Below are 288,358 nucleotides of genomic sequence, written 5' to 3'. Positions count from 1 at the left end.
TTAAATCAACAACATCCTGAGTACGTGTCGAAAAGTCAGAATGTTTTGATGATTTAGGTAGTTGATTATCCCTATCATTGACTTCAGCATCACAACCCTATCTGGAACACCAAAAATTAAATCATAATCAAAATCAGACGAATTAATATTATCATATTCATCTTTTGATTCATTAATAATTGGTTTTTATTCAAAACACTTTTCAACTTGTTTGATATAATAATCATCAAAAGTTAGATTGAATGTTTCTTAAATTTTCCGAGTTCGTCTATTCAATACTCGATATGCAACCGAATTATGAGAATAATCCAAGAAAATTCCTTCGTCGGCTTTGGACTGAAATTTCGAAAGATTATCCTTGAGATTCATGATAAAACACTTGCAGCCAAAAACATGAAAGAATTTGACATTAGAATTTTGGTTTTTGATAATTTCATAAGGAGTAATGTTGAATCTTTGATGTATAAACGATCTATTTTGTGTAAAACATGTAGTAGAGACTGCTTCAGCCCAAAGATATTAAGGAAGATTCACAGATGTGAGCATCGTTCTTGCTGCTTCAAAAAGAGAACGATTTCACCTTTCAACAACACCATTCTGATGAGATGTGTAGGGTGAAGAAAAATTATGCGAAATTCCTTTTTCAATTAAAAATGAATCAAGAACATTATTCGTAAATTTTGAACCATTTTCACTCTTAATTGTTCGAACTTTCTTCTTCAAACTTTTTTGGATTTTCTTGATAAAATCAATCATTACTTCAGCAACTTCAGATTTTAACCTGAGAAAATAAACCCGAGTAAATTGAGAAAATCATCAACAATAACAAAAATCTACCATTTCTTGTTAAGAGTTTCAACAGTCGATGGTCCACAAATATCAAAATGAAGAAGTTCCAATGGTTCAACAATTTTCGAATCGATAACAATTGGATGCCCTTGACGATGTGGTTTTCCTTGTTTGCAAGCTGCACACAAAGTATCATTATCAAATTTTAAGACAAGTAAGCCTTGTACAAGATCATTTACCACTAGTTTATTAAGATTTCGAAAGTTCAAATGTGAAATTTGATGATGCCAGAGCAAGCTAATATCAGATCAAGCTTTCGATAGTAAGCACATCGAGGGAATTCCAACTATTGGTTTGATGTCGATAGTGAACGTATCTCCATGTCATTTGGATTTAAGTAAAACTTCGTTTGTGTTGACATTCAAAATTATACTTTTTTCTTCATTAAACACCACTTGATTTCCGTTGCCCACAAAAATTTGCGAAACACTTATCAAGTTATGGTTAAGACCTTCGAGATATGCGGCCCGATTAACATTGAATTTCCCATTTCTCACCTTACCATTCCTTTAACTTGACACTTTTGATTATAGCCAAACTTTACAACTCCTGCATTCTTTAAACTTCGAAAATCATGCAAATTTTCTTTCCTTCCAGTCATGTGACGATAACAACCACTATCGATATACCATTTTTCATCATATTTCTCTTCACATAAAACCTGCAATTTGTGAAAGAATTTAGGTACCCAAGGCTGTTTGGGTCCTTTATGATTAGGTTGAAACACATTATAAAATGAAGATCCTAAAACCCAATTACGAACTTTAGATTTGACATTATCAATTAAGTCCACTTCATTTGGTAAAGGCTCAGAAATATAACAGTTTGAAAGTTTAGGACTTTGACTGACTTTCACCTTTTTCTGCTCAGATTGTGTCTTTGTTGTCTTTTCTTTCGAAATAGGGCGCCATGCCTTGACTGAAGATGTTAAATCTTTTGATGATGAACTAACATTCAACATTTCATTCAAATATTTCTCATAAGCATTTTTGATTTGTTGTCGAGATAATTTTCCTGTTTGATAAGATTTCCCTTTACCTTCAAGCCAATGATCTATGTTTTGCACATTTAATTGACCCTTGGTATACGAAACTTTGAAAGCTTGTTTCGCAGGAGGATTAGAAAAATTCAGTTTTTGAGGTGTGAATTTGACATTTCTTTTTGAGTTAAATTGATCATGTTTTTTTATTGTCAACCTTTGACTCACAACGTTGTTGTGTAGGATTTCGATGTTGAAAAGATGGTGAGTTGTTTTGTGATTGATATGACTATGAAAAACTATCATTGAAAAATCTTGTTTGATTAGTAGAATGAACTTTCTTCAAATATTGTGAATTCAAAAACTCCTTTTCATTCGATTTTTTATTATGATTTTGTGACATAAACTTTGTTTCTTGAATTTTAGTTTTCAAAAAATCATTTTGTGAAGTTGAATGAGACAAATGCTTTTAAGATAGAGTGGTATTTTTCTTATTAACTGAACTTGATGAAGACATTGTCTTAGCCTTTTCAGACATGGTCTTTTCAGTCTTTTTCTTTTTCAAATCGTTATGTTTCTTTCGAGACTAAAAAATTTGCCAAAAAAACATTCTTTTGTGCCTGTCTCTTTGAAATCCCATTTTCTTTTGAAAACTTGTCAAATTCTCTTTAAACTCTTGTGAATTTATTTTATCACTTGAAGGAACAATTTTAACATCAACTTTTTTCTTTGAAATTTCTATTTTTGCAACCCATTTTCATTATGATTTTTGTCTTTAAAACGAATATGAATTCTTGGTAAGATTGTTTTTTACAGTGCTTTGGTTAGAAAAAAACCTTCATTTTATGTTTGCTTATTATCTTGTTTGGCTAATTTGTTCAATTCAGGTTTGATGTGATCGACATTCCCAGTTGTGACGAACACTTGGTCTGGAAAGATAACATCATATGTAGACTTGATATTTGGATACACAACTGAATGTGTTTCTAGATAATGAACACCTTCTTCTTTCATGACTTTGTCAAAATTTTCTATTTCACCATACACCTGATCAACAACAACTCTTGTAATTTCAGTTACTTTTGAAACATCATTTGTTGTGGTTGTTTCTTTCGAAATTTCATCATCATCCTTTTCATCATTACTACTATCAGTTTCACTATCTATGACACATACATGATCGGCATCACAAACTTTCGAAGTTGAGGGTTGGTCAGTGTCAGCCTTTAACAACAAATCATTATATTTTTCTTTGCCTTTAGTCAAAGATGTGACATTAATAACAGACAACTGAGAACAATCAATAGATTCTTCCTCCTTAATTTCACGAATTTCGCTAACATTATCAGAATTATCTTCAATATCAACAAAATTAGATTGAGAGTCAGATTTCGAATTCTCAGTCCTTTTCAAAATCATTATTTGTTCATTCTTGGTTAAGGCGTCATTCATAATGTCAACTAATTTATTCGCATCCAAATATTCTCTATTTTCACAATTCCATAAGCAAACCTATTATCAGGAACTTTATCATACTCAGATATTGTCTGTTCACAATCATAGGACACATAATCAATCTTTTCTATTTCAAACTTAAGAATGGTAATAACTTCCTATGTTGTTCTTTGCTTATGTTAGGCGTGTGATGTAAAGCAGTTAATTTTGCATACAACCTTTTAGCAGAGTTACAATAAATGTTTCTCTGACCAAGTAACATCCTAACTTCATTGTTCAAATTATCTCTATCACACAAGAGATTTGTTATTTGTAATTCAATATATTCTACTCTCATTTTCTTCGAATCCAACTGCTTTTGTGTCTTTAGTAATTGAGTACTAGATTTCTTAGCCTCATTAATAGCAGAGATAACCAAATTTCAAAATAGGCAACACTGCCATCAAAAGCAGTTAATTTAGAACCACAAGCACGCAAAGGAATATTATAAGATTGAAGTATAGAATGTACCTCTGTGGTCATAGGTGATTTGTCTCCACTATTTGTCATAAAGCAACGACTAATTACGTTCTCTTCATCTTCTTCCTAAAACTTCGCAAACACCACTCCATCCGTAGGATTATGCATATCTTCATCATCTGAACCTGAGGACCAAATCTGATAAGTCCCAGCTTCATTCCTTTCTCCTCTCGACACCAATGACAGACTTTTCGCTTTTGCTCTCACCTCTTCCAGACGTTCAACATAGTAAGCTTCGTCTTTGATCTTATTCTTCTTTTCCTCTTTCTTTCGAAGCATTCAATCATTAGCCATGTGATTTGCACCATGACAATAGCGACAGTCGACACCAAAGTCACCTTCGAGCTTCTTTTCGACTTTCAAATCCTCAGACATTGATTCTTTCTTTTCGAACTTCTTATCCTCATTCACTTTTCCAGCAAAAATCACTTTTGCTTCACCAGTCCTTACTTTCGAACCAAATGGATTTTTATAAAATTTCTTCACTTTGTTGTTTGAGTAAAAAGAAATGGCTTCGTTATATGAGTTAACAATTAGGCCTTCATCATCATAACTCTCTTTTTCTGTAGCTTTTTTCTCAGATACTTTTGAAACTGAAGCAAGTGGTCCTCCCCAGATTATCTTCGATTCTTTAGCCATTTCAATAACTTCTCGCTCATGAGTTTTCAGCAAATTGTAAAGATCATTCAGTGTTGAGGTATAGAAGCTCTGTTTAGTTTTCATCATTAGACTAACATTTCACCATTCTTTTCGTAGTCCCATAACAAAAGTGAGATTAAACTCCATGGTTGACCTGGTTATTCCATTGCAATTGCATTTGTAGATGAGTTCATTCAAGCGATCATAATAAAGTTTGATAGATTCACCTTCCTTTTGTTTGAACTCTTTCAATTCTACCAAACAATGCTTCACATAATTGATTTTCATCTTTTCACTCCCTTGAAGCTTCTCCTTGAAATTATTCCAGATTTTCTTGTTGATTTACAACTACGAACGTAGTTCTAAACAACCGGAGGAAGAGCACCATGAAGCTCTCTCATACACCTCTTTTCATTCTTCTTTAGTCTTGCAGTTTGATCTGATACACTTTGAGTTGAAGCAAATGAACCAATAGTTTGAATATTAGTTGGAGGAAGAACATTTCCATTAATACAATCCCAAAGCTCTTCATCCAGTCCATTCAAGTAGTCTTCCATGCGATCATCCCATTGATCTTAATACTTTGGAATAAGCATGGGAATCTTTGTTGAAGATCATAGAAAATGTGAAAAGGACATCATCATGTTCATATTGAAATTCGCCATTGATGTATGGATGAATTCTGAGAAAAGCTTCTGAAATTTGAGAATTAATGCATGAATTGTTCAGAAAAAGCAAACAAAACACTTGATTAAACAAACTTGTCGTAGAATCGAATCACAATTGAAGATCAACAATGATTTTCAGTATCAAAAGTGCAGAAACTTTTGAATCCAAGACGAGACTCAAAATACGGTTGATACAAGATGAAAATCAGATCATTGCAGTATGATTCCTGCTCTGATACCAATTGTAGAAGCTATTTAATTCAGTAATGAAACAAGATTAGAAATGAAACGAATTAAGAACACATTGAGTAAATATAATCTGGTTTCAGATCTATTATGCTTTCACAATACAAAGAGTGTACAGACAGAAGAGTTGCAAAAGTTCTATCTATCTTGTGTATCCTTCCCTATTTATAGGAAAAGTAGAAAGCACACAAAAAATACAGAGGGCTAAAACATTATAGCTTCGAAATAACTATGCCTTTGTAATAACATTAGATATCTATCGTATACAAAATAACCTCCGACACCTTACAACATACTTCGACTCTTACAGTCACATGATGCATAGGTTAAATAATCTCAGAGTTATGGATTTGAACCAAATGCACAATGCTTGTTTGAGTCTAACCGTTGTAGGGATGAGTCTTTTTAATCGAAGGATTATCTAAGATTTTTTGTACGTGATTTTATTAATGAAGTAGTTAACTGATACTATTGGGAGATCTTAAGTAGTTGTTGGCAGGGTGAGGTCGGGAACCTATGAGAGTGTAGGATGTCATGTAGTGGGTTAGCTTCCAATGTTTAATGATGGATATTCATTTGAGAACGGGTGTATAAGAATGGATAGAATGAATGTGGAAAGGGGTAGTTACTTAGAGGATACAAGATGATTCGTAAGGAAAGTATGGATATGTGTGGAATGTAGTATTGGACCCATACTACTGGAAGTACATGATCCATACATGACTCGAGGAAAGTTTAGGGAATTCTAAGGAACTGTTTAAGGAAGATGGAATGATTCGGCACCTGCAGTTTATCGGGTATGGTCATTCAGGCTGAGGATGGGTCTGGTGATTGTTTAGGACTTAGTGACCTTCTTTGTTCAGTTTTAATGGTGCAAACCCATGAGAGGTAGTTGATTTTGAGGTCTAGAGGTCCTTTCTCAAGTAGTGACAGTTGAGTCGTGAGACTTAAGAAGGAAGCAATTGTGATGAATGGCTCGAGGATTACAGCCGGAAGTTACAAGCTTCCAGCTTTCCGCGTTCAGAGGAAAGAAAGAGTAGACATGTGATTTTCGGAGTTGGGATGTAGTCCCCACATGAGTCCAGAAGATTTTGTTTTTCTTTGTCAGTGGGTATGGCAGCGTAGGAATGTACAAAAGGATTTTTGTGGTATGGTTTCCTTAAGATGAGATCAGGGGTCTGCTTTCTTGAAATTAGTTAGGTCGGGTGCTAGTTGATTGTTTCAGGAACCAAGTGAAGTGAATTAGTAAGAGCAACTTTTGTTGTCTCTAATTTATCTTGAGTAAGAGTATGATGTTTATCATATTTATGAGTAATGCTCGTGAAGAATTGTTTTCTCGAGAATTAGGCGAGGTGTCTTGTAGTTCATTTGTTTCTAGATGGAGAATCGGTGTCATGAATGGACATAATTATTGTTTGTGCATCTGCATGGTATTCTGATAGTAGAGGCGGTTATGATTGGGAGGTTTTAGAGGTCTCCATCTAAGATCAAGAATAACTTTTAGTTCGGTTGGTCCTTATCTGGAAGACCAACTTATGTTGTGTTATATATTCTAAATATTTGGGGATGCTATGCATCCAGTTGAACCGGTTTGAGATGTGGTTTTTCTACAACGTCATTTGGTGTTAGTCTGAACCCTAAGTGGGGGAGAAGTGGCTATTTTCCTTGAAGGATCATCACTATGTTCGAGTTTATGATTTTAGCAGAATTGGTTTCAGGGATTTGCGGTTCGGGTATGCAAAACTTTATTTCAGGATTTGGTTAGGATAGAGCTGCATAGCAAGGTATCATTAGATGTATGTGTGCAGGAATGCAAGAGTCGTTTTCGTGGAAAAAATATGTTGGATAAGGAGGTTGTTGTAGCCAGTGGTTCTTCTTAGAATGTCGTTGATAGATCAAGAGGCATTCAAGACACTCAGGTTGAGCATCGAGTGTTGAGGGATTCCTCAACTTGTTGTATAGATTGGTATCTATATCCTAGGGTGGGCAGTTATTGATCGGTAAATCAACTTTAGAGTTTGGTATCTTTAGTTTCACACGAGTTTTGTTCAGTAGTGCATTGGGTTATTAGTTTAGTTGTCAATGCATTCTTAATCATTTTTAATTTCATGCATCATCAAAAGTGGAGGTTCTTCGACAATTTTGAGTTGTGTCAGTTGAAGTTCAATGGATGCGTCAACCTATCGTCATGTTTTGTATGTTTTATATTTTCTTCGGTTTCTAGGTATGTTTACCCTCAATTGGGTTGTGGAATTTTGGTTCATAGTAGGGTCAAGTTTGGAAGTTGTCCTTGGTTATTGGAAGTTTGGATGTTGGGACAGCATTGTTCAACTTTCCATGTGTGACTTTGATCTACGTAGAATCTAATTTTTTTGGCATGTTGTGTTGGTAGGATTTATAGTGGGATTGATACGACTAAAGTTTATTAGCATTTTTAGATCACCTTGGAAGTCTTCTCGAGTTATTACGTATAGCTGGGGTATGTTCAGATTCAATCGAGGTGGGGGATCTTGTATCAGTCGTTCATGAGGATGTTTCTATTAATGGTTGAGGTTCTTCATTTCGTTCAATCTATTGGTAGTTCACCCTTTGAGTAAGGTTGTGAGGTTGAAAGAGTGAAGTAGATCAAATAGTGGTTATGTGTTTCCCATTGGGGGTGTACATTGTGATAGTGCCTCGATTATGATCATGAGGGGTGCAAGTGGTCTGATTAAGATAGCATGAGCCCGCTTGGTTAGTATTATTAGCATGATTATCATTTGATTTATAGCCTTCGATTCAAAACAAGAGTGTGATTGTCAATCTTACGTTGATATCAATATGTGCTTTAAAGGGAATTGTGCGTGATAGATGGGTATGGCCCATGTTGTATTCGATTCGCATTGAGAGGGATGTTTGAATTGGTTCCTGTAAGTTTGTGGACTAATGTTTGGGAATCTTTAGGCCCCGGTGGTGCTGGTCGCGAGTCTTCAGGCTCTGGATGTGATGACGGTAAGATTGACTTGGTGCTATGAGTTTATTGTTTAGTGGATAACATGTATAATGATTTATCGTGAACCGGTGGTTGTATGATTTATGTGGGTAAGACCCGATAGTCTTCTGATTAAGACTCTTAGGACTCGGATCATTAGGTTTCTTGGCTTATTTGGGTGATAGTGTATTGTGGGAGTCGGGAGATGCAGTGACCAGCTGGTCTGGATCATGTGGCAGTTAAAGGTTGTTAGGAATAAAAGTTGTGCATCTGTAGCCGTTGTTTGTTTGCTTGCGGGCGATCTATCAGGAGTTCGGTTACCTATTTTGGGTATCGGTTATGGAATCTCGAGTCATGAAGCTCATTGTGAATGTATCGAGTGATTTTTCAAGTGGAGGTACACCTGAGCTGACATGGGATTTAGATGCAATGTGAGAATTTTTGGATTGACCATCCTTATGCTCGTTGGATCAACATGTTGGTGATGACTTTTCAGGAAGTCAAGTGCATATTTAATTTTTTTAGGCACAACCGCCAAATTGGGGATTTGGTTAAATTCACTATCAATATATTTTTAGCATTGCTTCTGCATAATAGAATGGTATTCCTAGTTAGAGACTATAGAGGATGCGATTAATGAATGATCAGTTGTCATAGCGAATAATTTTTGCGGTTTAAATTGATGGGTTCATGTTTTCGGGAAGTTTTCTGCTTTGAGTGGTTATCGTTGTGATATTGAGGTCTTCCAATTTGCAAGAGTAAGGTAGTTGGTTTAGTTCTTAGGCAGAGCAGTTGGGATTCCTTTTTTGGTTGAGGTCAGAGTGTTAAGGTTCATTCTTTCGGAGGTATAAGAGATATATGCCAAGACGGTGCTTTGATGTGAGGTGTGGGAGGCGGTTATTCATAATTTGTGGCCATGACCCAAATATCAGTTATCATAAGGCTTCGGGCCTTGGATGAGAAAGAGGTTTAGGCCCTTTTGGATGTCGGTAATGTAGATTAGGTGATTTGAGAGCTCGGTTGGTGCTTTGGAGTCCATAGGAATAACCATAAAGTGATAGTTCGGGCCTTTTTTTCATTTTTCGATTTAAGTTCGGAAAGTTTTAAGGCCAATGAGAGTTAATAGGAATGTAAAGCTTCTCACTACCTTTCCGTGGATATAAAGATAGTTGAAAATGGACATGGAACGAAGAAGTTATGGTTGTTTTAAGTTAGGAGTATTTTGGGGTTTAGTCTAGTAGGCTACATGTACCTGGAGTAAGTTAGGCATACTAGTCATACATGGAGTACGATGGGTGTAACTGTAGTACGCTGGCTGACTTGGCATTCATGGAGTATGTTGGGTGTACGCGAACAATGCACAAACCCTATTTTCGTGGTTTGAGCCTATTTAAGCTCCTTAACTTCCCCAAACCCATTCCATTCTTAGCCTCAACCTCTCCAAAACCCTTCCTCGAAACCCTAACCCTAGTTTGAGCCTTTTGAGGAAAAAGTAAGTTTTTTAAGTGATTTGGAGTGTTCTTGGTGCGTCTTGGAGAAGAAGGAGCTCATTGGAGAAGTGTTGGTTTCATTGGATCTTGTAGATATAGATTTTGTTCACATTGAGCTTTCTTCTAGAGGTATAAAGTTTGAATCCTGATGATGGATTTGATAGATCTAGCTGCTCTTGGGTGCTATGATCTTTTGATCACTATAGTGCATAAACTTTATATCTTGAAAGTTTGTCACCTTGTTATCGATAAAGTTATCTAAACATCATATTAATTCAGATCTAAAATCTTGAGACTTGGAATTATTGGATTAAGTTGGAAAAGATGAACTTTTGGTCCTTTTGAGACTTGAAGACTAGATCTTGGTTGGTTGCACCATTCTAATGGATAAAGTTGGAAACTTTATCCATTTTGGAGTTATTAGGAATTGCAAAAATATCATATTGATAGGTTTTGATGAATCATGATTAAGTTGATGTTCATATTATATGTTTAGATGGATAAAATCGGGTTTTGGGTCCCATTAAGACATGAAAAAGCATAAAATTTGCAACTTTATGGCTTAATATGCTTTAATAAGCTTAGATGAATGTTGGGTCTTAATCGATTAAGACCTTAGAAAATGGGCTTTGGCCAGCTGCAGCGTACGTCGGGCGTACCTAGGTATACGCTGCACATACGCTCAAGAAGTCCCGTGGTGCAAAGGACGTAAGTATGTCGGGCGTACTGGAAGTATGTTGAGCGTACTCACCAGAAGGTAGACTGGTCTTTATTTCGGGCTGTTTTGGGGTTTAAGGACCTTGGGTCGTTGCCAAACCGTGAGTTTTTTCTATGATGGACTTTTAGACTTCGAACCATTTCTAACTTGGCATATCTTTTGGGCCTTGCACCCAATTGTATGTGGGCTTCGGTGGGTTAGGCCTACTAAGACAAGGATTAAGTGATTTTATACCTTAAAGCTAGGATTTAGGGTTTGGACTCTCGGGTTAGACTATTGACCTAATTTCTAATTAGGATTTTTATGCTTGTGATCTTGTGAGAGGATTTTGCGAGTCAGCAGCCCGAATGTGAATTGATATCCTGAGTTTGAGGTGAGTTTCCTGCATTGTATCCTTGGGTGGAGGGCACCAATGTCATCCCACTAGTTTATAATGTATGCTAAGTGTCTTCGTGAAAATTTTAGTTATGCCTATATTTGCTTGATGACTCTATGATTCTTTTGTCATGATATTATGAGGTAGTGGTAGGGGTGAAATTGAGCCAATACCGGTTGAAATTGACCGAAGGGGATTCCAAGCAACCAAATATGCTTGATTGTATCCGGTTGAAATTAACTGAAAGGGACAGCAAGCACCCAAATATGATTGGTTGTATCCAGTTGAAATAGACTGAAGGGGATTGCAAGAACCTAGATATGCTTGACTGTATCTCATAGAAATAGACTACAGGGGATTGCACACACCAGATATGCTTGAGTGTATGTTTGTATGAAGTGGGGTATTTTGGGGGAACTCACTAAGCTTTGTGCTTACATTTTCCAATTTATGTTTCATGTAATTTTAGCTCGAAAGGGAAGGGCCAGGCCAGTTCGCATTGCATCCACCTATGATTTTCCACATCACGTGATTTTCTGATTTTGTACTCTAATAATATGTTATTATGATATACTCTTGACTATTTTTATATGATTACCGTATGATTGAAATGAATTTAAAAGTAAAAATTTTATTTGAATTTTTGGGATATTACACACGATATATTGTGTACGAAGATCAATTTTATCTAAAAGGATACTATACTCCATGGTTGAAGTGCATTACGAAAAAAGAAGCATAACTCTTCATAGCATAAATACACATAGGGATATGTGGAGCACACTCTAGATCAAGAGGAATTACCTATAAGATACTTTGTATAGGGTGCTTCTTGCCATCGATGACCACCGATATGAATGCTTTTGTCTAACAGTCCCACGACTGTCAAATACAATCGAACATCCCAACACACCCACTAACGACTTTGACAAGCATTACTAGTCCTTAGCCATTTTTTCATTGGGGAATTGATAACATTGGACCTTACCTAGAAGCACCAAGAAGAGTAAAATTCTTCATAATAATCGTATATTACTTTACCAAATGGGTCGAAGAGGAAGCATTGGTAGTAATATATTGTAAAGATGTGGCAAAGTTCATATGGAAACAAATAGTCTGTCGATTTGGTCTACCACACATGATTATCAATGATAATGGGAAACAATTCGGAGAGAATCCCATAAAGAACCGATGTACAGAAAAAGGAATCAAACTGAATTTCACCCTAGAAGCATACCCTCAGATGAATACTCAAGTGGAGGTTACCAACAAGACTCTGTTCAAAGGAATAAACAAATGATTGGGGCAAGGCAAGGGAAATTGGGTCGATGAACTACAAAGTGTGTTCTGGGCTTACCTAACGCTAGGAAGGAAACAAACCAAGGAAAACTACACTCAGTTTGGTGTATGGAAAAGAAGCATTCATTACCATAGAAACAACGGTATGGAGTACCCAAACCAAAACTTCCCAAGAAAGTGCGAACGATGCAAACTTGCGTGCAAATCGAGACATGTTGGAGGAAAGAAGGGACGATGCTGCCATAAGACAATCTGCTTAAAAATAGTGACGGGGAGCTAATATAATGCTAAGGTCAAAGAAGAACATGCAAAGCTGGGATCTAATTCTTAAGAAGAATAAGGTAAGTAGGCAGGAACACATCGAAAAGCTAAGTCCAAATTGGAAAGCAGAGTATCGAGTTGTGGAGAATAGGAGCAACAGTTCATATGTGCTGGAAAACATTAAGGGAGTTCAGTTATCGAGAACATGGAACATGCGAAACCTTCGTAAATTCCATTTCTAAGTTAGCATCAGCCTATGTCACTTATGATTTTCGATCGAAGAAATGTACCAATAGTATTAAGGCGAGAATCGTCTTTTGTGCTGCAACTAATTACAACTTTGAATACAATATTTCAATCTTTGATCAATAGGCAATTGACTATAGTAATTTTATCTGTGCTTTAAAAAAATATATGAAAAAAAAAAGAAAAAAGAACCATCAATCCTTTGTAGTTTATGGTTCGGTGACCATAGTTCGTCAAACTATGGCTCGACCCTTTCTTTTATACAGAACCATAAAGACTTAGTAGCTTATGGTTCGGTCACCATACTTCGACAAACTATGGTTCAACACTTTCTTTTATAATAGAACCGTAAAGACTTAGTATCTTATGGTTCAGTCACCATATTTCGTCAAACTATGGTTTGACCCTCTCTTTTATGACAAAACCATAAAGCCTTAGCAATTTGTTGTTCGATCACCATAGTTCATCAAACTACAATTCGACCCTTTCTTTTATAACAGAACCATAAAGCCTTAGTAGTTTATGGTTCGGTTACCGTATTTCGTCGAACTATGGTTCGGCCCTTTCTTTTATAACTAAACCATAAAGCCTTAGTAGTTTATGGTTTGGTCACCATTGTTCGTCAAACTATGGTTTGACCCTCTCTTTTATAACAGAACTGTAAAGCCTTATCAGCTTATGGTTCAGTCACCATAGTTCGTCAAACAATGGTTCGGCCCTCTCTTTTATAAAATAACCATGAAGCCTTAGTAGGTTATGATTCGGTCACCATAGTTCGTCACACTATGGTTCGACCCTTTCTTTTATAACATAACCATAAAGCCTTCATAACTTATGGTTCGATCACCATAGTTCGTTAAACTATGGTTTAACCCTTTCTTTTATAACAAAACCATAAAGCCTTAGCAGCTTATGGTTCGGTCACCATAGTTCGTCAAAATATGGTTCGACCCTCTCTTCTATAACATAACCATAGATCCTTAGTAGATTATGCGTCGGTCACTATAATTCGTCAAACTATGGTTCGACGCTCTCTTTCATAACAGATCCATAAAGCCTTAGCAGCTTATGGTTTGGTGACCATAGTTTGTCAAACTATGGTTAGACCCTCTGTTTTATAACAAAACTATAAAGCCTTAGTAGCTTATTGTTCGGTCATGATAGTTCGTCAAACTATGGTTCCACCCTCTCTTTTATAACTGAACCATAATGCCTTTATAGCTTATGGTTCGGTCACCATAGTTCATCAAACTATGGTTCGATCCTTTCTTTTATAACAAAACCAAAGAGCCTTAATAACTTATGGTTCCATCTTCACAGTTTGTCAAAATGTGATCAAACTTTTTCCCTTATCAAAGGAACCACTAAGTTTTAAAGGCCCATAGTTTAGACATCGTGATTTTCCATTCTATAGTTTGAACAAATTGAAACTTTGATCATCATAAGAAAATCCTAAAAAGTAAAACAAGGCTCTATATTACTTTGAACAAGTTTGTTTTTAACAATGAAGGAAATACAAATACCAGTCGTCATTACATTTGTAAAGACATAATAGAAAGGAAAATAGGGTCCAAAGGTAGTAAACTATTACTAAAACTACGTACTAGAGCTTGCACCATCCCACTTCAAAATAGGGTCTAAACCTGCCAACTCTTTCTTCAATGTGTCAACATGAAGCTTTTCTCTTTTCAAAAGATCGAACAATGAGTAATTGTGAGTAATCATATACGAAAAATGGTAAAGGACGTGATGTTGAGCATCAGGGTAGGAGTAGTGAACATTTTTGGAATCCAGTGCTTCAACATACTTCTCTTTCATCTCCAAACATGAATGACAAAGCCCTAGCTGGATGATGGCAATCTGAAGGGCGGCCATAACATCCCCAAAATCAGCAGAATTCGTGACTGCTCGGAGAAATGAAGAGATGCCCTCTTTCATCAACCATTGAAAATCAGAAGCCTCTTGATCAGACAATGCCCGTTTTTGTTGCTCTTTCTCTTCAACTAAAGAGAAAAACTCATTCAAAGATGCAAGTTGAACATCCTTCTCAACAATCCGAGTCTTAAAGCTAAACAACTCATCTTTAAGTAATATGATATGGACATATTTACCCAAGTAAGCAATCTCTACCTAAGAATTTTTTTGGGTGTACTGAAGCTTTATAGAATCAAATTGTTGAGAGTTTCCAACAAGTTCCTTGCTCAGTTTCGAGCGTTGACTAATTGCATCATTTGCTCAAAGTTGAAGATGTTGGTTCAAGTTTGATAACTCCTCTTGACGATGAAGACTTTCGCTCAAATCCTTGACTCACTCTTGATTTCTTTATGACAATCTTGACACCTTTGTCTACAACCTCTGAGCTTCTCCTTCCTTTTGTTCATGAATTTCTTGCAACTTCTTGATAACTTGGAAACATTCCTCAAACATTAACTATTTAGAAGCAAGAATCTGTGCACAAGTCCAGGTACGAGCATAAACTTCATTAAGCAAGTCCATCCCTTCCATCAAGCACGAACGAACCTTGTCAAGGCTCTCTTCATCTGACACGGTCGCAATTTCAGGACTCGCGGGCATGGAAGTCTTAGTAAAAGGACATTGGAAATTGGGAAGTGACGCAACAAGGTATACAAGGGTAGGGATAGTAAGATCCTTGTAGGAAGATGGAAGAGCTGAAACACATACAACAAACCTAGTAATAAAGAAATACATAACAAGATATGTATGAAATCATAAAATAGTGAAATAAAGATACCAATTTGCTACGAAGTATTCGGTGAAATTGTAGCAACAACCTCCAGTGAAGCATCATTCCGAGAACGAAGGTTCATATCAGACATTTCCATATAAATCAAGTAAGAACCCGAATGAAGACCCGAACCAACCAAGGGAGGATTCACAGTGATAACCGTTGATTCCACACCAGAAATTTGAAATAGATTAACACCTGTACCAAAAAGATTCTATTGAAAGATATTCGCAGCAGTCAGAGTAGGCAAGGTTTGATCCTTACAAAACATAATAACAAACTCTACAATTTTCTGGCTTTATGAAGCCGAAAGTGTAGAAGCATCAGGACCCAAAAAATCAACCTTAGAAGAAGGAATATTCTCCTCGGTCTGCCTCAAGTCAGTATCGGTAACCACTGGGCACTCATTAAGAGTAGTTGTAGTAGTCTCTCTAGATGAGGGTTCCTCATAAGAAGAATGACCACCAGATGATGGCTATCCACCTAATTTTGATTCACTCCCACAAGTGGTTCATAACTCCTTCGAGAGAAACAACCTTTTCCCAGGCCACTTTCCTCTTCAATATTAAAGTAGCCTAGATAGATGATGGAGGAAACTTCATATTGTCTGATTCTATTTTCACAACATTTTTCAAAAGGGAAGGAATAAGCAGAAAACTCATAGCTTGACCAATAACATTGATTGTAGAATCCCTAATTAATTCTAATTAAGAAAGGGAATTAGGGATATCAACTTCTTCGGTAACCAAAGCAGCTCCCGCCAAGTGTTTGCGGTGCAACCGCTCTAACAAAGTAACTTTATGACCTGCAAGGTTTTCATTTGGTTTATTTCCCAACTTTTTCCAGTAAGAACTCATATTGCCATGCCAAGCGTTATTTTATCGACATCAGTCCACTTCAATTAATTCTCTGATAGAAGGTCTATAGTACATTGCTCTTCGGGAATGAGATTAGGAGAGGGATCTGTGAACCTATTAGAAGTAGCACCATATTCCATGGCCCCAGTAAAAGCAATTGAGGAAACAAAAAATAATTCCTCCTTCTAGTAATTTACAAAAGTAGGAAGGGCATCACAAATTTCCACTAAACCACGACGAAGAGAAAAAGATATCCAATCACCATTTGACATAGGAACATAAAAATGGCAGAAAAGAGTGAGGGAAGGCACAACTTCATGTGTAGAACATAACATCACAAAACGAATGATTTCAAAAACCTTTCGGAGTAATTTGGGCGATATGAAGATGATAATAATCAAGGACTACCTCCAAGAAATCAAAAACTGGGAGGCGCAACCCGGACTTAAGAAATACTCAATATACACCAACGAAGCCTTCTAGAGCATCAATGATGGTGGTCACTAGTTCAAGAAAACCAGGGCGAAATCAAGATTGATGTGATACTTCTAAACAATATAAATAAAAGTTTTCTGAGAAAGACTAGATTTTATGGTACGCATATTCAACACTTCATTGTTAGCAATACTGAATCGATACAAAAAAGACAGAGTAAAACAAGAAGAAGAAAGTTGTAGAAAGTGATGAAAATAACTAGGAGGAAGAGGTTACTCATAAAAAGATCAAGAGGAAGTCGTTGAACCCTCACATCAATGTTTAATCCCTCAATGGTTACTTTAACAAAAAGTTTGAATTGTCACTCTAAGTGAAACGTAGCAATCCAAACTGGGGGGACTTAATCAGATATAACCTAGCTCGATCTACGTATATCGCCCTTACCTATCAAACCATTCACATACTGGGCTAAGTATATACCATACCAAGTATATATCGGACCATGTATATACCGGACCAAGTATATACCGTACCATGTGAAATAATGAACAAAGTACTAGAACATGTCACAATTGTGTAACAATGCATAGGAACCAATATAAAACAACATGTATAAGGATGTTTGATTGATGGGTCATTAAACGAATGAACAACAACAATAAAACTGCTAGCAAGTACATACGTCTGTACCTTCGGGGGTACGACCATTAGTGTAACATGATGGAAAACCTGATCGGTGTAGGAAGAGGGTATGACCCTTCAGTATCAACTATAAATATAGGACAATAAACACTCCAAGGTACGCACATTCGATCAGATTACTTCTCAGTCGATCTTACCTTAATTACTTTCATTCCCTCACTGTTCCATAAATCTCCTTAATTGTAAAGAAACCTCATTTGTTGACTTTATCATCGGAGCATTGGCCCAAGATCACATCTTGGTCAACTAGCTTACGAGGTTTTGTTTGTTGTCTCAAGGTTGTCCATTTCGATAAAAGAACAATGATCCTTATAACATATGGAAGGTGAACCACTCATAATCCTCATAAATGCTCTTAATTGTAATGTAAAAAATACACATTTTTGCATCCTTTTGAATATACCCTTTAAAAATTCTCTAACCTCAAACTGTGTTTGCCAAGTTTCAAAGCTCATAGACTCAATTTGAAAAGAAAAATAAAAAAAAAGTAAAAAATTTAACTTTGCAAGATATGGAAAATAGTGGCTTGTTTCTTACTTGCACATTTTTTTAACTTCAAGGTTTTGTTTTTTCTTTTTTAGTTCTTTGAACTTTTGAAGAACTATTGTCCCTTTTTGTACCATTTTTACAATTATATATATATATATATATATATATATATATATATATATATATATATATATATATATATATACTAGCCGTTTACCTACGCTAAGTGATGAGTGTGAATAATTTTTTCAGAAATTCATTTCTTTAAACAATTTGTTTTTATGTCGATTTTGAACCAGTTTCGATTTTTTAAAATCATTGTACTAAACTGAATTCAGTTATAATAAGTTCGGTTTTTTTGAAGTGAAATTTAATTAGAAAACGATTTTAAGACCAGTTTTGTTCGGTTATATTAGAAAACGCGAAAAAAAGAAACGATTTCGTACATATATTAAGACTTATTACTGGATGTCAGTTCGGGTTTAACGTACCTGGTTAATATTCATTAACCAGGAGGTGGCGGCAGATTCATTGGCGGAATGGATAGCCAACCCTAAGACGACGACAAATTCACCTAAACCGTAGGAATATTCGTGCCAAATTCACCTTAATCCTAGGAAAATTGGGCTTCGACTTTATCAAAACCCTCATAAACTTAGGTGTTGGCTGTTTAGGATTAGAATCGTGGTGATAGAGTTGAATGATGGAGGTGGTTGTTTGATGGTGACAAACGATGGTGTTTGTGGTGGCTTTGGAGAGTAGATTGTTGTAGATTGATTCCGTCGACGGAAGAGATGTCGACGATTATAGTGTTCTTCCACAAGGAACGTCGTTGCGATGTGGCTATAGTGAAAACATTTTTTGCAAGAAATATTTTTTGAGAAACATGTTATAGTCCAAAGAACACAATGCATTATATCAACAAATATAGTTTATATTTTAGGTTTGGTGAAAATAAATGTTGTTGATCTAGGTTAAAAATATATGTGTGGGGTGCTTAATTTTTGTTCGTTATTTTTTTCTTTTTATAATTCATTCACAAATAAATTTATTACATAAAATAGTTTCTCTTGCTCAATGTTGGACCATTCCCTTTTTTATGACAGGGGCTATTCCTATTTTTATGATTCCCGTCAAATGTATAACACAAGCATTAGGCCACAAACATTATTGTCAATTTGTTTTTGTTTTTTTTAGCCCCACCATACATTTACAATAAGTCCATAAAAATGAATTTGACAACATCTTCTATTTTCTTTTTATGTATCCAACGTGATGTGCAATGAAGACTAATAAATCTATTTCTTAAATTTTTTATTTTTAATACTTACCCAAGTAATTGGATTAGAATTTGATGATGTGTCCTCTTTTCCATTAAAGATTTTGCTTTTTCGACGGCATGTGTCATATTTTCTATTGTAGATCCTGTTAGGCTTTTATAAAAAGTATATTACATGTGAGATCAAACCCTATAAACTCTGTATCCTAAATTAAGATTGGCCAATCATTATGATATTTATACTTTGATAAAGCACAACCATATATAAATTATAATTGTAATTAAAGAATACGATAGAATTTAATTGTTGCTAGTTTATTAGTCTTAGCATAAATATAATATTCTTCTATACTTTTCTTTGATAAAAATAATATTTATTTATTTATTCATAAATTATAAAATATAAAATAATAAAATATTTCAAATTGGCAGACTCATAGCAGGAAACCCCTAAAATACATATTACACACACAACTTCCAAAGTGAATATATGAGCAGATTCATAAATCATGTTTTGTTTAATAAATGATATTGAATTGTTTCTTATAACATCGTACTTTCAAAAATCATGTGTAGTGCACAAAACACACTTCTACTTTCTAATATGAATAAATTAAAATAACATGCTACGTAAACAAATAAAATAAAATAGATTGCTAAGATTATCGAAAAAAATAATTCAAATAAAAAATAAATCAAAGTAGGCTACAAAAGGCCACTTTAAAACACCATGTTGTCAGCTCCTTTAAATGAATTTTGGTTTTTGACTTCACCATGTGATTATGTTGAATGTATATGAAGTTTAGCCAGCAACCATCAGCGCGATCTAAAGAAATGCCTTAAGAAGGCTTCTAAATTTCTTGATATCTTATGTCAAAAACAAATGAAGCGAGCAACCATTTTTTCTTATAATTTTTATTTATTTAACAACTTCATTATTTCCTTTTCAACAAACAATGGACGAAGTCAAAATAAAAGACATACACGTGATAGATAGTAAAACCTGTATATTTTAGCATCATAATAGGATTAAAAATAAACTAATTAAGTTTCCACATTTACCCTTGAGATTCAAACTTGACATTCCAGATTTAAACTTTTCCAATGCTTTACTTTTAAACTTTAAAGTTCCCACTTTCCTCCTTTTTCCTTGATGAATTTGATCAAATTATGAGTTTTTCTGATTTGTCCCTTCCAAACCCAGTATATATTTCTTTTCTATATTTTCCCCTTTTAGGGGAAACCCCTATAGCATGTCTAAGAATATTTTTTTTCATTCTGCCACAAATTTCTCAGTCAAACCTATTAAAAAAGGTTTACTATGATGAAGGCAAGCACTTCTAGTGATCTTGGACATTCCCAAAACCATCTTTATAATTGTTACTAAAACTTGGAAAACCGTAATAGCAATGTACTTGCATTTGCACGCTTCTATTTTTGTATAAGTTTAACATACTCCATTTAGGTTATTTCCATTTTCTTTGGATTATAATTTAGACATGATCTAGGAAATTGCCAAAGGGATCAATGTAGTGTCGCTTCCAAGTTGTTGCACCATACTGTGCCACCGAAGACTATAGTTGAGGTAAAAAAAAGTCTAAAATATGTCATAAATAATAAAACAAAACATACCATACTACACTTGATTATTTTAACTAAATGCATACCTACATCTTTCGAAAACATTAAAAGAAGAAAAAATGAAAGAAAAATAGTTACCTGAGTTCATCTAAAGTTAATCAATACATGTATATCTTCACCTTAAGATCATCTAAGAGACAAAGGGCACCAAATGTGAGTAATTATTTTGAGTTCAACTTAAGAGTTGTTCAATCATGAGAACCAAAAGTTTAGCAAATAAGACAACTTTAATTTTATAGTTTTACAGATTAAAAATATTTACATACTTCCTAACCTGACCACCCTTTCATTTATAGTTATCCTAATTCTAATTCATATTCACATTGTCTATTAAACTCAAATCACACCCAAGTATAGCTCACTATTCCAACCGTTTACATTTTCATAAAAAGGTTAAAACCTACACTTACAAATTATATCAAACAGATGGGTTATCTAAACTGAAAGTAAAAAAGAAAGACCAAATTACCCTTCTACTGTAATTTCTTCCCATATCCGTTCTTGAACAGTCAGCTTCAATCAACCGTCATGTAAGGGTGCTATGATGCTTGTTAATTAAGGAATTCTTTGGAACTCTGCACTAACCAATTTTTTTATCAATAATGAGGGATTTCATACAGTAATTCAGTCATTCACACAAATGATTTGAAAAAAATAAAAATAAAACTCAGCCCTTGTTTGTGAATGAAGAAACACAAAGTACACTAACCACTTTTCAGAATCTAAATAGCATACATTTTGGAGATATTACACATTCATGACACATTGATTCATTATTTTCAAATACGAACACATATAGAAGTTGTCATCAAGGACATTGATTCATTATTTTCAAATTTACCTGAAAACCATCATCACCAACACATCTAGAAGTTATTATAAAAGGAAACTGATAGATAAAAATCATTGAAAAGAAAAAATAACAAATCAAAAGGAAAACTAACCATCCTAGATTGTATAACTCCAACCGATTGGAAAAGGGGCTTCTAGAGAATAAACGGCGGGTGAATGATGTCATCTGTAACTTGATAAGAAAACACCAGTTATCACATAAATGAAGAAAACTAAAAAAAAAATAAGAAATATAAGAACCAAGCCATACATTGCGGATTAAAAATTATGAGAAAAAAACTAAATTCGAACTTGTCTTATAAAAAAACCCCTAAAATCGAATTAGAGAAGTTACTCTTAAAAGACACAAAAATCTTTAATAGGGATCTGTATATTACCTTCATACTAAATATTTGACTGCAAAAGTCATAATTAAATGGCGGAGGAGGCAAATATGGATACGGGAACCATAAATGGAATATGAGGGATATGGATTAGGGTTCTTATCACAGAGTTCGAGTGAAGAGATGGCAAAGAGTTCTTCCGCAAGTAATGCCTATTAATCAACTGATATAAAGATGATATATAGAGAGATAGAAGAGAGGAATCAGAGAGACGGAAGAGATTGAAGTGAGCAATTAGAGAGACAAAAAAGATTTTGGAGGAACGATGACTAATGGTATGTAGATGAAATTAGGGTTTTCCATGTTTAGATAAAGGGTGAAGGTACTGCCGTCGGTTACAATCAAAAGAGAATGCGCAGACGTTTTCATTATGCTTAATAGGATTGTACATGATGTTATAATAGGTATACCTCTTAATTTTCAATAAATAGTTAATATGCTTAATAATATAGTATATATATATATACTTTTTTATTTTTTCTTTTTCATAACTAGCTCTTAATATTAAATATATACCAATTTTTGGAAACATAACTTAAACATTTATTGGCTAGCGGTATATTCTAATGATTAATATCTAATATTAATTTTCAAGGGTTTATTACAACAAACAATGAAAACTTATTGAATCCCTCAAACTACCTAAGAACACATTTTTTGCAACCACAAATATTATTCAACATATTATCTAGATAAACCTTGGGATTTGTTTCAAATTATTATATATAACACTAATAAACTCCATTTTCATGAAAACATATTAAATAAAAAAAATTAATTTAGACCAAAATTTCATCTAGCATGCATTTTTCTATTTTGAATCCCAACCCCACACTTGTTACATACAATGTCCTACTTGTATGCATAAACTATTAAAGCACATAAAAATTTAAGGTATAAAGCTAATGGACTCTCCTTTGGATAGTAGTGGTGATATTGAAAGATTGTTGGTAAGAAACTTGTTGATACGAGGACCGAATGTTACGACTAAAATTTTTGGAAAACATAACATCTTTGCTAAATATGAGAATCTTATCATTAAAATATGGAAGATACTTGCTCGTTGAAAGGTCAAATTAATTTGTCCGGTTCACTTACACTGTACATATATATTGTATGCGAACGTTTGTTAAAAGTGTAGGAACTTTAGTTGCGATAAAAGCATCTTCCCGAAGCACAATGAGAATTGGCTTATCACAGTCTTCATATGTCGGGAAGTAGTGGCATCGGAATTGACGGAGGTGTCATAAGTATTAGTGGCTCACAGTGCGTTCTCATGAAAGGTATAATTCTTTATTGCATAATAAATCGACCAATAGGAAGGTGATCTGGCTCTCCACTCGTCTTGGATATAAGTATATTCCCATGTGTTGCAGTAATAGCTCAAAAAACTCTTGGTATCGCTCAATGTCAAATGTGCACCACATACTTATTTTTGGTCACACCTCTTTCCTTCTTCTGAAAAATTAATGACTCCTCTCTTGCATCTTGCTATGTATTACCTATATCTTAGATGAAGGGTAATTTGCAACAAAAAAATTAAGAATAACCAATAACGCTTTTATTCAAAATAAAATAATATAAAAATTAAAAACCAAAAAGAAATCAAACCAAACTAATTAAAAATGTTGGATTGCCTCCTATAAGCGCTTCTTTTTGTGCGAGTCTTGAAATGAACTCCCAACTTAATAAACACATAATATACTCATTACCAAACCATGTGTAGCATTAGATATTCATTTTGAACCAATTTTCTACAATCAACTCTTAGTTTCTAATTTGGTATTACGAGCTTGGAGTCATGGTTTTCCAAAATATTAATGAGGACCAAGTTGGTTGGATACTAATATAAAATGGCTCACACTTTAGAACTTTCTCCAAACACGAAATTGTCACCCCATCAAGCGATACACAATTTGAAACTACAGGAGGACACGTTGAGAAGGTTAATGGAAAATGGCACATTTCTTGCGTTTCAACTTGTTGATATTCTTCATCCGATTCATCTACCAGTAATCTTTAATCTTTCCAGCTCCTTCAAATCTCTTTGTGCATTAAATGAAATCTCATCAAATGGCCAATCTTCAAGCTCTAGATCCTTTAACTCATGCGTAAGAATAGCATCAACCGTATCGAAAACAATATACTTCATTTAAAAAATAACATAAGAAAATAAAAAATAAACTATATACAAAGTTCAACTAACAAATAAATAATCCAAAAGAAAAGAAATTGTTCCCTAACAATGGCGCCAAAAAACATGATTTGTGGTTAACAATAAATATATTTATGATCAAAGTTTTAAATTTTTTAAATAGGTTTTATCACAATTAGACTACAACACTGTTAGATGTCGTTTTAAATATATTTTATGTTAAGTTTTAGTATTTCTTTGCATCATATATTATGCATTTATGTAGGCATTTGTTTAAATAGTTGACAACTCTTGTATTTTGTAAGAATTCCCTTACTGTTCAAGTTTTGGTGTCCATTTCATGTAATTTGAATTGGAGCGGTAGTTTGAAAGTATTTCGATATAATTGGAACATATATGGAGCTTATCTAAAGCCGAAATGCTAAAAAGACCAAGCACGGGCCGTGCTCCACCTCTGAAGAATTTCTAAAGCGTAAAATATGCGTCCACCAGGCACGTCCCATGTTAGGTGGCCAACCCGTGCTTCTTTCCCGAAGTGATTTTTCTGATTTTCAAAGATTTTCATGTTGCGTTGAGTAAGCACAACCTACACACCCAAGCGCGGTCTGTGCTCCAAAAAATGTCAGAAATAACATTCTACTTCATTAAAAGTTAGTCTGAATATTTACCGATTTATTCATATTTTTCACATTTTTTCGAAAATACGGCCCCATCAGTCCAGAATCCATATGCAACCCTACATGCTATCTATAAATACACTTCTTGACTTTTAAATCAAGGAATACTGTTGTAGAGCTATTGCAAACGGAATTCTAACAATTTTCCATAGAATTTGATGTCTACCAACAAGATACAAAGTTCTAAAGAATGCGATCTAACCGGTTAGTTTTGTTTTATCGTATAATTTACCTTTTTATTAGTCTTAGACTGGTTTTATCCACGTCTGGTTAAAAAACCTAGTTTTCAGTTCTACATTGATTTCAACTTTTTTTTTGAAGTTAATCTAATAAATTGTTTTTTACTTTGTGTTTCTATCTAGTGCTTTCAGTTTTATGCTTCATAAATGTTTGTTATTTAATTCTTTTTAGTCTGATCACTTGATTCAGAAAAAGTTAATCTAGTTAATTATTTACTGAAATCCGTAATTGTTTTGATCAATCGGTACTAGGTAACAAGTAAAACTCAGGACCGTATTGGGATTTGATTATTTATGAATTAAAAATAACATATTTTTACGTTTCCGAACTTATAAGAAGTATTGAATATTGTTGAGAATTTTAAGCAAATCATAACGTTGCTTTTGTGATTTGATTAAGAGCATCTTTAATTAAGTTAGTAAAAAGTTAGGATTATTTGAAGAGTTTTTTTTTGGATAATTAATTAGGTAAAAGAGAACTTACTAGAGCTTATTAGTAGTTTTTAGTACCAAGATAGATTATCTCTTGAAATGGCAAACAATTCAGCAGAATCCTCACCACAATATTTCAACGGTGACACTTATTTCGAGCTCCTTTCCCGGGCAAACTCAGCCCCCAAGTGGATTTCCAGGAAAAATTTCACACACATAGGGCATAATTTAAAGAGGCAATTTTAACAGGTTCAAAGACTTGAACTCCTGACCTAACACCCACGTGGGTATCAAACCTGGTGCATCAATCAAGCAATGCTTAACGTCACTTGCACCAACTTAGATAAAACGCATTTTAAATAACAAGATATTGATTAATTGTATAATTAGGAGAGTCGTAGCATAAAAAGATTTTCCTTATTACTAAATTTTATTAAGTTTATTTTCTGTAACATCCGGATTCCCCGGTATAATATTTTATTCCTTATTTTTGGAAGTTGTGAGGAGACTCGGCGAGTTGGTGTTTAAACTCGCCGAGTATGGTCGCGGATTCGTGTCCGGGTTCACAGCCGGACTCGGCGAGTTCATGAATGGACTCGGCGAGTCCACGCTGTTTAATGAAACCCTAATTTCCTGGGTTTGGGACCTATTTAAAGGCCCTTAGGGCCGTCATTTACAGCTACCAAACCCCATAGAGAAACCCTAAGAGATCTAGAGCATTTGTGAGGAAGGAGAGGTCATTCTTGATCTTTTGTTGGTGTATTTTCAAGAAGGAGGTGACCAAGGCATGAAGAGGCTGAAGAAGGTGCGATTTTGGTGACTTCAGAGTTCATAGAGTTCATATTGAGGTATTTGTTCGGACCTTCTTCGGTTTTGGTGTTGATTCTTAGAGTTAGGGTTTTCTAACCCCTTTAGAGGATGGATAAGTGGAGCAATTGGTCCCTTCTCGAGTCTATGCTTTGGATCTGGACCCAAAGAGGTCCAGAGACCTTAACCCTTGGAGCTTTATGAGTTATTTTGGGAGCCATGAGTTTGGGATGTCATTTTGGGGCTAAATCACCATGTTAGACCATTTAGATGTAATATGAGTGTCAAGGTCTGAACTTTACATGATTATCATGCTTGGGAAGGTCAGATCTATGAATTAAAGGAATAGATCTGACCTCAAGAGGTATTTGGAGTTTGTGCATGGCATGAACTCGCCGAGTCCGAAGATCAGACTTGGCGAGTAGGATGAGGGTTTCCCGTAAATCACTCAGTGAGTAGACTTGCCGAGTTGGGGAAATAACTCGGTGAGTCAAGGAGAGTTAGGGGACTAGAGTTAAAGGTAGAACTCGCCGAGTTGTTCTTGAGACTCGGCGACTTGAGTCGGGGTGGCCCCGCGATTCATGCCAGGTGTGACTCGTCGAGTAAGGGGAAGGAGTCGACGTGCCAAGAGGGATTAAGAGAGTCAATAGACACGTGTAGACTCGCCGAGTCGCCCAAGTTTACTTGACGAGTCGGGTCAAAGTTTGACCGTTGACTTTTGTTGACTTTTAGGGTTTGGTCAACAGTGAGCCCTTTAAGCCAAGAGAGGGGTAAAATGGTCTTTTACCCTTTCTGAGGGTGTTAAGAAAGGTTTGAGTATAGTTATATTTATGAGAGTATTTACTTTATGTGATTAGGCGGAGGCTAGATCACATTTCTACCGAGTCAGAGACTTACCGAGACACCTTAGGTGAGTCCTCTCACTATACGTTACCTAGAGGGGTATTATGTGTTTGACCTGAGGGTGTTATGTGTTACGTATGAGATTATTTTCTATGTGATATATGTATGTTCTATGATGTTATAGACCAAACCGGAGGGTCCAACGAGCTATGACTGGACAAGAGGGTCCAACGAGCTATGGGACTGGAGGGTCCCGCTGAGACACTTCGACCGGAGGGTTGTATAGCCTCAAGTGGCGTATGTGTTGTATGCGGTATTCTGGGGAACTCACTAAGCATTTATGCTTACAGTTGTTGTGTTATGTGTTTCAGGTACTAGCGAGGACCGTGGGAAGGTGTCAGCATGACTTGTACACACTAGAGAGAGAGTCTGATTTTTATGATCTTGGGATATGTTATGTTTCAAAAACTAATGTTGGAAATATTTGAGAATGTTTTTATATGAACTTGGTTGATGAAAAATGAAATTTTTTTTTTGAAATTTATGTTGTTACAAGTTGGTATCAGAGCCTTGGTTTGAGGGATTCGGATGCATCTTCGGGCGTATCTGAACTCAAACTGAGGATGTGAAGAAAAATTTTGAGAATGAAGTAAATTTTTTGAAAAGAGTAAAAAGAGTTTTGAGACAAGCAGAGCAGAGCCGTGTGTACGATCAGCCAGCGCCCGAACGGTGAACCCCCAAAAGTACCCTTACATTATATGTTATGATATATGCTATGTTACATTATGCATGCTAGAGTAGGCTAGGTATTCATATTAGGACTAGAGTGGCCTGATTTGTGATGCCTTAGCCTAGGAGATTTCTACTACTAAGATTCTTTGAGAGCGAGTAGATAGCAGTTAGGATCTGATGAGAGGTCTATCGGAGGGTAGCCAATGCATAATGAGAGTAGAGTACTTGTAATCCAGGATCCAAAGAGGAGGACTTGGAGTGAATGTTGATGCGGTGTGGTCAGTAGTATAGGGCCCATACTACTGAAGACACCGGATCAGTGGGCATTCCAAGGAAGAATCTTTTGGACAACGGAGGACGAGTAGGGTTGCGTCATCGAGTATGAGTATGCTCGATCGAGTCTCTGATATTTATTATTGTATTTCAGAAGCATCATGGTTAGGACTCGACACACAACTGAGAGCAGTGGTGTCAGCGACAAGGAGATTCGTCGATTGATTCATGAGGAGGTGGCTGCTACCATTCGGGCTGAGATTCCTGAGATGTTTGGGGACATCAAGACCACATTGATTGAGACCTTTGATGAGCAGTATGCAGCACTGACTGAGGCTCTGGCAGCTGCAGCTACTGTTGCTGTTGCTGCTGCCAGACCTCAGGGAGGTGACTCGTTGTTGCTTCGGGAGTTCAGCAACACTAAGCCACCAAAGTTCTATGGGACGCAGGACCCGATTTCTGCGATGAGATGGATATCTGACATCGAGGGATGTTTCTATATGTGTTCTTGTCCAGAGCACTTGAGGGTATGGTTCGCTCTAAACCAGCTCCGCTTGGGAGCGAAGGATTGGTGGAAGTTCGTGACGGCGAACTTCACTTTGGCAGAGATTTCTGAGGTGACCTGGGAGAGGTACACCGCTATGTTCAGAGACGACTATGTTCCCCCAGTGGAGAGGGAACGGTTGATTTAGGAGTTCTTGACCCTCAAGCAGGGTACTGATTTTGTGGTAGTGATCACCAGGAAGTTTTCAGGAGAGGGCGATGTTTTGCCCTGAGCAGGTCTTCTGAGCAGGCTCATATGAGCCGTTATCTGAGTGTTCTGTGGAGAGATACTCGGGAGTTCGTGGCGAACTCGACTTACCGGATATTTGCTAAGCTCCAGGCAAATGCCCGGAAGAGGGAGATTGAGTTGGAGACTCAGGCCAGGGAGGAGGCCGAGTCACAGAGGACGGATCGGCGACCGGCTCAGTCTCAGCCGGCAGCCAAGCGGGCTAGACCCGCTGATTCGAGATCTGGAGGCGCAAAGGGTCGCACCTGTGGGAAGTGCGGCAAGAGTCACGCGGGGTCGTGCAGGGCTGGAGTATGCTCCAAGTGCGGGAAGGAGGGGCATATCGCAAGGGATTGCCCAAAGGGATTTTCGGTTTGCTTTCATTGTAGCCAGACCATCCATCGGAAGTCTGAATGCCCTCAGCTACTTCAGGGATCTGCGCCTGTTTCTAGGGCTACCGAGGTTCGGCCGGTGAAAGCTGAGGCCCCGAAGGCTCGTGGGAGAGCATTCCAGTTGACTGCGGAGGAGGTCCGCACGGCGCCCGATGTTGTGGATGGTATGTATTCTATATTCATCTTTTTTTTAGTTGAGTCATTATGCTTATATGATGATGTGTGTAGGTACTTTTCTTGTGAGTTATGTGCCTGCTTTGGTATTATTTGACTCGGGTGCGATTCGGTCGTTTGTTTCCATAGCATTTAGTCAGCACATTAGTATCCGTCGAGAGGCGTTGGATCGGCCTCTGCGAGTTTCCATAGCTGATGAGCGAGCAGTGTATGCTTCAGATGTGATTCGAGGATGTTTCCTTGAGATCTTCGGTGTGGAGTTTCTGATAGATTTGGTTCCGAATGCGATGGGGGATGTGTGTGTTATAGTGGGCATGGATTGGTTGAGCCGATATGGAGCTGTGATAGACTGCGAGCGTCAATTGGTGACGATTCGAGACCCTAATGGGGGAGTTCTTATGGTGTATGGTGAGGGTACACGTACTGGGTCAACATTTTGTTCGGCCGCCAGAGTGAGATAGAGTCTACAGCAGGGCTGTAGGGGATTTGTGGCATATGTGATGGATGCGAGGGTTGATTCAGAGAGACCAAAGTCAGTTGATGAGGTCCTGATGTGTTTCCAGAGGAGTTGCCGAGTGTGCCTCCGGAGAGGCTGGTAGAGTTCGGTATCGATTTGGTTCCGGGAGCTGCGCCTATCGCCAAGCCGCCTTATCGCCTTGCGCCTCTAGAGATGCAGGACTTATCCTTGCACCTCCAGGAGCTGTTGGGGCAGTTCGCCATAGGGAACGCCTATCCTTTTTATCAAGAAGAAGGATGGTTCACACCGAATGTGCATTGATTACCGGGAGTTGAACAAGCTAACGGTCAAGAACCGTTACCCGTTTCCGAGGATCGACGATTTGTTCGATTAGTTGCAGGGAGCATCTTGGTTCTCCAAAATCGATTTGAGGTCTGGGTATCATCAGGTGAGGGTGCGAGATGAGGACGTCCAGAAGACAGCATTCCGGACTCGTTATGGGCATTAAGAGTTCGTGGTGATGCCTTTCGGACTCACCAACGCACCGGCGGTGTTCATGGATCTCATGAACAGAGTGTGCAGACTGATGTTGGATCGCTCGGTGATCGTGTTCATCGACGACATATTGGTGTATTCGAGATCCAGAGAGTAGCATGAGGAGCATTTGAGGGAGATCCTCGGAGTTCTGAGATCGGAGAGGCTTTATGCCAAGTTCTCCAAATGTGAGTTCTGGTTACGAGAGGTTCAGTTTTTGGGGCATCTCATCAACCAAAAATGGGATCATGGTCGATCCGGCCAACATTGAGGCGGTCATGAGGTGGGAGGTGCCGAGATCACCCACCGAGATCAGGAGCTTTCTGGGTTTGGCCGGCTATTATCGGAGATTTATTAAGGATTTCTCCAAGATCGTCGTGCCACTCAACAAGTTGACCCGGAAGGGTGCTGCATTTTCATGGGGTCCGGAGCAGCAGACCTCGTTCGAGACACTTCGCCAGAAATTATGCGAAGCCCCAGTATTAGCCCTTCCAGAAGGGATGGAGGATTTTGTGGTATATTATGATGCATCGATCTCCGGATTGGGAGCGGTGCTTATGCAGAGGGGGCATGTGATAGCATATGCATCGAGGCAGCTTAAGCCTCATGTGTTGAGGTATCCCACTCATGATTTGGAATTGGGAGCGGTAGTGTTCGCCCTCAAGATCTGGCGACATTATTTGTATGGGGTTCGGTGTACGATATACACGGAGCACAAGAGCTTGAAGTATTTGATGGATGAGCCCAACTTGAATATGCGCCAGAGGAGGTGGTTGGATGTGGTCAAGGATTATGATTGTGAGATCCTGTACCACCCGGGCAAGGCTAATGTTGTAGCCGATGCACTGAGTCATAGGGCGGAGGGCGCCCCGATGCAAGATGTTTGTTTGAGATTGACAGTGATGACCCCGGTGTTGGACGCTGTTCGTGGGGCCCAGGCTGAGGCCGTGAGGCCAGAAAGCCAGAAGATAGAGCGAATTGTTGGGATGGTATCGGAATTCGTTACCGATAGCCGGGGGCTTATGACATTTCAGGGTCAGATATGTATACCGTCTGTGGGCGGAACGCGTACCATTTTGATGGAAGAGGCTTATCGATCGAAGTTCTCGATCCATCCTGGGGCCACTAAGATGTTTTTGGACCTGAAAAGGGAGTATTGGTGGCCCTGTATGAAGAGGGATGTCGCATGGTTTGTAGAGAGATGTTTGACCTGTCGCAGGGTTAAGGCCGAGCACCAGCGTCCACATGGTAAGTTGCAGCCGTTAGAGATTCCCGAGTGGAAATGGGAACAAATTACCATGGATTTCATCATCAAATTGCCAAGGACTGCGAGGGGTGTTGATGCAATTTGGGTGATTGTGGACAGGCTGACGAAGAGCGCTCACTTCCTGGCTATCAGTGAGAGCTCTTCCGCAGAGAGGTTGGCAGAGATGTACGTGAGAGAGGTGGTATCACGACATGGAGTGTCGATCTCGATTGTCTCAGATCGAGATGTACGTTTCACTTACACATTCTGGAAGAAGTTTCATGAGGAATTGGGTACGAAACTGCATTTTAGTACCGCATACCACCCACAGACTAACGGGCAGAGTGAGTGGACGATTCAGACGCTCGAGGAGATGCTCTAAGCATTTGTGTTGGATTTCGGCTGGAGTTGGGACACGTACTTGCCCTTGGCAGAGTTTCCTACAACAACAACCATCATTCGAGCATTGGTATGCCACCCTTTGAGCTGTTGTATGGGAGGAGGTGTCGGAACCCCATTTGTTGGGGAGAAGTAGGGCAGCGTGTGATGGGTAGCACCGAGATCGTGCTTCAGACGACAGAGCAGATTCAGCAGGTCAGATAGAGGTTGTTGACCGCTCAGAGTCATCAGAAGAGTTATGCGGACAGACGCCGGTTCGAGCTCGAGTTTCAGGTCGGCGACTTCGTGCTCCTGGAGGTCTCTCATTGGAAAGGAGTGATTCGATTCAGGAAGAGGGGCAAGTTGGGGCCCCGTTATATTGGTCCTTTCAGGGTGATCGCGAGGGTAGGCAGGGTAGCCTACCATTTGGAGTTACCAGTAGAGTTGGGTCAGATTCATGACACTTTCCACGTGTTGCAGCTTCGAAAGTGTATAGCCGACGAGTTGGCAGTGGTGCCATTAGAAGATATTCAGGTGGATGCGAGCCTGAGTTATGTTGAGAGACCGGTGGCGATTAGGGATCGGAAGATCAAGGTTTTGAGGAACAAGGAGGTGCCTCTGGTGCAGGTCTAGTGGCAGCATCGGAAAGGGTCAGAGTTGACTTGGGAGCCGGAGCGTAAGATGCAGGAGCAGCATCCAGACTTGTTTGTAGAGTGAGACTTCGAAGGCAAAGTCTAATTCTAGTGGGGGAGAATTGTAACATCCGGATTCCCAGGTATAATATTTTATTTCATATTTTTGGAAGTTGTGAGGAGACTCGGCGAGTTGGTGTTTAAACTCGTCGAATCTGGTCGCGGATTCGTATCCGGGTTCACAACCGGACTTGGCAAGTTCATGAGTGGACTCGGCGAGTCCATGCTGTTTAATAAAACCCTAATTTCCTGGGTTTGGGACCTATTTAAAGGCCCTTAGGGCCGTCATTTGCGGCTACCAAACCCCAGAGAGAAACCCTAAGAGATCTAGAGCGTTTGTGAGGAAGGAGAGGCCATTCTTAATCCTTTTGTTGGTGTATTTGCAAGAAGGAGGTGACCAAGGCAAGAGGAGGCTGAAGGAGGTGCGATTTTGGTGACTTCAAAGTTCATAGAGTTCATATTGAGGTATTTGTTCGGACCTTCTTTAGTTTTGGTGTTGATTCTTAGAGTTAGGGTTTTCTAACCCCTTTAGAGGATGGATAAGTGGAGCAATTGGTCCCTTCTTGAGTCTATGCTTTGGATCTGGACCTAAAGAGGTCCAGAGACCTTAAGCCTTGGAGCTTTATGAGTTATTTTGGGAGCCATGAGCTTGGGATGTCATTTTTGGGGCAAAATCACCAAGTTAGACCATTTAGATGTTATATGAGTGTCAAGGTCTGAACTTTACATGATTATCATGCTTGGGAAGGTCAGATATATGAATTAAAGGAATAGATATGACCTCAGGAGGTATTTGGAGTTTGTGCATGGCATGAACCCGCCGAGTCCAAAGATCAGACTCGGCGAGAGGATGAGGGTTTCCCGTAAATCACTCAGTGAGTAGACTTGTCGAGTTGGGGAAATAACTCGGTGAGTTAGGGAGAGTTAGGGGACTAGAGTTCAATGCGGAACTCACCGAGTTGTTCTTGAGACTCGGCGACTTGAGTCGGGGTGGCCCCGCGATTCATGCCAGGTGTGACTCGTCGAGTAAGGGGAAGGACTCGACGTGCCAAGAGGGACTAAGAGAGTCAATAGACACATGTAGACTCGCCGAGTCGCCCAAGTTTACTTGACGAGTCAGGTCAAAGTTTGACCGTTGACTTTTGTTGACTTTTAGGGTTTGGTCAACAGTGAGCCCTTAAAGCCAAGAGAGGGGTAAAATGGTCTTTTACCCTTTCTGAGGGTGTTAAGAAAGGTTTGAGTATAGTTATATTTATGAGAGTATTTACTTTATGTGATTAGGCGGAGGCTAGATCACATTTCTACCGAGTCAGAGACTTACCGAGACACTTTAGGTGAGTCCTCTCACTATACGTTACCTAGAGGGGTATTATGTGTTTGACCTGAGGGTGTTATGTGTTACATATGAGATTATTTTCTATGTGATATATGTATGTTCTATGATGTTATAGACCAAACCGGAGGGTCCAACGAGCTATGACTGGACAAGAGGGTCCAACGAGCTATGGGACTGGAGGGTCCCGCTGAGACACTTCGACCGAAGGGTCGTATTATAGCCTCGAGTGGTGTATGAGTTGTATGCGGTATTTTGGGGAACTCACTAAGCATTTAAGCTTACAGTTGTTGTGTTATGTGTTTCAGGTGCTAGCGAGGACCGTGGGAAGGCGCCGGCGTGACTCGTACACATTAGAGAGAGATTCTGATTTTTATGATCTTGGGATATGTTATGTTTCAAAAACTAATTTTGGAAATATTTGAGAATGTTTTTATATGAACTTGGTTGATGAAAAATGAAAAATTAGTTTTGAAATTTACGTTGTTACATTTTCCTTGCTATTCTTAGTTTTAATTCTAAACAAAACCTCCGATTTTTATACTTTTTGTTATATGACTGGTATGTGCCTTATGCAAAGAGGCATTGACTATTGGACAGTATTCCTGAGGATTTGACCTTGCTTACCTATGTTATCCTTTTATTGAAACCAAGCATTGGTATTTATTTGTTTAGACGCATATGGCACATCTAACAAACACACACTAGGCAGTGTAGCTACTCATGTAGCACTATGGTTAAGGTAAGACTAGGTGTCAACCACAAGGGAAACAAGAATGATTCAGATAAGATAATTTAAACATTAATTAAACTGTCAAGAGTAATGTAAAAAATGAGGCATTGTTTAAATTCAATCAAACTAAACTAGAAACGATTAAAATAGGAAATTAGATTTACAGACAAAGATGATGAAGATGCTTTCACATAGATCTGATTACACCTTTCAGTCTTGGGTGATTCGCCCAAGTTTACTTGACGAGTCGGGTCAAAGTTTGACCGTTGACTTTTGTTGACTTTTAGGGTTTGGTCAACAGTGAGCCCTTTAAGCCAAGAGAGGGGTAAAATGGTCTTTTACCCTTTCTGAGGGTGTTAAGAAAGGTTTGAGTATAGTTATATTTATGAGAGTATTTACTTTATGTGATTAGGCGGAGGCTAGATCACATTTCTACCGAGTCAGAGACTTACCGAGACACCTTAGGTGAGTCCTCTCACTATACGTTACCTAGAGGGGTATTATGTGTTTGACCTGAGGGTGTTATGTGTTACGTATGAGATTATTTTCTATGTGATATATGTATGTTCTATGATGTAATAGACCAAACCGAAGGGTCCAACGAGCTATGACTGGACAAGAGGGTCCAACGAGCTATGGGACTGGAGGGTCCCGCTGAGACACTTCGACCGAAGGGTCGTATTATAGCCTCGAGTGGTGTATGAGTTGTATGCGGTATTTTAGGGAACTCACTAAGCATTTAAGCTTACAGTTGTTGTGTTATGTGTTTCAGGTGCTAGCGAGGACCGTGGGAAGGCGCCGGCGTGACTCGTACACATTAGAGAAAGATTCTGATTTTTATGATCTTGGGATATGTTATGTTTCAAAAACTAATTTTGGAAATATTTGAGAATGTTTTTATATGAACTTGGTTGATGAAAAATGAAAAATTAGTTTTGAAATTTACGTTGTTACATTTTCATTGCTATTCTTAGTTTTAATTCTAAACAAAACCTCCGATTTTTATACTTTTTGTTATATGACTAGTATGTACCTTATGCAAAGAGGCATTGACTATTGGACAGTATTCCTGAGGATTTGACCTTGCTTACCTATGTTATCCTTTTATTGAAACCAAGCATTGGTATTTATTTGTTTAGACGCATATGGCACATCTAACAAACACACACTAGGCAGTCTAGCTACTCATGTAGCACTATGGTTAAGGTAAGACTAGGTGTCAACCACAAAGGAAACAAGAATGATTCAGATAAGATAATTTAAACATTAATTAAACTGTCAAGAGTAATGTAAAAAATGAGGCATTGTTTAAATTCAATCAAACTAAACTAGAAACGATTAAAATAGGAAATTAGATTTACAGACAAAGATGATGAAGATGCTTTCACATAGATCTGATTACACCTTTCAGTCTTGGGTGATTTGAATAGAGTGCAACGGATATTTGTAATATTCAATGATTCATATACTATTAAGTTATCTTGGTCCGATTAACAAAATTTATAGTTATTAAGACAACCAACACAATGATCATGCAATTAACTATCTAAAAATTATTATTAAGTTCCTAAGAGATTTGATTTGGTCAAATGATCCCAATGGTCATGGAAATCAACTCAATGTAAATATTTTGTTGTCTAATAAACTCATACATATTGAAGTTAACAACTTTATTAACCTAACCCTAGGATTTGGACCATCTCTAGTCACAATTGCCAATATTTATTAACAACTATGATTCAGTTCAACAATGTTTGATTGGTCCTATAAACTCTATTAACTCGGCTATAGTTAGTAAATATATTAACTAAAATACATATGGATATTTATCCAAACAAAAATGATAAATTAAATAAAATTAACACTTTTATTTCAAGGAATTAATCCAAAACCTTTAAGGTTGCATATAATCTAGTGAAAGAAAAAAAGGGTTTTACCCTATGATCAATTGATAAAAATAGAAAAACATCAAAAATGAATTGGTAAAGAAGCTAATAAAGCAAACCAATATGAATTCCTTTTTTTCTTAGCTTCTGATTCTTTATGTCTTCGCTCCAATGTGCTTATCCAACCTTGAACACGATCCAAACCGGTTTCCAGACGAATATACTTCATGGGATATTCTCTGGAATGTTTTGATATATGTCACACCTCTTGTATATATTGTATATCAAATTATGGAAAAAAAAAGGTTTAATATTTATATATTCAACAAAATTGCATCGTGTAAGTGGTAGGGTCTTGTAATGTTCCATCAAGTGTCCTCATTGACTCGATATAGATTTGCTTCGTCGCGCCGAATAAGTAAATTTGACATGACATGTTTACCAATTTTTGGCCTTATATCGAATGCTTTTCCTTATCATCCCCATTCTTGTATCCCAATCCTTTGCTTTTGCTCTATGCCATGATTTTTCCTGTAATCATCGTATTTTAAGCATATTAAGTATCCTTTACCTTTAAATATATCAATTAAACTCATAAATTTAAGATAACTGCCGAAAATATAAGACTAATTATGGAAACATCAATAAACATGTTCAACAATAAAAATAAATACATAAAAATTTAAGTGACTAATTATTTACATGAAACCAAATATGTTACCCTTATAGCTAAGTAATCCTATTTTTACATCATTTCAATTTCAATGCGTGACACCTATTTTCGTAACAATTATTATTATGGGAGATGTAACTCGTTGATAGGACAAGTGGGATGCTACACAACGTATTGTTAAGGAGAATAGGATAGGTAAGTTGTTGAAAGTACTCTAAGAGGAGGGTAATGTACTTTGGGTTTATGACATATTGGAAAAGAGATATGTGACCCGTTTAAGAAGTATGTTTACATACTTAAAAGTGTTGACAAGAACCACAACACAAGTTTGAGAGTTTTCAAGTTGCGAAGATGTGTCCCGGTTATGGACATATGTAATGAAAGAGAAATACTTAGCTGAAGAAGAATGACACATGGAAAGCTCTAGCATATGTGTAGTGTTGCGATACGATCCCGCAAAAAATCATCCACTATAAATTTAGTTCAAATTCTCTTTCGGTGGTTCTTTTGATGTAACGGGAACTAGAACGAAATAGAGACAGATTATAGTTGGACAAAAAAACATGATGCTACCATACGAGTGTATTGCCGTATGATTCTTGAGTAAACAAAGGTATCGTCTTATCTCAATACTACATAATTATGTTTGTATTGCGTGATTACAAAAGGTATTTTAGAAATAGAGATATATGTTAGTGTTTATAATTTGGAGCTATTATGAACATAGTGGTAAGCTTAATGAGTTTAGCTTTATAATTGATTAAAATGTATTCAATGGATATAGAGTTGAACACATAAAATAGTTATCTTGAGTAGCGATATTCAAGAATTATATGTTATTTTGACATCAAACCGGACGAGCACTATTGCGGGATTTAAAGAGTTTGAATTTAATATACCTAATATATTCTACATGAGTAACCTTATCCTTTTCTAGATGATTAATATATAAAGTAGTTTGTAACCCGTGGAAACCACGGTTATAAAAACTAATTAAACTTTAATAGTGACAACTCAAAATTATTAATCAATTATTTTAAATAAATTATTAACTAAGAGATATTTTGTTAGTTATATAAAATTATAATCATTAATTTAAATAAATATATGAAATTATATCAGCTTATAATTTGTATTAATTTTATTTTAATTTTTATTCTAGTGTTATTAAATTAATGTAATCATAATGAGAAATTTAAAATTTAAAATTAATAGGTTGACAAGTGACATCATTAATTAGGAGGTCTAATATGATGACACATGTCAAAAGAAGAATAAAATATGCATTAATTAAGATGCCTAATAGGATGACACATGTCAAAAAGAGATTAAAACTATTCTTTTATTAGAATTGGGATATGTGATAATTGTTTTTATGTTCATATTAGAATATAATAGTCGAATTGCTATAAATTGATATTTTATGTGTTGAGTAATTAGTTTAATTAAGAATTATAGTTGTTTAATACTATATGAGTTATTAAAATTTAAACAAAGTAACTAATAATTATTATAATTTATTGTTATGTGAGTAAACGAGTAAGGGTAGCTAGTACATATATTATAGAGTATATATTGCTATATGAGTCGATGAGTAATTATAATTGAGATAAATATAGAAGATCAATAAATGAGTCATCAAGAGAGCACCATCGAGGTGTATATATATATATATATATATATATATATATATATATATATATATATATATATATATATATATATATATATATATATATATATATATATATAATATAAAAAAAATGTTTAGATTTTTCCATTTATTCTGCATTTTAAATTTATTTTTTAGAATATGTCAGTATAATATTCTATTAGAATATTTCACGTATTTTTCAAAAAAATTAGAATTTATTTTTATTTTTTTTATTTTTTTTAGTTAATTCAAATTCCGAAAATAATATTTAAAAAAAGAATTTTTAGAGTTTTTCATTTATTCTGCATTTTAAAATTATTTTTTAGAATATGTCAATGTAATATTCTATTAGAATATTTCACGTATTTTAAAAAAAAACGGAATTTATTTTTATTTTTTAGTTAATTTAAGTTCCGAAAATAATATTTAAAAAAAATAATTTTTGGATTTTTCCATTTATTTTGCACTTTAAAATTATTTTTAAATTTGGTCTCACGGTCTCACAAAATTAGAATAGTCTCAAATAAACCTGAACCTATATATATATATATATATATATATATATATATATATATATATATATATATATATATATATATATATATATATATGGGAAGGGTTATTTGGAAAAGAAAAAAACCCTAAAAAAACACTAAAAATCATAAAAATGCATAAAAAAATACATAGAGGTCACAAAACTTTTTTTTTAATTTTTTTATGAAAAAATCACTACTTTTTAACAAAATTGCTGAAAAAAAAATTAAAAAATCAATATTTTTTATAAAAAAAAAAATTGGTTTTTTTTCAAAAAAAAAAAAAAAATTCAGCGAATCTATAGTAAAAGTAGCGATTTTTTCATAAAATTTTTTTGTGTTCTCTAAGTATTTTTTTTATGCATTTTCATGATTTTTATTGTTTTTTTTAGGATTTTTTGTTTTACATAGAACCAATATATATATATATATATATATATATATATATATATATATATATATATATATATATATATATATATATATATATATATATATATATATATATATATATGAAAGACCCCAACTTTCATATTTCTGAAAAGCCCAAACTTTCATAATTCACAATATTATTACTCAAAAACATGCTATTGTATATTCATAAAAGCAATAATTTACATTGATAAAGAGGTTACAAAATACTGGATACACTCCGACTATTACAAAGTGTTATATTATACATAACTACCCAGGATATTATAATTTATACAAACATAAACTGAAGTACAAAGTACAATTACAAACTATTCTAAATCTTCGAACAGTATACGATCATACTGTTTACTTATCTCCTGTAATTATTAAACATTAATAGGGTAAGCGGTGACCCTTAGTGGGTTCAATAATAGATACAATATAACGTTATGTCATATATATACTTCAATATGACAGAAGCAAAGAGAAACAACGAGCAACGAAGGCATATGTGAATCATGTGTTAAGCTTTCCATATCAATCAATGACTTGATTCAAAGGTATACAATCAATGAGACATAACAATTTCCATACTTGATATACATCAATAAAGATTCGAACCAAATGGCACAGAAGACATAAGATTTATGATTAACATCTTGGTAGATTTCTGGCTTATAGCCCTGTCTAACCATTTGCCAATGCCATGAAATAGAAGTCATTCTCTTATGGAGACATGCTCTACATGGCCAGAGGCTACATACCACTACCAATGTGAATCTAAGTTATTTCACTGATCACTTGGTCAAAGGTATTACTTTTGTTATAAAAATAGCGAATAAAATAACACGGAAAAATAACTCGGAATAGTAACACTGAAAAGCACATAACATATATAAAACATAACATACAATTGTTCCTATATATTAAACTCACCTTGAATTAACCAAGGGTCAAAATAGTAATTTGGGCAGCACTTCGGCTTTAAATATGACTTTCTGTGTTGAAAATCGGGAGCTTAATTGAAAACCGGGCTCTACGAAGGTAGGGCTTCAAAACCGAAAAGATAAATTTTTCGGGGGTCACGGGCACTTGGGGACGTGTTTCAAGTGCTAAAATTGATATCGGGGCTTCGGGGAATATCAAAATAGTGAAAATATTGAAAAAGAGGTCAAAATTTCCAATTTTCTAAAATTACCCGGGAAGGCTTATAGGCCTCCTATTTATAGGCAAGAGGGCTCAGATCCGGAGCAATCAAAAGCAAGCACGTGGCTCGCATGCGAGCCTCCAGGTGGCTCGCTTCGCAGGTCAACACGGGAAGGGCAGATGGCGGTCTCAGATTGGTCGAGCCTTCGGTGTGAGGGGGTTGCGACACGAGGCTACATGCGTCATCTGCTGAATGGACCGAACCTCGGACTCAAGAAGAACGCGACACGCGGGTCGTACACGGGGCATGCATGCGAGAATCCGATGATGTGGCCTATTCCGGACCTTATCCTTGCGAGATTTCTCGGAAATTGAGCCCCGATCTTCTAAAATCCATAACTTTCGCATACGGGCTCGGTATTTGACATTCTTTATATGCACACGTAGGTAAAATTATGCTCTACAACTTTTGTTTAGACTTCGTCGGCTAATTTTGAATTTATTTTTAATATTATTATTCTTAACAGACCGGGACAGGAAAATCCGTTAAAAATTCATAAGTTCTTTATCCGATGTCCGTTTTCGTCAAATTTTTTACCGTTGTACTACTATTGACGAGATATTCGATTCTCGTTTAGGTCGTGTTGGCTAAATATCGCTCGAAGTCAGATTTTGGCGTTGTTTTTATCGAGCTTCTCGGTTTAACGAATACTACGACTTTCATTTAGATCACTAAGGCTAAAAAGTAGTTTATCAAAAACTCACATTTTACGTCAATTGGTGTCGTGCCGGTTTTGTCGCGAATCTTCGATTGGTCATAACTTCTTCGTTATAACTCAGATTTCGACGAGGTTTTCGCCTACAAGTTTCTAACGAGATTATTTACAACTTTCAATAATAAAATTTTACTTATTTCAAATTTTATATTTTCGCTAAATTTAACTATTTTGCTTTTAATTGGAATCTCATAAGACTTCCAATATTTTCTGAGTGATTCTAAATAAAAAAAACTATATGTTAGAACTCAACACTCAATTTCACATAGTATTTCACAATTTTATTCATTACAAAGCACAATTTCAAAACGTGTATGTCACAATATATATATATATATATATATATATATATATATATATATATATATATATATATATATAATGTAACATCTAGTTTTCAGGTATGTTTATCTCCAAGCTTATTTTAAGTTAAATAAAGAAAAAGGAAATTTTGGGTTATGTGTTGTATGTGGCATGTTGGTGCCATGTGGATGCGGTGCGTTGCTCATTTAGCTACACAACACGTAGCCACATCAGGCATAAAACCGTAGATTTTGAGCATTGGGCCCTATATAAATGCTCTTATTCCTAGGGTTTTCTCATCCTCTTAGCCTCCACTCTCTGGATCGAAACCCTAGTATGCAATTATGTCTCCTTTTAGTTTTTGGTGTTGTTGTGTTGACTTAGAAGAAAAAGAAGGTGTTTATGTGCAAGAGTTCAAGATCTACTCAAGTGTTAACCTTTTTTCCTTGTTCTAGACTTTTGTAAGTGTCCAAGCACCAAACTTTACGCTTAAAATTTTTTAGATATATGATTTGGAGCATATTTTGGTCTCTTTAATGGAATTTTGATGGAGTTTAGATAACACTAGGTTTAAAGGTTGGGTTTGAGGGTCTTCTACACCCATTATGGTGAAAATAAACTAAACCTTGTCCTTTTTTTTTGAACGATGCATGGTTTTGGTGTCATTTTGACCTAGATTAAGATATTGGTTACTTGGTGTCATAAATGTGGATAAATTTGTGAACTTTATTCATTATTATCATATTTTGATGTATTTTGGAGAGTTAGGGATTTGGTCTTAAGGGTTTAAGCACTTGACAAAGTTGGATGCTATAAACAGTGCTATGTTGCATTTTCAACCATTGCAAGAAGCGTGTAACATTATAGTCAAACACCTATTTTTGCATTCTATGTTTGCGGCATGTACATGAAGGCTACACCGCATGCAGGGCCGTTAAGTTTGACTAAGTTGACCGTTGACTTTGACCAAGTTTGTCTTTTTGTCAAACTTTGAGGTATGATCTATAGTGTATGACTTTTGCTCTCTGATTGTTATGTAGGTGGTTTTTTAGACTTATCCTTGCGTGTTTGAGCATGTAGCTATGCTTTCTTCAGTTTCCAGTTCATTTGAGCTTTCTCACTATACTATGAAGGACACTAGATGTCATGATATAATAGATTTTCTTTGTAACCTTTTGTACAAAACACTATTGGGGACCATAATACTTGTATGAAAGACTATGGGAGGGCCATAGCATTTGTATCAAAGACTATAGGAGGACCATTTCACTTGTATGAAAAATTATAGGGGGAACATAACACTTGCATGTGAAGGGTTTTGAGCATTCTATCACTCATATGGTGTACATGCAACCCTAGAAACCTTGGATCTATGTTTTATCTATGATACATGCAAAATTTGTTTTACCAAGGTTCATATCCTATCTAGCATACATGGGAACTTTTAATCCTAAAAGTAAGCAAGAAAACATACCTTGTAGTAGATTGGATTCCTTGTAAACCTTGCGAGCCTAGCACCTCAAGTGTGATGCCTCAAATGTCTCACACAACACCAAATGCACTTGGAATAACTTAGAGAGAAATAAAGAACACTTAGAAATCGGCTAGCCTTCACTTGTTTTACTTAGTGGCCGATTATGGTGAACAAGGTGATTCTTATATAGTGTGTTACAATTCGGGTTACACCAGGTAAACCCTAATTGTCACGACCTTTCATTTCCATGACCCATGGGTTCTATAACCACCATGGAGCATCCATTAAGCATCCTATGGGTTTTAGCCCAACTTGATAATCCATGAAGCATTAGCCCACTATATAGGTATGGATGATTTACATAATCAACCCATATATTTAATTAGTCTTCTTTTGATCACTTAATTAATCCCAAATTAATTCTTGATCAATACTAATTAAATAACACTATTAATATATTAGAACTTATAATATATTAATAACTATTAAGTGTTATTTCTCTATTTCAGTCTATCCAAATGCATGATGCCGTGCAACCCAAATGCACCATGCTAATCGGGTCAAGTTCATTCCATAAATAGTTATGAAATTAGACACCTAATCCAACAGTCTCCCACCTGGATAAGTCTAATAACTATGACTGCATGAATGACTTCGTGAACCGATCAACAATCGTAGCTCTTTCAATGTCTCTCGGAACTGAGATGATGATGATACGTCATTTAAGATAAGTGATCATATAATCCTCTGTTCTAGATATCAGTTGGACAAATACATGGAACAATGTCTTACTTATTGTCCTGTAGTTTGTTTCCTGATTTCCTGATTTGTTTGGCATAGAACTTAATTGAACACATCAACTTAGTTCTGATCGGGCCCAGTACACGGGTCAACACAAAATCAACGAGGGGCCAGATATCGCTTCTAATCTAAGAAGGAACGGATAAACTTCGACTCATATGCTTGTTCTACTACTTGTTGAATCATACACGAAGGTACATTTTATAACATTGAGTTACCAATGCGTTTTCGTACAATCAATGCATAACCAACTCATAGGCAACAAGTCATATCTCTAGGTTTGAAGACTTATATGATATTATCGTCTCACGATCACTCGAGATAAATTCCATGAAGTGATACCAGTGAGCGTGGGTTGAATCCAATACTCAAAACTTATCAGCTTTCATGAGTGTTGTAGCCATGTCCAACATTTTAGACCTCTACAACCAACTCATGACAGTCTTGATTCATACCTACTTCCAACATATGACCGACTGTGGAGAAATTGAATAATATGATATACCAAAAATAATTATTCTGGAAGTCAAAACATGCAAAATGTAACGATAGTAAACGATTGACAAAAGATAGCAACACTTTACTCATAAATAAATACAACTTTAATTCATCATCAAATGTCAATTACACTTTACCCATTTTAAAGTTATCTAACTACTAAAACTAATATCATCCTTCAGCCATATGTGCCTCGCATGCTGGAGATGCTTAACCCTGCTCGGTCCCTTCATGAGGGGATCTGCCGGGTTCTCATCCGATGATACCCTCTTTGATACGAGGAGTCCTTCTTCTATTCGATGCCTGATGAAATGATATTTTCTATCGATGTGACTGGATCTCTCGTGATCCCTTGCCTCCTTTGCTAAGGCAACCTCACTTTCACTATCACATAAAATCTCTATCGGCTCCTTAATAGCTGGTACAACTCCAAGGTCTCCAACGAAGTTCTTTAGCCATATAGCCTCCTTTGCTGCCATGCTTGCCGCTATATACTCTGATTCGCAAGTTGAATTAGCTACTGTCTCCTGCTTGGAACTTTTCCAAGAAATTGATGCTCCATTTAAGGTAAAGACCCAACCTGACTGAGAGAGGAAATTATCCTATCAGTATAAAAGCTAGCATCACTATACCCTAATACTCTCAAGTCATCACTCCCACCGAGGGTAAGGACCCAGTCCTTAGTCCTCTGTAGGTACTTGATTATGTTCTTTATCACAGTCCAGTGAGCCTTGCCAGGGTTCCCCTGATATCTGATGAAAATGCTCAATGCAAAGGCCACATCAGAACGAGTATAAGTCATAGCATACATGATCGAGCCTACATAGGAAGCATACGGTACTCGACTCATTTATGCTATCTCAGCCTCTATACTCGGACTTTGAGTTTTATTCAGTCTGGCATTACTCTGGATCGATAACTCTCCTTTCATGCAATTCTGCATGCTAAATCTATTCAACACCTTTTCCAAGTAGGTACTCTGACTAAGTCCAATTAGTCTTTTGCTCCTGTCTGTCAAAATCCTTATCCCTAGGATATATGCAGCTTCTCCAAGTATCTTCATAGCGAAACACTTCTAGAACCAAGACTTAACTTCCGGTAGAGTTGGGATGTCATTTCCTATGAGTAGTATGTCATCCACATATAGTACCAAAAAGTTGACTATACTCCCACTAGCCTTGACATATACACAAGATTCATCTTCACTCCTCGAAAATCCAAACTCTTTGACATTCTCATCGAAGCAAAGATTCCATCTGCGAGGTGCTTGCTTTAATCTATACATGGATTTCTCAAGCTTACACACTCGATTAGGGTACTCTGTACTGACAAAACCCTCTGGCTAACTCATGTAAACATCCTCAACCAACTTTCCATTAAGGAAAGCGATTTTGACATCCATTTGCTATATTTCATAATCATGAAATGCAGCAATGGCTAACATAACCCTAATAGACTTAATCTTCGCTACTCCTGAAAAGGTCTCATCATAATCAACTACCGGAGTTTGAGAAAATCCCTTTGCAACCAGTCGCGCCTTATAAGTGTGTACATTACCATCCATGTTGGTCTTCTTCTTGAAGATCCATTTGCACTTGACTATCTTGCGACCAGGTGCATTGTCAACCAAGTTCTAAACTTGATTGTCATTCATGCATTGTATCTCACTATCCATAGAGTCTTTCCATTTAGCATCCTCGCGCCTTATAAGTGTGTACATTACCATCCATGTTGGTATTCTTCTTGAAGATCCATTTGTACCCGACTGTCTTGCGACCAGGTGCATTGTCAACCAAGTTCTAAACATGATTGTCATACATGGATTCTATCTCACTATCCATAGCCTCTTTCCATTTAGCATCCTCAGGGCCTGTCATACATTCAAAATTTGTTTTTCCAAGGTTCATATCCTATCTAGCATACATGGGAACTTTTAATCATAAAAGTAAGCAAGAAAACATACCTTGTAGTAGATCGGATTCCTTGTAAACCTTGTGAGCCTAGCACCTCAAGTGTGATGCCTCAAATGTCTCACACAACACCAAATACACTTGGAATAACTTAGAGAGAAATGAAGAACACTTAGAAATCGGCTAGCCCTCACTTGTCTTACTTAGTGGCTGATTTTGGTGAACAAGGTGATGCTTATATAGTGGGTTACAATTAGGGTTACACCTTGTAAACCCTAATTTTCACGACCTTTCCTTTCCATGACCCATGGGTTTTATAACCACCATGTAGCATCCATGGAGCATCCTATGGGTTTTAGTCCAACTTGATAATCCATGAAGCATTAGCCCACTATATAAGTACGGGTGATTTACACAATCAACCCATATATTTAATTAGTCTTCTTTTGATCACTTAATTAATTCCAAATGATGAGTTATAAAATAACTCTTTGATCGATTAGATCTTTGTAACAGGTAAGTAATGAACGTAAAACAGTAAACAAAACACAAGTATGAATCAAAATTTGTCGAATGATTAGATTACTCGATCCTCAGCAGAGCTCGACTAAGAACTTCCACTGTAGAGGATTCTAGGGTTACAAAATAAGAACGATGAATATGCTGAACAATACTTCTTTAATTGTTTCTAATCATTACGTTCTAGGATGCATGCAAGCATCTATTTATACTAAACCCTACAAAACTCACGGATGGACAGGCCCATACCGGAGATAAACATTGGACTAGCTAACGAGCCCAATAGACGCAACACTATACTGATCCTAAAAATCTCCCCCTTTGCGTCAATTTGGAGCAAGACTATCGTTTCTTCTTGCTTGGACCAGCAGCAGGAGCCTTCTTTGCTGTATCGAACAGACGTGTGATAAGTGCAAGGATTGTCTGTCTGAAGCGAATGTACCATTGAATCATATCATCAAAGTACTTGATATCATCCGTTGTGTTCTACTTGCATCGATGGATGATCCCTAAAACGTGTTCCAAACAGGCAGTGGTGTAGAGATGTTTGTCTGCCAAAGCGAAAAGACATTTCTGTCCTTCGTTTCTGGTAAACATGACAGAGTTTCTCTTTGGGTCAATCTTCCCCATCTGCATCATGTTGAGATCACTGGCAGAGCCAACAGGAGATATGGTAGGCTTTTTCTTGAATACGCTCGCTATCTCCTGATCCATCAGAGCAACTTCCATGACATAGCATACAAGCATCCTCTTAAAGTGGTCGATGATTGGACCATATTCAGCTTCGTTTGTAAGACGAATGTTGTGCAAGATAATCCAGTCATGGGGATTAAGGTTGGGAAGATCTGCAAGTGAGATGGCATGTTCGGTCTTGGCAGATCCCCGTAGTACCTTGAACCGAACGTTGGTGAAGTTGCCTTCCCTGAACGGCTTTAGGACCCGAACATTGATGATTTTCTAAGAGCTCCAAGTTTGTTATTGTGGTTGAGCTGCCCTCAGATAAAATTCGACTAAGTCCCGATCAACCTGTGGATGAGGATGAGGGAACTCAACAATGTTGTGAAATGCATGAAAAGTAAACGCCTTTCAGGTCAGTGGCATATCGAACTGAGAGTCGACAGTGTTAGAACAATCTAAAGAGATCACAGGTTCTAGCCATAAGATACTTGGTGTTTCAATGGCTTCTTTAATCAGCTTCTCAAGAGTCCAAGGTGGAAAAAGAGTTTTCCTACTCTCAAGAAGGTCGTGGGCTTCTTTCTGTCTTCTTTCAGCTTCTTCAGCCTCTCTAGCCACACGAGCACTGATGTCAGCCTCTTTATCTCGACCCTGTCGTTTCAAAAGGTCGGCAATTGTCTCCTTATCATCTTCGTCACTCTCCTCAACAATATTCTTGCCTTTGTCTTTCACACCAGAACCGGAGGCTTGGCCTACTGGAGGAGGTTCAGTTGTGTGAGTTGCTATTGAAGTAGGAGGTGGTTGAGACACTTGTTCTTTTTCTCCCCCTTGTTTCGGAATGGACACGAAATCAAGGAGCCCTTCAAGTTTGCTTAGGAGAGAGAGGGCGGGAGCAAGCTTCTCTGCAAGGTCACGCCTCACAAAATAATTGAGGATCGGGTCATGTGCTTCAAGGATGTTTGAGATAGCTGAGTGGACATCCGAAACACACGATTTAACCACCTCTCTTTCAGATCGAAGAGAGTCAATCTCCTGTTGAGAGTTGGAGAGTTGAATACTCTTGACCTTCAGAGCGGTAGTCTTTCTTGCGAGAGCATCCATGAGAGAGTTCTCAATAGCTAAGTCGTCTTGAAGCTTAGAGAGACGCTCCTCAATGGTTGTTCGGAAAGCTGAGTTGTCGTCAGAAATTGTTTGATGAAGTGAAGCGAACGACTTCAGCTCTGATGCGACTGAGTTAGCCAGCTGGTTGACAATGGGTTCCAGCTTTGTCGTGGTGGCCTCAACATTTTCCTGTAAAGATTTCAAAAAGGAAGAAGCATCAGTGAATAGTTTATCGACATTTTCGGTCGCTGCCTCACAAGCTTTGGTGGAGGCGTCAATGGCTGCAGTGGCGGAATCAAGAGAAACTTGATGAGCTTTGGAAAAAGCATCAACAATTTTCTGAATGGCATCTTCAGAGATTGAGGACTGTGATGTGGAAGATGATGTGACGAGCGAATCGATTTTATCATGTAGCTCCTTGAGATGCCTCTTAGTGACAAGAGCATCATCATCATCATCACTTTGAACTTGAAACAGACTGTAATAGACCGAATCGAAGGTCATGTCCTCCTCGCTAAGGAGTGGTTCTTCATCCTCTGATGCATGAGGAGGAGAAGGTGGTCGTGAAGCTTGAGGCTCGGTAGTAGTAGTAGTAGGTTCGGGTTGGGTGGTGTGTTCGGTTGTTGGTGTGGGTTCGGGTGCTGAGCTGGATTTTGGTGCGTCAGTATGAACCCCCGTATCAGATACGTTGGTTCTAACGTCTGCAGTGGTGGTAGTTGTTGCTTCGGTAAAGATAGGTGGTGGTATTGGGATGGAGGTGGATGGTATTTGAGTGGTGGAGGTTATGGGGGGAATGGAAATAGGAATTGTAACTGGTAGAGAGGAAATAGGAGAATTCGAAATATGAATCTCTGGTGTAGGCGATCATGGTGGAGTGTTACCACGTTGAGATCCATCAGAATCAGAACCCTCTTCCTCAGATTCGCTTGAGGACGAAGCGATGATTAGCTTTCGCCGTGGTTGGGTTTTTCGCTTCTTCATATGAGGGGATTGGGCGGCTCTGATGGTTTTCCTCTTCTTGGGAGATGGGCCTTTTGCTCCCTTTGCAACCTGCTTGCCCTTATCAGCCTTCTTTCCTCTAGGGCCAGGCTTGTCAGCATCATGAATCGACTTGAGCATTTCTGGAGTAAGGTCTCTCGGACCAGACCGTCGGAACTCCTTGTACGTTTTGATAATCCGGCTTTCGGTAGGAACATCACCATACATTGTTTCAGGGATAGAACCGTTGAAGGGAAATTTTGATGCGTCAGAAACAATGATCTTCGTGGTATGGAAAGTACCAATCGAAGACATTGGAGCACCAGCGACAATGGGGACGTGGTACTTGTCCATCACCCATTTCGTGACAAGAGTCCAGAACCTGGCATAAGAAATCTCTGAGTGTCGAGAGGTGGAAGAGAGACTCTAAATGAGTTGTTGCCATAGGACCAACCCGTAGTCCATGTTGATACCATTGTAGATCCCGTACATGATTGATAGGAACAGACGACTTGCCCCATCTGATCCAGCACTTCTTTCAGACAAGCCCTTGAAAAGCACAATAAACATACCATTCCACTTAGGGGGCAGGCATGATTTCTTGAATTTCGTGACCGTTGTGAGCACCTCAGTGTACCCCATGTTGTAGAACATGATGAACAGATGACCCATCGGAATGGTTTCAAGATTAACCCTCGACGAATCAGGTTCAAACCCTAACAGCGTACAAAACCTCTGCTTGGAAATCGACGCCTTGTGCTCGAAGACATCGAAGAAAATCCTGTCAACGACCTTGTCGTAGTGAGCTGTGGCAAAAATTTGAGACAAGAACTCCATGGGAACAACTTCAGCCCTGGTAAGAGCAGGAGCGATTGGCGAGTATTTCAGGCATTCGATGATGGGAAACATGAACGCGTCGTATGCCTGAGGAGTAAGATCAATGATCAAACTCTGCTGGGGACGAATAGGCAAGATGTGAGAAGTTCCGTGAACTGATGAAGAATCCGCCATTGTTGCGATGAAGATGGGAGAGATGATGAACAGTAGAGGTTGGAGGATTTTCTTGCTCTCTGGAAATATAGGTGCAGTAAAGAGGTAAACGGTGATTTACATTTCCTTTTATACTATAGGTAAAGGAGAGAGAAGAATCTTTCCAAAATCTTCGATTGAAAAACAAAGAGTTTTTCGGAGGCGATTGACGCGTGACAGTTGGGGTTGCCGATGATTACGCAGGAGAGAGAGTGTTAGTCCCTAATTACACGCCTTCCCATCAGGCGCCATTTTCAGATGAAACGGTTCCAATTCGCATGCGTGGCTGTTTTGCGCCGTTTGAAATCAAATCGATTGGACTCCCGCCTGAGTCATCATTTTGTCATCTTATCCCTTTAGAGTTTAATGGCATCTTTAAAATAAAATTGCCCACGTGGATCTTTATCCACCACACCCTTTTTATAACAACCAATCCGATTAAAATGTCTTGAAAATAATGAAACCAGAATTTGGAAAATCAAAAAGATTTTCGTGCTGAGTGTGTAAAAGAAAAAGAAATAAAGCAACATTTTTGAGGGATTAGGTGATATCAATAAAGACACGAAAATTGATATCGGGCACGAATCTCTTCCTTCAAAGTCAAGAGATACCTTAAAGTGTTTGTGTGGTTTCCCGTTGAATAACGATCAGACACTTATTAAGAAGTGTTGAAAGGCTTCTTTTAATTAGGCTTATGAGGGTGGCTTTCGCTTCGATTCATAATTCCTGATCTTGATATAAGATAGAAATCGAACGAAGTACTTATGAGACCAATGTAGTCTGTTGAACAAGTAGGTTGGAGATAATTTAAGTGGCAAGGTAAACTAATGTATGCGAAATCTCAAAAAAAAAATTAAAACTGGATCCCAAGGGAAGAAATGTTATTGGATTTAACAATTTCATAGGAATCACTCAAAAGAAAAATAGAGATTTCATGTTGTACCCCCATGGATAAGTTTGTCAATTCATTAGTGAAAGCTAGAGCAAGTTAATTGTTCACCGTCAATGCATAGTAGGTATTGAATTGTGGGTTTCACTTAGCACGTAGTGACACGAAGCTAAGATCATGAACACAGAAATTGTGCAACCATAAACCTCAGTGGTAATGTCTGAGAGTCTCAAGGGTTACATTTGTGAAACGAATGAGATGGAGAAATAGTAATGTAGATGGTATAAAGAGACCAAAGTACCTCTGCTGTGAAAAATAAGGACTAAGCAGAAAACTCTTATCTCATGTGAGAAGAGAGTTAGGTAGCTCATGATTAGAATAAATATGAGAGCCTAATTGGGAAGATAAGGTTTGTTTATACCAAGTCAGTAAGGTTATTATTCAGAATCAGGTGAGGCTTTAGATACATACAACAACATGCTTCTAGGGACACTTAGCTAGCGAAATGATTTATTCAGAAAGAGATATACAAAAAGATAAGAGCAAAAAGTAAAATAAAATAAAGAAAGAGAAAAATAAAAAAACTTATTTTTGGAGTTTTTGAATTTAAAAAAAATGTTTTTGGAATTTTTGATGAAAAGGAAAGTAAGACATAAAAAAAATTAATACAAGAAAAAAAAATTTTGTAACCGAACCCGAGCGTTCGGTTTATTTCGGTTGAGAAAAATTGTGGAACCGAACCCGAACATTCGGTATATTTCGGTTACCAAAAAAAAATAAGTTTGAAAAAGAAAAGAACTTTGACAATAAGATAAATGAATTAGGAAAATAATACAAAAGATTTACAACCAAAGAAACTACCTTTGAGTGATAAGCGAAGATCAGATGATACAACCGAACCCGAGCGTTCGGTTCATTTCGGTACACCAGAACAACACCCGAACCCGAGCGTTCGGTCTATTTCGCTTCTTACTTTTGATCTGGAGAGGTAATTTTTGGTACTGACTCCGATTCCATCATTCCTAGCCCTTGTAGAATTTTGTTGAAAGAAGCTTCAGGAAGAGCTTTGGTGAAGATGTCAGCCAGTTGATCAGTAGTTCGAACAAAATGAATTTCGACGTTTCCATCTTCCACATGATCCTTAATGAAGTGATACATCAGTGCTATCTGCTTAGTCTTGGAGTGTTGCACTGGGTTATGACAGATCCTAATTGCACTTTCGGAGTTGCAATATAGTGGGATCTTTTTCATATTGAGTCCATAGTCCCGAAGCTGGCTTTGGATCCAAATCACTTGAGATGTACAGGAGGCAGCTGCGATGTATTCTGCTTCAGCTGTAGACAGAGATACACAAGTCTGTTTCTTTGATTGCCAGCTAACCAACTTCCCGTCAAGGAATTGGCAGCCTCCAGTGGTGCTTTTCCTGTCTAGTCCACAACCTCCAAGGTCTGCATATGAGTAGGCTTGAACGAAGAAACCCGAGTTTGATGGATACCATAGGCCGAGAGAGGCAGTTCGTTTTAGATACCGGAGTATGTTCTTCACTGCAAGCATATGAGGTTCACGAGCATTCGCCTGAAATCTAGCATAGTAACAAACAGAAAACATTATATCAGGCCTGCTAGCAGTAAGGTACATTAAAGAACCGATCATTTGATGATAAAGCGTAATATCGACTGCTGGCTTATCCAGGGATGGAGTGAGCTTGGTGCCGAACGCCATTGGAACTTTAACCTTTAAGTCTCCCATCATGCCGAACTTAGCAAGGAGAGTGTTGGTGTAGGCTTCCTGGTTAATAAAGATGCCTTCGGGTCCCTGTCTAATATTTAAACCAAGAAAAAAAATTAATCGGACCCATTGAGCTCATTTCAAATTTAGTCTCCATCAGCTTTCTGAATTCAGCTGTTAAGCTAGGATTCGTTGAGCCAAAGATGATATCATCGACGTAGATTTGAACAATCATAAGGTGGTTACCTTCCTTCTTACGAAAGAAGGTTGGGTCAACCGAACCTTGTTTGAATTTGGACATCTTTAAAAACTTGGTTAGCGTTTCATACCAGGCCCTAGGTGCTTATTTCCGCCCATAAACCGATTTGTCCATAATATAGCAGTGATTGGGATACTTTTCATTGACGAATCCCGGAGGTTGATCCACGTACACCGTTTCTTCAAGTTCTCCATTTAGAAGTGCGCACTTTACGTCCATTTGGTAGACCTCAAAGTTCTTGTGTGCAACATAGGCAAGAAATATTCTAACAGATTCCAGCCTAGCTACAGGGGCAAAAGTTTCCTCATAATTGATTCCTTCCTCCTGGCAGTATCCTTTCACCACTAGACGAGCTTTGTTTCTTATCACATTGCCTTCCTTGTCCATTTTATTTCTAAAGACTCATTTGAGACCAACAACCGAGGCATCTTTAGGAGTTGGAATGAGGCGCCAAACCTTATTTCTTTCGAACTCATTAAGTTTGTCTTGCATAGCTTGAACCCAATCAGAGTGATCAAGAGCAGTGTTCACTGTTTTTGGTTCAACTTTTGAGACGAAAGAGTTAAACATGCAGAACTCTACTTTTGAGAATAGAGATGCTTGTTTTGCCTTCAGTTGAGATCGGGTCAGGACCTTTTCGGAGACATTACCCACTACCTGTGAAACGGGATGATCTCTGGTCCACTTGACAAGAGGTGGGTAATTTGGATCATAGGATGGATCCAATTCAGCATTTACCATTTCTTCTAATTCAGATTGACTATCATCGTCATAAAAGATATTGACATTCTCCCCCTCGACTGATGAGCTTTCAGGTGTATCTTGACTTTTCGGTGCTACAGGACTTTCGGGTGAAATTGAGCTTTCGGGAGCTACAGTACCTTGATGTGTCACACCCCCGAACCAGACGGCGGAAACGTCCGGGGGCTGTCGTGACTCAATTGTATACCATAACATTGAATATATATGAAACATAACAACATTCGTCACCATTCATCAATACAGTACAACCAGTAGCGTTTACATGAAATTCATTGGTTAAACATTACATTCCCAAAAAAAAATTAAAATTTTCAATTCATACATAGATAAACTGCAACCGTCACTGAATATGATTTCCCTTGATTCACTGGTTCCCTGAGAATACAAGTATTTTGAAAAACGTCAACATATGAAATGTTGGTGAGTTCATAAGTAATGTTTGAAATCCAATGTTTGTATTGTTTGAAAACCACCAGAGAATCCGATATTTTTCTGAAATGAAAAACTTTCAAAAATGTTTGTGAAGATCCATAGGTATGCCTGTTTGTTTCTGTACTTGTGAAAATTGCTTATAAAAATTATATGCGTTTCGAGTCCGATATGTTTGAAAAACCTAGGAAAACCCGATGTTTTCCTAATCCTTTGAAAACCGTTATGTTGCGTTGAAACCATTACAAAGATAGGAGTGTCATTCCAGGCGACGTTGGATTATTTTTGAGCATGATTATTTACTACAAACCCGCATTACACAAACGCCCAGTTCATAGTAGTACTAACGATCCCGAAGGCGTCGTTCGTACCAATCACGTTATCCAGCCGCCCTGACTATGTGTCGTCCCACATCCGAAGAGTAAGAGGACACGAAGGCCTCGATGACTCTTTTAATCGATTGGGGATAATATGCGTGCGAGGGGTCCCCGACCCGCCTCGTAAAATATGCAGACTTTTCTAGCAATACCAAGGACCCTTGGGGACCAGTGGTATACAAGCCATTGAAAGTCCCTCTACGTTGTGCCGAGTCGGTGAAACTCAACACTTCGTAGAAAATATGCGTCTTCGGGCCTTAAGATCAGGTCATTGGGCTAGCTAGGCCCAACAAGCAAGATTTTACACTTTTGGGGCCCGAAGATGGTGCGTAGACGTCTGTGCACACTCGTATGTAAGCTAAGTTCCCAAACATTATTTATATAAACCGTAGTGTCGTAGAGTTAGTAGTTGTAGATTTCTATTGGCTCGAGACCGAGCCAATTCGTTTAACAACGACTTTTGGTATTGTAATGTGTTGTATTTCGTCGATAGTCGCGGTGCCATTATTTAATCAAATTGTGTATATTGAATTAGCCTTGAAATATTTCTGTTTTCAGCCCCTCATTATTTGTAAAATTTACATTTTCAACCCTTTTATTGAATATTTCCCGGTTTGGTCCTTAAATTAATTTTCTTGACATTTTAACACCAAAAATTATTGAAATTAATAATTTTCAGCATATTTTTCATAGAAAACAGTTTAAGTCCCTGAAAATGCAGTTTTCTCGGTTTTAATCCCTTCTTTTCGCAACTTTGACAATTTTGGCCCAAATTGGAAAATTTTTGCAACTTTGGTCCTTTTTAAATTTAAAAAGCATTTTAAACCTTTGAAAAGGATTTGGAACACTTATAGTCCACTGTTTTACAGAAAATCACAGTTTTGGCCCTCCAAAACAGAAAAATTCGCATAATGGGCCTCATTGGGCCAAAAATGTCATTTTTAGCCCATTAAGCTTGAAATTTATGTTTTTAATCCCCTAAATGAGTATATTTCCAGAAATTGTTTTATGGAAACTGTTTTGGCACACTTCATCCATCAGAATTCGTGATATGCCCATTTGGACCCTTAATTTTGTATTTTTCACATTTTAGGCCCAAAATTTGTGTTTTTAACCCAAAGAAAATTGTTACTAAACCACTTAGTCATTTTTCTTGAAACACTTTGTATTTAGAAATATATTTGAAGCTAAAATCATTTAACACAAGATATATCTCGGTTTTGAGGGGTTTTATGGCTAGATCCAACATTATAACACACAAATGCATACATATAAGCATGGAAATCATACAAGGCATACAAAACACATATAGATCTACACTTTCACTTGTATTCCCCCCCCCCCACAAAACTCATAAAAACAGAAAATAGGGGGTATGAAGCTCACCTTGGGTGTGGGGGCTCAGTTTTGCAAAGAAAATGGAAGGAAAATGAAGTGTTTTTGGCCTTAGCTCCCTTCCTTGGTAGATCTCGAGTTTGAGATGGCTCTAGGGTGCAAGATCACGATTTTTGCATAGATTAGGAAAGGATTTTGATGAAACAAAGAATTTAGTTCATAGATTCAAGCAACTCTTACCTTAGATGAAGAATTTTGTAGAGATTTCTTCTTGAATGCCTCCTAATTTTCGAGATTTTTGGAGAGGGGAGAAAGGAGTGTTCTTGAGTAATCTAGAGAGAATTTGAGAGATTTGTGAGTGTGTGTGTGTGTGTTTCGGCCGAGAGGGAGAGAGAGGAAGGAGTGAGGTGATTTTTGAAGTGATACTTGCATGGGAAAAGGAAATATCTTGCATGGATATCCTATGGGTAAAGATGAGGTGGCAACCAAAGTCAACTTCATCTCTTATCTCCTTGGATTTGGGCCTTGGGCCGAGAATGTGAAGGGAGAAAGGAAAGATTTGGGCCTTTGCCCCTAAGCCCACTATTAGAGTTAATCTTGGGTATGTTTTAAGCTTAAAAGAATGTAGTAGGATTTTTATATTTTTATTGGACTAGTTTAGGTTATTCATGGAGTAAAGTTTTTAATTCATTTCATTCTAGGCCCAACATGGCCCAAAATGTTGAAATAAATAAATGTGGGTCCAATTAGAGCCCAATTAGGGTTCTAAGCCCATGATAGTCTAATTGGAAGCTTATTGGTCCATTTAGATCCAATAAGGGAGTTCTAGCCCAAAAATGGACTTAAACAAGAACTTCTAAAGTTTCCCATTTGTTTGATGACTATTTGTAGCACTTGTATAATGTATTTGATTGAAGTTTTTGATTCACATTAGCTTGAATGTATAGGTTACATGACACAAAATTTCCAGTTGTGACATCATCCCCCCGTTAGAGGGAATTTCGTCCCGAAATTCTGTTTGAACGCTAGATTTGAGAATGCTAGAATAGGTGAGGGTACTTCTGCTTCATTTGATCTTCGCGTTCCCATGTGAATTCTGGCCCACGCTTTGCGTTCCACCGTACCTTCACGATCGGGATGCGGCTCTGCTTAGTACGCTTCACCTCCCTGTCCATGATTTCGATTGGTTCTTCGACGAACAGGAGATTCTCATTGATTTCGATTTCGTCAAGAGGAATGACAAGGGTTTCATCTGATAGGCACTTTTTTAGATTAGAGACATGAAACACGGGGTGTACACCGTTTAGTTCCGCGGGTAGTTGTAGTCTGTAGGCTACCGGACCTATTCGGGCGATGATTTCGAAAGGTCCAATGTATCGCGGGTTCAGCTTTCCCCGTTTTCCGAAACGTATAACCCCTTTCCAGGGTGAGACTTTCAACAATACTCGATCACCGACCTGGAATTCTAAGGGTTTTCGCCGTTTATCAGCGTAGCTCTTTTGTCTGTCACGTGACGCTTGCAATCGAGCTCTGATCTGAACGATCTTCTCTGTGGTTTCGCGAATAATCTCCGGTCCTGTTAGTGCCCTGTCCGACGTATGCGTTCTTGCTAGCTGGGTGTCACCTACTTCAGCCCAACATAACGGTGATCTACATTTACGCCCGTACAGTGCTTCGAAAGGGGCCACCTTGATGCTCGAATGATAACTATTATTATATGAGAATTCGATCAACGGCAGGTGGGTATCCCAAGACTTTCCGAAGTCTATTACACATGCACGAAGCATGTCTTCAAGCGTCTGAATGGTTCGTTCGCTTTGACCGTCCGTTTGTGGGTGATACGCGGTGCTCATATCGAGATGAGTTCCCATTGCTTTGTGGAGTGATTGCCAAAATCGCGACGTGAACCTACTGTCCCTATCCGAGATGATAGATTTTGGCACTCCATGGAGTCTTACGACCTCTCGTAGGTACAACCGCGTCAGTCTTTCCATCTTGTAGGACTCTTTGATTGGTAGGAAATGGGCAGATTTCGTCAGTCGGTCGATTATTACCCATATGGTGTCCAGTCCGTCCGACGTCTTGGGCAGTTTGGTCACGAAGTCCATAGAAATCCCCTCCCATTTCCACTCAGGGATTGCCGGTTGCTGTAACAATCCGGAAGGTTTCTGGTACTCCACTTTTACTTTGGCGCACGTAAGGCACTTACCAACATAAGTCGCGATTTCCGCCTTCATGTTAGGCCACCAATAGTGTTGCTTGATGTCCAAATACATCTTGTCCGAACCGGGATGAATGGAGTATCGTGTCTTGTGGGCTTCCTTCATAACGGTCTCCCTAAATCCTCCGATTTTTGGGACCCAAATACGGTTCATGAAGTAGTATACCCCATTCTCCTTGACTTCTAGGTTCTTCTCCATTCCGCGTAATGCCTCGCTAGTTCTATTTTCCGCTTTCATAGCCTCTGCCTGGACTGATGCAATTTGAGTGGCCAGATGAGACTGAATGGTTATCGAGTGCGTTTTCGTACGGCGATTTGTGTACTCCTTCCGACTTAATGCGTCAGCTACCACGTTGGCCTTGCCTGGATGGTACTTGATCTCGCATTCATAGTCATTTAGTAATTCCACCCATCGTCGCTGTCTCATGTTCAGCTCCTTTTGATTCAAGATGTGCTGGAGGCTCTTGTGGTCTGTGAAGATGGTGCACTTTGTGCCGTACAGGTAGTGCCTCCAAATTTTCAGAGCGAAGACCACGGCTCCCAGTTCTAGGTCATGGGTCGTGTAATTTACTTCGTGCGTCTTTAGTTGGCGGGACGCATATGCTATCACTCTTCCACGTTGCATGAGAACGCAACCTAGGCCTTGATTCGACGCGTCACAGTAGACTACAAAATCTTCCGTTCCTTCGGGTAGAGATAGCACAGGAGCACTACAAAGAGCTTGCTTCAAGGTTCGAAACGCAATCTCTTGTCGGTCTGTCCACTTGAATGGCACGCTCTTTTGCGTAAGCGAGGTAAGCGGCTTGGCGATCTTAGAGAAGTTTTGGATGAATCTCCTATAGTAGCCTGCTAGGCCTAAGAACTGACGAATTTCTATGGGCGTAGTCGGAGTTGCCCATCCTTCCACAGCTTTGACCTTTGAGGGATCCACATGAATTCCGTCTTGGCTAACTACGTGACCTAGAAAATTCACACTTCGTAGCCAAAAATCACACTTAGAGAGTTTGGCGTAAAGCTTTTCCGATCGCAGCGTCTCTAGGACTTGTCGGAGATGTTGGCCATGCTCCTCTTTGCTTCGAGAATAGACGAGGATGTCATCGATAAACACAATGACGAAGTTGTCCAAGAACGGTCGACAGATTCGGTTCATTAGGTCCATAAATGCGGCGGGTGCATTTGTTAGACCGAAGGGCATTACGACGAATTCATAATGTCCGTAGCGGGTTCGGAAAGCGGTTTTAGGAATATCTTCTTCTCGGACTTTGAGTTGATGGTATCCAGACCGTAAATCTATTTTAGAAAAATAACTAGCTCCTTGGAGCTGGTCAAATAGATCATCGATTCGTGGGAGTGGGTAGCGGTTTTTGACAGTGAGTTTGTTTAACTCTCTGTAATCGATGCACATTCTGAAAGATCCGTCCTTCTTTTTGACAAAGAGCACCGGAGCTCCCCATGGCGAGTAGCTAGGTCGGATAAATCCCTTGTCCAGAAGCTCACTGAGTTGACTGGACAATTCCTGCATTTCAGCAGGTGCCAACCGATATGGCGATTTAGCGAGAGGAGTTGCTCCTGGAACGAGATCGATTCGGAACTCAACCTGTCTCTCTGCGGGTACTCCTGGAAGGTCTTCGGGAAACACGTCCGGAAATTCACACGCTACAGGAATGTCTTGGATGTTAGTTTCTTCTTTGGTCTTGTCCACTATGTGAGCCAAGAACGCCAAATTGTTCTTTCGCAAGTGTTTTTGTGCTTGGATGCACGAGATGAGACAAAGATTCGTACTGGGTTTATCTCCGTAAATTACTAGGGTTTCGTGATTTGGGAGACGAAGGCGAATGGCCTTCTCATGGCACATAATCTCAGCATGGTGGGGGCTTAACCAATCCATGCCGATAATCACATCGAAATTCCTAATTAATACTGGCATCAGATCTATTCGTAAGACGTGTTGGTTGAGGGTTAGGGTACATCCGATGTAGATTTCCCTAGTGGATTCGGTTTTCCCATTGGCCATTTCCACCGTATAGGTTTCATTTAGCTCCTGGGGTTGTTGTTTTAATAAATGTTTAAACTTCTCGCTTACGAAACTTCGCTCCGCTCCGGTATCAAATAAGATGCATGCATAAGTGTGGTTTAGGAGAAACGTACCGGTCACAACTGCGGGGTCTTGAACTGCATCACTCTGACCCATAGTCAGCATTCTTCCTGCTCCTCTGTTTCCTGAGTTGTTGTTGTTAGGGCAATCTCGACGGAAATGCCCCGTCCTTCCATACCCAAAACAGGTGTGGCTAGGCCCTGCGTTGTTGCCGCCGGTATTGGTGTTGATGTTATTGCGGGGGGTTGTTGTTGTTTTGGTTGTTTCCCTGACTCTGGTTCTGAGAAATATAAGTCCTGCAGAACCTTGCAGTGTGTCCCCTTCGGTTGCAACTGGTGCAATGGAACTCCTTGCATTCTCCATGGTGATGGAACCCGCACTTATTGCACTTGGGAGAATTACCGGAATAGGGTCTTGAAGCATTTGAAGCAGCTGAGGCTGGAGCATGTGATGTGACTGGAACCGGCGCAGTGATAGCGTTAACTGCCACCGTTTGCTGCTTTTTAGAGGTCTCGGGGCCCTGACGCCCCTTCCTCTTGTTGTTCCACCCTTTCTTACCATCACTCTCCTTCTTCTTCTCAGTCTCTACCGGTTTCTCGCCCTTTTTGTGGTTATGATCATATAGCCTCTTCGCCAATCTCTTCGCACTGTCAAAAGTTTCAGGGTTCGCAGCTATCACATTCCCTTGAATGGGGGATGTCAGTCCCCAGATGAATCGTTCAATCTTCTTTCCTTCTGATGTAATCATACCCGGGCACAACAGAGATAGTTCACTGAATCTCGATATGTAAGCCGATATTCCCATTCTGCACCGTGAGATTCCATAGTTCATGCTCCATCTTCTGTATTTCGCCTCGGGGGCAGTACTCCGCCATTAACATTTCTTTCATTTCTGCCCAGGGAATAGAGTTGACTACAGGGAGTGTCATAGCTTCTACGTGACCATTCCACCAAGTGAGTGCTTGGTCCACGAAAGTGCAGGCCGCGAACTTCACCTTCATCTGCTCGGGGCACTTGCATATCTCGAATACCGACTCTACCTTCTCGATCCATCGCTTTAGAGCGATCACTCCTCCAGTGTAGTTGAAAGTTCGGGGTTTAGAGTTCGCAAAATCCTTGTAGGTGCACGTTCTAGTGAGTCCTTGGTTCGTCCCGTTGTTCGAACTTCCGGATCCTTGCCCGTTACCTCCTCCGTTGTTCCCTCGGTGAAGTTGTGCCATAGCTGCTGTGACTGCAGCAGACACGGCTGCCTGGAAAGCAGTGGAGTCAACTTCGGGCGGGGTTGGTTCGGGATTTCCGCGAGTAGCTGGGCGAGGCATCTTTCTGTCATGAAACGGAAAGATGTTGAGTGTACGTGGTTTCTGTGAGGTTGCGATCCTACTAACTAGGTGTATGATAAGAACCTAAACATTACTACCATCGAGCATATAATCATAACGTCTCAACACCTAACAACTGAGAATATCATAGCAAAACACACAAAAGTTCATTAATATTATCCGTGTTTAGTACAAGAAAATTTGCTCGTAAGAGCATACATAAGTAACACTAATCCGACAGCATAACGGCTCCATGAGTAGTGTAGTCACTTAAACATAGAACCGAAGTACATAACATAGTTCCTAATATCCTACTATGATAAGTCTATCCCTAACCGCGATCAGCTGCGTCAGGAGGTGGTGCCGAGGTCATATGCCGAAATGTTGTGCCAGTAGCTGCGCCATCTCTGCCATGTCTCCTATAACCTCATCCCTCTCATGCTCCGCTTGCACTGCCCGAGCCTCCATAGCATACAGCTGTTGTCGCAGTGCGGCGATCTCAGCTTCGAGGGAATGGTTCTCTCTTGGGGGGTTCGCTGGTGGAGCGGGGTGGTCTGGTTGTACCTCGTCCTCGCATGGCGGGATGGGGTCCTGGTCCCCAGCCTGACCTTCCTCGTCGTCACTGTCGATTCCTCCAAACTCGTAGTCAGTGTCTACGTATTCGTCAGGTCCGACATCGTGTGCTTCACCTGGATTCTCTCCTGGCTCATCCACAAGCATCCCGTGAGCTACTAAGGCCTGATGATACTGAATACCCTACTGCTCCTCCTCAGGCTCCTCCTCCTCCTCTAGCCACCCGTTGTTTCCCTGGTTAGGGAAGTAGGGGTCTCCAGGGTGATGAAAACCAGCCATGCTGTCTGCGCGAGTACGTGAATATGCTAACATTATTCCTAGGGTACTATGACTATTATACAGACTAAGAAAACATTCTCTTTTTGGGTGATAAAGGGTATAGTTTTAGGCTCCCTAGCTATCCCGATCTCATCAAGACGTGTGTTAGTTTTACCTTGGAGAGAATGTAGTTGATCAGGCTACATTCACTCCTTGGTATCACTAAGAACAGTCCCGAATTAACCGAGATACCAGTGTTATTGTTGTTTGATTCGGTGTTAGATTCTTATCCCTAATGCAAGCAAGTGTGTTTTATTTACTTGTTTTGTTCAGAGTTATGTTAGTCCCTCTTTTTGGTCTATAGTTGCATATCAATGTATGGCTCGACATGCTAGTTCACTATAAACAAAGCTCTGATACCAACCTGTCACACCCCCGAACCAGACGGCGGAAACGTCCGGGGGCTGTCGTGACTCAATTGTATACCATAACATTGAATATATATGAAACATAACAACATTCGTCACCATTCATCAATATAGTACAACCAGTAGCGTTTACATGAAATTCATTGGTTAAACATTACATTCCCAAAAAAAAAATTAAATTGTTCAATTCATACATAGATAAACTGCAACCGTCACTGAATATGATTTCCCTTGATTCACTGGTTCCCTGAGAATACAAGTATTTTGAAAAACGTCAACATATGAAATGTTGGTGAGTTCATAAGTAATGTTTGAAATCCAATGTTTGTATTGTTTGAAAACCACCAGAGAATCCGATATTTTTCTGAAATGAAAAACTTTCAAAAATGTTTGTGAAGATCCATAGGTATGCCTGTTTGTTTCTGTACTTGTGAAAATTGCTTATAAAAATTATATGCGTTTCGAGTCCGATATGTTTGAAAAACCTAGGAAAACCCGATGTTTTCCTAATCCTTTGAAAACCGTTATGTTGCGTTGAAACCATTACAAAGATAGGAGTGTCATTCCAGGCGACGTTGGATTATTTTTGAGCATGATTATTTACTACAAACCCGCATTACACAAACGCCCAGTTCATAGTAGTACTAACGATCCCGAAGGCGTCGTTCGTACCAATCACGTTATCCAGCCGCCCTGACTATGTGTCGTCCCACATCCGAAGAGTAAGAGGACACGAAGGCCTCGATGACTCTTTTAATCGGTTGGGGATAATATGCGTGCGAGGGGTCCCCGACCCGCCTCGTAAAATATGCAGACTTTTCTAGCAATACCAAGGACCCTTGGGGACCAGTGGTATACAAGCCATTGAAAGTCCCTCTACGTTGTGCCGAGTCGGTGAAACTCAACACTTCGTAGAAAATATGCGTCTTCGGGCCTTAAGATCAGGTCATTGGGCTAGCTAGGCCCAACAAGCAAGATTTTACACTTTTGGGGCCCGAAGATGGTGCGTAGACGTCTGTGCACACTCGTATGTAAGCTAAGTTCCCCAATATTATTTATATGAACCGTAGTGTCGTAGAGTTAGTAGTTGTAGATTTCTATTGGCTCGAGACCGAGCCAATTCGTTTAACAACGACTTTTGGTATTGTAATGTGTTGTATTTCGTCGATAGTCGCGGTGCCATTATTTAATCAAATTGTGTATATTGAATTAGCCTTGAAATATTTCTGTTTTCAGCCCCTCATTATTTGTAAAATTTACATTTTCAACCCTTTTATTGAATATTTCCCGGTTTGGTCCTTAAATTAATTTTCTTGACATTTTAACACCAAAAATTATTGAAATTAATAATTTTCAGCATATTTTTCATAGAAAACAATTTAAGTCCCTGAAAATGCAGTTTTCTCGGTTTTAATCCCTTCTTTTCGCAACTTTGACAATTTTGGCTCAAATTGGAAAATTTTTGCAACTTTGGTCCTTTTTAAATTTAAAAAGCATTTTAAACCTTTGAAAAGGATTTGGAACACTTATAGTCCACTGTTTTACAGAAAATCACAGTTTTGGCCCTCCAAAACAGAAAAATTCGCATAATGGGCCTCATTGGGCCAAAAATGTCATTTTTAGCCCATTAAGCTTGAAATTTATGTTTTTAATCCCCTAAATGAGTATATTTCAAGAAATTGTTTTATGGAAACTGTTTTGGCACACTTCATCCATCAGAATTCGTGATATGCCCATTTGGACCCTTAATTTTGTATTTTTCACATTTTAGGCCCAAAATTTGTGTTTTTAACCCAAAGAAAATTGTTACTAAACCACTTAGTCATTTTTCTTGAAACACTTTGTATTTAGAAATATATTTGAAGCTAAAATCATTTAACACAAGATATATCTCGGTTTTGAGGGGTTTTATGGCTAGATCCAACATTATAACACACAAATGCATACATATAAGCATGGAAATCATACAAGGCATACAAAACACATATAGATCTACACTTTCACTTGTATTCCCCCCCCCCCCCCCCACAAAACTCATAAAAACAGAAAATAGGGGGTATGAAGCTCACCTTGGGTGTGGGGGCTCGGTTTTGCAAAGAAAATGGAAGGAAAATGAAGTGTTTTTGGCCTTAGCTCCCTTCCTTGGTAGATCTCGAGTTTGAGATGGCTCTAGGGTGCAAGATCACGATTTTTGCATAGATTAGGAAAGGATTTTGATGAAACAAAGAATTTAGTTCATAGATTCAAGCAACTCTTACCTTAGATGAAGAATTTTGTAGAGATTTCTTCTTGAATGCCTCCTAATTTTCGAGATTTTTGGAGAGGGGAGAAAGGAGTGTTCTTGAGTAATCTAGAGAGAATTTGAGAGATTTGTGAGTGTGTGTGTGTGTGTGTTTCGGCCGAGAGGGAGAGAGAGGAAGGAGTGAGGTGATTTTTGAAGTGATACTTGCATGGGAAAAGGAAATATCTTGCATGGATATCCTATGGGTAAAGATGAGGTGGCAACCAAAGTCAACTTCATCTCTTATCTCCTTGGATTTGGGCCTTGGGCCGAGAATGTGAAGGGAGAAAGGAAAGATTTGGGCCTTTGCCCCTAAGCCCACTATTAGAGTTAATCTTGGGTATGTTTTAAGCTTAAAAGAATGTAGTAGGATTTTTATATTTTTATTGGACTAGTTTAGGTTATTCATGGAGTAAAGTTTTTAATTCATTTCATTCTAGGCCCAACATGGCCCAAAATGTTGAAATAAATAAATATGGGTCCAATTAGAGCCCAATTAGGGTTCTAAGCCCATGATAGTCTAATTGGAAGCTTATTGGTCCATTTGGATCCAATAAGGGAGTTCTAGCCCAAAAATGGACTTAAACAAGAACTTCTAAAGTTTCCCATTTGTTTGATGACTATTTGTAGCACTTGTATAATGTATTTGATTGAAGTTTTTGATTCACATTAGCTTGAATGTATAGGTTACATGACACAAAATTTCCAGTTGTGACATGATGCAGTAGAGCTTTCGGGTGCAGCTACAGAAGAGTTCTCCCCCTCAACTTGAGAACTCGACTGTTTTGAAGAAGATGGATTCTCCCCCTCAACTGAAGCACCGTGCTGAGGAGGTTCATTTGGACCTGATACTCCTTCATCCATTCGTTTGGCAGCGTCTTCGACGATTTGCTTCAGATGGTTAACTTTGTTGTCTGCTGCATTAGCTTCTGAGAGAGTAGCCTTCTCCGGTTCATCGAATAACTCCACAAACTGCTCAAATAAATTTACAATCGAGGCCGTGACTTGGCCTGTTTGAGAGAAAATTTCTCCAACTGTTTCTTCAGTGGCCTTCAGCTTCTTGACGTAGCTGTCATCGAAAGTCACATAATACGTTTCTTCAATCTTCCTCGAATGCTTGTTTAGAACCCGGTATGCTTTTGAAGTAAGAGAGTACCCTAGAAAAATCCCTTCATCAGCTTTAACGTCGAACTTGTTACGATGTTCTTTGGAGTTGAAGATAAAGCATCGTGAGCCGAATACATGGAAGAATTTAACGTTTGGCTTCCTGTTGTTGATGATCTCATAAGGAGTAAGAGTGAAACGTTAATTGAGATATGACCTGTTCTGCGTAAAACATGCTGCAGCAATAGCATCAACCCAGAAATATAGAGGTAGAGAAGCGAAACTTAGCATGGTTTGGGCCACCTCACACAAAGATCGGTTTCGTCTTTCAACAATTCCGTTTTGTTGAGGGGTGTAGGGGGCTGAGAAGTTGTGACTGGTTCCTTTTTCTGCCAAAAAGTCTTCAAATTCTTTATTTTTGAACTCCAGCCCATTGTCGCTTCTGATGTTACGAACGACTTTCCTCAGTCGCACTTCAACCTGCTTAATAAACATCTTTAGCTTGAAAGTTGCCTCAAATTTGTGCTTCAGAAAGAACACCCAAGTAAAACGTGAAAAGTCATCGACAATAACAAAAATATACTTGCTACCGCCAATGCTTTCGATAGATGATGGACCACACAAGTCAATGTGAATTAACTCAAGTGGTTCAACGAATATAGTGTTTATAATGGATGGGTGACTTTGACGACTCTGCTTCCCCATTTCACACGCAACACACAAATGTTCTCGATCCAACTTGAGCAATGGAAGACCCCTAACATGACCTCCTGTGACAAGTTTGTTGATATCCTTGAAATTGAGATGGGAGAGGCTTCGGTGCCATAGCCAACTTTCGTCAGAATGTGCTTTGGATAACAGACAGATAGCTGGATTTCCTTTGATAGGTTTGAGATTGAGAGGAAACATTTCGCCTTTGCGCTCTGATTTGAGAATCACTCTTTTTGTTTTCTTCACAATTATTTCCGAACCCTTATCGTCAAATGAAACTTTAAGACCGGTACCTCCAACAAGCTGAGATACACTGATGAGGTTATGTTGTAGTCCTTCAACGTATGAAACCTTTCTAATCGTGAAGTCTCCATTTGTTATCATCCCATAACCTTTTATCGTACCATATGAGTTTTTTCCCGAACTTGACATTCCCGCCGTTTGGAAGAGATCGGAATTCCCTCAGCTCTTCCTTCCTGTCATGTGACGTGAGCATCCACTGTCAATATACCATTCTTCGTCGAACTGCTCGTCACTGATGACCTGCAAAAATCAAGCAGATTTAGGAACCCAAAGTTTCTTGGGTCCACGTGAGCCTTTCACAGGAACAGGAATAGTAAGAGAAATGTCAACAAGATATGTTCTTTTTATTAAAGTTATTTCATCTTTCTTCTTAATAGTAAAAACTTTAATTTTGTTAGGATTTGTTACAGTTGGTTTGGATTCAGGTTCAGGCGTTTGGGCCTTGGAATGCTTTTGATCATTCTTGACTAAGGAAACCTTCGATTTTCCTTTCAAATCTGTTGAAGATTTTGGATTTTGAGTTTGAACAAAATTGGATTTAGAATGGGGTTTAGAAGAATTAGAATGAGAGAATTTAGACTGAGATGTTTTCTTGACTTGAGGTTCTAAGTAACCCTTTAGGTTTTGGTCATTAGTGGGACCGAACCTTGAACCTCGATAGCTTTTGCTCTCTGAACCGAACCTATGCTTTCGGTAGCTAGTGTTCTCTGAACCGAACCTTTCCCTTCGGTTGTTATTCCTTTCTTGCGGCCTGACAGTATTTTTCTTTGACTTTGAATTTTTGTCATGATAAGAGAAATGGGCGTTTTGAGATCGTCAAAACTGTTTTCGCTCTGAGAGATTCTTTTTGTATCTCAGATTCCTTTGCTGCTTTTGATCCTTTACTTGCTTCGGCTGTCGATGGATGTTGGCCTTTTGCTTTTGCTTCCTATCAGCCGGTTCACTTTTAACAGATGATGTTTGGCTTGTAGGAGTGACTTCTTCTACAGGAATTTCTTTTGTACTACTAGTACTTGGCACATCGAAGTTGTCAGGCTTGTTTAGTTGCTCTGGCACATATCTGCCTTTGGTTTTCCAGGACGTTCTCTTTGACAGACCAACGGTTACGTCAGCATTATCTATAGGAGCAGACCAGAAAAACTCATCACTTCCATCTGCATTATCTTCGTTTACTATGACGGTGAGTTCGGCTGTCTGATGTTCGGTTACTCCTGTTACCTTATACACCTGATTTGGTGTTGTTCTCACCTTTTGGTATACTACAACCTTTTCTTCAAGAATCGGGGACTTATTTTGGGACAATCGAGCAAACTCCACAGAATTTTCAGAAATAAGATTTTTGTGGTTTCCGGGTTCGCTCTTGACAAACTCAAAACAGTCAACTTCATCCTCTATAGAAATTACGCTCATATCATCATCATCATTAAGCTCAGACGCGTTTTCAACATCAATTTTATTTTCTGAGCTCAAGTTGGCATTCAATGAGTCACATTTTTGTATGGTTTCGGTCCTTAGTTTCAGTTTATCGTTTTCATCCAAAAGGTTTTTCAGCATGTCCTTATGGTCCTTGGACTTTATAAAAGATTCGATTTTGTCTAGACCATACATATAAGTCGGATTCACATCATCAGACGAAACTACACTTTCGCAATTATATGCTTCAGCATCGATTTCATCCTCCTTAAACTCAAGGAAGGACAAAATCATGCGATGAATTTTCTGCCCTATTTCACAGTTCAGATGAAGTTGAGTGATGTTAGCATAAAGACGTTTAGAAATTGAACAAAAAACATTTCTCTGTTTCAGAAGTTTTAAATTGTCTCTTTGTAAATAAATGTTTTCGTCCTTAGATTTAATTAGCTCCGACTCCTTCAGCTCTATCCACATCCTCCGTTCCTCACTCTTGGATGACACCTTGCTTATTTGGTTAGTTAGGTTAGAATTGGTGACCCGTGTTTGAGTTAAACTACTATCTAGATTTGAGATTCTTAAATTTAAGCTTTTTAATTCTTTTTCATACGAATTTTGTGGGACTTTGAATGAAACAAAAACAGATTGTACCTTCTTGATCAATTCGTCAAGCTCATTGATCTGCACACTGAGAGGTTTTGTTGTGAAGCATAGGTCCTCTCGCTCCTTGGTGTCTTCATTCCCACCGTCTGTATTGTATCCCCTCATTTGAGATACATCTGTGACCATCAAACACTTCCCACTGCTTTCATCACCTCTTGCAACATACGCCTTTCCATGAGATGGCTTCCTAACTTCATCATCCTCTGAGTCGGTTGACCAGACCTGCACGCCACCGAACTCATCATCTGCTGCCAAACCCTGCACAATTAAAGCATTCATCGAAGTGTTAGTAGCAGCTTTCTTTCTCTTGATCTCTTCCAACTTTTTCATCAACACGGCCTCTCCATCCTTTTCCTCATCCTTCTCTGCCATTTTCTTTAGGACACAGTCTTTGGCATAGTGATTCTTTCCTCCATAGTAGTAGCAGTTCACACCATAATCTCCTTTAACTTTCACCTCTTTCTTTGATTCTTCTGCCTTCGGTTCCTCCCAAACCTTTTCAGAACTATAGCTTCCCTGCCAATTTCGGTTCTTATTGGTAGGGAACCTTTTCTTAATGAACCTGTTTGGATTCGACACCATCATTGCATAGTCTTCAGAAGTAAGATCAGTCTTCTAAGTTGAGATCTTCATCTTCTACCACACTTTTGCTTTTGGACAGGAGGGCCAAGGACCCTAAACTAGAGACCACATTTTTCTCTTGCAAAACAATCTTTTCTTGGGATTTCAAAATCCCCACCAGCTTTGCCAACGAATAAGATTTAAATTGCTCATGAGCTTTAACAGTGGACACAACCGCTCTCCACTCGGATCTAAGGCCATTCAAAAAGGTTACTTTTTGTTCAATCAGCTTCCTTTCTATATCGTGTTTGATCATCTTGCTAAGAAGATGATTGAAGCGATCAAACGTTTGAGTAACAGTTTCATCAGAATTCTATTTAAATTCACCAAACTCAGACAAAAGCAAGGTCTGAATAGAATGCTCCAAATCTTCATCTATGGAATATAACTCTCGCAGCCTATCCCAGATTTCTTTAGCGTTGCTGCATGAACTCACCAGCCTAAATGTATCTGATTGAAGAGCGAATCGAATCAGTCTCAATGCTTTAATGTTGCATTGAAACTTTTCCTTTTCGTCTTGAGCAACATCCTTTACGTCCTTTAACAGATCATTATACTCTTTATGAGTTTTAATGATTTTTGATGTTCCTGAGTGAGCAAATGGTCCAGATACGATTGCTTCCCAAATAAGGTATCCATTGTCTTCAGATCCGATGACATAATCTTCAAAATGATGCGCCCAGACTTCGTAATCCTGGGTGTAAAGAATGAGGCGCCAAACCTTATTTCTTTCGAACTCATTAAGTTCGTCTTGCATAGCTTGAACCCAATCAGAGTGATCAAGAGCAGTGTTCACTGTTTTTGGTTCAACTTTTGAGACGAAAGAGTTAAACATGCAGAACTCTACTTTTGAGAATAGAGATGCTTGCTTTGCCTTCAGTTGAGATCGGGTCAGGACCTTTTCGGAGACATTACCCACTACCTGTGAAACGGGATGATCTCTGGTCCACTTGACAAGAGGTGGGTAATTTGGATCATAGGATGGATCCAATTCAGCATTTACCATTTCTTCTAATTCAGATTGACTATCATCGTCATAAAAGATATTGACATTCTCCCCCTCGACTGATGAGCTTTCAGGTGTATCTTGACTTTTCGGTGCTACAGGACTTTCGGGTTAAATTGAGCATTCGGGAGCTACAGTACCTTGATGCAGTAGAGCTTTCGGGTGCAGCTACAGAAGAGTTCTCCCCCTCAACTTGAGAACTCGACTGTTTTGAAGAAGATGGATTCTCCCCCTCAACTGAAGCACCGTGCTGAGGAGGTTCATTTGGACCTGATACTCCTTCATCCATTCGTTTGGCAGCGTCTTCGACGATTTGCTTCAGATGGTTAACTTTGTTGTCTGCTGCATTAGCTTCTGAGAGAGTAGCCTTCTCCGGTTCATCGAATAACTCCACAAACTGCTCAAATAAATTTGCAATCGAGGCCGTGACTTGGCCTGTTTGAGAGAAAATTTCTCCAACTGTTTCTTCAGTGGCCTTCAGCTTCTTGACGTAGCTGTCATCGAAAGTCACATAATACGTTTCTTCAATCTTCCTCGAATGCTTGTTTAGAACCCGGTATGCTTTTGAAGTAAGAGAGTACCCTAGAAAAATCCCTTCATCAGCTTTAACGTTGAACTTGTTACGATGTTCTTTGGAGTTGAAGATAAAGCATCGTGAGCCGAATACATGGAAGAATTTAACGTTTGGCTTCCTGTTGTTGATGATCTCATAAGGAGTAAGAGTGAAATGTTAATTGAGATATGACCTGTTCTGCGTAAAACATGCTGCAGCAATAGCATCAGCCCAGAAATATAGAGGTAGAGAAGCGAAACTTAGCATGGTTCGGGCCACCTCACACAAAGATCGGTTTCGTCTTTCAACAATTCCGTTTTGTTGAGGGGTGTAGGGGGCTGAGAAGTTGTGACTGGTTCCTTTTTCTGCCAAAAAGTCTTCAAATTCTTTATTTTTGAACTCCAGCCCATTGTCGCTTCTGATGTTACGAACGACTTTCCTCAGTCGCACTTCAACCTGCTTAATAAACATCTTTAGCTTGAAAGTTGCCTCAAATTTGTGCTTCAGAAAGAACACCCATGTAAAACGTGAAAAGTCATCGACAATAACAAGAATATACTTGCTTCCGCCAATGCTTTCGATAGATGATGGACCACACAAGTCAATGTGAATTAACTCAAGTGGTTCAACGACTTTAGTGTTTATAATGGATGGGTGACTTTGACGACTCTGCTTCCCCATTTCACACGCAACACACAAATGTTCTCGATCAAACTTGAGCAATGGAAGACCCCTAACATGACCTCCTGTGACAAGTTTGTTGATATCCTTGAAATTGAGATGGGAGAGGCTTCGGTGCCATAGCCAACTTTCGTCAGAATGTGCTTTGGATAACAGACAGATAGCTGGATTTCCTTTGATAGGTTTGAGATTGAGAGGAAACATTTCGCCTTTGCGCTCTGATTTGAGAATCACTCTTTTTGTTTTCTTCACAATTATTTCCGAACCCTTATCATCAAATGAAACTTTAAGATCGGTACCTCCAACAAGCTGAGATACACTGATGAGGTTATGTTGTAGTCCTTCAACGTATGAAACCTTTCTAATCGTGAAGTCTCCATTTGTTATCATCCCATAACCTTTTATCGTACCATATGAGTTTTTCCTGAACTTGACATTCCCTCCGTTTGGAAGAGATCGAAATTCCTTCAGCTCTTCCTTCCTGTCATGTGACGTGAGCATCCACTGTCAATATACCATTCTTCGTCGAACTGCTCGTCACTGATGACCTGCAAAAATCAAGCAGATTTAGGAACCCAAAGTTTCTTGGGTCCACGTGAGCCTTTCACAGGAACAGGAATAGTAAGAGAAATGTCAACAAGATATGTTCTTTTTATTAAAGTTATTTCATCTTTCTTCTTAATAGTAAAAACTTTAATTTTGTTAGGATTTGATACAGTTGGTTTGGATTCAGGTTCAGGCGTTTGGGCCTTGGAATGCTTTTGATCATTCTTGACTAAGGAAACCTTCGATTTTCCTTTCAAATCTGTTGAAGATTTTGGATTTTGAGTTTGAACAGAATTGGATTTAGAATGGGGTTTAGAAGAATTAGAATGAGAGAATTTAGACTGAGATGTTTTCTTGACTTGAGGTTCTAAGTAACCCTTTAGGTTTTGGTCATTAGTGGGACCGAACCTTGAACCTCGATAGCTTTTGCTCTCTGAACCGAACCTATGCTTTCGGTAGCTGGTGTTCTCTGAACCGAACCTTTCCCTTCGGTTGTTATTCCTTTCTTGCGGCCTGACAGTATTTTTCTTTGACTTTGAATTTTTGTCATGATAAGAGAAATGGGCGTTTTGAGATCGTCAAAACTGTTTTCGCTCTGAGTGATTCTTTTTGTATCTTAGATTCCTTTGCTGCTTTTGATCCTTTACTTGCTTCGGCTGTCGATGGATGTTGGCCTTTTGCTTTTGCTTCCTATCAGCCGGTTCACTTTTAACAGATGATGTTTGGCTTGTAGGAGTGACTTCTTCTACAGGAACTTCTTTTGTACTACTAGTACTTGGCACATCGAAGTTGTCAGGCTTGTTTAGTTGCTCTGGCACATATCTGCCTTTGGTTTTCCAGGACGTTCGCTCTGATAGACCAACGGTTACGTCAGCATTATCTATAGGAGCAGACCAGAAAAACTCATCACAGCCATCTGCATTATCTTCGTTTACTATGGCGGTGAGTTCGGCTGTCTGATGTTCGGTTACTCCTGTTACCTTATACACCTGATTTGGTGTTGTTCTCACCTTTTGGTATACTACAGCCTTTTCTTCAAGAATCGGGGACTTATTTTGGGACAATCGAGCAAACTCCACAGAATTTTCAGAAATAAGATTTTTGTGGTTTCCGGGTTCGCTCTTGACAAACTCAGAACAGTCAACTTCATCCTCTACAGAAATTACGCTCATATCATCATCATCATTAAGCTCAGACGCGTTTTCAACATCAATTTTATTTTCTTAGCTCAAGTTGGCATTCAATGAGTCACATTTTTGTGTGGTTTCGGTCCTTAGTTTCAGTTTATCGTTTTCATCCAAAAGGTTTTTCAGCATGTCCTTATGGTCCTTGGACTTTATAAAAGATTCGATTTTGTCTAGACCATACATATAAGTCGGATTCACATCATCAGAACAAACTACACTTTCGCAATTATATGCTTCAGCATCGATTTCATCCTCCTTAAACTCAAGGAAGGGCAAAATCATGCGATGAATTTTCTGCCCTATTTCACAGTTCAGATGAAGTTGAGTGATGTTAGCATAAAGACGTTTAGAAATTAAACAAAAAACATTTCTCTGTTTCAGAAGTTTTAAATTGTCTCTTTGTAAATAAATGTTTTCGTCCTTAGATTTAATCAGCTCCGACTCCTTCAGCTCTATCCACATCCTCCGTTCCTCACTCTTGGATGACACCTTGCTTATTTGGTCAGTTAGGTTAGAATTGGTGACCCGTGTTTGTGTTAAACTACTATCTAGATTTGAGATTCTTAAATTTAAGCTTTTTAATTCTTTTTCATACGAATTTTGTGGGACTTTGAATGAAACAAAAACAGATTGTACCTTCTTGATCAATTCGTCAAGCTCATTGATCTGCACACTGAGAGGTTTTGCTGTGAAGCATAGGTCCTCTCGCTCCTTGGTGTCTTCATTCCCACCGTCTGTATTGTATCCCCTCATTTGAGATACATTTGTGACCATCAAACACTTCCCACTGCTTTCATCACCTCTTGCAACATACGCCTTTCCATGAGATGGCTTCCAAACTTCATCATCCTCTGAGTCGGTTGACCAGACCTGCACGCCACCGAACTCATCATCTGCTGCCGAACCCTGCACAATTAAAGCATTCATCGAAGTGTTAGTAGCAGCTTTCTTTCTCTTGATCTCTTCCAACTTTTTCATCAACACGGCCTCTCCATCCTTTTCCTCATCCTTCTCTGCCATTTTCTTTAGGACACAGTCTTTGGCATAGTGATTCTTTCCTCCATAGTAGTAGCAGTTCACACCATAATCTCCTTCAACTTTCACCTCTTTCTTTGATTCTTCTGTCTTCGGTTCCTCCCAAACCTTTTCAGAACTATAGCTTCCCTGCCAATTTCGGTTCTTATTGGTAGGGAACCTTTTCTTAATGAACCTGTTTGGATTCGACACCATCATTGCATAGTCTTCAGAAGTAAGATCAGTCTTCTAAGTTGAGATCTTCATCTTCTACCACACTTTTGCTTTTGGACAGGAGGGCCAAGGACCCTAAACTAGAGACCACATTTTTCTCTTGCAAAACAATCTTTTCTTGGGATTTCAAAATCCCCACCAGCTTTGCCAACGAATAAGATTTAAATTGCTCATGAGCTTTAACAGTGGACACAACCGCTCTCCACTCGGATCTAAGGCCATTCAAAAAGGTTACTTTTTGTTCAATCAGCTTCCTTTCTATATCGTGTTTGATCATCTTGCTAAGAAGATGATTGAAGCGATCAAACGTTTGAGTAACAGTTTCATCAGAATTCTATTTAAATTCACCAAACTCAGACAAAAGCAAGGTCTGAATAGAATGCTCCAAATCTTCATCTATGGAATATAACTCTCGCAGCCTATCCCAGATTTCTTTAGCGTTGCTGCATGAACTCACCAGCCTAAATGTATATGATTGAAGAGCAAATCGAATCAGTCTCAATGCTTGAATGTTGCATTGAAACTTTTCCTTTTCGTCTTGAGCAACATCCTTTACGTCCTTTAACAGATCATTATACTCTTTCTGATTTTTAATGATTTTTGATGTTCCTGAGTGAGCAAATGGTCCAGATACGATTGCTTCCCAAATAAGGTATCCATTGTCTTCAGATCCGATGACATAATCTTCAAAATGATGCGCCCAGACTTCGTAATCCTGGGTGTAAAGAATAGGAATCTTCGTCGTTGATCCAATGTTGTTCGAGATGTTGATGGGATTAGATTGTGACTCGTCCATGCTTGATCGTTTAACCTGTTTGAAAGATCAGACTTGTAATATGTAATATTAGGGCAAAACAAATAAATGCTGAGTTACGTCAATTATGGAATGACGACTCAATAAATATTAGTTAATGCGGATTAACCCTAATCGCAAACTCTTTGACAGAAAAGATATGTATGAATTACACAGCCTCCTGCTCTGATACCAATTGATGAGTTATAAAATAACTCTTTGATCGATTAGATCTTTGTAACAGGTAAGTAATGAACGTAAAACAGTAAACAAAACACAAGTATGAATCAAAATGTGTCGAATGATTAGATTACTCGATCCTCAGCAGAGCTCGACTAAGAACTTCCACTGTAGAGGATTCTAGGGTTACAAAATAAGAACGATGAATATGCTGAACAATACTTCTTTAATTGTTTCTAATCATTACGTTCTAGGATGCATGCAAGCATCTATTTATACTAAACCCTACAAAACTCACGGATGGACAGGCCCATACCGGAGATAAACATTGGACTAGCTAACGAGCCCAATAGACACAACACTATACTGATCCTAACACCAAATTTATTCTTGATCAGTACGAATTAAATAACACTATTAATATATTAGAACTTATAATATATTAATAAACCTTAAGTGTTATTTCTCTCATTTTTAGTCTATCCAAATGCATGATGCCATGCAACCCAAATGGACCATGCTAATCGGGTCAAGTACATTCCATAAATAGTTATGAACTTAGACACATAATCCAACAACATGAAAGACTATAAGGGGACCATAATAAGTAAGATTAAAGGGGAACTACAGTAACATACGTGACTATAAAACTATGGATGGATTATAATATTCACATGGGTATGTGATATTTTGGGGAACTTAATAAGCCATTTACTTACTCGTTTAAGTTTAAATGTTTTCTAGTTATTCTGTCAGTGTAAAAAACGGCACGAAAGGATTGAATTTCATCTCGTGATATGTTTTGAGACTTCTGCACATTCGATTTCAATCTTATTATTACTCTGGTTGTGATTATGGTTTGACAAATTTGAACAAATTGTTGTTTATCTGTCTATTGGGAATGTTTATTTCTATTTATAATAAAAATTAAAATTGGCCTAAAATTTGGGACATTACATGAAGAGTGTTGCTATATGAGTTATTGAACAAGTGTAGACAGAGAGAATGAGTATGTTGAAATTTGAAAATTTGGGAATGTAACTGAAGGCGTTGGGGTGCCTATAAAGGGGCGCATCTAACATGTGGGTTGATGGCATTTTCTCACGAACTCGGCCTATTTAAAGGGCACAAAACCCTATGAGACACCATTCCCAGCCTCTAGAGCACCCTTTAGTGAAATTCTAACATGCTCTCTTTTATTCTTCAGCATTTTGGTGAATTAAGAGCTTATTTCATTCTGTGTGGGTGAAGCTTGAAGATCATGAAGGTTTCCTTATTATATGGAATGTGGTTCTAAGTTTACATCCACCAAAGTCACTCCATTTTTTGGACTTTTGTGAGCATAATGTGTTGGATTATGTGTCTAAGCCCATCACTATAATTGATATATACTTGATTTGATAGTAGCATAGTCTTTTTGGGTTGCCCTCAAACCTAGCAAATAGACAAGATGATTTTGGAGACTGAAATGGAATTATTATTTGCTTAATAAATGTAAATAAATGATTTGTTAATATATTATGAAAATAATATATTAATTAGAAATAGTAATATTTTATTAGTATATAGTGAGATATTAATTGGAATTAATTTTGGGATGAAAAGAACTAAATAAAAGTGTAGGGACTGAATTATAATTGTTCAATAGTTGAGAAAGAGGCAATCTAAAATCCTCCATAGGCCGTGGACGGTTTTCTTGTACCTTAGGGTTTCTAGAATAGTCTTTACTTGATAAACAGGAAAGTGGATATTTAACAGGTTTTAGATTATCATGGATTAGGGTTTATCTAGGGTTTCTTGACTACACTATATTAACAAGCTAAACCCTACAATTCTCGGCCACTTGTTCTTTGGAAGAGCTAGCCAAGATTTGCAAAATATCTCCTCCTTTTTAATCAATCTTCATTGCTAGTATTGGGTGTGAGCCATTAGAGGCGTGACAAATGTGATGCTTGCTTTCAAAGCTTCTACAATACTAAGGATTTAGATTTTTATTGCTTTATAACAATCCAGGTATGTTTCAATAGCCTTAATTGTGTATTTTTTTTATTATATACTAGTGTTCTAGGGTTTCTACATTTTTGTTCATAGTGTATGTCCAATTAGAGAAAACATAGTCATAATATAGGGTTGCATGCACACATAAGATTATATGTTTTGCATAATTCCCATCAGTGGTATCAGAGCGTAGGTTTAGTTTTCTATTGAATCGATACAAACGTGAACTTGTACGAGTAGAAGCAAAACAAAATTGGCATTCTTTTCTGTCACCACGACATGACGCCTTACAATTTTTCTCTACCACGACGAGGTAATTGTTTACCACGATATTGTGAGTTGTCAGATTCAAAAATTTCGGTTTTAAGATATATTAAGAATTGATTAGGATAATTACCTTTAATAATTTTTTTAATTGTATAAAATTGAATATTTTAAAATGTAATTTGATATCCTTATCTAGAGTTTATAATTGGTTTTATTTTTCCAATTTAACTAATTGAATATTAATTTTAAAATTTTAATATAAAACCTAGTATTTTTGAAAAAGCTTTAAAAATACACCCTTATATTATATTTAACATTAAAAGTCTAATATATATATATATATATATATATATATATATATATATATATATATATATATATATATATATATATATATATAAGACAAGTCAGTCAAACCAGTAATACGCGTCACTCACGAAGCCGATCTATAAGGGGGTATAAGGAAATTGCCTATAAAATGGTGATTGAATGGGTGTCCAGTCTCACCCAACGCTTCCTTGATTGGTGCAGGGTTGTTAGCCGAGTGTGTTTCATAGGACAACTTAATCATCATTAATAAGTATAATGATCTATAAAGTAAATAAACACATTTTTATAAAAAAAATTCCCAAACTTAATTACTTTAGGAAAAATGTGAATCTGTATGCTAACCCATGAAATTACACATTGCAATTTATGAGTCGTTAGTTGAGCGGGTGTAGTTAACCGACATACTGATTGGGACAAATAAAGAGTGGCAATAGGTATCTCGTAAATTATCATTGATTAATGGAGCGTGTGTGGTTAAACAACACATTAAAATGAGATGATATGTGACATCGAGAGTACAATGTTAAATTGGATGGTTATTCACATCTTGTTTGTGATCCTCAGTGTCCCATTAACAAATGGAAGAGCATAATCGAGATGAAACATGCCATTGAAAAGTTCAATTATTTTCAAAAGATCTAGGAATTTCATTCAAAACTAAATTCATTAAAATTTCGTTTTCGATGGTGAAATTGGTAAATCGTCATTTACCTACATTTATATAATTTGCAATTAGATTATGGCATCCTTTTTCTAATTTGCAAATTATTTATTTGGATCCTAGCCTTGATATTTCATTTGGGTGTTATATTGAGGATTGTTCTTATCTAACTAAAACTTTCCTTTCTACTCTTTCAAGATGTCTGCTCCTACTGATGCTTCTGGTTCGTCCTCCTCCTCCAACAACAACAACTTCTCTCTGTTGAACATCTGCACAAAGGTGCAATTGGATGGCACCAACTACAACGATTGGATTCAAAATATCAAAATTTCATTTCCTATTGAGGATAATGAGTATGTCCTCGACAATCCACTCGATGGGATCGATGAAACGAAGTCCATTCCTGAAGAAATAGTTGCCTATGAGAAGCACTACAATGATGCAACAAAAGTTTCTTGCATCATGGTGACCATGATGACTCTAGAATTGTAGAGACAATATGAGGATTACTGGACGTACGAGATGAACAAGGTGTTGGATTAGTGTCTAAGCCTATAACCATATTTCGTAAGTACTTGACCCGGTTGTGTATGGTCGTTTTGGGTTGCCTTTACCAAAGCAACTTGACTGGAGAAATAATAGAGAAAGAGGTTATTATGGTTTATTAATATATTATATGAATAATATATTAAAGGAGAAATCATATTTATTTAGTTAACATTGGTCAAGAATTAATTAAGAATTAATTTTGTGATTAAAAGAAGTTAACTAAACTAGGGGGCTAAACTGTAATTATGTGATAGTTGCGAAGTAGGGCAATGGATGCCCTATAGGATAGGGTGGACGAATTCAAGGGGATAAGGCCTTAGAATTCGTCCATGATAAGGTTTCTAGGGTTATCCTTTGGCTTGCTTGGTGGGCAAGCAACCAAATAAGGATAAGGACTGAAACCCTAATCCCTACACCTATATAAACACCCCTTGGCATATGAAATTCGTCCATGCCTTGATCTAGGTTTCTTAGAGCCGAATTTCATACCTCTCCTCTTTCTCTCTTGCCTCTCCATTTGCTCTTGGTGTTTGTGAACCATTAGAGGTACTACACTTGTGTACTTGCTTTCAAAGACAAGAAGATTCAAGATTTAAGTTGTTATTACAATATAACAGCAAGAGGTATGTATTTCATCTTTTTTTTTTTGTGAATTTCGAAATCCCTAGAAGCTTGTTAGGGTTCTTCACATGTTCATAATGTTGTATAATTAATAGTGATAACATAGATCCAACTCTAGGTTTGCATGCCCACATAGGATTGTTTGTATAAAACCCATTAATGGCATCAGAGCCATTGATTTTTGTTTTCAATTAGCATTATACAAATGTATGAACTTGACAAATTAGGGTTTATGGCCAATAAACCCTAGGAGGCATGAATTTTTGAAATTAGGGTTCTTGAACCCTGATTTACGAAATTTGGTTAAGGTTTCCCAAACACTTTCCTTAGCCTCCAAGATTTCGAAATTGGTAGGGTTTCCCAAACCCTTTCCTTAGCCTCCAAGTTTTCGAATTCTAGGGTTATCCAACCCTTGAATTTCGAAATTTGCCTCCTCCCCAAGATAAGATCCTATTTTTTATGGATTTGGATAAATTCTGTATCTTGTAATTATCTTTTAAGTGTTTAAATTTGGTAATTAAAGTTTTTGAATTATCTCATCCCATAATTTCGAATTTTAGGGGATTTAAGGGATTATGTTAAATTAATTGTTTAATTTAAAAGATATCCTTACCAAAATAGATGATAATTGTTAAATTAGTTAGATAATCATTGCCTTATGTGATAAACTTGATTTATTTGAATTATTTGATAGATTATCTTGCAAGAAATTGAATTAGGTCATATTTAGATAATTACTAATTAATTGGTTAATTATTATTATTTGTAATTGATCTAGAATGTTCTTGCATATGTTTTGAAAAGTTTTAAAACTTGCCCTTAAGTTTTGGAATTTAAATTTTGATTAAAAGTTTAATTTTAAAATATTAAATTCTAAAACCCTAGTTTTGAAAAGTTCAAATTTCACCCTTTTGGTTTTATTAAGTTAAAAGTATAATTACAAGAAAGTTAATAAATCCATCATCATTTGGTTTATATTTGATTAAATTAAAAGTGTAATTTATAAAATTAAACCACATATTATTTTAAAAGTGTAAAATACACCCTTATACTATATATAACATTAAAAGTCTAATATTATATATGTATAACTTAAATGCTAGTCTTACCGTTAGTAGGCCTTGTTCATAAAGCTAGTCTATAAGGGGTGTTTAAGGAAATTGACTATAAAATAGTGATTGAATGAGTATCCACTCTTAACCACTGCACTCTTGACTAGTGGAGGGTCCTTAGCCGAATGGGTAGGATAGGGCAAACCCTCTCCTCATTAAAAGTATAATGAAATATAAAGTAACTAAACGTTTTACAAAATTCCCAATCTTAGTTACTTTAGGCAAAAGTGAATTGATGCAAATCCATGAAATTACACTTTGTACCCTTGCTAAGACGTTAGTGGAGCGTGTGTGGTTAACCGGCACAATAATTGGGTTCGAAGCAAAGGCGAAAAAGGGTGACTCCATGTTTTTCATAGTTCGATGGAGCGTGTGTGGTTAACCGGCACATCGAATAGGTGGCTGTAACATTGGGGGCACCATGTATATTTGCATGGTTATTCACATGTTGTTTGGTGATCATCGACATCCCAGTCACAAATCGAGGGGCATATCGATATTTAAACATGCCATTGAAAAGTTCAATGAATCTCAAAAGATCTAGGAGTTTTCAATACATTTAAGACTTAAATTCTTTTTCATTTTTTCATGGTGGAAAATTAGTGAATCGTCATTCACTAACCTTCAAATGTTCTGCAAGTTCGATTACGACATCCCTCTTCCAATTTGTAGGATGTTGCGTTGGATCGTAGCCTTAATGCCTCATTTGGGTGTTTCATTAAGGATTCAATCAACTAGCTTGAATTTTCTCCCGTTTTGTAGATGTCTGATTCTAACCATGGTGTTCCCGAATCCCAAGGAAAAAGTGTTCCTGTTGAAAGTGAAAGCTCGTTCCAAAGAGAAGGTTCAATGTGGACTAACTTGATTTCAATTCCTTCTCCTCCCCCCGTTGTTCTCCCTGACCCACAAGAACAAAGACTTGAAAGGTTCAGGATCATCGAAGCCCTGTTGGCAATGAAACATGAAGATGGTAAACCCGTGTGTGCTCACGTTCTAGCAATGAAATCACACATCGATAGGTTGATAATGTTGGGTGGCACTTTCCCAGTCACTTCCTAAATCATATAATGAGCTCATAAGTGAGTATTGTATGATGGATCTTGACGCATTCCTCATTGACCATACTTACATGTTGATTGCTGCTGAATCAGAAATGATTTGGCGAAGCAATGGAACAATTTTGTCTAAAAACTCAACCTACCATGTTTATGTGGATACTCCAAAAAAATCCACTTGTTTCCATTGTCATGAAAAGGGGCATTGGAGACAAAGCTGCTTAGTGTACTTGAGAGATCTAAGAGATGGGAGAGTCAAGGTGTATGGCTCTGCTTCAGGTAAAATCCACAATCTAACTCTGTTAAATTCCTATTCATTGACTCTGAATACATGATGTAATAAGATTACATTTGGATGTTTTTCAGGATCAAAGAAAAGATAGGAAGCTTGATAGAAGAGCAAGATGAGTCTGATCACGAAGATTCCCATCGCCTAAGTTTTAATTGGACAGAGTCTTGGGATCATATGATTTGAATCATGTGCTATATGGAAATCTTGATACTTATAAATTTTAAGACTAATTCCTTGACAAAGAGTCAAGTGAAGGACTAGAAGGTCTTGTACACAGTGTTGTGCGCTAGTCAACTCGACCATAAATAACAATAAAATTATTCTTCATGATTTACTAAAGGCTTAGTAAATATGGTTATGCTTACAAGATTAAGTATAATTATGAATTATTGAAAAGTCTCAATAATAGCAGAACAAAAAAGAAGAATCAATTAGGCAGAAAGATAAAAAGTTTCTCTAATCTAAGAAGAATGGAGAGTACTTTTGTATCTTATTTTATGATCATCTTGATAATTGTAAGAACCATATTACAATTCATCCTCTAAGGACACCTTAGTGCACTAGTTTCAGTAAGAAGAGGAATCGAGAATTGTTGTAGTGGTTGAGTAATTAAGATGAATCATACTTCGTTCTAATATCGAATATTAAAGTTAAGATTGTCCCATCGAGTGATACATCATCTTAAGTAGGTTTATAACACCTACATGTGGAATAGAGAAAGTTTTCTTATTCCTACACATTTAAAATTTGTAAGTTGTGATGTCTTGAAGAAGACAAAGACCAACTAGAACAAATTATGTTGAGTGTTAGTCTTGATAGAATTTTGCACTAACTCTTGAATATTTGTTTCTTCACAAGAGAATCATATATGTCAAGTGGTCAGTGGCAGTCTATATGATCTTGAAATGTTTTCAAGAACCAATCAAGAATAAACCTAATCAACAATCAGTAGCACACGACTTGAGGTTTGTAACCTATCGTGTTGACATATACTTGTTTTTGTGCCATTCCAGTTTAGTCAACTAATCATGTGAGTTCTACGAGTTCTCAATGGGCTGCATAGGAGCTAGGCAGGTTGATCAATGTATAGTACATTGAATTGTAGGGTTGAGCTGCTCAATAACTTGGAAGCAATGGTGGGACCCTTAATGGCAGGAAATTAAGAATGAACGTGTTCTGTCCATAAGAGTGTGGATTTGTCACTAAAATTATCTTGTGATTATGGTTATAACAAATTCACATGGATAAGGGCACATACATAATAAAATGTAAGTTTCATAAGGTTTCTCTCCTTAATGAAAATGATTGTGAGGAAACGCTTTCACTAAGAGAGATTTTGAAGATAGCATTATGTAATTTGGGTTTCTCAAATTCAACTATGATTACGGCATCCCTCTTCATAGTTCGAATTGTGGGAAATGACAAATAGGTCTGAACATTTTAGACTTATTGCTATAAGTTCTAGAATCGTTTAGACACTCACATGAGTTATATAAGAAAAGGTGTATAAGGTTGAGAAGCTTAGATAAAATCTTATCAAAGCGTCTTAGTATTAGAATTATGAACTTAAGAACCTCAATAAGCATTGTTTTTTAGAAGTTCAATTGTTTTCTGAATACATGTCAAAACTAGTTGGAGCATAAGTGTTTTGCTGGTATGAATATAATCATCATGTTAGTGGGAGCATGATAATTATGGTAAGTTGCAAGTTAGCAATATTAATTATAGAAAAAAGTGTTTTAATTTGCAAAGTTACAAGGGTTGAAAAGTTGTTTTGCTATAATTAAGGGAGAGAATATTGTACTTCGTTTCGAAATCTAAGAGCTTACATCGAGAAATTTTTAATAAGATTTAGTCAAATATATGAATTGCATTCTCAAAATTCGATTATGATTACGACATCCCTATTCTTAATTTGAGTTTTGAGAACATGGAAAATAGAAATATTATGGCAAAAGACTAATAAAGTATCACGTCTTTATGTAAGACATTATGCTTCATGTTCCATACGCTTCGAGTATAGGATCAATCACATATGCTGTAATAATTAACCGTTCTAAAATTTTCCAAATGCTTAGGACATTTAGAGGGAAAAACGAAATAGAACCGGATTTGACTAAAATAATTAATCAACTGTCAAGGACAATCTAAGGTTCGCCAATGATTGGTCGCTTGTGGATAGTTGGAAGTATAGTCGTGGATGGAATATATTGACATTATTATGAATAGATAAGATTCTATTCAGAATGAGTTGTCATATGGTAAATGTGGAAATGTTTTAATATTCGGAGTTGGACGTTAAGAATCTATATGTCTAGATTAGAAACTTTTATGTAGAAGGATATTCAAAGGAATGTACCTTGAATATGTGACTTCGTATCTATGGAATTGTCTTGCAACAATCTCCAATAGAGGACTTTGTAATTTCATTGGCAATAGTCTTTGTGACTTTAGTGCAGTGACATTACGAAAGGATCGTTTCATCAAACGTTAGAATATAAGTGGCAAGAATTTGATATTCTTACACTTGTGATAAGGATTGGGAGTTGTGAAATGAGTATGATTGGAAATGTGTTCATTTGATCTATTTCACAAAGTAGGGACCATAGGTAAACATTGTGTGCATGCTAAGAGCATGGGACAATTGTAGTAATAATTCAAGTAATAAGTTAATTAACCGAAACAAAAAATTATGAGTAATCAATATGGTGATAAATAAAAGGTGTTTTATTTATATTGAAAGGTTTGGGACAATATAGGATTAGTATTATTCTTGTGTTTCACTTTGCATGTTTTGACTTCCTGAATAATTAATTATTTTAGAATAATCAAATTTTTCGAATGGTCCGCAGTCGTTTATATGTTGGAAGTAGGTATGAATGAAGACTGTCATGAATTGATTTGTAGATTGTCTCAAGTGTATTAGACATAGCAAAGGTTTTCTGCAACGTTCATGAGTGTTTATGATTTTGAGCATTGGATTAAACCCACGCTCACTTGGATCGCTTCATATATTTTATCACGAGCGATTTGTGAGACGATAATATCTTGTATTCTTGAAACCGAGATGTGTGAGTTTTATCTTGCGAATCTGTTACACATTGATAATATGTAAACACACCAGTAACTTGGTGCTATAAAACATATTGTTGTGTGTGATTTGGTGAGTGAGTGCAAGCAAGCATTGAGTCGAAGTTTATCTGTTCCTTTTACCCAAAGTGGGATAAAAGCGATATATGTGGGCCCCTCGATGATTTAGTGATGACAAACGTAAATGCTTGGATGTGCTAGGTCTAATTTGATTTGTTCAATTATTCAGTCGTCGTAAATCGGAAATCGGGAAACAACACATAGACTGAGAGAATGATTTCATTCTATGTCTCAGGTCTGTACGATATCTAGAATGGAGGAATATATGATCCCTTATCTAAAGGACAGGTTACTGATAAGATCAGAGTTCGACAACGTCTTTGAGAGCTATGATTGCTAATCGGATTGTACTTGCATTTATGGTTACTAGATTTATCCAAGTGGGAGACTGTTGGATTAGTGTCTAAGCCTGTAACCATATTTGGTAAGTACTTGACCCGATTGTGCATGGTCCTTTTGGGGTTGCCTTCACCAAAGGAGCTTGACAGGAGAAATAATGGAGAAAGAGGTTATTATGGTTTATTAATATATTATATGAATAATATATTAAAGGAGAAATGATATTTATTTAGTTAACATTGGCCGAGAATTAATTAAAAATTAATTTTGTGATTAAAAGAAGTTAACTAAACTAGGTGGGTGAACTGTAATTATGTGATAGTTGCAAAGTAGGGCAACAGATGCCCTATAGGATAGGGTGGACGAATTCAAGGGGATAAGTCCTTAGAATTCGTCCATGATAAGGTTTATAGGGTTATCCTTTGGGCTGCTTGGTGGGCAAGCAACTAGATAAGGATAAGGACTGAAACCCTAATCCCTACACCTATATAAACACCCCTTGGCATATGAAATTCGTCCATGCCTTGATCTAGGGTTCCTAGAGCCAAATTTCATACCTCTCCTCTTTCTCTCTTGCCACTCCATTTGCTCTTGGTGTTTTTGAACCATTAGAGGTACTACACTTGTGGCACTTGCTTTTAAAGACAAGAAGATTCAAGATTTAAGTTTTTATTACAATATAACAAGAGTTATGTATTTCATCTTTCTTTGTGAATTTTTAAATCCATAGAAGCTTGTTAGGGTTCTTCACATGTTCATAATGTTGTATAACTAATAGTGATAACATAAATCCAACTCTAGGTTTGCATGCACACATAGGATTGTTTGTATAAAACCCATCAATAGGACCTTACGGAAAAGTACCATAGGTAAGCTCGCCAAGAGAAGTACAAGGTGGTAAAGTCCCTCATGGTGTGCAATATGAAGGATGGCGAGTCTGTAAGAAACCATGTTTCGAGAATGCAACGATACATGGATAGTCTCATTAAGTTGAATGTGAATTTTGATGAAGAATTGGCAATCGACATAGTGTTGAACTCTTTGCCAAGTTGTTATGATCAGTTCACATTGACCTATCATTTGAACAACAGTGAAACTACTTTATCACAATTGCATGAGATGAAGCATGAATGAAGGGAAAAGTTGTTGCCTCCAGTGTTGTTGTTGGTCTTATTCTAACCATTGGTCAAGGGAAAGGGAAAAAGTGGAAAGGTCCTCCTAACCTGAACTAGAAGGGAAAGTCCTAAGTTAGGTCATCTAGTAGTGGACCAAAAGGAAAGTCCAGTTCCAATGCTCCCCCTATTTCCGAACCAAAGGAGGCCACTTGATTTTATTGAAATAACAAGCGGTATTGGAAACAAAGCTACCAAAAATACTTGAAAGATATCAAGGATGGCAAGGTGAAGCCAACCTCGGCAGTTATCTAATAACTCATGATATTCTCATTCATGGGTCCTTAACACAGGATGTGGATTTCACATTTGTTCTAATTTGCAGGGGCTAAGAAGAAGTGAGCATGTGGAGCATGGAATGATGAACTTGATCATGGGCAATAGGCGGTCTTCACATGTTACCAAGACTGGAGTTTATAGATTTGTGCTTAGTAGTGGGTTAGGGTTAGGTTTATTGACTTGTTGCTACTCTTCAGATATGACAGAAAACATCATTTCATTTCATGCTTTATTTAAATGAGGTTTTAGATATTCTTTTGATGACAAGAATGGTTCTATTTTTTCTTATGAAAATGGTGTGCTTTATTTAGAAGCTTTACCTTGTGATGGTGTGTATGAAACTGTGATGATTGTAGGCAATTTAGGTAATAGTGTTTTTCATCATGATTCGTCTAATGGTATAGATAAAGCGTGCTTGTGGCATTGTCGACTTGGACATGTCAACAAGAAACACATAGCCCAACTCCAAAAGGATGGAGTGTTCGAGTCATTTGACTTAAGTTCAGATGATACATGCGAGTCTTGTTTTTAGGTAAGATGACAAAGTCACCGTTCATTGGTTCTTGTGAAAGAGGTGAAGGATTGTTGGAACTCATACACACAGATATGTGTGGGCCCTTCAGATCCACCATAATGAATGCAAATCGATTCTATGTGACATTTACTGATTATTATTGCAAATATGGCTATATCTACTTAATCAAGCATAATTCAGACACTTTTGAAAAGTTCAAAGAGTTTAACAAGAAGTCAAAAATCAATTGGGTAGGAAAATAAAGATGCTTAGATCCAATAGAGGCGGTGAGTATGTTAGTTTCGAGTTACACGACTACCTTAAGGAATGTGGAATAGTTTCACAATTGACACCTCCAATGACACCACAACTTAATGGTGTGGCTGAGAAGCTAATCGAACCTTTTTAGACATGGTTCGTTCCATGATGAGTCGACCCTTACTTCCAATTTCTTTCATGGCACGACTGGTTGCAAAGGTTTTACTCAAACCCTGGGGGTTGAATATGACGAGAGTTTCTCACCACTATCCAAGATAAAATCTATTAGGGTAACGTTATACATAGCTACATTTCATGATTAAGAAATTTTGAAGAGGGATGTAAAAACTTCAGTCCTTAATGGGAAGTTGGTTGAAGATGTTTACATGAGTCATCTAGAGGGTTTTATAGATGCAAAGTATCCAAACAGAGTATGTAAGCTTGAAAAATCAATCCATAGATTGAAACAAGCTTCTCGTAGATGGAATCTTTGCTTTGGTGAGAAAGTCAAAGAGTTTGGTCTCTCTAGAAGTGAAGATGAATCTTGTGTGTATCTCCAAGCTAGTGGAAGTATAGTAACCTTCCTGGTTTTTTATGTTGATGACATACTTCTTTTAGGGAATGACATTCTAAGTTTGCAAGACGTTAAGTCCTGGCTTGGAAAGTGTTTCACTATGAATGATCTGGGAGAGGCTACTTATATTATGGAGATAAGGATTTTTAGAGATAGGAGAAAAAGACTAATTGGACTTAGTTAAAGTACATATTTGGATAAGGTTCAAAAACGTTTTAGTATGGAAAATTCCAAGAAGGGAGAACTGCCTACACAGAGTAATACTAAACTAAGTAAGAATCAGAGTCCGAGTATCGATACAGAGATAGCAGAAATGAGTAGAGTTCCTTATGCTTCCGCTGTTAGATATATCATGTATGTTATGACATGTACTTGACCTGATGTGGCTTTCCTTTGAGAATGGTCAGTCGTTATCAGGGAAATCCACGTAGAGCTCACTGGATAGCAATTAAAAATATTCCTAAGTAAATGTGAAGAACTAAAGACTGGGTCTTTGTGCTTGGTGGCAGTGATAACTTAAGAGTAACTTTGTGTAGCTACGCTAAATTTCAAACTGACAGAGACAACTTTCATTCTGAATCTGGCCGAGTGCTTACCCCTAACGGAGGAACGGTAACCTGGAAAAGTTCTAAACAAGAGACGATGACTTATTCGACCTATGAATCTGAGTACATGGCAACAAGCAAAGCATCGAAGGAGGTTATATGGTTGGAGAACTTCATCGGAGACCTTGGAGTTTTTCCAATCATCAAGGAGCCAATAGAGATTTTTTGTGTTAATGAAGGAGCGGTTTCCTTAATAAAGGAGCCAAGAGATCATGGCAGATCGAGACATATCGACAGAAAACACCATTTTATTAGACACATAGTAGAATAAGGACACCTCGTCGTGAAGAGGTTATCGTTGGAAGAGAATCCTGCAGATCCCCTCACAAAGGGTCTGAATAGGATTAAGCATGTTCAGCATGCCATGAGCTTTGGTCTGAAGGATGATATTAGTTTTAGCAGTTATATAGTTGTTTAGAAACATATAACAAAATAAATGTAATTGACTCTTGATGATTAAGTAGTGGAGAATTATTTATGAGTATTGTTTACTATATTTTGCCAATTGTTTATTATTGTGTTTCAGTTTGCATTTTTTACTTCCCGAATAATTAGATTATTCAAAAATCCACAGTCGATCATACTTTTGGAAGTAAGTAGTGAATAAAGACTGTCATGAAATGGATTGTAGATTGTTTAAAGAGCTTTAGACATTGCAAATGTATTGCTGCAATATTCGTGAGTACTTTGAAATGGAGAATTTGTGTATTGGATTAACCCATGCTCATAGAATTACTTCATGGAATTTATCACGAGTAATTTTTAGATTATAATATCTTATAATCTTTAAACTGAGATATATGAGTCGTGGTTTACAAATATTCTGCATCGATAATATGTAAACCCGTCAGTTCCTTTTTTAGACGATAATATCTTATAATATTTAAACTGAGATAAAATATATTGTTGTGTGTGATTTGGTGAGTAAATGGAACAAGCATACAAGTCAAAGTTTATATGTTCCTTTTTACATTTAGTGGGAAAAAGAGATATCTTTGGGCCCCTGGATGATTTAGTGTTGACTTATAGTGTCGGGCTCGGCGAGCACTAAATTGATGTGTTCGATTAGTAGGTCATTGTCATTACAAATCAGAAATCAGGAAACAAAGTTTTGGACAATGGGATTGATTTTATTCCGTTTCTCATATCTTCATGATATCTTGTAGAATGGAGGATTATATGATCACTTATCTTAGGACACGTTTCTGATTAGGTCAGAGTTTGACAACAGCTTTGAGAGATACAATTTGCTAATCAGTTTTGAAGAATATACTGGCAACTATAGTCATTAGACTTATCCAAGCAAGAGATTGTTGGATTAGGTGTCTAAGCCTATAACTATAATTCATATATACTTGAATTAATAGTAGCACAATCCTTTTGGGTGATCCACAAGACTGACATCTAGACATGATGATTTTTGAGAAAGAAGTGGATTTATTATTTTATTAATAAATTTAAATAAATGATTTGTTGATATATTATGAAAATAATATATTAATTATAAATAGTAATATTTAATTATTACTTAATCATAAATTAATTGGAATTAATTTTTGGATAAAATTAATTAAATGTGTACGGACTTAATTGTAGTTGTTCGATAGTTGAGCAAGAGGCAATCTACAAACCTCCATAGGCCATGGACAGTTTTCTTATGCCTTAGGGTTTCTAGGATAGTCTTTATTATATAAACAGGAAAGTGGATAATTACCCAGTTTAAGATTATCTTGGATTGAGGTTTATCTAGGGTTTCCTAACTTCACTATATAATCAACCTAAATGTAGTTCGTATGAATCGATTAAACGAAATGAAATCCGAGTATGAACTGAATTTAGAACACAAGATGTAAATATAATATGTTTGGCTCAATTAAACTTTTGAAAGATACAAGAGGGTTATTAGACTAAGAACACTGAAGGCTCAAAAGTTACTCTATCTCTAGTACCTATCCGTATTTATAGGAATGACAGAAGTTAAGAAAAAGTACATAAGGACTAAATCTAATATTCTTCGACATACAAAGGTGCCCTTATGAAATATATACAATGAATAATGCATTATAAAATTCGACACTAACAAGGGCATAAGACACTTTAACACCTCACAACATAATTCGACCTCAACAATCACTCCCTTTATGAGTAGTGTCGAATCCTAAGTCATTAGTATCTTCGTCGCTTGATGAAGAACTCTTCTAATCTCTGTGTACCAAATGATTGTTCTGCGAACCTCAGATTTATGTCCTTCAATATTCCTTTGGCAATTATTTATATGAGCAACAAGATTCGTATATTGCGAATTTGTATATCTTTCGACATCTTCAACCCTGAACAAGAACTTAGTATTCTTGTTGTTTTTATTCTTTCTAACAAATACAATTCCCAGCAGTTTGACGCAAATTTCACCATCTTCAAAATCCCTCAAGCTTCCATGACCTTTCAACAATGATTGTGGCACTGTAATTTGCTTTCTTATTGCCAAAGCATGTTCCACATCAGTTAAGCCAAAACAATCATAGTAATTGTCAATCAAAAGCTTGATATGTGCAAACCCAAGCAGAAAATCTTCCTTGTTGTTCACTTGGAGTTTCAAGACATCATATCCACTTAAGATCTTCACAACGTTGATTAAATCATTGGGATTCATCAACGAAAAGTCTGCAACTATGAAATCACAAGCTACATTATTAGCCCGAACCACGTGAAAACAAAAGTTCTGCAAAAGACCTTCGAATAGTTGATCCTTGGCAAAACCTAACACTTTAACTATTTTCACTAAGGAGCAGACCTCTTCTTCCTTCTTTCCAAGGATTGCATGAAATATCAATTTCAGTTTTTTATACTCGTCTTTGTCTTCGAAGTTATACACCAACTGATACTGAGCAAGGACGAACATCATATGATTGATAGGAAAATCCAGTTTATTGAAATTTGAATTTTCGATCTCATAGATCTTCTTTGGAACCATTAAAAAATCATACATGTTACCAAGTGAAACAATCTATTCGATTATATCATAACAATGTGCTTTGGTTGAATTTCCCTTCTCATGACCTGGAGGATTACCCTGCCTTTGCCTTAAGATACTGTTGATTTGTCTCTATCTTTCAATTTCCTTTTCAAGATTCTTCTTTTTCTCTACTTCTCTTAACACTTCATTTGTAATAACCTTCCCTCTATCACCGATAGCTTGATTCAAGGTTGGTAGCTTAGAACTTGAACCCCAGCAACCGTACCAATGACTATGCCTATTGTCAATGGCTTCGAAGTGACAGTACTTGAGGTTGTTGATAATGTGGACTTAGGCAATGAAGTTGGAATATGTGTACCCATTACCTTCCCAACTACCTTTCCTTTATCCGAGTCCTTTGATGATCCAACACCCTTATCTCCCCCTTGCACCCCTGTTTTAACAGGTGGGGCATCAAGGGAGTGAGAAGACGAAGAAAATCAAATAACAAAAACTGTTGGCCTGAACTTCGCGGTGCTCTTCCACTGATGGTTTACAACTATGTCCGTTGTCGCAAAACAGCTAAGGAAATATTGGATACTTTGAAGGAAAAGTAACAAGGGAGTGAGAAGATAAAGAAAATGTCAGCTAATAAGTGTCTGCTTGAGTTAGGAGAATTCAAACAAAAGGAAGGTGAGAATATTGGGTTGTACTATCATCGTCTTAATGAATTAATCTTCAAATGCAATCGTTCTGGAGTCAATCATTCGACAATGGAGTACAATCTTACTTTCCTGATGGGACTTCGAAAAGAGTGGCAAAATATTAGTCTTATGATTAAGTCTGAACAAAGCTTTGACAACTACACTCTTAGTGATGTCTACAACGTTCTGAAAACGCATGAAAGTGAGAGAAATGAAATAGCTGAAGAGGCGAAACTGAGTTTGGGTGGTCCTCTGGCACTGGTTTCGGAGTTATAGGGAATGAAACTGAGGTTGAATGTACTGAAAATGATGGTTATGATAATGAAGGTTTTATCATGAACTCAGATAACGGAGCAGTGGCATACTGTTCGAACAATAATGTCAAGAAGTTTTATAAAAAGCCATTCAATCCAAAGTGTAAAGGATGTGATTTCAAAGGAGTCTCATATGGGAAGATTGTAAGAAAGGAAAAGAAGGTGGAGAAAAAAGAAAACAAGTTAGAGCATGAGAAGTCAGAAAGAAATTGAAGGGTAATTCTGGTTTCTATTGTCATTACTGCAATGGTGAAAACCATATGGCAATTGACTGTATTTTGAGGAAGAAAGAGGAGAAGAAGGAAAGAGTTAAGTACGAAGCCTATTATGTTGAAAGGCTAGAATAAGTGAGAGCTAGGACGAAAGGGATGTCTTTTTTTGCAAGAGGAAGTGGAGAAGGAGATGGAACTTACCAAATCTAGTAATCTGGATCAGATGATGTAGAAATGTGAAACCCCACTCATGGAGCCATGCATGCGTAGTACGAAGAGGGAGGAGAGGATGAGGAGAATGTGACAGGAAAATTCGTCATTTCAACTTGAGCACACAAGTCTCCAATGACTTTGAAGGTATGTTCTCTTCTTGAATCTTTTAATATTCCTTCTAGTTCATATGACTATGTTATATTTGATTTTGATGAGACAATTACATATGTTAATGCCTTGCTCATTTATGTTAATAGTGATGTAGAGAAATATAAATTTTCACTACTAGAAACTGAGAGAAGGTTGGAGTTGAAGAGGAGTAGGATAGACAATCTAGAATTACAAATAAAGAATGTTACTTGTCATAGGGATAATCTAAGAATACATAAGGAGATTTTGATGAAACAACGAAACATTTATTGTAATTCTACAAAAAGATTGTATGCTAAACTTACTTCTTTACATCACTCATCCGATATAAGTAAAGAACAACATAGGAAAATTTTGCCCTTCTTAAAGTTCGAAAGGGAAAAATTGATTATGTTGGATAAAGTGTCAAAGTCCAGAACTTTATTTGGTATATACTTGACCCGACCCGACATGGTCCATTTGGGTTGCACTTCACCCGAACGATTTATGGTTAAACCTTTGAGAATTGTATGTTTATGATTTCTGAATATATTATAAGTTATAATATATTAATATGAAATCATATTATTTTAATTCGTATTGATGATAAATTAATTTAGAATTAATTTGGTGATAAAAAAGGTGACTAATTAAATATGTGCTCTTGTATTTATATAAGTGTGGCCTAATACTCATTTGGAATGGGCTTGGCATGCGTGGGAGTCCATGGATAGTCCATGGAGCTTTTAACCCATGGATCCTTGGAAAGGAAGAGTCATGGGTATTAGGATTTACATGGATTTAACCCTAATCCTCCACACTATATAAAGGAGCTTATGATGCTTGAAATGGCACTAGTGGTGTGTATAAAAGGTGGTGGCTGATTTCTATAAGCTACATACACTCTCATAATGTTTTTCCAAGTTTGTGGTGATTTGTGATTTCCATTTGAGGCATCCACATTATTGGTGCTAGGCTCTCAAACTCCAAGGAATCAACTCACAACAAAAAGGTATGTAATTCTTCTAGCCATTATGTTTAATGTTCCGCATGCCATGCTAGATAGGTTATGAACCTTGGAAAAATCAATGTTGCATGTATTCATAGTAAAACATAGATCCAGGGTTTTAGGGTTGCATGAACACCTTAGGAGTGTTAGATTGCTCAAAACCCAACAGTGGTATCAAAGCCTAGGATTGTTTTCTTGAATACTTGATGCAAACTGTTGAAAAGTCGCAAAATTGAGCTGCTTGGGCAGTGGACTTTTCGAGTCCATGGGGGGACTCAACGAGTCCAAGCACAAATTCATCCTACTCGTCGAGTAGGTTTGTGCACTCGACGAGTAAGAGGCACAAAATGCAGTTTTTCAACTTTTGCTGCCGGAAATGGACTAGAAAGATTACCCTAAACTGTTTTGATGTTTTAAAACTTGTTTTAGATGGTGTAATGGTTGTTCTAATCCATCTACAATGACTAATATCAAAATTCCATGTTTATATATGTTCATATGTTCTTGAAATTTTTATATGAAGATTCATGTTCTTATGAGTTATTGTTAGATCATAGGAATTACTTGCTAAATTGTTTAATGTTTAATTCTTGATCAATTTTGTGTTTTTAATGGAATCCATAATTTGTCCTCAAGTTATGGATTTCCAAAGGTCACCTCCTTTAATGAATATTTAAACACATAAGTCACATTAAAATGAAGAGTCTTCGCTTTTATGAACCCTTAACTCATAAGTTATGAAATGAAAAGTTTTGAAGAGTTTCAAAAGTTTCCCTCAAGTATTGGAATTTGTAAAGACACACACACTTTAAATTCCAACCCTTAGGATTTTAAAAGTTAAAACTCAGCCCTTATACTATTATAAGATTAATGGTTAATATTGATATATATATCTATATATGTATAATATCAAGTCATTTTGCCGTTAGTAGGCCTCATTCACGAAGCCGGTCTATAAGGGGGTATAAGGTTGCTGCTTATAAAATAGCAACTTAATGGGTATCCACTCTCATCCACCGCTTCCTTGATCGGTGGAGGGTCGTTAGCCGAACGGGTAGGACAATGAATTTAATTCTTATTAAAATTATAATGATTATTATAAAGTAACTAAATGTTTTAGTAATTCCCAATCTTAGTTACTTTAGGAAAATGTGAAAATGCTGCTAACCCATGAAATTCACACTTTGTACCTTACCAAGTCATTGGTGGAGCGTGTGTGGTTAACCGACACACTAACTTGGACTAGTAAGGATAATAAAGGGTGACGTAATGTTTATCATAGATCGGTGGAGCGTGTGTGGTTAACCGGCACATCAATTAGGTGATAATATTAAGGGTACCAAGTGAATTTGCATGGTTATTCACACCTTGTTTTGTGATCATCGGCATCCCAATCACAAAACTTGAAGGGCACACTCGAGATTGAAACATGTCATTGAAAAGTTCAATGAATCTCAAAAGAATCTAGGAATTTCAAACCAATTTAACCTAATAATTCATTTCGTTTTCATGGTGGAAATTGGTGAATCGATATTCACCTACCTTCAAATATGTTATAACTTAGATTACGACATCAGTCTTCTAAGTTATAATATATTGTGTTGGGTCCTAGCCTTAATATGACATTTGGGTGTCTTATTAAGGACTCTATATATCTAATCTAAACTTGTCTTTCTTCTTTTCTGATGTCTTCGAACAATGCTTCGGTTTCTAACCCTACTGGCTCCTTCTCTATCATGAATCTTTGTGGGAGAGTCATCTTCGATGGTTCCAAATTTATGGATTGGATTCGGAACATCAGGATGGTCACTCGTTACGAGGAAAAGGAATATGTCCTCGACAAGGAGCTTAAGGATCTTGAGCCGACTGCAACTCCTAAGGAGGTCGCTGCATATGAGGCACATGAAAGAGATGCTATAAAAGTGGCATGCATCATGATGGCCACTATGACAGCTGAGCTCCAAAAGTCCTATGAGAACTACTATCCTTTTGAGATGCACTAGGATTTGATGGACCGCTACCATCAGAGTGCTCGTTAAGAGCGATATGAAACCATCTCCTCCATGATAACAACCCAAATGAAGGATGGTGAACCCATCACAGGCCACTTGCAGAAAATGCAGAGGTATGTGGACCGTTTGCAGAAATTCAATGTGAACTTCCCTGAGGAGTTGGAAATTGACATCATTTTGCACTCCTTACCTTCGTGTTATGATCAATTTCGCAAGACATAACACATGAACAAGGAAGAAGTCACACTCAGCAAGCTTCAAGGACTTATAAAGACCGCCGAAAGTGGTCTTAAAAGTAAGTCGGTTGTTAGTACTCCTACTCCTACAGCTACCCTTGTTTTAGCTATCAGGCAAGGCAAGGGGAAGAAGAGGAATACCCATTCGAAGGGTACCAAGGGAAAGTATTTTGATGGCTCCTCATCAAGTGGAACCAAAGGTGGTTTTCCTACTCCTTCTACCATCCCTAAGGATGTTGAATGCTTCTATTGCCAGAATAAGGGTCACTGGAAGTGAAACTGCCCAAAGTATTTGTAGGATGTCAAGGATGGGAAAGTGAAACCATCCCATGCAGGTATTTACACTATATTGTCGAATAACTCACCATATTCTAATTCTTGGGTTCCTGATACAGGTTGTGGTATTCACATATGTTATGATTTGCAGGGCCTAAGAAGAAGTGAGGATGTGGAGCATGGAAAGATAAACTTAATCATGGTGAACAAGAAGGTTACACCTGTTACCTGTTACTTGGATTGGAATTTATATTTTGTTGCTAGATAGTGGGTTAAAGTTAGATTTGAATAAATGTGTTTACTCATCTAAAACGGCGAGGAATATTATTTCCTTTTATAGTTTGTACAAACAAGGGTTTACCTTTTCTTTTGATAATGAAATTGGTAGTATTAATGCTTTCTTTAATAATGTTCTTTATTTTAAAGCATTACCTTGTGATGGTGTGTATGAAACTATGTCGGTTGTAGATTATCTAGGAAATAATGTGTTGTGTATTGATTCTTCTACTAGCTTGGATAAAGCATCATTGTGGCATTGTCGTCATGGACATGTAAACAAGAAACGCATAAGCCAACTCCAAAAGGATGGAGCTTTGGAGTCATTTAACCTAAAGTCAGATGATAGTTGTGAATCTTGTTTGCTTGGATATATGACAAAATCACCCTTCACTGGTTCTTTGAAATGGGTGAGGGTTTGTTTGACCTTATACATAACGATATATGTGGACCCTTCAAAACCGCCACAAGGGATGCTAATCGCTACTACCTGACTTTTATTGGTGATTATAGTAGATATGGTTATGTTTACTTAATCAAATATAAGTCAAAAACTTTTGATAGATTTAAAGAGTTTAAAAATGAAGTAGAAAATCAATTGGGCAGGAACATTAAGATGCTTCAATCTGATCGAGGTGGTGAGTATCTTAGCACAGAGTTCCTTGACTATCTTAAGGAGTGTGGGATCGTCTCACAATTGACACCTCCCAGGACACCACAGCTGAATGGTGTGGGTGGTAGGCATAATCGCACCTTGTTGGACATGGTTCACTCTATGATGAGTTGAACTTCACTACCAATCTCTTTTTGGGGGTATGCCTTAGAGGCTGCCGCCCATATCCTTAATCTGGTCCCTACAAAGAAGGTTGCCAAAACACCCCATGAGATGTGGAATGGTAAACTTCCCACCTTGGACCACATCAATATTTGGGTTGCGAGGCTTTTGTGAGACCCGAGACTCACGATAAGCTCGAACCTCGAAGTGAGAGGTGTATTTTCATCGGCTGCCCACAGAAACCCTTTGGTTACCTCTTCTATAGACTCAGTGAGAATGTGGTCTTTGTGGAAAGGAGAGGAGTCTTTCGTGAACGAGAGTTCATGAGCCAAGGAAACAGTGGGAGGCAAATTGACCTTGAAGAACTTCAATAGTCGAGTGGTGAAGGAACCTCAAATCCTAGCAATCAACTTGAGACTCATGTTGATCCGACTGACGAGTCTATACCTTTGAGGCGTTCCACGAGAGTTAGGAATGCATATAAGCATTACTATGGTTTCCATATTACTACGGAAGGTAACGCACTTATCAGTGATAGTACACTGGTAAATCTGGATGAACCTAACAACTACACGGAAGCCATGGAAGGCCCTGAGGCTGCTAAATGGAAAGAGGCTATGGACAGTGAGATACAGTCTATGTATGACAATCATGTTTGGAACTTGGTTGACAATGTAACAGGTCGTAAGACAGTTGGGTGCAAGTGGGTCTTCAAGAAGAAGACCTACATGGATGGTAATGTACACACTTACAAGGTGTGACTGGTTGCAAAGGGTTTTTCTCAAACCTCTAGGAGTTGATTATGATGAGACCTTTTTACCAGTAGCAAAGATTAAATCTATTAGGGTTATGTTAGCCATTGCTGCATTTCATGACTATGAAATATGGAAAATGGATGTCAAAACCGCTTTCCTTAATGGGAAGTTGGCTGAGGATATTTACATGAGTCAGCCAAAAGGTTTTGTCAATACAGAGCACCCAAATAGAGTGCAAGCTTAAGAAATCCATCTACGGATTCAAACAAGCACCTCATAGATGGAATCTTTGTTTCGATGTGAAAGTCAAAGAGTTTGGCTTTTCAAGAAGTGAAGATGAGTCTTATGTTTATGTCAGAGCTAGTGGGAGTATAGTTAGCTTCTTGGTGCTGTATGTGGATGACATACTGCTCATAGGAAACGACATCCCAACTTTGCAGGAAGTGAAGTCCTGGCTTGGGAAGTGTTTTTCTATGAAGGACCTTGGAGAGGCTGCTTATATCCTAGGGATAAGGATATTAAGATACAAGAGTAAAATACTAATTGGACATAGTCAGGGTACCTACTTGGATAAGGTGATGAAAAGGTTCAACATGCAGAACTCCAAGAAAGGAGAATTATTGATCCAAAGCAATGTCAAACTGAGCAAGACTCAGAGCCCGAGTACAGAGGCTGAGATAGCTGAGATGAGTCGATTGCCATATGCTTCAACTATTGGATCGATCATGTATGCTATGGCTTGTACCCGCCCTGATGTGGCCTTTTCTTTAAGCATGGTCAGCAGATATCAGGGGAACCCTGGCAAGGCTCATTGGACTGCCGTAAAGAATATTCTCAAGTATCTCCGAAGGACTAAGGATTGGATTCTTACCCTTGGTGGGAGTGATGACGTGAGAGTAGTAGGGTATAGTGATACTTGTTTCCAGACTTATAAGGATAACTTCCACTCTCAGTCGGGCTGGGTCTTTATCCTAAATGGAGGGGAAATCACTTGGAAGAGTTCCAAGAAGGAGACGATAGCTTATTCGACCTGTGAATTAGAGTACATCACAGCGAGTGAGGTAGCAAAGGAGGCAATATGGATGAAGAACTTCGTCGGAGACCTTGGAATTGTACCGGCTATCAAGGAGCCTATGGAGATTTTCTGTGACAGAAATAATGCGATTGCCTTAGCCAAGGAACCGAGAGATCATGGCAGATCCAAACACAATGACAGAAAATATCACTTCATAAGACACAAGATAGAAGAAGGACTCCTCGTGGCAAAGAGGGTAACATCATAAAAGAATCCTGCAGATCCCCTTACAAAGGGACTGATGAGGGTTAGACACTTACAACATGCAAGACGCATAGGGCTGAAGGATGATATTAGATTTACAGATTAGATAGCTATATCTAAAACTTGTTAAATGTAATCGACAGTTGATGATGAATAAAAGATGGATTTATTAATGAGTAAGGTGTTATTGTCTTTGTCAATTACTTACTATTGTTTCAACTTTGCATGTTTTGACTTCTAAAATAAACTACTTCATTTCAAACTTCCACAGTCGGTCATACGTCGGAAGTAGGTATGAATTAATATTGTTATGAATTGGGCGTGTAGATGACTAAAGGTGTTTAGCCATAGCAATGGTTGCTACATCATTCATGAATACTCATAAGTTATGAGTATTGGAAAAAACCCACGCTCACTGGCATCACTTCATGGAATTTATCTTGAGTGATCGTGTGACACTAATATAATATAAGTCTTCAAACCTAGAGATATGACTTGTTGCCTATGAGTTGGTTATACATTGATTTTACGTATACGCATTGTAACTTGATGTTATAAAACGTGCCTTTGTGTATAATTCAATAAGTAGTAGAACAAGCATATGAGTCGAAGTTTATCTGTTAATTCTTGGATTAGATGCGATATATGGGCCCTCGATGATTTTATGTTGACCCATGTATCGGGCCCGGTCAGAACTAAGTTGATGTGTTCAATGAAGTTCTATGCTAAACAAATCGGGAACTCGAGAAACAAACTGTTGGACAATAAGTAAGACATTGTTCCATGTATTTGTCCAGCTGATATCTAGAACAAAGGATTATATGATCACTTATCTAAAATGGCGCTTCACAGTTCAATAGAGTTTCGAGAGCTACGATTGCCGGTTGGTTCCTGAATTATTATAGGCAAATATAGTTATTAGACTTATTCAAGTGGGAGACTGTTAGATAACATGCCTAAGTCCATAACTTTTTTGGTATATACTTGACCCGACCCGGCATGGTCCATTTATGTTGCACTTCACCCATACGATTTATGGTTAAACCTTTGAGAATTGTATGTTTATGATTTGTGAATATATTATAAGTTATAATATATTAATATGAAATCATCTTATTTTAATTCGTATTGATCATAAATTAATTTAGAATTAATTTGGTGATAAAAAAAGGTGACTAATTAAATATGTGCTCTTGTATTTATATAAGTGTGGCCTAATACTCATTTGGAATGGGCTTGGCATGCATGGGAGTCCATGGATAGTCCATGGAGCTTTTAACCCAGGGATCCTTGGAAAGGAAGAGTCATGGGTATTAGGATTTACATGGATGTAACCCTAATCCTCCACACTATATACAGGAGCTTGTGATGCTTGAAATGGTACTAGTGGTGTGTGTAAAAGGTGGTGGCCGATTTCTATAAGCTACATACACTCTCATAAGTTTTTTCCAAGTTTTTGGAGATTTGTGATTTCCATTTGAGGCATCCACATTATTGGTGCTAGGCTCTCAAACTCCAAGGAATCAACTCACAACAAAAAGGTATGTAATTCTTCTAGCCATTATATTTAATGTTCCGCATGCCATGCTAGATAGGTTATGAACCTTGGCAAAATCAAAGTTGCATGTATTCATAATAAAACATAGATCCAAGGTTTTAGGGGTGCATGAACACCTTAGGAGTGTTAGATTACTCAATACCCAACAGATTCAACTTCTTATGATTGTGAGATTGATGAATTTTTAGATGCAAATGATCTAGTCAAGATTGATGAATGTTTAGATGCAAATGATCTAGTCAGTATTGTGAATGAAACGTTTACCTAAAATGAACAAATGCAAATTTTGAAAAAGACTGAGAATTCAACATCTGACTCTGAAAACAATTTTGTTGATATCAAAGATGTTTCTAACAATATCATTGAAATTGAGACTGGGGAAGTTGTTGATTGCTCTCAGTTATCTATCATTAATGTCACTTCAATAAACTAATGGTATCAGAGCTGGTGGAGAGGGTTCGATTCTCTCTAGGAGCAATTTCTAAGGGGGGATTGTTGGGGGTCAGAATTGGCATCGACCAAGTCCTCACACGATGGTCTGGAGTGCTGCAATCGAATGTATGGTCCTGGAGGTTTGAATGTGGTATATGAGTTAGGTTACGCCCTTTCTAACACCAATTGGTCTAGAATATTCTCAACCTTGGGATCAAAATGAATATCACCAAACAAAACCAAGAAATCATCATCCTCTTGATGAACCTCAGGAGTTGACTTCACACCTTCGATGGATTAAAAAAGAAAAAAAAAATTAAAAGGCTGATTAAGAATATTGTGATAAGTGGGTTAAGTAGTGAAAGCTGGTAATGATGTAGGTATTGGAGTAATAAATGGTGGTAAGTAAATAGAAGTATCAATAGTGGTTTTTTCCAATATGGATGAAAGAACAATGGAAAAAAGAAAAAATGAAGTGATAACATTCGAAGTACCTTGGTCTTTTGAGTCGAGATCCCATCGCCCATGTTGACATTTGCGTCCATATTATATATGTTCGTAGGGATGCCTGAGATTTAAACCTCCTTTGAAACGGATTCAGAAATCGATACTTCGGGTGGTATGACACTTGTCTGCTCAGGGGTAGATGGAGATCAAGCAAAGTCAACATTATCATTGCGAAGTGGAGACGGAGAACCATCATCTTCGAAACTTGTTTCCAGTACAACCTCATCAAGAGGATCTTGTAAATTCTTTTTCTTCTTCTTAAGTTTCTTTACCATATCTTGAGCTCTTTGTTTCTTTCAAGCCGGAGAAACTGGAGCTGGAATTTCAAGAATAACAATACCATTTCGACTGAGCTAGGGTTTACGAATCCTCTTTGACTTGGAAACAAAATCCACTTTTATTGAAGAAATAGATGTCACAACAACATCTTCGATAATTGACTTAAGTTCAAGAGAATGAAGAGGTCTATGAGCTGGCATCTTTGTTCTTTTCAAAACACCAGTTTCAGAAGGCACCACCTCCTTTTGAACATCCTGAACAATTGGTTCTTGAACAGGCATCATTACCTCCGTTTCTACTGGCTCGAGAACAGATTTAGGTTTTTCAACCATGGGAGACTTTTTGGAACTTTTTCCTGGTTTAGAAGTTCCTTGTATGCCTTTCGGAAATAAAACTCTTGTTTCGACAGTAGGATTAAAAGTAGTAAGGTAGGCAAGAAGAACTAGGGTTGTCAGATCCACCTTACGAAGCATGGCATCCGGAATTCATGCAACTGAAGGAAATATCTCGGAATCATCTTCAACGGTCTTCGAATGTTGATAAAGAACAAATTCAACTTTTGAAACATCAACTGGAACCAGAATTCCATCCCTCTTGTACACTTGTTGCAAAATCAAACTCCAATATCGTGCAGAAGAAACACCATCTGCAACATTGGTATGCGAAATACTGGTAGCAAACTCCTCGCACAGTTGAGTAGCATAATCCACAGTGTGTTCATAATAGAGACCAACAATCATAACATACACCTTAAGTTTGGCTATATCAAGACCAACACTTCGATCTGTCATGCATTGAAGAAATATCCCAAAAAAAAATTCCAAATACTCGAAAAAGAGGACTTCTTGAACTGACTAATCTTGGTGAGTGGGGGTTAATGAACCATCTCATTGAACATGTGAATCACTTATCAAAGAAATATTCCAAAAAAAATTTCCAAATGCACGAAAAAGAGGAATTCTTGAAGTGACTAATATTGGTGAGTGGGGGTTAATGAAGCATCTCATTGAACATGTGAATCACTTGTTCATTAGTAACCTCATAGAAACGTCCAACATAGAGAATTTTCAAGATTTGAGCAAAGTGTTTCTTGGACAGTTTATACTTCTTCTCATTTATGAGTTAGAACGTTAAACCTTTGAAGTTTTGTTGAACATAACAATTGAACCATCTAAAGGGAACCAGGTCATAGGAATAGAGAATGAGGAAGTCTAACCGTTGAAAGTACAAAGTGATTAAGAGCAACAATTGATAGGTTTTAGTATACTACAACATCCTTGGTGCACATACAACCCTAAATACCTTGGATCTATGTTTTCACTAATTATACATGTAATAGGATTCCAAGGAATTAACCTAAAACTAGCATGCAATTTGACATAAAAAAATATAAGATACTAGTTAGGGTAACATACCTTTTGTGTTGTAGCTTGATTCCATGGATCTTAAGAGCCTAGTACCCCAAGTGTGACACCTCAAATGGTTCACACACCACCACCAACAACTTGGAATAACTTTAGAGAAAAGTTCTTATGCTCAAAATCGGCTAGCCCTCTCATATTAATCCTTAGCGGCCGATTTCTTGAGCTATGGGGTCTTTATATATTGTGGCTATTAGGGTTACACCATGTAACTCATGACTTCCCATATTCTTCATGCTCCATGGGTTAAAACCTCCTTGGAGTATCCATGGGTTACTCTATGGGTTTAGCCCAACATGAAGAACTATGGATCATAAGCCCACATATATAAGATTGAATGATTTACACAATCAATTCCCATATATTTAATTAGTATCTTTGATCACAAAATTAATTCTTGATCAATACTAATTAAATGATATGATTTCATATTAATATATTAGAACTTATAGTATATTAATAAATCATAAATATCCTTTTCTCACAAAAGTCTATCCAAATTGTTCTGATGCCATGCAACCCAAATGGACCATGCCAAATCGGGCCAAGTACATACCAGTTATAGTTATGGAGTTAGAAACTAATCCAATAGTCTCCCACTTGCATATGTCTAAAAATATTATTGCGTATGACTCCAAGATCCTAAGTAGCAATCACAACTCTTAAAAGTCGTTGTCGAACTCTGAACAAATCAATAACGTGTCTATTAGATAAGGGATCATATATTCCTCCATTCTAATTATCATATGGACCGAGACATGGATTTTAAGCATTCTATCTGTCCATCTGTTGTTTCTTGATTTCCAATTTATGACGACCAACTAATTGAACAAATCAAATCAGTCCAGGCCCGGCCGAGCACTTTTGTTTGTCATTACTAAATCATTGAGGGGCCCACAAATATCTCATTTATCCCTCCAAGGGTAAAAGGAATGGAAAAACTTCACTCAAATGCTTGCTCTATATACTTATCAAATCACACACAAAAATGCGTTTTATAACACCAAGTTACTGGTGCGTTTTCACATAATCAATTTGTAACCAACTTGTAGACTGCAACTCATATCTCTTGGTTTGAAGAATATACGATATTATCGTCTCATGATCACTCGTGATAAAATCCATGAAGTGAGTCAAATGAGCGTGGGTTTAATCCAATACTTGAATCTCATTCCAGGAGCACTCATGAACATTGCAACTATATTTAGGCCACTTAGACAAACTACAGACCCATTCATGACAGTCTTGCCTCATACCTACTTCCAAATTATGATTGACTATGGAGAGTTTGAATAAGCTAGTTATTCAGGAATTCAAAAACTGCAAAGTGAAACACAAGAATAATATTAATCCTATATGGCCCCAAGCACCTTTGAGAGTAAATAACAAACCTTTTATTTAAACACCATATTGATTATATATTATTCATTGTATAATGATTCGATTTATCAACCTAATACTTGAATTAAAACAATAGTCATTCCATGCTCCAAGCATGCACACTATGTTTGTCCAAACAATAGTTATGCCATACTCCAAGTATGTACACTTTCTGGAATAGATCAACTGAACATAATTCCGATGATTCTCATTTCACAATCCCAAATCCTTACCGTAAATGTAAGAATTCCAAATTCCTGCCATATACCAAAATTCGTTAGATTCTAAACATATATGCATTGATCCTCTTGTAATGATTATGCACAAAGTCACAAAGACTTGTCAACAGATGTTACAGAGTATTCCAATGGAGATCAATTCCATGGAAACGAAGTCTCAAATTCAAAGTACATTCCTTTGAACATCCTTCTTGCATTAAGTTTTCTAATCTTACACAGATTTAATGAATAACTTCCACCTATGGAAACATTTCCACATTCCCATTTTGACTATGACTTCTAGACAAGAGTTGCCTCTTTTCAGAATATGTCAATATGTTCCTTTCCAAAAATTTACACCATACTTCCAACTATCCATGAGCATCCACTCTTTGGTGAACCTCAGATTATCCTCGACAATTAGTTATTCATTTTAGTCATATCCAATTCTAGACCTTTTTCCCCTCTTAATGCCCTAGGCATTTGGAAAATTTAGAAAGGATTAATATTACAGCACATGTAATCGATCATATACCCGAAGCATATGGGACATGATTCATGATGTCTGTCATAAAGACATGATCCTAGACCATCCATTTGCTACAATATGTTTTTTTTTTATTTTTTATTTGCCATGTTTTCATAATTCGACTATGAAGAGGGATGTTGTAATCATAATCGAATTTTGAGAATACAATATATATAGAATTTCATTATGTTGAACCATTCCAACATAAAATTCATATATATATATATATATATATATATGTATGTATGTATGTATATATATATATATATATATATATATATATATATATATATATCCTTGACTAAAGATGATTAAAATCTCAATCTAAACTTTTAGAATTGAAATGAAGTATAATTTCCTCTCCCTTAATTATAGCAAAACAACTTTTCCCAATTGAAACTTTTGTTTTCTATAATTAACATTGCTAACTTGCAGCACTTATCATAATTGATTATGCTCCCACTAGCTTTGAAACGTACTCAGAAATCCGCTGGACTTATAGAAATCAATACTTTATTTATTTTCTTAACAAAGTTTAGATTTCTGATACGAGTTGCTTTGATAATACTTTATCAAGGCTTCGCAAAATTATACACCTTTCCTTAGATAGCCCACATGTGTGTCTAAACAATTTTTAGAACTATGAAAACGGATGTCGTAATCATAGTCTCAATTGTTTAGACCTTTGCCATTTCTCACAAGTCCATGTTAGTGTTCCGGTTAACCACACACGCTCCACTAACGATTTTGAGAATGCAAATATTGCAATTGCTATCTACTTAAAATCTACTTAGTGAAAGTGTTTCCTCACCATCATTTTCATGAATAGAAGAGAAACCTTATGACATTTAGATTTCTAAGGTGTATGTGTTCCTATCCATATAAATTTGTCATAACCATAATCATAAGATAAGGTTAGTGACAAATCCAAAGTCATATGGACTAAACTTATTTAATATTAGGTTTTCTTGCCACCCGGCAGCACAAGGGCCTACCATTGCCTCCAGGTTGTTATGCAAACAATTGAGAACTCATAGAACTCATATACATTGTCAACTTTAACTAGAATGGGCACAGAAACAAGAATCTGTCAACACGACAGGTTACAAACCTCAAGTCATGTGCTAGTGATAAACAACAGGTTTTATTCTAGATTAGTTTTTGAAACTTTTCAAAATCTTTAAGACTCCCACTGACTTCTTAACATATAAGATTCTCTTGTCAAGAAACATTCCTTGACAAAAAAAATATTTAGGAGTTAGTGCGGATTCTTTATCAAGACAAACACTTCACACAATTGGCCTTAGTTAGTCTTTGTTTTATCCAAAACATCACAACTCACCAATTTTAATGTACAAGAGTAGAAAACATTTTACTCTACACTTGATAAGTGTTTTAAACCTTCTCAACATTATGTCACTCAAGGCTCGATCATGGAGTGTTACTCTAAGATTCAATTTTGGAATGAAGTATGATTCATCTTTTGATTTAATCGATTCAGCAATTCACGATTCCTCTTCTTACTAAAACGAATGCACTAAGATGTCCTTAGAGAATCAATTGTGACATGGTTTCATAATCACTAAGATAATCATAAAACACGATACTAAAGTACTCTCCCATCTTTTCAAATTGGAGAAACTTTTATCTTTCTGCCTAATTGATTCTTCTCATTCGTCCTGCCATATATTGAGACTTTCCCAATGTTTAAGAATTACACTTAAACTTGTAAGTGTTACCGTATTTACTAAACTTTAGTAACTCATGATGACTAACCTTATCGTTCTTTGTGAAGGACCTGATCAGCGCACAACCAAGTTTACCCGATCTCCTAGTCCTTCACTTGACTCACATATACATGTGAACAAGCAATTAGTCTAAAATTCCCAAAGGTGAAAACTCTCATTCATCATACAATACCGGTTGCATGATTCCAAGTTTCTATCCAACTAAAAATTGGGTGATGAGAATCTTTCCTTATTTGGTAAATCACAACACTACCACAAACGAAAGAACCAAATCCATTTTCCAATATTGATATCAATGAAATCATATAAACAACAATTTTTCACAAATGCCACTGTAAGGATATTTAAAATAAATAAAATTAAAACTTTTTTTCTTTTATTTCAAAACTTGCGGAAAAAACTTGTCCTTAGAATGCAAATGCATATGAAAACAATGTTGTTATTTATTCCAAGGCAATCTATCACAACTCTTAGCAGCAGCTCAAAATTTTGATTTTCACGATTAGAATCAGCTTACTCTTTTCTAAGCTTCCTTTCTTTGATTCTACAAAACATAAAAATGTGACTTAGTCACATCATGTATTAAGAATATCGAAATAAGAACTTAATAGAGTTAGATAGTGGATTTTACCCAAAGTAGAGTCAAACTTCTTGACATTACCAACCTTATTATCTTTCAGGTAAATAGGGTAGCTTTGCAACCAACACCTCTTCCTTTGGCAATACAAACATACAGAGACTTTGGCAATGGTACACGGGACTATCTCAGACTTAGATTTTCTCTTTACCATTTGGTCAACCGAGTTGACTACGGCTGATCCCTTTCCATTGGGAAGAGAAAGTTTTTCTGAATTTCCAATGTTACCATTGTCAATTTCCATGGAAGTTTCGGAAGTCGATCTTACAATCAAATTTACTTTACCAGTGCTCCAAATCGTTACTGATCCAGGAACATCAAGCTAATAGGTAAGATCATTAAGGGTCATGTCATGGTCTGTCATATAGTAGTCCTAAAGGAACTCACTATGTGACTTAGGAAGTGATTGAGGAACCTAGTTAACAACCAACTTCCTCAAGACTTTGACACTCGACTCTCCTGACCTGTCTATATATGACTTCATCTGCAAGATGTGAGCACATATAGACTTTGCCAATAGGGATTGAGTGACCTTGAATTAATCAACTCTTTATACTTGTGGGTTAGGGAGAATTATTGAAGGAGATGGAGAAAGTTTGTTCCAAGAGATTTAGGAAGATCATAGTTTTCTGAACAAGACATCTACAATGGGAGAAATTCAAGTTAGGTTATTTAAGTCCTTGATATAACACCCACTATGAAATATTAAGGCTAGGACCCAACACAATATTGTATAACTTTGAAGAGGGATGTCGTACTCTAAGCTATAAAATATTTGAAGGTAGGCGAATGACGATTCACCAATTTCCACCATGAAAAACAAAATGCGAATTAGGTTTTAATTTGATTGAAACTCCTAGATCTTTTGAGATTCAATGAACTTTGCAATGGCATGTTTAAATCTCGATTGTTCCCTCTCAAGTTTGTGACTGGGATGCTGAGGATCACAAACAAGGTGTGAATAACCATGCAAATTAACTTGGTACCCTTAATTTTATCACCTAATCGATGTGTCGGTTACCCACACACGCTCCACCGATCTGTGATAAACATTAAGTCACCCTTTGCCACTCTTACTATTCCATGTTAGTGTGTCAGTTACCCACACACGCTCCACCAATGACTTGGCAAGGTACAAAGTGCAATTTCATGGGTTAGCATCAAATTCACATTTTCCTAAGTAACTAAGATTGGGAATTTATAAGTGTTTAGTTACTTACTATTTATCGTTATACTTTTAATGAAGGGAGAATTATAGTTCTGTCCTACCTGTTCGGCTAACGACCCTCCACCAGTCAAGGAAGCAATCGGTGAGAGTGGAAACCCATTAAACTTCCATTTTATAGGCAGTAGCCTTATACCCCCCCCCCCTTATAGATCGGCTTCGTGAATGAGGCCTACTAACGGTAAGAATGACTTTGTTCTTATATATATACATATATATATATATATATAGATATATATATATATATATATATATATATATATATATATATATATATAACAATTAATATTATAATACTATAAGGGTTGAATTTTAACTTTTAAAATTCTAAGTGTTTAACTTGGAATTAAAATATTCATGGGGGGAAACTTAGCAAATTCCAAAACTTGAGATCAAGTTTTGAACAATTCAAAAAACTTTTCAATTCCATAACCTATGAATTTAAAGTAGTTTTAATGGAAAAACTCTTCAAGTTCCATAACTTGAGAACAAGTTATGGAAGACTTTAAAGCATTTAAAAATGAGACTCTTCATTTTCATAACTTATGGAAATCTTATGAATTTTAAGAAATCATAATTGAGACTTTTCATATAACTTGAGGATAAGTTACAAAAACACATTTTATGAACAACATTTAGATCAATTTCGATCGAAAACAAATTATCATATAATTTTCCTATTAATCTAAGCTAACTCATAAGAACAAGATAATTCATATCAAACAATTTTCATGTAATTAGCCTAACCATTAAACTAATACAAAACATGAATCTATTGACAATTATCTATTGAATTGGATTAAAATGAACATTACCACATCAAAAACTGGTTTATAGGTTCAAAAACAACTTAGGGTAATGATTCTAGTCCAATTTCAGCCTTAAAACTCGAAGATATGCTGTCAGGGGCTCCAACTCGCCGAGTGCAAGAACAAACTCAATTTTCCAGCTTTTTTTCAGCAATTTGTATCAAGTATAATTGAAAACAAGCCTTGGCTCTGATACCACTGATGAGTATTGGTATACTACAACATCCTATGGTGCACATACAACCCTAAATACCTTGGATCTATGTTTTCACTAATTATACATTCAAAAGGATTCCAAGGAATTAACCTAAAACTAGCATGCATTTTGACATAAAAAATACAAGATACTAGCTCAAGTAACATAACTTGTGTGTTGTAGCTTGATTCCATGGAGCTTAAGAGCCTAGTGTCCCAAGTGTAACACCTCATGTGTACACACACTAGTGCCAATTTCTTGAGCCATGGGGTCCTTATATATGGTGGCCATTAGGGTTACACCATGTAACTCATGACTTTCCTTATTCTTCATGTTCCATGGGTTAAAACCTCCGTGGAGTATCCATGGGTTACTCCATCGGTTTATCCCAAAATGAAGAACTATGGATCATAAGCTCACACACACACACACACACACACACACACACACATATATATATATATATATATATATATATATATATAAGAATGAATGATTTACACAATCAATCCCTATATATTTAATTAGTATTTTTGAGCACAAAACTAATTCCAAATTAATTCTTGATCAATACTAATTAAATGATGTGATTTCGTATTAATATATTATAAATTATAGTATATTACTAAATCATAAATATCATTTTCTCATAAAAGTCTATCCAAATTGTTCTAATGCCATGCAACCCAAATGGACCATGCCAAATCGGGTCAATTACATACCAATTATAGTTATGTACTTAGACACTAATCCAATAACAATGAGCATTTGCAACTCCTCTAGATACATGGAAACATCGGGTTGAACTCGATGAGTGGTACTTTGAATCTTCAACAAAGGTTGAGATGAAGCATCATCAGTGGTTTGATAAGGATCAACTTGAACATTTGTGGCCGCCATTATTAGGGTTTGAAGGTTTGAGAGAAAAGATGATTATAAGGAAAGATAATTTAGGGAAATCTTTAGCCCGGACGTGTAAAGTTTGAATGTGATACTCCAAAATACTTATATAGTTAAGACCCATTTTGAATTTGAAGCGGTTATCGATGAAATCTTGCCACATGTATCCTTGGAAAACAAACCTGTAGCCGTAAAAAGTGCCGCGTTTGAAAAGTAATGAGCACTTTTCCTAGAAAACCCTTAAGTAACGAAACTGTCACATCAATCAGTCATTTTGCTTGCCCATTAAGAGGATAAGAACCGTCACATGACCCTTCGTTTCAAGGCAATGCTCGTTCTCCTCTGGGATGAGAAACAAAATCATATCCATACTTTGGAAATCTAGGTTTGGGTTTCTATCCCTTAATACCTCAATGATTTCTTGTGCAATTATGTGTCAAAGAATGAGATGATAGCAAAATAAAAAAAATTGGTCGTTGTGATGTCAATTATATAATTCACATACATACAGCAAGACCTCGGGCAAAGTTAACTATGTTCTACATCAAGAGAGATGTCAAATAGCTTGTGTGGTTTCCCGTAAACTACAATTTACTATTCGTAAAGGAATATCTATGGGCATCTTTTAGATAGGCTTCAAAAGGTATGCTTAATTTTGTTCATGATCACCAATTAACATAAGTCTGAATACAATGAGAAAAATGTGTTGTATGACCAGTGTAGTCAGTGACAAGTGAAGGTAAGAAAAATTTGTAAGTGACAATAGGTTCAAACTGATATTCAGATAGAAATCATATTTCAACGAAATCATGTTTCAACGAAAATTTTGTTCGAACTGATATTCAGATAGAACTTCATGATCCTGTTGGGCAAAAATTTATTGGGTAAAGATCATTTTATCTAGACCACTCAAATCGAAAGAAATATGATTTTGAATATCGAAGTGTGGTACTGAAACAAGTGTTTCGTTAGAATCTTGAACATAAAGTTCACCGTTAATTCCTTTAAAAGTTGGAAATTTTGGGTTTCACTATCATGAACGACTCATGAATCAAGATCATTAACACATACTTGTGTAGTATCTACATTCGGAATGGTTTGTACCAGAGATGTCGAGGATACGCAATTGAAGTGTGTGAATTGTGAAGAATGAAGTTGATAAAAAAGATAGGTTAAGAAATGAAGTGTACCTCTACAAATGTTAGGACAATGCAAAATTCTCTTAACTCATCATAAAAAGAGAAAAGGTAGCTCTTCGATTAATGTGAATATAGCCTAATTGGGAAGGTTCATTCATAGTGAGGTATTCATTAAGGCTTCACAACACATAGATTCTGTGAGGCATTGGTCAACATAAAAGATCATACTTCAACGGACTCCTAACTAGTGCATACATTCAAAATGATACCTCCTTTTTTGTCGCGAAGCAAAATCCACCCCAGTATGTCGATCCAACGCTATACGAACAATTAAAAAACATATAAAATATCAATAAAATATTTTTGAATTTTTTTTTGAAATGTAAAAACACAAAAACGAGAAAATATTTTTGGAATTGTTTTTTGAAAATTAAAAACACAAAAATAAGAAATTTTTTTTGGTATTTTTGTCTTTGAAAAGTAAAAAAAAATACAATTAATAACAAGAAAAATGTTACCAGACAAACGAAATGAAGATCATCGACATTGAGACATGGTCTTCAAAACATCAAGTCTGCTTAGTCAACGAAGTATGTGCTGAGTAATTCATAGGAGTTTCAAAAATGAAGTATGTCGAACGCTGAATAGTGAACAGTAACTTCTGTATCATTCAACGAAGTTTAAAATCTTACTTATTTCATGACAAAGACACATTGGGAATCGCATATGCATCAATCATTCCTAATCAAGAAAAAATTATGAGAAAAGACTTTTCATCCAAAGGTTTGGTAAAGATGTTAGCAAGTTGATATGTTGTTTTCACAAAATGAACCTCGATATTTCCATCCTCAACATGATCTGTGATGAAATGATATTGAAGTGCAATATGCTTAGTCTTTGAATGTTGCACCGGATTTTGGCAGATACGCATTTCACTTTTTGAATCACAATACAAAGGTATCTTTTTCAAATTTATTGCATAATCTCGAAGTTGGCTTTGTATCCAAATGACTTGAGAAGTGCAAGCTGCAACAACATCATATTATGCTTCTGTTGTGGAAATCGAAACACACGTTTTTTTCTTTTATTGCCAACTAACTAACTCCGCATCCAAAAGTTAGCATCCACCACTAGTGCTTTTTTGATCAAGTTGGCATCCACCAAGATCTGCATCGGAAAATGCTTCAACAAAGAACCCTATTTTCGAAGGGTACCATAAACCCAACAAAAATGTCCCTTTGAGATAGCAATAAATATTCTTTACAACTGTTAGATGGGGTTCTTAGGAATTCGAATGATACCTGGCACAATTACAAACATCAAGCATAATGTCAGTTCGACTAGCAGTTAGGTATAGTAACGAAGCAATCATGCTCTTGTATAAAGTGATATCGACAACAGGCTTGTCCAACAAAGGTCCTAAGCATGTGCCAACTGCCATTGGTACTTGCAACTTCGAACTATTCGCCATGCCAAACTTCTCAAGCAGATTTCGAGAATAATTTTCTTCATTTATGAAAATTCCATCTCTTTTTTGATGAATATTTAATCCCATAAAATTATTAATCTTACCCATCATGCTCATCTCCAATCGAATTTTCATTATATTCTCAAATTCATGAGACAATAAAGGGTCAGTTGAACCAAAAATAATATCATCAAATGATCCCCCACTTTCTTTCGAAATAGAGTGGGATAAACATCGAAGTCTTTGTATGTTGCATAAGCAAGAAATATTCGAACAGCCTCGAGTCTCGCGACAGGGGAAAAGGTTTCATCATAGTCAATACCTTCTTGTTGCGAATATCCCTTAACAACCAACCTTGCTTTGTTACAAATCACATTACCTTCTTTATCAGTTTTATTTTAAAAATCCATTTTAAGCCTATAACTGAGACATCATTTGGTTTTGGAACAAGTCTCCAAACCTTGTATCTTACGAATTCAGCAAGTTCAGATTGCATGGAAACAATCCAATCAGGATCTTCAAAAGCAACCTTTACCGACTTTGGTTCAATTTTCGAAATAAAAAAATTAAACATACAAAAGTTCTTGACACACATTTAGTACCTCATTTTTAGCACGAAGTTGAGCTCTTTCCAACACACCAGCTTGAGGATCACCAAGAACTTGATCTTTTAGACGACTTTGTGTCCATCTATCCATTGGAGGATATGTAGGATCGAAATCCAAACGTGTATCTTCGAACATTTCATCTTTTTTTGAACCTTCACCCGCACTTGACACATTATTAGTCATATCATGAAAAACATCAGTTTGACCATTCGAATTTGATGAAATAAGTCCAGTTTGCTTCCCCTCGACATTTGGATTAACATTTGAATGCTCCCCCTCGTCACTTGTAATGAAACTTCTATACTCCCCCTGGACATCAGCACTCGAATTTGGATACTCCTCCTCAACATCGCTATTCGAATTCAAGTGCTCCTCCTCCACTCGATCACCTTGTAATGTCGAGGGACTGTCAACATGTATTTGAGAGTTTGTTGTAGAATGTAAATCAGCATTGTCCTGAGTTATTATCGAATCAACATAATGTTTCGATACTTCATGAATTTGATTGTCATCAAGATGAATTTATGCATTGATTTCCCTGTCAGGAACACCAAATATTAATTCATAGTCATAACCAAAAGAATTAGCACTTTTTAAATCGTCATTTGTTTCGTTAAGAATAGTCTTTTGTTCAAAAGTCTGTTCGACATGTTTGACAAAATAATCATGTAAATTTAGATTAATAGTTTCTTCAATCTTCCTTGTTCTCTTATTCAACACCCGATATGCAACTGAATTTTGTGAATATCCTAAGAATATCCCCTCATTAGCTTTTGACTGAAATTTGGAAAGATTAACTATCAGATTGATGTCAAGAGCAAACATATCTCCTTTCCTTTTAGACTTGATCAAAACATCCTTGGTTTCTTTGTTTGAAATAACACTTCCTTCCTCATCAAAGACTACTAGATTACCAGTATCCACAACAAGTTGCGAAACACTAACCAACTTATGTTTAATACCTTCGATATATGCAGCCCGATTAAATATGAACTTCCCATTTGTAACTTTGCCATATCCTTTAACCTTGAACTTTTGATTGTTTCCGAATTTTACCACAAAAGAATTTTCCAAGCTTCAATAATCTCGCAAGTTTTCCTTCCTTCCAGTCATGTGACGTGAGCTACCACTATCGATGTACTAATGTTCATCATATTGCTTGTTACATAAACCTACAATCAATGGAAAATTTTAGGTCCCCATTGCTTTTTGGGTCCTTCGTGATTAGATTCAAATGCATTAGGAAAAGAAGATCTTGTTACCAATTACGAACTTTAGATTTCAAACTATCGATTAAGTCAACTTCTATAGACTGAGGTATCGAAAGGAAATCATTCAATGGTTTAGATTCATCATTGAATTTCCTTTTCCCATCGAGAGTTTGTTTTTCCTCAACCTTTGTTTTGGGAATAGCTTTCCACTTTCAAACAGTAGGATTCAGATCTTTCGATGAAGAACTATCAGTAGATGACTCATTCAAGTAACTTTCGTAAGTATGCTTGATTTTTTATTGATAAAACATTCCAGACTGAAAAGACTTCCCCTTGCCTTCTAGCCAGTGATTAATATTCTTTACATCAGATTTCCCTTTGAAAAACAAAGCTTTAACTTGCTGCTTCGATATAGGATTGGGAAATTGAGGTTGTTTGGGGTTGAAAGGTTCATTTCTCTTCCATTGACTTCCGACTTTTCGAAATTTCATTTTGGAAACATCAATTTTGCATGTGGTTGCTAATGATTTTGAAAAAGTTTATTATAACTAACACTTGTTCAACTAAAAACTTGTTGTTCATTTGAAAACCGTGTTTGACTTTGAAACTGATGAAAATTCCTTTATTCATTTGATTGAAATCCATTTCTATGAAAATGATTTTGATAAAACCTTTTTTTATAATAAGGAACAAAATTCCTTTGACCTTGGTTTTGAACAAAATTCTCATTACTTGATATTTGAACATTCGGTTTTTGAAATGGCTTCAGAATTTTAGAATGACTTTTAGAAGAATCATTTTGTTTTTTAATCGATTTATTCTGAACAAAAGACTTATTTTGGGTAGAAGTATTAGTTTGTTCAGTCTTTTTCTATTCACATGATTTATTTTTCAAACCTTTATGTTTTTTACGAGACTCAACCATTCGCCAATCAACCTTTTTCCTTGCATTCGACATTGAAATTCCTTCTTCTTTTGAAATATTTTGATTTTTTTCATAAAAAATGCTTTCTTTTATGTTTTGATTTTTTTAAACTGATTCTTTTGATGGTTCAACCACTTCTACTTTTTCTTTCATAACTTCCCAATTTTTTTTTGGTTTTTGCCTTTGAAAAGTTGATGAGTGTTTATTAAGAGTATTTTCAACTACACTTTGATTTGAGAAAAACCCTTCTATTGAGGCTCCTTTGTTATCCTCAACAACAAGTTTGTTGATCTTAGGATTCACTTTGTCTCGATTGCTTGTGGTAACAAACACTTGCTTTGGAAACAACGCATCATCAGTGCATTTCAAATTTTGATAAAAAACAAAGTCTGATTCGAGATAATGAGGGTATTTTTCCTTCATCACTTTCTCAAAATTTTCAATTTCTTCATAGAATTGATCAACAAAAACTCTAGGAATAGTCGTTTCGATTGGAATGTCTTCATCATCATTATCACTGTCAGTATGAATGTCTTCGAAAATCACATTGTCGAGGTCACAAACTTTCGAAGTTGAGGGTTGGTCAGGGTCAAATTTAACCGTAGAATCATCACAAATTTCTTTACCCTTGTTTGTCGAAGTGACATCAATGATAGATAACTGAGAGCAATCAACAACTTCCTCAGCCTCAATTTCACTGATATTGTTAGAAACATCTTCGATATCAGCAAAATTGTTTTCATAGTCAGATATCGAATTCTCGGTCTTTTTCAAAAAATTTATTTGTTCATTTTTGGTCAATGTCTCATTTATAATATTGACTAGATCATTTACATCTAAATACTCATAAATCCTAACAATACTATATGCATATGAGTCATTTAGGATCTTGTCAAACTCAGAATTATTTTTTTTCATAGTCATATGAATTCGAATGAATCTTTTCTCTTTAGAGTGTTAAGAAGGGCTAAAGTTTCCTATGTTGTTCTTTACTTATATCAAATGAATTATGTAAAAAAGTAAGTTTAGGATACATCCTTTTAAAGAACTACAGTAAATGTTTCGTTGTTTCATCAAAATCTCCTTATCTATTCTTAGATTATTCCTATCTCAAGTAACATTCTTTAACTGTAATTCTAGATTGTTTATCCTACTCCTCTTCGAATCCAACCTTCTCTGAGTTTCTAGTAGTAATGATTTAGATTTCTCAGCATCACTACTAACAGAAATGAGCAAGTCATTAATATAAGTAATTGTCTCATCAAAATCAGATATAACAGAATCATATGAACTAGAAGGAATATTAAAGGATTCAAGAAGAGAACCTACCTTCAAAGTCATTGGAGACTTGTGTGCACTAGTTGAAATGAAACATTTTCCTGTCACATTCTCCTTATCTTTTCTTCCCTCTGTGTACTTCGCATACATGGCTCCATGAGTGGGGTTTCACATTTCTTCATCATCTGATCCAAATGACCAGATTAGGTAAGTTCCATCCCATTCGCCACTTCCTCTTGCAACCAAAGACATCCCTTTCGTCCTAGCTCTCACTTCTTCTAGCCTTTCAACATAATATGCTTCATACTTAACTCTTTCCTTCTTCTACTCTTTCTTCCTCAACATACAGCCGATTTCCATATGGTTTGCACCATTGTAGTAATGACAATCGAAACCATAATTTCCTTCAACTTCTTTTCTGACTTCTCAAGCTCTAACTTGTTTTCTTTCTTCTCCACCTTCTTTTCCTCTATTAGAATCTTCCTAGATGAGTTTCCTTTGAAATCACGTCCTTTATTTTGGAATAGTGTCTAAGGCTGTAACTATATTTGGCAAGTATTTGACCCGGTTGAGCATGGTCATTTTGGGTTGCCTTCACCATAGCAACTTGACAGGATGATTTATAGTGAGAGAAGAAATATTATTAATATATTATGAGAATAATATAAGGAATAATAATATTGTTATTTGATAAATAGAAGTCATAAATTAATTAGGAATTAATTTGGTGACTTAAAGAGATTAATTAAATAAAGGGGCATAAACTGTCAAATGTGTTATAATTGGATTTTGGGCTATAGATCCTTATGGATGAGAGGGTGGACGATTTTAGGGTTTGGAAGAGCTTAGAAATCATCCAAGGCCTAGTCTATAGGGATTATTGGATGGCTTAGGGCCTAAGTAATTCAATTAGGGTTTAAGGTGTAACCCTACTAGCCAATAGTATATATAGACCCTTTGGGTGGAGGAAATCGGCACTCTTGCATCTTAAGAAACCCTAGAGCCGATTTTCTCATCCTCCTCTCTCTCTATTATCATCCTCTTGCTAGTTGGTGTTTGTAAGCCATTAGAGGAGTGACAATTGTGACTCTAAGCTCCAAAGACAAGAAGATTCAAGCAAGCAACTCAAGGTATTCCTTTAGATCTAATTTCATGTTATGATTTGAATGTTTACACTAGATCTATCAATATAAGTCTTGGATACATTGCATGTTCAATTAGAGAAACCTAGATCCAAGCATTAGGGCTTGCATGTGCACATAGGAAAGTTCTTATGGCTCAAACCCATCAGTGGTATCAGAGCTTTGATTGGTTTCTATTGAATTGATGCATTGGTTGATTGCTTGTTGATTGCTAAATTCGATTTTGTCCATCTGCCTGATGAACTCGACTAGTTCCATAGTGGACTCGGCGAGTAGGCCTCAACTCGGCGAGTCCATTGTGGTACTCGGCGAGTTCGAGCGTCAGATGGAGCTAGTTTCAGGATTTCTTGCTATTTTTCTTATGAAATTTGAATTTTAACATATATGTGAGTATATTCTTGACCTAACAAAAGATATTTACCAATTTGTTGAATAATAATTTCCTTATATGATATTAATTGATTATTTTAATTAAATTGGTGAATTGTTTTGCTAGAAACATTTAAATAAATCAAGTATGGATAATTATGAGATTAAATAGTTAATTTAAATTATTTGTTATTTGATCCCTTATGTTTGAAAAGTTTAAAACTTGTCCTCAAGTTTTGAAATTTAAGTTTTGTGATTAAAAGTTTAATTTGGACAATTTAAATTTCAAACCCTAGAATTTTGCAAGTTTAAAATTCAACCCTATACTACTATATGATTACAAGCTTAATATATATATATATATATATATATATATATATATATATATATATATATATATATATATATGTATAATTAAAATGCTAGTCTTACCGTTAGTAGGCCTCATTCACGAAGCCGGTCTATAAGGTGGGTATAAGGTTGCTGCCTATAAAATGGTGCTTAATGGGTGTACACTCACACCCACCGCTTGCTTGATCGGTGGAGGGTCGTTACCCGAACGGGTAGGATAGGGCAACCCTATCTCCTCATTAAAAGTATAATATTAAAATAAAAAGTAACTACACGTTTTTCAAATTCCCAATCCTAGTTACTTTAGGAAAAGTGAATTGATGCAATCCCATGAAATTACACTTTGCACCCTTACTAAGAAGTTAGTGGAGCGTGTGTGCTTTACCGGCACACTAATTGGTTCTAAGAAAAGGTGGCAAAGGGTGATTCATTGTTTATCATAGTTCGTTGGAGCATGGGTGGTTTACCGGCACATCAAATAAGTGATTGTAACAATGAAGGCACTGTGTAGATTTTCATGGTTATTCACACCCACTTTGTGATCCTTGGCATCCCAGTCACAAATGAGAGGGGCATATGGAGATTTAAACATGCCATTGAAAAGTTCAATGAATCTCATCGATGTCTAGGAATTCTAAATGCATTTAAAACTTAAGGTTATGTTTTGTGGTGGAGAATTAGTGAATCGTCATTCACTTACCTTCAAATTGTTTGCATGTTGAATTACGGCATCCCTTTTCTAATATGTAAATAATGTTGTTGAATCCTAGCCCTAATTTTTCATATTGGGTGATAATTAGGGATTCAATTCTAATCAAACTTTGTCCTTTTCTTTTGTAGATGTCGAACGCGAACAACGCTGCTACTAGCTCATTCACGCTAATGAGCCTTTGCCAAAAAGTGACTTTCGACGGAACGAACTTTAGCAAATGGATAAGATACATTCGCACGATTGCTCGCTACGAGGACAAGGAGTATGTCCTTGACGAGAAGCTTGAGAAGATCAATCTAGAAATCACTACTCCGGCTGAAATGACTGCTTTTGAGACTCATGAACGTGATGCAACGAAGGTTCATTGCATCATGATAGCCACAACGAACGCCGAACTCCAAAAGTCCTATGAGGACATGTATCCGTACGAGATGCATCAAGACTTATTGGAGAGATACCATCAAAACGCTAGGCAGGAACATTACGAGATCTTTACTAACATGATCACTACTAAAATGGGTACACTTGCAAAAGATGCAAAGGTATGTCGATCGTCTTCGCAAGTTGAATGTCGACTTTGGGGAAGGATGACCTACCACATGAACCAGGAAGAGGTCACCCTAAGCAAACTCCAAGGTCTCCCAACGGTTGCTGAGAGCAACCTCAAGGACAAGTCTGTTGCACCAACTCCCAATCCAACCGCTGCTCCTGTTTTGGCTATTGGGCAGGGAAGGGGCAAGAAGAGGAGGGCTCTGTCAAAGAGCCACCACAAGGGAAAGTCCCGAGATGGTTCCTCTTCTAGTGGGACCAAGGTTGATCCTGCTAAACCCAACCCTAACCCGAAGGAGGCAGAATGCCACCATTGCCACATAATAGGGCATTGGAAAAGAAGTTGCCCGGAATATCTGCAAGCCATCAAGGATGGAAAGATCAAGCCATCTTTCGCAGGTATTTACACAATTAAATCTAATGATTCATCTCATGCTATTTCTTGGGTTCTTGATACCTGGTGTGGTTACCCCATTTGTTCTGAATTGCAGGGACTAAGAAGAAATAGGGATGTGGAGCATGCAAGAATAAATCTAATCATGGGAAACAGAAGATCGTCGCCTGTCACCAAGATTGGAGTGTATTCTTTAGTGCTTAGTAATGGATTAAGTTTAGATTTGAATAATTATTGTTACTCGCCAGATATGGCAAGAAACATCATTTCATTTCATGGTTTGTTTAGACAAGGATTTAGATATTCGTTTAATAATGAGAATGGTTCGATTTATGCTTATCTAAATGGTGTGTTATATTTTGAAGCAATGCCTTGTAATGGAATTTATGAGACTGTTATGATTGTAGATAACTTAGGAAATGATGTTTTATGCATGGATTCTTCCAATGGTATGGATAAAGCATGTTTGTGGCATTGTCGTCTTGGACATGTCAACAAGAAGCGCATAGCCCAACTCCAAAAGGATGGAGTGTTGGAGTCATTTGACCTTAGGGAAGATGACACGTGTGAATCTTGTTTGCTTGGAAAGATGAACAAGTCACCCTTCACTGGTACTTGTGAGAGAGGTGAGGTTTTATTGGATCTCATACATACCGATGTATATGGACCCTTTAGATCCACCACAAAGGATGCAAACCGCTTCTATGTGACTTTCACCGATGATTATAGTAGAATTGGGTATATTTACTGTTGGATAAGGTGTCTAAGTCCATAACTTATTTGGTATATAGTTGACCCGACCCGGCATGGTCCATTTGGGTTGCATTTCACCCGAACAATTTATGGATAATTTATGAGAGTTATACACATATGTTTATTAATATATTATAAGTTATAATATATTAAGATGAGGTTATGTTATTTAATTAGTCTTAGTCTTAAATTAATTATGAATTAATTTAGAGATTAAAAGGAAGACTAATTAGATTATGGGCTATTGGTTTTATATGGTGTGGGCTAACACTCATTTGTTAATGGGCTAGGCTTGGATGGAAGTCCATGGATGATCCATGGAGCTTTTAACCCATGGATCCTTGGAAAAGGAAAGGTCATGGGTTATTAGGGTTTCACCCTAACCATGTACACTATATAAGCATGCTTATGGTGCATGAAATGGCAACTAGTGAACTAGTGTGTGTGTGTGTGTGCTTATGTGTAGCCAAAAATTAGTGTGTGTATACACTCTCTCAAAGTTTTCCAATTGTTTGTGGTGATTTGTGATTCCATTTGAGGCATTCACACTATTGGTGCTTGGCCCTCAAACTCCTTAAGAATCAAACTCATCAAAAAGGTATGTAATCTCTTCTAACTCTTTTATGTTGAAATGCTCTCCATGCCATGTTAGATAGGTTATGAACCTTGGAAAATTATTATTTTGCATGTATTTAGAAAAACATAGATCCAAGGTTTATTAGGGTTGCATGCACACTCAGGAAGTGTTAGATTGCTCAAAACCCAACAGTGGTATCAGAGCCTAGGCTTGCTTGTTTGATACTTGATGCAAAATAGGTTAAAAAGTCAAAAAAACTTGTTGTCTGCCTGATGAACTCGCCGAGTCCATGGGGGGACTCGCCGAGTTCATGTGTATCTTCAACCTACTCGCCGAGTAGGTTCATGCACTCGACGAGTAAGAGCCACAGAGTGCAGATTTTCGACTTTTGCTGCTGGAAATGGACTAGAAACATTACCCTAAATTGTTTTGGTGTTTTAAAACTTGTTTTAGTTGGTGTAATGGTTGTTCTAATCCATTTACAATAGCATATATCAAAATTCCATGATTTTTATGTGTTCATATAATTCTTGAAATTTTGATGATCATGTTCATGTTCTTATGAATTTAGAAGATGATAGGAATTATTTGCTGAATTGTTTAGAATTAATTCTTGATCACTTATGTGTTTTAATGGAGTCCATAATTTGTCCTCAAGTTATGGATATCCAAAGGTCACTTTCTTTAACACACACATTTAAACACATAACTTACATGAAAATGAAGAGTCTTCATTTTTATGAACCTTTAATTCATAAGTTATGAAATGAAAAGTTTTGGATAGTTACAAAACTTGCCCTCAAATTTTGGAATTTGTAAAGTTTCACACACTTTAATAAACTTTAATTCCAACCCTTAGAATTTTAATAGTTAAAATTCAACCCTTATACTATTTATAACATTAATGGTTAATTATTATATATATGTATAAGAATAAGTCGTTCTACCGTTAGTAGGCCTCATTCACGAAGCCGGTCTATAAGGTGGGTATAAGGTTGTTGCCTATAAAATGGCGACTTAATGGGTGTCCACTCTCACCCACCGCTTGCTTGACTGGTGGAGGGTCGTTAGCCGAACGGGTAGGACAATGACTTTAAATCCTCATTAAAAGTATAATGATTATTATAAAGTAACTAAACCTTTTAATTCCCAATCTTAGTTATTTTAGGAAAAATGTGAACATGGTGCCAGTCCATGGAATTCACACTTTGTACCTTACCAAGTCGTTGGTGGAGCGTGTGTGGTTAACCGACACACTAACTTGGACTAGTAAGGATCACGAAGGGTGACTTAATGTTTGTCATGGATCAATGGAGCGTGTGTGGTTAACCGGCACATTGGTTAGGTGATAATATTAAGGGTACCAAGTGAATTAGCATGGTTATTCACATCTTGTTTTGTGATCCTCGGCATCCCAGTCACAAAACTTGAAGGGCACAATCGAGATTGAAACATGCCATTGAAAAGTTCAATGAATCTCAAAAGAATCTAGGAATTTCAAATCCAATTAAAACCTAATAATTCATTTTGTTTTTCATGGTGGAAATTGGTGAATCGTCATTCACCTACCTTTCAAATATATTATTACTTAGATTACGACATCCCTCTTCTAAGTATAATATATTATGATTGGGTCCTAGCCTTAATATTACATTTGGGTGTCTTATTAAGGATTCTATATATCTAATCTAAACTTGCCTTCTTCTTTCAGATGTCTTCCAACACTAATGCTTCGGGCTCTAACCCAACTAGTTCTTTCTCTCTCATGAATCTTTGTGGGAGGGTCATCTTTGATGGTTCCAACTTCATGGATTGGATTAGGAACATCAGGATGGTTACTCGTTATGAGGACAAGGAATATGTCCTCGATAAGGAGTTAAAAGAGCTTGATGAGTCTACTGCTACTCCTGAGGAGATCGCTGAATTCAGGACACATGAGAGAGATGCTACTAAGGTGGCATGTATCATGATGGCCACGATGACAGCCGAGCTCCAAAAGTCATATGAAGATTTCTGCCCTTTTGAGATGCACCAAGACCTGATGGAAAGGTACCATCAGAGTGCTCGTCAGGAGCGGTATGAAATAATCTCCTCCATAATAACTACCCGCATGAAGGACAGTGATTCCGTCATGGATCACATGCAAAAGATGCAAAGGTATGTGGACCGTTTGCTGAAGCTAAATGTGAACATCCCTGAGGAGTTGGCAATTGACATAATTTTGCACTCCTTACCTTCTTGTTATGACCAATTTCGTATGAGATATCATATGAACAAGGAGGAAGTTACCCTCAGCAAGCTTCAAGGACTCTTGAAGACCGCGGAAACCGGTCTTAAGGGCAAGGTGGTTGTTGCCTCTACTACTCCTACTCCAACATCTACCCCTGTTTTGGCTATCGGGCAAGGCAAAGGGAAAAAGAGGAAGCACCCTTCGAAGGGTACCAAGGGAAAGTCTCTTGAAGGCTCCTCATCGAAGACCAAGAGCAGTTCTGTCACTCCTTCTGCCATTCCTAAGGATGCTGAATGCTTTTATTGCCATGAAAAGGCATACTGGAAGCGAAATTGCCCTAAGTACTTGCAGGATCTAAAGGATGGGAAAGTGAAACCCACCCATGCAGGTATTTACACTATATTGTCTAATTACTCATCATATTCTAACTCTTGGCTGCTTGATACAGGATGTGGTATTCACATATGTTCTAATATGCAGGGCCTAAGAAGAAGTGAGGATGTGGAGCACGGGAAGATAAACTTGATCATGGGGAATAGGAAGGCTTCACCTGTTTCCAAGATTGGAGTTTATACTTTGTTGCTTAATAATGGGTTAAAATTAGATTTGAATAAATGTGTGTACTCGTCTGAAATGGCGAGAAATATCATTTCTTTTCATGCTTTGTACAAACAAGGTTTTACCTTTTCGTTTGATAATGAATGTGGTGGTATTAATGCTTTCTTTAAAAATGTGTTTTATTTTAAAGCGTTACCTTGTGATGGTGTGTATGAAACTGTGTTGATTGTAGACAACTTAGGAAATAATGTGTTGTATATTGATTCTTCTACTAGCCTAGATAAAGCATCATTGTGGCATTGTCGTCTTGGACATATAAACAAGAAACGCATAGGCCAACTCCAAAAGAGTGGAGTTTTGGAATCATTCGACCTTAAATCGGATGATAGTTGTGAATCTTGTCCACTTGGAAAGATGACAAAATCACCCTTCACTGGAACTTGTGAAAGGGGTGAGGGTTTGTTGGACCTAATACATACTGATGTATGTGGGCCATTCAAAACTGCCACAAGGGATGCTAATCGGTATTATGTGACTTTTATTGATGATTTTAGTAGATATGGGTATGTCTACTTAATCAAACATAAGTCCGAAACCTTTGAAAGGTTTAAGGAATCCAAACAGGAAGTAGAAAATCAATTGGGCAGGAACATTAAGATGCTTCGATCCGATCGAGGTGGTGAGTATCTTAGTACCGTGTTCCTTGACTATCTTAAGGAATGTGGGATTGTCTCACAATTGACTCCTCCCAGGACACCACAGTTGAATGGTGTAACTGAGAGGCGTAATCCAACCCTGTTGGACATGGTTCGCTCTATGATGAGTCGAGTTTCGCTACCAATCTCTTTTTGGGGGTATGCCTTAGAGACTGCTGCCCATATCCTTAATCTAGTCCCTACAAAGAAGGTTACCAAAACACCTCATAAGGTGTCTAAGTCCATAACTTATTTGGTATATACTTGACCCGACCCGGCATGGTCCATTTGGGTTGCATTTCACCCGAACAATTTATGGATAATTTATGAGAGTTATACACATATGTTTATTAATATATTATAATTTATAATATATTAATATGAGGTTATGTTATTTAATTAGTCTTAGTCTTAAATTAATTATGAATTAATTTAGAGATTAAAAGGAAGACTAATTAGATTATGAGCTATTGGTTTTATATGGTGTGGGCTAACACTCATTTGTTAATGGGCTAGGCTTGGATGGAAGTCCATGGATGATCCATGGAGCTTTTAACCCATGGATCCTTGGAAAAGGAAAGGTCATGGGTTATTAGGGTTTCACCCTAACCATGTACACTATATAAGCATGCTTATGGTGCATGAAATGGCAACTAGTGAACTAGTGTGTGTGTGCTTGTGTGTGGCCGCAAATTAGTGTGTGTATACACTCTCTCAAAGTTTTCCAAGTGTTTGTGGTGATTTGTGATTCCATTTGAGGCATTCACACTATTGGTGCTTGGCCCTCAAACTCCTTAAGAATCAAACTCATCAAAAAGGTATGTAATCTCTTCTAACTCTTTTATATTGAAATGCTCCCCATGCCATGTTAGATAGGTTATGAACCTTGGAAAATTATTATTTTGCATGTATTTAGACAAACATAGATCCAAGGTTTATTAGGGTTGCATGCACACTTAGGAAGTGTTAGATTGCTCAAAACCCACATTTACTTGATCAAGCACAAGTCAGAAACGTTTGAAAAGTTCAAAGAATTCAAACATGAAGTGGAGAATCAATTGGGCAGGAAAATCAAGATGCATCGATCTGATCGAGGAGGAGAGTACCTAAGTCTTGAATTCCACGACTATCTCAATGAATGCGGAATCATTTCGCAATTGACGCCACCTAGGACACCACAGTTGAATGGTGTGGCAGAAAGGCGTAATCGAACCTTGTTAGACATGGTTCGTTCTATGATGAGTCATGCTTCACTACCTATCTCAATCTGGGGGTATGCCTTAGAGACTGCCGCCCACATCCTTAATCGAGTCCTTACAAAGAAGGTTGCCAAAACACCTCACGAGATGTGGACAAGGAAATCTCCCTCGTTGGCACATATCAAGGTTTGGGGTTGCAAGGCTTTCGTAATACGAGATACTCACGACAAGCTCGAACCGCGTAGTGAGCGATGTATTTTCATTGGCTACCCGTAGAAATCCTTTGGATATCTCTTCTATAGACCGAATGACAATGTTGTCTTCATTGCAATGGGAGGGGTTTTCCAAGAGCGAGAACTCATAAGCCAAGGAGACAGTGGAAGGTAGATCGATCTTGAAGAGATTCAAGAATCGAGTGATGAAGGAACCTCCACCGCTGGCGCTCAACCTGAGGAGGAAACTCTGGTTGAACCAATTGACGAGTCCTTACCTCTTAGACGTTCCGAAAGAGTTAGAGTTCAACCCCAGTTTTATGGTTTTCATATTACTACCGAAGGGGACACATATATTAGTGATGGTACACTAATAAATCTAGATGAACCTAATAGCTATAAGGAAGCCATGGCAGGCCCGGAGTCTGCAAAATGGAAAGAGGAAATGGACAGCGAGATTCAATCTATGTATGACAACCAAGTTTGGAATTTGGTTGATAATGTGCCCGGACGTAAGACCGTTGGGTGCAAATGGATCTTCAAGAAGAAGAACGACGTGGATGGGAATGTACACACATATAAGGCGCGATTGGTTGCGAAGGGCTTTACCCAATCTCCTGGAGTTAACTATGATAAGACCTTCTCACCAGTTGCGAAGATAAAGTCTATTAGGGTGATGCTATCCATAGATGCATTTCATGATTATGAGATATGACAGATGGATGTCAAGACCGCTTTCCTTAATGGGAAGTTGGTTGAGGATGTTTACATGGCTCAGCCAGAGGGTTTTGTCAATACAAAGCATCCAAATAGAGTGTGAAAGCTTGAGAAGTCCATTTATGGGCTTAAGCAAGCGTCTTGCAGATGGAATCTTTGCTTCGATGAGAAAGTCAAAGGGTTTGGATTTGTAAGAAGCGAAGATGAATCATGTGTATATGTCAAAGCTAGTGGGAGTATAGTTAGCTTCCTCGTCTTGTATGTCGATGACATACTACTCATAGAAAACGACGTCCCGACACTACAGGAGGTTAAGTCATGGCTCGGGAAGTGTTTCGCTATGAAGGACCTCAGAGAGGCTTCCTATATTTTGGGAATAAGGATAGTGAGAGAACGAAGTAAGAGACTAATAGGACTTAGTCAAAACACTTACTTAGATAAAGTACTAAAATGTTTTAGTATATAAAATTCGAAGAAGGGAGAATTACCGATACAAAGTAATGCCAATTTGAGTAAGAATCAAAGTCCGAGTACCGAAGCCGAGATAGCAGAGATGAGCCGAGTACCTTACGCTTCCGCAGTTGGCTCAATCATGTATGCTATGACTTGTACTCGCCCTGATGTAGCCTTTGCTTTGAGCATGGTCAGTAGATATCAAGGGAACCCTGGCAGAGCCCATTGGATTGCGGTCAAGAATATCCTTAAGTACCTTCGGAGGACCAAGGAATGGTTTTTAGTTCTCGGAGGGAGTGATGACTTAAAGGTGCGAGGGTATAGTGACGCCAACTTTCAGACCGACAGGGACAACTACCGTTCGCAGTCGGGCTGGGTCTTTACCCTTAATGGAGGAGCAGTAACTTGGAAAAGTTCCAAGCAGGAAACCGTGGTTGATTCAATGTGCGAATCAGTGTACATTGTAGCGAGCGAGGCGTCGAAGGAGGCAATATGGTTGAAGAACTTCATCGGTGATCTTGGAGTTGTACCTGCCATAAAGGAGCCTATGGAAATTTTCTGTGATAATGAAGGAGCGGTTGCCTTGACCAAGGAACCGAGGGATCATGGTAGATCTCGTCATATCAACATAAAATATCACTTTATTAGACATCGAGTAGAAGAAGGACATCTTGTGGTTAATAGGATATCATTAGAAGATAACCCAGCAGATCCTCTTATGAAGGGACTGAGTAAGGTTAAGCACATGCAGCATGCTAGGAGTATTGGGCTCAAGGATGATATTAGTTTAGATTATATAGTTTTAGAAACATATAATAGATAAATGTAATTGACATTTGATGATTAAATAAAGGAGTATTATTTATAAGTAAAGTTACTGTCTTATGTTAATTGTTTAACTATTGTTTCACTTTGCATGTTTTGACTTCCTGAATAATTAAGTTATTAAGAATAATCGAATTATTCGAATACTCCACAATCGTTCATATGTTGGAAGTATATATGAAAGAAGATTGTCATGAATTGGTATGTAGATTGTCTAAATGGTATCAGACATAGCAAAGATTTGCTGCAACGTTCATGAGTGCTTATGAACTAGTTTTAAGCATTGGAACAAACCCGTGCTTGCTGGAATCACTTTAAGGTATATATATATTGTAAGTGATCGCAAGATGATAATATCATGTGGTCTTAAAACCTAGATATATGGTTTGTTATTTGTTAATTGGTTGTACATTGATGATGCGAAACCGCATCAGTAAATTGATGTTATAAAACGCATTGTTGTGTATGATTGATTGGCAAATAATTAAATGCATATAAGTCGAAGTTTATCTGTTACTTTTATCCTAAGAGGGTAAAAGCGATATCTCGGCCGCTCAATGATTTGATTTGACTTATGTGTCGGGGCCGGTAAGAACTGAATTGATGTGTTCAATTAAGTTCTATGTCGAATAAATCTGAGATCGAGAAACTAAACGCTGGACTATGACTGTGTCCGCATGATATCTGAACAGATGACTGTACGATCTCTCATCTAATGGACAGGACTGATAAGATCAAAGTTTGACAGCGTCTTTGAGAGCTACGATTGCTAATCGGATTGTGCTTGTGTATATAGTTACCGAACTTATCCAAGTGGGAGACTGTTGGAATAGTGTCTAAGGCTGTAACTATATTTGGCAAGTATTTGACCCGGTTGAGCATGGTCCTTTTGGGTTGCCTTCACCATAGCAACTTAACAGGATGATTTATAATGAAAGAAGAAATATTATTAATATATTATGAGAATAATATAAGGAATAATAATGTTGTTATTTGATTAATATAAATCATCAATTAATTAGGAATTAATTTGGTGACTTAAAGAGATTAATTAAATAAAGGGGCATAAACTGTCAAATGTGTGATAGTTGGATTTTGGGCTATAGATCCTGATGGATGAGAGGGTGGACGATTTTAGGGTTTGGAAGAGCCTAGAAATCGTCCAAGGCCTAGTCTATAGGGATTATTGGATTGCTTAGGGGCTAAGTAATTCAATTAGGGTTTAAGGTGTAACCCTAGTAGCCAATAGTATATATAGACCCTTTGGGTGGAGGAAATCGGCACTCTTGCATCTTAAGAAACCCTAGAGCCGATTTTCTCATCCTCCTCTCTCTCTATTATCATCCTCTTGCTAGTTGGTGTTTGTAAGCCATTAGAGGAGTGGCAATTGTGACTCTAAGCTCCAAATACAAGAAGATTCAAGCAAGCAACTCAAGGTATTCCTTTAGATCTGATTTCATATGTTATGATTTGAATTTTTACACTAGATCTATCAATATAAGTCTTGGATAAATTGCATGTTCAATTAGAGAAACCTAGATCCAAGCATTAGGGTTTGCATGTGCACATAGGAAAGTTCTTATGGCTCAAACCCATCACTTTAAACTTTATATTGAATGGCTTTTTGTAAAACTTCTTGGCCTTATTGTTCGAATAGTATGACAATGCTTCGTTATCCGAGTTCATCATAAAACCTTCGTTATCAGAACCATCATTTTCATTAGACTCAACCTCAGTTTCATTCCCTGATAACTTCGAAACTAGTGCCAGAGGACCACCCAAACTCAGTTTCGCTACTTTAGTTATTTCATTTATCTCACCATGTGCTATTATAACATTGTAGAGATCACTAAGAGAGTATTTGTCGAAGCTTTGTTAAGTCTTAATCATAAGACTAATATTTCGCCACTCTTTTCGAACTCCCATCAGGAAAGAAAGATTGTACTCCATTATCGAACGATTGACTTCATAACGACTGCATTTGAAGATTAATTCATTCGATGATCATAGTACAACTCAATATTTTCACCTTCCTTTTGTTTGAATTCTCCAAAACCAAGAAGACACTGCTTAACCGAGCTTTTCTTTATCTTATCATTCCCTTGACACTTTTCCTTCAAAGTATACCAGATCTCCTTAGTTGTTTTTCAACCACAGACATAGTTGTAAACCACCGGTGGAAGAGCACCGCGAAGTTCACACAAACACCTTTTGTTATTTTCTTTTTGTCTCTTTGCCTGTGATGCAACACTTGCATCATTAGCAACAGTTCCAATCAGTTATACTCTATGAGCATCTTGTTCTCTACTAGTAATACAACTCCACGGATCTTCATCAATCCCATTGAGATAGTCTTCCATCTTGTTTTCCCATTGCTCATAGAATTCAGGAATCAACATTGGAATTTTGGTTGATGAACTGACAAGATGAGAATAAGAAGTCATTGTGTTTATGTTGAAGTTCGCCATTGTTGTACGGACACAAATGATGAAAAGCTTCAAAAAAAAGGAATCTAAGGTATGAATCTTTCAGAAATCAATCACTAAACTCTCGATTTATCAAACGAACAACAGAATCTAATCAAAACAATTGAACAAAAATGATTTTATGGATCAAAAGTGTGGAATATTTTTGAATCTAGAATAGTGACTCAAAAACTTTTGAAACAAGGTGAAAATTAGAAATCAATTGCTAGAATCCTGCACTGATACCAAATGTAGTTATTATGAATTAAGTAAACAAAATGAAATCAGAGTATGAATTGAATTTAGAACTCATGATGTATATATAATATGTTTGGCTCAATTAAACTTCTTAAAGATACAAAAGGGTTTTTAGAGTAAGAACACTAAAGGCTCAAAAGTTATTGTGTCTTTAGTACCTATCCATGTTTATAGGAATGTCTGAAGTTAACAAAAAGTAAATAAGGGATAAATCGAATACACTTCGACCTACAAAGGTGCCCCTATGAAATACATACAACAAATACTATCTTACATACTTCGAAACTAACAAGGATGTAAGCCACTTCGACACCTCACAACATAATTCGACCTCAACACTAAACCCTACAATTTTCGGCCACTTGTTCTTTATAAGACCTAGCCGAAACTTGCAACCTCTCTCCTCCTCCTTAATCATTCTTCATTGCTAGCATTGGGTGTGAGCCATTAGAGGCACGACAATTAGGGCGCTTGCTTTCAAAGCTTTTACAACACTAAGGATTTAGATTATTATTGTTACATACCAATCAAGGTATATTTAAATAGCCCTAATTGTTTATTTTTGATTATATACTATTGTTCTAGTGTTTCTAGATTGTTTTTCGTATTGTATGTCAAATTAGAGAAAACATAGATCATAATATATGGTCACATGCACACATAGGATTATATGTTTTGCATAATTCCCATCATAAAGTTCATACCTTGATCTTTAGTTCATTAGATCTTGTTATTTGTTGTATTTGTCTCTTTTTGGTCCATTTGGACCTTTCAGACTTGGAAACTGAGGATCTTGTTCATTTTCATTAGGTCATGCAAGAATTATGGTTGATTTATTCATTTTAGAGACTTAATGTTTAGATCTTGGTTGTTTGGACCATCCTAATGCATAAAGTTGGAAAATTTATCCATTAAGAAGATATTCAGAATCAAATACAAAAAGTTAGAGCCTTGACTTAATGGAATAAGTTATAAACCCTTTTGATTTGGGCATATAAGAGATATGTCTTTTTGAGGACTCCATGATGTCTCATATTCATCTGAAATCCGTCTGATTTTAGGCCGAAATTGAATTTTTTGTCATATAATGGGCGTTGGGTAGCTAGTAGAGGATGCAAGGGTGAATTTTGACCAAAAGCTGACTTTTTGACTATGCTTGGCCTTCGGTCAAACTTTAGGGTTTTAAGTTATAGATTGAGGCTTGACCTTCATTAATATTTAGGTGATTCGTAAGACCGATCTTTAAACTTATTTGCATGTAGTTGTCATTTCTAGATTTGCATGTAGGATTATAGAGATAGAAATAGTGATATATATATGTGTATATACACACACACACACACACACACATATATATATATATATATATATATATATATATATAGACAGACAGATAGAAAGATAGATAAATTGATATACATATAGATAGATAGATAGATAGAGAAAGTATGAGTACAAAGAGATAGAAATAAAAAAGAAAAAGATAGACATAGAATATGAATTCAAGGAGAACGGAGTAGAGAGAGAAACAGAGTGAGTATATATATATATATATATATATATATATATATATATATATATATATATACACACACACATACTAGGTGTATACCTGTGCAAAGGGGCGATGACAATTATTACTATTTGAATGAATGGTTTTTTTTATTCCGAAAGTGTTATTTGATTGTTTCAATGGCTATAAATTTTATGGCTAATATGTTAGAAAATTTCATGCCCAACCTTTGGGAAAACATCATGCCCATGTTAAAAAAGCAAAAAAAAAAGTTAATTGATGTTGCTTTCCTTAAATAATTTTGTTGATTATTTTTTACCCCAATTAGTTATTTCTCATAAAAATATGAGTGTTTTGTGCATAACAGATTTATATATTAAGTTATCAAGAATGTACCTCTTAAATTTCAAGAAAAGTTAAATACTCTTTATAATATAGTTAAGATATATATATATATATATATATATATATATATATATATATATATATATATATATATACAGAGAGAGACAGAGAGAGAGAGAGATAATGAATATAGAGATAATAGTGAAACATAATAATAATGAATATAGAGAGAGAGTAGAGAGAGAAAATGATAATGAGTATAGAGATAGTGAGAAAAAGAAAGAGAGCGAGGACAAAGAGTGTAAAGACAAAGAACGAGAATAAGTAGAGAGATAGTTAAGAGAGAAAGAGAAAGAGAGAGAAAGTGTAGAAAAAAGAGTACAATGAGTTACGTAAAGAGTAATTATGAATGCAATTGACAAGTTTAGTTGAAGACTATGACTATTATAGATACTATTAGTTGTGAATCATTAACGGTTACATCTTGCTAAGTAGTCACAGGTAAGTATAACAATCGTAGTTGTTTATAACTATTGTATGTGATAATACTTAGGAGTCTATGGAATTACAAAATAAGTACCTTGTGAAAGTCTAATGGTAGTTTGTGTCCATTACTATTGTCACTAAAGAATAGGTTGGAGTTGTGAACATTAACTAATAAAAGAGTATCGGGAAACTATACACACAACGATCAGTGTACTCGAGTGTTATACACTTTAAGAGTATATATTGAGTTGTGTTAAAGGTGTCTAGAGATTATAAATGAGCTTGAGCTATATTGTTCATATAACAAGTGTTATGATTATCATGTGCACTATTGTTAGGGGTTACTTACTGAGCTCTTTGTAGCTTTTTTTTTTTTTGTTGTTTTGTGCTTTACATGTACGTCTATTAAAGAAGGGTTGAAGAAGAGAGATAGCGATATCCGACTTTGATCATTGTATTTTGTTTTTTTGATGCGATGTTGTTGATTACTACTTGTACCGGTTGTTGTTACGAGTGTGTACCAATATAATTTACAAATAAAATGATAATTTTTTTTATGTACCTTGTGTTGAAAACTTGGTATTACACAATCTCTAACACTTTTTAAGAAATTGGTCCATATGGAAACATCATCAACTAATATATATTATTCTAACAAATTTCGTAAATTGTAATAATAAAAATATATTCAACAATAATTTGATTATATTTGTGCATAATATCTCGATTAAATATTAGGGAAATGATTTGTACACAACACCTTTTCTTCGTACACAACAATTTGTGCTTAAAGTGTTGTATTGTAAAACTCTATAATGCATAAATTGTTGTGTATGACAAAACATTGTTGTGTACGAATCACTTATGTCAAAATAAGTTGTCTTTACATACCTGTTTATATACTTATATACTTTATGTTTTTATATATGTCAAATTTATATTATTTTACTTGATGAATTTATATTATTATAGTTCCCTTAGTTAAATATACATTTTGATAAAATATCTTTAATATAGAAATATATTTATATTACCAATAATTTGTATAATAATTAATAAAAGAATATTTGAAAATAATAGGGTGAATTACAACATTCGTCCCTTGTGCAAGTGTGAAAAAACACGTTCAATCTTTATTTTCAAAAATAAACTCGAATCGTACTTCATTTGGTTTAAACTTGCATGTGTCATCCGTCGTTAGTTTAAATCTGCGAAATTCATCATTTGCTTAACATAAAATGACTACATTGTCCTTACTGTTTTATTTTGTATTTTTAAGAAATATTAAAAATATATTTTAACCCTTTATTTTTACATTTCTTAATAATTTCTAAAGAATTAAAGCATATCATCCCACCCCCATTTACCTAGAAATACGAATAATTCTCCATTTACACTCTTCATTGTCTTTTACCCCCTCCACCCATTTATTTTTATATTTCTTAATAATTTCTAAACAATTAAGCCTATTCATCATTTGCCTAGATACAACCACCACCGGAACCGGCTTGACCGCCGTCGGTGACCACCACCTCACTTCCCTTCCTTGATTCATGTCGGTGACCACCACCTCACTTCCCTTTTTGGATCTACAACTATCTCGCCAGAAAAAGAAACTGACCGAAGGTGGTGAAGTGCAGGTCTATAACCCTCATTGCAGCTCCGACATTGACTGAAGGAGACCTTGTAACAACCGTCGACTGCCCCTGATCGATCCACCAAACCATATGGCGAACACGAACAACAACGATTTATGGAACCCGACTTGCGGCGACCAAACCCTAGATCTCGTTGCTGCCTTGGTTGTTTCCGACCAAACCCCGTCTCCATCTCCTTCTTTTTCTCCCCATGATTGCACTTAATATCTGATTGTTCAGAAGAAATTGAACCAGTATCCGACTGATTAGTCATAAGAAATCGAAGTTGTATCAAAAGTCTGTTTATCATACGGGGGTTTCTTCTTCATATTCATACGAAGATATAATCCAAATTTGTAGTTTTTTGTCTATGTATGTCTGTGTTAGTTTATGTAAGTATTGATTCATGATTTTCATGTCCTGAATGGATTTTTGGATTTGATATTTTAAATGGTTGTGATGACTTGAATAGATTTTTGGGTTAACATTTTTTTGGATTAGAATATGAATTATGTTTTCTCCGGTGATAAAGGTAGCAGTGGTGGTCGTCAGAGGTTAGTGGTGGTGGTGAAAGGAGGATAGCGGTGATGGTGGTGGGAGGTAATTTTCCAATGGCCGAATACAAATGACACACATATTTAATAAATTATATTTTTAATGCATTAACAATTAATAATTAATAAATAAATCAAAAAAAATAAATAAGGCCAAACCAAACTTTTTATGTGGAGAGAGATGAAATGTATAAGTATAAACAAACGAAAGACAGTCCGGATTAATATTGATGTCGTAGGTTCAAATCCTACAGAGCGTGATTCAGATCTTCTTCGATCGAATTCGATTGAAGCACTAACTGGACCGCTAATCTGAATTTGACCGTTTAAAAATAAACTAAATATACATTTTGACACATATAAGAGACAATATAACTTACACCTAGTAATAATAATAATAATAATAATATAGAGTAAACTAGACGAATGGTCCCTATGGTTTGGGGTAATTTGCACGTTTGGTCCCTAACTTATTTTTTTAACTCGGAAGGTCCCTACTGTTTGCTTTTATTACGTGTTTGGTCCCTATTGTTTGTTTTTGTTAGTTTCTTGGTCCCCATCTTACCTACAAATACTATTATTTAAATAAAAAAAATAGTGTGGTAGGTAAGGTATGGTGAAGGGGGTGGGTTTGGGAGTGTGTTTTAGCTAAGACAGGGACCAAACGCATAACAAAAACAAACAGTAGGGATCTTCCGAATTAAAAAAATAAGTTAGAGACCAAACACGCAAATTACCCTAAACCATAGGGACCATTCATGTAATTTACTCAATAATATATAATAGTTATTTTATAATGAATATATGCGACCAACCACAAGTGGGTATTCAAGAGAAGAAAGACGAGGGATGACATTTCCAAACCATTTGAAGATTGTTATGGACTATCTAAGATTATATTCATACACATATACACTCCAACTAACCTTAATTTTTTTTTTCGATTAAATAACAAAGTAAAACAATCCAATTTCTTATGTAAATATATTATATGTGATTTATTTTATTTTATTTGAATTATAAAAAATATAAAACGATTATATCATTCAACAACAAACTAAATAAAATAAATTTATATAAATATTAAAATAAACTTAAACACAAAATAAAATGACAAATATTGACAAATTATATCAGTTAGAGGTGGCAAAAATTGACACGACACGAAACCCGACACAAAATAAACGGGTTTGGGTAAGATATTTAAACTCGTTTAAATAAACGGGTTGACACGACACGACACGAAAATTAAATGGGTAAGGTTAGGGTTGACATTTCAACTCGAATATGACTCGAAAATGATTCGTTTATTTATATGCAAGTATTTTGAATTATTTAAATAAACTAGAGATATACAAAATCAAAACCATAAGTAAAAGAAAGCCTTCAAATTAAAATGTTTTGTAATGTTGAAATGATTTAGCCATCTAGATCAAGACTTTATTTTAATTTTTCATCATCTCCCAAACCACCCAGTCCCTTTCACCACTCTCGCATCCTCATGACCTTTGTCATCCGTCTCCCCAACTCCCACTCTTTTAATTTTGTCATCTGAACTTGCTATGACTTCAATTATTCCGCCTCCAAAGTATTAGCTTTTCCTTTCTGCCTATCTAACTCCTACTCTTTCAACATGCTCAATCTTTTAACCTCACATGACACGACATATTTCGAGCTATAGCCTAACCCGAAACCCGACACGAACTCGACACGAAAATAAACGGGTTGACACGACACGACACGAACCCGACACGACACGGCACGATTGCCACCTCTAATATCAGTATTATAGAATCAACTTTTTATAATCAATACATGCAAAATTATAAGTAGCATATTCTTATATTCTCTTTTTTTTGTTAATAATATCATACCATCCCAAGTGACTACAAATCAAAGCTTTATATAGTATTATTAACATCGTGAAGCAATTTGGCCATATATTTAGTAGACAAAGAACTTTAAACTTAATTTAATGAAACATGGGGTAGTCTACAAACATATATTGAAATGTAATTAAATCATATTTAGGAGACCAAGAACTTACACTTAAACTAATTGTTAGTTTGACGTTAATGAGACAAGGGGTAGTCTAGAAACATAGATTCGAAGCGACAACTAGAATTTATTGATTAGTTGTAGAAGAAAACGATGGACAAATTTTTCATTTTCTTTGTAAAGAGAAAAATGTAACATTAATAACTAAGAGCGGCAGATGCAACCTTAAGAGTGAAGCCAACAACTACTATTGCTACCGTCGAGAGTGTTGCTTAAGGACATCTTGTGGACGATTGATCGACTCGTGTTGATGGTTTATTTATTTTTCAAAGAAGGAAGATATGGGAGGGTCATAGGGAGTCTAGTGGAGGTCATTAACGGTCCTTTGCAAGCTCAAAAGGAACCGGTGAGGGATTTTATATTCGTGAAAAACTAACGACTTTGATTGGAATTAATCGTGCCATTAGGTATTTTATGAAAGATTGCGAATATAATTTGTGGGCGATACTCACTAGTGTTGGAGGTGATGAGATGTTTAAATGAATTTTTGTTGGTGATTTGAACGAGTAATATTATTTAAGTATAATGAGATAAGTTATTGATAATGTTGCCTTGATAAATATTAAACAATGTTAGGTGGTGTAGACTACATATTTCTTTAAGTTTGTCTTGGGTGAAAGTACATTGCTTTTTAGGGCGAGCCCCTAAACTGACGGGGTTCCGGTGTAGCGCCCCTGGGAGCGGGGTCTGTAACGCCCGTGTTTATAGGCTAGGCATTAATAACGATGTAATAGTCTAGATTAACCTTTGTAACCCGTCTTGAAATAATAAAGATGTATTATTTAGGTATTATGTGTTTTGTGTTTAATTGTGTGACTTAAATCAATTAAGGATAAAAATAAGCATGAAAATGAAATGTTAGATAAACTCGATATCTTTGAAGGATGTGGTAGTGGTCGTGGCAAGATTTTCGAATATATAAAGAATGCCGAAATCTGAGTTATAACGAAGAAGTTATGACCTGTCGAAGTTTCGCGACAGAACATGCACGCCACTGCGTGACGTAAATAGTGAATTTACGATAGAGCGATATTTAGCCTTAGTGATCCAAACGGAAGTCGTAGAATAAGTTAATCCGAGAGCGTGCATAAGAAAAACGTCTAAATCTGACTTCGTATGACGAAGTTATGATTTTTCAAAGTTTCGACTTAGCAGTATGTAGCCCAAACCTCAAAATAGAGATCGAGTGATATTTGGCCGAAACAATCTAAATGAGAATCGAAGATCTCGTCGATAGTAGTCCAACAGTGAAAAGACAGACGCAAACAGACGTCTGATTAAGAAGTTATGAATTTTTAACGGAGTTTTCCTGTCCCGGTCTACTAAAAATAATTTAATAAAAATAAGTTAAAAGTTAGCCGACAGAGTATAAACGAAAGTTGTAGAGCTTAGTCTCACCTATGCGTGGATATAAAAAACGTCGAAAACGGAGCTCGTATGAGGAAGATATGATTTTCTGAAGTTTTAAAATAATTAAAATAAATTTTTTTATTATATACTCGGATAATATCCTAATTGGTGACTCGTCCGATCTGATCCAAAGGATACGCCCAGCGTACCTAGGTGTACGCCCCGTGTACATGTCGACAGCAGGTTACGCCCCACGTAATCTTTTGTTACGCCCAACGTAACCCCGAAATTCAGCCCTATAAATATGATGTGAGACCTCCGGGTTTGTTTCCCAATATTTCTTCTCCCCCCTATATTTCTTTCTGCTTGGCAATTTATACCCTCGAAACCCCAGTATCATTCCCGACACCTGTAGTAAGTCTCGACGCTCCGAAGTTCCCGATCATATTCTGATAAAGTGAGTGTATATTCCTTTTCTTCTAACACATAGATACGAAATATTCTGTAAAATATGTGTTATGTGTTTGTATATTATTTGCTTATTTGAAATAATTGATGAATGAAGGATTTGTATAGGTTTTAAGCTATATATAAATGTATATATTTTTATCTACTAATATGTTTGGTAAAACATGGGTAGACAGTTGTTGTGTGATGAAATAAAATGTTGAGAGGCCTCGATGTGATTGTGATCTAGTCATTCAGCAGAATATGGATGACGACCACGGACTCTTTCTAGACTGTCCTGTGGAATGCTGGCAGACTAATAACCTGTAGGTGTTGGTGAACTTGGGTGTTCATTTTTTGTATTCTATCCCCCTCATGGCTGCCTTAGGACATTCATTGCTGAGGAAACCCTTTTGCGGTATTGTCCGTCTCGATGAAAATCCTAGATTAGGTCCCTTGTAGTAGTTGTTGTCATAGGGACATAAAGTGAGGATAACGGGAATGGATAATCGGGTTATTGATGGTTGGTGAAATTAAATATAATTATTAATTGTGGGTTGAAAACCCTATATGCTCACCAGGCTCCCAAGCCTAACCCACTCAGTTTCTTTGTATTACAGGTAGTGGCGCAATGGCCTAAGTTGGAGAGCTTGTGAAGATGTTTTTGTTTATAGACCAATAGTTATATAAAACTGTGTATGGTATATGTGTTATTCTTTATGCTTTTGTGTATGTATCGAAACATGACATCCCGAGTTTTGATATATAATGAAAATACATTTCTTTAAGAAATCCTTTGATAAACATTATTTTATCATGTTTTGTTTTGGGGACAAATTCCGCAACTCTTTTAAATCAATGAATTTACTCTGAAATTATTTTAAAAAGCATAAATGAAACCTGAGCCAATGACAATGGCTGGTATACAATTGATGATTCAAACGATGTTGGATCGTCAGATGGAAGAAACGAGACGTCTGCTTTGGCAGAATCATGAAGAACTTTCAATGCTGATTGAATAGCCCGAGTTGAATGAAGGGCATTCGGAAGGAGGTAACTTCAGTGGGACTGTTGGTCAAGCCAACCCACCGTTTGTTAGACAAAACCACCAGGAGGAAGGAATTGATGGATTTGGATGCAAGTACTAAGACTTTTTGACTTGCAAACCATCGACCTTCACTGGAAAAGAGGATTTGATCAGGGTTATGGATTGCATCTCAGAAATGGAGCTAGCCTTCATGACATGTGGTTGCAGAGGCAAGTTGCAGACTACTTTCGCAGTACGTCAGTTTGGGGGTGGAGTTGTTCGTTGGTGGAACACTTTGGTGAAGACCCTTTGCCTTAATGAGCCACATCAACTGACTTGGGTAGAGTTCTTGGTGCAGTTCAAGCGCAAGTTTTGCTCGGCCCAAAATCTATTGGAGTTGGAGAACAAGTTTCTGACATTGACAAAAGGAAGCATGTCAGTCAATGAGTACACCTGTGACAACCCGAAATTTCCATTCTAATCAAACCATTTCAATCCAATAGAAGTAGAGCAGTTACAGTGAAAATTTAGACTTATGGTATAAGTTTGGCAGCTTTCAGGGTTTTACACCTAAGGAGATATTAGGAGAGTGGATGCACTAGGATTTTGTGCAACACTGTAATTCCATTACTCTAGGTCATTAGAATCCATTCCGAGAATAGAAATATTTTCTGCCAAAAATCTCAGGACTATAAATAGAATTCTGAACCAAATTGATTCATTAGTTGAATTCCGATTAGAGAAAAGCCAATTTCTCTCTCACGGATCTTCGGGTTTTCATCCCAGATTGTGAGTCTACTTCCCTTGATGTGTTGTAATACTTGTTATATGCTTAATAACATTATTTATATGTCCAAAATACAAGATCCGGGAGCTTACGGCTCAAGAATGTTCTTGGGGTGTAAACTCCAAAACAAGGCCTAAAAGCTACCTAGTCTCATTTCCATCTTAGGTATCTAGTTAGGGACTTTATGTATTAACATTAGGGGCTAGAAATCAATCAAGAACATTTAGTTTTAGGAGTTTACGGCCAAGGAACATCTCTTGGGCCGTAAACTCCAAATGAAGGCACAAATGAGTGCCTAATGTCCCCTTTAGCCTTAAACAAAAACCTAGAAGCCTTAAACTCATGCTTTATACCAACAAAACCATTAGAAATCATGGCTAGAAGGGAGTTTACGGCCAAGAAGCTCTTTAGGCCGTAAACTCCATGTTTTAGGCTCCAAAATGCCTTCAAACTTTCCCTAAGGCTTGGACTCTATTTTAGACAAATACCCTAATGTGTTTAGGACCTAGAAAACATAAGAAAAGCACAAGTATTGAAGAGTTTACGGCCAAGAGTGGTTCTTGGGCCGTAAACTCCCATAAAGGGGTCAAAGGACACCCTAAACATTTCCTTAAGCCAAGAGACAATTTGGGCATGTACCTAAATGTATTATGGACTAGCTAAAACACTTAGAACCCCATTAGTGAGGGAGTTTACGGCCCAAAAGGTTCCATGGCCGTAAACTCCATAAGATGGTACCATTTAGTGCCATAAACCCTCCTAAAGCCAAGTACTAAAGCCTAGATTTGTTCCTAGAAATGTTTGAGACTTGAAAGCACCCTAAGAAGCCTCCCAAGGGAGTTTACGGCCGTAAACTCCAAGGGAATAGGGTCTGTGGGCCGTAAACTCCCCAAAGGAGTCAATATGGTGCCCTACACACTTGTATAGCCTAGAAACAATTCCCCACTAGAGTTGTAGAAATTCTAAGCACCATTTCAAGACTTGGTTGAGAGTTTACGGCCAGGAGCTTACTCCCCTGGGCCGTAAACTCCAATGAATATGGTCTTTTGACCTTAAACTTTCATTAGGGGCATTGCACTCCTTTGTTGCAACCCATTAGCCTCCTAGCACTTGACCAAAAGTGTTGTCCTCGCGTTTAAATGTTTATATTTGTATAATTAGTGATTTAATCTCTAATTATTTATATACATATGTCTTCATATGTAATTAGGATCATTGTGTGTGTCTAAGTCTTCACTTGACACCAAGCACTTGCCCGGTCCTTCCTTCCGATAACAGTCCGTTCAATTCCAGTCACTTACTGCAGGTGAGTTCATACCCCTTAACTAATGTTTTAAACTACTTTTAAATGTTTTATGGGGGAAGGGATACAAGTAGAATCATGCTAGTATTATATCAATCACATGCGATTAATAAGTAGAATTACGCTAGTTATTACATCAATCACATGTGATTAATATACAACATTCAAAAGATTTGACTGCTCATTAGCCGTTTTACCAAACAGTTTGCTTCAAATGATTTGTGTAAACATTTTATATGTTTTAAACTACTTATTACACTATACATCTTACTCTGTACATTACCTTTCAAACTTATTTACAACTGTGTTTCAAACAAATGTTTCCTTATACTCAAAACTGTTTTATCATACTTATGCCTTCAAATTGTTTTATAGATCGACATCAAGTCGATCTTTTCTTAAAATAATATTTATGTTTCAAATGTCTTACAAAATTTATTTATGGTTTTATATTATAAATTGCATGCCTCTATATGTATAGTTATATAAGAAATGTTTAAAAGACTTAGGAAGGCTATCCACCCTATTTCCTTTTCACGCCTTGAGATGTGGTCTGGTGGGATATTGAGTATTCGTCTGAAAGTCGTTTAAAGATTAGTTATATATCATGTGTACATATATAGTCATAAAAGGTCCTTCCAGTTCATCCTATGCCCTTGGGTAGCAAGGGTATACATCCATGTCCATACGTACCACTTAGATTACTAGTAAGCTACCATATGGGTAGTTTAGGAAGATACTAGAACAATTACTAGAACGCGATATCATACAATGAGTCAGTTTATTCATGAGTCAATACTTTCTAGAACATTACAGTACATTACATATACAACTATACTAGGAAGAGAACATATACAACTATACTAGGAAGAGAACATATACAACTATACTAGGAAAAGAACATATACAACTATACTAGGAAGAGAACATATACAACTATACTAGGAAGAGAACATATACAACTATACTAGAACGATTACATTACTATACTTGCTAGATAGAGAGAACACGCATTACAGCTAGCACACGTAGAACCTTACAGTACTCTACTATATTATTACATGATCACACTTATAGGAGTACTGTTGGGTTGCAGATTTATTTTGTATTGCGTCATTGGGCTCGGTTTATAGTCCAGTTTTGCACTCCGGTTTGGGCCTGTCCAACCATGAGCCTGTTAGGTTTACTATATAATAATGTGCTTGCATGCATATTAGGTTAACGATCTAGGATACAAGATAGAGAATTACGATAGCTTTGATTTTCTTTATCGTTCCTGTAAACCTTTAATCCTCTACAGTTGATGTTCTTGATCGAGCTCTTCTGAGGGTTGTTTTATAATCATTCGACACGTTTGATTCATTCTTGAGTTGTTTATTGTTTTCGTGTTCTTGTTGTTTAATCTTTATTTTACCTGTTTGAGATCTAATCGATCTTCAAGATTAAGTTTTAATCTCATCAATTGGTATCAGAGCAGGAGGCTGTGTAATCGATACACTTCTTTTCTGTGAAAAAGGTTTCAATTAGGGTTTTCTGCAATTACTGATATTTATTGAGCCGTCATCTCATTATTGACGTATCTTGATATTTATTGTTTTGCCCTAATCTGATTTATTACAAGTCTGATCTTTAAACAGGTTATTCGATCATTATGGACGAGTCGCAATCGAATCCCATCAATATTTCGAATAGCATTGGATCTACCACGGAAATTCCCATCCTGTACACCCATGATTATGAAGTCTGGGCGCATCACTTTGAAGATTATGTTATAGGATCTGAGGATAATGGATACCTCATCTGGGAAGCAATCATTAATGGACCGTTTTCTCATTCTGCAACTTCAAGGATTATTAAAACTCAAAAGGAGTATAATGATCTTCTGAAAGATGTTAAAGATATTGCGCAAGATGAAAAGGATAAATTTCAGTGCAATATCAAGGCGTTAAGATTGATCAGATTCGCCCTTCAGTCCGACACTTTCAGGCTGGTAAGTTCATGCACGACGGCAAAAGAAATATAGGACAGGTTATGTGAACTGTACTCTACAGACGAAGATCTAGAACACTCCATTCAAATATTACTCTTGTCTGAGTTTGGTGAATTTAGGCAAGGAACTGAAGAAACCGTGACCCAAACGTTCGATCGCTTCAATCATCTTCTTAGCAAGATGATCAAACATGACATCGAAAGAAAGCTTATTGAGCAGAAGGTTACGTTCTTAAATGGTCTAAGATCAGAGTGGAGGGCAGTCGTGTCCACAATTAAAGCCCACGAGCAATTTAAATCATATTCCTTGGCGAAACTAGTGGGCATTCTCAAATCTCAGGAGAAGATTGTGTTGCAGGAGAAGAATGTGATTTCAAGCCTAGGTTCGTTAGCTCTCCTGTCCAAAAGTAAAGCTGTGATGGAAGACGAAGACCTCAACTTGGAGGATTATGATCTTACGTCTGAAGATTATGCTATGATGGTATCTAACCCCAAAAGGTTCATCAAGAAGAGATTCCCCAACAACCAAAAACCGAAACTGGCAGGGGAGTTATAGCTCAGAAAAGGTTAAAGACGAACCGAAGGTTGAAGAGTCTAAGAAGGAACCGAAGGCAGAAGGTGATTCTGGAGTAAGCTGCTACTATTGTGGGGGAAAGAACCACTATGCAAAGGATTGTGTCCTCAAAAAGATGGCTGAAAAGGATGAGAAAAAGGATGAAGAAGCTTTGTTGCAGAAAAAGCTTGATGAAATAAGGAAGAAGAAATCTACCGCTAACCCTTCTATGAACGATCTAATTGTGCAGGGTTCGGTTGTTGATGACGAGTTCGGTGGCGTGGAGGTTTGGTCAACCGATTCTGAAGACGATGAAGTGAGGAAGCCCTCTCATGGAAAGGCTTGTGTGGCAAAAGAGGAAAACAGTGGAGGAAGATGCTTGATGGTGTCTGACGTATCTCAGATGAGGGGATACAACACTGATGGTGGAAGCAATGAATCGAAGGAGCAACAGGATATGTGCTTTACAACCAAACCGCTCAGCGTGCAGTTCAACGAGCTCGATGAACTCATCAAGAAGGTACAATCGGTGTTTGTTTCATTTAAAGTCCCATAATGCTCATATGAAAAAGAACTAAAAAGCGTTAATTCAAGAATTTCTCATCTAGATAGTAGTTTAACTCAAACTCGAGTCACCAATTCTAACCTAACTGATCAATTAAGCAGGGTGTCTTCAAAGAGTGAGGAACGGCGCATGTGGATCGAATTGAAGGAGTCAGAATTAGTCAAAATAAAAGATGAAAACATTTATTTGCAAAGAGACAATTTAAAGTTGTTGAAACAGCGAAATGTTTTTTGTTTAATTGCCAAACGTCTTTACACTAATATTACTCAGCTTCACTTGGATTGTGAAATAGGACAAAAGATTCATCGCATGATTTTACCCTTCCTTGAATTTAAGGAGGATGAAATTGATGTTGAAGCTTACAATTGTGAGAGTGTGATATCATCTGATGACGTCAATCCGACCTATATGTATGGACTGGACAAAATAGAATCTTTCATCAAATCCAAGGACCATAAAGACATGCTTAAAAACCTTTTGGATGAAAATGATAGACTTAAACTGAGAACCGAAACCATACAAAAATTTGACTCTTTAAACTCCAACTTGAGCTCAGAAAACAAAATTGATGTTGAAAATGCATCTGAGCTTAATGAGGATGACAATATGAGTGAAATTTCTGTAGAGGACACGGTTGACTGCTCAGAATTTGTGAAAAGCGAACCTGAAAACCACAAGAATCTAATTTCAGAAAATTCAGTGGAGTTCGCTCGATTGTCCCAACAAAAGTCCCCGATCTTAGCAGAAAAAGCCGTTGTATATCAAAAGGTTAGAACCACTCCAAATCAGGTATACAAGGTCACAGGCATAACCGAACATCAGACTGCTGAACTCACAGCTATTGTAAATGAAGACAATGCTGATGGCTGCGATGAGTTCTTCTGGTCAGCTCCAATCGATAATGCTGATGAAACAGTAGGTTTGTCTAAAAGGACCTCATGGAAAAGCAAAGGGAGATACGTACCAGAACCCTTGAATAAACTTGATAACTTCGATGTGCCAAGCACAAGCGGTACGAAAGACATTCCTCAAGAAAAAGGAATTCTAGCAAAAGAAGTCACAACTTCAAGTGAAACTTCCTCAGTTCAGAGTGAACCAGCCATAGAAAAACCGAAACCGAAAGCTAATATCCATCATCAACCGAAGCAGATGAGAAATCAGAAACATCAAAGGAATCAGAGGTACAGGAAGAATCTCTCTGAAAGAAAACAGTTCTGGCAATCCCAGAATACTTATTTCTCTCATCAAGACAAGAACCTAAAGTCTGAGAAAAATCCTATCGAATCGCAAGAGAGACACAACAACCGAAAGTAGAGGTTCGGTTCGGAGAAAAATATCAACCGAAAGCAGAGGTTCGGTTCAGAAAATGATTCCAACCGAAAGCAAAGGTTCGGTTCTGAGAATAACTCCAACCGAAAGCAAAGGTTCGGTTCAGAGAAGGAAACCAACCGAAAGCAAAGGTTCGGTTCTGAAATCAAAAGAGATCAACACTCTAAGGTCAGTCCTACAAATGATCAAAAGCAAAAGGGTCACCTAGAGTCTCCAGCCAAGAAGTCATCTCAATCTAGGCCCTCTCAATCTCACTCATCTACTTCTTCTAATTCTTCCAATTATTCTCCACCTCTTTCTGAATTCCATTCTATTCCTTCTCGAAAATCTCAATCTTCAGCTGAACAAAAGGGGAAACAGAAGGTTTCCGTGTCTAAATCTGAGTCTAAACCGAACGCACCTAATCCTAATAAAATCAAAGTTTTTACCATCAAAAAGAAAGATGAAACAACACTAATAAAACGAACATATCTTGTTGACATCTCTCTTACTATTCCTGTTCCTGTGAAAGGCTCACGAGGACCCAAGAAACTTTGGGTTCCTAAATCTGCTTAATTTTGCAGGTTATTAGTGACGAGCAGTTTGACGAAGAATGGTACATTGATGTGGCTGCTCGCGTCACATGACAGGGAGGAAAGAAGAACTAAGGGAATACAGGTCTCTTTCAAATGGTGGAAACGTCAAGTTTGGAAACAACTCCTTCGGCACCATAAAAGGATATGGAATGATTACTAACGGTGATTTCACGATAAGGAAGGTTGCATACGTGGAAGGGCTACAACACAACCTCATCAGTGTATCTCAACTTGTTGGAGGTACCGGTCTCAAAGTCTCGTTCGATGATGCGGGTTCTGAAATAATTGAGAAGAAGACGAAAAGAGTTATTCTCAAATCTGAACGCAAAGGTGAAATGTTTGCTCTAAACATCAAACCCATCAAAGGAAACCCAGCCATCTGCTTGTTATCAAAAGCGCAATCTGACGAAAGCTGGCTGTGGCACCGAAGGCTCTCTCATCTTAACTTTAAGGACATCAACAAACTTGTCACTGGAGGTCACGTTCGAGGTCTTCCATTGCTCAAGTTCGATAGAGACCATCTATGTGCTGCATGCGAAATGGGGAAGCAGAGTCGTCAAAGTCATCCATCTATAATAAACACTAAAGTTGTTGAACCACTTGAATTACTTCATGTTGATTTGTGTGGTCCGTCATCTATTGAAAGCATTGGTGGTAGCAAGTATATACTCGTTATTGTTGATGACTTTTCGTGTTTTACATGGGTGTTATTTCTAAAGCTTAAATCTGAAGCGACTCCTAAGCTAAAGGTGTTCATCAAGCAGATTGAAGTACAGCTGAAAAAGGTCGTTCGCAACATCAGGAGCGACAATGGTCTGGAATTCAAAAATAGAGAATTCGAAGAATTCCTGTCGGAAAAGGGAATTAGTCACAACTTCTCAGCTCCCTACACTCCTCAACAAAACGGGATTGTCGAAAGACGAAACCGATCTTTGTGTGAAGCCGCCCGAACCATGCTAAGTTTCGCTTCCTTACCTCTTTATTTTTGGGCTGATGCTATTTCTGCTGCTTGTTTTATACAGAACAGGTCATATCTCAACAAGCGATTCTCGCTCACTCCTTATGAGATTCTCAACAACAGGAAACCCAATGTGAAGTTTTTCCATGTGTTCGGTTCTAGGTGTTTCATTTTCAATTCCAAAGAACACTGAAACAAGTTCGATGTCAAAGCCGAAGAAGGGATATTTCTGGGATATTCTCTCACTTCTAAGGCGTACAGGGTATTAAACAAGCGTTCGAGGAAAATCGAAGAGACTTACTACGTAACCTTCGATGATAGCTATGTCAAAAAGCTAAAGGCCAGTGAAAACTCTGCAGGGGAAATCTTTCCTCTAACTGGCCAGGTTACGGTCTCGATCGCTAATCTATTCGAGAAGTTCATGGAGCTCTTTGATGAACCAGAGAAAGCCACTCTATCAGAAGCAGGCGCAACAGACAACAAGGTAGATCACATGAAGCAAGTTGTTGAAGACGCTGCAAGAAGAATGAATGAAGGAGAATCAAGTTCTGACGAACCCCCATCACATAATACTTCAATCGAGGGGGAGGATCAACCATGGTCAACTCAGCCGATCTCACAAGTTGAGAGGGAGCCAAGCACTTTGCCAACCGAAAGCACTTCACCAACCGAAAGTGCCACACCATCCGAAGGTGCATCAACGCCTGAAAGCTCCACACCTCAAGAAACCTCTGAAGCTCAAAACATTCCTGTAAGCTCATCTATCGAGGGGGAGCATGCTGACATGTATTACGACTATGAAAGCCAATCCGAACCAGAAGAAATGATAAACGCTGAATTAGATCCCACCTTTGATCCAAACTACCCTCCTCTCACCAAATGGACAAGGGATCATCCTATTTCTCAAGTTCTTGGTGATGTATCTGAAAAAGTTCTGACTCGATCACAACTCAAGGCAAAACAGACTTCCTTGTTTTCTAAAGTCGAATTCTGCATGTTTAACTCATTCGTATCAAAAGTTGAACCAAAGATAGTTAATACTGCTCTTGATGACTCCGATTGGGTTCAAGCTATGCAAGATGAACTGAATGAATTCGAGAGGAACAAAGTCTGGCGTCTAATTCCAACTCCTCCAGATGCCTCGGTTGTTGGTCTTAAATGGGTCTTTAGGAACAAAATGGACAAGGAAGGAAACGTAATTCGTAACAAAGCTCGTCTGGTCGTGAAAGGCTACTGTTAGGAGGAAGGGATTGATTATGAAGAAACGTTCGCTCCCGTAGCTAGGCTGGAATCTGTAAGAATATTTCTAGCCTATGCTGCCCACAAAAACTTTGAGGTTTACCAAATGGACGTCAAGTGTGCATTCCTCAATGGTGAACTCGAAGAAACTATGTATGTGGAGCAACCTCCTGGCTTTGTAAATGAAAGGTATCCTAATCATTGTTATATTTTGGATAAAGCTGTGTATGGATTGAAACAAGCTCCGAGAGCCTGGTATGGAACGCTGACTAAATTTTTAAAGATGTCCAAATTCAAGCAAGGTTCGGTTGACCCAACCTTCTTTCGCAAGAAGGAAGGTAACCACCTTATGATCGTTCAAATTTATGTCGATGTTATCATCTTTGGCTCCACGAATCCTAGCCTAACAGCTGAATTCAGAAAGAGGATGGAGACTAAATTTGAAATGAGCTCAATGGGTCCTATTAACTTTTTCCTTGGTTTAAATATTAGACAGGGACCCGAAGGCATCTTTATCAATCAGGAAGCTTACACGAAGACTCTCCTAGAAAAGTTTGGTATGATGGGAGACTCCAAAGTCAAAGTTCCAATGGCGTTCGGCACTAAGCTCACCCCATCCCTGGACAAACCGGCTGTTGATATCACGCTCTATCGACAAATGATAGGCTCACTGATGTATCTCACTGCTAGCAGGCCTGACATTATGTTTTCTGTGTGTTACTATGCTCGATTTCAGGCAAACCCACGCGAACCTCACATGCTTGCAGTGAAGAACATTGTACGCTATCTCAAGCGAACCACCTCTCTAGGTCTATGGTATCCTTCCAACTCAGGCTTCTTCGTTCAAGCCTATTCAGATGCGGACCTTGGAGGTTATGGACTCGACAGAAAAAGCAAAACTGGTGGCTGCCAATTCCTTGACGGGAAGTTGGTTAGCTGGCAGTCAAAGAAACAAACGTGTGTGTCTTTGTCCACTGCAGAAGCTGAATACATTGCAGCTGCATCCTGCACCTCTCAAGTGATTTGGATCCAGAGTCAACTCAGAGACTATGGACTCAATATGAAAAAGATCCCTCTATATTGCGACTCTGAAAGTGCAATTAGGATCTGTCATAACCCAGTGCAACACTCCAAAACCAAACACATAGCACTGAGGTATCACTTCATCAAAGATCATGTGGAGGATGGAAATGTTGAAGTACACTTTGTTAGAACCACTGATCAACTGGCTGATGTCTTTACCAAAGCTCTTCCCGAAGCCTCATTCAACAAAATTCTACAAGGGCTAGGTATGATGGAATCAGAATCAATACCACAAACTACCTCTCGATCTCAAACGTAAGAAGCGAAATTGACCGAACGTTCGGGTTCGGTTGCATCATCTACACTCGCTCATCATTTCAAAGGTAGTTTTCTTGGTTGTAAATTTCTTGTACAAAGTTGTTTATCTATTCGTCTAAAGCATTACCTACTTGAATGTCAAAATTCCTTGGTTTCTAAAAATTTTTCAAAACCGAAACCTACCGAAGGTTCGGGTTCGGTTTTCCAAAATTTTTCAAAACCGAAACCAACCGAACGCTCGGGTTCGGTTTTCCAAAATTTTTCAAAACCGAAACCTACCGAACGCTCGGGTTCGGTTTTCCAAAATTTTTCAAAACCGAAACCAACCGAACGCTCGGGTTCGGTTTTTCAAAATTTTTCAAAACCGAAACCAACCGAACGCTCGGGTTCGGTTTTTCAAAATTTTTCAAAACCGAAACCAACCGAACGCTCGGGTTCGGTTTTTTAGAATTTTTCTCAACCGACACCAACCGAACGTTCGGGTTCGGTTACCATATCTTCCAAAGTTTTTTTTTAACTCCTTTTAAATTCTTTCTGAATCTTATTTTTTTTACTTTGTTATTTTTAATTTTTTTTATATATATATCAAAAACTCCAAAAATATTTTTTTCTTTTTATTTGTGTGTTCGTTCGTCTATGGGGATAAAAATTGTTGGATTAGTTAAGTGTCCCTAGAAGCATGCTGTTGTATGTGTCCCAAGCCTCATAAGATTTTGAATAATAGCCTTAATGACCTGGTATAAACAAACCTTGTATTCCCAATTAGGCTACCACATTTATTCTAATCGTGAGCTACCTCACTCTCTTCTCATATGAGATAAGAGTTTTCTGCTTGGTCCTTATTTTTTGCAGCTGAGGTACTTTACTTTCTTACACCATCTCCATTACATTTCTCCATTACATTCGTTTCATCAACGTAACCCTTGAGACTCTCAGAAATTACCACTGAGGTTTATGGCTACACAACAACTGTGTTTATGATCTTAGGTTCGTGCCACTACGAGCTGAGTGAAACCCAAAATTCAACACCAAATCTGAATTGACGGTGAACAATTAATTTGCTCAAGTATTCACCAAAGAATTGACGGATGTACCTTGATGAAATCTCAAAATTTATTTTGTGTGATTCCTATGAAATTGTTAAACCCCATAACATTTCTTCCCTTGGAATCTAGTTTTATTTTTTTGTGTTGAGATTTCATATTTTCCAAGCCACTTTAAAATTAATTCCTACCTACTTGTTCAACAGACTACACTGGTCTCATAAGTACTTTGATCACTTTCTTTCTTATTTCAAGATTAGAATTGTTGCATCAAAGCGAAAGCCACCCTTAAGTAGCTTAATTAAAAGAAGCTTTTCAACATTTCTTAATAAGTGTTTGAACGTTATTCAACGGGAAACCATATCAACACTTTAAGGTCTCTCTTGACCTTGAAGGAAGAGATTCGTGCCCGGGATCATTTTTTTCGTGTCATTATTGACATCACATTTATTCCTAAAAAGAGTTGCTTTATTTCTTTTCTTTTTACACTCTTAGCACGAAAATCTTTGATTTTCCAAAATTCTGGTACTAATAATTAAAGGCTGTTTTACTGAATTGGAGGTTATTTACAAGTTGTGGTTAAAAACAATCCACGTGGGCGATTTATTCAAAAGATGCCATTCAAAAGACAAGATGAAGGGTTGCTGACTCAGGCGGGAGATAAACGGATTGAATTTCAAACGGCGGTAAAAAGGGACGCATGCAAATTTGAAACGCCCATTCTTTAATTGACGGTATGGACGCGTGTGCGACGATGAAGCGGTTCCTCTCTGGCACAAACAGGCGCGTGTGAATTTGAAACGGTTTCTTCTGAAACGGCGCTTGTTGGGCGGCGTATTACAAGGAATCTGACATTCTCTCTCATAGTGATCATCGCATTCCTTAACTGTCACACATCTGTCATTCCGGAAAAACCTTTCGTATTTCGATAGAAGATTTGAACAGATTTTTCTCTCTCCTTACACCCACTATAAAAGGCAGTCTCCTCTCCCATTTACCTCTTTACTGCATCCGAATTCCCAAGAGAGCAAAATTTCCCTTAAACCCTTACTGTTCATCTTTTTCTTTCCAACTTCAACAATGGCAGAATCATCGTCAGTTCACGCTACTTCCCACATCCTTCCCATTCGCCCTCAACAGTGTTTGGTGATCGATTTAACCCCTTAGGCGTATGATTCCTACATGTTCCCGATTATTGAGTGCCTGAAGTACTCGTCGATCGCTCCTTCACTTTCTAAGGTTGAATCTGTGCCTATGGAGCTCCTCTCGCAGGTGTATGTGACTGCACATTACGATAAAGCAGTCGATAGGCTTTTCTTCGAGGTTTCTGATCACAAGACCTCGATTTCAAAGCAACGATTTGGCACATTGCTAGGGTTTGCTGCTGACCCTTCCAGGGTTAATCCGGAGACGATTCCGATTGGCCATATCTACAGTATTTTTTACAACATGGGGTACACGGAGGTGCTCACCTCCGTCACGAAATTTAAAAAGTCTTGCTTGCCGCCACAGTGGAACGGTCTGTTTACTGTTCTTTTTAAAGGTTTATCTGAACGGAGCTCAGGATCTGATGGCTCTAGTTGACTCTTCCTGTCGATCATGTATGGTGTCTACAACGGGATCAACGTCAATTATGGGGTGGTTCTCTGGCAACAACTCATCCAAAGCCTCTCTTCCTCTTCACGACATTCTGAGGTGTCGTATGCAAGGTTTCGGACTCTCGTCACAAAATGGGCGATGGATAAATTTGATGTCCCCACTGCTGTCGGTGCATCGATGTCTTCGGTCAGTACTTTTCATACCACGAAGATTATCGTCTCAGATGCATCAAAGTTCTCATTCATTGGCTCTATTCCGGAGACCATGTACGGCAATGTTCCATGTGACAGCCGGATCATCCGGACTATTAAGGAGTTCAAACAGTCAGGACCAAGGGAACTCACACAGGAAATGCTCAAGTCCATCCATGATGCCGATAAGCCTGTTTCAAGAGGCAAAAAGGCAGAAAAAGGAAAGCAAGTGGCGAAAGGGGCTAAAGGCCCTTCTCCCAAAAAGAGGAAGGCTACTAAACCTGCTCAGTCCCCGCAGCAGAAAAGGCGAAAGACCAAACCAAAGCGAAAGCTCATTATCGCTTCCTCTTCCGACGAGTCGGAGGGTGAGAGTTCGGATTCGGACAGCTCTCAAAGAGGCAACACCCCTCCAAGAGGCAACACCCCACCCCGATCACCTACTCCTGACATGGAAATCCATAACTCACCAATCCCTTCTCCTACTCAAACAATTCCCACTTCCATTCCCACCATAATCCCCACTACCAACATTCCTAAAACCTCTTTCCCTGTACCACCACCCATTTTCACTGATGCAACAACTGCTACTGCAAAGGTTCCAACCAACGTATCTGATACGGGGGTTCATACCGATGCAACCGAACCACCACCAGTAACCGAACCCATACACACAACCGAAACCCAACAACCAACCGAACCTACTACCACTCAAACACCACCCGAACCTACCCCAACTCACACTCAACCTGAACCTACTCACACCACTACACCTCCAGCTTCACCATTACCCCCATCTCCTAGTCATGCCTCTGACGGAGATAACCCTTTCCTTGGAGGGGAAAATATGACCTTCGATTCGGTCTACTACAGTCCGTTTCAGGTCCAAAGCGACGACGATGAGGAAGCTCCAGTAACAAAGAAACATCTTAAGGAGCTGCATGAGAAGGTTGATCTGCTTATTGCTTCATCCTCTAACTCACAATCCACTCTCTCTGAAGCCGCTCTTCAGAAGATCGTTGATGCCTTTTCCAGGGCTCAACATGATTCTGTTGCTTCTGCCACTGCCGCCATTGACGCCTCGACGAAAGCATGTGAGGCTGCGACCGAAAAAGTCGATAAACTATTCTCCGACGCCTATGCCTTATTACAATCTCTACAGGAGAGTGCTGTTGCAACCAAGACAACGCTGGAACCGATTGTTCAACAATTGGCTACGTTCGTCTCAACGGAGTTGAAGTCGTTCGCTACCCTTCGCCAATCACTTAGTGACGACAACTCGGCCCTTCGTGCCTCCATTGACGAGCGCCTTTCTAAACTCCAAGAGGATCTCGCTGCAGAACGGGAGCACACAATCCGATTCTCAACCACTCTATGAGGCGAACCCTTGCAGAAAAACTTGCTCCTGCCCTGGATCTGCTCAGTAAAATAGAAGGGCTACCTAGTTTCGTGTCCTCTCCGAAACAAGGGGGAGAAGTGAAGTCCGGATCGACACCACCTCCTTCCTCAAAAGCTGCTCACACAACCGAACCTCCTCCTACTGGTCAAACTTTGGGTTCGGGTGTGAAGGATAAAGGAAAGAAGATAGCTGAGGAAGAAGATGAAGATGATAAAGAAACCATTGCTGACTTACTGAAACACAAAAATAGTCGCAATGTTGATAATGACAACATTCGTGTGGCGCTAGAAGCTGAAGAAGCTGAACGCAGACAGAAAGAAGCCCACGATCTCCTCGAGAGTAGGAAGACTCTTTTCCCTGCTTGGACTCGAGAGAGAATGATTAAGGAGGCTATCGATACTCCGAGCATCCTTTGGCTCGAACCGGTGATCTCCTTCGACTGCTACAACTCTGTCGACTCGCAGTTCGACATGCCCTTAACCCGAAAGGCGTTTATCTTCCATGCCTTCTCCAACATTTTTGAAGTCCCTCATCCTAATCCTGAGGTTGATCGGGAGTTAATCGATTTCTATCTGAAGGCTGCTCAACCACAGTACCAAACATGGAGCGCTCAGAAGATCGTTAATGTTCGGGTTTTGAAGCCTTATTCCGAAGGGAGATTCATCAACGTTCAGTTCAGAGTGATTCGAGGGTCTGCAAGAACCGAACATCTTATATCCTTAGCAGATCTACCGAACCTCAACCCCCATGACTGGATTGTTCTGCATAACATCCTCTTGACGAATGAAGCTGAATATGGTCCGATCATAGACCATCTCAAAAGGATGCTAGTATGCTATATCATGGAGGTCGCCTTGATGGATCAGGAGGTAGCCACTGTCTTCAAGAAGAAACCGAAGATATCTCCTGTTGGCTCAGCCAGTGATCTGAACCAGATGAAGATGGGCAAGATTGACCCGAGGCGTAATTCGTTCATGTTCACTAGACCAGAAGGACAGAAATGTCTCTTTGCCTTAGCGGATAAACATCTTTATACCACTGCTTGTCTTGAGCATGTGCTGGGGATCATCCATAGGTGTAAAGAGAATGCAGCGGATGATATCAAATACTTCAACGATATGATTCAATGGTACATCAGATTCAGACAAACGATACTTGCTCTTATCTCTCGTCTGTTTCAAACTGTAAAGAAGAAGGTTCCTGCTGCTGCTGGCCCAAGTAAGAAGTGAAGATCTCGCTCCAATTGACGCAAAGGGGGAGATTGTTGGGTTGCAGATTTATTTTGTATTGCGTCATTGGGCTCGGTTTATAGTCCAGTTTTGCACTCCGGTTTGGGCCTGTCCAACCATGAGCCTATTTGGTTTACTATATAATAATGTGCTTGCATGCATATTAGGTTAACGATCTAGAATACAAGATAGAGAATTACGATAGCTTTGATTTTATTTATCGTTCCTGTAAACCTTTAATCCTCTACAGTTGATGTTCTTGATCGAGCTCTTCTGAGGGTTGTTTTATAATCATTCGACACGTTTGATTCATTCTTGAGTTGTTTATTGTTTTCGTGTTCTTGCTTTTTAATCTTTATTTTACCTGTTTGAGATCTAATCGATCTTCAAGATTAAGTTTTAATCTCATCAAGTACTTTTACATAGATATATCAGGAGGAGTCCTATTACATTTTTATATGTATCGACTCTGTTATCAAATCCTCATTCTTATCTTTACCTTGTGATACAATCACATATTCGACGAGATAGAATGGATTTAATATCATAGTACCAAAGGATACGATTGCGGGATTGACCATTCCTAGAATCTCTGTTAGCTACAGAGGTAAAAGCACATCCACGGATGTCAACGGTTGGTACCATTACAGGTATACTTTAAGGGATTAACTATTCCTATACCCAGCTGTTAGCAACAGAGGTAAGAGTACGTCTACGGATGTCTTAAAGTTAACAAGGTTAGTTACCCTAGTACCAAAGGGTAATATTCAGGTTAGTTATATTATTACCTTTATTTTGTGACTCATTCACATAACCAACGAGGTGAATTATATTTAAGTATCCTAGTACCAAAGGATACACTTTCTTATAATAATAATAATAGTAACACAGTTAGGTCTTGGTAGAAGACTACATTCAGAACAGTTAGGTCTTGATAGAAGATTACATTGAGAACAGTTAAGTCTTAGTAGAAGACTCCTTTTGTTACAGTTGATCTACAAAAATTTTCCTACTTATACGAGCTTTCTTTCAAAACAATGTCAAGTCTTAAAAATTATAAGTTTTACAAATTAAGACACATTAATACTTATGATCTCACCAGCTTCAAAGCTGATACTCGCTTTCAAAATTACTTGTATCCTCAGGTCATCATAGACAGGTACCGATGCAAGGAGAAAGGAAGATGGAGCTTGTTCAAGACTTATCTTTCATTTTGATTTATGCTTTAGTGTTTATCAAAATTTGACAGAACATATTTGTATAATAATTATATTATTAATGCAATGGATGATGTTGTTGCTTGTTTACTACTTTACATTGTTGTTGATATGATGCATGACGTCCTCCGCCCCAGAACGTTTCTGCCGTTCTCGGTTTTGGGGTGTGACAGATTGGTATCAGAGCATTGTTTATAGTGAATTAAGTATATCAACCCATAAAAGATATACTAACTATAAATACATAAGGGATTAAAAATACTCTGACCAAGAGTTTATACATTAAATAGTAAAATATTTAAGTAAGTATACGTGCTGCATTCATACTAAAATCAGTGTCACTAGGACAGTACAAAAGAATTACGATTGTTGGGCAACACAAGTGGGCTTAGAGACATATGGTCAAAACTGGGAAGATATAGCCTGATCACCTATATTATCCAAGGGTTGAATAGCATGTGCCTAAGTTTAAGTGTGTGGTTGCAACAATGCTAAAATCTTACCAACCCTACCACAATGAGAACAATAGAACATAACATTAAAATTTAAAATATTATAGGAGTATTTGGTGTTACTATAAGTACTTTATACTTGAGAATTTAAAACGGGATCTTCATTACTAAGTTGATAGTTGCTAAGTGGATACACTAAGGCTATATGTAATTAGGATGTTATAGACTTAGAATCTGTGATAATTTTGCCTTACCCCTATTCTGTGTGAATTTGGAATTAAGGTCACTTATTCGAAGGTCTATCCTGTTTAGATTACACATAGCTGGTATGCACTTCACAAATAGCGATGTAACCAATGATGGTTTTCTAAATAATTATCTAGATAGTTCGTCTAATAATTATCCTCTTACCCTAATTTCTCGCATAGAAATCATAGCTGGACTCCATCCCCTTGACAACCAGTATCTTCCGAATGAAGTCATAGCTGGTTGGTTTGGAGAAGAACCAGAGAATGATCATCCTATCCCTTTGAATGATCACCATGATGAAGACCTTTCGTACAATGCTAACTCCGAAGCAGAGGTTGAGAACCTACCCCGAGCAGCTCCCTTTCCAATTCCTAACCCTCGTCTGGCTTTTCATGGCCCGACCCTGAGTGAGTGGAATGCTTGGAAATATGGAGCCAAGGACAAGATCAATCTATGTTATTTGATGGCGACCGAAGCTTTTACGACTTGAGCAAAGGGGGCTCAGCAGATAGAGCCTTGCCAATCTTGGTCCGCAGAGTGACTCGAAATGAGATTCAAGGCAGGACAGCCCTACATCAGATTACAGAAGTAGTCGCCTATGCTAGAATGCATACCCTCCACACCATTCGTCTAGAAGATGCTCACGAGAGATCAGAGAGAAACCATGAAACCCTACTGCAAGCACTGGCTGAATCACGAGCCGAAGTCATAGAGCTCCGAGTACGCCAGAGGGTGTACGAAAGACACCTACTTGACATGGAACGTCAATTGGCTGAACTGAGAGTTCACCAGAGGAATGACCATCGCCAGTAGTAGACGCTTTACTTTATTTCCTTATGAAGAAGAATCGTATTTTTCTGTCTATGCCTGATGTGGCATTTTCTATGAAATTATCTTGTACCGTAAGTACTTTAGTTAGGTCTTTATGCTGTCAGGAACTATCTCCTGTGGATATGATGTAAGACCTTTACAAGGTCATTTTCCTGAACCTTTACGCCGTGAATATCAAAGATATTGACAGCCGGCTAACTTCTGTGTCATTCTTCATTCAAGTCATTGGACTATGGTGATTTATCTCAAGAGACATTTCCAAGTCTCTTTCAGTGGTTGGATCTTGTTATTCACCAACCCCGATACCTCAGCTCGAACGTCAAACGTCTTGAGACCATTCTACGAACTTACTTCTACTCATTACTAGGACTGCATCATAGGGATGTAGGTCAAACCTTCGTAATCATACCTCCAATCTGTACTAGGACTGCATCATAGGGATGTAGGTCAAACTCACGAGAACATAATTCTATTCTTTTCTTCAACAGTCAAATTAAGTCTAGGTTCAACCATGCTTGCTCACAAATTCATTTTCTTTCTGTGAAACAGAATCATGTTGCCAAAGAAAGACGAGCAACCCATTAACCAAGCACCAACCCTCCAAATTGATGCAGCTACCTTTCAAGCTGTAGTCTCGGCTGCCGTGTCAGCTATTCTGACCCACCTTCACGCTAACAATGCGAATGTTAGCGGAGCTGTTAACATCAATGCCACTCTAGGTGACAATCCAGTACCTTGACAAGCAACAAACTACCATGAAACCCCGAGTGCCAGGACCAAGAGTAACAAACAGAAGTTTTGGGATAGAAAGAAGGACAAATCACGAAGAGGAACGAACAAGAAACAACCACCGGTAACGACCTTCACAGCTACTAGATCTGCACCTCCTACTACCATTCCTTCTGGTGTCCCAATTGTCGCTACACCAGCCAGGCAATATGCCGGAAACCTACCAAAATGCTATAAGTGTAGCTTTCATCATCTGGGTAGTTGCCGTCCGTTACACTGTTTTAGGTGCAACAGGAATGGACATACTACCAGCTGCTGCAGGATTCCGATTTAACACATCACATCAACCACCAATGTCCAAACCTCTCAGATATGCCATCTATGTGGCGTCATGGGACACTTCAAGAGGGACTGTCCAGCAGAGAAGGACAACAACAAACCTGACGGAGTTTGATCGCAGAGTGGAAAGAGACGGTTAAGGACCCTAATATAGTATAGGTTCCCTCCAAATCGTCAGTTTTGTACGATCAAAAACATGTTTAAAACTAGTGCAACTAGAGTCTTACTTTTTGCGAGATCCTATCTGTATGGGGATTCTCATGCTGCGTATACTTGTCTTTTGTAGTATACCTTATTCGCAACAATAGTCTGGTCGTAAATCTAAAAGTATTGTAATTCTGTTCATGGTTGCACGGTTGTATTTGTCTGTAAACGTTATGTTCAAATCTAATGTCTTTAAGTTTCTGTATGATTCCGACATTATCATACGACTCGATTAAATTTGATCCTCACAAAAACAGCTTCATACGTACGTCTCCTTATCAGTAAACGTCATTTTAGCGAAACCGTCACATCAGAACACCGAAGTACTCATTCCAGGAGTACCTCTTAGTTATTTTCTTTCCGAAGAAATCCCCGAAGTACCACTCGTGCAGTACGTCAAGTTCAATCCAGAAATTCATGCGGATGATCTATCACTGAGGAATGTATACATAAGAGTGTTATATAATCAAGGTTCTACAGGTTTAGAATTAATGATTTCGCCTTAACTCTTTTCCTCATTGGGATGTGAGGGTAAGGAAGAATCAGTTATTCGACTACCTTTTCAATCTTAATTATATACGACTCGTATACACGAGATTGTGATCGTGAAGCCCAGTATGAATTCTAAAATGGACTTCAGGACGAAGAACTGCCTAAGTATATGAGTAATAGCATCGCCATGCGAACAAACTTAGAACCCAGTATGACTTCCGTAAAAAGATCACCCTATAGTTTAAACACCCATGGAGATGAAAGAACAGTCCGGACAACTTAGCGAACTACACAGAAATAGAACTAGAAGACTAGGTTTCTCACCCTAGAGAACCCCGGTCATATTCTCGCAGAGATCGACGGATTGCATCGTATGTGCCTCGGATATCGTGGACTCCGTCAAGATTTTCATAGAAATCGTTATCTCTGCCTCGCATAGACAAAATGGTTGAGCAAACGCAAGGAAAGAAACTACTTCCAGGAATGGATCTGAAATCCGAATATCACCAGTTCGAGTGTTAGGGAAGGATGTCCGGAAGACTATCTCCTGAACTCAATGCGGACACTTCGAGTTCGTAGTGATACCCTTCGGATAGGACCAATACGCCCATAGTTTTCATGAGCTAAATGAATAGGGTTGCGTCTTTGTTACTGGGATCAGTCATCATTTCTCCATGTAATGACCTACTTATCTACCCTCGTAGTAAGAAGAAAGCCCATGGTAACATTCCTACAGAGGAACTTTTAGCAAAGTTCTCTAGGCACGAGTTTTGAAATTGAAGAGTCAAATTTCTAGGACACACTGTTAGTAATGTGGGAAATTTTGAGCACTCTTTCAATTTGTCAAAGCCGTTGAGCATTTATCGACACCAGAGACGCCGACAGTTTTTCGCCAGATTCTAGGTCTTACCGACCTACCGCCTTAGTTCATTCAGAACTCCTCGCAAGCTACAGAAACTCGTACGACTTTGACCCAGCAAGGGGTGGCCTTTGACTAGGAAGTTACGCAAGAAAACGAACCTTTCAGATTCCAAGTGAATGACCAAGTTCCTTAGGATAACTCACTCTGGGAATGGCTTAATACGCTTCGTAAAGCGTGGAAAGCTAAATCCAAGATAGGCAGGACCTCCGAGATTCTTATCAGAATCGGTCCTGTTGAGTTGAAGACTCGTTTGAAGATTGCGTCATTGGGCTCGGCTGTTAGTCCATTTGTTTTGTACTCCGGTTTTGGGCCTGTCCAACAGTGAGTTTATTAGGTTTACTATATAAAGATATGCTTGCATGCATATTAGGGAATCGATTTAAGAGAAATAACGATCATTACGATAAAAGTGTAGATTTCTTTATCGTTCTTGTAAACCTCCAACCCTCTACAGTTGATGTTCTTGATCGAGCTCTTCTGAGGGTTTATTTTATAATCATTCGACACGTTTGATTCATCCTTGAGTTGTTCTTTATTTTGCGTTCATTCTTGCTGTTTAAATATTTATTTACCTGTTTAAGATCTAATCGATCTTCCAGATTAAGTTTTAATCTCATCAATTGGTATCAGAGCAGGAGGCTGTGTAATCAATACACTTCTTTTCTGTGAAAAAGGTTTCAATTAGGGTTTTTCCGTAATAACTGATATTTATTGAGCCGTCATCTCATTATTGACGTATCTTGATATTTATTGTTTTGCCCTAATCTGATTTATTACAAGTCTGATCTTTGAACATGTTATTCGATCATAATGGACGAGTCGCAATCGAATCCCATCAATATTTCCAACAGCATCGGTTCAACCACGAAGATTCCCATCCTATATACCCATGATTATGAAGTCTGGGCGCATCACTTCGAAGACTATGTTATAGGATCTGAGGATAATGGATACCTCATATGGGAAGCAATCATTAATGGACCTTTCTCTCATTCTGCAACGTCGAGGATTATTAAAACTCAAAAGGAGTATAATGATCTACTGAAGGATGTCAAAGATATTGCGCAAGATGAAAAGGATAAATTCCAGTGTAATATCAAGGCGTTACGATTGATCAGATTCGCCCTTCAGTCCGACACCTTCAGGTTGGTAAGCTCATGCACGACGGCAAAGGAAGTTTGGGATAGACTTCGTGAACTGTACTCTACAGACGAGGATCTTGAACACTCTATCCAAACCTTGCTCTTATCTGAGTTTGGAGAATTTAGGCAAGGAGCCGAAGAAACTGTGACCCAAACGTTCGATCACTTCAATCATCTTCTCAGCAAGATGATCAAACATGACATTGAAAGGAAGCTTATCGAGCAGAAGGTTACGTTTCTAAATGGTCTAAGGTCAGAGTGGAGAGCAGTGGTGTCTACAGTTAAAGCCCATGAGCAGTTTAAATCATATTCTTTGGCGAAACTGGTAGGTATTCTCAAGTCCCAGGAGAAGATTGTGCTGCAGGAAAAGAACGTTGTTTCAAGCCTAGGTTCGCTGGCCCTCTTGTCAAAAAGTAAAGCTGTGATGGAGGACGAAGACCTCAACCTGGAGGAGTATGACCTCACGTCAGAGGATTATGCTATGATGGTGTCTAACCCCAAGAGGTTCATTAAGAAGAGATTCCCCAGCAACAAAAATCGAAACTGGCAGGGGAGTTATAGTTCAGAAAAGGTTAACAATGAACCGAAGGTTGAAGAGCCCAAGAAGGAACCGAAGGCAGATGGTGATTCTGGAGTAAGCTGTTACTACTGTGGTGGGAAAAATCACTATGCTAAGGATTGTGTCCTCAAAAAGATGGCTGAAAAGGATGAGGAAGCTTTGCTGCAGAAAAAGCTTGATGAGATAAGGAAGAGGAAATCTACCGCTAACCCTTCCATGAATGCTCTAATTGTGCAGGGTTCGGTTGCTGATGACGAGTTCGGTGGCGTGGAAGTCTGGTCAACCGACTCCGAAGACGATGAAGTGAGGATGCCTTCGCATGGAAAGGCCTGTGTGGCTAAAGAGGAGAGCAGTGGAGGCAGGTGCTTGATGGTGTCTGAAGTATCTCAGATAAGGGGATACAACACTGATAGTGGAAGCAATGAACCGAAGGAGCAGCAAGATATGTGCTTTACGGCCAAACCGCTCAGCGTGCAGTTCAACGAGCTCGATGAACTGATCAAGAAGGTACAATCGGTTTTTGTTTCATTTAAAGTACCACAAAGCTCATATGAAAAAGAACTAAAAAGTGTTAACTCTCGAATCTCTCATCTAGATAGTAGTTTAACTCAAACTCGAGTCACCAATTCTAACCTGACTGATCAATTAAGCAGGGCGTCTTCGAAGAATGAGGAGCGGCGCATGTGGATCGAGTTGAAGGAGTCTGAATTAGTTAAAATAAAAGATGAAAACATTTATTTACAGAGAGACAATTTAAAGTTGTTAAAACAACGAAATGTTTTTTGTTTGATTGCAAAACGTCTTTATACTAATATTACTCAGCTTCACTTGGATTGTGAGATAGGACAAAAGATCCATCGCATGATTCTGCCCTTCCTTGAGTTTAAGGAGGATGAAATTGATGCTGAAGCCTATAATTGTGAGAGTGTAATATCATCTGATGACGTCAATCTGACCTATATGTATGGACTGGACAAAATTGAATCTTTCATTAAATCCAAGGACCATAAAGATATGCTCAAAAACCTTTTAGATGAAAATGATAGACTTAAACTGAGAACCGAAACCATAAAAAAATTTGACTCTTTAAACGCCAACTTGAGCTCAGAAAACAAAATTGATGTTGAAAATGCATCTGAGCTTAATGAGGATGACAATATGAGTGAAATTTCTGTAGAGGACACGGTTGACTGCTCAGATTTTTTGAAAAGCGAACCTAATAACCACAAGAATCTAATTTCAGAAAATTCAGTGGAGTTCGCTCGAGTGTCCCAAAAAAAGTCCCCGATCATAGCAGAAAAAGCCGTTGTATATCAAAAGGTTAGGACCACTCCAAATCAAGTTTACAAGGTCACAGGAGTAACCGAACATCAGACTGCTGAACTCGCAACAATTGTAAACGAAGACAATGCTGATGGCTGCGATGAGTTCTTCTGGTCAGCTCTAATTGATAATGCACATGAAACGGTAGGCTTATCAGAAAGGACCTCATGGATAAGTAAAGGTAGATACATACCAGAACCCTTGAACAAGCCAGATAATTTCGATGTACCAAGTACCAGTGGTACGAAAGACATTCCTCTAGAAAATGGAAGTTCGGCAAAAGAAGACATTCCCTCTAGTTCCTCAGTTCAAAGTGAAATTTCCACAGTTCAAAGTGAACCAGCGAAAGAGAAACCGAACATGAAAGCCAATATCCATCATCAACCGAAGCAGATGAGGAATCAGAAACGTGAAAGGAACCAGAGATACAGGAAGAATCTCTTTGAAAGGAAACAATTCTGGCAATCCCAGAATGCATATTTCTCTCATCATGACAAGAATCTGAAGTTTGAGAATAATCCTGTTAAAAAGCATGAGAGCCACAACAACCAAAAGCAAAGGTTCGGTTCGGAAAAGAATACCAACCAAAAGCAAAGGTTCAGTTCTGAAGATGACTCCAACCGAAAGCAAAGGTTCGGTTCAGAGAACGACTCCAACCGAAAGCAAAGGCTCGGTTCAGAGAACGACTCCAACCAAAAGCAAAGGTTCGATTCTCAAATCAAAAGAGATCAAAACTCTAAGGTCAGTCCCACCAATAATCAAAAGCAAAAGGGTCACCTAGAGTCTCCAGCCAAGAAGTCATCCCCTTCTCACTCATCTAATTCTTCTACTTCTTAAAATTCATCTCGATCTCACTCAAAAGTTCACTCAGCTCGTTCTCACAAATCTCATTCGTCAGCTGAACAAAAGGGAAAACAGAAGGTTTCTGCATCCAAACCAGAATCTAAACCTAATGCACCTAATCCTAATAAAATCAAAGTTTATACCGTCAAAAAGAAAGATGAAACAACACTAATAAAACGAACGTATCTAGTTGAAATCTCTCTTACTATTCCTGTTCCTGTGAAAGGCTCACGAGGACCAAAGAAACTTTAGGTTCCTAAATTTGCTTAATTTTTGCAGGTTATAAGGGACGAGCAGTTTGACGAAGAATGGTACATCGATAGTGGCTGCTCGCGTCACATGACAGGGAGGAAAGAAGAGCTCAGGGAATACAGGTCTCTTTCAAATGGTGGCAACGTCAAGTTTGGAAACAACTCTTTCGGCACCATAAAGGGATACGGAATGATTACCAATGGTGATTTTACTATAAGGAAGGTGGCATATGTGGAGGGATTGCAACACAACCTCATCAGTGTATCTCAGCTTGTTGGAGGTACAGGTCTTAAAATCTCATTTGACGATGAAGGCTCTGAAATTATTGAGAAGAAGACGAAGAAAGTAATTCTCCAATTAGAGCATAAGGGTGAAATGTTTCCTCTAAACCTCAAACCCATCAAAGGAAACCCAGCTATATGCCTGTTATCAAAAGCACAATCTGACGAAAGCTGGTTGTGGCACCGAAGACTCTCTCATCTCAAATTTAAAGACATAAACAAACTTGTCACTGGAGGCCATGTTCGAGGTCTTCCATTGCTCAAGTTCGACAGAGATCATTTGTGTGCTGCATGTGAAATGGGGAAGCAGAGTCGTCAAAGTCATCCATCTATAATTAACACGAAAGTTGTTGAACCACTCGAATTACTTCATATTGATTTGTGTGGTCCATCATCTATCCAAAGCATCGGTGGTAGCAAGTATATTCTTGTTGTTGTTGATGACTTTTCGCGATTTACACGGGTGTTCTTTCTAAAGCTCAAATCTGAAGCGACTCATAAGCTGAAAGTGTTCATCAAGCAGATTGAGGTACAACTCAAGAAGGTCGTTCGCAACATCAGGAGCGACAATGGTCTGGAATTCAAGAACAGGGAATTTGAAGAATTTCTGGCAGAAAAGGGAATAAGTCACAACTTCTCAGCTCCCTACACACCTCAACAGAACGGAATTGTCGAAAGATGAAACCAATCTTTGTGTGAAGCTGCCCGAACAATGCTAGGTTTCGGTTCCTTACCTCTTTATTTTTGGGCTGATGCTATTTCTGCTGCTTGTTTTACACAGAACAGGTCATATCTCAACAAGCGATTCACTCTCACACCATATGAGATTCTCAACAACAGGAAGCCTAATGTGAAATTTTTCCACGTGTTCGGCTCACGGTGTTTCATCTTTAACTCTAAAGAACACCGCAACAAGTTCGATGTGAAAGCCGACGAGGGAATCTTTCTGGGCTACTCTCTCACTTCCAAAGCATACAGAGTCCTAAAAAAGCGTTCGAGGAAAATCGAAGAGACCTATTATGTGACTTTCGATGATAGCTATGTCAAAAAGCTACAGGCCAAAGAAGACACAGCTGGGGAAATCTTTCCTCAAACTGGCCAAGTCACAGTCTCGATCGCTAATCTATACGAGAAATTTATGGAGCTATTTGACGAACCAGAGAAAGCTACTCTCTCAGAAGCAGGTGCAGCAGACAACAAGGTAGACCATATGAAACAAATTGTCGAAGAAGCTGCCAGGAGAATGAACGAAGGAGGATCGAATTCTGGTGAACCTCCATCCAATGATGCTTCAGTTGAGGGGGAGCCAAGCTCACATGTTGAGGGGGAGCCAAGCTCTACAACTGCTACCGAAAGTCCAACTCCAACCGAAAGTGATTCACCAACCGAAGGTGCATCAACGCCTGAAAGCCCAGCACCACAAGAAACCTCTGAACCTCAAGTTTCTCATAGCTCATCAATCGAGGGGGAGCATGGTGATATGTCACTCGACTACGAAAGCCAATCCGAGCCAGAAGAAATGATCAATGCTGAACTAGACCCAACCTTTGATCCAAACTATCCTCCTCTCACCAAATGGACCAGAGACCATCCTATCTCTCAAGTGGTTGGTGATGTCTCTGAAAAGGTTCTGACCCGATCACAACTGAAGGCAAAACAGACATCCTTATTTTCCAAAGTTGTGTTTTGTATGTTTAACTCTTTCGTATCAAAAGTTGAACCGAAGACTGTTAACACTGCTCTCGATCACTCCGATTGGGTTCAAGCGATGCAAGACGAACTGAATGAATTTGAAAGGAACAAAGTCTGGCGCCTCATTCCAACTCCTCCAGATGCCTCGGTTGTTGGTCTCAAATGGGTCTTTAGGAATAAAATGGACAAGGAAGGGAACGTGATAAGGAATAAAGCTCGTCTGGTGGTAAAAGGATATTGTCAGGAGGAAGGGATTGATTATGAAGAGACTTTCGCTCCTGTAGCCAGGCTGGAATCTGTACGAATATTTCTTGCTTATGCTGCCCACAAAAACTTCGAAGTTTTCCAAATGGACGTCAAGTGTGCATTTCTTAATGGAGAACTAGAAGAAACTGTGTACATGGAGCAACCTCCTAGGTTCGTGAACGAAAAGTATCCAAATCATTGCTACATTCTGGATAAAGCTGTGTATGGACTCAAACAAGCTCCGAGAGCCTGGTATGAAACGCTAACTAAATTCTTAAAGATGTCCAAATTCAAACAAGGTTCGGTTGACCAACCTTCTTTCGCAAAAAGGAAGGTAACCACCTTATGATAGTTCAAATTTATGTCGATGACATCATCTTTGGCTCAACGAATCCCAGCCTAACAGCTGAATTCAGAAAGCTGATGGAGACTAAATTTGAAATGAGCTCAATGGGTCCTATTAACTTTTTCCTTGGTTTAAATATTAGACAGGGACCCAAAGGCATCTTTATCAATCAGGAAGCTTACACGAAGACTCTCCTTTCAAAGTTCGGTATGATGGGAGACTCCAAAGTCAAAGTCCCAATGGCATTCGGCACCAAGCTAACTCCATCCCGAGACAAACCGGCTGTTGATATCACGCTCTATCGAAAAATGATAGGCTCACTGATGTATCTTACTGCTAGCATGCCTAACATCATGTTTTCTGTGTGTTACTGTGCTAGATTTCAGGCAAACCCACGCGGACCTCACATGCTTGCAGTAAAGAACATTTTACGTTATCTCAAGCGAACTGCCTCCTTAGGTCTATGGTATCCTTCCAACTCAGGCTTCTTCGTTCAAGCCTATTCAGATGCAGACCTTGGAGGATGTGGACTCGACAGAAAAAGCACCACTGGCGGCTGTCAATTCCTTGATGGGAAGTTGGTGAGCTGGCAATCAAAGAAACAAACGTGCGTGTCGTTGTCTACTGCCGAAGCTGAATACATAGCCGCTGCATCCTGCACCTCCCAAGTGATTTGGATCCAGAGTCAACTTCGAGACTATGGACTCAATATGAAGAAGATTCCACTATATTGTGACTCTGAAAGTGCAATTAGGATCTGCCATAACCCAGTGCAGCACTTTAAAACCAAACACATAGCACTGAGGTATCACTTCATCAAAGATCATGTGGAAGATGGAAACGTTGAAGTACACTTTGTTCGAACCACTGATCAACTGGCTGACGTCTTTACCAAAGCTCTTCCTGAAGCATCATTCAATAGAATTTTACAAGGGCTAGGTATGATGGAATCAGAGTCAGTACCTCAAAAGTAAGAAGTGAAATTGACCGAACGTTCAGGATCGGTTAAATTATCTAACTCGCTCATCACCACAAAGGTAGTTTTCTTGGTTGTATATTTCTTGTACAAAGTTGTTTGTATTATTGTCAAAAGTATATTCTGATTGCATGTCTCAATTCATTTGTTTTTCAAAATTTTCCAAAACCGAAACCAACCGAACGCTCGGGTTCGGTTTTTCAAAATTTTCCAAAACCGAAACCAACCGAACGCTCGGGTTCGGTTTTTCAAAATTTTCCAAAACCGAATCCAACCGAATGCTCAGGTTCGGTTTTTCAAAATTTTCCAAAACCGAAACCAACCGAACGCTCGGGTTCGGTTTTTCAAAATTTTCCAAAATCGAAACCAACCGAACGTTCGGGTTCGGTTCTTCAAATTTTTCCAAAGTTTTTTTTACTTACTCTTTCCATTTTTTTTCTTACTTTTTTAATTTATGTGTTCGTTCGTTTATGGGGATAAAATTGTTGGATTACTTAAGTGTCCCTAGAAGCATGCTGCTGTATGTGTCCCAAGCCTCATAAGATTCTGAATAATAGCCTTAATGACTTGGTATAAACAAACCTTGTCTTCCCAATTAGGCTATCCCATTTATTCTAATCGTGAGCTACCTCACTCTTTTCTCACATGAGATAAGAATTTTCTGCTTGGTCCTTATTTTTGCAGCGGAGGTACTTTAGTTTCTTCCACCATCTCCATTACATTCATTTCATCAACGTAACCCTTGAGACTCTCAGAAATTACCACTGAGGTTTATGGTTACACAACAACTGTGTTTATGATCTTAATTTCGTGCAACTACGTGCTGAGTGAAACCCAAAATTCAACACCAAATCTGAATTGACGGTGAACAATAAATTTGCTCAAGTTTTCACCAACGAATTGACGGAAGTATCCTACTGAAATCTCAAATATTATTTTTGTGTGATTCCTATGAAATTGTTAAACACCATACCATTTCTTCCCTTGGGATCCAGTTTTTAATTTTTTCTGAGATTTTATATTTTCCAAGCCAATTTAAAATTAATTCCTACCTACTTGTTCAACAGACTACACCGGTCTCACAAGTACTTTGTTCACTTTCTTTCTTATTTAAAGATAAGAATTGTTGAATCAAAGCGAAAGCCACCCTTAAGTAGCCTTATTAAAAGAAACCTTTCAACATTTATTAATAAATGTTTGATCGTCATTCAACGGGAAACCACACTAACACTTTGAGGTCTCTCTTGATCTTGAAGGAAGAGATTCGTGCCCGGGATCATTTGTTTCGTGTCATTATTGACATCACATTCATTCCTAAAAAGAGTTGCTTTATTTCTTTTCTTTTTACACTCTTCGCACGAAAATCTTTGATTTTCCAAAATTCCGTTACTAATAATTACAGGCTGTTTTATTGCTTTGGTGATTAATTATAAAGTTGTGGTCAAAAATCATCCACGTGGGAAGTTAATTCAAAAGATGCCATTTAAAAGATAAGACGAAGGGTTGCTGACTCAGGCGGGAGTTAAAAGGATTGAATTTCAAACGACGGTAAAAAGGGAACGCCCATACTTTTACTAACATCATGGACGCGTGTGCGAATTTCAAGCAACACCTCTCTGGCACTTAAAGGCGCGTGAGGATTTGAAACGGTGTGTTCTGAAACGGCGCTTGTTGGGCGGCGTGATCCTAGGAATCTGACACTCTCTCTCCTACGTGATCGTCGCATGCCTTAACTGTCACGCATCTGTCATTCCGGAAACCTTTTCGTATTTCCAAAGAAGATTTGAAACGATTTTTCTCTCTCCTTTCACCCACTATAAAAGGCAGTCTATACTCCCATTTACCTCTTTACTGCATCCGGAATTTCCAAGAGAGCAAAAACTACCAAAAGCTTCACTGTTCATCTTCTTCTTCTACCTTCAACAATGGCAGAATCATCCTCAGTCCATGTTACCTCACACATCCTTCCCATTCGTTCTCAACAATGCTTGGTGATTGACCTCACTCCTGAGTTGTACGATTCCTATATGGCTCCGATCATCGAGTGCCTGAAGTACTCCCAGATCGCTCCAGCACTTTCCAGAGTTGAGTCTGTGCCCATGGAGATTCTATCGCAGGTGTATTCGACTGCACACTATGAAAAAGTCGTCGAAAGGGTGTTCTTCGAGGTTGCTGATCACAAGACCTCCATTTCTCGACAAGGATTTGGTACACTGCTAGGGTTGGCTGCTGACCCTTCAAGAATTAATCCGGAGACGATTCCGGTTGGGATGCTTTACAACATGTTTTATAACATGGGGTACACGGAGGTCCTCACCTCCGTCGCGAAGTTCAAGAAATCCTGCTTGCCGCCACAATGGAACGGCATGTTTACAGTCCTCTTCAAGGGCTTATCTGAACGGAGCTCCGGATCCGATGGTTCAAGTCGACTGTTCTTGTCGATTTTGTACGGCGTCTACAACGGCGTAAATCTTGACTATGGGTTGGTTCTCTGGCAGCAACTCATCCAGAGCCTTTCTTCCTCTTCACGACACTCTGAGGTGTCGTATGCCCGGTTCTGGACAATCATCACCAAATGGGCGATGAACAAATTCGATATTCCACCTGCTGCTGGTGCATCGATATCTTCGATCGGTACTTTTCATATCACGAAGATCATCGTCTCTAATGCATCCAATTTTTCTTTCGTTGGCTCTATTCCGGAGACAATGTATGGCGATGTTCCCTCTGACAGCAGGATCATCAGGACCATTAAGGAGTTCAAGGTGTCTGGTCCTAGGGTACTTACATAGGAAATGCTCAAGTCAATCCATGACACTGACAAGCCTGTTCATAGGGGCAAAAAGGCAGAAAAAGGGAAGCAAGTGACCAAAGCTCCTAAAGGTCCTTCTCCCAGGAAGAGGAAACCAACCAAACCTGCCAAGTCCCCGCAACCGAAGAGAAGGAAGACTCAACCGAAGCGAAAGCTTATTATCGCTTCCTCTTCGAGTGACTCAGAAGGCGAGAGTTCGGGTTCGGACGGCTCTCAAAGAGGCGAAACCCCTTCCAGAGGCAACACCCCACCCCGATTACCTACCCCAGACATGGAAATTCCTGTCTCACCAATTCCCTCACCTCCTCAAACAATCCCTACTTCCATTCCGACCATAAACCCCACTACCACCATTCTTAACACCTCTTTCCCTATACCACCACCCATTTTCACAGATACCACTACAACAACTGCAAAGGTAACAACCAACGTATCTGATACGGGGGTTCATACCAGTGCAACCGAAACACCACCTGTAACCGAACCACCTCAAACCGAAACCCAGCATACAACCGAACCTACTCACACTCAACAACAACCCGAAACTACCCCAACCAACACTCAACCTGAACCTACCCACACCTCAACACCTCCAGCTTCCCCACCCCCTCCATCTCCAGATCATGCCTCTGATGGAGACAACCCCTTCCTTGGCGGTGAAAATATGACCTTCGATTCGGTCTACTTTAGTCCGTTTCAGGTTCAAAGTGACAATGAGGACGATGCTCGAGTAACAAAGAAGCATCTAAAGGAGCTAAACGAGAAGGTTGACTTACTTCTTGCGTCATCCTCTAACACTCAGTCCTCTCTCTCTGAAGCCGCTCTTCAGAAGATTGTTGACGCCTTCTCCAGGGCTCAGCATGATTTTGTTGGTTCAGCCACAGCCACCATTGATGCCTCCACAAAAGCCTGTGAGGCTGCGACCGCAAAAGTCGATAAACTATTCTCAGACGCCTCTTCCCTATTGAAGTCCTTACAGGAGAGTGCTGATGCCACAAAGACAATGTTGGAACCAATCCTTCAACAATTGGCCACGTTCGTCTCAACGGAGTTACAGTCGTTCGCTACACTTCGCCTATCCATAAGCGACGACAACTCGGCCCTTCGTGCCTCCATTGATGAGCGTCTCGTTAAGCTTCAAGAGGATCTCGCTGCCGAAAACTCATTAATGGACGTTTTGGTAAGTAAAACCACCGCCCTTAAGGTCAAGAGCACTCAGCTTTCAAACTCTCAGCAACAGATTGAAGCTCTTCGATCCGAACGGGAGGTTATAAAAACTTGTGTTTCGGATGTACACGCTTCCCTATCTAACATCCTGGAAGCACACGATCCGATTCTCAATCATTCGGTGAGGCGAACCCTTGCTGAAAAACTTGCTCCTGCCCTGGACCTTCTTAGCAAAGTTGAAGGCTTACCTAGTTTCGTGTCCGATCCGAAACAAGGGGGAGAAGCGAAGTCCGGATTGAAACCACCTCCTTCCTCAAAAGCTGCTCACACAACCGAACCACCTCCGACTGGTCAAACTTCGGGTTCGGGTGTGAAGGACAAAGGAAAGAACATAGCCGAGGAAGAAGAAGAAGATGATAAAGAAACCATTGCTGACTTGCTTAAACGCAAAAACAGTCGCAATGAGAAAGATGATATCAATCGTGTGGCGCGTGAAGCTGAAGAAGCTGAACGAAAGAAGAAAGAAGGCCACGATCTCCTCGAGAGCAGGAAAACTCTTTTCCCTGCTTGGACTCGAGAGAGAATGATTAAGGAGGCCATAGATACTCCTAGCATCCTATGGCTCGAACCGGTGATCTCCTTCGACTGCAATAATTCTGTCGATTCGCAGTTCGATATGCCGTTGACTCGAAAGGCGTTTATCTTCCACGCCTTCTCCAATATTTTTGAAGTCCCTCATCCTAATTCTGAGGTCGCTAAGGAGCTTATCGAGTTCTATCTGAAGGCCGCTTAACCACAATACCAAACATGGAGCGCTCAGAAGATCGTGAATGTTCGGGTCTTAAAGCCTTATACCGAAGGAAGATTCATCAACGTTCGGTTCAGGGTGATAAGAGGGTCTGCTAGAACCGAACATCTTATATCATTGGCAGATCTACCGAACCTAAACCCTCATGATTGGATCGTTTTGCACAACATCCTTTTGACGAATGAAGCTGAATATGGTCCAATTATAGACCATCTCAAGAGGATGATTGTTTGTTACATCATGGAGGTCGCCCTAATGGATTAGGAGATAGCCACAGTCTTCAAGAAGAAACCGAAGATAGCTCCTGTGGGATCGGCCAGTGATCTCAATCAAATGAAGATGGGCAAGATCGACCCAAAGCGCAATACGGTCATGTTCACTAGAGCAGAAGGACAGAAATGCCTCTTTGCTTTAGCGGATAAAAATCTTTATACCACTGCTTGTCTTGAGCATGTGATGTTCATCATCCGGCGGTGTAAAGAGAATGCAGCAGATGATGTCAAGTATTTCAATGATATGATCCAGTGGTACATCAGATTTAGATAGACGATACTTGCTCTTGTTTCTCGTCTGTTTCAGACTGTGAAGAAGAAGGTACCTGCTGCTGCTGCTGGCCCTAGTAACAAGTGAAGATCTCGCATCAATTGACGCAAAGGGGGAGATTGTTGAGTTGAAGACTCGTTTGAAGATTGTGTCATTGGGCTCGGCTGTTAGTCCATTTGTTTTGTACTCCGGTTTTGGGCCTGTCCAACCGTGAGTTTATTAGGTTTACTATATAAAGATATGCTTGCATGCATATTAGGGAATCGATTTAAGAGAAATAACGATCATTACGATAAAAGTGTAGATTTCTTTATCGTTCTTGTAAACCTCCAACCCTCTACAGTTGATGTTCTTGATCGAGCTCTTCTGAGGGTTTATTTTATAATCATTCGACATGTTTGATTCATCCTTGAGTTGTTCTTTATTTTGCGTTCATTCTTGCTGTTTAAATATTTATTTACCTGTTTAAGATCTAATCGATCTTCCAGATTAAGTTTTAATCTCATTAGGTCCGCGCCTCGCACAAACTAGACCTACTCCGCGAACCCAGTAACGTACTTTCTACTCTTCGCATCTCGATCGTGAAACCATACCTTTCGTTAGGACTCTTGCAAGTCCACTCGTCGAGATCCTCGCCTTTGTATTAGAACCGTAGTGACCCTCGACCGAGAGGTCAAGCGGACGAAGAAACGCCATCGCCAGTTAGTGAAGGTTCGTTGGAATGCCAACCGAGAACCCGTTATCACTTAGGTGCGCTAGAACCAATCGATTAGGAAGTTTCCTCCTCACGACTCGATCATTCGTGCATACTTCCTTGCCTAAATTCTAATTTCGGGACAAAATTCCCTTTAACAGGGGGATGATGTGACAACCCGAAATTTCCATTCTAATCAAACCATTTCAATCCAATAGAAGTAGAGCAGTTACAGTGAAAATTCAGACTTATGGTATAAGTTTGGCAGCTTTCAGGGTTTTACACCTAAGGAGATATTAGGAGAGTGGATGCACTAGGATTTTGTGCAACACTGTCATTCCATTACTCTAGGTCATTAGAATCCATTTCGAGAATAGAAATATTTTCTGCCAAAAATCTCAGGACTATAAATAGAATTCTGAACCAAATTGGTTCATTAGTTGAATTCCAATTAGAGAAAAGCCAATTTCTCTCTCACGGATCTTCGGGTTTTCATCCCAGATTGTGAGTCTACTTCCCTTGATGTGTTTTAATACTTGTTATATGCTTAATAACATTATTTACATGTCCAAAATACAAGATCCGGGAGCTTACGGCCCAAGAATGTTCTTGGGGTGTAAACTCCAAAACAAGGCCTAAAAGCTACCTAGTCTTATTTCCATCTTAGGTATCTAGTTAGGGACTTTATGTATTAACATTAGGGGCTAGAAATCAATCAAGAACATTTAGTTTTAGGATTTTACGGCCAAGGAACATCTCTTGGGCCGTAAACTCCAAATGAAGGCACAAATGAGTGCCTAATGTCCCCTTTAGCCTTAAACAAAAACCTAGAAGCCTTAAACTCATGCTTTATACCAACAAAACCATTAGAAATCATGGCTAGAAGGGACTTTACGGCCAAGAAGCTCTTTAGGCCGTAAACTCCATGTTTTAGGCTCCAAAATGCCTTCAAACTTTCCCTAAGGCTTGGACTCTATTTTAGACAAATACCCTAATGTGTTTAGGACGTAGAAAACATAAGAAAAGCGCAAGTATTGAAGAGTTTACGGCCAAGAGTGGTTCTTGGGCCGTAAACTCCCATAAAGGGGTCAAAGGACACCCTAAACACTTCCATAAGCCAAGAGACAATTTGGGCATGTACCTAAATGTATTATGGACTAGCTAAAACACTTAGAACCCCATTAGTGAGGGAGTTTACGGCACAAAAGGTTCCATGGCCGTAAACTCCATAAGATGGTACCATTTAGTGCCATAAACCTTCCTAAAGCCAAGTACTAAAGCCTAGATTTGTTCCTAGAAATGTTTGAGACTTGAAAGCACCCTAAGAAGCCTCCCAAGGGAGTTTACGGCTGTAAACTCCAAGGGAATAGGGTCTTTGGGCCGTAAACTCCCCAAAGGAGTCAATATGGTGCCCTACACACTTGTATAGCCTAGAAACAATTCCCCACTAGAGTTGTAGAAATTCTAAGCACCATTTCAAGACTTGGTTGAGAGTTTACAGCCAGGAGCTTACTCCCCTGGGCCGTAAACTCCAATGAATATGGTCTTTTGACCTTAAACTTCCATTAGGGGCATTGCACTCCTTTGTTGCAACCCATTAGCCTCCTAGCACTTGACCAAAAGTGTTGTCCTCGCGTTTAAATGTTTATATTTGTATAATTAGTGATTTAATCTCTAATTATTTATATACATATGTCTTCATATGTAATTAGGATCATTATGTGTGTCTAAGTCTTCACTTGACACCAAGCACTTGCCCGGTCCTTCCTTCCGATAACAGTCCGTTCAATTCCAGTCACTTACTGCAGGTGAGTTCATACCCCTTAACTAATGTTTTAAACTACTTTTAAATGTTTTATGGGGGAAGGGATACAAGTAGAATCATGCTAGTATTATATCAATCACATGCGATTAATAAGTAGAATTACGCTAGTTATTACATCAATCACATGTGATTAATATACAGCATTCAAAAGATTTGGCTGCTCATTAGCCGTTTTACCAAACAGTTTGCTTCAAATGATTTTTATAAACATTTTGTATGTTTTAAACTACTTATTACACTATACATCTTACTCTGTACATTACCTTTCAAACTTATTTACAACTGTGTTTCAAACAAATGTTTCCTGATACTCAAAACTGTTTTATCATACTTATGCCTTCAAATTGTTTTATAGATCGACATCAAGTCGATCTTTTCTTAAAATAATATTTATGTTTCAAATGTCTTACAAAATTTATTTATGCTTTTATATTATAAATTGCATGCCTCTATATATATAGTCATATAGGAAATGTTTAAAAGACTTGGGAAGGCTATCCACCCTATTTCCTTTTCGCGCCTTGAGATGTGGTATGGTGGGATATTGGATATTCGTCCGAAAGTCGTTTAAAGATTAATTATATATCATGTGTACATATATAGTCATAAAAGGTCCTTCCAGTTCATCCTATGCCCTTGGGTAGCAAGGGTATACATCCATGTCCATATGTACCACTTAGATTACTAGTAAGCTACCATATGGGTAGTTTAGGAAGATACTAGAACAATTACTAGAACGCGATATCATACAATGAGTCAGTTCATTCATGAGTCAATACTTTCTAGAACATTACAGTACATTACATATACAACTATACTAGGAAGAGAACATATACAACTATACTAGGAAGAGAACATATACAACTATACTAGGAAAAGAACATATACAACTATACTAGGAAGAGAACATATACAACTATACTAGGAAGAGAACATATACAACTATACTAGAATGATTACATTACTATACTTGCTAGATAGAGAGAACACACATTACAGCTAGCACACGTAGAACCTTACAGTACTCTACTATATTATTACATGATCACACTTATAGGAGTACTTTTACATAGATATATCAGGAGGAGTCCTATTACATTTTTATATGTATCGACTCTGTTATCAAATCCTCATTCTTATCTTTACCTTGTGATACAATCACATATTCGACGAGATAGAATGGATTTAATATCCTAGTACCAAAGGATACGATTGCGGGATTGACCATTCCTAGAATCTCTGTTAGCTACAGAGGTAAAAGCACATCCACGGATGTCAACGGTTGGTACCATTACAGGTATACTTTAAGGGATTAACTATTCCTATACCCAGTTGTTAGCAACAGAGGTAAGAGTACGTCTATGGATGTCTTAAAGTTAACAAGGTTAGTTACCCTTGTACCAAAGGGTAATATTCAGATTAGTTATATTATTACCTTTATTTTGTGACTCATTCACATAACCAATGAGGTGAATTATATTTAAGTATCCTAGTACCAAAGGATACAATTTCTTATGATGATAATAATAGTAACACAGTTAGGTCTTGGTAGAAGACTACATTCAAAACAGTTAGGTCTTGATAGAAGATTACATTGAGAACAGTTAAGTCTTGGTAGAAGACTCCTTTTGTTACTAATAGGAATCATAGGGATTTCTACGGTTTTTCAAACATTTACAGTTGATCTAAAAACATTTTCCTACTTATACGAGCCTTCTTTCAAAACAATGTCAAGTCTTAAAAATTATAAGTTTTACAAATTAAGACACATTAATACTTATGATCTCACCAGCTTCAAAGCTGATACTCGCTTTCAAAATTACTTGTATCCTCAGGTCATCATAGACAGGTACCGATGCAAGGAGAAAGGAAGATGGAGCTTGTTTAACACTTATCTTTCATTTTGATTTATGCTTTAGTGTTTATCAAAATTTGACAGAACATATTTGTATAATAATTATATTATTAATGCAATGGATGATGTTGTTGCTTGTTTACTACTTTACATTGTTGTTGATATTATACATGACGTCCTCTGCCCTAAAACGTTTCCGCCGTTCTTGGTTTTGGGGTGTGACAACACCAATGCCTTTACAGACAAAATAGAGTTGGCTTTGCACATCGCCCTAGATGAGTTCATGAAATTTAATCGATATGCAAAGGGACTCCCATGGGAGTACGTTGTGCCAGTACGTCAGACACTTACTCTAGATGCAGCTATTTGGGCTGCCAAGACTGTTGAGGACATGATCAAGGGAAGAACCTCCAACAAAGTTAAAGTTGGTGAAAAGAGAAAGTTTGAAGGAACTTCGGGTTCCAATAATAAAAGCAAATTTTCAAAGTCTGATTCGAAAAAGTTTGGAGGATAAAAAGGAGGCGAATTCAAATGGTGCGAGAAGAGCAAGAAAAAGCACTCTGGGAAATGTAGCAAGGATGTGACCTACTACAAGTGTGGAAAGACGGGGCATTATGCCATTGAGTGTCCAACCAACAAAAGAGTGTGCTTTGGGTGTAAGGAAGAGGGGCACATTTTGAAAGGCTGTCCTAAAAAGAAGGAAGCAGCAAGACCACATATTCCCCCAAAGCCGTAAGCAAGAGCCTTCTAGATGACACTGGAAGCTGTGAAAGATGAAGATGATGTCGCTTCAGGTACCTTTCTCGTAAACAAATTGTCTGCCCAAATTTTAATTGATTATGGAGCGAACTACTCCTTTATTTCACATGAAGTTGGTAGAAAACTTGGTTTGCCTGTCGGTAGACTAGATAATGCATTGTTAGTCAAAGTTGCTAGTGGCATGTTTATATTTGTTAGCCATCGGATGAAAAACATTTTCATTGACTTGAATGGGAATATGTTCCACGAGGAATTATTGCTTATCGAACTAAACGGTTTCGACATCGTGCTGGGAATGGATTGGCTTAGCGCCAATGATGCCGAGATATTATGCAAGAAGAAGATAGTAAAAGTAAACCCACCAGGGAAGGAGTCATTTATGGTGTATGGGGACAAACACAGAGTAAATTCTGGAATCATTTCTCTAATGAAAGCCATAAATTGTTTGACCAAAGGATATACATCATATTTACCATTCGTGATCGATACTAAGGAGAAAAAGGAGATGCATAGCATTCATGTCGTGTGTGATTATCCGGAAGTATTTCCCGAAGATCTTCCCAAATTACCGCCTGATAGACAAGTGGAGTTCAGAATAGACTTGTTTACAGGAACAACGCCAATAGCAAAAGCACCTTACCGACTAGCACCAACAGATACGAAGGAGCTGAAGATGCAACTTCAGGAGTTGTTGGACAACGGTTTCATTAGACCTAGTTCATCACCCTGGGGAGCTCCGGTATTATTCATAAAGAAGAAAGATGGAAGTATGAGAATGTGCATCGATTACAGAGGGTTGAACAAGGAAACAATAAAGAATAAATATCTGTTGCCGAGGATTGATGACCTGTTCGATCAACTACAAGGTTCAAGTTATTTTTCAAAGATCAACCTAAGGTCAGGATATCATCAGCTGAAGGTGAGAGAGCAGGATATAGGATAGACTGCATTCAGAACGCGATATGGACACTATGAGTTTTTGGTTATGTCGTTTAGACTAACTAATGCTCCAGCAGCATTCATGGACTTAATGACACAGGGTTTGTAAACCATTGCTTGATAAATATGTGATAGAGTTCATAGATGACATTCTGATTTACTCGAAAAGCCAAAAGGAGCATGGCAGACACTTGCGCGAAGTGTTGGAAGTCTTGAGGAAGGAGAAGCTGTATGCAAAGTTCTCCAAATGTGATTTTTTGGATTCAAGAAGTTCAATTATTGGTTCACGTGGTCAACCAAGAAGGGATAATGGTTGACCCAGAAAAGACTGAAGTTGTGATGAAGTGGGAACAACCAAAAAGTCCCACGGAGATCCGAAGCTTTCTGGGATTAGCCAGATATTACCGAAGGTTTATCCAAGGATTTTCTTCGATCGCTACTCCATTAACAGCTTTGACCCACAAAGGAGCTGCTTATGCTTGGAATGATAAGCACAGAGAAGCATTAAAGCTACTAAAGAAGAGGCTATGTGAGGCACCGATTCTTTCTCTACCTGATGGAGTTGCAGACTTCGTTGTTTATAGCGATGCGTCTGGTGTTGGGTTGGGTTGTGTTTTGACCCAATGAGAAAAGGTGATAGCATATGCGTCTCGAAAACTGAAAGAGCATGAAAAGAACTACCCCAGTCATGACTTGGAGCTGGCAGTGGTAGTTTTCGCTCTAAAGATATGGAGGCATTACCTCTATGGCACTAACTGCAAGCTCTTCACTGATCATAAGAGTCTCTAATATCTCTTTAATCAGAAAGAATTGAATATGAGGCAACGACGCTGGCTAGAGCTACTTAAGGATTACGACTGTGAGATAATTTACCACCCTGGTAAAGCAAATGTTGTCGCTGATGCTCTTAGTCAGAAAGTCAATCTTGAAAGAAAAAGACCAAGACCATTGAGAATAGAAGTTGTCTCGACCATTGTGGAGAGTATAAAGAAAGCTCAAGAAGAAGCTTCTAAGAAGAATGACCGCAAGGGAGAATGTTTGGGCAAAGTGTTGGTATTCAGTGTAAACAGTCACGGACTGGAGGTATTCCATGATCGAATTTGGGTGCCTAAGTCAGGAGGAATAAGAGATCTTTTGATGGAAGAAGCTCACAAAACCATGTACTCAATTCATCCCGGTAGCTCTAAAATGTATAGGGACCTAAACCCTATTACTGGTGGCCGACGATGAAGCTTGATATTGCAAAGTACGTGGCGGAGTGTGTGACATGTGTGCGGGTAAAGGCACAACATCAGAAACCATATGAGAGTTTAGAATCTTTAACTGTGCCTATGGGTAAATGGGAAGACATTGCTATGGATTTTGTCACTAAACTGCCCAGAACAAAGAATGTTCACGACATGATTTCGGTGGTCGTTGATCGCTTCACTAAGAGTGCGCATTTCATAGCAGCCAATGAGAAATGGTTTATGGATAAGCTTGCGATTTCATACGTAAAGGAAATTGTGAGGCTTCATGGTGTTCCGTTAACGGTTGTGTTAGATCATGACAACCGTTTCACCTCGCGATATTGGAGAAGTCTACAAGAGGAATTGGGTACCAAGTTGTATTTGAGTACAACTTACAATCCACATACTGATGGTCAGAGCAAACGAACGATACAAACACTTGAATATATGCTGAGAGCATGTACCCTGGAATTCCAAGGTAACTGGGATGAACATTTACCTTTAGTAGAATTCTCCTACAATAATAGTTTCCACTCGAGCATAAAGATGGCACCTTATCAAGCTATGTACAGACAAAAATGTTGTACGCCGTCTTGTTGGCTTGAGGCTGGGGAAAAGTAGTTTATGGGACCTGAGATAGTCCATCAAATTGCTGAAAGCTGAAAATAATCAGGGAGAGAATGTTAGCATCTCAGGATAGTCAAAAGAGCTATGCTGACAAGAAAAGAAGACCAATGACTTTTGAAGTTGGGGATTCGGTGTTGCTTAAAGTCTTGTCGTGGAAGGAACTTATAAGGTTTGGAAAAAAGGGAAAGTTAAGTCCAAGGTTTATTGGACCATTTAAAGTTCTTCAGAGGGTTGGGAACCAAGCTTACCAGCTCGAATTACCAGAAGAACTGAATGGAATTCATAACACTTTCCATGTGTGTTATTTGAGTAAGTTCACGGGAGAAGTTCCCGACATGATTCCACTTTCGGAGTTCAGAATTGATGAGAACAAGAGGTTAATTTAAGAACTAGAGGCAATCCTTGACCGGCAGACTAAGAAGTTGCGACGCAAGATGGTCGAGTTAGTGCTTGTCCGTTGGAAACATACGAATGGGCCAAATCTCAACTGGGAGACAGACAGTGACATGATGAGTCGCTATCTGCATTTGTTTGTTGGTGTGTGATTCTGGGGATGGAATCATCCTTAGGTGGAGAGAATTGTAACGCCCGTGTTTCTAGGCTAGGCATTAATGATGATGTAATAGTCAAGGTTAACCTTTGTAACCCTGAAATAATAAAGATGTATTATTTGAGTATTATGTGTTTTGTGTTTAATTGTGTGACTTAAATTAATTAAGGATAAAAATAAGCGTCAAAATGAAATGTTAGATAAACCAGATATCTATGAAGGATGTGGTAGTTGTCATGGCAAGGTATCTGAATATATAAAGAATGCTGAAATCCGAGTTATAATGAACAAGTTATGACCTTTCGAAGTTTCGCGACACAAACGGCGTGACACTGCGTGACGTAAATAGTGAATTTACGATAGAGCGATATTTAGCCTTAGTGATCTAGACGGAAGTCATATAATAAGTTAAACCGAGAGGGTGCATAAGAATAACGTCTAAATCTGACTTCCTATGAGGAAATTATGATTTTTCGAAGTTTCGACTTAGTAATATGCAACCGAAATCTCGAAATAGAGATCTAGTGATATTTGGCCAAAACAATCTAAACGAGAATTGAAGACCTCGTTGATAGTAGTCCAACAGTGAAAACACAGATGAAAACGGACGTCGGATAAAGAAGTTATGAATTTCTAACGAAGTTTTCCTGTCCTGGCCTACTAAGAAGAATATAATAAAAATAAATTCAAAATTAGTCGACGGAGTCTAAACGAAAATTGTAGAGCTTAGTCTCACCTACGCGTGGATATAAAGAACGTCGAAGACGGAGCTCGTATGAGGAAGATATGATTTTCTGAAGTTTTTAAATAATTAAAATATATAAATTTTATTATATATTCGGATAATATCCGAATTGGTGACTCGTCCGATCTGATCTGAAAGTTACGCCAAGCATACCTAGGTGTATGCCCCGCGTACATGTCGACAGCAGGTTATGCCCTGCGTAATCTTTGGTTATGCCCAGTGTAACCCCGAAGTTCAGCCCTATAAATATGATGCTAGACCTCCGGGTTTGTTGCCCAATATTTCTTCTCTCCCTCCCTTATATTTCTTTCTTCTTGGCAATTTTCTACCCCCGAAGCCCCGATATCATTCCCGACACCTGAAGCAAGTCCCAACGCTTTGAAGTTCCCGAGAAGATTATATTCCTAAGCCGAAACTCTGCCCGCGAGAATCCTGGTTTTTGTGAAGATCTCTCGGTTTCACCAAAGAATACTCCTTTTAGAGTCGTAGTCCTGTCCGATCATATTCTAATAAAGTGAGTGTATATTCCTTGTCTTCTAACACATAGATACGAAGTATTCTCTAAAAAATACTCGTTATGTGTTTGTATATTATTTACTTATTTGAAATAATTGATGAATGAATGATTTGTACAGGTTTTAAGCTATATATAAATGTATATATTTTTATCTACTAATATGTTTTGTAGAACATGGGTAGATAGTTGTTGTGTGATGAAATAAAATGATAAGAGGCCTCGATGTGATTGTGATCTAGTCATTCAGCAGAATATGGATGACGACCATGGACTATTTGTAGACTGTCCTGTGGAATGTTGGTAGGCTCATAACATGTAGGTGTTGGTGAACTTGGGTGTTCATTTGATGTATTCTATCCCCCCTCATGGTTGCCTTAGAACATTCATCGCTGAGGAAACCCCTTTGTACTAGTGTCTGTCCCAATGATAATCCTAGATTAGGTCCCTTGTAAGAGTTGTTTTCATAGGGACTTAAAGTGAGGATAACGGGAATGTGAAATCGGGTTATTGATGGTTGGTGAAATTAAATATAATTATTTATTGTGGGTTGAAAACCCTATATGCTCACCAGGCTCCGAAGCCTGACCCACTTTGTTTCTTTGTATTACAGGTAGTGGCGCGAGGGCATAATTTGGAGAACTTGTGAAGATGTTTTTGTTATAGACCGGTAGTTGTATAAAACTGTGTATGTTCTATGTTTTATTGTTTATGCTTTTGTGTCTGTATCGGAACATGACATCCCGAGTTTTGATATATAATGAAAATACATTTCTTTAAGAAATTCTTTGATAAACTTTATTTTATCATGTTTGTTTTTGGGGACAAATTTCACAACTCTTTCAAATCAATGGATTTAGTCTAAAGTTATTTTAAAAAGCATAAATGAAACCGGTCTTTTCTGGCTGTCATTTTGGGGATGTCATAGGGTCCAAGGGGTGGCAACCCCTGACGGGGTCCAAGGGGAAGAACCCCTGGCTGGGGTCGAGGAAATGTACCCGAGTTTGTGATCCTAATTCTAGACCCGATTTTAAGGTGGTTAGTGATAGTTTTTCAGACAGGGAAGTTACTTTCTTATAACTATCTTATGGTAGTTTTTGAACAAGTAGTTATCTCCTGTTTTATTGATCATTTCGAATTCAGATTGGTACACACATAAGATTATATTATATTTTTCGTTCTCTGTTCTTGAACATTGACTTTTATCTGATTAGAGATTTTCGAGTGTACCCTTGAAATGGTTTAATCTGAAAGTGCTTTTCACAAGTCTCATTGATCCAATATTTCTAATACCCCTATTTTATAACAAAGATTAAATCATTTAATGTGATAATGATGAATAGAGATTCTTTGAAGGACATGACAAGAAAGTTTGATAAATTGATGAAGTTTAAAGGGAAAATTTTTCATAGATGATAAATGAAGATGTATTTCCTCCTAAATACTCTGAAAGTAGTGCATGTTATGAGTATGCTAATACCTAAATAAGATGAAGATGAACCCTTGGAAGAAACTAAGAGGACATTGAAGTGGAAAAATGATGACTACATCTATCGTGGCCACATTCTCAATGACATGTTTGAGTCTCTTTTTGATGCTATCAAAAATGTCGATTTTGTAAAAGAACTTTGGAATTCTTTGGATTCCAAGTACATGGTTGATGATGCTTCTAGTAAGAAGTTTTTGGTCAGTAATTTCATGGGTTACAAGATGATTGGTACCGGGACTGTAATGGAATAATTCCATTAAATATTAAGGATTCTAGAATAGTTTGCTCAAAATAATATTAGAATGGATGAAGCCATTTCAGTGGCCATCATCATTGACAAACTGCCCCTTCCTAAAAAGAGTTTAAACATACTCTGAAACATAACAAGGAAGAGTTAACATTTGGTTTAAGTTGGAAGTCACTTAACAATTGAAGAATCTTTAAGGACTTAAGAGCTTGATAATAATCCTAAGGGTAAGAACCAAGTTTTCTATTCTTCTATGAATATGGAGGAAGGTGATGGATCAAAGAACTCCAACAAGTATAAGGAAAAAGTGTAGTACAAAGGGAAATATGATAAATCTCAAACAAAAACACAAAAATGGTTTATTGGAACTGTAACAAACTTTGTTAGTTGAAGAGCGATTGTCATATTTGTAAGGGTAACAAGTTATTGGTCCAAATGGATCTAAGGATCTAGAAAAGCAACAAGGTCAAATTTTTGATTTCATGCAAATTCTAACTATATTCAGAATTATGTTTATGTGATTTCTGAGGCATTTTACGTGCATGATGATGATGTTGCATGGTGGTTTGATTCTGGTGCAACAAGTCATTTTTGCAATGATCTCCATTGGTTTAAAGAATGCCAACCAATTGAAGATGGATCTGTTGTGAAGATGGGAAATGTTGCAAATGAACCAATCAACGGTTTAGGATCTGTTTTACTTAACTTTACTTCTGGGAAATGTTTGTGTTTAGACAATGTATTGTATGTACTAGGGATTTGAAAGAATCTCTTATTTGAAATAGTTTTAAATAAGTGTGGGTATAAACAAGTGTTCGAAAGTGAAAAGTATATATTGTCAAGGCATGGTACTTTTGTTGGATTTTGGTATGTTTGTAATGGTAAGATTAGGCTTAATCTAAATTATCCTTATGATTGTTCGATTTGCATGGCTTCAACTAGTACTAGCAATAACGTATATAAATCAGATTTATGGCATGCTAGACTAGGACATATTCATTAAAAAATATTAGAATACATGTCTAAAATGAGTTTACTTCCTGTTTTTGACATGAATAATGGAGAATGTAAAACTTGCATGCTAACTAAAGTCATTAGACAACCTTTTAAGGATGTTGTTAGTGAAATCAAGGTGTTGGAAATCATAAATAGTGATTTATATGATTTTCATGGAACACCTTCCCTAGGAAACAAAAAGCATGTCATTACCTTTATTGATGATGCATCTAGATATTTTATGTATATTTATTACATTCAAAAGATGAAGCTCTTGATAAATTTAAAATTTATGAACAACAAGTAGAGATACATTAAAATGAATAATAAAAGTTTTGCACACTAATAGAGGCAGTAAGTATTATGATCCAATATATTTCAATTCTACTCGAATAATACATCAAATTACATCTCCTTACACTCTATAGCAAAATGGTATGGCTGAAAGGGAGAATAGGACTTTTCAGAAATAGTTAAGTCCATGTTATCATATTCCAATTTGAGTGAAGGATTCTGGGGTAAGGCTATGGTGACTGCTTGTTATATATTGAATAGTACTCTAAACAAAAGGAGTAAGAATACACTTATGAACTTTGGTATAAAAAGGTACCAAATTTGAGTTATCTCAAGGTTTGGGGTCGTAAATCAGTTGTAAGACTCACTAAACTTAAAAGGAAAACCTTGGGTAAGAAAGGTATAGATTTTGTCTTCAGTGGGTATGCTAACCATTCAAAAGCATATTGATTCTATGTTTGAGAATCTAATGACTCTATGTCTGCGAACACTGTTATAGAGTCAAGAAATGCTATCTTTGATGAAGATAGATTTACATCTATACTTAGACCAAGAAACATGATTCAACAATCTTTTAGCAAGAACTCAACTCACACTGAAGATATTTCTGGTGGTAAAGATATTGGTAAAGATATTGTACCTAAACTTAGGATGAGCACTAGAGCTAGAAAAGGTAAGTCTTTTGGATCTGATTTTCAACTTTATTTAGTTGTAGGAACAAGGGATGCGACTGTGTCTCAACATGAATATTGTTTTATTATTGAAGAGGATCCAAAGACTTTTAGTGAAGCTATGGCTTCTAGGGATGTTCATTTCTGGAAAGAAGCAATTTAGGATGAGACATATTTTATCATGCATAACCATAGTTGGGTATTGTCTGATTTATCTATTGGATGCAAAATTATAATGTAAATGGATCCTCAAAAAGAAAATGAAAGTTAATGGAACAATAGATAAGTACAAAGCCATATAGGCTATCCAAGGCTTTAAGAAAAGGAAGGCATTGACTTATTTAATACTTATGCTCTCGTTGCTAGGAATTTCACTATTAGATTAGTGTTAGCTCTTTTAGCTATACATTTATTGTAATTCACCAATGGATGTGAAGTCTACTTTATTGAATGGTGAATTGGATTAGGATATTTACGTGAAACAACCTGAAGGGGTTGTAATTCTTGGAAAGGAAAATAGGTTTGAAAGTTGTAGAAACCATTTTATGGTTTGAAACAAGCACAAAAACAATGGCATCGAAAGTTTGATGATGTGGCCTTGTCTAATGGTTTTGCATTAAACCAAGATGACAAGTGTGTGTATAGAAAATTTAACAATTATGGTAAAGGAGTTATAATTTGTGTATATGTAGATGATATGCTGATTTTTGGTAGAGGTCTAGATCAAGTTGATGAAAATCAGAAAATCTTATCATCTAGTTTTTATATGAAAGCCTTGGTGGAGACTAAGGTAATTCTTGGAATAAGAATAAAAAAAGTAAACAATGGTATTTCAATTACTCAATCCCATTACATTGAGAATTTATTGAGAAATTTTAACTCTGAAAATTATTTTCTTGTAAATACTCCTAAAGATCCTAGTCTTAAACTACTACTTAATAAAGGATCTCCAATGTTTCAACGTGAATATTCAAGAACTATTGGCTTTCTTACGTATGCCATGATTAACACTAGGCCTGATATAGTTGTTGGATTAGTGTCTAAGTCCATAACTATTTTGGTATGTACTTGACCCGATGGTGCATGGTCCTTTTGGGTTGCCTTCACAAAAGCAACTTGATATGATGAATTATGGAGAGAACGGATTAAATATGATTTATTAATATATTATGGGAATAATATATTAAAGGAGAAATCATATAGTTTAATTAATATTAGCCAAGAATTAATTGGTAATTAGTTTTGTGATTAAAAGAGATTAATTAAACTTAAGGGACTAGAATTGTAATTATAAGATAATTTCAATTTGGGCTATGGATTGCCTTATATGAAGGAGTGGACGAATTCTATGGGGAAGCCCATAAGAAATCGTCCAAGGCCTTAAGGAAAGGGATCCATGGGTTGCTTAGGGCTTAAGCATCCAAATTAGGGTTTCCTTGTTAGATAACCCTAATAGCCTCACTATATATAGAACCCTTAAGGCTCAAAAACGTGGGGAACATCTCTTCTAGGGTTAGAACACGTTTTAGGTAGCCTCCATCCTCTCTCCTCTTCATACTCTTGCTTATGGTGTTTGTGAACCATTAGAGGAGTGACAATTGTGACTCTAAGCTGTCTAAAGTCAATACAAGGAGATTTGGGATTGTTATTGCTACATAACAATCAAGGTAACATCTTACACCTATTCTCATGTTAATATGATTACTTGAATGATAGAATTAGGGTTTATAGTCTTGGATAACTTGCATGTACAATAGAGAAACCTAGATCCAAGCATTAGGGTTTGTATGAGCACATAGGATGTTCTTAGAACAAAAACCCATCAGTGGTATCAGAGCCTAGACTGGTTTCTATTGTATTGATGCATCATATGTTTAGAAAATTCGATTTTTTGGTTTCTGGAGTCTGGACTCGCCGAGTCCATGCTGACTCGACGAGTCCATGCTTCACTCGACGAGTCAACTCGTCAGATGGAGCAAACTTCGGGATTTCTTGTTGTTTTTGCTTAAGGATAGTTGCCTTCTCATATTAGATCAATATAAATCCAATTTTATGATATATTTGACTATATTCTTGATCTAATTGAAGATATTTATCAATTAATAAGATAATTGTTTCCTTATGTGATAATTGATTAATTATTTTGATTAAATTGATAAATTGTTTTGCAAGAAATCATTAAATAAATCAAATATGGATAATTATATGATTAGATGTTAATTTAGATTATTTGTTATTTGATTCTTGTGCTTTGAAAAGTTTCATATTTTTCCCTTTAGGTTTTATAGTTTAAATTTGAACCCAAAAGTTTTATTGTTTTGAAATTTAAATAGTTAAAACCCTAATGTTTTGAAAAAGGTTTCAAAACTTGCCCTCAAGCTTTGGAATTTAAATTTTGATTAATAGTTTAATTTTGATGTATATTTAAATTCTAAACCCTAATGTTTTGAAATGTTTCAAAACTTGCCCTCATGTTTTGGAATTTAAAAGTTGACTAAAAGTTTAATTAGGAATGTTAAATTCTAAAACCCTAGTATTGTTTTGAAAAAGTTCAAATCACACCCTTATGGTTTTATTAATTAATTAAGGTGTATAATTAAAGGAGGTTTAATAAATCCATAAAGTTTAGGTTACAGTTTAATTGAATTAAAAGTATAATTGTTAAATTAGACCACCTAGTATTTGAAAAGTGTAAAATACACCCTATACTATATATAACTTTAAAAGTATAACATTATATATATATATATATATATATGTATGAGTAAAAGTTAGTCATACCGTTAGTAGGACTCATTCACGAAGCTAGTCTATAAGGGGTGTTTAAGGAAATTGCCTATAAAATGGCGATTGAATGGGTATCCACTCTTACCCACCGGACTCTTGACTAGTGGAGGGTCGTTAGCCGAACGAGTAAGATAGGACGAAACCTTCCATTATAAGTATAATGAATTACTAATGTAACTAAATGTTTTAAAAACTCCCAATCTTAGTTACTTAGGCTAACATGAATTGATGCAATTCCATGAAATTACACTTTGTGCCCTTGCGAAGACGTTAGTGGAGCGTGTGTGGTTTACCGGCACATCGAATAGATGACTGTAACATGTGAGGGCACCATGTAGTTTGCATGGTTATTCACACCCGCTTTGTGATCCTCGGCATCCCAGTCACAAACAAGAGGGGCATATCGAGATTTAAACATGTCATTGAAGTGTTCAATGAATGTCATAGGATCTAGGAGTTTTCATAGATTTAAAACTTAAATTTCTTTTTTCGTTTTTTCATGGTGGAAATTAGTGAATCTTCATTCAGTTACCTTCAAATGTTCTGCAATTTGGGTTACGGCATCCCTCTCCCGAATTGTAGAATATTGTGTTGGGTCCTAGCCTTAGTATCTCATTTGGTTGATTTACTAAGGACTCAATCAATCAACTAACTTGAATTCGTTTTCTCCCGTTTTGTAGATGTCAAAGTTCGACAACTATGGTCTTCCCAAATCCCGTGGAACAAGCATTCCACATGAAGAAGCTAATCCACGTTTCGATCAAGGAACAAGAAATCATGCTTCACTTCCTCCACCTCCTCCAATTATTCTCCTTAACCCACAAGTTCAAAGGCTTGAAAAGTTCAAGATCACTCAAGCCCTTTTGGCAAGTAAACATAAAGAAGGAAAGCCGGTGTGTACACACGTCCTAGGGATGAAGTCACACATTGATAGGTTAAAAATGTTGGGATCCGTTGTCTGTGAGGAAATGGCTGTTGATTGGGTTCTTCAGTCACTTCCTAACTCATATAGTGAGTTCGTAAGAGAGTACTATATGATGAACCGCGACGTGACCCTTATAGATCTCACCTATATGATTATTGCTGCTGAATCAGCAATGGTTTGGCACAATAGAAAAGCAAAGTGTGAAAGACCCTGTCTAATGGTTTGGTCTAGGTATACTGATTAGTGGTAGTGATTGTGTAGAAAGTCAATTTTTTCTAGTTTACGGTTGGTATGTGTTTCCGGCCGTAAACTCCTTGCGGTTGTAAGTCTTGGCTATAAATAGGGCGTTGTGTCAGACTTTAGTTTTTGTTGATGCCTTCGTGTTTTCTCCAAGTTGTATCTAACGTTTTATTGCTTTAAGGCGTATGCAAGCATGGTTCGTTTTGTTATATTGCTTATTGTTTCATCTTTGCTTCTGTTATTCGTCTTTGATCATTGGTAGATCTATTTTTCGGGCTTTACATTTGGTATCAGAGCAGGACCAGTGTCAAAGACGTCCTATAGTTGCGTTTTTGCTCAAAACGATATTCGCAGCAAAAGAAGGGTTTTATTCCAGTCGATTTTCGTGTGTTTAAGAGTTCACGGTTCGAGCTTACGACTGTAAACTCCAAGTTCACGGCCGCAAGCTAGTCAAGGTTCATACACCGCAATCGAATCTATTCTACAGCACATCAAGTTCCTGACTTAAGGCTTTCAGAATAATATTTCATTGCATTAAAATTTTCAAATAAAATAAATTTTTAACAGATCATTGGCCGTAATCATTGGCCGTAAGCTCGTAGATCTTTAAAAATCATTGGCCGTAAATTGATTATCAGATAATCGATTTTAAAAATTGCATCATCAATTTCTTTGTTCCAGAATTCAAATTTTTCACAGGCCGTAAACAGTTCTCGACAGTAAACCTTTTCTCGGCAGTAAACTCGTTTTTTAAAATCTTAATTAATTAATTTTCGGAGTTCATAACAGTAAATTAATTAATTAAATTTTTTTGTCTTATTAAATAAATAATTAACTTTAAATATGGAATCACAAAGTCCTAATCAATATCAAGAACTCGATGCTGTGATGGGAACAACCACGCGCATTCCAAGATTCATGTCCACTGATGGTTTCCCCGAGTGGAAATATAGAATTGAGAAATATATAAAGATGAAGGACTTCAAGATTTGGAAATGTGTTATAAGGATCCAATCAGAATCACCGCTACAGTTGGGGGGCAGGTGGTTGACAAGAAAATTGAAAACTACACAGATGAAGACTTTGAGAGTGTAGAAGAACAAGAAAAGGCATTGGCCATTTTGACTATGGCCTTATCTCCAGACATTGCTCAAGGATTCAGAGAGTATATACTTCTGCTAAAGCACTGTGGGAAGCCCTTATTGAAGTATATGAGGGAAATGAAGACATGTTTAATTATGTTCCCGGAGAGACTCTCGAAGCTCAACTGCAGCGATTCACAACTCTCAACACAGAGATGATTGTGGCATGGATCTTCTATACAAAGTCAGAAATTAATAAGAAGCTACTAAATGCTCTCCCAAAATCTTGGGACATGAATGTAGCTGTGATTAAGAAGACTAAGGATCTCAATCGCCTTTCTCTAGCTAAAGTGATGGCTGTCATCAAAGCGTGTTATATTGATGACAAGCAGCGAGAGATCAATCATGTGAACTCTTACTCAGCTGCCAATCTTGGCATTTCAACTAATAGTTCTCTTTCTTCTTTCTCTTATACCCCTGCAGGTTCATTTTCTTCTACACCGGTCATTCCCTACCCACAAAGTCAACCTCTCGTGTCTACCCAAACTGCTCTATCCTCAAATGTGGCTTCCTCTTCAAAAGGAAAGGAGGGTGATGAAAACCTTGTCTTTGCAGCAGGGCTGGTGAATTGCTACAATGCTCTTGTAGCTAGGGAACTTCCGCCTCAATTGTCATTTGCAGATCTTGATCAAATCCATCCGGAGGACGTTGAGGAAATGGACATCACATGGCAAATTGCCATGGCTGTATTTAGGGCAAAACAGTTTGCCAAAAACACAGGGAAGAACAATTCGGGAATGAGCGCTGACAAGAAGCTTGGATTCAACAAAGGAAAGCTTCGGTGTTTCAATTGCCACGAGCCAAGGCATTTTGCTCATGATTTCCCACACCCCGATAGAAGGGTTAATAATGACAGAACAATGGTTGCAGTTGGGAACAACCGAAGCAGTGGTCAAGCAAACAATGAAAAGGCTATGGTTGCACAATCTTTCAACTGGGATGATCAAATACAAGCTCTCAATTTGTCTGGACAGAAAATGCTCATCTAGCACAAGTAAGGGATGACTCTCCAGCAGGGATTGTAGCAGCTGAAGACAGTGTGATGAAGCTACAATTTGGCTTGATGGTATCCTCTTCCCATGAACCTAATTCGTCCAAGGTAAGTCTCCCATCATGCTCTAAGGCTTGTATAGATTATGTGAAAACTTTACAGGATAAAATTGAGACATTAGGCAATGAAGTAGAAAATCTTAGGATTCTTCGTGAACTCAATGAAAAATTAATAAGAGACGTAGAAGACCTTAGATATGAAGGGTACCGACTTCGAAAAGGACAAAAACCACTTAAAGCTCAACTAGAATAAAAAATTAAAGACTTTAGGAGACTCCAGGAAGACTACAACAACAAATGTGAAAACTATGATTATGTAGTCAAACAAAATGCTGAGCTAGTGGCTGAAGTTGAATCTTTGAAAGGAAAATTTGAGATTGCCAAACTTGATGTTAGAAAAAATGATTTCTCAAGTGAGGTGGTTGCAAATATGATAGACCAAAGTATGCAGTTTAAAAGGAATCAATCAAAAGGACTAGGGTATAATCATGTACCCCCTCCTTTCAATCATTCATATGTGTCCAAGCCTTTGTCCATAGAAGAGATTGTCAATGAATCATTTATGATTTATGGCAAGCCCTCCGGTTTTGTTTTGGGAGGATTTATTAATGTTGAAAGTACTAATATTTCTACTTCTCCTGCAGATCAATCCTTGAATCAGTCAAAGCACAAAGTTGAAGGATGTGTTTCTAAAAATAAAATCGAGTCCAAACCTGAAGCTTTCATTTTAAATAAAGAAAATTCTTTTTCAAATGTTTTAAGTGACAATATTTCTTATGGTGTTTTTAATTATTCTGATATAGTAGCTGCTACCTCTGATACAGTTTTGAGTGCTTCTAATATGTCTGATAAATTTCTGAACAATTTGGTTGACAATTTGAATGTTTGTGATAAAAATGTTGAGACACCACTAGTTTCACAACCCTCAATAAGTAATGCACCCTCACTTGCCTCACAACCTAATAATGTTGCATGTTTCTGTGAGACAAGCAAGGGTGTTTGTAGGGAAAACGAATCTGATAAATGTAGCACAAGTTCTAACAATAACAAGCAGATTTGTTTTAATTGTGGTACTAGTGGTCATATTGCTAGAAATTGTCTTAATCGAATGTTTGTGAGTCATAATTTTCCAAGAGGGGAGAACGAGTTCAGAGGAAGGTCTTTAAGAAGAAATTCCTCTAGAAGTCGCTCTCGAAATGATGATTGGGCAGATGAAAGAAATAGAAAAAGGGATATTTTTCACAGACATAAAAAGGTTTTTAATCACCTTGTCCCAAGCAGTCTGCCAAAAGGAGCATAGCCACGCCAAGGTCAAGCTCATCCCAAAGCAATAATGGATCTTCAACTAATTCTTGTAGAAGTAACACATGTTTTAAGCAGATTGTTAAACACAAAACGACAAAGTTGACTGAATTTTTTAGAAAACCTAATTATAAATGGAGGCCCAAATCTGCTCCCAATACATCATCTGTGTCCTCAGAGAAGTTTAAGTGCAATAAATGTGAAAAGACATTGGGATCACCCAGGAAGATCATGACCTGGGTGCCCAAATCTAATTAAACCCGCACATTTTGCAGGGACAGTTGCGGGGAAATGTCGTCAGACCCTGGTTTGTCGACAGTGGCTGTTCCCGGCATATGACGGGAGATATCACCCAACTGCGCAGCATTCAATCATTTAATGGGGGGTATGTCTCTTTTGCGGGTGGAGATGGAGGGAAAATCACTCAAAGGGGAACCGTGTCAAATGGAGTTCTATGTTTCGAAAACGTAAATTTCACTCCCGAGTTGAAACACAGTCTGTTAAGTGTTTCTCAGATCTGTGACAAGGGCTATTCTATGCATTTCACTGACAAGGAATGGATGGTCTTAAAGCCAAGCTTTTTCATCCCTGAAGAATGGATTCTCGTAAGATCAAAAAGGGATGGGAATGCCTATATTATTGATATGAATAGCAATCTCCCAGAACAAGTTACTTGTCTATTCTCCAAGATCTCCGAGCAAACTGCAATGCTGTGGCACCGAAGATTAGGTCATGCTAACGCCAAGAATCTAAATCGTCTTGCGAAAAATGAGATGGTCCGTGGATTGCCCGTCAAGGACTTCATTACTTTTGAAAAATGTGTGTCATGTGCTCAAGGAAAGCACCATCGAAAGCCGCACCTGCCAAAATAGGTTAACTCAATCAGTCAGGTTCTCCAATTACTTCACATGGATTTATTTGGTCCAGTGAACGTGCTAAGTATCAACAGAAGTTCTTACTGTTTAGTTTTGATTGATGATTTCTCTCGATTCACGTGGGTTTTCTTTATATCCAACAAAGCTGGCGTCACTGAATTGATCAAAAAGTTCATCATACTTGTTGAAAATCAGACCAATCAAAGGGTGAAGGCGCTTCGTACCGAAAATGGAACAGAGTTTAAGAATTCTGTTCTCAATCACTTCTGTGCTGAAAAGGGTATGCAACATCAATTTAGTTCAGCTCATACACCTCAACAAAATGGTGTTGCTGAAAAGCGAAACAGAACACTCAAAGACGCTGCAAGAACGATGCTGTGTGACTCCAAGCTACCTGTTTTATTTTGGGCGGAGGCGATAAATACTGCTTGTTATGTTCAGAATCGAGTGCTCATCAACAAAGCTTAAATGAAAACCACGTATGAAATTTACTATGGTCACAAGCCATCTATCAATCATTTTCGAGTATTTGGCTGTCCTTGCACCCTACTTCACCTAGATGCCAATCCGAAGTTGAATGCCAAAGCCGACGACTGCTATTTTGTTGGGTATGCTGCACGTACCGCTTATTGAGTCTATAACAAGAAAACCAAACAGATTGTGGAATCCTATGATGTGCGTTGGATGGATGAGAATGAGACAGACGCAAGAGTGGGTCCGGACTGGTTGTTTGATTATACGTCACTTTTCAAATCCTTAAACGTGTATTCAAATGATGTATCTAGAACTGATTCGCATTGGAAGAGTATCTCTGAAGATGAAGACGAAGAAGTCGTATACAAGCCTGTATCTAAACCTACTAATTCATCGAAAGGAAAGTCTAAAGCTTCACCCGAATGGGAGTCCTCTGACTCGCGCAATGGAGAATCTTCTGCTGCATCTGAGAGGGAAGCTTTCCGCCGACATTGAAAAAATTGCTACACCCATACTGGAGGTTCTTGGGCCATGTTTTTGTGAGTTGCATCTCGGGAAGGAGGTCTGGGGAAGACAAGATCTCTCAGCGCACAACTGGTGCTTTCGTATCTCTTGCTGCTGGGTTGCGATTCAATTTCTCAAAGTTCATCCTTGAGGAGTTTGTTATTAACATCAGAGCTTCTACTCGGGATACTTTTCTGTTGTATCCCCGCTTCGTACAATTGTTCATCAACATTCAATTTCCAAACGTGAGAAAGACGGGAGAGACATTGGATATGAAGTCCTTAGGTCCCCACACGGTCGGACTCATCAAACAAAATCGGAAAGGCAAAGTCATATTTCGAGGACTATATCCTCTTGAAAAGTTTGGTAAATTCACTGAACTGGATGAGACTCCTGAGTCAATTGAGTCGTCTGAGCAAAGCTCCTCAGAGCAGACATCTGCTGAAAAGTCAACGCCAAACAACATTGTTATAGATGTGTCCGAAGATGAGGAAACCGGAAAGGAAGATTCTCCAACTCCAAAAGTTCAAACTGATTCAGAACATGAAAAGGAGTTAAGTGATGATCAAGTTGGTGGAGAAATGAGTACTGGTGAAGAGAGAAATGATTCGTTTGATGATCTAGATTTGACTGCTTTTGATCGTGATGATATTGCAGCTTCGTTGGCAAGCAGTGCTAATGTTGTGTCTCATGAAAATCTTGACACAATTTTCTATAATGTCGATGATGTTGGTCTTCACAGAACTGAGACAAGGAAATCGAGCGAGACGTTTGATGCGCGAACTCCTACTTCAAAGCAAATGGTGTCAAATTCTATTCCTATGGAGATGGTTATGGGATGTTCCCCTCCTATGTCTGTTTCTCCTACTCGCGAACCGTTTGTGAGTGTGTTTTCTCCTGAAGTTGACCAACAACAATCTAAAAGAAGAAGACTTGATGCAAGACAATCTGAACTAATCACAAGTTTGGTGAGTGGTCTTCCTACCCCACCTTTCACTACTACTACTACAAGGCTAACTACTACAAAGATGTTTCCAACTGGTCCGAGTTCAACATTTGATGTTGGTGGTTCTTCTGCACCGCCTAGTTTCTCAGTCCCTAGATATCGTCGAGATGTTGCTTCTGAAAGGCTGGCGTTGCACATGGCTGAAGAACAAACTGCATCACCAGATCCTCGAGGAAAGGGAGTTTCCATTGAAGAAGGTGGTGCGAGGGATGACAATCTTACTCTTGCTGGTCTGCAGAAAGAAATTTCGATTCTCATCCAGAAAAATATTGAGCTTGACATTCAGGTGGCAGAGCTTCGTGCCGAGAATATCGATCTTCGCGGACAACTGGCTGGACTTAAGAAGGATAAGAAGGTGAAAAGCAAACAGATCTCCGATTTACAAGATCATTTTAATCTGTTGACTTCGAGTTATTTTGAGTTAAAGAAGAAACTTGAAGCTAATTTTGGTGAGAAATATCAGACATCCGTTGAAGAACAAAGGATTAATCTTCACGTACAAGCTTTTCCGGTTGACCTACCAGTCAGTCAGTCTTCTGGTACTGCTAAGCGTGTTGTTGTTGAACCTCCATTGGCTCCACACATTCAAGAACTTATTAGTCGTAATCAAGAAGATGATGTTCAGAAAGGACAACAGTTGTTTAAACGGAATGTTAATCGGAATGCATTTCGGAGCGAACCCTTAATAACTGTTACTGATCTTGAGGTTGTTAGGTTCCGAGATACATTTGGAGATAGATCAGGAGTGGCTGCCTGGGGATTTCATGATGCTCTCAGAATGTGGATTGTCATTCGTAAGAGTGGTAATTCAGAATTGTATAAGGATATTCATGCGTTTAGGTCGTTCACGAGAATTGATCTAACGGAACTGTCTCAAGCTCTGTTTATCAATATTTTTAACACTCCTCAGGTTACTCAGTTTAAAAACTTTCTGGATGATCAAGTGAAGAAAGGATTTCCATCGATGTCGATAGCAGAGTCAGTTGTAATTGAACACCCAGATGTCTTGGAACCGTCTACTGACAAGCCGTTGCAGGTAGTGATGTGGCCAGCAACTAAACAAGTCAAGCAGTTTCATGTACTTCAAGGCTTTAAAGATGGATCTCTCAGTTCTTTGGAATGTTGGGTCTATGATGAAAACACATCGGGAGCTGTTATCAAGCTTAAGAATGGGTGTATTCGTTTATACGATCGCAGAGACTTGCTGCAGTTCAGGAAATGGGGTATTCACTATCTTAGCAACTTTCAAATTAAAGTTGTTGAAGATATTTACGAGGAGGGAGCCAAGGTGTACACAACGATGATCGCGGAGATTCTAAGCAAGAGAATGTGGAATGGAGCGATGGGCCAGATGGATGTGATAATTGTCAACAAAGGAATGGGCTCGAGCTAGTCCAAACCAAGGGGGAGATTGAAAGACCCTGTCTAATGGTTTGGTCTAGGTATATTGATTAATGGTAGTGATTGTGTAGAAAGTCAATTTTGTCTAGTTTACGGTTGGTATGTCTTTATGGTCGTAAACTCCTTACGGCCGTAAACTCCTTGCGGTTGTAAGTCTTGGCTATAAATAGGGCGTTGTGTCAGACTTTAGTTGTTGTTGATGCCTTCGTGTTTTCTCCAAGTTGTATCTGACGTTTTATTGCTTTAAGGCGTATGCAAGCTTGGTTCGTTTTGTTATATTGCTTATTGTTTCATCTTTTCCTCTGTTATTCGTCTTTGATCATTGGTAGATCTATTTTTCGGGCTTTACAAAGTGGATTGGTGAATCTGCCTTCAAGACCTCTATGGATATAGACAATGGCAACGAAAGACATGCTATGATCGAAAAGTTTGATCATAAGAGAAAGGCAATGTCTGAAGTAGTTCCGTGTTATGTTCCAAAAGAGTCAATTTGCTTTTATTTCCAAGAGAAAGGGCATTGGAGACGAAGCTGCCCCATTTACCTAAGAGATCTAAGAGATGGGAGAGTCGATACGTATGGCTCTAATATAGGTAAAATCCATTAACAAACTCTTTTAAGCTTCTATTCTAGATTCTTAATACATAATGTGATAAGATTACAATTGATGTTTTGTAGGATCGAAGAAAAGAAAGGAAGCTTAAGGGAAGAAGTGAGCAAAATCTAACCGTGAAGAAACGGATTTCGATCGCATTTCTAGAAGATTAGATTCTTGAGCTACTACTTAAAGTTAGAATTAGATTGCTAAGAAAGATGTATTAGCATAGTTTTTCAATGAATTGCATTGTAAGGACAAATTTTTCCGCAATAAAATAAATTTTGATTTTATTTTTTTATCCTTGCAATGACGTATATGAAAATTGATGTTTTAATGTTTCTATTATTAGCAATAATGGATTTGGTTCTTATTATGTTATTTGTGGAAATGTCGAAGAATTTACCGAATAAATAAAGTTTCTCATCACCCAATTTTCAATTGGACAGAAATTTGGAATCACGCAACTTGGTTGCATGATGAATGAGAAATTTCATATTTGGAAATTAGACTAATTCATTGACAAAGTGTCAAGTGAAGGACTAGGAGATCGAGTACACAAAGTTGTGTGTTGATCAATTCCATCATAATAGTAACAAGATATTCGTCATGATTTACTAAAGGTTTAGTAAATATGATTATACTTATAAGATTAAGTGTAATTATGAATTGATTAAAAGGGTTCAAATCAATAGCAGAACGAATAAGAAGAATCAAGAAAGATAAAAGTTTCTCCATTCTAAGAAGAAGGGAGAGTACCTTTTATGCTTTATGATAGGTCTTAATGATTAAGAACCATATCTCAAGTGATCCTCTAAGTGAGTCTTAGTACAATTGTATGTCTAAGAAGAGGAATCAAGAATAGAAGAAATGGTTAAATCAAGAAGTCAATCATACTTCGTTCCAAAACAAGTCTTAGAGTTATGATTGTGAAATTGAGTGACAAGTATTAAGAAGGTTTATAACATTCATCAAATGTGGAAAGTTGTGATGTCTTGGATAAGACAAATACCAAGTAGGACCAATTTATGAAGTGTTTTGATAAAAACTACACTAACTCTTGAATATTTGTTTGTCAAGAAATGGTTATTGACAAGAGAATCTTATATGTCAAGGAGTCAGTGGAAGTCTTAATGGTCTTGAAAGGTTTCAAGAATAAATCAAATAAACCTTATCAATCATCACTAGCACACGAGTTGAGGTTTACAACCTATCGTGTTGACATTATTTTGTTTCTGTGCCAATCCAATCGAGTTAATTATGCATGTGAGTCCTATGAGTTCTCATTTGAATGCATAAAAGGGAAGGACCTTGATCAATGGAAAGTACATTGATAAGGAAAGGGTGAGCTGCTTAACTACTTGGAAGACGTGGTGGGCAGTTGTGCTACCATAAGGCAAGAAATCAAGATTAAGAAAGTTCGGTCCATATGAGTTTGAATTTGTCGTAAACTTTGGTTTTGACAAATTCACATGGATAGGAACAAATACACCATTTAAATCTAAGTGTCATAAGATTTCCTCCTTCATGAAAATGATTGTGAGGAAATGCTTTCACTAAGAAAGATTTTAAGAAGATAGTGATTGTAAAATTGCATTCTCGAATTCGATCATGGTTATGGTATCCCTTTCCATGATTTGAATTGTGAGGTTTGGCAATTAGTCTTAATTGTTTAGACACACATATGAACTATCTAAGGCAAAGGTGTATAAGTTCAAAAGCCTTGATAAAATGTTATCAAAGCATTAAGTATTAGAAACATGGACTTAAGAAAATTCAATAGGTATTGTTTTTTTCTAAAAGTTAAAATGTTTATGAATACATGTCGAAGCTAGTGGGAGCATAAGTGTTATATTTATAATAATCATCATGATAGTGGGAGCATAAATGTTATGATTGTATGATTATTAAGGCACGTATTGCGAGTTGGCAATATTAATTATAGAAAACAAGAGTCATACTTTGCAAAGTTGTAAGAGTTGAAAGGTTGTTTTGCTATAATTAAGGGAGAGAATATTATGCTTCATTTCAAATCTAAAGGCTTAGGTTGTGGAATGTTAATAAATTTAGTCAAAGGTATATAGTGTGTTCTTAAAATTTCGATTATGATTACGGCATTCCTCTTCACAATTCGAATTTTGAGAACATAGCACATAAAATATTATGGCAGAAGATTGATAAAGTATCAAATCTTTATGTAAGACATTATGCATTGTGTCCCATACGCTTCGGGTATAGGATCAATTGAAAATGCTATAATATTTGACCATTCTAAAATTTTCCAAATGTCTAGTGCATTTAGAGGGAAAAAGGACAAGAATCGGTTTTGACTAAAATAATTAAACAACTATCAAAGGACAATCCAAAGTTCGCCGAGGATTGGTCGTTTGTGATTAGTTGGAAGTATAGTATTGGATAATATGGAAATGTTTCCATATTGGATGGACCATATCGACATTATTATGAATAGATAAGATTCTATTAAGAATGAGTTGTCATATGGAAAATATGGAAACGTTTCCATATTAGGAATTGAATATTGAAAATCTATGACTAGATTAGAAACTTTTATGCAAAAGGATGTTCAAAGGAATGTGCTTTGAGTGAAAGACATCATATCTAAGGAATTGTATTGTAACAATCTTCGATATAGGACTTTGTAATATAATTGGCAATAGTCTTTGTGACTTTGGTGCAGTGATATTACGAAAGGATCACTGCATAAAATGTGAGAATCTAGCATATTCTATAAGTGGCAAGAATTTGATATTCTTTCACTTATGAAAAGGGATTAGGAGTTGTGAAATGAGAATGATTGGAAATCTGTTCGTTTGATCTATTTCAAAAAGTAAGAACCATAGGTAAACATTGTGTGCATGCTAAGAGCATAGGACAAGTGTAATAATTCAAGTAAGAAGTTGATTACCCGAAACGACAAATAATGAGTAATCGATATGCTGATAAATAAAAGGTGTTTTATTTATACTCAAAGGTTTGAGGCCATATGGGATTACTATTATCCTTGTGTTTCACTTTGCATGTTTTGACTTCCTAAATAATTTAATTGGTTAAGAACAGTCAAATTATTCGAACGGGCCACAATCATTCATATGCTGGAAGTAGATATGAATGAAGACTGTCGTGAATTGGTGTGTGGATTGTCTAAAAGAGTATTAGACATAAGCAAATGTTTGCTGCAACGTTCATGAGTACTTATGAATATGATTTGAGCATTGGATTAAACCCACGCTCACTTGGATCACTCCATGAATTGTATCATGAGTGATTAGTGAGACGATAACATCTTATATTCTTGAAACCGAGATGTGTGAGTTGTATCTTGCAAATCGGTTGCGCATTGATAATATGTAAACGCATTAGTAACTTGGTGTCATAAAACATATTGTTGTGTGTGATTCAGTGAGTGAGTGCAAGCGAGCATTGAATCAAATTTTATTCGTTCCTTTTATCCAAAGCAAGATAAAAGCGATATCTTTGGGCCCCTCGATGATTTAGTGATAACAAACGTAAATGCTCGGCCGGGCTAGGGCAAATTTGATTTGTTCAATTAGTCAGTCGTCATAAATCGGGAATCGAGATATAGTACAAAGAGAATGATTTGAAATCATATCTCATATGATATCTAGAATGGAGGAATATATGATCCCTTATCTAAAGGACATGCGTATCTGATAGGATCAGAGTTAATAGCGGCTTTGGAAAGCTACGATTGCAGATCAGGATCTGAAGTCATACGCACAATAGTTATTAGACTTATCCAAGTGGGAGATTGTTGGATTAGTGTCTAAGTCCATAACTCTTTTGGTATGTACTTGACCCGATGGTGCATGGTCCTTTTGGGTGCCTTCACCAAAGCAACTTGATAAGATGAATTATGGAGAGAAAGGATTAAATATGCTTTATTAATATATTATAGGAATAATATATTAAAGGAAAAATCATATTGTTTAATTAATATTAGTCAAGAATTAATTGGTAATTATTTTTGTGATTAAAAGAGATTAATTAAACTTAAGGGACTAGAATTGTAATTATAAGATAATTGCAATTTGGGCTATGGATTGCCTTATATGAAGGAGTGGACGAATTATATGGGGAAGCCCATAAGAAATCATCCAAGGCCTTAAGGAAAGGGATCCATGGGTTGCTTAGGGATTAAGCATCCAAATTAGGGTTTCCTTGTTAGATAACCCTAATAGCCTCACTATATATAGAACCCTTAAGGCTCAAAAACGTGGGGAACATCTCTTCTAGGGTTAGAACACGTTTTGGGCAGCCTCCATCCTCTCTCCTCTTCATCCTCTTGCTTATGGTGTTTGTGAACCATTAGAGGAGTGACAATTGTGACTCTAAGCTTTCTAAAGTCAATACAAGGAGATTTAGGATTGTTATTGCTACATAACAATCAAGGTAACATCTTAAACCTATTCTCATGTTAATATGATTACTTGAATGATAGAATTAGGGTTTATAGTCTTAGATAACTTGCATGTACAGTAGAGAAACCTAGATCCAAGCATTAGGGTTTGTATGAGCACATAGGATGTTCTTAGGACCAAAACCCATCAATAGTATATGTTGTAGGAAAGCTTAGTAGGTATACTAGCAATCCTAGTTCACATCATTGGTAAGCTATAAATAGAGTATTCAAGTATTTTAAAGGAATCATGGATTATGGTTTGACTTACGGTGGATTCCCTTCTGTTTTAGAAGGTCATTTAGATGCCTGCTGGATTACCAATTTGAAGGATCACTCATCTACAAGTGGTTGTGTATTCCTTTGGTGAGGAGGTGTTGGTGCATGTAAATGCTCCACAAATAATGAGTGTTTATTAGGTTGTATTTTCCCTTTATTGTATTTCAGGTGTAAATACTCTCCCTCCTATATAAAGGGAGAGTTGGTCATTTATTCTTTAAGCTAGCTCACTTTACTTTTCTAAGATATTACTTTACTTCTCACAATGTAATATAGAGAGAGAAAGTTGGTGGGTTCTCCCACCCAGGGAGAGTTTCTCTCCCACCATGTTCTTCATGAATATCAATATTATTCTCTCTTTGTTCTTAGTCTTTTTATGAACTCATAATATGTTCTTCATGTTCATACTTCCAAAACACGATTAATCTGGAGATATCGTACTTCCGCATTCACCGTTCGTTATAAAAATGGGTCTCTACAATTGGTATCAGAGCCGTACCTTGAAGATCTCACGATTAGTTCAAGGGAACGACTCCCGTTCGGTGATTATCTTGTGATTTTTCCGTGTTTCTGCAAGAAAAATTTTCGGATTTCCAACCGGATTTTTTTATGAAGTTCATTCTTAGCTCTGTTTTTCTGGGGTGATTCTATCTTAGTAAAAATATAATGTTGCTGCTGCTGCTCGTTCTATTTTCTGCAGAAAAATATGTTCTTAATGTTCTTACTATTTTTGTTGTTGAAGACGTGTAAAAATGGGTGAAGAATTATTTTTGTGGTCTCCAAATTGTTGAAGAATTTGCTCCAGGAGTTCTTTTATTGTTGGATGAGAAGAAACAAATTTAATGAGCTTATTTTCTTTGAAGTGATGCTCTTTTTTTTACCCGACAGCTTGAAAATCTTCTTGAGGTATGAAGCTTTTATTCCTCTTTATTCTTGCTGTGAATCTTAATTTGAAGAAATATGGACGTAATATGTGTTTGTATCAAGCACCTTGTCCTTGTTACTCTTTTGGGTAAAGAGTAATTTACTCATATTTGCCTTCCCAAGCAAAAACCATGTGACATAGTCCAATCCAATCACCTTTTGTCCCTAAAAAAACCACCTACACACTCTTCTTTTTGCCTTCCCAAGACCCACTTTTAACTTAGAATGCTTTATAAAAAGATTCCTTCATTAAAATATGAATAAATGGCCTTTTCGGTACCATTTTTCATGAAAACATAGCATTTTTTGTCATCTGTTCAGCCCCTCTCAGCCCCCCGGACCGCAGCCAAAAACTGCCTACCGGAGTCCCCTTAGAAGCCTACCCGCAGCCCCTTCTTAGACTTGATCTGAGGTCCTCTCAGGTCTCATCCGCAGCCTCGGTCAGCAGCCGAAGAGACTGCAACCTTCCCTCTTATACTGAACCGCAACTTCGAATCTCTGATAGCTTCGACCGCAGCCTCGGACCGAGGTCCTCGCACCGCCGTCTTCTATCTTGGTTCGGACCGCAGGCGCTCCACTGCAGTCTCGCACCATAGCCGCTTGCCTCCTCGCCTACCGCAGTCACGCCTTCTTCGCATACTACAACCTAGCCTCCATCTGCAACCAGCTCGTCCGCACCCAAGACCATCACCGCACCCAAGACCATCCGAAGCCACCTCCCAGACCTGCCTTCTCCTTAGACTTCGGATCTCAACCTTCTCTACCCTCCTTCAGCCCTTCCCTCTCCTCCTTCCTACTTCCTTCAGCCCCTCCTTCCTCCTCCTCCCCCTCTCCCCTCCTTCCCTCCTTCTTTTGCCTTCCGCTCCCTTCGTTTTTCCCTTCCTTTTTTCTTTTTTTTAAAAAAACACTCTTTTTTTAGGAGTTTATTTTTTTAATTCAGATTTTTTTTCCTTTTTCTGCATTATTTTTTTAATTAATTATTATTTTCTTTTCTTTTCTTTTTTTCAGCCAATTTTTTTATTTATCAACTTATTTTTCTTAACACCAATTTTTTTTATTTAGCCATTTTTTTATTATAACATTTTTTTTAAACCAATTTTTTTTAACACCAATTTTTTCCACAACCGAACCTTGGATTGTCACAATTGTTTAATTCATGCCGGTTATTATTATTGGAAGAATACTCCTATCGCAGTCGGACTTCATATTATCTTTTTTGTGATGCTTGCACCGCAACGACGATTGAACAACAAATTTGTTTCGCATTCTTCACATTATGGGATTTTTATGATTTGGTTGCTTATTTTAAGCAAGTGGACTTTATTTCCTTTGAAGCCACTTCAAGTGTTCCAGTACCGCAGTTTGGATATTTGGATATATTTTTGGCACAACAGATTATTCTAAGCATAGCTTCAGCAACTATGTCACCCTCCTTCTCAAGACCGCAAGAGTATTTTTTTTTTACTATTTCTGGTTTCTTATCGAGACCCTTCATACATCTAGGGAGAGTTTCTCTTAGCTCTTGGTATCCGACGCTCTCCATCCGATGATTTGTTGATTTCTGATATCCGGTCATTGGTTATCAAAAATAGGGAGAGAATATCATCCGGATTTGGTTATTATTGTTTGAGTTTGGATTTTTGAAGACTTATGAAGACGATTATTTATTTAGTGATGCGATGTGGCACTTATTTTTGGTCTTCACAGATCAAATTTTTTGGCATTACTCGATATTTTCCGATTCAGATTATTTATTATTTGGACTCTACCACAGGATGATTTTGTGTTCTGTCACACCCCCGAACCAGGCGGCGGAAACGTCCGAGGGCTGTCGTGACTTAATTGAATACCATAACATTGAATATATATGAAACATAACATTATTCATCACCATGCATTAATATAGTACAACTGAATAAGTTTACACTGAGTACATTGTTTTAACATTACATTCCCAAAAATAAATTGTTCGGTTCATAAATAAACAAACTGCAAGCCATCACTGAGTACATTTTTCCTTCGGTTTACTTGTTACCTGAGAATACAAGTATTTTGAAAAACGTCAACATATGAAATGTTGGTGAGTTCATAAGCGGTATTTGAAAAGCAATGTTTTGTATTGTTTTGAAAAACTACCAGAAAATCCGATATTTTCTGAAAAGAGTTTATGAAAAAGTTTGTGAAGATCCATAAGTATGCTTGTTTATTTCTATAGTTGTAAAAATTGTTCATTAACTTGTATACGTTTCGAAACCGTATGTATTGAAAAACCCTAGGAAAACCCGATGTTTTCCTAACACTTTGAATTCCATGTAGTTGTTGTACCATCGCGGCGTGTGAAGTCATTGATTCCAGGCGACGTCGGATTATTGCGCATGGTGAATTGCTATAAACACGCGTTACGCAAACGACCAGTTTTCAACTATACTAACGATCCCGTAGGCGTCATCCGTACTATTCACGTAATCCAACCACCCTAACTTCTAGTAGTCCCACATCCGAAGAGAATGAGGGCACGAAGACCTCGATAACTCCGTTAGCCGGTTGGGGATAAAAAAAAGAGTGTAAAGGGCCCTTGACCCGACTCGCATTAAAATAACCGACTTTACTAGCAGTACCAAAGGACCCTTGGGGACCAATAGTATAAAAGCCATTGAAAGTCCTTTTACGCTGTGTTAGATCATGTAAGACCCAACAACTCGTAAGGTTGAAGTCTTCGGGCCTAAAGATCAGGTCATTGGGCTAGCTAGGCCCAACAAACAAGATTTTACACTTTGGGGCCCAAAGATGGTGCGTCGACGTCTGTGCACTCTCACGTGTGTATTGAATTCCCAAATGTTACTTGAGTGAATCGAGTTATCGTCGTGTTAGTAGTTTCGGGTTGTTATTGATTCGAGACCGAATCAATTCGTTTAATAACGATTTTTGGTATTGTTGTGTATTGTATTTCGTCGGTAGTCGCGGTGCCAATACTTGATCACGATGGGTGTATTGAATTAGCCTTGAAAATTTTCTGTTTTCAGCCCCTCTTTATTTTGTAAATTTACTTTTTCAACCCTTTGCATAAATAAATTTTCGGTTTAGTCCTTAAACTATTTTTCTTGGCATTTTAACATCAAAACTTATTGGAATTAATATTTTTCAGCACATTTTGAGTTGAAAACAGTTTTAGTCCCTGAAAATACAGTTTTCTCGGTTGTAACCCCTTTTTTTCGCAGTTTTTACCATTTTGGCCCAAATTGGAAATTTTTTGCAACTTTGGTCCTTTTAAATTTTGAAAAGCATTTTAAACCTTAGAAAAGGACTTGGAACACTAGTAGTCCACTGTTTTACAGAAAAACACAGTTTTGACCCTTTAAAACAGAAAATTTCGCATATTGGGCCCTATTGGACCGAAATTGTCATTTTTAGCCCATTAAGCTTGAAATTTATATTTTTAATCCTCCAAATGAGTATATTTCCAGAAAATATTTTATTGAAACTGTTTTGACACTCCTCATCCATCAGAATTCGTAATATGTCATTTTGGGCCCTTCAACATTATATTTTTAACATTTTGTGTCCAAAAATTGGGTTTTTAGCCCAAAGAAGATGTTATTAAGCCACTTAGCTATTTTTCTTGGAATACTTTGTATGTAGAAATACATTTGGTGCTAGTATCATTTAACATAAAGTATATCTCGATTTTTAGGGGCTTATGACTAGATCCAACATCATAATCACACAAAAACACACATATAAGCATAGAAATCATACAAGGCATACAAAATACATATAGATCTACACTTTCAATTGTATTCCACCACCCCCATAAAACTTATAAAACAGAAAAATAGGGAGTATGAAGCTCACGTTTGGATGTGGTTTCGGTTTTAGAGGAGAAATGGAAAGGAAATGGGATGATTTTCGGCCTAAGCAACCTTTTCTTGATGATCTCGAGTTTGAGAGGTTCTAAGACACAAGATTATAATTTCATATGAGTTAAGAAGAGATTTTTGGATATAAGAAGAAGTCTAAAGTGTGGATCCAAGTTTCAACTTACCTAGATGATGATTTTTGGGAAGAATTCTCCTTGCAATGCTCTTGAATCTTTGAAATTTAGGAGAGGAATGGAGAGAGTTCCTTGAGAGAAAAGATGAGTGAAATGTTTGTGTGTGTGTTTGGGATTCGGTCGAGAGGGAGAGAGGGAAAAGAAGAGAGTGACTTTGACAAGATAGATGCTTGGAAGTATGAGTTGCATGCATGGAGACCCAACAAATAAAAGTGAGGTGGCAATCCAAGGTCAACTCTTCCTTTTCCTTGGGCTTGGGCCGAGAATGGAGAGGGAAGAAAGGATTTTTGGGCTTTTTGCCCCTAAGCCCAATATTAGAGTTAGTTTGGGTGATCATTGGCCTTATAAAATAAAATTGTGATTTTTATGCTTTATTAAGCTAGATTAGGTTAATCATGGATCAAAGCTTTTAATTCATTTCATTCTAGGCCCAAAATGGCCCAAAATGTTGAAATAAATGATTGTGGGTCCAATTAGAGCCCAATTAGGGTTCTAAGCCCATGATAGTCAAATTGGAAGCTTATTGGTCCATTTGGGTCCAATAAGGGAGTCCTAGTCCAAAATGGACCTAAACAAGAACTTCTAGGGTTTCCAATTGTTTGATGACTATTCGTAGTACTTGTATGATGTATTTGATTGATGTTTTTGATGTCATAATAATAGGTATCACACATGCTCTTAAGTTTTTGATTCAACATTTACTTGAGTGTATAGATTCCATGACACAAAATTTCTATTTGTGACATGTTCGCATCTGGTTCAGATCTTATGGTTTCAGGAGTTTGGATTTATGATATGTTGAAGATGAAGATCATTTTGGCGATGTGACGTGGCACTTATTTTTTATCATTGGATCAAATTTTTGGCATTGTTGGACCATGTTTTTGGACTCACATTATCTTTATCCGGACTACATTTTATGGATGCTTCATATTTTTAGCAGGTTATTCTTTGAAGAAATACGGTGTATTATGATTTAAGAACTCAAGATGTTTTTCAGACTTTGTGAAGCCAAAGTGTTTTTTTATTGGATCTTCCACTTGCTCATGGTGACCTCCTTCTTCGGGTGATTATGACTGGTTTGAAGTTTTGGATCTTATCTTTACTGCTTCATTGGTTGTGCTTAGTCGAAGACCTTGATTTCAGTGATTCATGGACAGTTTCGGACTTCACAGACACTTCAGAGTTTCAGAGACATTTCAGCACTTGATTTCATTTTATTACCACACTTGCTAGTCGGATTACTGTATTATAGCCTTGTATCACTTATTGTATCCTTCATCATTTGTAAGCATTTAGGGAGAGAATGTTGGTGCATGTAAGTGCTCCACAAATAATGAGTGTTTATTAGGTTGTATTTTCCCTTTATTGTATTTATGGTGTAAATATTGTCCCTCCTATATAAAGGGAGAGTTGGTCATTTATTCTTTAAGCTAGCTCACTTTACTTTTCTTAGAGATTACTTTACTTCTCACAATGTAATCTAGAGAGAGAAAGTTGGTGGGTTCTCCCACCCAGGGGGAGTTTCTCTTTAATCATGTTCTTCATGAATATCAATATTATTCTCTCTTTGTTCTTAGTCTTTTTATGAACTCGTAATATGTTCTTCGTGTTCATACTTCCAAAAACACGATTAATCTCGAGATATCTTACTTCCGCATTCACCGTTCGTTATAAAAATGGGTCTCTATAGGAGGTGCCATTTCATGGTCATCCAAGAAACAAACTTCTATTACAAACTCAACCATGGAGTCTAGATTTACAGCATTATCTGCTGCTAGTAAAGAAGCTGAGTGGCCAATGAATTTGATATATGAAATTCCGTTATAGCCCGAACCGATATCTACCTTTTCTATTAGGTGTGATAGTGCTTCAACTTTGTCTAAGGCTTATAGTCAAGTGTATAATGGGAAGTCTAGACATTTAGATGTTAGAAATAACATGATCTGTGAGCTCATCATGAATGGTGAGAAATCTATGGAGTTTGTGAGAACTCAGTTGAACTTAGCCGACCATTTAACCAAATGGTTAGCAGGAGATCTTATCTTTCATATCGAGATATCTAATTCCCATCTAATGTAATATTAGATGTTGAATCCAATGTGGAAAGCTTGGTATTTGAAGATTGGAACATATTATTAACATCATCCCAAGGTATATGTTCAGTACTTCAAGTAAATCAGGTTGATATTTTATTTCTTAATAGCTCTTTTAAAAAACACATTTTCAGGTGCAAGAATAAATGACTACTTATATAAGCATTATGTTTAGCCACTTCAAGAAGTTTGGGACTTAACTTTGATATGCTTATAAATGATATGACACAAGATCGTAAAATATAGTGTCAAGTCTGAACTTATGACAATGTAAATTATTGTGTATACTATCTCCATGTATTCACTATGAATAGAAAGGGTTCAATCCTCAATGATACCCTTGATATTCGAATATTCGGAATAAGTAATATAATAATGTGAAATTCAATCGTCACGACATTTCATTTATGAAACACTAATATTATTGAAGTTTAATAGGATTAATTTTTTGATCAATATTTCCTTGATAAAGATTAAATAAGATAGGGTTGTACGGAGTGCACATTTGTTTAAGTTTGTCTTGGGTGAAAGTAAATTGCTTTTTAGCTTTGAAGCCCCTAAACTGACGGGGGTTCGAGGGCAACACCCCTAAGAGCATACTTTAAGGGGGTTGCAATCCCTGGCGGGGTCCAACGGGTAGAGACCCTGGTTGGGGTCGATAAAATGAACCCTGTTTTGTCATCCTAATTGTAGACTTGATTTTAAGGTGGTTAGTAACAAATTTTGTGGCAGTTTTCAAACAAGCAAGTTACTTTCCTATAACTATGTTATAGCGGTTTTAGTTTATGTAGTTAGCTCATGTTTTAATGATCATTTTGGATTCACATTGGTACACACAGAAGATTATATAATCGTCCTCATTCTCTGCTCTTTAACATTGAGCATTATCCGATTAGAGATTATCCAGTGTACCCTCGAAATGCTTTAATATGGAAGTGTTTCTCACAACTATCATTGATCCAATCATTTTAATACCCTGATTTTATAAGAAAACAAATTGTCCTAAATGTATATTGTTCGGGGAAAGTAGTGAAGCGTAGGTTGGTTAAAGATGTTAGGTTTTGAGCATTCTAGCACTCCTAAGGTGTACATGCAACCCTAGAAACCTTGGATCTATGTTTTACTATGATACATGGAAAATTGACTTTCCAAGGTTCTTAACCTATCTAGCATACCATGGGGAACTTTTAAACATAAATGCTAGAAGAAGAACATACCTTTTGTAGTTTAGATTCCCTTAGAACCTTCTGAGCCTAGCACCTCAAGTGTGATGCCTCAAATGTCTCACACAACACTACAACTCTTGGAATAGGCTTGAGAGAAGTTTACTTAACCTCAAAATCGGCTAGCCATCTAACTTGTACAAGCAGTGCCAATTTTGCTAGACTAGGGGTCTTTATATAGTTGTGGCATAAGTAAGGTTACACCATGTAAACCCTAATATACATGGCTTTTCGTATTCCATGATCCATGGGTTTGTAACCTCCATGGATTATCCATGGAGCACCTTATGGGTTTTAGCCCAATCGATACAAACCATTGATCATTATCCCACCATATAAGAACAAATTATTTACACAATCAACCCCATATATTTTAACAGTCTCTTTTTGATCACTTAATTAATTTCAAATCAATTCTTTGATCAATACTAATTAAATAATATTATTAATATATTAGAGCTTATAATATATTAATAATCATTAAGACCCCTTTGTCTCATTTAGTATATCCAAGTGTTGCAATGTCATGCAACCCAAATGGACCATGCCAACTGGGTCAAGTACATCCCATAAATAGTTATGAACTTAGACACCTTATCCAACAGAAGATATATGTCATGTGAATAGCGTTAATTTTCTTTTTATCTGAGAGACTCGAATGTTATATATGGGTATGGTTTTGATTACATCTATCTAGGGGAATTCTTTTTTTGATTTTGCTTTCAATTCAGTTAAAGGTAGATCATGTGGCACTATTACCGACTTGGATCCAACAGTGACATCCCCTATTTTTTAGAACCAAATAAAAGTTTTTCTTTACACTTTAAAATATCATGTTGTCTCTGTTGCGCAATTCGAAGTTTAATAAATCATTTTGACATAACAATATTGTTTTAAAATACCAAAGCATTAAGGATGTCATAATTAATATCTAATATAGGTTACATTGTAAATACATAAGGTCCTGAATAATATTCTAAGTTTTCTCTTATTTCACTCGACATCCTATTCAAACTTTAGCGGCCTTAGTACCGCTACATGTGATGCATATAAATTAAGTGGGTCAAGTTGGGAAACCTGGTGAGACACATAGGTTTTTGATCACATAATATTTATACTGATAAATAATAATATACAATAATCCTTCAAAATAAACATTACCAGACAATATAGATAAAAAAATCCCACTTAGATATCTATAAGACAATCTACCCAAACATAACGTGTCCAATCAATTCTCACAAATCTAAATTTAAGGATCATATGAAAGAATCAACTTACCTAATGAATCGTTAATAAATATGCAATCCCAGTTAATCTACGTATGTGGCTTATAAGTCCACATTAACAACATAATTCATACGACCATCCAGAATAATCAAGTGTTGTCATCTTACTCTAGGAGATGACCTAGACATACCTATTGGTTGTTCGATACTGACCTATCATTTCTGGTTGTATAGAAAGAGGAAGACCACTACAATCTGCTTGAATCTCATTCTTTGACCATAATGAAACTCTTCATTTAATCAAATTAATATTATGTAAGAATCCTTTACAAATCTTAGTATATAACTAAAACAAGATTAGTGTATAAGTAAACGACTACCAATATAGTTTCCTGTTCGTGGAATACTACATATATATATATATATATATATATATATAATCTTTAAAGAAATAAATACTTTTATTAAGATTATACTATTGAATGTAACTATATACTATTATTACTAAGTCTTAGTCTTTGTTTTTATATATAAAAACTATAATAACAATAATTTATATTTCTCATTAATCCCAAGAATTATCGAGTTCTATCCAATAAGGAATGACCAAGTAAGATCACATTGGAGGTAGGATCTGTTTGTTATACATAGTAATATATTTGGAAAATCCACCTCAATTAGATCTAGCGTAGACACAAGTCCCCTAAATGCATATGGTTCGGGGAAAGTAGTGAAGCTTAGGTTAGTTAAAGATGTTGGGTTTTGAGCATTGTAACACTCCTAAGGTGTACATGCAACCCTACAAACCTTCGATGTATGTTTTACTATGATACAAGCAAAATTGATTTTCCAAGGTTCTTAACCTATCTAGCATACCATGGGGAAATTTTAAACATAAATGCTAGAAGATGAACATACCTTTTGTAGTTTGGATTCCTTGAGAGCCTTGTGAGCCTAGCACCTCAAGTACGATGCCTCAAATGTCTCACACACAACTACAACTCTTGGAATAGGCTTGAGAGAAGTTAACTTAACCTCAAAATCGGCTAGCCCTCTAACATGTACAAGTAGTGCCAACTTTGCTAAACTAGGGGTCTTTATATAGTTGTGGCAAAACTAGGGTTACACCATGTAAACCCTAATGCTCATGGCTTTTCATATTCCATGATCCATGGGTTTGTAACCTCCATGGATTATCCATGAAACACCTTATGGGTTTTAGCCCAATTCATACAAACCATGGATCATTAGCCCACTATATAACAATAGATTATTTACACAATCAACCCCATATATTTAAATAGTCTCTTTTTTATCACTTAATTAATTTCAAATCAATTCTTGGAACAATACTAAATAAATATTATTATTAATATATTAGAGCTTATAATATATTAATAATCCTTAAGTGTTATTTCTCTCATTTAGTCTATCCAAGTGTTGCAATGTCATGCAACCCAAATGGACCATGCCAACCAGGTCAAGCACATCCCAAAAATAGTTATGAACTTAGACACCTAATCCAACAGTCTCCCACTTAGATAAGTCTAATAACTACATCTGCAAGAATAACTTCAGGAACCGATCAGCAACCGTAGCTCTTTAACGGTCTCGCGGAACTAAGATGATGATGATATTCCATTTAAGATAAGTGACTATATAATCCTCTGTTCTAGATATCAGCTGGAAAAATACATGGAACAATGTCTTACCTATTGTCCAACAGTTTGTTTCCCAATTTCCGATTTGTTTGACATAGAACTTAATTGAACACATCAACTTAGTTCTCACCTGGACCGGTACATGTATCAACACAAAATCATCGAGGGGCCCAAATATCGCTTCTAATCCAAGAAGGAATAGATAAACTTCGACTCATATGTTTGTTCTACTACTTGTTGAATCATACACAGTGGCATATTTTATAACATTGAGTTACCAATGCGTTTACGTACAATCAATGCATAACCAACTCATAGGCAACAAGTCATATCTCTAGGTTTGAAGACTTATAGGATATTATCGTCTCACAATCACTCGAGATAAATTCCATGAAGTGATACCAGTGAGCGTGAGTTGAATCCAATACTCAGAACTTCTGAGCACTCGTGAATGTTGCAGCAACTCGTGCTATGTCCCATACCTTGGACATCTGTAATCCAGCTTCATGATAGTCTTGATTCATATGTACTTCCAACATATGACCGAATGTGGATGGTTTGAATAACTTAGTCATTTGGGAAGAATGACCTAGTTATCTGGAAGTCAAAACGTGCAAAGTGAAGCACAAGAATAATCGAATAAAATATGGTCTCAGAACTTATGAATATAAATAGAACAACTTTTATTTATCACCATATTGATTACACATTATTCATTGCATACTGTTTCAAACTATAAATTTTATACTTGAATTAAAACAATAGTTGTCCCATGCTCCAAGCATGTACACTATGGTTTTTTTTCTAAACACTAGTAATGCCATATATCAAGTATGCACACTATGTTTTTACAAACATTAGTTATGCCATACACCAAGTAGGCACACTAAGTTTGTCTATGATCTTTACTCTGTGAAATAGATCGATTGAACATAATTCCAAAGATACTCATTTCACAATCCCAAATCCTTACCGCAAATGCACGAATTCCAAATTCCTGCCATTTACCTAAATCTGTTAGATTCTAAACTTATATGGATTGTTCCTCATGTAATGATTATGCAAAAAGTCACAAAGACTTGTCAACAGACATTACAGAGTAATCCAATGGAGATTAACTCCATTGAAACGAAGTCTCATATTCAAAGTTTATTGCCTTTGAACATTCTTCTTGCATTAAGTTTCCTAATCTTACACAGATTTAATAAATAACTTTCACCAATGGGAACATTTCCATATTCCCCTTTTGAATATTACTCCTGAACAAGAGTTGCCTCTTTTCAGAGTATGTCAATATGGTCCTTCCAAAATTAACACTATACTTTCAACTGTCCCTGAGCAAACAATGTTTGGTAAACCTTAGATTTTCCTCGACAATTGCTTAATCAAATTATTCATATCTAGTTCTACTACTTTTTCCCTCTTAATGCTTTGGGCATTTGGAAAAATTTAGAACAGATGAATATTATAGCACATACAATCGATCCTATATCCGAAGCATATGGGACACGATTCATAAAGACATGATACTAGATCATTCTTTTGCTATAATATTTCTATTTCTATTTGCCAAGTTCTCATAATTCAGATTATGAAAAGGGATGTCGTAACCATAATCCAATTTTAGAATGCAAATAATGGATCCATATATAGAATTTCCTTATGTTGAGCCATTCCAACATAAAATTGACATATATATATATATATATATATATATATATATATATATATATATATATATCTATCCTTGACTAAAGATGATTAAAACCTCAATCTAAGCTTTTAGAATTGAAATGAAGTATAATTTCCTCTCCCTTAATTGTAGCAAAACAACTTTTTCCCAATTGAAACCTTCTGCTTTCTATAATTAACATTGCTAACTTGCAACACTTATTATAATTATCATTCTCCTACTTCCTTGATGATTATTAGCATACCACTTATGGTCCCACTAGCTTTGACATGTACTCAGAAATCAACTGGACTTCTAGAAATCAATACTTTATTGACCTTCTTACCAAAGTTCATATTTCTGATACGAGATGCTTTGATAAAACTTTATCAAAATCATACACATTTCCTTAGATAGCACACATGTGTGTCTAAACAATTTCAGAACTATGAAAAGGGATGTCGTAATCATACTCTCAACTGTTTAGACCTTTACCATTTCTCACAAGTCCACGTTAGTGTGCCGGTTAACCACACACGCTCCACTAACGACTTTGAGAATGCAAATATTACAATTACTATCTACTTAAAATCTACTTAGTGAAAGCGTTTCCTCACCATCATTTTCATGAATCGGAGAGAAACCTTATGACACTTAGATTTTATGGTGTATATGTTCCTATCCATGTGAATTTGTTAAAACCATAATCACAAGACAAGGTTAGTGACAAATCCAAACTCTTATGGATTGAACTTGTGCAATCTTAACTTCTTGCCACCTGGCAGCACAAGGGCCTGCCATTGCTTCCAAGTTGTTATGAAACCAATTCAGAACATTCAGAACTCATATGCAAAGCCAACTTTAAATGGAATGGGCACATAAATAGGAATATGTCAACATAATAGGTTATAAACCTCAAGTCATGTGATTGTGATAAACTATAGGTTTTTCTTCTTGATTAGATCTAGAAGCTTTTTCAAGATCTTTAGGACTCCCACTGTCCTCTTGACATATAAGACTCACTTGCCAAATATTCAAGAGATAGTGCGGATTCTTTATCAAGTGAAACACTTCACACAATTATCCTTAGTTGGTCTTTGTTTTATCCAACACATCACAACTTACCAATTTAAAATGTACAAGAGTAGGACACATTTTACTCTTACATTTGACAAGTGTTATAAACCATTCTTTAAGATATGTTACTCAAGTTACAATCTTGGAGTTTGACTCTAAGATTGTTTTGGAACGAAGTTTGACTCATCTTCTTGATTTCACAGCCTTAACAATTCATGATTCCTCTTCTTAGCCATAAGAATGCACTAAGATGTCCTTAGAGGACCAATTGTGATATGGTTGCTTAATCATTAAGATGATCACTAAACATGATACTAAAGTACTCTCCCGTCTTTTCAGATTTGAGAAACTTTTATCTCTCTGCCTAATTTGATTCTTTTGATTTGTTTTGTCATACATCGAAACTTTTTCCAATGTTTTAGAATTATACTTAAGCTTGTAAGTATAACCATATTGAGTAAACATTAGTAATTCATGACGAATAGTCTTATTGATCTTTTTGTGGTGGACCTTGACCGGTGCACAAGAATATGTACTCGATCCCTTAGATTCACATATAAACGTGAACAAGGAGTTAGTCTTAATTTTCCAAAGGTGAAAATTCTCATTCATCATACTATACAAGTTGTATAATTCCAAGTTTCTATCCAACTGAAAACTTGGGTGATGAGAATATTTCATTATTTGGTAAATTTGGACACTACCACAAATGGAAGAATCAAATTCATATTTCTATTATGGCTAGAAATATACAAACATCAATTTTCCATAAGTGCCATTGCAATGACATATAAAATAAAATGAATTTTTATTTATTTATGAAATTCGGAAAAACTTTCCTTACGATGCAATTTTAAATAGAAACTAGGCTATTACATATTTCCTATCAATCGATCATAACTCTCTAGGTAGTAGCTCAAGAATCCGATCTTCGACCTCGCGATTGAAATCCATTTTCGCGATCAGATTCAACATACTTTTTCTTTAAGTGTCCTTCCCTTTGCTTGATTCTGCCAAACACCAAAATGTAACAGAGTCATATTTTGTATTAAGAATCATTAATAAGGAACTTAACAGAGTTAGATACTGGACTTACCTAAAGGAGAATCAAAATTTCTGACTAGACCTTCTCTTAGATCTTTCAGGTAGTTAGGGCAGCTGTGCAACCAATGCTCCTTCCTTTTTGGCAATAGAACCATATGGACCCTTTGGGAATGGTACACAGGACTATCTCAGACATAGCCTTTCTCTTTACCATTTGGTCAACCAAGTTGACTATGGCTGATCCCTTTCCATTGGGAAGAGAAAGCTTTCTGGATTTCCAATGTCACCAATTGTCAATGTCCATTATAGTTTGGGAATTTGATCTGCTAATCAAATTTGCTTTACCAGAGCTCCAAATCATTGTTGATTCAGTAGCACCAAGCAAATAGATATGATCATTAAGGGTCATGTCATAGACTGTTACATAGTACTCACAAAGAAACTCACTATGTGACTAGAAAGTGATTGAACAACCAACTTTCTCAAGACTTTGACACCCAACTCTCCCAGCTTGTCAATATGTGACTTCACCTCCAAGATGTGATCACACATAAACCTTGCTTGCCAATAGGTCTTGAGTGACCTTGAACTTGTGCAATAGGGAGAATAATTGGAGGAGGTGGAGGAATTGAAGTATGATTTCCATGAACCAGTCACGGGACATCATCTTCATTAGGAAGGCTTGTTCCAAGATTTTTGGGAAGATCATAATTATCTGAACCAGACATCTTTTAGGAGATATTCAAGATAGTTGGTTTAAAGTCCTTAATATAACACCCATATGAAATATTAAGGCTAGGACCCAGCACAATATTTTATAACTTGGAAGAGGGATGACGTAATCCTAGCTATAGAATATTTGAAGGTAGGCGAATGATGATTCGCCAATTTCCACCATGAAAAAATGAAATAATTTATTAGGTTTTAATTGGTTTTGAAACTCCTAGATTCTTTGAGATTAATTGAACTTTTCAATGGCATGTTTCAATCTCGAGCGTGCCCTTCAGGTTTTGTGACTGGGATGCCGAGGATCACAAAAGAAGGTGTGAAGTAACCATGCAAATTACTTGGTACCCTTAATGTTTACCCCTCAATCGATGTGCCAGTTAACCACACACGCTCCATCGATACTATGATAAACATTAATTTACCCTTTGCCTACCTTGTTAAATCAAGCTATTGTGTCGGTTAACCACAAGCGCTCCACTAACCGACTTAAGCAGAGTGGAAAGTTTAATTTCATGGGTTAGCACCTTATTCACATTTTCCTAAAGTAACTAAGTTTGGGAATTTATAAAAACATTTAGTTACTTTATCTTCATCATACTTTTAATGAAGATTTAAAGTCCTTGTCATCACTACTAGAAAACAGTCGTTTAATGACGCGCAAAAAATGACACGCGCCGATAGAAAACGCGCATTTGTGCGTGCCCTAAAATATAATGTCAGTTTTGCAAAATTTGAAGGATAGTGGACACGCATATTTTGGGCGCCCTAAAGTTAGTGTCCAACAAAAAAAGAAAAAAAAACACGGAGGGCACCTATCCTAAAAAGTGTGACGTGTAATCATGTCGCTTTATAATTGTAGACTATGAGCGCGCGTTTTCGTTTTTTAATAGCCAAAAAATTAAAAACCCCGCCTGTTGCATCTCCTCCTTCCATAGGAACGCTCACCTCCCCTTATTCCACAGAAACACTCACCTCATCAAACTCACCATCATCTCTCTCTCTCTCTCGCTCTCTCTCTCTCTACAAATCCCCTCCATGGTACAGACCACCACTATCTTGTACCACCACCATGGCCGTCGCACCTACATCTCACCACCTGCAACCTCAACACGATCGACCATCAACACCATTCTTACCATCCATCGCCGCCCTACCATCTTCTCCATCACCACCTCTCTCTTATTCCATGTGAAACCTAAAAATCGGTACCAACAACTAATAGGGTTTGGAGAAAAACTTGATCTAAGAAAAATCAAAGCAAACGACTTAGAAGATGCTACCATATACTCGTACAAAGCAGCTCAGGTAGGTTATTTACTAAATTTTGTCTTTTATTCTAAAGATATTTCCTTCGATTCTAACACTCTTTCGTTCCCCCCCCCCCCTTTCCTTCGCAAGCACACATGAATTATGAGTTCCTTATCTTTTCCTATGGGGTTCACGAAGCGTGGTTTATACATCTAGGGTTTCTGAATTTCAAGTATTAGGCACACAAATGCCAGACGAAATATGGTTAACGAGCTCAAATATGGTCTGATTCCAGTTCTCAAAGTCCTCAACTCCGATTGACATGTGATTAAGGCTGAACAGGTACCACAATCCTTATTTTTTTATTTGTATATCTTTGTTTCTTTATTTACATATTTTGTGATTATATTATGATTGTTCGGACCTGCTTGGAAAAAGCTTAGTCTGTATGATGTATGATTGTAACAGGTTTGTATCAGAAAGCAAAAATGTTGGGTTCCTGTTTGTTTACATTAAGGTTGGAATGCTGGATCCTCCAAGAGAGGAAGTCAGAGAGGTTGCTAAGAAAGGAATTGACTGGAATGATGCTAAGAATGAGATTGTAGAGGTTCAGAACATGCTTAAGAAATATGCACATAAAGTGTTTGTAGAAATGCCAAAGAGAGAAAAAAAGTGGTGAAACTGTTAAAACTATGGTGACAACATTGAAGCTAAGAGGTTCTTCACCAAATTCCTCCAGAATGAGGTAGTCCATGAAATTAGTATCAATACTAATGTATTTCTTCCTTTTTCACATGTTTCTATCTTATAAGGAGTTTAATTTATGTTCATTGACTTCAAGAGTTCTTCATATTTGTACAAGTGGAAGCAAGCATTGAGTATAATTGTAGGCATGAAGGTCCAGGCAATTATGGTATTTAACACAATTTGGGATGAATCTCAAAGCTTCTCTACAATGTCAAAGCTACTAGAATATATTTATTGGTGGCTATATTGCAAGCCTTCAGTAATGCTATTGGTTTTGTTGTGGACCACAACAAAAAAGTGAGTATTTGATAGAAATATTTTCTATATTCAGTTTTATATTTTTAATGTTTCTACAACTTTGGATTCAGGTTCTTTGTATGATTGGAGATGTTTCCTTTTTACATGATACTAATTGATTAGCGCTTCTGAAATAGAGGTACAAAATACAAATCCTATATTTCTCAGATTTTTATATTTATGTGTTTGCTAAATTTCTTGTTTTTCAAGGATTTCAAGAAAACAGATGACATTAATTTCACTAGACTATTAGGGTTGGAACGTTCCCACATGGGCATCCTCACTGAGTTGGGCATCCTTTACGCCAGATACCGCTACGAGATTATTAGGGCTGGAACATTCCCACATGGAAGTATGTATAATGGAGATTTTGTTTTTGGTAATTGCATTTGCAGGCAGGGCAGCTTCTTCTTGTGAAACCATATACGGTTGCAGTTCAGAGCAACAATGTATCTGCTGTAAATGAGGCATTGAATGAAATATATGTGGAGGAGGAAGACTATGATAGTTTATGTGAGTCTATTGATTTGCATGACAACTTTGACCAGATTAGCCTTGCACAGAAGGTACTTTGTTGGTACTATTATTATTGTTATTAAATGAAGTGAATTGTGATGTCATCATATTGATTGATGCATATGGATTGTTGCATATTGAGAAACATGGACTTCTTGAGATGAGGCATGTGGCTGCATATATTTACAAGAAGGCTGGTAGATAGAAGCGGTCAATTGCATTGTCTAAGAAAGACAGGGTTTACAAGGATGCCATGGAGACAGCCTCACAATCTGGTGACCGTGAGTTAGCAGAAGAATTACTCCTTTATTTCATCGACCAGGTACAAACCTATTCACTGTGGTGGGTTGTATGTTGAATATGAGGGTATTTGTGAGGGCCAATTGGTAAATTCAGTGTTTTATAATAATATAATTGGGGTTATGCATCATTGCAGGGAAAGAAGGAATGCTTTGCTTGGTGTCTGTTTGTTTGTTATGATCTAATCCGTGTAGATGTTGCTCTTGAGCTAGCCTGGTTGAACAATATTATCGATTTTTCCCTCCCATATCTGCTTCAGGTCTGTTTGTTTGTTAAGACTATACATATTCATATAATATGCTATGCGTACTTAATTTTATAACAGAGGATCTCTTCGATCTAAAACCCGACTTTTCTTCCACCATTAACATTTAATTTAGCAGTTGTCCTCGAAACTCACAAATCCTTTTTCGTGGTTTTGATTCATACATAGCTCAACATCTTAGACGATGCAGTCCAAGTGTTTGTTTTAATTCCTCTCCAAGGTACGTACAACTGCTTTCAATTTCTCATCTCATATTCTATCTCTATGGCGTTGGTTTAGATAATCGCATGTAGATTCCCGCAATAGAATTATTTGGTTACGTGTTTTTGTAAATGGATAAATGGCATGCCATCTGAATTAAGATTCTGGTATAATTTTATCTTGAAGGTTATATGGTACGTAGGATCAGATTAATCAAATATTAAACAATGTTGCCCAAAACAAATCCAGCAGATCCCTAATCTAAATTAAATTCTAAATGTAAGGATTTTCCTCAAAGTTGTTAAACACTATGTTATGTGTCCTGTAGGATGGAGGTTGCATTTTCCGGTGACACTACTTGCCTGAGTTACTGGTTGACATGGGAGTTCTTGCTCTGTTTAATACCAATGTTTACCTCCACAATTGTATCATCAATCCTGATATGGAAATATGAAGGTTCAGACAACTCAGAAAGAGCTACTTCTCTTTATGATGGTGAATCATGGATGCCATGTCTGAAAGGACTAAGCCCTTTTTGGTTAACGGGTTTCAGAATGATTTCATTTTGCTTGATTTTAGTTGCTTCCATTGTTGATGTTGTTACTCATGGCACCAACTTATTTTACTATTATACCCAGTAAGTCATCTACTACTACCACAAACTTGCAATGAGAATGAGTATGTTGTTGCCTTTTTATAATTATTTCTCTAACTTACAACTTCTGTTTGTGTTTAGGTGGACTTTGATGTTGACAATAATCTATTTTCTGGTATTTAAATTATCGGTTAATCAATTCATGTAGGTTGAGTATGAATATTATTCAAGTGTCATCATTTTCTTTGACTTGGTTTTGTCATTTTTTATTTTTGTTTAGTTTGGATTGGTGGTATCTGCTTCCGGATGTTTCCGGAAGGACAAGAAGAAGATGTATAATGCTCATAGCATAATAGATACAGAGCAAGGAATTGGAATCTATATGCCTCTCAATCATGCAGGAAAGCAGAAACCGGTAAATCTTCAAGAGGAATGTTATTTCTCACAAACTGCTGCCATTTGGGGCTACATTTTTCAAATTGTATTTCAAGTGCTTTACCTTTAACATAATATGCCAATATTAAATAATTACCCCTTTTGAAACCAATCTAATCTCATCTGAAACTTAATTTTTCCTTCACAGATTACTGCTGGGGCAGTGATGCTGACTGATGGTGTTTATTGGCTTGTAATCTTCCCATTTCTTAACATTTCATATTATGAAATGAGTTTTGTAAGTCTTTATAATTACTTTACACCATTTTACGTGATTTAGGAGTTTTTTTGTGGGGTTTAAAGATTTAATTTGTTGTTGTTGTTGTTGTTTCTTAAAACCAGTTGACAGTTGTTCATTCCCTTAATCTTGTTTTGGTGCTAGGAGACACTTCCATGAATAGCTTGGTAAAATTTCTTCATCATTAATTTGTTTCAATAACTTTTTTTTTCTTATATTCTAACTTAAAAAATTGAAATGAAACACTCTTGTTTCAGCGTTTCCCTTGGTTCAGAATATCATATTTTGTCATGTTCACTGTGTTATATGTGATCTTCGAGTGGATTGTTCATGCCTTTGTTTCAACATGGTAAGTATACAAAACATCAGGTATGGGTGGAGGAGGATTTGCTCCACCACCACCACCACCAATGGGTGGAATGGGGATGCCGCCTATGCCACCATTTGGAATGCCACCAATGGGCTCTTACTGATTCATTCATTTTTGGTGGTTGAAAGAACAAACTTGAACAATTTCGAGTCGTGTGTTTTGGGGGTTAAAAGGTAGATTTCTTCTCGATATGAGAATAAATAAGGCGTGGTTCTACTTTTTTTTTTGGGTAGTTGAGGAATTTTTTGCAGGTGGATAGGCAAGATGAGGGAGTGTTTGATGATATGTTTTCAGCCAGTCGTTGATGCTTTTGATCCAAGATTATTAGTGGCTCCTACTGTTTCCCATGTCATCAATTTTAATATTGTCAAGGTATTCCTTTTTTTATTACATTTCCATTATTGATAAAATTTTATAATATTATTAAATGAATGTGAATTCTAGATATATTTTTTTTCTTCTTATTTCATATACAGGAAGAGGATTTGTATGAAATTGACAATCCACTAAAATTCACTGCTTCTGTGGGCACAAGGATACATGGTTTAGCATGTTGGTCTGATGTTCTCTTCAATGGAAGGTAATAAATTATATACATATATTTTTTTCTAGTTATTTAGAGAAAAAAAAATAATAATAATTTTGTATGTTGACTTATATTACAACACAATGCAAAGGTGGTTGACGACTGCCCCTGGTGCACCCACAACTCACTGGTATCAACTTCGTTGTGTTTTGTCTCAAACAATTTATGTTAAACTTTGGTTTCGGCCCCTTTGATTATGACCTATTTCTAAAAGAGAACCACTAATACTTTTTTTCCCCGATCAAACCATGGAAGTTGCATTTTGACCTTTTATATTATGACTTTTTATTAGCTCTTGTTATTTTATGCATTAAATATGTTCTTGTTATATATATATATATATATATATATATATAAATATTAAATATTTGTTGTTTTTTCAAGTTTTTGGCAGATATACAAGTTGACGACGAAAACATTGTTCCAAGACCATCTACTAAAACAAGGTTGGTGTAAGAGTTGATGACGAGAACATTGTTCCAAGACCTTCAGTGAGTTATGATGATGTCCCTTAATAGCAATGTAGTATTAGGTTATATAGTTAGGGATGATTATTTGTATTTGAGATGTTAGTGCAATGAATTATCTTGCTGATTATTAATTGTATTTTATTTTGTATTTTGTATGACATTAACTTTTGTGAAATGAATTGTATTTTTTGTATATGGTATTTTATTTTATATTATGAGACATGAAATGCAAATTTAATTTAAAAATTAGTAAATCTATAAACAATTTTTTTTAAAAAAAAAACATTACGATACGCAAAAATGTGTGTCATCTTCATTTATGACATGGCTTTCTTGACAGGGCTTTAACGATACGCATTGCATGTCATAAATGCGAGTCATAAATGTGTGTCGTCTCTAGACGACGCGCAAAAGCGCGTCGTCTCTCGTTATGACATGGCCTTCCTTGACGCGCATTTGCGCGTTATCTGAGCGTTTTACGACGCGCAATGAGCGTCGTAAAAGGCTGTTTTTCTAGTAGTGCTTACCCGTTCGGTTAACGACCCTCCACTGATCAAGGAAGCGTTGGGTGAGAGTGGACACCAGTAAGTTGCCATTTTATAGGTAGCAACCTCACATCCCCCTTATAGACCGGCTTCATGAATGAGTCTTACTAACGGTAAAACGACTTTTTCTTATACATATATAATTATTATTAAACTTATAATATTATAAAGTATAAGGGTTAAATTCTAACTTTTGAAATTTTAGGGGTTGGAACTAAATTTTTTTAGAGTGACTTTACATGTTCCAAAACCTGAGGGCAAGTTTTGTAACTTTCAAAACTTTTCATCTTTTATAACTTATGAGTTAATGGTTTATTAAAATGAGAGACTTTTCATTTTATGTAACCTATGTGTTTCATAATGGACTTTAAAAGAGTGACTTTTAGTAATCCATAACTTGAGGACAAATTATGGATTCCATTAAAACACATAATGATCAAGAATTAAACTAACAAGAAAGTTACAAATAATTCCTATGATCTTATAAACTCATAAGTTCATGAACATGCATATCAACAATTTCAAGAATCATAAAATTAACCATATAAAACTTGAAATTTTGATAATATCTATTGAAAATGGATTAGCATAACCAATACACCATCTAAAACAAGTTTTATACGACCAAAGCAGTTTAAGGTAATGTTTCTAGTCCATTTCCAGCAACAAAAGTCGAAAAACTACTCTCACAAGCCAACTCGACGAGTGCATGAACTGACTCGTCGAGTTGGTTGAATGTAGGCATGGACTCGTCGATTCCCCCCATGGACTCGACGAGTCCACTGTCCAGACAATCAATTTTTCAAGTTTTTTCAGCAAGTTTGCATCAAATATCAAGAAAACAAGCCTAGGCTCTGATACCACTATTGGGTTTTGAGCATTCTAACACTCCTAAGGTGTACATGCTACCCTAGAAACCTTGGATCTATGTTTTACTATGATACATGGAAAATTGATTTTCCAAGGTTCTTAACCTATCTAGCATACCATGGGGAACTTTTAAACATAAATGCTGGAAGAAGAACATACATTTCGTAGTTTAGATTCCTCGAGAACCTTGTGAGCCTAGCACCTCAAGTTCGATGCCTCAAATTTCTCACACAACACTACAACTCTTGGAATAGGCTTGAGAGAAGTTCACTTAACCTCAAAATCGGCTAGTCCTCTAACTTGTACAAGCAGTGCCAATTTTGCTAGACTAGGGGTCTTTATATAGTTGTGGCACAAGTAAGGTTACACCATGTAAACCCTAAATTGTCATGGATTTTCATATTCCATGATCCATGGGTTTGTAACCTCCATGGATTATCCATGGAGCACCTTATGGGTTTTAGCCCAATCCATACAAACCATCGATCATTAGCCCACTATATAAGAATAGATTATTTACACAATCAACCCCATATATTTAAATAGTCTCTTTTTGATCACTTAATTAATTTCAAATGAATTCTTTGATCAATACTAGTTAAATAATATTATTAATATGTTAGAGCTTATAATATATTAATAATCATTAAGAGTTGTTTCTCTCATTTAGTCTTTCCAAGTGTTGCAACGCCACTCAACCCAAATGGACCATGCCAACCGGGTCAAGTACATCCCAGAAATAGTTATGAACTTAGACACCTAATCCAACAGAAGATATATGTCATGTGAATACCGTTATTTTTCTTTTGATCTGAGAGACTCGAATGCTATATATGGGTATGGTTTTGATTACATCTATGTAGGGGAATTCTTTTTATGATTTTGCTTTCAATTCAGTTAAACGTAGATCATGTGGCACTCTTACCGACTTGGATCCAACAGTGACATCCCCTATTTTTCAGAACCAAATAAAAGTTTTTCTTTACACTTTAAAATATCATGTTGTCTCTGTTGGTCAAATTCCAAGTTTAATAAATCATTTTGACATAAAAATATTGTTTTCAAATACCAAAACATTAAGGATGTCATAATTAATATCTAGTATAGGTTACATTGTAAATAAATAAGGTCCTGAATACTATTCTAAGTTTGTCTCTTATTTCACTCGACATCCTATTCAAACTTTAGCAGCCTTAGTACCGCTACATGTGATGCATATAAATTGAGTGGGTCAAGTTGGGAAACCTGGTAAGACACATAGGGTTTTTGATCAAATAATATTTATACTGATAGAAATGATATACAATAATCCTTCAAAACAAACATTACCAGACATTATAGATAAAAAAAATCCAACTTAGATATCTATAAGACAATCTACCCGTACATAACCTGTCCAATCGATTCTCACAAATTCTAATTTAAGGATCATATGAAAGAATCAACTTACCTAATGAATCGTTTCATAAATATGTAATCCCATTTAATCTACGTATGTGGCTTATAAGTCCACATTAGCAACATAATTCATACTACCATCCAGAATAATCAAGTGTTGTCATCTTACTCTAGGAGATGACCTAAACATAACTACTAGTTGTCCGATACTAAACCATCATTTCTGGTTGTATAGAAAGAGGAGGACCACTACAATTAGGTTGAATCTCATACTTTTCCCATAATGAAACTCTTCATTTATTCAAATTACTTTTAATCAAGAATACTTTACAAATCTTAGTACATAACTAAAACAAGATTAGTGTATAAGTAATTGACTACCAATACAGTTTCCTGTTTGTGTGTGTGTGTGTGTGTATATATATATATATATATATATATATATATAATCTTTAAAGAAACAAATACTTTTATTAAGATTATACTATTGAATGTAATTATGTACTCACTTGATTAGAGGTGAAAGTCTCTTGGTTAAGTCGGCGCTTCTCCTAATACTTAGATTTTTATTTTAAAAGAACTATATACTATTATTAGTAAGGCTTAGTCATTGTTTATATAAATAAAAACTATAATAACAATAATTTAGATTTCTCATTAATCCCAAGAATTATTGATTTCTATCAGATAAGGAATAACCAAGTAAGATCACATTGGACGTAGGATGCGTTTGGTATACATAGTATACTATTTGGAAAATCCACCTCAATCAGATCTAGCGTAGACACAAGTCCCGTAAGTAGATCGATCAATGTTATTGTTTGAATTACAGATAAGTAGATCGACACTGAATACTTCTTTCTGTTGGAATTTCCGAAACTACAATGTCCTGTTAATTTACCTAAAATTCTGAAGCCGGATCATAGGGTTTGGGAACCAGTTTTAGAGAGAAATTTGAATGGAAATGTGCAAGAAATGAGGAACGGTCGAATAATAGAAGGACTTAACTTCCCATATTTTCTAAATATGGTAAGTCCCTTCCATGGAGAGACTTTAAGTAATACTTGATCACCGTCATCCAAAGTTACAAGTCGTCGCTTATGATCCACATAGCTCTTCTGACGACTTTGAGGAACTAGTATTCTTTCTCGGATGCTACCTAACATTCTTTCGACAGGGATTTTGCATTATTCGGTTATTTCAAAAGGGTATGAGTTCTAACTTTGTAATTTTCGATTTAGATCGGTTATAAGTTTGTTTCATAAGTATGTTGCTTTAATTTGAGAAAATTCAATAGTCTTCTAGGTTGCATGTGCTCATAAGTGTTTATGCAAATTCTGTTGAGCAAATATTTTGATTGTAACCGTGAAAAGCCATCAGTGGTATCATAGCCTATAAGTTTCTGTTATTTGTGCATATACGAAACATGAAATCGATACCTGAAGAAACCGGCAAAAAACTGTCAATAGCAGGGTGCAACATGCTTTTTGCTGCAGTAGAGTTTCATGATTTACTTCCATTTTCGAATTATATGATAATTATTAGATAATAATTGTTGTTTTATCTGACAAAAATCTGAATCTTCATACTAGATAATTATGAAACCCTAATTTAAAAATAAAGGAAGTATAAAAAGAAATAATATTATCTAATTATAAGATTAATATAATTGTTTAATCCTTAAAAGATCTATTATATTTAATTAAATATTTAATTAAAAGATATATATTAAATCTAAAAATGGTTTAAATATTAATTAATTAAAAGTAAGTTAAGTTAACTGAATTTAAACCTTATAGTGTATATATATAGGTGTATATATATATATATATATATAGAGAGAGAGAGAGAGACAGAGAGATGTATGTATATATATATATATATATATATATATATATATATATATAGAGAGAGAGAGAGAGAGAGAGAGGTAGGTTCAAACATTTCTCACATATACTATACGCTAGAATGCACTAATAAGAATTTTGTAAAAATTATATCTATTTTAAATGATATTCATACTTATAATTCATTTTTATGGAAACTAATTAAATTCGTCATTAATGTCAACAATAATATTCTTTCAGAATGAATTCGTATGTAGAAGAATGAGAGTATATTCTAGTAGAATGAGAGTGTATTCTAGTAGAATACACTCTTGTTCTTCATATTTCATGCAACTTTATTGTGTTTTAAGTGAGCGAGTTCTTCAACAAAAAACGAACCCATACATAAAAGCCTAGGTATGAATTTATTCTGAAAGAATGTTATTGCTGACATTAATGACGAATTTAACTAGTTTCCATAAACAAAATTATAATTATAGATATCCTTTAGTATACATATAATTATGGAAATCATTTAATATCTGTTTTTATTTAATTAAATAATTATTTAATTTTACTAAATTCCTATTGGTGCATTCTAGCACACAATAAATATAAAAAACACATTAAATATGTCACTCAAACAAAGGCTAAGCCTCATTCATGAAGCCATGCTATAAGAGAGGAAGAAGGAAATAGCTTATAAAATGACTGTTAAATGGGTGTCTTTTTCACCCACTGCTTTTTTGTGTAGTGGATTGTCGTTAGTCAAAAGGGTTATGATAGGAAATTAATCATGTTAAAAGTATAACATATAAGTACAAGAAAATGCATTAAAATCCCAGTCTAGTTAGTTAGGAAAAAAGTGAAATTGTATGCTAATCCATGAAAACGCACATTATTTCTTTGTGAGTCATTAGTGGAGCGTGTGTTGTTAACTACCATACTAATTTGGGACTAAAATGTTGAAATAATGGTATAACTTGAAATTTATGATTGTTGATGGATCGTATGCGGTTAACCGACACGCCAATGTGAGATCATAAATGACGTCGTGGGTATCATGTCAGTTTGCATGGTTATTCACATCTTGTTTGTGATTCTCGGTATCTCAATCACAAATTGAAGAGTATAATCTTAGATTGAACATGCAATTGAATAGTTCAATGAATCTTGAAAGATCAAGGAGTTTCATAGAGATTGAAATTGGTAAATTGCATTACCTATCTAAATTAAATTCGCAATTTAATTACATCATCCCTCTTCTTATTACGAATTGAAACTATCGATCCTATCCTTATATATTTATTTGGGTTAAATATTAAGGATTAAATCAACTATCTAAAACTTTATCTCATATTATAGATGTCTGGAACTAATGATCATCCTCCTCGTCCTCAACCCACTCAAAAATCAAATATCACTCTTCATTCGATTTTGTCAAAAGACAAGCTTACTTGTCCAAACTACATGGATTGGATGTGAAATTTAATGATGGCACTTTTCTATGAGAATAAAGAGTATGTTCTCAAAAGCCATGTTCATGAAATTAACAATGCAATTACTACTCCAAAGGAAATTGATGAGCATAAACAACTTTTTGACGACGCCACCAAGGTTGTTTGCATAAGGATATCAACCATGGCACTTGATCTTCAAAAGCCTATGAGGACTATTAGCCCAATAAAATTAATTTGGATTTGGCTCAAATGTTCCAAAAGAAAGCAAGAGAAGAGCATTATGAGGTTGTCAATGCCCTAATGGCTTACAAACTGGAAGAAAGGGAATCCTTGTGTGCATATGTGCAAAAGATGCAAAGACACACATAAAGGCTAAAAAAGCCCAGTGTGAATTAGACAAGGAGCTGGCCATTGATACGGTCCTCAACTCCTTGCCAATTAAATATGATCAGTTTATCCTAACTTATCATTGGAACAACAAGGACACGAAAATAATTGAACTGCATACTCTGTTGCAAACTACTGAACCTGGAATGAAGAAGTCTCATTCTAACAAGACTACAACTACCCCTATACTGGTCATTTAACAAGACAAGGGAAGAAAAGGAATGCTTACTGCCAAAAAAAATGTAAATGGAAAGCCCATATTGAAGAGTCTAGTGGTGGCTCAAAGGAAAAAAGTCAACTTTCATGCTCCTATTGTCGATGATCTAAAAGAGATTGTGTGATTTTCTTGTTTCTAGAAAGGACATTGGAAGAGAAGCTACCCCAAGTACTTACAAGAAGTGAGAGAAGAAAAGGGAAAGGTGTGTGGCTCCACATATTGTACGTACGTTATAGAAATCAATAACACTCAAGTTTCAAATTCTTGGATACTTGACACACGATGTGGTTTCCACATTCGTTCTGATATGCAAGGACTAAAGAATTGAAAGGGTCGAGCATGGGAAGTCGAACCTGATCATGGGGAATAGACATACTTCAACTTTTATTAGGATTGGGACTTATGAGCTTGTGTTTGATAGTAGTGTTAGGGTTAATTTAGACAATTCTTTTATTTGTTAGAAATGACAAGAAACGTAATTTATTTTCAAGCTTTATTTAGACAAGGTTATCGTTATGTGTTTCACAATAATGATGGTGCAATTTTGGTTTATAAAAATAGTGTTTTTATTTTTGAAAGATTATCCTTGTAATGGCGTGTATGAAATCATTGTGTATGTGAATAGACTTGGCAATAGTGCATTTAGTAGTGATTCTTCCAATTCTTTAGACAAGGCATATTTATGACATTGTCGTCTTGGGCATATAAACAAGAAACGCATAGTCAAACTCCAAAATGATGGAGTGTTGGAATTGTTTAACTTAAAATCATATGATGCATGTGAATCTTGTCTATTAGGCAGGACTATTATACCTCATCCATATTATGTATGTGGTCCGTTCAAGTTTTCCACAAGGGATGCTAATCGCTTTTATGTTACATTTACGGGTGATTATAGTAGATATGGCTATATCTATTTAATCAATCATAAATCGGAAACCTATGAAAATTTCAAAGATTTTAAGCACAAAGTAGAGAATCAATTGGGGAAGAAGATAAAGATGTTCCAATCTGATAGAGGTGGAGAATATCTTTGTATCGAGTTCAAAGACTATGCTAAGGAATGTTGAATAGTTTCAAAATTGATCACTCCTAGGACACCATAACTTAATGGTGTAGCTGAGAGGCGAAATTGAACCATACTTGACACATTTTGTTCCATGATGAGTCAAACTTCACTACCTATATCTTTCTGGGAGTATGCCTTGGAGACACCTGCCTACATCCTCATTCTTGTTTCTACCAAGAAGCTTTCAAAACACCTCATGAAACATGGAGCAAGAATCCTCCCTCACTCATACATATCAAGTTTTGGGGTTGTGAGGCTCTTGTTACATGCGAGACCCAAGACAAACTGGAACCCAGATCCGAGAGGTGTCTTTTCATTGGTTATCAACATAATTCATTTGGATACTTGTTCTATAGACCCTCTGGTGATGTGGCTTTTGTAGCTTCAAGAGGGGCCTTTTTTAGAGAGAGCTCATATCCAAAGATGATAGTGGGAGTATGATTGATAATGAAGAATTGAAGATTTATACTAGGGGGAAACCTTACATGACACTCACACTCAAACCGAAGATGAAAAGCCTATTGAGCCCATTGGCAATTTGTTACCTCTTCGTCGATCTGATATAGTTAGCATGTCACCCTTATTCTATGGTTTCCATTAAATTAGGGATGGGTCCACGTTTATTAGTGATATACTACTTGTATGAGCCAACTAACTACAAAGAAATGATCACACTCCCTGAGGCTGCTAAATGGAAAGGGACAATGGATAGCAAGATAATATCTATGCAGGATAACCAAGTATGGACCTTGGTTGATCATACACCCAGTCAGAAGACATTGGTTTGTAAATGGGACTTCAAGAAGAAGAACAACATATATGGTAATGTACAAAGACTGCTTACAAAGGGATTTACTCAACCCCAAGGGGTTGACTATGATGAGACATTTTCTCTAGTTTCCAAGATTATGTCAATTAGGGTAATGCTTACCATAACTGCCTTTCATGATTATGAAGTGCAGCAAATAGATGTTAAATCTCCTTCCTTAACGGGAAGTTGACTGTGGATTTTTACATGGATCAACTAGAAGGTTTTGAACATCCCAAATTCCATAATAAGGTGTGCAAGATTGAGAAGTCTATGAACTTAAACAAGCACCTCGTAGCTGGAATCTTTTCTTTCATGAAACGTTCAAGGAATTTGGATTTTGTAGAAGTGAAGATGATTCATATGTGTATTTTAAAGCTTGTGGGAATGTATTGACCTTTCTAGTATGCTGATGACATAATCCTTATAGGAAACAATTTTCCATCTTTTTAAGATCTAAAGTCTTGGCTTGGAAAATGTATTGCTAAGAAGGATCTAGGTGAGCCAATGTAGATTCTTGGAATAAGGATTTATAGAGATAAACATAGACGTTTATTAGCGCTTAGCCAGAGTACTTACTTGCATACAATATTGAAACAGTTTAATATGGAGAATTGCAAGAAGGGGATTTGCGCACGCTGCCAAATCAAGCAAGGATTAATGTCCCAGTAGTGATGAAAAAATAGACGCAATTAGTCGAGTTCCATATGCTTCGACTACAACATCGAGCATGTATTCTTGACTTCTACTCTCCTGATTTGGCTTATTCTTTGAACATCCTTATGAAATATCAAGGAAATTATGGCATAAATCATTGGACATCAGTGAAGAACATACTTAATTATTTGCAGAAAACCAATGATATGATCTTAGCTTTCAGTGGAAAAGATGAAATTAAATTGATTTCTTATAATGATGACAAATTTCAAATGGATCGGGATAATAGTTATTTGTAATCTGGATGGGTATTCCTATTGGATATAACAATAACTTGGAATACTCCCAAGCAACAAACCGTCTCTGATTCTACTTGTGAAGCAGAGTATATCGCAGCGACCGAGGTGGAAAAGGAAGAGGCTTGGTTAAAGAATTTCATTGGATACCTTAGAGTTGTTCCATCAATTCAAGAGCCCATGGAGATTTTCTATGAAAACAATGATGAGTTTTCTTTGACCAAAGAACTGGAGGTTCATGGGAGATCAAGGAACATCGAAAGAAAATCCTTTATATCTAACATCAATTTGAAGAGGGAAACCTCATGGTGAATCATGTATCATCATAGGATAATCATTTCGATCATTTGACAAAGGGTTTGAGAAAGATCAAGAACTTCAAACATGCTAGGACCATTGGATTAATAGATGATATTAAGTTTTAGTGGTTAGTTGATGGTTTTTGAAACAGTGTAAAAAAAATATATGTAATTGTTTTTGTTGATTAAATAATAGAGATTTATTTATGAGTTTTGATTGCCATCTTCAATTTTTTTATTCTTTTGTTTCACTTTATAGTTTTACTTCCTAAATATTAATTTATTCGAAATGCCACATTCAATTATACTTATAGGAGTAGGTATTCATTTAAGACTGTCATGGAATATTTGTATATTGTCAATGGTGATCAGACATTGCATCAGGATTGCTGCAATATTCATGAGTACATAAAATATATATATTTTTAGTATTAGAAAACCCAGGCTTAGAGATTACTTCATGGATTCAATCATGAGTAATTCTAAGATGATAATATCTTATTTTCTTAAAACATAGATATATAAGTTATAATTGATAGGTTTTGAGCATTACAACATTCCTATGTTGCACATGCAACCATAATTGCTTTATATCTAGGTTTTTCTCAAATTATACATGCAAATTAATTTTCCAAATCAAAACCCTAATCTATCACACAAGAAAACGAAATCTAAGCATATTAGGGTTAAAAGAATACCTTTCTTGTGGATTGCTTGATCTTGACCTTCAAGAGTTTAATGCCTCAAGTGCTACACCTCTAATGGAGTCACAAACACCACTTAGCAAAATATAAACAAGAGAGAGGTAGAGGCTAAAAGATTTTAGCCAGGGTTTCTTCTAAGGAATCAAGTGGCCGATTTCATGAGTCGTGGGGTTCCTTTTATACTTGAGGCTACTAGGGTTTTTTTCAACTGGAAACCCTAATTCCCTTGCTTAGGTCCTAAGCAATCCACAGACCCCCACATGATAGCCCTTGGACAAAAATTATATGGGCTTCCCATAGATTTTCTTCCACCTCTTATTAATAGGATCCATTAGCCCTAACTACAACTATCACTGATTTACATAATCAGTCCCTGTTCTTTTAATCAGTTTCTTTTGATCACTAAATTAATTTCTAATCAATACTAATTAAATAATATAATTTCTCAGTTAATATATTATTCATATAATATATTATAAAATTATTATCTCTCTCCATAATTCATCTTGTCAAGACGCTATGGTGAAAGCAACCCAAAAGGACCATGCTACTATCAGATCAAGTACATACCAATTATAGTTATGGGCTTAGACACCTAATCCAACAGCCTCCTACTTGGATAAGTCTAATAACTATAACTGTAAGTATGACATCCAGATCCGATTAGCAATCGTAGCTCTCAAAAGTCGTTGTCGAACTCTGACCTAGTCAATGACGTGTCCTTTAAATAAGGGTTCATATAATCCTCCGTTTTGTAAGATGTCGTGTGGACAAAGACATGGAACATAATCATTCTCAATGTCCAACAGTTTGTTTCTCGACTTCTGATTTTTTTGACATAGAACTTAATTGAATACAACAATTCAGTCCTGATCGGGCACGACACATAAGTCAACACAAAATCATCGAGGGGCCCAAGATATCGCTTTCACCCTCTTAGGATAAAAGGAATAGATAAACTTTGACTTATATGCTTATACTATTTACTTATTAAATCATACACAACAACATGTTTTATAACATCAAGTTATTGATATGTTTACGCATCACCAATGCACAACCAACTCGCAAACAACAACTCATATATCCGGTTTAATGATTATACGATATTATCGTCTCACAGTCACTCATGATAAATTCCATGAAGTGATTCAAATGAGCATTGGTTTAATCCAATACTCAAATCTTATTTCAGAAGTACTCATGAATGTTGCAGCAAACCTTTGCTATTTCTAAGCACTTAGACAACCTAAAATCCAATCCATGACAGTCTAACCTCATAACTTACTTCCAAAGTATGAACGACTATTGATAATTTAAATAATCTAATTATTCTGGAAGCAAAACATGCAAAACTGACACAATAGTAAACAATCGCCACAAGATAGTAAACAATACTTATATATAAATCTCCATTATATAATCACCAAAATGTCAATTACATTTATCTATTACAAGTTTCAAAACATATATCTAATCACTAAAATTAATATTGTCCTTCGAAGCAATGTTCCTCGCATGATGTAAGTGCTTTACCCTGCTCAGACCCTTTGTGAGGTGATCCGCTGGGTTCTCCTCTGACATTACCCTCTTGACTACGAGGAGTCCCTATTTTACCTGACGTCTGATGAAGTGCTATTTTATGTCGATGTGTCTGGATCTACCATGATCCCTCAGTTCCTTGGTTAAGGCAACCGCTCCTTCGTTATCACATAAAATCTCCATAGGCTCATTTATGGCTGGTACAACTCTAAGGTCTCCAATGAAGTTCTTCAACCATATTGTCTCCTTAGACTCTTTCATCGCTGCTATGTACTCCTATTCACACGTTGAATCAGCCATGGTCTCCTGGTTGGAACTTTTCCAAGTAACTGCTCCTCCAGTTAGGGTAAATACCAAGCCTGACAGAGAGCGGAAGTTATCTCTGTCGGTTTGAAAGTTGGCGTGACCATACCCTGTCACTCTCAAGTCATCACTCCCACTAAGTGTAAGGACCCAGTCCTTAGTCCTTCACATGTACTTAGGAATGTTCTTAACTATTGTCCAGTGAGCTCTACCCGGGTTCCCTTGATATCGGCTAACCATGCTCAACGCAAAAGCCACATCAGTGTGAGTACATGTCATAGCATACATGATCGAGCCAACGGCGGAATCATATGGCACTTGAATCATTTCTGCTATCTCGGCATCGATACTCGGACTCTGAGTCTTACTCAGCTTGGTATTGCTTTGGATTGGCAGTTCCCATGTCTTGGAATTCTCCATACTAAAAAGTTTCAGCACCTAGTCCAAGTAAGTACTTTGACTAAGTCCTATTAGTCTCCTACTTCTATTTCTCAAAATCCTTATTCCCAAAATGTAAGCAACTTCTCTTAGATCCTTCATATCGAAACACTTCCTAATCCAGGACTTAACTTCCTGCAAGGTCGGGATGTTGTTTCCTATGAGCAGTATGTCATCAACATACAAAAGTAGAAAGCTAACTATACGCCGACTAGCCTTGACATATACACAAGACTCGTCCTCGCTTCTCGAAAATCCAAACTCTTTGACTTTCTCATTGAAACAAAGATTCCATCTACGAGATGCTTTCTTTAATCTATAGATGGATTTCTCAAGCTTGCACACTCTATTAGAGTACTTTGCGTCTACAAAACCCTTCGGCTGACACATGTAAACATCTTCAGCCATCTTTCCATTAAGGAAGGTAGTTATGACATCCATCTGCCAAATTTCATAATCATGAAACGCAACTATGGCCATCATAACCCTTATAGACTTGATCTTGGCCACTAGTGAGAAGGTCTCATCATAGTCAACCCATGGGGTTTGAGTAAAGCCCTTTGTAACCATTCGTGCCTTGAACGTGTGTACTTTCCCATCCATGTCGGTCTTCTTCTTGAAGATCCACATGCACCCGACCATCTTAGGACTCGGTATGTCGCCAACCAAGTTCCAAACATGATTGTCATACATGCACTGAATCTCGATGTCTATTGCCTCATTCCACTTCTCATGGCTTTCTTGTAGTTGTTAGGTTTATCCAAATTTATCAATGTACTATCACTGATTAACGTATCACCATCATCAGTTATATGGAAACCATACAACACAGGTGCAACACTAACTCTATTGGAACGTCTCATAGGTAAGGACTCGTCAACTAGTTCAACAAGAATCTCTTCCTCAGGTTGAGTGCTAGTGTTAAAGGTTCCTTCACCGCTTGACTCTTGAAGCTCTTCAAGATCAATTTGCCTCCCACTTTCCTCTAGCATATGAGTTCTATCTCGCGGAAAACCCATCTCCTTGCTACAAAGACCATGTTATCACTAGGTCTGTAGAAAAGATATCCAAAAGATTTCTATGGGTAGCTGATGAAAATACACTGCTCACTATGAGGTTCATGCTTGTCCTGAGTTTCTAGTCTGACGATAACCTCGAAACCCTAAACCTTTTTATATGCCAATTAAAGAACCTTCCATGTCCACATCTCGTGAGGTATTTTAGCAACCTTCTTAGTTGGGACTAGATTAAAGATATGGGTGGCAGTCTCTAAGGCATACCCCAAAATGAGATAGGTAACAAAGCATGACTCATCATGAAACGAACCATGTCCAACAAGGTTCGATTGAACCTCTCAGCTACACCATTGAGCTGCGATGTCCCAGGTGGCGTCAATTGTGAAACAATTGCATATTCCTTAAGATAGTCGTGCAAATCGATACTAAGATGCTCACCACCCCTATCGGATCTGAGCATCTTTATCTTCCTGCCCAATTGATTCTCCATTTCTTTCTTGAACTCTTTGAAGTTTTTAAAGGTTTCCGACTTGGGCTTTATTAAGTAGATATATCCATATCTACTATAATCGTTGGTAAAAGTTACATAGAAGCGGTTAGCATCCCTAGTGGTGGATCTGAAGGGCCCACACACATATGTGTGTATGAGATCCAACAATACCTCACCTCTTTCACAAGTACCACTGAAAGGAGATTTAGTCATCTTTCCAGGTAAACAACATTCGCAAGTATCATCTGACTTTTGGTCAAATGACTCCAAGACTCCATCCTTTTGGAGTTGGGCTATGTGTTTCTTGTAGATATGTCCAAGACGAGAAAGCCACAAGCATACCTTGTCTAAACCATTAGACGAATCGATATGCGACACATTATTTCCTAAGTTGTCTATAACAATCACAGTTTCATATACACCATTACAAGGCAATGCTTCAAAATATAAAGTACCATTATAGAAAGCATTAATAGAACCAAATTCATTATTAAATGAAAATCTAAAACCTTGTCTGTACAAACCATGAAAAGAAACAATATTCCTCGTCATCTCTGACGAGTAGCTGATGGGTTTTAGGCATAAGAACAATCCTATGTGCTCATACAAACCCTAATACTTGGATCTAGGTTTCTCTATTGTACATGCTTTGAATCCAAGACTAATAAACTTAGATCTAACATATTATAAACTGAATTAGGGTTTATAGAATTACCTTTGATTGTTATATAGCAATAACAATCAATTCCTTGCTTGGATTGGGCTTAGAAAGCTTAGTGCCTCAAGTGTTGCACCTCTAATGGAGTCACAAACACCTTATGCAACTTGGATGAAGAGGAGAAGAAAGGAGGCTGCCAAAAACGACTAGAAACCCTAGAGAATCAGTTGTCCACGTTTTTGGGGCCTAAGGGGTCCTTTATATACTTGTGTGGGTTGCTAGGGTTTCAGTCAAAATCCTAATGGACAGCTTAAACTCTAAGCAGCCCATGGAACCTTCTGGATAAGGCCATGGACGAAAATATGATGGGTTCCCATCATAATTTCGTTCACCCCTTGTTCCTTTAGCATTCCTTAGCCCAATAACTCAATTATCCAATAATTGCAGTCCAGTCCCCTAAATTTAATTAATCTCTTTTAGCCATAAAATTAATTCTTAATTAATTCTTGACTAATATTAATTAAACAATATGATTTCCCCTTTAATATATTATTCTCATAATATATTAATAAATCATATTTAAACCTCTCTCTCCTTAATTCATCCTACATATTGCTATGGTGAAGGCAACCCAAAAGGACCATGCTCATAATCGGGTCAAGTACATACCAAAATAGTTATGGACTTAGAAACTAATCCAACAGTCTCCCACTTGGATAAGTCTAATAACTATTTTCCGTATGACTTCAGAACCGGATCAACAATCGTAGCTTTCAAAAGCCGCTGTCAACTCTGATCTTATCAGATAGCATGTCCTCTAGATAAGGGATTATATATTCCTCCATTCTCAAGATATCGTACAGACAAAAGACATGAATTTCAATCATTCTCTCTATATCGTTTCCCGACTTCTGATTAATGACGACAGACAACAGACTACAATTGAACACATCAACTTAGTCCCGGCTTGGCCAAGCGCTTAGGTGTCATCACTAAATCATCGAGAGGCACACATATATCGCTTTTATCCCACTTTGAGTAAAAGGAATGGATTAACTTTGACTCATATGCTTGCTTGCATTTACTAATCGAATCATATACAACAATAAGTTTTATAACACCAAGTTACTGGTGCGTTTACTTATTATCAATGTGCAACCGACCAACAAATAACAACTTACATGTCTCGGTTTCAAGAATATACAATATTATCGTCTCACTAATCACTCGTGATAAATCTATGAAGTGATCCAAGTGAGCGTGGGTTTAATCCAATACTCTAATCTTATCAAAGCACTCATGAACTCTGCAGCAAACTTGTGCTATGTCTAAACACTTCAGACAATCTACAGACAGATCCATGACAGTCTTTATTCATACCTACTCCCAACGTATGACTGACTGTGGATGTTTGAATAACCTAGTTATTCTGGAGTCAAAACATGCAAACTGAAACATAATAATAATACTTAATCCTATATGGCCTCAAACTTGTGAGAGTAAATAAAACACTTCTATTTAACCACCATATTGATTACTTATTATTATCGTTTACTGTTTCAGAAAATCAACTTATTACTCAAATTACAACAATAGCTATCCCATGCATAAAGCATGCACACTATGTTTCATATGGTCCTTACTTTGTGAAATAGATCAATTGAAAAACCTTTTCAATGATGCTCATTTCACAATTCCCATTCCTTATCATTAGTGTAAGAACACAAGGTTCTTTGCTACTATTAGAATATGCTAGATTCTAACATCTTATGCAACGATCCTTTCATAAAGTCATAGCACAAAAGTCACCAAGACTTGGCTAATGAAATTACAAAGTACTCTCTCAGAAATTGTTGCAAGACAATTCCATAGACGCGAAGTCTCACATTCAAAGTACATTCCTTTGAACATCCTTCTTGCATAAAAGTTTCTAATCTAGACATAGACTCTCAACATCCAACTTCCAATATGGAAACATTGCCATATTTGCCAAATGACAACTCATTCTTAATAGAATCTTATATATTCATATTAATGTCAATATGGTCCATCCAATACCATACTTCCAACTACTCACAAGCGACCAATCCTCAGCGAACTTTGGATCGTCCTTTGATAGTTGTTTAATTATTTTAGTCAAAACTGATTCTAATCCTTTTTCCCACTTAATGCGCTAGACATTTGGAAAATTTTAGAATGGTCAAATATTATAACATTTGCAATCGATCCTATACCCGAAGCGTATGGGACACGATGCATAATGTCTTACATAAAGATATGATACTTTACCAATCTTTTGCGATAATATTTTATGTGTCATGCTCTCACAATTCGAACTATGAAGAGGGATGCCGTAATCATAATCGAATTTTAAGAACACACAATGTAAACTTTGACTGAAAATATTAAAATTTCTCAATCTAAGCTTTAGATTTTGAAATGAAGTATAATATTCTCTCCCTTAATTATATTAAAACAACTTTTCAACCCATGCAACATTGCAAATTGAATCTTTGTTTTTCTATAATTAATATTGCTAACTTGCAATACTCGCCATAATAATCATACAAGCATAACACTTATGCTCCCACTATCATGATGATTATTATCATATAAGCATAACACTTATGCTCCCACTAGCTTTGACATGTATTCAGAAAACAAATGAACTTTCAGAAAACAATGCCTATTGAATTTCTGAAATTCATATTTCTAATACCAGATGCTTCGATAAGCCTTTATCTAGGCTTCTTAACCTTATACACCTTTTTCTTAGATTGCTCATATGTGTGTTTAAACAATTCAGAACTTATGTTACTAAGTTCCAAATGTTGAAACTAATTGCCAAATCTCATAATTCGAACTATGGAAAGGGATGTCGTAACCATAATCGAATTTTAAGAATACAATTTTCACAATCGCTATCTTCTTAAAATCTCTTTTAGTGAAAGCATTTCCTCACAGTCATTTTCATGAAGGAGGGAATCTTATGACACTTAGATTTTATGGTGTATGAGTTCCTATCCATGTGAATTTGCCAAAACCAAGGTTTGCGACAAATCCAAACTCATATGGACTGAACTTTCTTACCTTATGGTAACACGAGTGCCCACCATGTCTTCCAAGTAGTTTAGTAACTTGTCCTTACATATCAATGTACTTTCCATCGACTAAGGCTCTAGTATGCATTCAAATGAGAACTCATAGAACTCACATACGCAATTAACTCAACTGGAATGGCACAAAAACAAAATAATGTCAGCACGATAGGTTGCAAACCTCATGTCGTGTGCTAGTGATGATCGATAAGGTATATTCTTGATTTGTTCTTGAAACCTTTCAAGACCATTAAGACTCCCACTGACTCCTTGACATATAAGATTCTCTTGTCAAGAAACATTTCAAAGCAAATATTCAAGAGTTAGTGTAGTTCTTATCAAGACAAAACACTTCACAAATTGGTCCTAGTTGGTCTTTGTCTTATCCAAGACATCACAACTTACAAATTTCTAATGTGCAAGAATAAGAAAACTTTTCCAAATTCCACATTTGATGAGTGTTATAAACCTACTTAAGACTTGTCACTCAATGTCACAATCTTGGAGTATGACTCTAAGACTTGATCTTGGAACGAAGTATGATTGACTCTTTGATTTAACCATTTCTACAATTCTCGATTCCTCTTCTTAGAAATGCAAATGCACTAAGACTCACTTAGAGGATCAATTGAGATATGGCTCTTAATCATTAAGACTTCATCATAAAACACAATAAAAGGTACTCTCCCTTCTTCTTAGAATGGAGAAACTTTTATCTTTCTGCCTTCTTGATTCTTCTTATTCGTTCTGCAATTGATTGAAACTATTTCAGTTAACTCAGAATCATACTCAATCTTATAAGTATAACCATATTTACGAAACTTTACTAAATCATGACGAATATCTTTGTCACTCTTGTGGTAGACTTGATCAACGTACGATCTAGTGTACTCGATCTCCTATTCCTTCAATTGACACCTTGTCAAAGAATTAGTCTAAATTTCCCAAATGTGAAAGTTTTTCATTCATCATACAATACACGTTGCATGATTCCAAGTTTCTGTCCAATTGAAACTTGGGTGATGAGAAACTCTCCCTATTTGGTAAACTTTTGATATGTCCACAAATAACATAATTAAGAATCAAATCCATTGTTGCTAATAATAGAAACATTCAAACATCAACTTTTTCATACATGCCATCGCAAGGATAAATAAATAAGATAAAATCAAAATTCATTTTATTGCGGAAAAAATTTGTCCTTATAATGTAATTCAATTGAAAAATTATGTTATTACATATTTCTTAACAATCTATTCTAACTCCAAGTAGTAGCTCAAGAATCCATTCTTCAAGTAATGCGATCGAAATCCATTTCTTCATGATTAGATTCAGCTCACTTCTTCCCTCAAGCTTCCTCTCTTTTCTTCGATCCTACAAAACATCAAAATGTAATCTTATCACATCATGTATTAAGAATCTAGAATAGGAACTCAAAAGAGTTAGATAATGGATTTTACCTGAAGCAGAGCCATACGTCTTGACTCTCCCATCTCTTAGATCTCTCAGGTAGTTAGGCAGCTTCGTCTCCAATGCCCCTTCTCTTGGCAATAAAATCAAATGGACTCCTTTGGCACAGCACATCGGACAATCACAGACTTAGTTCTTTCTGCACTTCCAATGTTGCCAGTGTCCATTGAAGTTTGGGAGTTTGATTCACCAGACAAGTTTGCTTTACCAGCATGCCAAATCATTGCTAATTCAGCAGCTATAAGCAAATAGGTTAGATTAATGAGGGTCACGTCGTGATCCATCATATAGTACTCTCTAACGAACTCACTATATGATTCAGGAAGTGACTGAAGAACCCAGTCAGCAGCCAACTTGCTTGAAATCTCGACACCCAACATGCTTAACCTATCAATGTGTGACTTCATCTCTAAGACGTGTGCACACACAGGTTTCCTATCTTCGTGTTTACTTACCAAAAGGGCTTGAGTGAGCTTGAACTTTTCAAGCCTTTGAACTTGTGGGTCAGGGAGAACGATTGGAGGAGGTGGAGGAAGTGAAGCATGACTCTCATTTCCTTGATCGTATCTTGGAACGTCATCTTCATTTGGAAAGCTTGTTCCAAAGGATTTGGGAAGACCATTGTAAGATTCAGACATCTACAAAACGGGAGAAAATTCAAGTTATGTTGATTAGAATTCTTGATGTAACACCCAAATGAAACATCAAGCTAGGATCCAACACAATATTCTACAACCTAGAAAAGGGATGCCGTAATCTAGTTGCAAAATATTTGAAGGTAGGTAAATGACGATTTACCAATTTCCACCATGAAAAACGAAAAGGAAGATTAAGTTTTAAATGAATTGAAACTCCAAGATCTTTTGAGATTCATTGAACTTTTCAATGGCATGTTTAATCTCGATTATGCCCTACTATTTGTGACTGGGATGCCGAGGATCACAAATAAGGTGTGAATAACCATACGAATCACGTGGTGCACCCAATGCTACTATCACCTAATCAATGTGTCGGTTAGCCACACATGCTCCATTGATCTATGACAAACATCGAGTCACCCTTCGCTACCAATGTCATCCCCAAATTAGTGTGCCGATTAACCACACACGCTCCACTAACGTTTGACAGGGGTACGAAGTGTAATTCTATGGATTAGCATACAATTTCACATTTTTCCTAAAGTAACTATGATTTGGGAATTTGAAAAAGCATTTAGTTACTTTGTACTTCATTATACTTATAATGGAAGGTTTCTGTCCTATCCTACCCGTTCGGCTAACGACCCTCCACTAGTCAAGAGTGCGGTGGGTAAGAGTGGATACCCATTCAATCGCCATTTTATAGGCAATTTCCTTAAACACCCCTTATAGACCAGCTTCGTGAATGAGGCCTACTAACGGTAAGACTGACTGTTTACTCATATATAATACTACACTTTTAATGTTATATATAGTATAGGGTGTATTTTACACTTTCAAAATACTAGGTGGTTTAACTTAGTAAATTATACTTTTAATTTAATTAAATGTAAACCAAAAACTTTTTGGGTTTATTAAATCACTTTTAATTATACACTTTAATTAATTAACAAAACCATAAGGGTGTGATTCGAACTTTTCAAATTACTAGGGTTTTATAATTTAACATTTCAAAATTAAACTTATAATCAACTTTTAAATTCCAAAACTTGAGGGCAACTTTTGAAACATTTCAAAACATTAGGGATCAAATAACACATAATTCAAATTAAAAAATTAATTTCATAACTATCTACATTTGACCTACTCTTATTTTAGTCATTAGATAATTACCAAATAACTTTAAATAATCCATATTTATCACATAAATAACCAATATTTAAAAGATTTGAAATTATATATTGTTTTGGCAAGGATAAACATATAATTAGGATAAAATTCGGATTTTAGCTTCATAAAACAATTTAAGCATCAAATCCAAGTCAAAACAGCAGCTAAATCCCGAAATACCCTCTGCTTGACGCACTGATTCGCCAAGTCAGACCTGGACTTGCCGAGTAGGGCCAACTCGCCGAGTCCAGATACTGACTCGCCGAGTTGTGTCGGGAAGAGGCAAAAAAACTCGTTTTTAAGCAAAAAAAACAGTTAAGCATCACATACAACTGAAACCAATCAAGGCTCTGATACCACTGATGGGTTTTAGGCATAAGAACAATCCTATGTGCTCATACAAACCCTAATACTTGGATCTATGTTTCTCTATTGTACATGCTTTGAATCCAAGACTAATAAACTTAGATCTAACATATTATAAACTGAATTAGGGTTTATAGAATTACCTTTGATTGTTATATAGCAATAACAATCAATTCCTTGCTTGGATTGGGCTTAGAAAGCTTAGTGCCTCAAGTGTTGCACCTCTAATGGAGTCACAAACACCTTATGCAACTTGGATGAAGAGGAGAAGAAAGGAGGCTGCCAAAAACGACTAGAAACCCTAGAGAATCAGTTGTCCACGTTTTTGGGGCCTAAGGGGTCCTTTATATACTTGTGTGGGTTGCTAGGGTTTCAGTCAAAACCCTAATGGACAGCTTAAACTCTAAGCAGCCCATGGAACCTTCTGGATAAGGCCATGGACGAAAATATGATGGGCTCCCATCATAATTTCGTTCACCCCTTGTTCCTTTAGAATTCCTTAGCCCAATAACTCAATTATCCAATAATTGCAGTCCAGTCGCCTAAATTTAATTAATCTCTTTTAGCCACAAAATTAATTCTTGACTAATATTAATTAAACAATATGATTTCCCCTTTAATATATTATTCTCATAATATATTAATAAATCATATTTAAACCTCTCTCTCCTTAATTCATCCTACATATTGCTATGGTGAAGGCAACCCAAAAGGACCATGCTCATAATCGGGTCAAGTACATACCAAACTAGTTATAGACTTAGACACTAATCCAACAGTAGCAACAGTCATTTAATTCTAAGCCTAACCTACTACTAAGCACTAAAGAGTAAATCTCGATCTTGGTGACAGGCGACGATTTCCTATTCCCCATTATTAGGTTCATCTTCCCATGCTCCACATCCCTACTTCTTCTTAGCCCCTACAAATCAGAACAAATATGAAACCACATCCTGTATCAAGGACCCAAGAACTAGCATGTGATAAGTTATTAGATTCTATAGTATAAATACATGTGAAGGTGGGCTTTATCTTTCCATCCTTGATGTCCTGCAAGTATTTCGGGCATCTTCGTTTCCAATGCCCCTTCTCGTGACAGTAGAAACACATTCCTTCTTTAGGATCGGATGTGGGAGTGGAAAAACTGGCTTTAACTTTGGATCCATTTGAAGAAGATCCATCATGGGACTTTACCTTATGGCTCTTAGAGGGAGCTTTCCTCTTTTTTACTTTGCCATGTCCTATAGCAAGCACCGGGGCAGCAGTAGTAGAGGTGGACTTAATAGCTTTGCCTTTAAGTCCACTTTCAGTAGTTCTCAACAAACCTTGAAGCTTGCTCAAGGTGACTTCCTCCTTGTTCGTGTGATAAGTCATCTTGAACTGATCATAACAAGGAGGTAAAGAGTGTAGGATTATATCAATTTCCAACGCTTCGTCAAAGTTGACATTCAACTAGAGCAAACGATCCACATACCTTTGCAGCCTTTGCAAGTGGCTCGTGATGGACTCTCCATCTTTCATCTTGGTTGTTATTGGTGAGGCGACACGCTCGTACCTTTCTTAATGCGCGCTTTGTTGGTACTTTTCCATCAAATATTGGCACATGTCATAAGGCTAGTAGTCCTCATAGAACCGCTGCAGCTCAGGAGTCATAATGGCTACCATAACACACGACACCTTTGTCGTGCCCTTTTCGTGAGCCCTATAGTCAGCTATCTGTTCAACAATAGATTTTCTTTCATCTATCTCTTTGAGTTCTTTGCCGAGAACGTATTCTTTCTCCTTGTAACGTAGGGCCATTGGAATGTTAGGAATCCAATCATCAAAATTGGATCCATCGAAAGTGACCCTCCCACACATGTTCAAAAGATAAAATGAGCTTGAGGAGTTGGAGTTCGAGCCAGAAGTAGTTTTTGAGCCAGACATCTGAAAAAGAAAAGGAACAGTGTTTTGATTAGATAACGAATCCTTAATATAACACCCAAATTGAAATATTAAGGCTAGGACCCAACATAGTCTTTCACATTTTGGAAAAAGGGATGCGGTAATCCAATTGCAAATTATTTGAAGGTAGGTAAATGGAAATTTACCAATTCCATGACGAAAAATGAAATGAAGAATTAGGTTTTAAATGAAATGAAATTCCTAGATTCTTTTGAAATTCGTTGAACTTTTCAATGGCATGTTTAATCTCGATTATGCCCTTCAAGTTTGTGACTGGGGTACCGAGGATCACAAACAAGGTGTGAATAACCATGCAAATTAGCTCGACACTCTTGATGTCATTTACCACCTAATCAATGTGTCGGTTAACCACACACACTCCATTGATCTATTATAATTCTTGAGCTACCTTTACCACACTTGTTAGTCCAAGTTAGTGTGTCGGTTAACCATACACGCTCCACTAACGATTTGACAAGGTGCAAAGTGCAATTTCATGGACTAGCATCATTCTCACATTTTCCTAAAGTAACTAAGAATAAAAACCATTTACATACTTTATAATACTCATTATACATATTAGTGTCATATCCTACCAGTTCGGCTAACGACCCTCCCCAATCAAGGAAACGGTGGGTGAGAGTGGACACCCATTCAACCGCCATTTTATAGGCAGTTTCCTTATATCCCCCCCCCCTTATAGATTGACTTCGTGAATGAGGCCTACTAACGGTAAGACTGACTCATCTTATACATATATATACACATATTAATATTTTAATATTATAATAGTATAAGGGTTGTATTTTAAACTTTTAAAACACTTGGGTTTTAGAATTTAATATTTCAAAATTAAAACTTGTAATCAAATTATAAATTTTAAAACTTGACGGAAAATTTTGAAACTTTTCAAAACTTCTAGATCAAATTTTAAATAATTAAACTATTGACATAATTTTGAACATTAACTTAAAATTGAACAATTATCTTTCAATTAGATGAGGATATTCATTACCATATTAGAAAATTTGAATTTAAATCGCCAAAAACAATTTAAGCTAATCATCCTTATCTAATTTAGGGTTGAAATCCGAAAAATCTGCCTACAGACAAACCAACTAGTCGAGTTAGGGCATGGACTCGTCGAGTAGGTGCAACTCGTCGAGTTCATCAGACGAAGACCAAAAATGAATTTGATTCAGATTTGAACAAATTACAGTTGCATCATATATAACAGACAAACACCCTAAGCTCTGATACCACTGATGGGTGTTGAGCATTACAACATTCCTGTGGTGCACATGCAACCCTAATTGCTTTGGATGTAGGTTTTTTCTCAAGTTATACACGCAAATTAATTTTCCAAAGCAAAACCCTAATCTAGCATACAAGAAAATGAAATCTAATCATATTAGGGTTAGATAAATACCTTCCTTGTTGATTGCTTGAACGTGACCTTCAAAAGCTTAGTGCCTCAAGTACTGCAGCTCTAATGGAGTCACAAACACCACTTAGCAAAAGATGAACAAGAGAGTGGTGGAGGTTACAAGATTTCAACCATGGTTTCTTCTAAGGAATAAAGTGGCCGACTTCATGAGCCTTGGGGTTCCTTTTATAGTTAAGGCTACTAGGGTTTTTTCAACTGAAAACCCTAATTCCCTTGCTTAGGCCCTAAGCAATCCATAAACCCCCACATGATAGGCCTTGGACGAGAATTCTATGGGCTTCCCATAGATTTTCATCCACCTCTTATCAACATGATCTGTTAGCCCAAACTACAACTATCACTGATTTACATAATCAGTCCCCATTCATTTAATAAGTTTCTTTTGATCACTAAGTTAATTCCAAATTAATTTCTTATCAATATTAATTAAATAATATGATTTACCAATTAATATATTATTCTTATAATATATTAATAAATCATTAATCAACCTCTCTCTCCATAATTCATCTTGTTGAGTTGCTATGGTGAAGGCTACCAAAAAGGACCATGCTATTATCAGATCAAGTACATACCAATTATAGTTATGGGCTGAGACACCTAATCCAACAATAGTTTGCAAGTCTATTGTATTGTAACACCGGTTCCTTTTGTACATTTCTTCATGGTATTAAATCTTATTTTTTTTTCCAGATAATTATGGTCTACGCAGGGCATAGATGGTTAATTATGCAAGTTGTAACTCATTAAAACCATGTAGGGGTTTTATGCCCTACACAGTGTGTAGAGTCCAAACCCTAATTTTTGGGGTTTTAAGTTTTATTTATCATCAGCCTCCACCCTCTTTGACACCCAACTCGAAACCCTAATCCTCTTGAGCTAGATTTGAGCCTCTTGTGTGTTTTGTGGTACATTTTGAAGAAGTAGAAACCCATCTTTGAAGCTTTGTGAAGCTCAAGATTGTAGATCCAGAGTCTTAATTTCATTTTCCAACTCTATAAGGTATAAAGTGTTTTCCTTCATGGTTCATTGAATTAGATCTTCCTAGTTTCTATGATGTCAAGCATATTATTTTTGTTCTTGTTAGTATGAGCTACTCCATACCTTAGGGTTGCTATTTCTTGATTTTCTGTGTAACATCCCAATCTTTATGTATGAATTTACATATTTTTATACTTATATTTAAGGGCAACTCGACGAGTTGAGAGTTGTAACATTCCAATCTTCATGTACGAATTTTAAGCTTTTTATACTTATATTTAAGGGTAACTCGACAAGTTGGAGGGCTCCAACACGTCATGTAGAGTTTTAATGGATGCACATCTTTTAGGGTCTACTCAACAAGTTAGAAGGCCCCAAATCGACGAGTTGAGGGCCGAATATGAAAACCCAAATCTTAGGGTTTACACCCTATTTAAAGGACTTACCTCTCATTATTGGCCTCCCTCATCATCCTCTCAGTCCAGAGACAACCCTAATCGTGCCTATTTCCTCATTTTTAGTGTGTGTGATCTTAAAGAGTGTTGTTTGCAGTTTTCTTTGAAGAAGTTTGAAGTTGGTGGTGCAAAGTTGAAGGGAGAAGCCTTGAATCCGAGATTTTTAGTATTTTTGCACCCCTTTGGAGGTATAAAGTCATCACCTTGGCCATTCTTTTGCTAGATTTCTTCATTTGAGAGTTTGTTACCATTATTATCTTAATTTGGAGTCAATCTTGGATTTAAGTATCTCATGAATCTAAGACTTCAGATATGGACATCTCATGGCATCTATAGACTTAAAGTTGCCAACTTTATCAAGTCTTGGCCCAACTTCATGCCGTAAGTCCCTTAGTAAGCTTTGTTTGAGTGTTTTAGCACTTGGATGTCTTGCATGGATGTAAAGTTAGCAACTTTAAATGGTATCTTAACCCTAGGGGACCAGTTCTGTAGTTTGGGGCTTTAGATTCAACTGGAAGAGGTTAAATATGTGAAGGCTGGAAAACTCGATGAGTTGTCCTGACAACTCGATGAATTAGCTAGGGTTTTTCCCATTTTCAGAATACTAAAGGAACTCGACGAGTTACTAGATGACCTCGACGAGTAGGGTCAACATGGACTGTTGACCTTGACTATTGACTTTGACTTTGACCATGGTTGACCAAGTTTGTCTTCTAGGGGTATTTTGGTAATTTAGGATTTTAATGAAGTGAGTCACAAGGTGGTTGTCGGCAGTCGAGATCGGAGCTGAGAGTTGGGAATTGATCTTTGTTGCTTCAGCACTATGTGTGAGGTGAGTATTCCTCACTATCCTCAAGGGTCTAAGGCACCAAGGTCAGCCTTTTGAATTGTTATCCTGATTTGTTACTGTTATGATCTGTTACATCGGTATCCTGGTAGATAGGATGTTTCTATGTTGTTATGATCCGCTAGATCGATATCCTGGTAGATAGGATATTACTATGATTAATGATATGTAGATTGGTTTGACTTTCTATAGATTGTTATGTGATTATCTGGTATATATGTTCATATGTGTGATTGGTGGTTGAGGCTTTACTGCTTTTTACGTAAGCCAACAGACCGAGGCATTTCTACCCGATGGTTGAGGGCCGAGAGTATTCCTTCCCGAGGATGATTAGACTCACAGTATGTTAGCATTCCAACTCGATGGTTGAGCGTTGAGAGTATTCCATCCCGAGGATGATTGGACTCAAAGTATGTTGGTATTCCAACCCGATGGTTGAGGCCTAGAGTATTCCATCCCGAGGATGATTGGACTCATAGTATGTTGGCATTCCAATCCGATAGTTGAGGGTCGAGGGTATACTATCCCGAGGATGATTAAACCCATAGTATATTGGCATTCCAACCTGATGGTTGAGGGCATGGGGCATTCCAACCCGATGGTTGATCGTTTTTCACCTTATGATTTCTGGGAAAACTCTGATATTGGATTATTTTGAAAACAATTTGTAAACAATGGATGGTTTTGCAATATTTTAAAAGTTTAAATTTTACACGAATTTTATGGATGTTACAAGTTGGTATTAGAGCCTTGGTTTGAGTGAATTGGAGGAACACTTATGTGAATCCAATCTCAAAATAAAGAAAAAGTATTTCTAAAATATTTTCAAATGCTTTTCAAATACAAAAGAGGATGCGAGGTGTACGATTAGCCAGAGCCAGTAAGTAGACCCCAAAATATCGTACTATTATTTGATATTGTAATATGTTAGAACAACATGCTAGTGATAGGCTAGGGATCTTTAGGAATTGCATGATAGAATTGCGAGATTATATGATGTCTGATACCTTAGGATCTTTCTTTTATGGAATTGACATCATTACTATTGTCACTTAGTGTATACCATAGTTGTATATGTTGGATTAGGTGTCTAAGTTCATAACTTTTTCTGGGATGTACTTGACCCAGTTGGCATGGTCCATTTGGGTTGCATGGCGTTGCAACACTTGGATAACTAACTGAGAGAAAGGACACTTAAGGATTATTAATATGTTATAAGTTCTAATATATTAATAATATTATCTAATTAGTATTGATCAAAGAGTTAATTTCGAATTAATTAAGTGATCAAAAAGAGACTAATTAAATATATGGGGTTGATTGTGTAAATAATCTATTCTTATATAGTGGGCTAATGATCCATGGTTTGTATGGATTGGACTAAAACCCATAAGGTGCTCCATGGATAATCCATGGAACTTACAAACCCATGGATCATGGAATATGAAAAGCCATGACAATTAGGGTTTACATGATGTAACCCTACTCGTGCCACAACTATATAAAGACCCCTAGTCTAGCAAAATCGGCACTACTTGTACAAGATAGAGAGCTAGCTGATTTTGAGGTTAAGTGAACTTCTATCAAGTCTATTCCAAGAGTTGTAGTGTTGTGTGAGACATTTAAGACATCACACTTGAGGTGCTAAGCTCACAAGGTTCTGAAGGAATCCAAACTACAAAATGTATGTTCTTCTTCTAGCATTTACGTTTAAAAGTTCCCCATGTATGCTAGATAGGTTATGAACCTTGGAAAAACAAATCCGCATGTATCATAGAAAAACATAGATCCAAGGTTTCTAGGGTTACATGTACACTGTAGGAGTGTTAGAATGCTCAAAACCCTTTAGTGATATTAGAGCCTAGGCTTGTTTATTTGATACTTGAAGCTACATGTTTTTCCAAAAGATGAAATTCTGCATTTTTTTGCATCTAACTACTCAGCACGACGTGGCAGTCTTTACCACGATGTGGTGATGCCCCTGTATGCAGAATTTTTGGGTTTTGCTTGCTCACCATGACGTGGCAGTCTTTACCACGACGTGGTGATGCCCCTATCTGCAGAATTTCAGGGTTTTCCTTGGTATTGAATAAGGATCATTACCCTAAACTGTTTTTTGAACCTTAAAACCTATTTTGATATGGTAATGATTATGCTAATCCAAATTCAAAGGTTATTATCAAAATTTCAGGCTTTGTATGATTTATTTATGATTCTTGAAATTGTTGATATGAAAGTTCATATACTTATGAGTTTAGAAGATCATAGGAATTATTGGTCACTTGCTTGTTACTTTTATTCTTGATTATTATGTGTTTTAATGGAATCCATAATTTGTCCTCAAGTTATGGATTACCAAAAGTCATCCTTTTAATGTCCACTAAAGAAACATATAGGTTACATAAAATGAAAAGTCTCTCATTTTAATAAACCATTTAACTCCTAAGTTATGAAAGACGAAAAGTTTGAAAGTTACAAAACTTGCCCTCAAGTTTTGGAACATGTAAAGTCACTCTAAAACGTTAGTTCCAATCCCTAGAATTTTAAAAGTTAAAATCCAACCCTTATACTTTATAATATTATAAGTTTAATAATAATTATACATGTATAAGAATAATTCGTTTTACTGTTAGTAGGCCTCATACACTTATGAGTTTAGAAGATCATAGGAATTATTTGTCACTTTCTTGTTAGTTTTATTCTTGATCATTATGTGTTTTAATGGAATCCATAATTTGTCCTCAAGTTATGGATTACCAAAAGTCATCCTTTTAATGTCCATTAAAGAAACACATAGGTTACATAAAATGAAAAGTGTCTCATTTTAATAAACTATTTAACTCCTAAGTTATGAATGATGAAAAGTTTTGAAAGTTACAAAACTTGCCCTCAAGATTTGGAACATGTAAAGTCACTCTAAAAATGTTAGTTCCAATCCCTAGAATTTTAAAAGTTAAAATTCAACCCTTATACTTTATAATATTATAAGTTTAATGATAATTATACATGTACAAGAATAATTCGTTATACTATTAGTAGGCCTCATTCACAAAGCCGGTCTAGAAGGGGGATATAAGGTTATTGCCTATAAAATGGTAGCTTAATGGGTGTCCACTCTCACCCACCGCTTCCTTGATCGGTGAGGGTTGTTAGCTGAACGGGTAAGACAAGGACTTTAAATCTTCATTAAAAGCATTAATGATAAATATAAAGTAACTAAATGTTTTATAAATTCCCAATCATAGTTACTTTAGGAAAATGTGAATAAGGTGCAAACCCATGAAATTACACTTTGATTAAGTCGGTTAGTGGAGCGTGTGTGGTTAACTGGCACACTAGTTGGACTTAACTAGGTAGGTAAAGAGTAACTTAATGTTTACCATAGTATCAATGGAGCGCGTGTGGTTAACCGGCACATCTATTGAGGGGTAAAACATTAAGGGTACGAAGTAATTTGCATGGTCACTTCACACCTTGTTTTGTAATCCTCGACATCCCAGCCACAAAACCTGAAGGGCACACTCGAGATTGAAACATGTCATTGAAAAGTTCAATGAATATCAAAGAATCTACGAGTTTCAAAACCAATTAAAACCTAATAATTATTTCGTTTTTCATGGTGGAAATTGCTGAATCGTCATTCGCCTACCTTCAAATATTCTATAGCTTGGATTACGACATTCCTTTTTCGAGTTATAAAATATTGTGTTGGGTCCTAGCCTCAATATTTCATATTGGGTGTTATATTAAGGACTTTAAATCAACTATCTTGAATATCTCCCATTAGATGTCTGGTTTAGACATCTATGATCTTCCCAAATCTCTTGGAAAAAGCTTTCCTAATGAAGATGATGTCCCGTGGTTGGATCATGGAAATCATTCTTCACTTCCTCCACCTCCTCCAATTATTCTCCCTAACCCACAAGTTCAAGGTCACTCAAACCCTATTGGCAAGCTAGGTCTATGTGTGCTCACATCTTGGAGATGAAGTCACATATTGACAAGCCGGGAGAGTTAGGTGTCAAAGTCTTGAGAAAGTTGGTTGTTCAATCACCTTCTAGGTCTTATAGTAAGTTTCCTTTGGGACTACTATGTAAAAGACTATGAGATGCACCTTAATGATCTTATCTATTTGCTTGGTGCTGCTGAATCAGCAATGATTTGGAGCACTGGTAGAGCAAATTTTATTAGTAGATCAACTTCCCAAACTACAATGGACATTGACAATTGGAAACATTGGATATCTAGAGAAGCTTTCTCTTCCCAATGGAAAGGGATCGGCCATAGTCAACTCAGTTGAACAAATGGTAAAGAGAAAGGCTAAGTCTGAGATAGTCCCATGCACCACTACCAAAAAGTCCATATGGTTCTATTCCCAAAGGAAGGGGCATTGGTTGCAAAGTTGCCCTATTTACATGAAAGATCATAAGGTAGGTCAAGTCAAAAAAAAATTGACTCCACTTCAGGTAAGTCCACTATCAAACTCTATTAAGTTCCTATTTAAAGATTCTTATTACATGATATGACTAGGACACATGTTGAAGTTTTAAGAATCAAATAAAAGAGAGGAAGCTTAAAGAAGAGTAAGTTGATTCTGATCGCGAAGATGGATTTCGATCGCATGGTTCAGTGATCAGAATTTTTGAGCTACTGCTTAAGAGTTGTGATAGATTGCTTAAAAATAGATAACAACATAGTTTTCATATGCATTTGCATTGTAAGGATAAGTTTTTCCGCAATTTTTAAATAAAAGAAAAGTTTTGTTTTTATTTATTTTAAATATCCTTACAATGGAATTTGTAGAAAAATTGTTGTTTATATGATTCCATTGATGGCAACTTTGGAAAATGGATTTGATTCTTTCGTTTAACGTAGTGTCATAATTTAGCAGATAAGGAAAGATTCTCATTACCCAAGTTTCAGTTGGATAGAAACTTGGAATCATGCAAGTCATATGATGAATGAGAATTTTCATCTTTGGAAAATTAAGACTAATACGTTGTTCACATGTATATGTGAGTCGAGTGAAGGACTAAGGGGTCGAGTACACACTCTTATGCACTGGTCAAGTCCACCAGAAAATATTGATAAGAGTATTCATTATGATTTACTAAAGTTTAGTAAATATGGTTATACTTACAAGTTTAAGTATAATTCTGAAACATTGGAAAAGTTTCAACGTATTATAGAACAAATTAGAAGAATCAAATTAGGCAGAAAGATAAAAGTTACTCAAATCTGAAAAGATGTGAGAGCACTTTAGTGTCATGTTTTGTGATCACCTTAATGATTAAGACACCATATGCCAATTGGTCCTCTAAGGACATATTATTGCATTCTTATGGCTAAGAAGAGGAATCATGAATTATTGAAGTGGTTAAATCAAGAAGATAAGTCATACTTCGTTCCAAAAACAAATCTTAGAATCATACTCCAAGATTGTAACTTGAGTGACATATCTTAAAGAAAGGTTTATAACACTTGTCAAATGTAAGAGTAAACTGTATCCTACTCTTGACATTTGAAATTGGTAAGTTGTGATGTTTTGGATAAAATAAAGACCAACTACAGCCAATTGTGTGAAGTGTTTGTCTTGATAAAGAATTTGCACTATCTCTTGAATATTTGGCAAGTGAGTCTTCTATATGAAGAGGATAGTGGGAGTCTTAAAGATCTTGAAAAAGCTTCTAGATCTAATCAAGAATAAAAATCTATAGTTTGTCACTAGCACAAGACTTGAGGTTTATAACCTATCGTGTTGACATATTCCTATTTCTATGCCCATTCCAGTTTAAGTTGGCTTTGCATATGAGTTCTGAGAGTTGTCAATTGGTTGCATAACAATTTGGAAGCAATGGCAGACCCTTGTGCTGCCAGGTGGCAAGAAGTTAAGAGTGCACAAATTCAATCCATAAGATTTTGGATTTGTCACTAACCTTGTCTTGTGATTATGGTTTTGACAAATTCACTTGGATAGGAACACATACACCATAAATCTAAGTGACATAAGGTTTCTCTCCGGTTCATGAAAATGATGATGAGGAAACGCTTTCACTAAGTAGATTTTAATTAGATAGCAATTATGATATTTTCATTCTCAAAGTCCTTAGTGGAGCATGTGTGGTTAACCGACACACTAACATGGACTTGTGAGAAATGGCAAACGTCTAAGCAATTGAGACTATGATTACGACATCCTTTTTCATAGTTTTGAAATTGTTTAGACACACATGTGTGCTATCTAAGGAAAGGTGTATGATTTTGATAAAGTTTTATCAAATCATCTCGTTTCATAAATATGAACTTTGGTAAGAGGGTCAATAAAGTATTGCTTTATAGAAGTCCAGCTGATTTCTGAGTACATGTCAAAGCTAGTGGGAGCATAAGTGTTATGCTGATAATCATCATACAAGTGGGAGCATGATAATTATAACAAGTGTTGCCAGTTAGCAATGTTAATTATAGAAAACAAAAGGTTTTAATTTGGAAAAAGTTGTTTTGCTATAATTAAGGGAGAGGACCATATACTTCATTTCAATTCTAAAAGCTTAGATTGAGGTTTTAATCATCTTTAGTCAAGGATATATATATATATATATATATATATATATATATATATATATATATATGAATTTTTTATGTTGGAATGGCTCAACATAAGGAAATTCTATATATGGGTCCATTATTTACGTTCTAAAATTCGATTATGATTACGGCATCCATATTCATAATCTGAATTATGAGAACTTGGCAAATAGAAATAGAAATATTATAGCAAAAAAAATTGGTCTTGTATCATGTCTTTATGAATCGTGTCTCATATGCTTCGGATATAGGATCGATTGCATGTTCTATAATATTCATCTGTTCTAAATTTTTCCAAATGCCCAGATCATTAAGAGGGAAAAGTACTAGAACTAGATATGACTAATTTGATTAAGCAATTGTCGAGGACAATTTAAGGTTTACCAAAGATTGGTTGCTCGGGGACAGTTGAAAGTATAGTGTTATTTTTGGAAGGACCATATTGACATAGTCTGAAAAGAGTCAACTGTTGTTCAGGAGTAATAGTCAAAAGGGGAATATGGAAATGTTTCCATAGGTGGATGTTATTCATTAAATCCGTGTAAGATTAGGAAGCTTAATGCAAGAAGAATGTTAAAAGCAATGAACTTTGAATATGAGACTTCGTTTCCATGGAGTTGATCTCCATTGGAATACTCTGTAATGTCTGTTGACAAGTCTTTGTGACTTTATGCATAACTATTACAAGACGACCAATGCATATAAGTTTAGAATCTACCAGATTTAGGTGAATGGCAGGAATTTGGAATTCTTGCATTTGCGGTAAGGATTTGGAATTGTGAAATGAGTATCATTGGAATTATGTTTAATCGATCTATTTCACAGAGTGAAGACGATAGACAAACTTAGTGTGCATATGTGACAACCCGATATTTCGAGTCAATGTAATGTAAAACCGATCAAAATTATGTCAAAATGTAACCTTCCTAAAATCTTGTTTGGATTAAATAAAGTAGTAGGAATCATATCAAGGTTTGCGTACATAAAAAGAACGTCCAAATCTGACTTCGGATGAGGAAGTTATGAAATTTTGAAGAAATTCCTTAATCACGTTATTTTAATAAATAAATAATAAAAATAATTTCGGAATTTGCCAATGGAATCTAAACGAAAGTTGTAGATCATGGTCTCACCTTCGCGTGGATATAAAGAACGTCAAAAACGGAGTTCGTATGAGGGAGATATGAATTTTTGAATTTTATTTAAAATAAATATAAATTTAATTATAAATTCCCGGTAATATCCGAAGGGGAGTCATCGGATTGGACCGAAGTACACCCTGCGTACCTTCGTACGCCCCGCGTACTGAGATCGAGGGTCTCGGATCGTCCACGTCGCACTATCCGAAGAATTCTAAACCGTCCGACCCATCCGACCCGCTGTCCCGTCCGACCCGCCGTCCCATCCGACCCGCGTACCCAGCAACCCGTCCCATCCGAACCGAGGCAGTCGAGGCTTCGGTCATGCATGACGTACGTGTACGTGCTGCGTACGAGCGTACGCCCCGCGTACGGAGGCAGTTCAGCCTTCCTATAAATAGGATGCGAGGCTTTCCGAAAATGTTGCTCATTTCTCTCCTCTCTCTCACAACCTTGCCTCGTTTTCCGTGCCCGTTATAACCCGAAGCTCTGGTCTTTTTGCTCAAGTCCCGAGGGTCGATTTTACTCCCGAGATTCCCGAGAATCCCGAGAAAAATCCGTTTTCCGAGACAAAACTCTGCCCGGTTTTCCATCTCGCTTTCTTCAATCAATCAAGTGAGTTTCATACCCCTTAATCAACCTGTTAAATATTCTAAATGCGTTTATATGCTTTCAAAGGGGGGGAATACAAGTTAAATACTTATAGTTATTGTTTCAATCACATATGATTGCACTAATCACATGTGATTAATAACTAGGGAAACCAGTGATTTTATCACTATTCAAACTATCTATCAAACTGTTTTACTTCTAAATGTTTTCCAAACCCATTTACTTTACGAATTTACACTGCAACTGTGATTTAAACAAATGTTCCTTATACTTAAACTGTTTTAATCAAATCTACACCTTTAAATGGTTTTATAGATTGACATCAAGTCAATCTTTCTTTAAAAATAAATACTTATGTTTCAAATGCCTTATAAATACTTATTTATGCTTTTATTTTATAAATTGCATGCCCGTATATGTATAGTTATATAAGTAATGTTTAAAAGACTTAGGAAGGCTACCCACCTTGTTTCCTTTTCCTCGATTTGGATGTGGTCTGATAGGATTTTGGGTGACCATCCGAAGGTCGTTTCCATATTAATTATATATCAAATATACATATATAGACATAAAAGTACTTCCATAACCATACGTACTAGACGCACCATTAACAAGTTACCATCGGGGTAACACAGAACCATACTATTACAACTGCTAGATCAATGAGTCAGTTCATTCATGAGTCTATACTAGGAAGAGAATATATACAACTATACTACGAGAACATATACAACTATACTAGAACAAGAAACATTTCATCACATATGCAAGAATACGATAACAAATGTGATCCACTATATCGGAGCATGCCTTAAATGTCATGGCCCGAGTTATAGCCAGAATTCTCTTGGAGGGAGAGCGTTGAGTTTGCGTATAGATCTATACTGGATTGACTATCCTACACCTTGCTGCTAGCTACAGCCGGACCTGCAGGTCTGCGGGTGCCAAACGTCATTCCGTTATTACGATCGTTCTTTATGTCGTTGTTATCAGTCGATAGTATGGTGCAATTATCACATTATACCTTAATATAAATCCGGTTTAAGGTAGTAGTAATTAGTACAACAGTAGTTCTTATTATACAAAGCTACAGTACTACAATGATTTACCCATTACATATTTTGGTGATAATCTCACTTAAGCATTAATGTATGAACTATATTTTATCAAATGATAGTTATACTTGGGTAATTACACACTTTTACAACAGACGAGTTTACAAAACATTTAAGCCTCGGTAGAAGGTTACTTTTATAGAAAATATAGGATTTTCTGAGAGATTCAAACTTTTGCAAACACTTTTAAACATTTACTTACATTTTTACAAACTTATACATTAAGACATGTTCAAACGTTTTTGACAACGAACATTGACACTAAAATACTTATGAACTCACCAGCTTAATGCTGATAAACTCTTTCAAAATAACTTGTATTCTCAGGTCATCAGTAGACAGGTACCGATGCCAGCTTTTGAGATAATGGAGCGTACTCAAGACTCATCATTTTATTATTTTGATTTATGTTTTTGGTGTCTAAAACTGTACAGAACACACATGTATTAAAATTATATATTTAATGCAATGGATGATGTTGTTTGCCTATTTACATTTACTGTGTTGTGATTACCTTACATGACGTCCTCCGCCGCAGAATGTTTCCGCCGTTCTTGGTTTTGGGGTGTGACAGATTGGTATCAGAGCATTGTTTATAGTGAATTGAGTATATCAACCCATAAAAGATATACTAAACTATAAACCCATTAGGGATTAAACTCTGACCAAGAGTCTATACTTTAAATAATAAAATATTTAACTAAGTATACTAGTCTGCATTCATACTAAAATAAGTGTCACAATGACAAGAACAAAAGTATTACGATTGTCAAATATCACAAGTGAGCTCGGGGATGTATGGTCAGTCCTGGGAATGGCATAGCCTGATCAACTATGCTGATCCTAGGAGTGATTAGCACATGCCTTAGAATGGTTGTGATAGGTTAACAAGTCTAAAAACTTACCAACAATACCACAAGAAGATCAAAAGAACTTAAACTTAAAATACTATAGGAGTATTTTGCGCTACTAGTTACACGTATACTATATTCTTATACCTCTATTCTCGCGTAGATCTTGATGGCTAGATATCCATCATGGCGACCCGTACTTTCCCAATGAAGGCAATGCCGGGTGGATCGATGAAGAGCCCGAAGTTGAGCATCCAATCCCTTTGGATGATCACCTCGCAGAAGGCTTTTCGGATGGATCCGACTCCGAGCCTAAAGTCAACAACCTGAACCGCTGGAGTAAGGATCAGGGTCAACCCTTACAATACTTTGGGGACCGAACCTTTTACAACGTCAGCGATGGTGGCTCTACTGACCGGGCTCTGCCTGTCATTATCCGCAGAATAGCTCGTATGGTCGAGCAAGGTGGAGCAGCCGTCGACCGGGTCATAGAGATTGATGCCGACTCAGGTATCAACACAGTCAGCATCCGCCGTCTTGAAGAAGACATGGAACGGACCCGGAGGACAAATAAAACCCTGCAGTAGCAGTTGGCTGCCTCACGAGCTGAAATATTGGAACTTCGAGCTCGTCAGAGGACTCAGGATCGACCCATTCAAGAGGTGTTTCGTCAAGTGTCCGACCGCAGTACTCGCCCGGGACTTTCCCATCGCCGTTGGTTGATGTCTGGTACATCTCCGTCTTTTAATTAAAGGATAGCCTTTAACATCTGTGCTCCAAGTAACACTTGTGTGTAAAATGTTTCTAACTTCCGTACTCAAATTTGAAATCTAAGAACTGTCAAACTTTTCTATATGGTATGACGTATGACCTACTGTTAGGTCGATTTTTCCCTGAACTTATTACATCAGTAATGCCAGTATTTTTTTGAGATCTATCTATCTGGGAAAAATCTATACACTTATGCTTTCCTTCTAATATTTCTTATTGTGGTTTCAAGCACTCTTTCAACTGTTGGACTATGGTTAGTTAGTCCATGTGTCACTCTCACGTTGCTTACAAATTGATTCTTACCATCTTTCTTATCTTTATAAACTTATAGTTGAAGGATGCCTCCTCGCAAGTCTCCCAGGAATAGGAATAATCCTGCACCTCCACCACCTCCTCCGCCTCCGGTCATCGATACTATAGCCCTGAATGCTGTCGTAGCTGCAGCAGTGGCAACTGCCATGGCTCAGTATCACTCTTCTGATGCCAGCAGAGGTGGAACCCCTGTGGAATCTATCCTGATCGAAATCCCTGTGCGCTCAAGGGAGTGCTCTTACAAGGATTTTACAAACTGCAAGCCGAAGCCTTTCTATGGCACCGGCGGAGTCATTGCTCTCTCGCAATGGTTCGAGAAGACTGAATCAGTCTTCGAAATCTGTTCATGCCCTGCTGCGTGCAAAGTGAAATATGCCGCATGCACCTTTGAGGGTAAAGCCCTAACGTGGTGGAACGGCCACGTCAAAGCACTAACTCTCGTCGTAGCCAACGACATGGGCTGGGAAACAATGAAAGACCTCATGACTGAGGAATACTGCCCGAGGGGCGAGATCCAGAAACTGGAGCAGGAACTCTGGAACCTGTCGATGAAGGGCACCAATGTGGTCGCTTATACTGCCCGATTCAGCGAGCTGGTGGCCCTCTGCCCCAATTTGGTTCCCACCGAGGGGAAGAAGATCGAGAGGTACATATGGGGGCTAGTGCCTCCGTATCAGGGGAATGTGCTAGCGTCAAACCCCGCTACCTTCGACAGTGCCAAACGATTGGCACAACGACTCATTGACCATGGAGTCAAAACCCCTGCAACCACAACCACCCTAGCCATCCCGGAACCCTCCAAACCCGCCGATACTAAGCGGAAATTCTGGGATGAAAGGAAGAAGCATCAGGCTGCCAAAAAGCAGCAATTGGTGGCAATTCATGCCGCAGTAACCCCTACTGCTGCTGCTATTGCTCCGGTAAGTCGGTATGCTGGAAGTTCGCCCAAGTGCAACAAATGCAGCTACCACCACAAAGGCCCCTGCCGTGAATTGCAGTGCTCTAACTGCAACAGGAAAGGACACACCGTCCAATTCTGTAAGTTCCCGGCACAACCTATCAACCAAGTCCCTGGCTCTGGCGCGAGCCCAACCTGCTATGGATGTGGTGAAGCAGGCCACTTTAAGAGGGACTGCCCCAAAGCGAGGAATGCGGGAGGAGCAGGGAGGGTACTAGCTATTGGCCACGGGGAAGCAGTTGCTGACCCGACAGTGGTGACCGGTACGTTCCTCCTCGATAACTCCTATGCATGCATTCTGTTCGATAGTGGAGCGGAGCGAAGCTTCGTAAACCATAAATTTGCTCGCATGCTTAATCAACCACCGCACGCACTCAAAGAACTATTCACAGTAGAAATGGCTAATGGAAAAACTGAAAATACGAGTAGCATATACTTAGGTTGTACCCTAACTCTAGATAACCATTCATTTCCAATCGACCTCATGCCAGTCTCAATAAAAAGTTTCGACGTCATCATTGGCATGGACTGGTTAAGCCTTCATCGTGCAGACATCATGTGCTTCGAGAAAGCAGTCCGTCTAAACCTTCCGTCTAACGAAACTCTTATAGTCTATGGCGACAAACCCGGTGCAAGTCTTCACATCATATCAAGTATTCAAGCACAAAAATACCTGCGTAAGGAATACCATGCATTCCTTGCTCACGTCGTCGACACGAACCTAGAAACGAAAGAACTAAAGAACCTCCCAGTAGTGAGCGACTTCCCCGACATTTTCCAGAAGAACTACCCGGGTTGCCTCCGCAACGACAAGTCGAGTTCAGAATCGACTTAGTCCCAGGAGCTACCCCAGTAGCCAAGTCGCCCTACCGTTTAGCACCAGCCGAGATGCAAGAACTCTCTGGTCAACTTAACGAACTGCTCAGCAAGGGCTTTATAAGATCGAGTTTCTCACCTTGGGGAGCACCGGTCTTGTTCGTTAAGAAGAAGGACGGATCCTTCCGTATGTGTATTGACTACAGAGAACTCAACAAACTGACGGTCAAGAATCGTTATCCTCTACCACGCATAGATGATCTATTCGACCAACTGCAAGGGGCGAACTATTTTTCTAAGATTGATCTGAGATCCGGATATCACCAGTTACGAGTGCTAGAGGAGGATGTACCGAAGACAGCCTTCCGAACTCGTTACGGACACTACGAGTTCGTGGTGATGCCATTCGGATTGACCAATGCGCCCGCAGTCTTCATGGATCTGATGAATAGGGTATGCCGACCCTACTTGGATCAGTTCGTCATCGTTTTCATTAACGACATCCTAATCTACTCCCGAAGTAAGAAAGAACATGGCGATCACCTACGACAAGTTCTAGGGACATTACGAAAAGAGAAACTTTATGCGAAGTTCTCGAAATGTGAATTTTGGATCCGAAGAGTCGAATTCTTAGGACACGTGGTAAGCGAAGAGGGAATCCACGTGGACCCATCCAAAATTAAGGCCATTGAGAACTGGTCAGCACCGAAGACGCCTACAGAAATTCGTCAATTTCTAGGTCTCGCTGGCTACTACCGCAGGTTCATTCAGAACTTCTCACGAATAGCGAAGCCTCTTACAACCCTAACCCAAAAAGGCGTGGCCTTTGACTGGGAAGAGAAACAAGAAAGAGCGTTCCAAACGCTCAAACGAGCCTTGTGCACCGCACCAATACTATCCCTTCCAGAAGGAATAGAAGACTTCGTAGTTTATTGCGATGCATCGAATCAAGGGCTCGGATGTGTTCTGATGCAGCGAGGTAAGGTCATCGCCTACGCCTCGAGACAATTGAAGACACACGAGATTAACTACACGACCCACGATCTTGAACTAGGAGCAGTAGTGTTTGCTCTGAAGATCTGGAGACATTACTTGTATGGAACGAAGAGCACTATCTTTACCGACCACAAGAGTTTACAACACATTTTCGATCAGAAGGAGCTCAACATGAGACAACGACGATGGGTCGAACTACTCAGTGATTACGAATGCGATATTCGTTATCATCCGGGTAAAGCCAACGTAGTAGCAGACGCCCTAAGTCGGAAGGAATATTCTGGTCGCAAAGTCAAGTCGTTATCGATAAGCATCCATTCACACCTGACTATGCAAATTCAGGCGGCTCAACTTGAGGCCATGAAACCTGAAAATGTGTCAAGTGAATCCCTTAGAGGAATGGACAAGAATTTAGAAGGCAAGGGTGACGGAGCTTTATATTTCATGAACCGGATCTGGACACCGAAACATGGTGGTTTCCGAGACTTGGTCATGACCGAGGCGCACAACACTCGGTATTCCGTCCACCCAGGTTCAGATAAGATGTATCTGGATCTTAAGAAGCTATACTGGTGGCCTAATATGAAAGCAGAGATTGCTACCTTCGTAAGTAAATGCCTTACTTGCGCAAAGGTTAAGGTCGAGTACCAGAAGCCCTCTGGTTTATTGCAGCAACCAGAGATCCCAAAATGGAAGTGCGAGCAGATCACTATGGATTTCATAACCAAGTTTCCCAAGACGACGGGTGGACTTGACACCATATGGGTCATCGTTGATAGATTGACCAAGTCTGCACACTTCCTGCCTATCAAAGAAACCGACAAGATGGAGAAACTTACGAGAACATACATTAGGGAAATCGTACGACTGCATGGTGTACCTATGTCCATTATCTCCGGTAGAGATAGTAGGTTCACCTCAAGATTTTGGCAATCACTACAACATTCCCTAGGAACGAGGCTGGACTTGAGCACAGCCTACCATCCTCAGACCGACGGACAGTGTGAGAGGACCATCCAAACTCTAGAAGATATGTTGCGAGCCTGCGTGATTGACTTTGGGAAGGCATGGGATACTCATTTACCCCTTGTCGAGTTTTCCTATAATAACAGTTATCACACGAGCATAAAGGCTGCTCCATTTGAAGCTCTCTACGGCCGTAAGTGCAGATCCCCTCTGTGCTGGGCTGAGGTGGGTGATACCCAATTAGCCAGGGGGCAAACTTCCGACAGTACTCTCACCGGTCCGGAGATCATTCGGGAAACAACAGAGAAAATCGTTCAGATCCTTGAACGATTGAAAGCCTCTAGAGACCGACAGAAGAGCTACGCTGATAAGCGAAGGAAACCTTTAGAATTTCAGGTGGGAGACCGAGTCCTCCTCAAAGTCTCACCCTGGAAGGGCTTGATACGCTTCGGCAAGCGTGGAAAGCTTAATCCAAGGTACATAGGGCCTTTCGAGATTCTTGCAAGAGTCGGCCCCGTAGCTTACAAACTCGAACTACCAGACGCACTTCGTAACGTACATTCTACATTCCACGTATCTAACTTGAAAAAGTGTCTATCCGACGAGACTCTTGTAATCCCACTCGACGAGATCGAAATCAACGAGAGCCTCAACTTCGTGGAAGAACCTGTAGAGATCATGGACCGTGAGGTCAAGCAGACAAAGCAAAGTCGTATCCCTATCGTGAAGGTTCGCTGGAATGCCAAGCGAGGACCGGAATTCACTTGGGAACGTGAGGATCAGATGAAACTGAAATACCCTCACCTTTTTGCTTAGTTATTTGTAATTTCTACCTTGCTTAAAATTCTAATTTCGGGACGAAATTCCTTCTAATGGGGGGATGATGTGACAACCCGATATTTCGAGTCAATGTAATGTAAAACCGATCAAAATTATGTCAAAATGTAACCTTCCTAAAATCTTGTTCGGATTAAATAAAGTAGTAGGAATCATATCAAGGTTTGCGTACATAAAAAGAACGTCCAAATCTGACTTCGGATCAGGAAGTTATGAAATTTTGAAGAAATTCCTTAATCACGTCATTTTAATAAATAAATAATAAAAATAATTTCGGAATTTGCCAACGGAATCTAAACGAAAGTTGTAGATCATGGTCTCACCTTCGCATGGATATAAAGAACGTCAAAAACGGAGTTCGTATGAGGGAGATATGAATTTTTGAAGTTTATTTAAAATAAATATAAATTTAATTATAAATTCCCGGTAATATCCGAAGGGGAGTCATCGGATTGGACCGAAGTACGCCCTGCGTACCTTCGTACGCCCCGCGTACTGAGATCGAGGGTCTCGGATCGTCAACGTCGCACTATCCGAAGAATTCTAAACCGTCCGACCCGTCCGAAGCTCCGACCCATCCGACCCGCTATCCTGTCCGACCCGCCGTCCCATCCGACCCGCGTACCCAGCAACCCGTCCCATCCGAACCGAGGCAGTCGAGGCTTCGGTCATGCATGACGTACGCGTATGCGCTGCGTACGAGCGTACGCCCCGCGTACGGAGGCAGTTCAGCCTTCCTATAAATAGGATGCGAGGCTTTCCGAAAATGTTGCTCATTTCTCTCCTCTCTCTCACAACCTTGCCTCGTTTTCCGTGCCCGTTATAACCCGAAGCTCTGGTCTTTTTGCTCAAGTCCCGAGGGTCGATTTTACTCCCGAGATTCCCGAGAATCCCGAGAAAAATCCGTTTTCCAAGACGAAACTCTGCCCGGTTTTCCATCTCGCTTTCTTCAATCAATCAAGTGAGTTTCATACCCCTTAATCAACCTGTTAAATATTCTAAATGCGTTTATATGCTTTCAAAGGGGGGGAATACAAGTTAAATACTTATAGTTATTGTTTCAATCACATATGATTGCACTAATCACATGTGATTAATAACTAGGGAAACCAGTGATTTTATCACTATTCAAACTATCTATCAAACTGTTTTACTTCTAAATGTTTTCCAAACCCATTTACTTTACGAATTTACACTGCAACTGTGATTTAAACAAATGTTCCTTATATTTAAACTGTTTTAATCAAATCTACACCTTTAAATGGTTTTATAGATTGACATCAAGTCAATCTTTCTTTAAAAATAAATACTTATGTTTCAAATGCCTTATAAATACTTATTTATGCTTTTATTTTATAAATTGCATGCCCGTATATGTATAGTTATATAAGTAATGTTTAAAAGACTTAGGAAGGCTACCCACCTTGTTTCCTTTTCCTCGATTTGGATGTGGTCTGATAGGATTTTGGGTGACCATCCGAAGGTCGTTTCCATATTAATTATATATCAAATATACATATATAGACATAAAAGTACTTCCATAACCATACGTACTAGACGCACCATTAACAAGTTACCATCGGGGTAACACAGAACCATACTATTACAACTGCTAGATCAATGAGTCAGTTCATTCATGAGTCTATACTAGGAAGAGAATATATACAACTATACTACGAGAACATATACAACTATACTAGAACAAGAAACATTTCATCACATATGCAAGAATACGATAACAAATGTGATCCACTGTATCGGAGCATGCCTTAAATGTCATGGCCCGAGTTATAGCCAGAATTCTCTTGGAGGGAGAGCGTTGAGTTTGCGTATAGATCTATACTGGATTGACTATCCTACACCTTGCTGCTAGCTACAGCCGGACCTGCAGGTCTGCGGGTGCCAAACGTCATTCCGTTATTACGACCGTTCTTTATGTCGTTGTTATCAGTCGATAGTATGGTGCAATTATCACATTATACCTTAATATAAATCCGGTTTAAGGTAGTAGTAATTAGTACAACAGTAGTTCTTATTATACAAAGCTACAGTACTACAATGATTTACCCATTACATATTTTGGTGATAATCTCACTTAAGCATTAATGTATGAACTATATTTTATCAAATGATAGTTATACTTGGGTAATTACACACTTTTACAACAGACGAGTTTACAAAACATTTAAGCCTCGGTAGAAGGTTACTTTTATAGAAAATTTAGGATTTTCTGAGAGATTCAAACTTTTGCAAACACTTTTAAACATTTACTTATATTTTTACAAACTTATACATTGAGACAGGTTCAAACGTTTTTGACAACGAACATTGACACTAAAATACTTATGAACTCACCAGCTTAATGCTGATAAACTCTTTCAAAATAACTTGTATTCTCAGGTCATCAGTAGACAGGTACCGATGCCAGCTTTTGAGATAATGGAGCGTACTCAAGACTCATCATTTTATTATTTTGATTTATGTTTTTGGTGTCTAAAACTATACAGAACACGCATGTATTAAAATTATATATTTAATGCAATGGATGATGTTGTTTGCCTATTTACATTTACTGTGTTGTGATTACCTTACATGACGTCCTCCGCCCAGAATGTTTCCGCCGTTCTTGGTTTTGGGGTGTGACAGCATACTTGGAGTATGGCATAACTAATGTTTGGAAAAACATAGTGTGCATACTTGGTGTATGGCATGACTAGTGTTTAGAAAAAACCATAGTGTACATGCTCGGAGCATGGAACAACGATTGTTTTATTTTAAGTATAAAGTTGATAGTTTGAAACAGTATGCAATAAATAATTTGTAATCAATATGGTGATAAATAAAAGTTCTTCTATTTATATTCATAAGTTCTGAGACCATATTTGATGCGATTATTCTTGTGTTTCACTTTGGATGTTTTGACTTCCAGAATAACTAGGTCATTCTTCCCGAATGACTAAGTTATTCAAACCATCAGCAGTAGGTCATATGTTGGAAGTAGATATGAATCCAGATTGTCATGAAGTTGGATTGTAGATGTCCAAGGTATGGGACATAGCACGAGTTGCTGCAACATTCATGAGTGCTCATAAGTTCTGAGTATTGGATTCAACCCACGCTCACTGGTATCACTTCATGGAATTTATCTCGAGTGACCGTGAGATGGTAATATCATATAAGTCTTCAAACCTAGAGATATGACTTGTTTCCTGTGAGTTGGTTGTACATTGATTGTACGAAAACGCATTGGTAACTCGATGTTATAAAAAGTGTCTTTGTGTATGCTTCAATAAGTAGTAGAACAAGCATATGAGTCGAAGTTTATCTAATCCTTCGTGGATTTGAAGCAATATCTGGGCGCATCGATGATTTTGTGTTGACCCATGTACCAGGCCCAGTCAGAACTAAGTTGAACTGTTCAATTATGTTCTATGTCAAACAAATCGGAAACCGGGAAAGAAACTACTGGACAATATGTAAGACATTGTTCCATGTATGTTTCCGACTGATATCTAGAATAGAGGATTATATGATCACTTATCTTAAAGGGCATATCATCATCATCTCACTTCCGTGAGACCTTGAAAGAGTTACGATAGCTGATCGGTTCCTGAAGTTATTCTTGCAGATATAGTTATTAGACTTATCCAAGTGGGAGATTGTTGGATTAGGTGTCTTAGTTCATAACTATTTTTCCGGCTAATATCTAGAACAAAGGATTATATGATCACTTATCTTAAATGGCATATCATCATCATCTCACTTCCGTGAGACCTTGAAAGAGTTACGATAGCTGATCGGTTCCTGAAGTTATTCTTGCAGATATAGTTATTAGACTTATCCAAGTGGGAGATTGTTAGATTAGGTGTCTTAGTTCATAACTATTTATGGGATATGCTTGACCCGATTGGCATGGTCCATTTGGGTTGCATGGCATTGCAAGATTTTGATAGACTAAATGAGAGAAAGGACATTTAAGAATTATTAATATATTATATTGATCAAAGAATTAATTTGGAATTAATTAAGTGATCAAAAAGAGACTAATTAAATATATGGGGTTGATTGTGTAAACACTCTATTCTTATATAGTGGACTAACGATCCATGGTTTGTATGGATTGGGCTAAAACCCATAAGGTGCTCCATGGATAATCAATGGAGATTACAAACCCATGGATCATGGAATACGAAAAGGCATGACAATTAGGGTTTACATGATGTAACCCTACTTGTGCCACAACTATATAAAGACCCCTAGTCTAGCAATATCAGCACTACTTGTACAAGATAGAGAGCTACCCGATTTTGAGGTTAAGTGAACTTCTATCAAGTCTATTCCAAGAGTTGTAGTGTTGTGTGAGACATTTAAGACATCACACTTGAGGTGCTACGCTCACAAGGTTCTAAAGGAATCCAAACTACAAAATGTATGTTCTTCTTCTAGCATTTAAGTTTAAAAGTTCCCCATGTATGCTAGATAGGTTATGAACCTTGGAAAAACAAATTTGCATGTATCATAGAAAAATATAGATCCAATGTTTCTAGGGTTACATGTACACCATATGAGTATTAGAATGCTCAAATCCCTTCAGTATATAACAAAGATCTTATAGCCTGAGAATGTTGGTTTGGCCTTATTTCCTGTTCTTGGTTGATGAAGGGATTAGGGTAGGATCATATATCCGAATGTCTATATGGTCCAGCGTTATGTATGGCTAGCATACACGAGTGTTGCAGAGTTGGTGGAAGTTTCATGGATAAGTCATGTGGGGCCAGTCGGCCAGTCGGGATATATTTAGCCTTTCCTCTAGAGAGCAAGGATTGAGTGTATTGGCATGCTTTTTAGTATTGTTAGGGCACTGTAATGATCCTTGAGACAAATATGGGTAGGTGCGGAAGGTAGTATGGGCCCGTACTACTGAAAGCACAGGACCCATACGCGTAGCAAGGAAGTCACAAACCCCTAGGGTTTTGTTAGGAGTTGGATCCCTATTATTATATGGAATGTCTGATGTCTTCCTGGTATATTTTCAGTATAATGACTACGAGGTGATTTGAGACTGATCCAGGTCAGGATCGGGAGCTGGCAGCTAGGATAGGCTAGCATTGACAGAGGATCGCATCAAGGATATCGTCCGTGAGGAAGTGGTTGAGATTGTCTGGGGTTAGATTCCAAAAATGTTCGGGTCTATCAAGACCGTGATGATGGAGTACTTTGATGACAGATATGCAACAATTGCTGAGACTGCTACTGCTGCAGCCTCTACAACCGTCGCGGCTGCGGATAGCGGGGTTGTTCGGGCTTTTCAGTATCGGGAACTCGATAACACGAAGCCCCCGAATTTTGATGGAGTTTAGGACCCGTTTGTAGCCATGATGTGGATGTTTGATGTGGAGGGATGTTTCTTCACTTTTTCCTGCCCTGCTGACCAGAAGGTCAGATACACTAATGAGCAGAGAGTTGTAGTGTCATGAGATCCGTTTAGGGAGATGTTCCGTACTCACTAAATTCCTAGGGTTGAGCGAGAGAGGTGGGATCAGGAGTTCTTAGAGATAAGACAGGGTACAAAGTTGGTGATGGAGATCACACAGATGTTTACTGAGAGGGTGATGTTTTTCCCTGAGTTTGCTTCTAAGCAGGCTTAGATGACTCATTATTTGAGCATTCTCAAGATAGACACAATTCTTCTCCACTCAACGGTCATATACTTTATTGGATTTACAGGAGCCCGCTAGGCAGTGTGAGCTGGAGATTGAACTTCAGTTGAGGGAGCGGAGGTAGGCCCCGACGTTTTTGGGTCTAAAATTATGGTTTATACTTTGCTTTTCTAGGTAATTGTATTTTTTATATAATTTTTTATGAGTTTACGGTCAGGTTTACGGGCATGGAGGTGTTTACGGCCGTAAACAGGTTTACAGCCGTAAACCCATTTACGACCCATGTTTCTCATGTATATATAGGGTGAGGAGTGAATGGGAATAGAGAGAGAGAGAGAGACAGAGGAGCTTATGTGTGTGTATTCTAAGGTGTTTTCTAGAGAGAGAAAGTGAATCTTGTGTAGGGATGGCAATGGGTACGGGTATACCGGGTTTCGTGTTCCCCATCCCCAAACCCGAATTCCCATCCCCATCCCCATACCCGACCCCATCCCCCATCGGGGATTAAAAATCTATCTCCATACCCATCCCTAATGGGTATCGGAGATCCCCAATGGGTAATCGAGGAATTTTCCCCGTTACAAAGTTTTGAACTTTTATGAAAATTAACTCATAATTATATATTAACCAACAAAACAAAAACTAACAGAACTAATATAAAACACTATAGTCACTGAATGTCTTCAAACACGAACAATAGCATTCAAGCTTACAAATTAAATCATTATTTGCAAAAAAAGACATAAAAAGTCTTCCCAAAACCATACGTTTGATTGTTAGAAAACCTTATTTTGTCTAATGAACATTTGCTTATGCATTATTAAAAATAATAACATAAATAGTACTATATATATATATATATATATATATATATATATATATATATATATATCGGGTACCTATCGGGGCCGGTTTTGGGTACGGGTATGGGTACCCGACAGGTAAAACCATCCCCATCCCCATCCCAGCTTTTTATATTCGGGTAATACCCATCCCCGTCCCCATCCCCGATCAACTACGGTTAGGGTTTCGGGTACCCGTTGGGTACAGGTTTTTTTGCCATCTCTAATCTCGTGTAAGGAACATCAATCATATCATAAATACATTCAAGATTCATCATCTTCTTCTTCTCCTTCTCTTCTATTTGATCTAACATCATCCAATTGATTGGGATTCCGCACCATCAATTGGATCTGATTGATACACAGGCATATTTGGGGACTTACAATTGGTATCAGAGCATGTATTGTATCAATCAATTTTGTTAGATCTGGAGCTTATTTGATCTTATTTTGGAAGGATTCTTGCATTTTTGGATAGATCTCTAAAAATTAGGGGGGTTTGTTCTTCATGTTTTTCATAAAAACGAGTTCTAGATCGAATTTTGGAGCAAAAATGGTGAAAAACGTCGTTTTTTTTCGTGATCTGAAGCAGTTTTTACGACCTTTGAAGGGTTTATGGCCGGTGAGTTTGCGGCCAGAGTTTACGGTTGCTGGAGTTTATGGCCGGTGTTTGCGGCCCGACGGTTTACAAGCGGAGTATACGGTCCGAGTTTACGGCCCAATTATGTTTGCGGTCCGGAGTTCACGGCCCAGCGAGTCTTTGACCATCAGCAGTGTATACTTAAAAAAAAAAAAGGAGTTTTGGAGGTGCCTGGATTCTAACCCAGGTCCCCTGATTGACAAACCACGTGCCTCACCAGTCGAGCTACAAGGCAACTTGTTAAACATCTCACTTGTTTAAATCAAATAGTTTAACAGCAGCGTGCTTACTTAAAAAAAGGGAACGTTTTTGGCGTTGCCAAGTTTCGAACTTGGTTCCCCTGGTTCATCTTTCAAAGGTGCCTGAAAAACTCAACTAGGTTGCATCTTGCTTCATTCCTTCGAAATTTATTTCAAAAGGACTCGTTTCCAGTTCCTAATTTCGCAAATTTGACTCTTTTACCCCAAAATCAATTTCTTTTATTTTTAAATTCCATTTTCAACCCAAAAAATTTAGTTTTTTTTTAATTTGACTTTTTACTTAAAATTTTGACTTTGACTTTTAAAATTTGACCTTTGACATTAAAATTTGACCTTTGACTTTAAATTTTGACTTTTTACATAAAAATTTAAGGTTGACTTTTGAGGTTTGTAGTCAAAGGGTTTGACTTTTAAGTTTGATTTTGGCTTCTAGTTGTGCTTTTATTGGCTTTCGAGGTCTACGAGGGAAATGAAGACATGAAAGAGAGTCAGGATATGTTAAGACAAAAATTCAACATGTTCAACTATATCCCTGGAGAAACCCTGGAAGGTCAGTTGCAGCGATTTACTACACTTACTAGTGAGATGAATATAGATGGGATCTTCTTAACTAAATCTAAGATAAACAAAAAGCTGCTGAATTCACTTCCGAAATCGGGGGATATGAACGTGGCTATCATCATGAAGACAAAAGATCTCAATCGTCTTAGTATTGTTGTTGTAACTGAAGAACTTGACGCTTTGAAGTGTGGAAAAACAATGAGTTACATAAGCATCCCGGTCAATGAAGTTTCATGCTCTCAATCATGTGAAGCTACGATTAAAATTCTTCGTGAACATAATGATTTGCTAAAAAGGGAAGTCGAGGACCTAAAATACGAATGTTATCAACTCAGGAAAGGACAGAAACCCCTAAAGGTTGAATTAGAAGCAAAAATCAAAGACTTTTGGAGGCTTCAAGAAGACTATAGCAACAAATGTGAAAATTATGACTATGTTAAGAAACAACTTGCTGAGTTAATTGCTGAGCTTGACACATGAAAAAGCAAATTTGAAACTGCAGATTTTGATTTTAAAAAATTTGATGTGTCGAGCGAAGTAGTTCCAAACATGATAGACCATTGTCTGCAATTTAAAAATAACCACCAAAAAGGTCTAGGGTATGATAGTGTTCCTCCACCTTTCAATCATAACTACACATCCATCCCTATGACACTTGAAGAAATTAACAGGGAGGCACATCTTCAATATGGAAAACCAGCTGGATTTGTGTCAGGAGGTATTCAGGTTGAAAATACTAATGCTTTTACTTCCTATGCAGATCAACCACTAAGCCAATCCAAACAAGCAGCTGAAGAGAGTGTGTCTGATAGTAATGTAGTAGAAGATGAGAACAAGGAGAAAACCGTTGAACAAACCAACATATCCTTGAGATTTGAATATGTTGCTTCGAACTCAGCTGCTTCTAATCAACCTGTTGTTGAGAAATACAGGCCACCAATTCCAGTGAAACAGAGTGCTTGTTGTAAAAAATAAGAGACATGGCAAGGATACTCCACCACGGGCAGGCAATGTTGCAAAACTCGGCCTACTCGGCCGAGTACTTGGCCGATTACTCCGAATCGACCCTTCACCGAGGCGAGTAATGTCAACTCGGCCAAAAAACTCAGATTTAGTCAAAATCGGCCAAAAATCGCTCAAACTCAGTCATGGACAAAATCGGTCAAACTCGGGCCTACTCGGTCTTACTAGGGCCTACTCGGTCAAACTCGGCCAACTCGGTCAAACTCGGTCAAAGGTTCAAAATTGTCAGAAAAGGAGAAAAATATCAAGAATTTTAAGATTAATATGTATAATGCACTTAATGATTTACTATTTAACACAAACATGTGATTATTACTACATATATATCTTAAATTTTCAGTAATTATCCACGTAGTGAGACAATTATGTGTATTTCAGTTTTTTATGTATTCATATCTATCTAATTTTGGTTATATATTTCAATCAAATTATGATTTTAACTTATGATTTTGACATATATAATTTTCCAAAAAATATTTCTACATGAATTACCGAATCCGAGTACTCCCCGAGTACTCCCGAGTACTCGCTACTCCCCAGTCGGCCAAGCAGGCACCGAGTAGCGAGTTCTACAACCTTGGGGCAGGAAGAAACAATTTCATAGTGAAGAAAAAGACATGTTTTCACTGTAGAACACCTGGACACATTGCTATAAATTGTCCTAATTGCGCATACGTTCCCTACTATGCACAAGGGCGACATAACGCGCCAAGAGGGAGATACTCCAAAAGAAACCCCTCAAGGTCACGTTCAGAAAATGGTGACTGGAATGCGCAAAAGGCCAAGAATCAAACCCACAAGGCCAAGAATCCGAATCCCAAGGGTAAGAAGGGAAAGTCGGCCAAGAAGCCCAATCCAAGAGATGTTCCAATGAAACAAAGACCGGTTAGGTCAAATTCATCTCAACGGTCGACATCAAGATCAAAAGCAAGTATTGAGCCACCCATCAGATCAAAAAAGAAATGGGTTAAACCCAACTACAAATGGGTTCCAAAGGCTCACTCTCCCAAATCTTCTAACGATTCTAATATTTCTTCATCTTCTGTTTGTGATAAATAGGACATGTCGTAGGAGAATGTTCCTTGTAAAGATGACAAAGGTCGACCCAGTTTCAAAATGGATTGGGTTCCAAAGACCAACTAATCCCGCTCTGTGTCGGAGCAGCTATGAAGGCATATATCAGACTTCGGTTTGTTGGTAGTGGCTGTTCCAGGCACATGATAGGGGACATCTCTCAACTGTACAACATTCAGTCCTTTGCTTGAGAGTATGTGTCCTTTTGCAAGAAATAAGGAAAGGAAGAGATCACAAATGAGGTTAGTGCTTAATGACATGAAGAATTTTCGGATCTGTTTTGAGATTATGTGTGCTGCTCTCAGACCTTCTAGATGCAAATTCAATCGGTGAATTACGATTTGCGTTTTCTTCTCTATACTCCTGAGTTTATCTTACTTTGATTCGTTTAAAAGACAATTTTCATTTTCTTAATATTTTTTCGTTAGTAGTTGTTATTGGGAAGTGATATCAAGAGAGTGATAACGGGCAATCTAAAACATGTGTAAAGTACTAAATCTGAATTGTCTAGACTCTGTGATTAATGTGCTGGTAGGCACGAAGGATTTGAAAGTGTGGATTTAGATAGGATTGTTTGGACTGAACATACGACGCTAGGGTAGATTGAGTAGTGAGATAAACACGGGAACCTACATCATACACTAAATTAATATGCATCTAGAATAGTGGTTCGAATTTTCCTTGATGTATGGACTTATGTCCTTAATTCTGGTTCTGATAGGGAGACTGGTGGGTTCTGATAAAGTAGGTCTATTGGAAATTATTTTCTAGCTTTCTATCTGTCAGTCATATGTTGCTTCCTCTGCGTGATCGGAAGATCCGATCTGGAATGCAACATATGTAACTCTATTTCTACACACCTTCTCATCTATGAAGCTATTTCTATCTTTTAGCCATATGTTGTCCCCTCTGCGTGATCGGAAGATCTTACCTGGGACACAGCATATGCAACATTCTATCTCTCTAACCCCTATATATGTTAGTCATATGTTGTTCCCTCTGTGTGATTGGAAGACATCCGACCTGGGATACAACATATGAACTTCTATATCTTAATTCTTTCTAAATGATTGAATACTCATCTAAACTAAGGAGTTCTTTGGAAGTTCTTGATTACCGGGGTATATCGGGAAGTGGGAAACATGTTCTAGTACATCTAAAATTGAACCATTTAATAGGTTTTATGTAGATCTTGTTGCTTAATTTAAGTGGACAACAATATCCTTGGTCGTCGACAACTTAATGTCTATTTAGGAATATATATATATATATATATATATATATATATATATATATATATATCACAATAACTTGTCACTTATAATCAGTCCAAATTGTCAACATCATTTGTGTTTAAGTCGACCACAATACCGGTGATTGACCAGATCTAGACATGCAGGCGTGTGCTAATAAACGATATTGGATTGTTTGACAACTTTGATCCCAAATATTTTCTTTATGTTAAATTTGTTCATAGTTTTCCTTTATGCACAAATTTAGGGGCAGAATTAAAAAATTTTCAAAAATCAAACAAAAATCAGAAAATTAAAAATCCAAAAATATTTTTGTTTCTGTTTTATTTTTTTAGAAAATATGAAAAATCCAAAAAATATTGTGTGCTAAGTTTTTTTTTGTCTTGAAAAGTGAATTCAAATATAGATGAGACTCATGGAGACTGTATCGAGATTTTCTGAGCCAAGGCTTCATCCGTGAGCATGGAAGAATTCTCATTCGAAGGAGCAAGAAATGAAGATTATTCTTCTAACATTCAAGCTTTCAACCCCAGAAGCAAGGTCAAGATGTACTTGAAGATTTTGTGACAGATTGCATTGAAGCCTTCTCAATCAATCTGCTGCTATCTATGAACCTGCTGAAGTGATTCAGAAGAATAGATTTCTCTATTGTTCTCTCTGAAGATTCTCAAGCTGAAAGCGTTATTTTTTGAGAATCATTTCAAGAAGCCTCATCACCCAACGTGTGTTCAAAGCCAAATCCTGAAGAAAAGCCCAACCGCTCAAGATGAAATCATTCATTGAAGATTCATCAAATTCATCTTGAAGTTATGAGGAGATTTGAAGATTAATGCTGAAGCCAAAGCTCCCAATGAAGATTAACAAGAAAAGCCAGCTACTTTTTAGGGGAAGCTTGTTGGGTCAATTTAGAAAAAAAAAAGCTATAAACCAAGGGGAAGATTGTTGGGTCTAAAATTATTGTTTATAATTTGCTTTTCTAGGCAATTGTATTTTTCTATAATGTTTTATGAGTTTACGGTCAGGTTTACGGCCAGGGAGGTGTTTACGTCCGTAAACAGGTTTACGGCCGTAAACCCATTTACGGCCCATGTTTCTCATGTATATATATAGGGTGAGGAGTGAATGGGAATAGAGAGAGAGAGGAGCTTATGTGTGTGTATTCTAAGGTGTTTTCTAGAGAGAGAAAGTGAATCTTGTGTAAGGAACTTCAATCATATCATCAATACATTCAAGACTCATCATCTTCTTCTTCTCCTTCTCTTCTATTTGATCTGACATCATCCAATTGACTCGTATTCCGCACCATCAATTGGATCTAATTGATACACAAGCATATTTGAGGACTTACAGACGCAGTCACATCCTACGCCGAAACGGTTTAGGGCTGCTGACTCCAGGCAGGGGAGTCATAGGGGTCGCACTTTTGGGAAGTCCGGCAAGGTACATGATGGAGTTTTTCAATCTTCTTCAGGATGCCACAAGTGTGGCAAGCAGGGCCACATTACGAGAGATTATAGGCAACAGACTCCAGCTTCTAGAGTCAGACTTTGTTACCATTGTGAGCAGGTTGGTCATATGAAGGCCCAATATCCCTTTTTACCTGTCAGGCCGGCGCTGGCTGCAGTGCTGACCACCTTGAGGATTACTGACGGGAGTCAGGATAGAGCAGAGCCCCCGAGGGCTTGGGGGCATGCGTTCCAGCTCACTGTCGAGGAGGCCAGGGTAGCACCAGATGTAGTGGTTGGTATGTTTCTATTCCTTATCTCATTGACTATATTTATTTTATGCTCATATGTTTGTACCTATGTTAGGTACGTTTTTATTGAACTCCTTGCCTGATCTTGTATTGTTTGACTCAAGGGAGATTCGGTCATTTTCCTCTCGATCATTTAGTAGGGAGTTTGGTTTGCCTTTAGGAGAGCTAGGGTGTTCGTTGCGATTCTCCATCACCAACGAACATGAGATTTTTGGTTCTTTAGTCTATGAGGGGTTGCGTTCTAGAGATCTTTGGGGTATCCTTCCCGATTCCCATGAGGGATGTTTGTGTGATAGTAGGTATGAACTGGCTGAGTCGTTTCGGTTTCATGTTTGACTGCGAGGGTCAGCGTGTGGTAGTTCGAACCACAAGTAGGGAAGAACTAGTTATCTACGGTGAGAGCACTAGGTTGGGATTAGGGTTTTGC

The sequence above is a fragment of the Lactuca serriola genome, chromosome 8 (genome assembly GCF_051521515.1).
Source record: "Lactuca serriola cultivar US96UC23 chromosome 8, Lser_US96UC23_V15, whole genome shotgun sequence".
Taxonomy (NCBI): domain Eukaryota; kingdom Viridiplantae; phylum Streptophyta; class Magnoliopsida; order Asterales; family Asteraceae; genus Lactuca; species Lactuca serriola.
Note: the sequence above shows the minus strand (reverse complement) of the source record.